At 42.1% G+C, this 284,298-nt stretch overlaps 20 protein-coding genes across 25 annotated transcripts; 10 read left to right on the top strand and 10 right to left on the bottom strand.

Annotated features, from left to right (window-relative positions):
- Positions 1-33,823: 33,823 nt before the first annotated feature.
- On the top strand, positions 33,824-37,921 carry aipl1 (aryl hydrocarbon receptor interacting protein-like 1). The gene is made up of 6 exons (XM_070829733.1): positions 33,824-33,922; positions 35,548-35,727; positions 36,822-37,010; positions 37,184-37,360; positions 37,487-37,628; positions 37,722-37,921. Exons 1-6 carry the CDS (start codon positions 33,824-33,826, stop codon positions 37,919-37,921), a joined length of 987 nt encoding a protein of 328 aa, XP_070685834.1.
- Positions 37,922-40,717: 2,796 nt separating this feature from the next.
- On the top strand, positions 40,718-54,334 carry LOC139200558 (trafficking regulator of GLUT4 1). The gene is made up of 3 exons (XM_070829878.1): positions 40,718-41,125; positions 53,492-53,618; positions 54,214-54,334. The coding sequence occupies exons 1-3, from the start codon at positions 40,718-40,720 to the stop codon at positions 54,243-54,245; spliced, it is 567 nt and encodes a 188-aa protein (XP_070685979.1). The 3' UTR covers positions 54,246-54,334.
- A 4,456-nt stretch (positions 54,335-58,790) lies between these two features.
- On the bottom strand, positions 58,791-81,380 carry gosr1 (golgi SNAP receptor complex member 1). Its single transcript, XM_070829063.1, has 9 exons — positions 81,335-81,380; positions 80,712-80,823; positions 78,996-79,083; positions 78,322-78,429; positions 77,508-77,599; positions 73,330-73,404; positions 63,780-63,809; positions 60,242-60,324; positions 58,791-60,079 (listed from the first exon to the last, which is right to left on the bottom strand). Exons 1-9 carry the CDS (start codon positions 81,366-81,368, stop codon positions 59,955-59,957), a joined length of 747 nt encoding a protein of 248 aa, XP_070685164.1. The 5' UTR covers positions 81,369-81,380; the 3' UTR covers positions 58,791-59,954.
- Positions 81,381-83,021: 1,641 nt separating this feature from the next.
- Positions 83,022-102,729, bottom strand: cpda (carboxypeptidase D, a). Its single transcript, XM_070828658.1, has 21 exons — positions 101,964-102,729; positions 101,192-101,439; positions 96,477-96,619; positions 96,203-96,372; positions 94,470-94,888; positions 94,094-94,285; positions 93,423-93,590; positions 92,974-93,083; positions 92,665-92,767; positions 91,838-91,980; positions 91,570-91,739; positions 91,158-91,460; positions 90,729-90,924; positions 90,319-90,454; positions 90,046-90,192; positions 89,470-89,568; positions 89,301-89,365; positions 88,881-89,012; positions 88,387-88,572; positions 86,017-86,119; positions 83,022-85,671 (listed from the first exon to the last, which is right to left on the bottom strand). Exons 1-21 carry the CDS (start codon positions 102,611-102,613, stop codon positions 85,445-85,447), a joined length of 4,110 nt encoding a protein of 1,369 aa, XP_070684759.1. The 5' UTR covers positions 102,614-102,729; the 3' UTR covers positions 83,022-85,444.
- A 2,133-nt stretch (positions 102,730-104,862) lies between these two features.
- Positions 104,863-106,699, bottom strand: cryba1a (crystallin, beta A1a). The gene is made up of 5 exons (XM_070829182.1): positions 106,661-106,699; positions 106,389-106,507; positions 106,123-106,264; positions 105,458-105,600; positions 104,863-105,010 (listed from the first exon to the last, which is right to left on the bottom strand). The coding sequence occupies exons 1-5, from the start codon at positions 106,697-106,699 to the stop codon at positions 104,863-104,865; spliced, it is 591 nt and encodes a 196-aa protein (XP_070685283.1).
- A 4,011-nt stretch (positions 106,700-110,710) lies between these two features.
- Positions 110,711-113,465, top strand: crybb1l3 (crystallin, beta B1, like 3). Its single transcript, XM_070829088.1, has 6 exons — positions 110,711-110,824; positions 112,016-112,089; positions 112,202-112,320; positions 112,425-112,557; positions 113,004-113,146; positions 113,297-113,465. The coding sequence occupies exons 2-6, from the start codon at positions 112,024-112,026 to the stop codon at positions 113,463-113,465; spliced, it is 630 nt and encodes a 209-aa protein (XP_070685189.1). The 5' UTR covers positions 110,711-110,824; positions 112,016-112,023.
- Positions 113,466-115,556: 2,091 nt separating this feature from the next.
- Positions 115,557-128,484, top strand: unc119a1 (unc-119 lipid binding chaperone a1). The gene is made up of 5 exons (XM_070829595.1): positions 115,557-115,680; positions 126,571-126,684; positions 126,932-127,025; positions 128,076-128,248; positions 128,372-128,484. The coding sequence occupies exons 1-5, from the start codon at positions 115,557-115,559 to the stop codon at positions 128,482-128,484; spliced, it is 618 nt and encodes a 205-aa protein (XP_070685696.1).
- A 2,985-nt stretch (positions 128,485-131,469) lies between these two features.
- foxn1 (forkhead box N1) lies at positions 131,470-137,389 on the bottom strand. Its single transcript, XM_070829807.1, has 8 exons — positions 137,270-137,389; positions 135,621-135,947; positions 135,323-135,418; positions 134,959-135,095; positions 134,706-134,802; positions 132,814-133,021; positions 132,101-132,559; positions 131,470-131,714 (listed from the first exon to the last, which is right to left on the bottom strand). Exons 1-8 carry the CDS (start codon positions 137,387-137,389, stop codon positions 131,470-131,472), a joined length of 1,689 nt encoding a protein of 562 aa, XP_070685908.1.
- An 8,987-nt stretch (positions 137,390-146,376) lies between these two features.
- LOC139199808 (solute carrier family 13 member 2-like) lies at positions 146,377-151,374 on the bottom strand. The gene is made up of 12 exons (XM_070828975.1): positions 151,276-151,374; positions 150,997-151,133; positions 150,568-150,821; positions 150,360-150,413; positions 150,096-150,264; positions 149,607-149,729; positions 149,310-149,519; positions 149,051-149,145; positions 147,910-148,025; positions 147,655-147,816; positions 147,190-147,327; positions 146,377-146,859 (listed from the first exon to the last, which is right to left on the bottom strand). The coding sequence occupies exons 1-12, from the start codon at positions 151,372-151,374 to the stop codon at positions 146,731-146,733; spliced, it is 1,686 nt and encodes a 561-aa protein (XP_070685076.1). The 3' UTR covers positions 146,377-146,730.
- A 6,754-nt stretch (positions 151,375-158,128) lies between these two features.
- slc46a1 (solute carrier family 46 member 1) lies at positions 158,129-162,252 on the top strand. Its single transcript, XM_070829525.1, has 6 exons — positions 158,129-158,580; positions 159,469-159,869; positions 159,958-160,448; positions 161,109-161,192; positions 161,414-161,570; positions 161,723-162,252. Exons 1-6 carry the CDS (start codon positions 158,266-158,268, stop codon positions 161,775-161,777), a joined length of 1,503 nt encoding a protein of 500 aa, XP_070685626.1. The 5' UTR covers positions 158,129-158,265; the 3' UTR covers positions 161,778-162,252.
- Positions 162,253-164,958: 2,706 nt separating this feature from the next.
- On the bottom strand, positions 164,959-169,758 carry sarm1 (sterile alpha and TIR motif containing 1). Its single transcript, XM_070828807.1, has 8 exons — positions 169,265-169,758; positions 167,807-168,425; positions 167,497-167,709; positions 167,325-167,416; positions 166,909-167,235; positions 166,541-166,730; positions 165,713-165,834; positions 164,959-165,356 (listed from the first exon to the last, which is right to left on the bottom strand). Exons 1-8 carry the CDS (start codon positions 169,744-169,746, stop codon positions 165,245-165,247), a joined length of 2,157 nt encoding a protein of 718 aa, XP_070684908.1. The 5' UTR covers positions 169,747-169,758; the 3' UTR covers positions 164,959-165,244.
- Positions 169,759-172,457: 2,699 nt separating this feature from the next.
- On the top strand, positions 172,458-176,739 carry vtna (vitronectin a). Of its 2 annotated transcripts, XM_070828805.1 has the most exons (8): positions 172,462-172,525; positions 173,248-173,367; positions 173,465-173,908; positions 174,006-174,145; positions 174,241-174,397; positions 174,513-174,665; positions 174,750-175,247; positions 176,249-176,739. In XM_070828805.1, the coding sequence occupies exons 1-8, from the start codon at positions 172,471-172,473 to the stop codon at positions 176,365-176,367; spliced, it is 1,686 nt and encodes a 561-aa protein (XP_070684906.1). In that variant the 5' UTR covers positions 172,462-172,470; the 3' UTR covers positions 176,368-176,739. The 2 variants fall into 2 exon arrangements, with proteins under 2 accessions (XP_070684905.1, XP_070684906.1); XM_070828804.1 differs by lacking the exon at positions 173,248-173,367 and having other exon boundaries at positions 172,458-172,525.
- A 67-nt stretch (positions 176,740-176,806) lies between these two features.
- On the bottom strand, positions 176,807-184,651 carry scarf1 (scavenger receptor class F, member 1). Its single transcript, XM_070829105.1, has 11 exons — positions 184,417-184,651; positions 184,041-184,105; positions 183,789-183,890; positions 182,579-183,119; positions 182,262-182,480; positions 181,080-181,208; positions 180,200-180,306; positions 179,914-180,025; positions 179,470-179,594; positions 178,986-179,123; positions 176,807-178,860 (listed from the first exon to the last, which is right to left on the bottom strand). Exons 1-11 carry the CDS (start codon positions 184,512-184,514, stop codon positions 177,734-177,736), a joined length of 2,763 nt encoding a protein of 920 aa, XP_070685206.1. The 5' UTR covers positions 184,515-184,651; the 3' UTR covers positions 176,807-177,733.
- A 427-nt stretch (positions 184,652-185,078) lies between these two features.
- Positions 185,079-194,107, bottom strand: rilp (Rab interacting lysosomal protein). Of its 2 annotated transcripts, none has more exons than XM_070829880.1 (8): positions 193,568-194,107; positions 191,673-191,799; positions 189,546-189,667; positions 188,315-188,500; positions 188,007-188,176; positions 187,755-187,880; positions 187,546-187,644; positions 185,079-186,544 (listed from the first exon to the last, which is right to left on the bottom strand). In XM_070829880.1, exons 1-8 carry the CDS (start codon positions 193,901-193,903, stop codon positions 186,418-186,420), a joined length of 1,293 nt encoding a protein of 430 aa, XP_070685981.1. In that variant the 5' UTR covers positions 193,904-194,107; the 3' UTR covers positions 185,079-186,417. The 2 variants fall into 2 exon arrangements, with proteins under 2 accessions (XP_070685981.1, XP_070685982.1); XM_070829881.1 differs by having other exon boundaries at positions 191,673-191,796.
- Positions 194,108-194,701: 594 nt separating this feature from the next.
- On the bottom strand, positions 194,702-210,449 carry prpf8 (pre-mRNA processing factor 8). Of its 2 annotated transcripts, none has more exons than XM_070828703.1 (43): positions 210,281-210,449; positions 209,561-209,674; positions 209,303-209,471; positions 208,915-209,079; positions 208,569-208,787; positions 208,254-208,466; positions 207,998-208,123; positions 207,702-207,807; positions 207,142-207,332; positions 206,890-207,009; positions 206,588-206,777; positions 206,352-206,471; positions 206,091-206,225; positions 205,832-205,961; positions 205,511-205,707; positions 205,125-205,331; positions 204,537-204,700; positions 204,198-204,324; positions 203,675-203,867; positions 203,349-203,536; positions 202,930-203,168; positions 202,626-202,772; positions 202,280-202,490; positions 202,042-202,158; positions 201,675-201,922; positions 201,407-201,586; positions 201,126-201,261; positions 200,669-200,838; positions 200,345-200,474; positions 200,047-200,193; positions 199,792-199,952; positions 199,411-199,602; positions 198,843-199,080; positions 198,512-198,640; positions 197,976-198,089; positions 197,692-197,865; positions 197,329-197,522; positions 196,975-197,214; positions 196,673-196,814; positions 196,399-196,539; positions 196,174-196,313; positions 195,709-195,911; positions 194,702-195,376 (listed from the first exon to the last, which is right to left on the bottom strand). In XM_070828703.1, exons 2-43 carry the CDS (start codon positions 209,667-209,669, stop codon positions 195,222-195,224), a joined length of 7,017 nt encoding a protein of 2,338 aa, XP_070684804.1. In that variant the 5' UTR covers positions 209,670-209,674; positions 210,281-210,449; the 3' UTR covers positions 194,702-195,221. The 2 variants fall into 2 exon arrangements, with proteins under 2 accessions (XP_070684804.1, XP_070684803.1); XM_070828702.1 differs by having other exon boundaries at positions 209,561-209,681; positions 210,285-210,449.
- A 1,419-nt stretch (positions 210,450-211,868) lies between these two features.
- On the top strand, positions 211,869-215,430 carry LOC139199999 (arsenite methyltransferase). The gene is made up of 10 exons (XM_070829222.1): positions 211,869-212,052; positions 212,447-212,580; positions 213,410-213,560; positions 213,650-213,786; positions 213,876-213,945; positions 214,035-214,116; positions 214,216-214,347; positions 214,420-214,562; positions 214,771-214,893; positions 215,032-215,430. Exons 1-10 carry the CDS (start codon positions 212,017-212,019, stop codon positions 215,107-215,109), a joined length of 1,086 nt encoding a protein of 361 aa, XP_070685323.1. The 5' UTR covers positions 211,869-212,016; the 3' UTR covers positions 215,110-215,430.
- Positions 215,431-215,727: 297 nt separating this feature from the next.
- aifm4 (apoptosis inducing factor mitochondria associated 4) lies at positions 215,728-222,113 on the bottom strand. The gene is made up of 19 exons (XM_070829058.1): positions 222,056-222,113; positions 221,158-221,242; positions 220,949-221,058; positions 220,748-220,857; positions 220,090-220,134; positions 219,892-219,973; positions 219,512-219,624; positions 219,274-219,360; positions 219,098-219,189; positions 218,784-218,914; positions 218,489-218,604; positions 218,330-218,401; positions 218,087-218,150; positions 217,822-217,898; positions 217,544-217,661; positions 217,348-217,446; positions 217,177-217,252; positions 216,981-217,085; positions 215,728-216,497 (listed from the first exon to the last, which is right to left on the bottom strand). Exons 2-19 carry the CDS (start codon positions 221,238-221,240, stop codon positions 216,467-216,469), a joined length of 1,611 nt encoding a protein of 536 aa, XP_070685159.1. The 5' UTR covers positions 221,241-221,242; positions 222,056-222,113; the 3' UTR covers positions 215,728-216,466.
- A 3,254-nt stretch (positions 222,114-225,367) lies between these two features.
- On the top strand, positions 225,368-248,021 carry tlcd2 (TLC domain containing 2). The gene is made up of 4 exons (XM_070829660.1): positions 225,368-225,785; positions 226,438-226,520; positions 229,172-229,254; positions 247,373-248,021. The coding sequence occupies exons 1-4, from the start codon at positions 225,607-225,609 to the stop codon at positions 247,754-247,756; spliced, it is 729 nt and encodes a 242-aa protein (XP_070685761.1). The 5' UTR covers positions 225,368-225,606; the 3' UTR covers positions 247,757-248,021.
- A 3,894-nt stretch (positions 248,022-251,915) lies between these two features.
- Positions 251,916-261,554, top strand: ccdc92ba (coiled-coil domain containing 92Ba). The gene is made up of 4 exons (XM_070829866.1): positions 251,916-252,297; positions 252,621-252,761; positions 258,799-258,846; positions 260,836-261,554. Exons 2-4 carry the CDS (start codon positions 252,629-252,631, stop codon positions 261,552-261,554), a joined length of 900 nt encoding a protein of 299 aa, XP_070685967.1. The 5' UTR covers positions 251,916-252,297; positions 252,621-252,628.
- Positions 261,555-266,384: 4,830 nt separating this feature from the next.
- Positions 266,385-284,085, top strand: cluha (clustered mitochondria (cluA/CLU1) homolog a). Of its 3 annotated transcripts, none has more exons than XM_070828802.1 (27): positions 266,385-266,705; positions 272,710-272,903; positions 273,310-273,481; positions 274,022-274,165; positions 274,300-274,427; positions 274,665-274,819; positions 275,296-275,421; positions 275,872-276,019; positions 276,103-276,195; positions 276,400-276,834; positions 277,436-277,695; positions 277,776-278,101; positions 279,072-279,173; positions 280,238-280,338; positions 280,432-280,584; positions 280,669-280,731; positions 280,826-281,070; positions 281,192-281,276; positions 281,390-281,543; positions 281,694-281,833; positions 281,931-282,011; positions 282,104-282,229; positions 282,333-282,454; positions 282,543-282,636; positions 282,722-282,856; positions 282,961-283,034; positions 283,932-284,085. In XM_070828802.1, exons 1-27 carry the CDS (start codon positions 266,570-266,572, stop codon positions 284,056-284,058), a joined length of 4,119 nt encoding a protein of 1,372 aa, XP_070684903.1. In that variant the 5' UTR covers positions 266,385-266,569; the 3' UTR covers positions 284,059-284,085. The 3 variants fall into 3 exon arrangements, with proteins under 3 accessions (XP_070684903.1, XP_070684902.1, XP_070684904.1); XM_070828801.1 differs by having other exon boundaries at positions 277,776-278,188; XM_070828803.1 differs by lacking the exon at positions 266,385-266,705 and adding an exon at positions 267,779-267,828 and having other exon boundaries at positions 277,776-278,188.
- Positions 284,086-284,298: the final 213 nt, after the last annotated feature.

Genomic DNA, 284,298 nt, shown 5'->3' with positions numbered 1-284,298 from the left:
TAACGCTCACAAATCTGCTACATTAAAAAATCATGAGAAAATCCACCCAAGATTTGGTTCTTCTCATGCGTGCACTGCAGCGGCTTGAGAAGACTTCAGGTATCTTCAATTATGCAGCACTGGGCACTGCTTGTCAGTATCAAAGGCTCCATACTCTCTACTGTATGTCGGGAATAAACATGCTGTTCATGTTACACCCTCATTCTCTGTTGCTAACGTATCGAGACAGTAGCTTGACTAATCTCCTCAACAGAGATCTTATCCTGTGAATTACATTGTGCATTTTCATTTCACCTTGACTACTCTATGGGAGTCACCTCCACAGCTGGCACACAAATATTTCATTTTATTTCCTCCGATTGGAAGGGAAAATGTAGCGCACTCTTTTTTCCAAATGTGGAATTGTAGTGACTTCAACAAGCAAGCCTCCAATTGAGGTTTCCGTCCACGAGAAGTGCAATCACTTATTTGGTTGTAGAACCCGATTCTTACTTCACTCCAAGCCACAGGAATGGTGTGTTTGCTTAAAAAAGATGCAAAACTCAAAAATGCTAAGGAGTTTTGGTTGTTTGGGCTTCAGTGTTGCACATATACATGGAGACTTCCTGGGAGACCATGGATGGCAAATGTATATAGGTATGTGTATATAGGTAGAAATGGTAGAAAAGGCTAATAAGTCCATGTGGTGGCCCCTGGTCTTTTTTGGGAATGAATAAATTACCATAACATATGATGACACCCTAAATCTAACGGCTTTTTTCTCACATAATGGTGAGCAATTGCATTTGCTTCCGGTTGCATAAACCAGTACAACTGCACTGTGGTGAATAATGCGCCCCTCAAATCTTTTTAACCTGTAATAGTGATATAATAGTTTATTTATAGTGCTTTTCAGAGTTATGAAAATAAAAGACAATAGCTGCATGAGGTAGAAAATGGGTTATAAGATGAGACTGAAAAGCAGAAGGGCTGTTTTAGAGGTGAGGAGCCAGTACAGAAAAAGTTTGAACACCCACACATTGTAATCTGGGCGCAGGAACAGTTAAAGCACCTGGACTGGCAGACCTGAGGAAACTAAAACTGTCAGACAGTAGATGAACCAGGCCTTCACTAGAATAGTGTCGAGCAGAGCAGAATTGAGTTTTTCCTCCATCTGAATCGAGCGTCTAAAGTCAGACGATGAAGCGCTGACTGCTGACCTGTCATTTCCTACAGTAATAGTAAATTAACATTTCATTTCTCCAGCTATGTACAATTATTCTATTTCATTCCAGTCAATTTCATCTGTGTCCTGCTGGAGTAGAAAAGTTCTTAACACTTCACACATAATACTTCCCAACACCTAATAGGTCAGACGATGAAACGCCTCCCATGGGCGGATGCAATCCCATTGGTCACTATTTCTAGTGCCCGCCTTATTTCTCACAGACATCCGCCCTCTCATTGGCCGATGCGCCTGATCGTCACCGCGCACACACGGTGGGCGTCAGCAGTGATTTTTCCGGTTCGCCTCTGATTGGCTGTCCGTGGCCGTTGACGTCACGGCCCTGCCAGCTGATCGGAGTGAGAAGCCGGTTTGAAGAGAGGAGTTGGACCGGAGAGAGAGACCGGGGAGGGAGCCCCGAGGAGCAGCGAGCAGCGCGGGGTGGGACCGGCCAACCGGATACTCAGATTGGACCGTTTTCACATTTCTTTTTTTTTGTCTCTTTATATATTTTTTAAGAGGTTTAAACGGTAACACCGGAGGGCACCAGACACACAAAGCGACGGTCTCGTCAGGGTGAACTTGTGGGCTTCGCCTCTCGTCGAAACCTCTGGAGCTGTCAGAAAAAATTGATTGAGAGTTAAGGTGTGGCTGAGGGTTTCTGTGAGGCTTCTGCGCTGACAAATGTTACAAAGCCGACTATTTGTACCAGAGGGTGGCCAGTCGGGGCTGACGCTCTTATATGTACCAAAGGCTTTAAAGATCCTGTTCAGTCATTTTCTTCAAGGAACATATTACATAACTAATGTATTGCCATCTTGATGCGCGCACCTTTTGGCTGAAACCTCCTCGCAGTAGCCTAGATTAATTGGACTATTACGCAGTTAAGAAGTAAGTCGAGTATTTTCGTCCAGCCTGGCAGGTCGTTTTGGTTTCATAAGTCAGTGCAATGTAACGGACGTGGCAACTTTACAGTAGACAGCCCTGCTGAATGCCACAGGCAAACTGGGCGTGGGGGAAACAGTCCGAACAGAGCCTAATAATCCTCAAATCTCATCCAAGCACGGCGCAAATTGCGCATATTTGACATAGTATGACCGTACTGACAAGTGCCTCGCGGCGAGCCGGTGGATTTACCTGAACCAAAGTAAGTGCGACTGTCAAATACATTTTGCAAACTTTTTAGAGGAGGTGACATTTAAAGGCCACAGGGGAGGGCGTGCTACCGTGCGCTCGTTATCATGTTTTGCCATGTTATTCACATGTAGCGTCAGTCTTGAGCAGAAGAAACGCAATGATTTGGCACTGAAGGTGGTGTCGGTCGGCCGAGGCCTATTTGAAATCTTTATTTTCTCTATTTGTTCACGATACAGTGCGAGAACACAACGTGAAGGGGGACGGGGCGGGTGTGTCTTTATCAAAGCAAAACGTTTTGGGCGTTGAATGAATCTGAATCCAGCAGGGAGAGGGAGGATTGTAAGAGTTGGGTCTATATCACAGTAGTGCGCTCGACTTGTGGAAGAATATGGAGGAGTCATTCCTCAGGCGTGCGACGCCTTTTTTTTAACACAATAACTCAATCATAATTGAGTGCACGGGCACACTGACCCTGTATAGTCTAATTAAGATAAGCTTTAAGTCGAGAGGAAAGCAGATAGAGTGAATTCCTCAAGGCCCCACCCTTTGTAGCGCAACATGGATGTGGAGAGTCTCCCCCACCTCCTCTTCCTCCTCCTCCTCCTCCTCTCTCTCTCTCTCTCTGTCTCTCCCTCCGCGTCATTCATTTCCCCTTTCAAGCTTGTCTTGTGCTGTCTCCCCCCTCCAGTATCTCCAGGTGTCCACAGTAGATCTTCTTGTCTTTTAACCAACTTTCGATCATGGCATCAGGATCTACTTTCAGGAATCTACAGAGGTGTTAATTTGAGGAGGTAAGTCGAGGTTGTATTTCAGTCAACCTGTGGAATGCTTACAAGCTCTATTACAACAGTGTCAAGCAACAAAAAAGAAAAAGTAACCAAGTAGCACGTCCATGTGACATATTGGTGCATATTGTAGTTGTTATACCTCCAAAGCTTTTCCAATTTTGCCCTTTTTGTTTCATGCTGCTGGCCTTCTTTGACACCCTGGTTATTGCGCTGCACTCGTACCTGTTGCAATGTCAGACAGTCTATGTACTCTGCCTCCCATTTTCTATGAATTCTAGTGGCGGAGATTATGTAATCTTGTAGGCAGTGTTCAGGACTCTCGGACCTTTGCTTATGCAATCTCAGTTTAAAGATTTCAACACTAAGGAAGGCAATCGGTTAAAATATGACAATTCATCAAAGTTCAGGTTCCAAAGCTCAAAGTCTGTGGTGGAAAACTGCTTGGAGTCTGGTTTAACTCCGTACGGACCGGCTACGGCGCTGCAACTCCCCGTCTTCACATTCTGTTTAGCAACCAGTGGCTTTTTCCACCTGCATCCCATCTATGTCAGCCAACTGACAGCTCAGACCTTGTTGCCTCTGATCTTTGCGGGGCATAAAAGCTCCTGATGGCTAACTTGACCTTGTGTAAATCACAGCCATTTGTGTTGCTGGATGATTTACCTTTTTCCTTCCAGATTGTTGTTCATAAAAGGTTACCATTGTTGCTTATTTTCCAACTGCCTGCCCTTGCCGTGCCGACAGGCTGGTTAAATTGCAAAAGTAATAATGTAATTTTTTTCCCTTCCATTCCTCCTCCAATTCTACATGATGGCTCAGGCTGCAGATGCTTGTTAGTTTCACTGGGCTCTCTTCAGCTTCCCCCACTGCCTATCCTTTCCTCAAGACTGCCCAGCCCGCTGTAATTATCCCCTCTTTGGGTATGAATAGTGAATTATACATGATGCTGCGGGCCGGTCAGAGTCCGGGCCACTGGACACATCTGGATTATCAGGATGCCACCATTCGAATGCCCCAGGCTCTGGGCTGTTTTTAAGAGAATTAACCTCGGTGATAATAATGTCCCAGCACCCACCCTCTACGCAGGAAGTGCTGTGTTGGGACTAAGCCCACATAAAGGAGTGCGATAATGTATTTACAAGGCCTCATTGACTGCTGTTACAATGGCACATTATGAGTGTTAAAAGACGGGTATGCAAAATGAATGTTATTGTTAGAAAAGTCATGAACTAAGATGGATTTTCAGTGCATGAAATATGGTTGACGTTAGAAGTGCACGTCAATGTCACATTTTTAAAGCAAAACGGGAGCTGAATCTGCAGACTCACTCACTGCTTTTTAGCAATTCAAGGGTAATTACTGTTGATTTGTGAATAATTTAATGACCTTATAAAGCCTCATTCGAATTGCTGTTCAGACGGCATCCTCATTCACCACTACAGACACTCTGCTGTCATGTACTGTACAGCACAGTGTGACATTAAGAAGTTGCTCCGTTACAGGCTCTTTTCCACCCTCTTTCTCTCCTTCCTATCCTTTGTCACCTCATTTGAGTGTTTGCGTTGTCTGGGCTCTGATTGTTTAGCTACATTGGACTGACCTATGTACGCATGTGTGTGTGTTAGTGGTTAGCCAGCACAGTCGTTATCTCTGCGTGGCTAGATGTGATTAATGCAGCCGTCCAGCAGTGACGTCCATTGCGCCACTCCCCAGACACAGACGCACACAGAAAGGGCATGTAAGAAGGGAGAAAGATTGGAATCTGATGTTTGTGCCAGCAATTTTGTGTCCCTGTGTCCTATAATCTAGAGTCAAATGTCAAGCCATGTCTTTGTCCATGTCAACTCCACAAAGTTGTAATTTTGAATGCATGTGAATGCATTTATCTTCGTGCGTGTGTGTTTGAGTGTTTGCCATATTTCATGCAAATGTGTGTATATTTGTGGGTTGTCAAATCGGGATGGGTTTAGCCCGACTAAAAAGGCCTTTTATTAAACTTTCCAAAATAACCACAGAAAGATCTGGAACCGTTTTGCCCGTCAGAGTTACTGACATTGATCAGAACCATAGAATATAAAAATGTGCCATTCGATGAGTCAGTCAGTCAGTCAGTCAGTCCTCCGCTAGCTTAAGCTCATGAATGACCAACCCATCAAGTGACTTGGTGTAAGTGAGCACGACTGAACACTGACTGTTATTGATGGTCAATCAAAGAGGGGTGGATCTGCGGTAGAAATGCGGTAGCTGCAGTGAGGTTGCACATTTGTATGGCCACACCCAGACAGCTTCAGAGAGCTAGCTTCCACTAGCATAGGCTAATGTTTTACATGCTACAGCCGTGTACAGTTGTAAGAGGCTAATGAGTATAGATATTGGAATTGGGTCGAAAGGGTGTGTGTGTGTGTGTGTGTGTGCTGGGGTGAAACAATCAAACCTCCTCAGCAGGTGTTGTCATGCCGCCATACATAGAGGTGTATGCGTGTGTATGATAGAGGGGCAGATGTACTCTCTGTCTGCGCTATGCACACGTGCACACGGGAAGGATGCGTGGGTGTGTACAGCATGGCGAAGTCTGAGGTATAGTAGTTGATGCAGCTCTACCAGTATCCCAGGCTATACTGTAACTGTCTCATATGGGGAGATAGTGTCACCGCTCCTCAGCAGGGTTGTGTGTGGTTTACTAGACCAGCCCCGTACTCATATGTACAACACATGTTGCACTATGTGTGCCTTCCTCCTGGAAAAGTTATCCCCAGCAACAAAAATGCAAAAGTAACAACAAAGGAATGGGTTAATCTGCTAAATACAGGTATAATGAGTTAACCTGCACCAGTTTGTTAGAGTTATTCTGGACAATTCTGTCTGCAGCTCTGCCTCAGATTTGTGCTCAAGGCACCAAGTAGGTTTTCCACATGGAGTTACCAGACTGGACAGAATGTATTGAAGCTATGAGAAGAGTCCCTGGGATATTCACCTCTGACATGTGTTGGTAGGTGATCTAGATAAAGAACAGGGTCCATTGTGCCTTGAAGAATCACATGCATAGATAGAGCCAGAGCTAGTAGAAGGAACCTACCGCAGAACGTATGCAAGGAAAAAAGAGCTAAATGAAACGTTATTGTACGCTCATGTTGGATCTTTAGTCCCGACTTTTGATTTATGAGGCTTAATAAGGTCTCGCCTCATGCAGGCACAGGCCGAGCTAAACTAAAGCTGTGTTAAGATTATTTTAGGCCGAAGCAGTGCTGTAGCACGCTCAGCTCTGGGCTGGTCGCTGCAGGGCCAGCGGTGAGGAGCAGTGGGCCTCTCTGCAGACCGGCTGGAATGTGGACCATATGTAGCAGGCATCCCAGGAATGTAACTTGGCCTTGGTGAACTGACCAACCTAGAGTGAGCAGAGCAGGATAAGGAGGAGAGAAAGGGACAAAATGAAGGTAGAGCAAGGAAGATGGTATTTAAAGACAAATAAGATCATGGAGGGGAGGAGGAAAATGAAAGCTGGGAATGCTTAACAAAGCGCTTGAGAGATGAGTGCAGGAGAGATAAAAGCTAAAAGGAGACAAGCAGTAAAGACGGGTCGATGCATGCTCCAGAACTGTGGTTTAACTTATTTATTAAGGTGACGTTTACTTGACTCAGTCGCCTTAATCAGGATACTGCATACAGAAAGCTTTTCGGTGAGTACAAGATGGCCCCTTTAGTGTGGACTACACTCGTCCGCATCAGTATACTAACTACACTCGTGCATCCTCTTGTGCTGTTTCTGTACTTGCCATGGTGTCTTTCAATAAGAAGAATATTGATGAAAAATTAGCTTTAGTTGGTTGACAGAAAATTTATTCTCAGTTTCTATAAGTTATTAAATTGAGCAAATTCAGCTTTTCATTTTAAAATTTAAAATCTTTGGGTTATAGACTGTTGGTCACATTTAAAAATGTCCCCTTGGGTTTTATTTAGACCTTGCGAAAGGTTTTTCTTACTTTTCAGTATTTTACAAGCTAAAGATTTACATTAAAAAGTATAGATTATATAGACATATCAATCAACATCAAAAACAGCTGGTGCGATTGTCAGGATTTACCTTTTTAGACAATGACTTGTCCCCCTCAATAATAGAGGTGTCTGATGTCTCATCTAATACGACTTTGACTATGGTAGAGAAGCCATAAACCTTAGAATTAAATCAAATTGATTTTTTTAAATGCTTAAAATGTCAGGACAGCAACTTTAATAACTCAGGCTGGTAGGTTTTACTTGAGCAAATGTGTAATTACATCAAATCTAGTCCTGTGGTAACCCACTCTGTTGGCACAGGCTGTATTCAACAATTAAAAGCTGTTGGATACAAGCATCATGTCACATCTAATGTATTCAGTAATCATATATATTTATATTAGGGTGTGATTTCTGTGGATAAAATGTGGATCTGTGTTATTATGTGTTTCAGACCACAGTGTTCTTCCAGCTCACTAACTCAGGGTGAATGTCTCTGTCTCGTCTCTGTTAGCTTAGCACACTGTGCTCTCAGGCCATCTGGGTACAGCTGGGGCCAGAACGGCAGGAAACACACTCACTCACAGATACACACACTTATACAAACATTTTCTTTTTTTTTTTTTAGTCTAACATACCCCGGCCATGCCCCCTACACACACATACACACCGCGCTCAGTGGAGTGTGATGAGTCTGTGGTTGAATTGCAGTTGACCTCCACTTGCCATGGTTGTTCATTGGCCAACCAAACTGTCATCAGCTTATTATTTCATCTTCTGGCAGTGTCACTGACTAAAGGATCTTAACCCTTTTCGATCTAATTAGAAATTTAGCTTAAAAAAAAAACAGGAACCAACTTACTTTAGCATGTTAACCTCTTATGGGTGCATAAGACAGTTGGGTTTGGACTACATAAAGTAAATGTTTGTCTCCAACCAAATGCTAAAGGCAGAGGTCAATCAAGGTTAAATCAACTTGGCTAATCAAATTTTGAGGTAAACTATCTGGTGCACAGTCATTAATCGACGTATGCAGAAATGGCTTAAAATAGAATAACCTCCTTAAAAACGCTTGTCTGCAATGAAGACCACCACATATCCTCAAAAGTTAATACAATTTTCTGAAATAAAACATTAAAACAACTGTAATTAATATTTCATATTAAAAGTGAATCACACGATGGCAGGGGTTTGGCTTGAAGACCCACAACTCATTTTCACTGCTCTCATAGAGTCATTTTTGGTGAGAAAAAAATAAGATAAATAAACCAAATAAATAGATAAACTTTAAACTCTGCCCAGCACTAAATAGCAGACAGACAGTCAGTGACAAGCCAGTGACGGAGAACACAGTGAAACATTCAGAAGCTAAAGAGCCAGATATTTTCACTCGGAGTTGGTGGAGACCAAAAAAGGAGCTAAAAGGAGAATGAATATTAGACTTGAATACTAGACATTCATCAGGTGGCCCCAAGCTCAACCCTAAATGAGTGATAATCCACTGGAGGTGTTACTAGACAATTGTTTGCTAACAAGTTTGCACGTCAACTGAAAAATGCAAGAGCAAAGAGCAGAAACTATTATATATATATATATTTGATGGGTGTGATCATTGTGTGATCATCTACTAGCTAAATTAGTCCAGAACTGTTTCCACTATGGCTAAAATATAATCTGGGGGATATCTTGGAGACAACATGTAAAGGCAAACAGGTAGCTAAGGACCGAACTTTCTTGTCTTCTTTTTTCTTTGCTTCCAGTTCAGTGGTGCGTCACGTCTCTCTACGCTGTTTTTCTACTTCCATTTTAAAATGTAACCCTTTCATGAAGAGGGTGATGAGGTTGGTCAGTGAGGAGATGGTCTATGGCATGTTCCAGTCCTCTGTGTCTTTTTGTCCTTCTTTGGAGGGAGGATGGGTGGGGCGAAGGGGGTGACACTGAGGAGATTCTCTGGATTCGTACCACGCATGGGCAGCTGCCACTTCTTATTCATTTGCCCTGCAGGCATTTCCTGTCTTTCAGAACCCTAACTAAACTGCTATTTAGAAGAGGAGGGTGACAAAGGATATATATACAGCAAGCAAGAGAGAGGGAGGACGAATTTGTGGAGACTATAGGGGCATTTAGCCAGAGCAAGGGATGGACACAAACAGATACATAGAGAGAAACAATGTACTCTTTGACACACTTCTTCCCAGTGGTAGGAAGGGAGATGACGGCCAGAGGAAGCACACAAATCTTTTCTTTATGTTGGGCCCCTTCACCCAGCGTTCACACCCCTACTTCCACCCCTCTGTTTCTGTATCTCACTGTCTCAGGAGCTTGCCTTCTTCCTCCTGCTCAGTTATATTTTCCAAAGGATGATTCAAAATGCACGTGTGTGTGTGTGTGTGTGTGTTGAAAATTTGACACTTTCTGTCCTTCACAGGGAGCTTGCATCAGACACGCACACACACATCCGTTTTCAGAGTCATGCTGCGTCATTGTCTCATCTGTGCGTGGTGGGAACACCAGGACCAGGTTGTCTGTTTCTCACTTCATGGCATCACTGAGGCAGATCCCAACCCACCTCCCTTTTGTCCCACAAAGACACACACACACACACACACACACACACTCCATACTGTTCCCATACATTCCTGGCTCCAGATGCGTAGTATAAAATCCGGTTTGACACTCTGCAGGACTTTACTGGAAGGGCCGTTTCCTCTTCCTCTTTCCCACCTGCTGACTTCCTGCCAGTTGACATCACCTCTTCCTTAAACAAATACCATCAGGCACTTGAAGGAAATCAGTGCATTAACTAGCTGTACTCACTGGATCAAAGGAGGCTGCAAAATTTCACACCTGTGTGGATAATGACTACGGCATAATTGGTGTCAGGTTGTTGTATTTGAATGTTTTTTTTCGGGAGTGTGTGTGTGTGTGTGTGTGTGTGTGTGTGTGTGTGTGTGTGTGTGTGTGTGTGTGTGTGTGTGTGTGTGTGTGTGCATATGGCTGAGTTACTTGTTTATACCATGTTTCATTGTCCCCACCCGTAGTGTACTGTCTTTCTCCGCGTTCTTCTCCTTCACCCCCAACCACCCAGCTTCAGGCCCCAAATTAGAAGAAAACCTCTTATTACTGCACTTAGTCACATTACTCGATGTTTCCTACCTGGGGAACAGCTGTACCAGACAAAACACAGCCTTTTTACGGGGGTTCAGTCCACCATTATGCAAGTTCCTGTTTTCTACCACAGGAAGTCTTTCTCCCACTTCCAACTATTACTGGTTCCATTTTTAATCATTAATTCATATCCAGATAAACAGCTGCAGTGATTATACAATAAAGATGCATGGGTCTCGTGCACATGCATGCGCACTCATACACTCACACACACACTACCTCATTTTCTGTCAGCGATGTCAAGTGGCATTTTATAATGCACATGGTGCAAGCGCGTTGTGAGAGAACAAACTGGTCGCGCTCCTATAAAACAGGGTGTGGACTTTTTTTTTTCCCCATCTCCCCATGCATGCATACATTTGCTTGCTCGCATACCTCATGCATACACATTATCCCTTGCACACACACACACATTCGCAGTGATCAGTCGCAGTCATTTCTAGCTTCCTCCCCCATATCTTGGTCATTTTGAGAAGCAAGCAGTACGAATGATGAACCTACTCTGACAGAGTGCTAGTGTTAGCATGCCCCTCCACCAGAACTGCTCTTCAGCAATGTTTGCTTGTGTGTGCGTGTGTGTGGTTGTGTGTTTGTGTATACATACTCCTGAAATTCATTCTCTTCCTTCTCACTAATCCCATTCAAGGCTGTAGGAGGAAAGCACTGGCAAATATATTGATCCTCTCTGACTTGAAAGCAATTTGTCATGGCCTTAGGTAAAGGATTATGGGGGTTGGGTGTGCTCATATGATCTAGTGCAGACCAGCCAAAATCAGGACAATGTCACACTACGATCGTGTCTAAACATGTGCACATAGTGACGTGTACAGAGAGGATTGTAAAAGTATAGAATTTAGGGTAATAATAATAATTGTTCCACATAGTTGCAGAGTGCATAATTTAATGTGGCCGTTCCTAGAGTTTATAAAATCTCAGAGAAGGATCCTTGATTATGTGTGGAAGAGTGAATGCAGATTGGAGTGGATAGAACAAGTGTTGCATGGTTTCCAGTGTGATCAGAAGTGAAGAATAAATCAGAATGATATTAAATTGTAAATGAGTTGGTCATCAGAGCTAAAACACTCACACTGATCATCATGACTTTGTGCAGCAAATGACAAATCTGACAAGAATTCAGAAGCAAAGGGAACATTTTTATAGGTTGAGCTGGCTTTGATTTAGAAAGTTAGATCATTATTCAAAGAATCTATGTTATTAGTACAGTGAACACAGATTTTGGATTATTTTTGTAGCCTACGCTGACATTTATATACAACAATTGATCACTTTTTCTTTCCAAACAACAAGCAAAGTATTTTAGGTCTTAAATCTCAACTCCAGTGAACATTATGGGCCTGATGCCAGAGGACTGAATCCCTACAAATGTAACAAATTAATTATATGTATTAATAGTTTTCTGTTATGATAGAGATCTGTTTGATATGGTATGAAGTGGATTTGGATAGGTGCAATTATTTTGCTGTTATCAGACTAATTACTCTTGGGTGTGCCGTAAGGTTCCTGTGATAAGATGGTATTAGGTATTTTGCCAAGCTCGTGGCTTTCAAGGGAAAATATTTTAGATTACTGTGATACCAAAAAAGATGATGGTGATTCTTGGGAAATGGATATTGTTGATGCTTTTGGAGGACAGGAGGCTTTTGGCTTGCCAGAATCTGTTGCAAAGCCTCTCTCATCCTTATAACACAGACAGAAAATATGTAAGATTATTGTTTACGTATAGAAAACAACTGTGGCATAGTCAACTGTGACATTAGCCCTACATTTACAGACCACAAGCAGTCTGGCTTAAATCTTTATGTGGTGGATTCTAGCGTCCGCATTGTAGCGGAGAAACATTTAGCCTTCATTGCTATTTACTCCCATTATCCTACACTGAAAGTGTACAAATTTCACAACACAGACCGGATGAATTTTTTGCAATTGAATTTGGATAAGAAAAAGCATTCTTAGAATGATTCATGGGGCTTCCCATTCCTTCAAGTTGGCCAAGCCATTCCCTATGCGGCACTCTGGGATATGTTGTTATTGGCATGCCTTCATAGATTTAATCCATTCTCCATCCTCTGTGTGTTTTTTTTAATCATACTTCAGCAATTAGAAATTTACTGAGAAAGACCATTACTGCTCAGACCAAAACCACAGCCTCTCCCAAAGTATTTGCACTGGAGACAAATGAGGGTGTCTCCTATCCTCCAGAGCGAGCGCTCTCTGTGTAAAGTCAAATCATTCTCTGTACGAGGTTATGTTGATACTTGGCTGTTTTGTGTCAGTACGTCATAATTCATTTTTCAAAGTCTCCCACTGACTCTGCATTTGAAAACACTTCACGTTTGAAATACAAAGATTTATTGGATGTTTCTCTGCGTATGTGAACTTAAGAACAATGACTCAACACGGAAACAGTAAGCCTTGTTCTCCACGACTTATGTCATCACTTACGGACTACCAGTTGTGCTTGTATCACTCACACACACATGCACTGTGTGTGTCTTATGTGTTTCTGTGTTTGTGCGTACACACTTCGAGCAGCCATTTTCAGCCTGTTGCTTAGGCTGGCTGTAATTGTCCTGGGAATCGTCAGCTCTGTGTAATAAATCACTCCTCTGGTACACTGTGTTCCTCAGTCTGGGATGGCCTCTGTGTGCATGTAGTGTGCATGCGTGCTTAACACATCGTGAGCGGAGAAAGAACATAGCTAAGGAATAATAGGGGTTGGAAATTACATTTAGAGGAGAAAAGCTGCAGCTCTCTGTCACAACAGGCTGTTTAATTCGCCAGAGGCACAACTTGATTTTTTATGCTATGTGAAAAATCAGCCAATGGATGTAACTGGTGTATAATGAGGATGTAAATACATTTCGCATAGATCTTTTTGCTTTGCGCCTTTTGGTGCTCATTCTTGTGTTTCTTTCGTTTTCCCATTCAGCCTTGCATGTCCAGACAGTATAGAAAACAGGTTTTTCATTTTAATACGTAAGCATTTGATGTCGATGTTTCAGAGGACGCTTCAGTGGCGCCATGTGAAAATGATTGCAGATTACTTTAGGCTGAAATGACTGTAATACAATGAACACATTAAGTGCAGGGGAGGGATAAGTTGATAACCCAGTAATGATAAAAGGTGTCAAAATGTCCTTTTTTCCCCCCTGGCCTACTGCAGGAGATCATGTGTTTTTGTGTGTTTGTTTCCCAGTTGAATAGACTCTGAATCTTTCCCTCTGGAGTATCACATTTCTAGCCAGTGCTACAATTTTACCCAGATTCTTCAGTGTGCAGTTGATATATCTTCTAGCTTGGGTTAGCAAGCAATTTCAATCAAATTATTAAGTTCACATCATGTTTTGAGCTGAACGGCCACGTTGCCAGATTGTGCTGTTTGACCAGAGGGAGGCTCACTGTTTCATCCTGTGTCATATCTGGGTTACTGCATGGTCACCAGTTTGTTTTATTGTTGGAATAGAGATCTCTGACCTTGTTAGTGTTTGGTACTCCCTTTTCAACGGCCTCCTCTGTCTCTTCTTGTTCCTTTTATCAGTTCACCTCTCTCTCCATCTCTCCATAAAAATGTAATCTTCCTCACAGTTTAAATACAATCTGTCGAACACCAGAAGAAACTTATCTCCTCACTGGCAACAAAGGCAGATGGAGCTATCAGGTGCCTCTTTACAAATGTGCTCACAAAGGAGAAGCCTTTGCCCTGGATCTCATCTCCAGTATTACACACCCACAATGGATCCCTTTGGATTCAGTACAAGATCAAGGCCCACTGCCCATTCAGAATTCTTGTCTCAGTGGAAGAGTGGAAGACCATTCGGTCACATCGAGAGAGAGAGAGAGTGTGTGTGTGTGTGTGTGTGTGTGTGTGTGTGTGTGTCTCCACAGTCCAGAGCTTTCCACTGTTGCTCAGAGCAGCGTGGGGTTCGTTGAGTTTCCAGGGGTTGCTGGGTTCGCGGTGCTGCTGAGAGCTAGTTTGCCCAAAGTCCTGTCCTTGAACTGTGAAAGAATATGCTGCTAGGGAAAGGCTTTTCAGACTGACTGACTGCAATAGTTGAAGTCAGGCCAGCTGAATGGAAGCCAGGCAAGACAAATCCTGGGCCACTCGTAAGTATTACACAGTGGCCAGCTGAAAGGGGATGTTAAAGTGGTACATCACATGAAGGGTTTTCTTGTCACATTTAATCACCGACACTTGATTGGGCCATGGCTAAACTTTCAAAACTATTTCATTGTAAAGGGGATGATGGACCAGATTGGCCATGTTAAGTTACTCTCTTAAGGGCTCCATCTTTCTACAGAAATGTCTCAAACTGACAGTCATTGGGATGAAAATTTGTGTGTTCTCAAGGTGAAATAACAAAGTGCTTGACATGTTGGTGATGCAGTCACACACCCAAGGGAGTGGAAGTGTCTAAACGGCAAGGAAAATTTCTTCATTCGGTCCTGTATGGCTGCTGTAAACTGAACTGCCCCACAGGACAAGAGCTGTTTTCTATCAGGAGTTCCAGGCTGTAACCAAAGGCCAAGCTATCTAGCTAGCAAAGACTTCTGTATTCAATTATAGAAAAAGCAAAGGGAATGCTAAAACAGTAGGCTGGCACGGCTGATGGAGGGTAGCTCCATGCCGGTATGCATGCGCAGCTTGTTTGTTTACGCGTGCGCACACATTTAAGCACGCTGTAAACCGCGGCATTCACAAATAAGGACAAAAGAATGTTATAAAGTTTTCCTCTCCTGGTATCTTTCTCTCTCTACCTCCTCACCTCTCTCCCACAACAAGTTCCCCTCGAAGCCAGCCCAGAAAGAAGGAGTGTGTGTTTGTGTGCCAAGCGGCAACCACCATCGCCAAAAGCTGAAGCCAATGTGGAAGCGCCTTAAGATGGAGCACAAGTAATGGTGGCTAGATGCTGGCTCCAAAAACTCCCCAACTGCATAGGAATCTATAGAAAAGATCCCATTTGTCAGAATAAGTCATGGCCTTAACAACGTCTTCAACTTGCTAATATGTGCCTGAGTTTTGATTTGGGTAATACTGTTTTATTAATGAGATATTAGGACTTTTAACAGCATGTTTAGGACTGTGTTTGCTTCAGCCTTAGTTACCATCACATGTGGCAGCAGGTAACAAATAGAAATCATAAAACTTCAACATGCCACTTCAAGGAGAAACTGTGGTTGACTTCACTGACTTATGTCCATATTTCTCTTCAGGTTATGGCAGCTATAAATGCATTACGGGTATACGGGTGCTCGTTGGCTGACCAACAGCAGTTCTTCACTGGCAAGCTTTATGTCCTCATGTACCAGCTAAAGCTGCCAGCTGAAGAACTGTTGTGGTCGGCCCTTTCCTGCACTGAAGACCCGTCCATCCCCAGGAGTGACATGAGGATAATGACCGAATCAAATGCTGCCTCCGGCCATCATGTAAAATAATAAGCTTAGTCCATCACTGGATGAAACCCCTGTTACTTATGCGGCATGTTCATGTGTTGACATTCATACCATGACGCCTGCTGTATCATGTAACAAAAGCATTGCATCACGGAGCCTTGGACTCATCTCTGTCATTCTGGGTTATTTTTCATGATAGCTGTGCAGTTTAGTGTTTGTTTTTAATGACATGATATTATAATGTTGTACAGTGTTGACACAACTGTAAGTTTCACCTGGCTTGCATCATCCCAAAAACACATTTTAGCCAAGCATCAGCTGTCACATTTAGGTCTTTTTTTTTCATTTCAGGCTTGGAATACGACTCCTCGTTAAAAATTAAAGGCAAAACAAACATCTGAAATGAATTTTTAGCTATTAAAAAGTTTCCAGTGAAATTTAACTTGAAGATAAACACAAACCTCGAAAGGAGTTAAAAAGCTGTCCTCTAAGTTCAATGGATCGCAGCCAAAGCTTATTAAGTAGAAGGCTTAAAACATGATACATACCGACAATAAAAATACAATACAAAGTGGTTTCGCTTTACGTCTATTTTGATATTGTTGCTACAAATACATTTAAAAAAAACGGCAATTGCAAGTGGATAGTAGTCACGCTCTTTTATAAGATCTGTATTTCTGTACTCAATAGTGAGAAAAAGTAAGAACACTTAAAGTGAATAAGAAATAAATAAACGGACATACAGCTGACGTCTGCTGTCCTCATCGGGCTTCTGCCTTTACTCCTCCGTGTCATAAAAGACATATAACACTTCTCTTCTGTAACAACCCTGAGTGTCATGCAGAAGCACTCACATATAAAGAGATGGGCAGACAGACATCTTGCCTGTAACCCTCAGCAGTCATAAATCAAACTTCAAGAGAGAGGGCAATGCCCAGAGCAGGATATGAGAGTGAACGTGTCACTTTAAAAGCTGCCAGCCAGAGTCGAACAGAGGGAAGGAATGTTCTGGGGCCTTAACAAAACCAGATGCCCCGGCTTACTCTCTCTTGCACACATGCTCTCTCTGCTGCCTTCTCTCACTCCTCAAGCTCTTACTTAACGTGGCAGATGGAAGCAAGAGCTGGGCAGACTCCTTCCTCAGCCCGTCTGAAGTACATCATCTTCTTTATCAACTACCTTTTACGTGGTCTGGCTCACCGTCCCCTGTCTGCGTCCCAAGCTCTTTATCTTCTTGCCTGCTCCTCTTTACCTCTCTGTCCTTATGCTTGGCAGACCTTTTCCTCATCCCCCTTCCGAACCCCACAATCCTCCCTCACTCCAGTGACACACACACACACACACACACACGGGAAACACCAGCTTGGGATTATTCCACTCTCTCTCCTGCACATCCTCTTCAGGTAGCACTGCCAGTACCTGCATTAATGCACCACAACAGAGCATAAAGGGTCACGTCTTGACCCTGTGCGTTGTGGAGGTTAGTTTCAGGCCAGTGATTCGCCCGCCTGATCCGCTCCGAGGGAATTGGCCTGTGAGTGCATTAAGAGATTGTGGAGGGAGCGATACGTGAGGCTTGAAAGAGAAGCACCTGCAGTGAGATGAATCTACCTGGTCCAACAGGATGGGACCATTTCGCTCTCTGGTAGCATATATTTGAATTCATGTGTGTGTGCGCATACTTTCCTCTTCCTCCCTCTTTCCCATCTAGATGCACCACACCCGCCTCACTAGACCTGGGTGGCCTGTACCTGTGCCTGTGCCAGCTGCTGTGCCAGCTGTGCAGGGTGAGCGGGCAGAACAGTATCACAGAAAGAGATGAACAGACAGCTGCTGCAAACATAGATGGAGGAGCATCATCAAAGGAGGACTGCGTCAACCCACACTCCATCAATCATAATATATTTATCATTGACTTTTACAGTATAGAATCTCTTATTAAGCATTTTAAATCAAGGGTCAAGGCTGTATACATTGCGATATCTAAATAAATGCTATAATTTTGCTAAAATTGTGTATCTTGTGTCTCAATAGCTTAACTTTTGATCAATAAAACAACTAATTGGGATCCATTAACACAATATTAACATCCCATATCTATCTTCTTAGTAAGTGAAGACATGAGAAAGACATTTTACAACATGAGGGGTTCAGTCGGGCGCTGAACTACACAGCACCTTGGTGTTCCACGCTCCAGGCTTATGGACTTATCCAACACACTTCCTGTTGGAGACATACATTTCAATGCCAGAGGAAACGTAAACAATAATCTTCTTAAGGTGTGAGCTGCTCCATGAGCACTAATAGCAAGCCCTTACTCAGGCAGTTAACTGTATCTGAGGATGACTGTATGCACTGTGCCATAATGTGGGACTGTGTTACTCTCTGCCTACAACAACAACCAACAACCCTGAGTTCTCAATTCACTTTAATAGCAGAAAGCGTGGATGTACAGCACGCACTTTGAGCACGTGGAATGCAGCCATAATTCACATCACTGGATACACCTGTTCTTTTCATGCAACGGCATGCTCGGAAATGTCTGCAGGGCAACAGGTTTACTGTCCTTAAATTAAAGATTGTTGTCGGTTAGCCAATAATTTTTACTAATAGCAAACTTTTCACCATTGCAGTCTTTTAATCAACATCAGGCAGGCATCTGCTGAGGCTTAGTTAGCGCACGAACAGCTCACAAGGCTATAATCTGTCTTAGCTGTTGTGGGGCTGCTTGAGTGAGAGATAAGAAAGCCTGAAAGAGGCTGAGGAAAAAGTAGATACCATCGTTTTTCACATCTGTAAAGAGAAAAATAAGTTATTTTGAAAATGAGAGGCGAACTGAAGGATCTTTATTTAAGTTTTATGGTTGAAGTCTTATCAAAAGCTTCAATAGACTGATGTTAAATTGAAATGGTTATGGCAGCAGTATCTCTGGGCTAGTTTTTTTTAACAACCTGAGAAACCAAGCAACTCCAAACTGAAATGCGAATATAAGTGTCACAAGTGTCAAATTTCACTCATAGTTTATTCAGACAGAAGTCAGTTTGGTCTTTATATTTCCAAAATAATTGTATCTGTGGTGCTATCAAATGTCAAAAGTCAAGAGATTTAGCTTGGACACAGAGTACGCACTGAGACAGTTTTTCCTACACGGATAGGGTTGCCGGTGCCCTTTGGAATATGCAATACCAGTCACATCTTTGCACAGCATGTATAGACATCAGGCCGTTGACTTTGACCCCTGGCTGTTAGTAGATTAACTTCATCTGTTCAAGTTCATCTGACCGACACAGAGAAGGTCACAGAAACCTCCTACAGTCTGTACTCTATCTGCTGTAGAGATATTCTCCCTCTGGACATCTGTATAAGATCTGATCTGTGTTCCTTATCACTTCTCATTGTGGTGCTTTCAATGTAATGGCTAATGTGAGTGAAAGCCAATGTGTTTTAGCGGACTGCCAAATGGAAAGTCGGAGAACAGAGCGCTAATGGACAAGATGCACATATCCTAGATTTTTAGATGAATCACAAGTGTGTGTGTGTGTGTGTGTGTGTGTGTGTATGTGTGTGTGTGTGTGTGTGTGTGTGTGTGTGTGTGTGTGTGCGTGTGTGCAGGAATGTATAAATTGCAAAGGAGCAGAGGGCTTTTTTTCAGACCGAAATATTCTCTGGTGTGGTGTCTGCTGTCCAGCCCTTGTTCACCTCTTAAGTCAAAGCAGGAAGAAGCTCCAAGGCCAGGTCTGAAGAGGTTTACAAACCTCTCCTAAATTCTTCCCTGTGGGTAAAATCATGTGAAAGCTGCTTAGGCAGATTATCCCTGCCTCGACGGCAGCTGGCAGTGAGATCCTTGGGAGTGCACCTGACTCAATACTGGTGGTGACGCAACCGCAGACTGTGGCGCAGCATGCTCCTACAATCCTCTGTGACCTTTAGCCCCGAAGGGAAAAGTGCATCTTAAGGTCCAAAGCAAGCAGGAGCTAAATCAGGAGATCACACATACACACACATCACACACACACATCATACTAACACACTAATCAAAATTCAAGTCAGTACACAAAATTAAAATATGTTTAATCTGTCACAAATTAAGCATGATAATCTTTTAATTGGATAATTCAGGAAAGTGTTTTAAACTGTTTAGATTGTATGTTGTTATGGATGTTTAACCATAAGCGCTTATTTTTAATATTTAGAATGTCTTGTATTATTAGATAATAAAATATAATTACTTTACAGGAATAGGACGATAGTTTCCTGTGTCAGTATTCCTGGTGTTTACACAATCCAATAACCTTTATCAAGACAAAGACGGGCAATCAATGTCTGTCAATAAGATAAATGAGAAATAAGAACAATGAACTAGAAAACAAAATCATAGGAACAAACAACAGATCAAAACTTGAGGAATAAAAAAAAAAGTCCTATCATAAAAGACAATGGTTTTAAAAAAATTACCTTTAAAATATCAATAAAGGAGAGGGAGAACTCTACACGGGAATATTATATTGTAGACACATTTGTTCTGTTTCCTGATTTGGATTGTAATTAAAACATTTTGTTTTTTCTACTAAATGTCTGCATTAGTGCATTTGCATACCTGGGCAGCTCCTGCTGATAAATTACCTGTCTGGTGTTGTCATCAGATTTCCTCTGACGGTAATTAATCCTGCAGGTTTGTAGTGATACATAGAGATGCAGTTTACAGAGTAGACGCGAGTGTCACAACTATTTTTCTTTACTCATTTACTTTTTAATGTGACAAGTGAGTGTGTATCAAAAACGGAATGTAATAGCTGGTAAACCAACTACACTGTAGCTTGTCAATAATGTAGTGTGTCACAAGACATGACAGGCCTCGATGTATCTGTCGCAGCTTCTTTGTGATATTTAAAATCTGCTGAAGTGAATTTTGCCCACGTGTGAACAGACTAGTCAGGCACTGCCAATTAAGATGGAAAGTGTCATTTTTCTAAATTAGGTGTAGGCATGAGTAGAAGAATGGTCTCTTTACAAGTATATTTTAATGAGGTCCCAGGTGCACTGTCACCTCATGAAAACACAATGCTCTAATAAAATCCATGTCTTATCACGTTCAGCTACTGAGGCGAGTTTTATTAAAAATGAAGGGATTTCAGTTTCAGTGCTTCACACAGGAGTCTTTGCCATGTACGACTCAAGAAAAAAATATCAGTTCGCAATAGTTCGCTGAAGTGAGAAATACTACTTCTTTTTATCTAATGCAGAGGTAAACTGCTATAGTGCTTGTGGGAGCAGTTGGAATACTCTTACTTTTTGAAAAACTACCATTTCAGGAGCCATTACACATCCCACAAAGCTAAATATACGGAACGCCATGTCTAGACGACAGCTGTAGGTCTTTGATTTGAAAAGTGGAAAAATATATTTTCTGCTGTGACTCACATGAATTACAAACAGAGGAACGCAAAGAAGAAGTCCTACCTCGATCCCGGTGGGCAAGGTAAGCAAGTGATAGCAGAGATGTAAGTGCCAGCTAAAATGCTTAAATGTATGGCGTCAGGTTCATTTTGGTTCAGCGCAATTTTCTTCATTTCATTTCATTCATTTTGCCTTTGTTTATCACCCTTTAAACTGTCTTTACTCCAAATGTTATGGTATAGAAGTCAGCTAAAAGTCTGACTTCTCATTTAGTCAATTTAACAAAGTATAAAGCTGCCAGGAACCCTAAATAACAAGAAAAAATGACATGGGCACTCGTTAAAATGTACAAACCCTCAGTGATAATCGTTGAAAATGTTGATTTAGAACAGTTCAAGGTTGTAAAAGATATTGTTTCACTATTTGTACACACAGATATGGCTGTCAGAAATAAGAATATATCACAGCCTAATTATATGTAAAGTGATTTTCCTTTAAAAGCTATGTATGCTTGTAAATCACTGAAAATATGAATTATTCACAAAAATGTTGTTCTGGTCTACAGCCCGACAGCAGCGCTTATCTCAGCTTGTTTCTACATGATACATAAAGTTATATTACCATAAATAAAAAGTGCTCAGTGTAATCATGCATGAATGGACAGACTCCAGAGGCTTTCTCTGTTTTGAAATAAACACATTGATTTAATAGGAGTATTCATGCGCTTGATTTAGCAAAAACTGTGAAATGCACAAAAATGTCAGCAACTGGTTCATGGGAGTTGAAGAGTAATTGTAGAAATGTCGGCAGCTGAAATGTGTTGAGATCTGGCTTTCCTCATGCTGTCTTTGTTGGCGGTTGTACAGTCTTAGTTTAAATGTGGGGACTTTGTCGCCATGGTCTTCTGTTTTTTCTCATGTAGCTGTTTTATGGGGAGCTGCGCAGCTTTGATAGATGAACAATGAATAAAGCAATTTATTGAAATGGTCATTGCTGCCTTTGGAGGTTTTTGTCATATTTAACTGTGTAATGGACAGAACCATGAATCATTTGATGACCTATATTGTAACGAGCACATTACCAGCACCCATCTCTGCAAAAATTGCTCAGCCTTTGCATAAACCTAAGGCAAAGTAATCTTGTTTGATTTTTTTCATGAATGGTTTGAACGTGGAAACACACAGGTGAAAATCCAATCAGAGACGAGTCAGAGAAAGACAAATGAGTTCAGCGCGGATTTTCACCGGAAACCTGCCTTTTAACCCCTCATGTCCGCATGTAATAGTTCTCTAAAGCTGAATCGAAGATACAAATTTCACTAACTTCGTCACAAAAAGGTTTCATATCAGATTTGAAACCAGCATGCAGCCAGGGATTGAGAGATTATACAAAGTAGCCTACACACACTTATTTTGTGATTAAGCCAGAACGCATCCTGTCTCAAAAGGGCCTCTAACCGTGATGTGTTCTACACATTGCAGCCGATACTTGGCCGGCACCAAGCTCCCAAAATAGATGATAGTTCCAGATAGGTGGGCTGTGAGGCGAAAGAGAAAGTAGGAAAGGCAGTGAGAGTGGGACGCAGGATAGTGTAACAAAAGGAAAGAGGACCGGTATTGTGTGTCTGCAATGTGCTGCCTGCACCCTGCACTCTTAATTCACCATGTGTGTGTCCGTGTGTGTGTGTGTGTGGTGACGTCAGTAAAGGTGCTCTTGTCAGTCTGGTGCTCTTCAGTGAAGGCCCATTATGTAAGTCTTTGGAAAGTCTGACCAGTAGTGGTCATACAATCGTGTTAAATGGCCGATGGTTAAACAGACCGAAACACATAGATGCTGTATAACATACATTTACATTACAGGATGAACGACAGCACTCTCACACACGTAACCACTGTTACGTGTTCCCCCTCGAGTCCACATTAAAAGCAGAGCTCAGAGGCCCATACATGTCTACGTGCTGGAGTGGGCTGTGGAGATTGGAAGCTTACCCAACAGAGTTATAAATAACTGCACGGTCTGCACCTTAAGACGGTTTTGTCTGGGTGGAGGGCGCTCAGAGTTCAATGTAACCTGACAACTTAATCCCTTGTAAGAGAGAGAGGCTGGTGAACGTGGGGATGTCTAGGATTTCCAAGCTACCGTCGCTTATTAGCGCTTACAGACGTACAAACGTTGGCTCTTTTTTGGATACAGTTCAGCTTGACATACAAGCGTGCATACCGTAAACACACACACACACACACACACACACACACACACACACACACATATACACACACACAGCATCCTGCCATACTTTTCCACTCACCCTCCTATTACTAGGTTCAGCAGGTTACTGTAACCTGAGTATATGTTTAGACGTAGTTTTGATGATTTGGGAAATATGCTTATTCGTTTTCTTGTCCAGATTCAGATCACAAGATTGATGCCGTCATGGAGTCTCTGCTGGTTGCCTGGCAACCTCATGGTTATGACTCCAGGAAGTCACTGTACCCAGCCAAGAAATGGTCCACCACATAAACCCCTGTAAAACCAATATAATGTGCTAATTAGTGAGCTTACGAAATGCTGGTGGGCATATTTTTCACCCTTAGACAGAGCCATCCAAGCTGTTTCCAGGCTTTATGTTAAGCTTCAGATTTATTGTAAAGATACAAGAGAGATATTTCTGTATTGAGAGAAAGATTGTTGTAATAAAATATATGGAGAAACTATATATATATATATTCAAATATTATATATATAGATATACTACAAATATACACTAACACTAACTTAAGAGATAGATAGATAAACATACAGTATTGTAAAGATATTGAAATCCTTTAAGTTTTTTCTTTTTCTTTTTATTGAATTAGTGAATATAGGCCAACTCCAAGCTTCCTCTAATTTTGCTCAAGTGAGAAAGTGGAAGCTGAACTCATCCTCTGGTGTTATCTTTTGGCTCCATGCCCATGACCAGAGGCAGCTTTTGGGTGTTTTAAGCAGGGAGGTTCAGCGAACAAGAAACATGGCTTTGACCAGCATTTTCTTTCTTTTTTACTTACATAGAAAGACATAAATAGACAGGCAGGCAGGCAGGCAGGCCGACAGAGAGACAGACAGACAGAGCGTGCATACAAGTGTTGTGTGTCTGTTCACCATGTGAGGCTGACCTTTGATTTTAGCTGCATGCGACAACCTCACTCAGATGGAAAAAGTGTGTGCGTGAGCGTGTGTTTGTATCTGGGAGTGTTCCTCTCTGTGTGCATCTCACGCATACTTGAGGAAATTGTCAATAGTTGCTCATGAAGACCAGGACCAGCGCAGCCCCATCCTGCCCTCTGAGAGCACATGGTCCATATTAAAGCCCCTCAGATGCTGCCATCCCCCACAAGGCCATGCTCACCATCAGGTTCCCCAGCAAAGCGACTGCCTGTGTCAGTGGTTGTCCTTGGCTAGGAAATGACATTGCGTTTGAAATGGGGCTTCTGGGTGGATGATCCCTCCCGGGAGTGTTAACAGAGACTTCCAAGTTCACTGGGTTTGTGTTCAGTCATGCAGATTGTAACAGTGGACTGTGATACTGTACGGCTGGGATCGATGCATTATTCACATAACTTGGTAAAGCTCCAGAGCTCCAAAGCAATACAGCCTCGTTCCCTTTTAAAGGTATATGGTGCGCCTCAAGGAGGGAAGTTAAAATCAAACTGAATTGAGCAGAGGTCAATCTACATGTTGCACAAGTACAAGTTAACCATTTCTCATGTTGTTTTTACCACCTAAGTCAAACACGTAGTGTCTCTGTAAGGACAACAATGGCTTAGAGTTTAAAATTAATAACCGTTACTACTATGATTCACTTGATTTTAGGGAGTAGTAGTCCACATTTTGTGTGCAAAGCTGAGTGCCAAGTTGCTGGGTTGCTACAGGGGGATAAACTGACGTAAGTTTTTATTTATCCATGAAATAAACAGTGTACATTAATCAAAAGAATAGATAGAATATATTACTGCACCCCCAACTGGACCTTTTCTAAGTTTTATGTCATACTATCACACATTGTTGCAGAGCTGCTGCGTCTTTTTGAATCTTTATCCATCTGCTTCTAAACAGGTAGATGATTTGTCTTAAGGACCAGGCCAGGTAAAGTGTATTGAGGTCAGACAGGACGGCTGCTGAACATCACCCATTTAATCCCTTGACCTGGTCCAACCAACAGATTAGACCAGCTTGTTGGGGGAAATACTGCTGTCGATCCTGTCGCTCTCTGTTGGCTGCACTTCAATCACATTCAATATCTCACTACCCCCTCTCATATCCCCACTGGCCCGGCAGAAAAGGTCAATACGACAGCGTCACCTTGCTTGGTCACAGCGCAGGACTATTTTAAACAATGAGGAGCGACAGCGGCACAGGTAGGATTTTTAAAATCGGATGACGTCATGGCATTTAGTTCTGGACTAAAACCCAGAAAGGGACAGACAATAACACAAGGGACACTGACACCATGAGCCAGAGCAATTCCATTAAGGTAATCAAACTGGCTGACAACAGAATATTAACGCTTCTGCAGCAGGTTTCATAACAACTGCGGCACACATCATTTAACTATTTTAATTTGTTCATTTTGAATGTGACACAGCAGCGACAAACCTGCCATTTGGGCAGATTGCATATTGACTGTGAAGTCAAGGGTAAAATCATAAGAGAGGTCATGGCAGATGGAAATAGAAAACTATCCAATAAGTTAACAGTCCAATAGACTAGCTGCAACTCGTCTCTTTTCTGTTTAATAATTTGTACAGAGACATTGGTTAGGAAAGTGATGCTGTGGATAGTTACTGTATAACACACGGGAGAGAGGTGCTACAAAAGAAAGCGACTTTATAGCTTTTCTTTTCATCAGCTGATCGAAAATGAGCATCAAAGCTTTGGTTTGTCGTGCAGGTGGTGGAGAGAGATCTGGATGTCCTAATAGAGGCATGAGCCCTTGTTGAAAGCAAACAGTAGGATTCGGTTTGCACAGATCTGTGCAAGGCTGCGGGGTCGGTTAGGTCAATCAGCTCTATTAGCTCGCAGCATGGGCGCAGGAGGATGTGTCTAGTCTTTGGCAGTGTCTCATCAAAACTGTACTTTCAATTACTACTGACACCCCTAACAGCTTACAGCCAACTGGATATGCGTTCTCTAGATTAACCTCTTGACCCACAACTCTGCCCTTGAGGAGGGTCGTGGGTTAAGGAGGCTAAAAGAAGATGCTTTGGTGCTTTTAATAGGATTATTTCAAGGTGGGCTGCTTTGCAGACTAAAAACCAGGATACCAAGGCCTTTGCTGCACTGATTGCAGCTATTTTTTCTGTATGTCCCCCATTTATAGGAACGTTCATAATTAAATCACTAAAATATTCCTTTAAGGTTGCACCTAAAGAATCAAAAGCACCAAAGCATTTAAAGAGAAGATGTAATATAATGTATAGTGTTATTTCAACAGAGAATTTGTGCTTTTACTTGTGAAGGAGCTTCATCCATTTTTGAGAACTGTGATCTAATGTAATCGTTTTGCAATTCGTTATTATACATTTATTTATTTATGTATAAGTGCGTGCGTGGGATGTTTATCATTTATCCATCACCAGTTCTATCCCAGAATATTCCTCCACAGCCAGCTGGTAAACCTGGGTAACCCAGCGCATGTGATTGTGTGAACTGTGAAGGTGGCTGTGTCAGCGACCATGCCGTGAGTGAGTGAGTGTGTGTGTGTGTGTGTGTGTGTGTGTGTGTGTGTGTGTGTGTGTGTGTGTATTTGTATGTATTCACGTTCTCTATCTGAACCCTTCTTGCTGCACATGGCAGATGCAGATCCAGTACTTCCCGTGTCACAGAGGACACCTTCGCATTCGCGAGTGCATAAGAAACAGGGAGCTGGTATGTACTGTATGAGTGTGTTTATGTGTCGTGTGCATTTGCCCTGTGTCCTGGGTGCTATGTGCTCTGGTATGTAGCTAAAGGTCGGGGCCAGGCACAGAGCAGGACGGCAGGGGCCCGCGCAGGGGGAGGCTGTGGCTGGGAAGAGCCGCAGAGCCAAAGGCCAGCAGCTCTGACGAGAGCGGGGATTAGGACAGAGCCATGAATATCAGAGAGAAACAATACACATCCTTGTGCTGAAAGATTACAGAATGCAAGAGGAAATAATCAGTTAGTGCGCTATGTAGTTTTAATTTCCCTCTAGAGAGACTGCATTAAGTAAAAACGTGTGAGTAATCTAAGAGCAGCAACTGATGTGCGCACCTTGGGAATCTGAGCTAATGTGTCACTGCAGAAACTTCTCGCCTGTCATAACCCACTGCAAGACTTCACAGGACTCCGGTGCTGGCTGTTCCTGAGAATTTAGCAAGTCTGGACAGCTACAGCACACACACACACACACACACACACACACACACACACACACACACACACACACACACACACACACACAAAAACATAATGAGCTATCAATTATTACCCCTGTTGGCCAGAAGGGGAACTGCAAGGTCAAAAGTCCTCTCTCTCAGTGGTTAAGAGAACAGTGACTCTTAACCTCTGACCTTTTATGCCTGTGCCTGTGGCCAATAGTCTGCTGTGCACACGTCAGCCCTGTGTTGTACCGCACGAATAGACTGGATTTACACAGGGAAGAGAGATTTTAGCGGATATCTCTGCATGGCCTAGTTTGGGTCTTTTCCCTGTTGGTTAAATAAGGAAACACTAATGGATATGTATTATGCAGGGTTAAATGTCTATTCTGTTATAGTTGTTCCTCTGTTAATACAACCATATATTTAAAAAAAAAAAAATCATCTTTGTCTTGTTGATTCACTGCAGAACTTTGTAAGACATGGTTGGGAGGCTGCCATTTGTTATGCAATCCTCTCAGATCTGTGGCCTACAAGGAAATTTAAGCTTGGAAATATGTGCTAGTAGAACATTAAAAGGGTTATAAACAACATCACAGACACCTGTATGATCTTGTGATGAACACTATAGATAAAATGACGTGGATGCATTTAAATAATAATAACCCCAGTGCTCTCAGTTAACCATAACTTAGCAGACACATTGCCAGGAGCTCAGGCGAGCAGATGATTGTTGAAATTCCACAGACATCTGTAATCTATGACTGAATTTTCTGCGTACAGCTTTCCTCCATTTTGGTTGCTTTGATAAATAAGACACACACAGTTTAAAAAGTTAAATAGAAGATCCAAATATGAAATCCCATGAGCCTGGAGGATATGACTGGCTTGATTGAACTGCTGCCATCTCACTTATCCTTTTCAAGTCTTTGGAGGAAATATGAGGGATGGACTGGAAATCTTAACAATTTCACTTCCTAATCTGGTGGAGTCGAACAGTAAAAAAGGGTAACTTTTATTGTTCTCATTCATCATTTTTTGTCACTTGTCCTTATGAACACAGCACGGCGAAGCCTGAATATTTATTCTTTTACTCTATCTAGTTGATGTGGACAGATTTGAATGTGCCACTCACTTACTGTATTAATGCTCTGCCTCATATGACTGCAGATGCATCAGAAAGATGGAAATTGGAAGTGGAGAAAATGCAAATAACTATTGTTGACATTTTGATCATTTGATAGTACACATTTGTGCACCTCACACTTATCATTATTTCATTGGTACAGAATGGGTAAAATTGTTGACAGCTGTTGGTGTAATTAGTGCTGAATTGTATTAAACGCTGGATGGTATTTAGTGTCACAGCCATGACATACATCAACATGAATGTATTTCTGGGAGACTTTCAGTAACAAAAACATTTTAGTTTGCATGCACCAACGATGGTTGAGAGGAAGGGAGTTCTGTTACTGTTTCTAAAACTTAGTTTGTGGTTCATCACAAACCCAAACAAACAGCTCATATCTTAAAGAGCTCCAAGTACTGTATTAACTTACTGACTTACTATTGTTTCCAAAAGTGGTGTGGCAGGCTGAGCTTTCAACTATCAGGCTCTTCTGCTGTGGAACCGTCTTCCACTTTGGGTCTGGGAGACAGACACCCTCTCTACGTTTGAGAGTAGGCTTAAAACCTTTTTGATAAAGCTTATAGTTTAGGGCTGGCTCGGGCCTTGGACTAGATATTAGATAGGACTAGATGTTGTTGTTGCTGTGATCTCTTTCCCCCCATCCCTGTCTCCCTCTCCCTCTCCCTCTCTCTCTCCCGCCCACACCCAGCATGGCCCCAGACAGAAAGCCGCCCACCTCTGAGCCAGGTTGTGTTCGAGGTTTCACCCTGTTAAACATGACTTTTTCCTCGACATTTCCGCCTTGTTCATGCTCATGTGGGGATTCTCGAATCCTTAATTTTGAATCTGTGAATTGCTGGGTCTCTCTTAATTAAAGAGTTTCGTCTTGACTTGCTCTTTATAAAAAGTGTCCTGAGAGAACGTTTGTTACTCAAGATTTGTGTCAGTGATCATAACATCTTAGAAAACCTAATCACCTAATGATGTACGGTTCGCTAAAGCCAAAGCTCACGTAGCAAACTACTAGTGTGGACTTGCTTCAGTTTTAGTTTCCAAATAACCACTAGATAGTTGATTAAGTTCAGTCCATGTTCATCGAGAAACTGTCAGTCATCTGTTGTAGAGCATCAGACTTATTAACATCACATCTGTTTCTAACTATTTCCAGTATCCATGGCCTTCCCAGACCAAAATGAGCAAAGTGAAAAATGTGGAATAGCTCGGCCAGGGTATTCCAAACCAGTAAATGATCAAAAAAGTTCAAGCTGATTCAATAAAAGATTTTTCAAGCGAGGCATGTCATCATTAGTGTTAGGAGCATTGGAAAGCATCAGTAGCCTGGAAGTTTTCCTTCCAAAGTCAGAACAGATGAAACCTCTGGCAAACTGCCTCCACTAGAGATGTTAGGAATTCTGTGATGCACAATACTGGCATGTGCATGTAGGAGCGTGTGTGTATTTGTGTGTGATCCATATTTCCAGCTGAGGGTACAGCCTGTGGGTGAGTTTCTCAAGGGGGCACTCCCTTAGTAACTGTGCTCCTGGTGTGTGCGCAGGAACAGGGTGGGGCTGAAAGTGAGCAAAATATCTGTGCATTTGTCTTTAGCTGAGAATGCAAGTGTGCACGGTGGCTAAATTAACCGTACCAGCTGTGTGTCACGAGTGTGTGAGTGTGAGTGTCTCCGTGGGAGTGGCCAGAGACCAACCAATCTAGTCCAACCATCTCAGCTCAACCTGAGAAATACACACTCCTACTCAGATAAAGGGGAGATCTATGGGTATATTTAGTGACATGGTGCCAATGTGTTAATCTGTGTATGTATGTGCGTCAGTCATGTAGAAAAATGTCCCAAAATGTGTTCAAAGTGTCCTTTAAAACTGCACAAGTCATTTTTTAAAAATTTATTACAATGAAAAAATCACGCCTTGTATGTGAAAGGGGATGCTCTTAAATTCTACAGAGAATTATCACCTGACTCTGTCGTTCTTCTCAGCTTTACAGCAATTTTACCATCTTCCAGCTCACTGATTTGGTTTCATGGCCTGTACACTAAGTGTTCTCATCAACTTTGTGTCCATCCACAGCCAGCGGGTGTTTTCACTGAAAAACATCTGATAAACCCACAGCATAGTACCTGCTCAGCACTAAACGGCAGACAGACAAAGTCAGCAACCAGCTAGTGAACATTGTGGAGCACTTAGCAGCTAAAGAGGCCGATCTTTCCCTTTTGAGTTGGTGGAGACCAAAAACAGAGCTAAAAGGACAGTGAAATGTGACTTACATTCATCAGGTCGACAGAAACATGACTTCAAATTAATGTTGTTGTTCTACTGGTGTCTGCTGGACATAATCTGACATATCAGCTTTATTAATTGATTTTAGTTCATTTTTTTGTTTCCGTTTCATGCTAAACATTTGGTTTAAATTAAAGGACATCCCTATTTATCAAATATCAAAAATGAAATATGTCAATGTTGTGGTCAAGTTTGTTACGCTGCCCCCATGAAGAAAAACAAAATCATTCATGAAGTACAATTAGAAAAACTCACTACTAATGAGGAAACAAAGCCTCTGTCAGTGAAAGCTGGATTATATCCATCTGCGATTTAACATGTATTTAGTATTTTAATGTTGTAGCTGATCAAGCTGTTAATTTTAACTGTAATTATTTTAAGACTGTAAAATAATGTTGTTGTAATTAAATAAATGTAGACGAGTATGTCTCACAGCCTGAGATAATGACCCTGAAATTGCTCTTATTGCATGTTTCCTTCCTTTTACATCTGCTGGGTCAGCTTTACATGTCAATCTAACAGGGAGAGAAAGAAGGATTTTTTCACTCTGCCTCTCCTCCTCCCTCTCTCTCTCTTTCTCTCTCTCTCTCTCTTGTTCTCTCTGAGCCTCTTTTCCACAGCAGACGCACAAAAGGTTTACACATTCATAAACATTATGCTATGTGCGTGTATGTTGTGCGTCATGGAAGGAGCCCTCCCCCATGCGTTATGTATATGAATGAATGGCTTTTACACAGGGAATGGCTCCTCCCCAGGAAATCCATGACTGTACTTTCCAGAAATAGAGCATGACTTGCTTAAAGTGGAACTAATCCATCAGTGACAGGTTTCCAGCAGGGCTAAATACTGTATGATGGAGACCAGGGTGTACCTCCTGCTAGCAGGACTGTTTGAACCTGTTCCTGAAGACGTGAGTGCATGCGGTTCAGCAAACTGGCGCATTTGATTTCCCACGCTACAATGTGCGTGCAGCAAATTCAGATATGCGTGCACATGTACACACAGACAAATGCACCTAGACATGCATAAGTGGAGCAGTAGCAAAAGGTGTAGGCGGTGTGACGTAAGCATTATGAGTCACTCTGACACATAGCCTAAGTTACAACACACACCATTGTCAAAGTGTTACCTCTCCAACAGGTTGGATGGATTACTGTTCTCTCTTCCCTCAGTGGTGAGAAAAATGACCAGAGGTGAGGACAAGGACAAAACTTTAAATCCCCAAATCATGATTATAGTCAGTCCAAACCTCTTTTAGATTATAATTACAGACAGGGGTGCAGTGATGAAAATAAATCACACTTTGTTCTTTTTTCTTTAAACTCACAGATATGATGTAAAAGGCTGTAACTATAGCAACACAAACCTGTCATCCAAGAGAAGCACCCCACCATATGCCCAGCGATTCCACAGAGAGGGATGGAGGAGCAAAATCCAGAGAGAGGAGAAGCAGTTTACCTGTTTTTTAAATGATTAAATGGGTATACTGTGATTAATATAATAATAATGTTGCTCATGAACCCACCACCTCACCCTGGTGGCACCTCTGTGGGGTCACAACCTGTCAGTGTTTACAGAAACATTATGAAGATCTGTGTCAGAAGTCCAGTAAAATGAAGTCTGGAAGATTTGTGAAGTCCAGTATCACACATCAATGTCTCAAGGAGCTTCACAGCTCCACATGAGCAACACTTTCAAATCAGGAAATGAAGAAGACAAACTTCTGCTGCACTACCAAGCTCTCCCACAAGAGAGCGTAAAATCTGTCTATTGCTTGGAGAGCTGCCAAGTACATACCAAAGTGTGGCAAAATCCTGTTTGTCACATCAGTGTGTGTGTGGGGGGGGCAAACTTGATAGTATGTTGCAGCATTTCCAAGGATATAGAGGTCTTATTTGAATAAAGATAAGGCAGCAACCTTGCCTGATAATTCATGGTGAAATACCTATTCCTCCATGTTGCTCCACAGAGGAAACACAAAGCTGTAAAGTTATACAATTGTGAGCATTGCCAAGGTGCAGTTATGGGGTTTTCTATTTGTGCAATTAGTACAGAATAAGGCATTAACACTGAGTAATGTTTGAGAATAATTGCCCCCTTAAACTGCTTGCAGACTTTGTTAGCAAACACTACAGGAGCCTTGGATCTCACACACACACACACACACACACACACACACACACACACACACACACACACACACACACACACACACACACACACACACACACACACACACACACACACACACACACACACACACACACACTACCCAGATGGGAGACAGATGTTTAATAGACAAGGTCAAGGAGTCCATACAGTAATTGTCTGCTCTACCATTTCTCAGTATTCTCAGCGTTGTTCAGATCACCACATCCACATAAATCCAGGAAATTTCCTCTGGAATGGAAACCATGTCCTACTCTCACAGACCTATTTGTGTTTCTTTCTTTCTCCTACTTTCTACACACATGCACACACACACACACACACACACACACACACACACACACACACTGGTATCATGCTACATTCAACAAGGTTGGACTCATCTCCCACACAGACATCAGCATGTACACCTAACAAAACAAAACAAAAAAAAAACTGGATAAGCGACTTGTTCCAAAAACTTAATCCTCCTCATGGTTCTTTTGTTCTGACTCACTGTTTCTCCTTCTTTCTGGATGTTTCTGGGGCCTGACAGTAGTCAGAGAAAGTGCTGATGAGTACTGATACGCACAGCAACAGAGAGATGATGAAACATAAGGAGAGGCGGAGAAGTTTCTAATCTCATTATCCTTACCTAACCTAATCCATCAGTGACAGCACCTCCAAGTCATCCATACCTTTAATACGTGTTGTAGTCCACGTATCATACACAGACTTGCTCATAAGATTTTTGTCCACACCAATAAACAAAAAAGATGACGGACGATACGATGCTGCTGGGCTTAGAGGGAATCAAGAAAACCATCCTGCATGGAGGGACTGGAGACATCCCAAAACTCATCACGGGGGCAAAGGTACTGTACAGTACAGTACTTCATTCACACTGTCTGATAGATGTAGAACTTTGCTGATGGGTACAAACCACATATGTCATTTATATTTTAGACTTTTAACCAACTTAGCTCTCATTCTAAACTAAGTTGTGTGAGTCACATGCTATTCCTCTGTACAGCCCATTAAATGTACTGTAAATAATACAAAATAGAGCCAAACACATAGCAGCTGTGTATGGTCCTTCTTTTGAATAACTTGAAGGTGATTAAAAAGTTAGTTTTAATGTCCTGAACCGATTATTATCTATATATCAAAATATTATCTATATATTATGCACAAGCATATATTAGAATTCTAATATAAGCTTGTAATGTAATGTAATACTGTGTATAGCATCATATGACCATGCCTGAGAGAAAACACCGTGTCCATACCGTGCTAGAATGGTCGCAGAGCATAAAAAAAGACAGAATATCCAAATAGAGGCTTTATTTTACAAACCTGTCTTTGACAATTATGTAGACTTGATGTTAAAAAGGCACATTTGATATGTTCTTCCAATAAATGATCTAATAAAGGATTCACTTTGTTGTGTTTGTTGGATTTGCCTGGAGCATCCCTCTTAATATGCGCAAGATTTAAAGGAGCAATAAGTAATTAATGAATAATGCATTACTTAAAGCTTTATGTATTCAAATTTTTGTACGTTAGCCAATCATTGCAATTCTCGCTGCCAGTAGAGGATGATAGAGGACATATGTTCACTCACTGCCCCTTTAATGAGACCAATGTTTTCAGAGCCTAATTAATATACTCTGGACCATCTGCAGCGGGTTTGACAAAATTAGTCTAAGCTACACAAAGGTGTTATTTAACGTGTTTTTCAAGGGGAAAAGCTTCCACTTTTTTGAGAGATTAACCTTTTCGGCACAAGCCATTCTTGAATTTGAATTTTTTGGGGATTATTTATGAGAGTGTAGTCATGTCATTTCCCTGTTTGTTACCAGCTGTGTGACACTCTTGTGCTTTACTCATTCTGTGTTATAGTTTCCTTCCTCTGCATCTTTTTTCTTCTTTATCTGAGATTGGAAATTTAGTCTTTACTGCTCCTGAATTTTCCCTTTTAGTGCTCAATGCGTCATTAAAGGCATTTGACATCATCCGAGGTTCATAAAATCACTCTTGACTTGCACTGGTTCTGTATATGAGGGCACTGTTATCATGAAATATGGGAGACGCTTGTGAAAGAGCAGTTTAGGCACCACAGTGTGCACACAGTTTTGTTTTTTTTTTTTAAATGGTTTCACTTTCCTTGGAGGTTACACAAGCATGCAACCTTGGCATGTCTGTCCTTCCTCCTGTCTGTCTGCCCTGTTGAATAACTGAGCTGTGCGAAGTTCATGACATAACATCTTTGTTGAGTCTGATGCTCACTTGTGTTTGGTCCCCTCTCTCAAGAAAACATGTTATTTCTGCCTGCCAGTGGGTTTTCACTTGAGACTTTTCCTCATGAAATGTTATGATATTTTTAATTATGAGTAATTGTCCCTATGTTTTGTCCACACTGCAAAGTTTTAACAAGCGAGCTTCATGGTGTTCTCTCAATATGGCTCCTCTCTCCTCTCTGTGGTTCATTTTACTCCAGGTGACGTTCCACTTCCGCACCCAGTTGTGTGATGATGATCGTACAGTGATAGATGACAGCAAAGTGGTGGGCACGCCCATGGAGGTGGTGATCGGCAACATGTTCAAACTGGACATCTGGGAGACCCTGTTGTCCTCTATGAGGATCAATGAGGTGGCTGAATTCTGGTGTGACATCATTGTAAGTGCTACAGAACATTTTTGTGGTCTAATTTGCTCGTGTGTTACACAGTGCGTTATAGTCTGTAGTACAAATCTCTTCTGTTCCCTTTTTTTATGGAATGACGTCACACTGCAGACGTCTATGTTATAGACTCTGACTTTAATAACAAGTTTTATAATCTCTAGTTGCACATTTAAAGCCTAAGCACAAGGCATGAGGGTATATTGCACCCTCATTGTTAAATGAACACAGATGGTAACTGAAAATGCATGAATCTCCTGGCAAACAGATAACAAAATGAGGTGCTCACAACCATTTCAGAACTGAATCAACAGGCTTCCTAAAGTAGAAACACTTACATAGAACTTATAACATTCATTTATTAGAAACACTGCTTCTCCCTGTTATGAAAGCTGCCGTCCCATACAGATACGTGATATATAGATATACATGCCCATATGCCAGCAACAGATGTCATGAAGCAAACACATCCTCTGAACCTGTGCAGATGTATGTGTATCTTATTTAATCTATAATTTGTCATGTCTGCTCTGAGTTTCTGTGTGCGCGGCGCACACTGCCAAAGACAGATGGGTTGAGGAATACTGTCATTTAATCTGCAGCAGCCTCACTTTTCCCTAATCGGCTCTGATTCCTGCTGAGTCAGCACTACTGACTCCCCTCCACTCTGATTAGATTTGATGGGGCTTAGAGCATTTATGCACTCCTCTGAACAACATGGCTGCGCCACACGCTCCACTGCGTTTGCTGTGCAGTATCACTCTCATCCAGCAGAGGGCACACTGTTACCATGTTAATCTGGTAATCAAACAGACTGGATAGGATGTGAAACTGTTCATTTTCAAGTTTAAATCAGGTCTAATTTGAATCAGACTTCCTGTGAAGGGTAAGTGTAAGGACAGTATGAAGAGTATGATCTGTACCACCACGCTACTCTTGAGTCTGTGCATAAATTACATGATCGCGAGGCCTCAGAGGCAAGTTGGTCTGGGGTTATCTTTAATCTACACTGCAGGATATTCACAGATAAAAAAAAAACCTTATAATTTCGTAGTTCTGTTATAAATTGTGACTCCTGTGATCCTCTCCAGCACACTGGTATTTATCCTCTCGTGTCCAAGAGCATGAGGCGCATTGCAGAGGGCAAAGACCCAGTCGACTGGCACATCCATACGTGTGGTCTGGCCAACATGTTCGCCTACCACAGTCTTGGCTACGACGACCTGGACGAGCTGATGAAGGAACCAAAGCCCCTGTACTTTGTCATGGAGCTGCTCAGGGTGAGACGACAAATTCACGTGGATCTGTGTCTAAGGGAAGCCTCACTAGCGGGAACATTTTAATATAGCAATACATCTGCTTGGAGAACACATCAGTGGGTTTAGCGTACCAGGATAATCTGATGGGAATAACCATAGTAAAATACTATCTCTTGTGGAAAACTGATTGACAGGTGCAGAGGCCCAGTGAGTACAACAGGGAGACGTGGGCTCTGAGTGACGAGGAGAGGCTGAAGATTGTTCCTGTGCTGCACGGCCAGGGGAACAAGTACTACAAACAAGGACAGTTGCAAGAGGCCGCAAATAAATACAAGGAGGCCATCATCTGCATCAAGAATGTTCAGACGAAGGTGACTAAACGTCAAACAAGTGGTCCAAATAGAATTATATTTGCTTCAATACATATGTGCCTCATCTTACAAAACACAGATTTTAAAGTAGGTGTAGACGTGGATCTGAACTGCTTTCTGCTTCAGGAGAAATCCTGGGAGGTCCCATGGCTGAAGCTGGAGAAGATGGCCAACACCTTAACACTCAACTACTGTCAGTGTCTACTGCGCATGGAAGAGTACTACGAGGTCATCGAGCACACCAGCGACATTATCAACCAACACCCAGGTAGATGCACATGTGAATCTGACAAAGTCATCTGACATAAACTCCTGTCCTGCACAGAGCTGTCAAATGTGTGTGTCTGTATTCGTCCTCCAGGTACAGTTAAGGCTTTCTACCTGCGAGGCAAAGCCCACAAGGAGGTGTGGAACGAGGCAGAGGCCCGGCAGGACTTCAGCAAGGTGCTGGACCTCGACCCAGGCATGAAGAAGGCCGTCAAGAAGGAGCTGGCTGTGCTTAACATGCGCATGGAAGAGAAGAACCAGGAGGACAAGAACAAGTACAAGGGCATGTTTTGAGTAAAGTTGTTAAACCACAAATCGCCACAATTCATTTTAGCTTTAACTCCCAGCAGTGACTTTCTGTGAGACACTCGCAGGAGAGTAAAAGACAGCGTCCAGTAAAACAATCCTGGTTGATTCAATCAGGAAGTTCTGTGAACTCCCGTTTTATTAATCTAAACCATGACTGAGGCAACCTACAAGTTAAACTGATGACTTTTCACTTTTACAGTCTTATTTTGATTGGTTAATATGTAAAAGATTTGTTTGGACGTTTAATGAGCTGTTTGAATTACTTTTATATTAATTTCCTATGTTTAATAAGACCTAAAGACTAAAGACGCATTAAGTGAGAATAATGTTTACAGAGATTGATCTGACTGATTGCCACTAATAAACTGCTGGAACAGCTCAGCTGGATTTCTGTGTTTAAATGAACATCTGTGCCGCACCAGATGTTCTGTAAACCAACGGCAGCGACATCAGTGTAGCTTATTCAAAAGCCATATGTGACACTTTGTCGCCATTTTCCCTAAACTATGTCTGAGAACTGAGAAAGTTGTTTTGTCTAATTGATGCTTTACTTGTCACATAAAACAATAAATGAATTAAAACCAAGTGTGTTGTAAGCACGTTGCCTTTCCACAAGGTGGGGCTCTGACCACAATGATCCCTCTGAACCCTGCTGGATAGATCATCCTGAGCCTCAGCAGCACTCTCATGTTCACAAAGAGTCTGGGGGCTCGTAAAAATAAATGACCCACTGCTAGTCTCCTTCGCTTCTTTCCTTTGAACGTCTTCAGAGTGCAGAATGTGAGAGGGGCAAAGCTCTACGTGAGAAAAGAAACATCTGGGAAACGCGCTGGAAAATACATTTGAATTAATATCAGATCAATAGTATGACATCACACTAAGAGCTGCAGTTTTCATTCAGGGAATCCCCCGCTCATCATTGGCCTCCCATCCCTTTTCACTGAGACAGGTCCCAGAGCAGTGCAGCAGTCACTCCAGGAAATGAGCTTGACTCTAATGCACCAGTCTAATTATGAGAAAAATCAATAGGAGCAGATCACAGGAAAAAGAACCACGGTGGCTCATGATTAAACATTCAAGCTGTAAGATCCAGGCCTTGATAACAACCTTTACTGATGCGGCACTTGTCTGATCTGAGGCTAAAACTGTAGTTTAATAGGCCCACAGCATTCACACAGACATCACATGCTATTTATCTCTTTTCTGACCCACGCATTTTATTAATGTTCACACCTAAATACCCACAGTGATGTTTGGAAAATGGACTTATAAAGAGTTGATACATGATGTCGGGCTGTGGAAACTAAAGCACGGGGGCTACAGTAAATTCTGCATAGCAGCACAATCCTCCGCTGGCTCTCCTCCATAAACCACTGGTGCTGATGTTGAGTAGAGGAGAAGAAAGGGGGGAGGAGGAGGAGGAGGAGGAGGAGGAGGAGGAGGAGGAGGAGGAGGAGGCTCCGCGCCAGACTGCCTGCTCAACATGAGATGTGTCAGATTAGCCATAGGAAGACAATTTTCTACCGGAAGCAGACAGATCTCATATTCGAAATAAAAGACTAAACATGTCACTTTTTTTTGGAAGGAAGGTAATAGATGAGGTTTGATAAAGGCTAAGGTTGGTTTTTTTGTTTTGTTTTTTGTATCTTCTACATTTGTTTACACCTGATTCTTTTCTCCTCCGCTCGTATATACAATTGCTTTTATTTAGCAGAGGCTTTTGTTCTGACACTGACACATTTGGGGAGAAGGCGCTGGAGTTTGGACCAGCACCCCAGCCAACCTGCTCTATGGTCTGACATATCTGCACAGAGGCCATGCAGACTACAGGTCACAGGCAACATCAGAGTATTTGAAAATACTTTTTAGCACGGGCGTTTTTGTCATCTTATTTATACATGTTGCCTTGAAAACGAGCACATCAGTGAAGAATTCTGTATGTGGCAAAAAACGATTCCCAATTATTAGACAGACAAAAAATAAGTATTGTTGCAATTATGTTTTAATTTTTTTTAAATGAGGAAATATTATGGAGGTTAATTATTGTCACTTATTGTGTATTTAAAAGCCTCTTGTTGGCGATGAACGCTTTTATTTTGTCAGGATACCGGAAGTGTCCTGTTTTAATGTGGGTGCTTTGACAGTGGTCCTAAATTGAGTCCAGTCTGTGTGCTGCTGCGGCGGGAAGCCAGTGGAGGAGAGGAGAGGAGGAGAGAGTGGCTCGTTTGGGACCTGCTCCTGAGAGAGAGAGACAGACAGACAGACAGGCAGACAGACAGACGGCGCGCCTTCATCCTCCTGTTTACCCCGTTTAGAGGAAAAGAGGAGCATTTCTTCAGACCACTTGTCCAGTGAGCAGACAGACTTAAAGGAAAGTGGTGTCTCTGACTGAACTGCTCCTCCTCGGACGGATCGGAGAGGAGCGGAGGTCTTGTGGTGTGAAATGACATGAGACAAACGGCGGACGTGAGGGAAGGTGAAGGAAAGTGATCCAGGGAAGGAGGGATGACATCCACGGGAACCTCGCTGCCCTCTTCTCCTCTCTGATCTGATTCTTTTCTTTTAGGGGATTTGATCCATCGCATCACCTGTCAGATCTTTTTTTTTTTTTTTTCTCATTAAGTGGATCCCAGCTGGAAAGATTAGTTGTAAAAACTTGTTGTAGCCATTATGGGATGTCGGTGTCTCCTGGCTTGTAATCAACTTTAAATCTTTTTTTTTTTTTTTTTTTTTTTTTAAATCTCCTTTTTCTGATCTAATTTGACTTAACTGAGATTTGACATGGCTATCAACACGGACACAGACTTCCTGAAGTCCAGCTTGGGTGAGGGCGGAGGAGGAGCTCCGCCCGCGGACTCCCAGGAGACGGAGAAACTCCTGGTGCTGACCACCGAGCCCGGGGGGACCGGGATGAGGGTGTCCACCTCCTTCACGGTCAACATGGACGGCGACAAGGGCCTGGAGGCCGACCAGAACGGCCACAGCGTCTCGGTGAGGTCGGGCTCCGCCGGGCAGCTTGCCGCCGCCGCCCCCCTGTCCCCCTCCAAGGCCAGCCTGAGCCGCTCCTCCACCGGGAACGCCACCGTGCAGGAGACCCCGAAGCCCAGGGACTACCTCATCCTAGTCATCATGTCCTGCTTCTTCCCCGTCTGGCCCCTCAGCATTGTTGCGCTGGTGTACTCCATCATGGTGAGTGCAGCTGTACTAAAGTGTGCCTGTGGACCACCAGCAGTACCAGAGTCACAGCCTTCAGTCTGCAGACATGTAGACTAAAAAGGGTCAGAGTCAGCAGAGATGGATGGATGGATGGATGGATGGATGGAGAGGTTAAGGTGGTGATGCAGTGGAGAATATCTGAATCTGCTATTAAGAATTAAGCAGTCAGTTAATTGAGTATTGACACATTCAACATTACATTCAAACTTCTTAAATTTGGTACATGGGGATGTTCGTGTGATATCTTCATGCAGCACTGTGGCAGAATCTGTTTATATATTCATCTGGTTTAGAAACGTCAAACTCCGAAAACATCCCCACGTTTCAGCAGTAATCTGTTGTGGTTTTATTGTCTTCCACAATGAATGTACGCTTGTTAGGGTGCCACTACTGTCTGCGCATCGTTTTGATATTTGAGGAAAGTGAGAGGGATATTTTAGAGAAAGTGTCTGTGAGAAGTCGGCGGTCAAACTGCTTGAGAGGAGAATGCCTGAGCAGATAAATATCATTATTATATCAAGTAATACATCAATGCACTTATTTGAATTGATCTTTTTTTTTTTTTAAATAAATATTGAAAAATAATGGCAAATTGTTAATCACATACAACCAGAGCTCAGGGTGACATCTTGAAATCCAAAGGTATTTGATTTACAGTCATATAAAACAGATAAAGACGGCAAATCTGCAAAATTTGAGATGTCAGAATTGACAAAAAGTATGGTGTTCTCATTGGTAAATCATGATCAATAATCAAAAAAACTCTCTGATAGATATTTATTTCTTAATTGTCTATCCCGGGTGAATTGTATTAATTTAAACTGACGCAAGTGTAACTGCGCTTGTCCAGCATTAAAGTCTAATTTTTATCCTTTGAGGGCTACATGCAGTGAAATATTAAGAGAAAAAAAAGGTTATTAAAGGATTTTTGCAAATTTTAGCAAACTCAGAGAGGCCTCTGTGGAAGAGTAGCTTCAGTTAAGAGTGGAGTCTCATTTGCATGTGAATATCTCCAAATGATGCATTTTCATTGAAAGAAAATTGTTGCAGATACAGTACAGTGTTCTCCGTGGTCCCTCAAACACTCATGAATACCAGAGTTTACTAGAAAACACACACACACACACACACACACACACACACACACACACACACACACACAGCTCAGTGCATCATCAGCTTCCCCAGTGCCGAGGCTTTAAATGATCTCAGGTCTGCTGCTGTCTGTTTTGGGCTGGTGCCCTGACACTTGACTAATCCTCTCACTGGAAGTTTCAGGAGACATGAAATGCTGATACAAGATGCAGCTAAGACACTGAAGCCGCCGCGCTGGACAGCCACAGCTGCTTGATATTCTGCTACTGTTTAGTACTCAAATGTTTTGTGGGGACTCAGTCATTCTCCAACACCCTTTCCAACCCAACGATGGCCAGCGTGGACTCTCACGTGGTCCACATTCATGCTGAAGCACCTGTTATTGAGTGTATAAGATCTATGTTGAGGCTGCTCTGAGACAAAACCCTCTGCGGTGGTGAGAGGTCTGCAGTATAAAAGGTGGAGTTGTTACTGAAGGCCGTGAGAGCTTTTAGCTTATTTCATTCAGCCGGTGCATGAATGTAGAGAATGTGCCAGATATCAAAGCGAGATGCTGCTCGGCTTGTGCTTGATTGACAAAAATACAGACGTGGTGTGAAGTTATGTGACTGATAAAAAAAGATTTTATTATCTAAAAAACCACAGATGGTGCACCATTGATGAAGTCGGCTCGACATGTGTCGGCACACATATATACTATTCACAGAAATGTAAAACTTGTGCAACGTTCCAGCGATATTGGAACAAAAATGAAAACACGCCTAAAAGCCTAATTGCTCGTCTTCCAATTACGCCGATACACTAAAACATCCTGCCAAAACAAACAGGAAAAACAAGCATATAATAACTGGCTTGATTTAATTGGTCCTGCCAATTACAGTAGCACTGTTCTTCACTGTCAGTGTGTCCCTCCCCCTGTTTTTGTGGTCTTCACACTCCTCCATCAAGGCTGATTCATAGCGGAAAGTTGAGGTTGTAAATTCACAAAATCAGTATGTGGAATAAAAACAATGGCGGTTTGATGGGATAAAACTGCAAATGGTTCAATATTTGCTGTATTTTTAGTAGGACATTACAGACATAACTTCAGGCCAAGTGATCAATAAGTTGTTTGTCGTTATGTAATATACCTTTATTATACATGTTCTGGAGAAATGACAGGGATTGTTACACAGACAGGACTTTCTCCAATCTGAACCTTTTAATTTGCAGCTGCCTTCATCTTCAGGGAGAATGTCTATAGCCGACTGACACCACTAGTAACAAAGATCCAGCCTTCTACCGAGGCATTTAAACTGTACGTCAGGATCAAATCCCCTGCTGAAACACACAAAAACTCTGCATATCTGAGCCACAGACTCCTTCAATTGAATTATGCCTCATTCCATATCAGATCTATAATGGACAGCTTATTGTAAAATCTGCAAAGATTTCTTCTGTTATTCCTCAGATGCTTTGTGTGTTTTTCGTTAGAAGCTTAAAGCTGGGGGAAATGAAATCAGATAAAATCAAATGTGAAGATGGAGAATTCTGCTTTTCCAGCACTTTTATTCAAGACACGCTCTGTTAACACACACAGTGTTTAAGACCTGTAAACTACAGGGGTGATAAATGCAATATGACACAGTGAAGGTTTGTTTACATCATCAGAGCATCTCCTCCTTTTTTCTCTTTGGTAAATGTTGGTAAAATGGCAAATATCAGTCCATAAGCACTCTTCTTTCAGAATTCTACGTATCTATGATTTATTTACGAGAGGAAATGAATGGCGTTTCACTAAAACATTTAACACACTCCACAATTTCAAGCTTGGTTTATCTATCTATGAAAACCAGTTCGGAGTGTGCCACCGTCACTGCAGCAAGCTAAGTGTCTCCTCTGAGAGGCGCCATAGGGAGTTTCTCCCATCATGAATGTTGTCAGCCGTGAGATACCTGGTTAATTAAAGCCAAATAAAAATAACAAACAAAGCTAGCAGCTGAGTCAGAAACTGCAAAGTAGCCAAAAGAGGTTTTTATAATTAACCTCCACTACACAAACCATTTTTAGCACAAATAACTGCAAGCATGTTAAAAGCTGCACATTCAGGTGAAAAAGTCACTTTTTTTTCCATTTTGCAAAAACAGTGGCTGTAACAAGGTCTGTAACAACCCAAATAAAAAAGTGTCTTTTTATGTGCAACGTCTGTCTGTGCCACAATACGCAATGTGTGAACCGCTGTGAGGAAACTACAGCACAGAGGAAGAATCCTTTGCAAATGAGCAGTGCAGATAAATGCATCATTTTGACTGACCTTTGCATTAAGTATCTGGCAGTATTCTACCCAGAGTCGGTCAGTGGCATCAGTAGTAACTCTCCTCTGTCAGGATTTTAACTCCTGTTGGCTGATGGATGATTAGTTGCTATTGTCACAGCCATTTGTGTTTTTCAGCTCACTTTACTTCTGAAACTGTACAGCAGCCAACACTCCGATCTACTGAGAAACAAGGCAAAGGCAATGCAGTAAACCCATTAGTTCTGTAATATCACTCCTGTGGGCACTTCACACCAAAGGGAATATCAGGCAGTATCCACAAGACAGCCTGTACTTCCCTGAGCCATCATCATGAACCCACTGACATTCACAAGTCAGCTGCGCGCTAATGGCATGCAGAGCGTGAGGGAGTGAGTGAATGAGTGAGAGAGTGAGTGAGTCAGTGAGAGAGAGAGAGAGAGAGAGAGAGAGAGAGAGAGAGAGAGAGAGAGAGAGGGAAGGAGGGAGGCTTTGACAGAGGGCAGAAGGAAGAAAAGTGAAGGAGGGAGAAACTGGAGCCGGCCACTAACTCAATAGAAGGCGAGAGAAGTCAATTTAGTTTCTCTGCAGAGGGCAGATGCAGCAGTTAGTCAGCTCTGTGGCAGCGATCAACATCCTCTCGCTTTCCTGGGTGTATGGAAAGGAGATACGGGCAAAGAAGATCAAAACATCATTCCCTACAAGGGCAGATGGGTGTGAGAGAGACGACAAATGGCTATAAAGTAGTTCCTATCACTAGATTACAAAAGGAATTGAATCAGATACTGCAGTGATGTTAGATAAGTGCAAGCGAGCCGGAGCAGGAAAACAGAGGATTTACAACACACCCTGCGAACAAATGAATCAAAAGTAATGTGGTTTCCACCGGGCGATATAGCCCTAGAGTGCAAGCTCACTGCTAAGTGCTAATATTCTCCTCGCCCCTTTTGTGAAATGGATACTTCTGGAAAGTTGAACAGAAAAAAGGAGACTGTTCCACTGCTGTTAAGATGGTATTAATGAGGGGAGGTCAGAGGAAACAGCCCAGACTCCAGGAAATTGTAAACAGAAAAAGAAACAAATTGATTAGCATGTTTCTTTTTGTTCCCCGGCGTAAACAGTAGTCACAGTAATGTGACTGTTGTTTTCAGCTGCCACCAACATCCACTGACCTTTCAATGATGCCATATTACAGTACATAATATAGTACATAATAATATGCAATAGCATATAATTATGTACTATATTATGCATTGTGTTAACTCCAGCTTATTGCTGGCATTCTAGTATTAAATTTAACCATAAAGCTGCAATAATCAATATTTTTTTCTACTTATCCATTGTACACTAACCTGCCCAGCATCAAACAGCAGAAAATTATCAGCTAGCTAGAGAGCACCGTGCAGCATTTGGCAGCTGAAGAACCAGACATTTCCCTCAGAAGTTGGTGGAGACCAAAACGGGGATAAAAGGAGAGTGAATTTTGTACTTTTTGTACATCTTCGAATGAAGGATAGTTTTGCTGCTCCCAAGGGGCCTAAAAACTTTTTAAAAATCAATGTATGCAGCTTTAACTAAACGAGATTGTTGTAGTCGCGTATGTCTACATTCAAAATGACCTGACACATAATCCTTTTATCATGGTGGTGATATAATCTTCAAGCTGTTCATGTCCACAGTACATAAACTGAATTCCAGCATATATATTAGCTAACTTTCATGAGCTATCACAGTAGGAAAAGCACAGCAAACAAACAATGTAATGGTAACAGTGAGAACCAATGGACAGACACGGTATCTATGTTTTAATCCTGAAAACAGACAAAATGAACTATAATTAAGTACAATCTGTTGAGGCCTCATTTAGCCGTGTAAAAGAGTCAGCATCTTTCTGTGCTGGCAGATGGTGCATTGCTAACAACGGGGCCGCCAAAAGTTACATCCATCATCATCCACTACCACTCCCAGCAGCAGGACCATCTAAAAGCCAACTTCCAGCTGGCTGCCGCCACAGATCTCTGACAGATGCTTTGGTGGGGAAGGCTTGTGGCTGGCAAACACGGAAGATGTGCAGTCAATTATGGGGATTGGAGAGGTTTTTACTGCCCAGACCAGCCTATCCCAGTAATGGGAAGGCCCAAACTGCAGGAACGTTATTGCACGCTCTGCAGATTTGCCTGTGAAATATGGACTCACAATGCTGCACCTGATGGATGACTGTGTATGGGCGTGTGTGTGTGTGTCTGTGTGTGCATGTAGGTAAATTACTTCTTATTAGCAATCTAATACTGCAGACATAGTGAGGGAGCACATTACACTGTTGTTGCCAATTGTATGGAGAAAACCAGAGACTGGTCATATTATAAAAGAAAACAGATGTATTTATTATTTGCAATGTTACGCCTGTGCAAGTGATGATGTAATCATTCCATAGTGGACAGGATAGAAAGTATGGAAAACGAACACTGTCATGTTGTGGATACAAGTGATGGAGTGCCGCACAGCTGTATGACGCGTGGGGCAGGAGTACCGTCAGTCATGTGGGGCAGCAGCATCCAAAGTCAGAGATATTTAAATCCAACAAGTGGTGACTTTGATATTAACACTGAATTCAAATGTAATAGCACAGAATATTTATGCTATTTATGAAATATCGATGAATGCAACAGAGGTTAGGCTATCTGTTGCTTTTTTTATGGGATTTTGAAGTCCCATAAAAAGTAAGTATGAGAAAATGAGCCTCCTCCTCACTTGATTTATTACCCCAGTACACATTTTCCTAATGAATTTATGGTCTCAGTTGCTAGTTTCAAATTTTCAATACAGCATGGTGTTCATTTAGTAAATTATGGTCCCATTTAGAGGAAAACAGACCATAAATCAGGGTATGCTTTAAAGTGAGACTACCTTGTGACTAACCAATCAGTCTTCATGGAATGAGCTGCACTTTTGGCTTCAAAACCAAGATGGCGACGTCCATGAAGCCAAATTCAAGGCGTATAAGACATGCACCATAATGGCCTTGTGTTTTCGGGATGCTGACACTTAGTTTGATTATCTGAACTATGTTTCCGAGATATAAATACAATTGAAATGTATGAGTTGCAGCACGGCCTGACAGATTTGATCATCTGACCGCATAGAGTGGTTTACAAATTTAATTAGAACTAGAGGCCAAGATGCTCCCTACACCAAATCAGACCAACAGCCTCGTTCTGTCTCTTTTAGGGCTGAACAATGACTACAATCACTAAATTATAATCCTCAATGCTGAAACTTTCAAAAGGACCGCATAAAATTAAAAATATGAGACAAAATTAACAAAAAATAAAAACATTAGAGGAAATAATTAGTGTTAATACAAATAAACATTTTTGATTTCATCAAAGTGGCCAGACTTGAAAAAACATCTCCTGGTTGTACACTGTCACTCTCCAGCAGGCTGCTGCCAACCCTCCATTATTAATGACAAGAGAGAAAGGCAGCACTTACTGACTTACTAGCCTCCACCTTCCTCTGCTGAACACATGAACTACAAACAGAGAGAGAGAGTGTGTGTGTGTGTGTGTGTGTGTGTGTGTGTGTGTGTGTGTGTGTGTGTGTGTGTGTGTGTAAACTGGTAGCACAATAAACACTTGGACAAGACAGTTTGAGGGTAGAATTTCCCATTCAGAAAACAAATATGACCAGGCTTACTCTCGTGGTGAATCAATATAGACATTCATCAGCCAAGCGAAGGGTGCCTCCCACTAACCGCACACACACACACACACACACACACTAAATCTCTTCCAGCCCCTGAGGCTAATATAAAAAAGCTGTGTGTATTAAACATAGCAGCCAGCCTTTATTTCTTTCTTTTTTTTTTATATGATGAATGGAAAATGTTACCAGTTTATTTTAAAATCCATTTTTTTTATTCAATATCTTTTTTCTCCCTAAAACAGGCTAAATGGGCAGCGTTTTCTGAAAGACTTTTCCATTGATTAAAGGTGCTGATGCTGCTTTTCTCTGTGATGTGAGCCCGGATCAATACAGGGTCCACTGGGACTATGTTTGTACCACAGCTGGAGCTGAAGTGTGTGAGTGAGAGAAAAAAAATCTTTTATTTTACTGTCTGGAGCCCAGTTGGACACATGCATTGATTTAGGTTTTGTGGCTTAAGTCACATTGAAATTGTGCCAAAACCTACTTGAAAGCTTTCCTATTTTAATTACAGCTTTCAAGTCGTGTCATTGAAGCCTACCGAATAAATGAATAACTGAAGTTAGACTTTTAAATAATCTAGGAGACACGGCTCGCCATGACTCACGACTCCATCTGAAACTCAATGGAAATCTCACTCTTCAACAAGCAGTTAAGATCACATTTTGTGAACCTTCTTAAATTAATATCAAAATTATTATTATTCCTATAAGAAAACAGTATATGATCAGGAAGTTTACACACAATTTTAAGTGACTTATACTGTTTTCACAAACATAAAAAAACCAGATTGCAACATCAGTGTACGTATTGTTCATGTGAAAGTAGTTTCCTGGCCAGCAGCACCTGGCACTGTGGGATCTGACTACACCAGAGACAGCCTGGAGACAGAGAGGCTCATGGGAGTTACAGGATGAAGTCACAAGCGGGAGATCAGAGAGGATGGAGGGAGGGCTGTCTCTCCTTGTCTCTCTTTCTCACTGCAGTGTAATCTTATCTTATACTGAGGCAACCCCAGCTCTGTACCATCAGTATTGACTGAGTGAAGACAGACACTGCATAACATAAGCAAATGGCGATTTGGAATTGTTTTGTAATGAGTCGTGTGGCATTTGTGTTTATGTGATGGAGTCCCCCCCACCCCCCCATCTATGTGTTTAAATTTAAGGAGCAATGCAAAATCCAAGGGGGAAAAACATAAATGATAATTAGAAAATGCAATAAAAGTAGTTTATTACATTCTCTACATTTTACCTTTTTAATTACACCTGACCCGGTCTTCAGATTTCTCCTACAATGTTTAAATTAATTACATATTAAAAGGTTCCATATTACCCAAAATGCACTTTTTAATGTCTACTCAACATAAAGACATGTCCCCGTTGTGCCTAGAGAATGCTAAACTATGACAAAAGACCATCTTCTCTCTTTTTCTCCTGCTCCATCTTTCAGTAAATGTGTGTGGAAACACCCTGTTTAGATTTGGCCCCCCCTTATGATGTCATAAGCGAATATGCTGATCATGTGACCTCCTCCACCCCTTCAGTAGGCACACTTTCCCCGCCCATGGAAAACCTCCTGAATCCACCTCGCTGTCCGCCATTGTTTTTTCCTCACTAACACCAACTAAGGTTAACACAGAGATGCCGAATGCAAAAGCAAAGCTCACAGATTGTTGTGTTCTTCTAAAACGAAGCGTCCAGAAAGAGGCTGAAAACATACACACACATATATAATTTCAGGATATGGGTAATAATCATTAATACCACACAGTCTTATGGAGGAAAGGGCTATACAAAATATAGCTGTGTTATTTAATATAGATGAGGGGAGTGAAAGGTCCATCTCCCGCTGTACGGCACACAGCCTCTGGTTTAAAAAGACGTGTTCAGCACCACGGAGAGCTCCTAAAGTCATCAGCCTCACTATGGTGCCGTCACAGGAGCAAACACATGGGCTGCGTCCGATACCACTCACTCACTATATAGTCCACTGTGGTGAATTCCCCATTTTAGCTGTCAAACAGACTCAAAGTATCCCACAATGCATTGTGAAGAGTAGTGCACAACAGATGGTCACTAGTCAAGTACTGTAGACCTCATGCATGGCACAGAAGGAAGATAGATGTAATTAATAACGATGCGAGCAGTGTACTAAAGCATTTATTCATTTTGTGGATGAGTTTACTGTAAAGTCCTCTACAGTGAACTAGATAATGAGAAGGGAGCAGTGAATGTGTGAGTGATTTCAGACACAACCATGAACTTTAGAAAATGAGCTTTGTTACATGTGATCTCGTCTCCTTCTGTCTTGGCTCTGATCTCGGTTTAACACAGTATGAGGGACGCTTTTCTAATCCTGTTTCCCTCCTGAGTCTGACCTCTGAAGTGTCTCAATCTATTGGGGCATGGACCCAAAAAGGAAGTTAAAACCGCCCCACAGAGATGCTGACCCAGGCTTCACATGAGCTGGTATTGTGTACAAAACCTAAGAAGCTCTCTGAAATCTAGCCAGTGGACAGGCCACTGCTGCAAAACCTGAGTTTACCGTTTTGTTCATGAAGGCATTTGTGGACAGTTTTGACCTCCTGACAAGTTGTATTATTATCTTAATGAAAACCCCCTCATAGATACTGGCACTGCTGGCAGAAGTCCTTCAGTATTAATATGTTTGTTTTAAAGGGGCCCAGTGAGTGCCACGCCAATGTAATCAACACCATCACACTAATAGCACGTTGCAATGTTTTCACTCTGCGTGATGGTCACATTTAGTCTCACAACCAGTGTGAGACAGCAGGAAGTGGAACTCATGAGAACAGGCGAGGTTGTTGAACAGGCCGTTGTTCCTGACCTCAGTACAACCTGTAATTCTTGCTGAATGTGGAAAGAAACACAAGTCATTAGCTGTCGTACCACATTTGCATTAAGGGGAGACAAGTTGTGCACTCATACTATATTATTATGGGTTTTCTACATCAATGCCGCACTCAGTTAACTGACAGTAAACTTCCTGTTGGTCTGTTTGAATCTCTAACCCGACACCTACTTTGATGTTTATGCATCTTTTTCTTTCTGATTCACGTAGTCAGTCCATTTTAAAGAATAAGGCAGAGGGTTTTCTATGTTTCTCATTGTCGGATTTAATGAACCAACTGTGCTCTAGTCCTTCATTCATACTAACATATACATATATCATCATTTTTAACATATATTACTGAAACAGGAGTTAATAGTTTGGGACTACTTTCAGCCACAGATGGATACACATGTGGTGAACTCTGTAGTATTCATGGTAGCTGGATTAATTACAATGAAAATTAAGTACAGCAACAAAGTGAATTGTGTGTGTTTCTCTTCAGTTGGTTTTTCTTCACTTGTGTATGTGTCATGTACAATACTATGTGTTTAACAGTACTACATATTAAAAGCAGCCCAAAATAAATGCTCATGAGAAAACTGCGGCATCGACCGTGCAACATTTGTTGCTTTGGGACTCTCGCACGTGAAAACAGTGCACAAGGATTGAGGATACCCATCCGTCAAGCCTCACACACACACACACACACATACACATAAATCATCCTGTCTCCATATCTGCAGCAAACATAAAGCAATATACATACAACATTAAGTTGATCTACAGCCCCTTCACACTGCTGCATTCACCTACTCCATCCAATTGGCTCCGCAAGTCACAGCCTTCCATCATTCCCGATCTGCCAATCTCAAATAGACAATTTCGCAGTTTTCAAGCTGGGAATAAATAATTGGTTTGTTTCACCTTAGAGGACTCAAAAGCACCCGTCAGAAAAGCCAACAGTACTGTACTCTATGTGTGTCATTTCCCCTTTAAAATAACTGGGCTGTCGATTAACCCGATAAATAATTAAAAGGGTTACTCTCAGAGAGCTGCTGGAGAGAGGAACGCTCCTGCACTGTGGAGGGGACTTTCTCTGGGTGATGTAAGAGGGAACCAAACTCTTTGGTTTGTGGTGCTGCTTCTCTATTGTATTGATAGTGAAAGTGTGTTTACTGCTGATTCAGCTGAGATTGTCTTTTCAGGGTGCACCTCTCACATGTTCACTGTCTGACATGGAAATATAAAGGGTGTCTATGTTGCTGGTGTTGATAAATTGAAACTACCACCAGGGAGTTGTGGGCCACTTAATGAAAGTCACAGTGGAAATATAAAATATGGATATCACGACGGGCAACACTCTCAATTCAAAATGACAAAAATGGTGCAGCTGGAAAAGTATGGTGGTGTGGTTTGCTTTGTTTTGCACGATTTTATACTTATAATTATAAATATATTTGCACAGAAGATGGGTCTTTCAGTGATATATACATATATAATGGGCTACATCTTACATGCATGTATTTGTAGTGATTCCCCCCCCCCCTGTATTTTACACACTGATCACGTCACCGTCATAAGGGGGAAGATTTCAATCATCCACTATGATGATTTTGCTCAGATATATTTGCCTGAATAATCTCAACATGAACAAATTAGAGGCTGAGCCCAGAAAATATGAAATGGTCAGCCTTTTATTTATTTATTTTTTACCACATCCAGCATTCATCCTGTCCTTTTCAAACCCTCTAAGTACATTTCAATTTTTGAGTGACAAAAAATATCATAGTGTTCTTCCAACTGAACTTTCTCTAGTGTAGTTCAGTGAGTTTTTTTTTATCTTCATATTAGATGTTTGTTCTCTTTAGTCTTATACATACATCTGTGAATTTATTGATTATAAGTGACATTGACGGCCCTTTTTATTTAATTTCTGAACTATAGGTATCTGAAGAAATCTTTCTTTTCGAGGTTACATGTATGTGAAAAGTGTTTAAAGACTCTAATCCATTATCACTAATTATAGCGCAGTAAATTGTTACACATTCATGTGCCTGATGCCTAAATTGCATATCGAGACCAAAGGGCTTACACAGGAGTCCTCTGTGAGGCAGGAGGACTAATAAGAAAATTGCTTTTCTGTTGAGTGAAGGTTCCTCCATCCATCTATCATGCCAGATTCCTTCTTTCGTGAGCAATGGACTTAAGCAAATTAGTAGAGTCGGGTTTGGGTTGTATTTGAATGCGCCACCCCTCCTACAGATTAATGTTCACAGCCACTCCTCTTTAATATCCTGATATGTGAAAGTAAGAAAATGCATTCATAAACCTTTTTTGTTTGATTTTCTGTGCTTAGCATTATCATTATAAAGTCCCTCTTGGTAATACCCTGTGCTTTTTTGTGTCTCCAGTCCAGAAACAGTCTCCAGGTGGGGGATATTGACGGGGCCAGGAGGCTGGGGCGACTGGCTCGCCTGCTCAGTATCGTCTCTATTGTTCTCGGCATTGTCGTCATTATAGTCTACGTCTCAGTTTCAGGTACTTAAGCAAAGACAATGGGGGCAAATGTTTCAAAATACAATGATGTAAGCTAGTTTTTATAAAAATGACTGAAAAGTTTATAAGTGCCTGTCATTTAAGTCAACTTGCTACAGCTACTTTTCGGTTTGTGATAATGACTCACATTAACATGCAGTATTTGGTGAAGCCTGAGTGACGTCTAGTGTGCTGTGCATGAAATAAGGTTTATGTTTGTAGTACAGCTGATGAATATGAAAGAGGAGAAACATTTGAAAATGAAGTACGTGTACACGTGTCCACACACAGGCCTTTAACAACAAGTGTTCGACAACACAACAGAGAATACCTACTGCATTATGATTGCAGGGTGATAGATGACACTACCACACGAGCATGCGACGTGGTAAACTCAGCACATTTCCAAGCCTGTGTGTGTGTGTGTAGATTGATTTAGCACTGCAGTGTGTCTGGTAGGCTGACTGTGCAGCCAGCAGGGCTCTTCTATTTCAAAAAGCCTTCAACACTTGAGCTAATCAAAATAATGAACTTGATGTTGAGTGAAAGTAGTTTTTTTGTGTCTGACCCGACTTTTGTCCTCTGATTTCTTTTGCAGTTAGCAATCAACACCAGGGGGGAAAAAATTAACCGTGAAAGCCAAACCACAGATGCAACAAGGGGGAACAACCTAATTCAAAACAACAACTAAAAAGAAATGCGATTCCTAAATCTATGGCATATGGTAAAATCCATCATGACCGCTCTCAGAATGCAAAAAAATAGGCAACTCATGAGAGTACGTACTGCAGCAAGTAAACAAACGGAAAAATCCTTCAGAGATGCATGCATTAGAATCCAGTAACATTTGCTTGACAAAAATAACAAAAAACCTGATGTAGAATTGTTCAGGTTAAAACGGAGGGAAAAATAAAATGCAGATTTGTATGTGGTCAGGAAGCTTCGTACATGTCTCCTGTAGGAGTGATGGACTTCTAAAAATGAAGAGGATGATGAGGAGAGAGCGAACAACAGACGTTTTCTATCTGGGATGGGACTCCTTTGAAAAACGGATTCTGGGTTTGGACTTCAAACTGTGGAGAGCTGCATATAATCCTCATATATTCCGTACTGAATCTCTTGCATTCAAAGCATATACATCTACAATAATATATTTGAAATATGGATATATGAGTATATATATAAATATATATAGATGTACGTTTTATAAAATGTTTGTATGCCAAGTGGTGCTGGGTTTGTTAAGACTGTCGCAATGGCTGCTTTGTAAGCACTTGGATTATCAGTGGAAATTCAAGGGTTTGTGAAAAGGGGCAGGGAACACATTTTTAATTTTTTTTATTTATTATAATTCTTCGAACAAAAAAAAACAAAAAACGAGACCAACTGCATGCCTGAATGTAGATAACCAAACCTCTGCCTTTGTTTTGACTGTTATTAGTTGTCTCTTTTCTCATGAAGGAGTCAGAGAGGCAGGTTTGCACATGGAAGAGTGATTTGTGTACATTATGAGAGTCCAGCCACTGCAGAACGTGTGAGGACTGTGATCTAACCCTCTAACATCCCCCTCTATGTCTCCAAAATCTCCTGGTCCTTGCTCTGCTCTGACAGAGACTGAAACGCATGGCGAATCTCCCACCATCTTTAAGTGATTTTCCTTTCAAATCCTCCAGTTCTTTACCACAAAACCTGATGTGGTGGCTGCTGTCCCTCAGTTTCATCTATGTTCCTTCATCTTGGACCCTTAAACTCCATTTGACATATTACTACCTTTCTACACCGTAGCCCCCCCCCCGTCCTTACATTACCATTCTTACATTGACTGTTACATGAAATTGTTTCACTGAATGTTTTTGCTGCTCCTTGTATTGGTATGAAATGTATTTATATGGGAAAACTATATATGCAATATGTACGCATGCTATGGGCCAAACAGGCTTACACACATTTATTTTTCGTAAATGAGCAGGCCTGAGTTTGAGTTGAACTAAAGTAACAACAAGTAGCATTCAAATAATCTTCCTTTACAATCCAAGCACGACAGATTGTCTGTATTTGTCGCTTTATCATAGAGAGACTGCACAGGACTGTTGTATTGACACATTACAGGCTTATGCTGCAAGCACATGTATCATCACCATGTAGCATTATTTAAATCCACAGCTTTTCATCGGCCATCAATGCTTATTTTGTTGTCCTGTGAAATTTAAGTCAGAAAACATGGGGTCAGTATCCGTTTCAGATGAGAATAAGTGATGCCATTTGTTGAGAGTCAGTGGCTGTTTAAGGGCTCATTAATGTAAATGAAACACCGGCTGATTACAACTATGCAGCTAAAGCAATTAAAACAGAACATCATCAGTATAAGGCTGAACACTGTAATCATGTCAGTTATCACAGTAACACTTTACAGCACATTGTTTTGTGCAAAATGGGGTTTTAATCGATTCCATTCCAGTTCAACGTCGGACATAAAAATCACGTTCTTGATCCAAACTTTTGAAAACAGCAAAATCCAAAGAGTCCCCATGTTTACTACCAAACTAATGAAATAATGTCACATTACATTGTAGCTAAAATGGCAACATGTGTAATTTCTGTAGATCGCACCGAGTGTATGCTATAACACAGAGACACATTTTCCACCCCTGAAGCTGGTGTTCAGGAGCCAAATGTGTAGTTTATAAGCTCTTTTCTGTCAGTAAAACAGTTCAAACCTTCATTTCACTCCTGTATATTAATGTGTTTCTTTTCCAGTATACTGTATGTGCCAGTTTTCATCTCTGTGGTGTACATTTTGCATGTCTGGAATAAATGTTACCATGCATGGTCCAAGTTTGGCCTTTTGATGACACCGTTCATAGAAATGTGTTTTGAAGACTTCAGAAGAGTTTACAGCCATACAGCAGCTAAAAACCAACACTGTCAACCTGATCGTGGCGCTAGAGATAAAGTGAGGGAGCAAGCAAAGTCAGTAGGCTTCAACCCCTGGGGACCATGAATGTGTGTAAAAATCCGATGAATCCATCCGATAGTTGTTGAGACATTTCAGCATGGAAGAAAATGATGGATCAACCGACAGGAAGAAATACCTGATAGTGAGAATACTCTCTGAACAACCATGCAAAAAAGAAAAAAATCATTCAAAGTCAATGATGCAAAGTGGTAAAGGCCCAGAAAAAGAGGTAGAAACAATCAATCATGTAAGTAAGCACAATTTCTTCCACTTACCACATACGTGCTGGGATGGACACAAGCAGAGCTACACATGTGCAATGTTATAGAATAAAAGATACATGTGTATATGTATTATTTACGTGTAATGCTCAGTTTTTGTTGAGACCGAATCGGAGAGATTGATTCCTTGACTCTGCTACATCTGCAGTCTGCAGTGCTGTAGTATTGGATTGCACTATATCGTCCAGCTGTTACTTTTTATTATATCTGAACCATGTCTATACAGCAGGTCCTGATAAACAATTGTGCCTCAGAGCACATAAACAGCATTCATCACAGCCGCCACAACCGTGTGTTATAGATGGCCCTGGGGGGAAAAAGGGAAAATGAGGAATACAGATTTTGCACTTTTAAAGCCAGCTCGCCGCACCGACACCACTCCGAAGAGTAGAGTGGTCTGATCAATCAATCTTTATTTATACAGCGGCAATTCATAACAGTGTTATCTCAAGACGCTTTCCATAACGAACAGGTCAAGACCAAACTCTTTAATTAAGAGAGAGACCCAACGATTCAGGGATTCAAAATTAAGGATTCAAGAATCCTCACATGAGCAAGTATCAGATATTATATTAGGCAACAGTGGCAGGAAAAACTCCCCTTTCACATATTGGTTAAAAGTGGCAGCAGCTGACGATCCGCAGCACTGATTCATGAAGCCAGGAGAACCACAGCAAGGAGAACCAGGACCACGATCCACAGGAACCTGAGAGATCAGCCTGTCTGATACAATCCTTACAACACCACAAACCTGTAACCTGAAACACTGGCTTTACTCTACCATTTAAAGTAAGAGGTTTTTCCAGGTTTCAAAAACAAATAGTCTGTACGTTTAATTTGCTAAAAAAAAATGTTAATTGCTTTGCTAAAAGTTAGACGTTAAAAAATTATTAATGAACTATTATCAGTAAGTGTCTGCAGAGAAAAGTGGTAGATGCCATGAGGTCATTAGATGAGTGGCATGTGCATGATGTTTCATGAAGCACTGCTAAAAACAGCCATTTTCTCAGACACAGAGGACCAGACTAATGTCTTACATTTCAGCTGCTGCGAATGAACAGACCTTGTGCTTGTCAGAAGTTACTGTAGCGCGACCCTCCTAAGCGAGAGGATCTGGTGCTTAGTTCTGCTTCGCTGGCGTTCAGTTTGAGGGGCTGAAATATTCAGGAGTTCAACGCCTCAGCACCTCTGCAATCTACTGACAGCGTGTACACACGTCTGTACACGTCTGTATCTCACTGTCCTCCTGCGGGAAGTGAGATATTCAGGGACATTTTTACAAAAACTGCAGTCTGCTCCGTTTTCTGATGTTTTCTGTGAGGAGGGCATCAAACAGAGGGAATGAGGACGAGAAACCAAATTTATCCTCCTCGGTCCATTGAAGTGAGCCCGTTTTTATTTGGATTCCAGTCGAGTAACAGCCTGAAGCTGTGAGACAAAAACACATTGATGTTTCTCACGCGGCTGCCTTGCTTTCACACTCCTACACCCCCACCAACAAAGTAAGACTTTAATCTAACGAGTCAAACCCAGTCTGCAATCATTCCCGTCTCAGATGAATGCTTTATTTTCCACCTTCAAATGCACATGCCACTTTGTGTTTAAGGAGGCTCCGCAAGGTGCACTAGGCTAGGAAAGGTGCAGAATAGTTAACTACTTCAATAGGTAATCATCAAAGCAGTCTTATGTGTCCAATTTTCCTTTGATAGAAACCTACAAGTTGTTCACTAAAGGCAACAGAACTGGCTGGTTTGGTGTTGAAGACATTTCACCACTCTTTAAAGTGACTTCATCCACGACGTCTATTTCACACGGATCTGATAACTCCGCCATTATGTGACCTCAGTAGAACTCAGGCAGCCGCTAAAATAAGTGTCCAAACCAAAAGGAACCAAAAAATCTTCCCAGATGTACTCACACATTTGATAACCAACTTTATATTGTGCATTTCACTTGTCTTGAAGATTACAGAGAAATTAATTAGTAAGTGGAAATGTAAATAAACCGGACAGCAAATAATTTCTTTTCTTTAGCGATTAATTATTGCTCACTATTTTTGTTGATTCGTCATTTGTTCTTAAAAATGTCACAAAATATTGGAAAGTGTCCATCACAATTTCCCAGAGTCCTATGTGACATATTGTTCTCTTCTTGTTACATAAACATACATTTTGTTCAACCAGCAGCCCAAAGCTAAAGATATTCAGTTTATTGCAATTTATAACAAGGAAAGGCAGCAATTTTTCACTTTTAAATAGCTGTTTGGAATTTTTGTTTGAAAAATGAATTCAACAACTAATTACTTATCAAAATTACTGCTGATACATTTTCTGTTGATTTGTGACAATGATTAATTCAGGAAGGAGGTCAAGGTGCTGCTCATGGTACGAATACAGCTGGGAACCCTTTTTTAATATCACTCCCCATCTCTCTCTCTCTACTCGCATTTCCTGCCAACTTATAAAATGGCTACAGCTAAAGTAGGAAAAATGTAAATTTGCACAAGCCCTGATGTGTCATCCTTATAATTAAACTTGTTCAGAAATGAGGAGGCTGAACACACTTTTCAGTAGAGTTCAAATTATATATTTTGAAAAATAAAAATGTTTTAAATGTTCAGTATAGAGTAGTGTCACGCACTTTTTGCACATACCGATATGAATAATTTATTAATTCACATTTTACAACCCACAATGAACTATCCATCGCATCAATTAAAAAGGACCATTCAACTAAAAATCCTTCCATCAGTGAAAACAATTATGCTTCACACATTCTCATTGTCTCTTCAAACCTTCCTTGGTTTCTCTCCAAGTCAGTTAACAATATATATAATTTTTTAAATCATGTTTCATTTGTAGTTTTGGTCTCCCTTCCCTTGTTGGCTCAACCACCAGCCCTCCATCTGTCCCGCTGCTGAGTACAAGTTCAGTAGTTTGTGTTGGTCGAATTTGTTCCCGTCCAAGAACTGGACCAACAGAGTGTCCTTCTGCTTCGGGAGCCTCCAGGGTCCTCCAATCACTGAGCTCAGTCTCCTGGGGTTCCCACCCTACAAAGAGCAGATCAGCCCCACTCCTTTAAAGATTTCACCAGGCTGGGCTTTCAGTGAAAAGCATAGAGCAGGAGGAGAATGGTGCACACGCCGATCACCGAGCCAAGGATGAGAGAGTCCCGTCTCTTCCGCAGGTTGATTCGCTGGATGAGATTGTTGATGGTTGGGAAACGGTCTGAGAGAGCCGAGAGTTAAGGAGGATCACAAATTCTTGAATTTTCTGCCAAATCAGAAATAGAATAAGAAAAACAGCTCTATTCATAATTGCCTAAATAGGGTTAGGGTTAGGGTTACTATTCACATATATAACCATGCAGATATGCAGCATAAAGGATACTGGCCAGCGTATTCACCCTGCTCTGAATGGATTTCAGCATGCCCCTTTGGGAGGTCATGTTCTCCTTGGTCGCCATGGCAATACTTAAGAGAAAGGGAGAAATGCATGGAGAAGTGATATACTGCACGTGGTTGAAGTTATTAGTATTGTAAAGTACCTTTGACTGCCAGCTAGTCCACATATGATTAGAAATTCAACTCCACCAGGGGACATTTTTGGAGAAATGAGAATCCAGTTTAAAAAGGACACTTCAATTGTCACGGAGGACAACAGAAACTAAATATGAAAGAGTCCTATAATCTACGTAGCAACTGCATCATATCTAAAAGCAAGATCTAGGTTAAGACAGAGGGTTTAGTCATACAGTTTTTGGTGCAGGAACTCATGTGTGATCCAAGAAAAGACACATAATTATATTTCTAAACCTAACCACTGGAAAAATGTATTTATTCAGATGTTTAGGCTGCTGAGAGACATTGCAAGTTTAATGTGTGTTCAGTGTGTAAATAAGAAACTGTGAAACATAGTTTGCAAATCTTGACATCCTCCCCTGCGATGATCAAAAAACTACACGTCTCTAGGGGCGTCCATGTTGGAAAGGAAAGGAATCATTCTGGGATGAAATGTAAGTCATCCTATCACGTCTCCCTCGGCTTTGCCTGGGGTGTATGTGTGTGTGATCCGGGTACAGAATGGTGTAGAATTGCTGTGATATTGCCCCTCACTTGCCCTCAAACAAGGGCCTCAGCAACTTTCAGTGCAGAAAAGTGCAGCTGGGCAGTTGGCAGAAAAAGTTTCAGGCTCTATGTTTGCCTTCTGTGGCATCTGTTACACAAAATAATCGATGGCAGCTACTGAGCCCTTCACGGTGGGAGCATGTGAGTAAATCAGCCTCCCAAAACAACTCCACAAAGTGAAAGAAGTGACTTAAGAATTAATAAAACAGTGTGTACAACAGTTTTTTCTTCACTCCATGCAGCATTATGTGCCTCTTGAACAGCCGGGTGACAACCAGTAAGCACTGGCCACAGGGGACAAACTCCACCTTTCCCAGAGTGACAGAGCCCCATAGGAGGCAGGTCAAAACAAGATTAATGAAATCACCACTGTTGTTTACTGTTTGGACTGGCAAGGTTGATGAGCAGCAGAGAAAATGTGCGCAAATGTATGTTTTGAGTGAGTAAAGTGCCTGATGCACTACAGTGCCTGATGAGCGTGAGGGGTGTGTGGGTGAGGTCATGGCATACCCTGACAGTCCGCAGTCTTGGCCAGGAGCACTGTTTTGGGGATCATGTTCTCCTCAGTCAGGAAGAAACACTTTGCTGACTCCAGCAACCTTGCCAAGCCTTTATCTCAATGTTAACCAGCTCATGAGAATCAGAGCTGGGGGGTAAAGATTTCTTTCACACTCTGTGTGTGATCAGTCAGTGATGCTTCTTTTTAAAAAGTGGCCCAGAGGAGTGGTCTCAGGTTGTCGCCTAACCCGGTCATGTGATGCCAGATGAAGTCAATTTCATTTATGTAGTCCAAAAACACAAATCATAAATTGCCACAGTGGGCTTTACAATCAGTAGGACATACAGTACAATAAACAGTGAAACCTCAGTGAAACCTTTCTTTTAAGTTCTTCTGTAAGAAAGTACACGTCACCATTGGTGGATTTTTACGCTATTTACCACAGAGAAACGGAAATTAGGGCTGATGAAGAGGTTACCACAGGAAGAGGTCGCTCCAAAAGACATTAATGGTAACTTGAAAAGTTGAGTGGGAGTTCATTTTAATATCACCTCATTTGAAATGCAGATAGACACACATGATGTATACAACGGCTTTGCCTATCACATCTCTGCTCCACTAACAAGAATGAAGAAATGCAGAGGTAAAAGATGGTTTAAAAACATGTGGGCAGAAGCTCAGGAAAACGTCTGTGGAGAATAAAGCTAATGTTGGGGGAAAATTGGCAATTAAAGGAATGAAATAAAGAAACTAAAGGGGAGAAAATCAGTCAGAATCATGCACCATTTCGAAGACAGAATCCACTAATCAGACCATCTGCCTTTAGTATCGCCGGACCCTCTACATAGGCAGAGGCAGCAGGCGGCCCCCTCAGTGTGATTCAGGACACATACACAGTGATCTCAGAATGTGGTTTGAGCGATCAGATCTCAGTGCGTCCCCAATGTGTCTTGGGTACATTGACACCTGTACTTAGAGCTGTCCACTTGTGGGCAGATCACTCAAGGCGCACGTTGATGCCAGGTCTGAATAGGGTTTACATTATGCAAAGGCTAGAAACACAAAAAGGAAATGGGTGGGAGAGGACCAAGGGAGGTGAGAGAAAACCAGCTGGAAGGAGGGAATATAAATCCTAAGCAGTATATTTATCTTGTGTGCAGGGAGAGAAAGGGCCAATGATGGATGAGAACTATAAACCAGTGAAGTAAGAGGAAGTTGGCGCACTTCCAGAGCCTTGATGTGAAACTCTCCCAGTTGAGCCACCAGTACAAACAATGAGGATGGCATTGAAAACGTCATTGATAAAAAGCTGAGGGGAAGAAGAAGTCAACTACAACTCCTAAGGACCACTACAGAGGCAAAACATCTATTAAATGAGCAGAAAATCTGGTTTCCTGCACTGCCAGAGTCAGGCTGAATTCAAATGTTGAGCATTGTAGAGGTATGTGAATGCATTCAGCAATTATTCTGGTGTGACTCAAACAAGAAAACATTTTGAATTTGTTACAGCTCTGATTGGCAACACTAGCAGTCATGCTAGTCGGTGGTGTTGTGCCTCATTTCTATGTAAAACATTATGGTCATCATTAAAATATCCATCTCTGCTTATCCTAAGGAGGATGTGTCCTAAATACTTTGGCAATTTTAAAATAGGGCTGAGAGGACAAATTCCATTTTTTTGTTAAATGTATTATTTTCCTCACGTAGGGTTTTTTATTTCTGCCTTATAGTGGATGTTAAAGAATGAGGCATAATTAAAAAGGATCACTTTTCTACAGGTGTCTCACCGAAGCACAGTCAGGCCATGTTTAGGTTCATTCTTTGCACACATACTGAGGATTTTGAGTCCGGACAGAACAGAGAAGAGGGGCGTCGGAGCCATCACTAGGGCCATGACCATAACCACATTACCGAAATGCCTCGGCCATGATTAAAGTTACAGCAGCGCATTTGGTGTGTGATATGAAATATAAACACAATAATCATTGTTTAGTCATCACCACTAACTGTCTCCCATCCTATTGTAGCCTTGTGTTACCAGTTGTGTCTATATTTATGAAGATTTCAATTATGAACACTCAACCTTGACAAAGAAAGAAAAGCTTTAGATGTAGAAGTCAATAGCTCACATTATGTTCAAGAGTTTCTGGAGAACCAAAACTTTTCTCGACCATAGAACTTCTGCAATCCTGCACATAACGCAGCATGTGTGTTTTTACCACGGTAAGTCTCAGATCTAGCTGTCATGAATACAAATACAGTATGTGACAGCTAGAGCTGCAGAACAGAGAGCAGGTCTTACCTTATTGTGTCATCCATCAGTCGGTCTGAACTATTAACAAGGAGAGGGGGGGGGGAGAAAAAGAGAAAAAGGCAGAGGTTAGTTATGAATAGGAGGCCGTGTCTCAAAAGCATGGAATCGTGGTACACAAATGACGTGGAGGCAGTTATTGTATCAGTTTCAGATTGTCAGCGATCAATACTGAATTGCAATCAGATGTTAAAAGTGCTGAAGCCTTTTAGTTCGAGCAGCCTCCTTTTAGTCTGCACCACAATGACTTGTGTGAGTCAACGAGAAATACAAACAGATACATTTACTGCCCTGGTATCATTAGGCAGTTGAAATTGAAGTAAGCTATTGTTAGTTTCTGTTTAACTTCTGCTGTTTAGTTCATCTCCTCCTCGTGGATGATTCCCACAACGTCAGGGAGTCTGGACTAAGTAGACCCAGAGAGGATTCCACCTCGGAGATCCTGAAGCTTAATCTTCTGCACAGCTACATCTAAGTGGGAGTGTCAAATGTTTGCTTTTGTCCTACAGAGAATACAGGAAGACAAACACACACACACACACACACACACACACACACACACACGCAACCCTCTTGTGCTGTAACACCAGTTTTGTGTCTCAGGTTGCTCATAAACAACAATGCTCTCAGTGGTTTACTCCCTAATTGGAATCAATTTGGATAATGTTCCAGAGAACTAAAGTAAACCAAACCAGCAAAACAGCAGCGATTGTATTTCAGGGATTGTATTTCTACACCCATTCAACATCCATTCCCCAAACCCTTAGCAACCCACAAGCATCTCCAGCTATCAGTTAAAGCAGAGCATTTTTAATCTCATGCCTTCTGTTTGGTTGGTCAATCACACATCCATCATTTCTTGCCATCTTCTGATGATAAACACAGTTCTCTCCCCCCTCATACCTCACTTTTTGGAAAGCTGACATCAACGATGGCTCTGTTCTAGTAAAGTCTCCAGGTAAGTCACGACAATGTGAGCAAAACACTAGAGCGCTCAAACTGAGGCAGCTGTATTTTAGCATTTACACCTGTGCTTTTCCTGTTGTGTCAAAAAATCACTCTTAAATGCTGAACGTTACAATCAGGCCCAAGTTCATCGTCTTAAAAGTAGATATTAATCCTGTACAACCGTTCTAAGCGTATGAGATGTTCACACACTCTGATCATCTTCTTTTTACTTTTGGATTGAGAGAGAGCAATGTCGCTTTCTAATCACATAATCTATAGTATTTTGTTTTACTTCATTCTACCATGTGCTTAAAGAGGAAGATGGATGAGTGTGGGTCTCCATACATTCAACTGGGTGACTCATCTCTCCCCTGCAGTGAGGAGAAAACATACCATGAGGCTCCGCATGGGCACATGCATTGTTGGCAAGAACGTGTGCTGAGCCAACAGTTTTATTTCCTTCATCTAACAGATGCCGGGCAGCTCTCAAAGGAGTTTCAAAGATTCGGTTTATCAAAAATGATGAATTCAAGGAAGCTATAATGATCTCAAAAGGAAAGAAAGTTTTATTCACAGAAGGAGCACTGCACAGCTCAAAAAGTAAACAGCTACAAATCACCTAAAGCTTTAATTCAGGCAGACAAAAAATAATAGTATTTTAACCACAAAACCTTATAATATACCATATAGAGGTTCTAACTAAATTTGTGGGACACCGAGTGATGTCCAGGTCACTTATGTGGTCCAGTATTGACCAGCTGCACTCTCAGAGGACAGACTGTTTTCTGGGTTGTGTACTGACGTAATCAATTTGAGATGGGCCCTGCTAATGACCTCTGATGTTAGGGTCCTTCTCTTACTGGTGGGCCAAACAGGGCTGACCTCAAACATGGATGTGTTTAATTGCTGTGGCCCAATCTTTACCTTAATGTCAACCTCATTAGTCTAATGTGCACGAGTGGTCATTAAACTGTCTGATTTCTTCCTGCAGTTTATTTTCCTTTTGCTTTCCATTTAACACAGTTCTTGAAAGGTTACAAGACAAGTAGGAGGGATTTCAATGGAAGAAGGAATTTTACTTATATCATTGCAAAACTGTTGCCCATGAGAGTGGACACTGCAAAGGACGGAGAATGGACAGCCTTTAGTTCTTGGATCACTGCACCGCACATAAGCTCCAAACTGCTATTGGGTGGTAATCTTTATTATCAATGTAGTCTGTATTATAAAGTCTTTGTCACACAGAAACAGACTAATTTATAGGAATCAAAATGTGGTGACGCACAATTCAGAATCAAGGTAAGTTTAGCACGAATGGATTGTGGGAGCAAAGATGGACTGGACTGGAGTAGTTTATTTATTTATTTATTATTATAAAAGAGAAATCAATTCAGTCTGATGTCAGCTGGCTGTTATTTTGTGCAATCTTACAAACCCATCATGCTCATTTGATTGAGGTAAATAGAGTGTGGTCGGGCCAAGGCCAAGAAAAAACATCATGGTGGACAGACAAACGACTGACAGAGAAAACTAAACCCTTTAACTGTCTGTCTGTAGACAGAGTTCACCTTATAAATCATGAGCTGAAGAGCGAAGGAGAGAGTGGCTCTGAGCTGTGGCTTTTATAAGCAGAGATGAGATGGGGCAGGAGATTTATGCATTGTTCCCTCGATCATCAAGCCACAGCTGTGCCATCACCTTCATGTACATGTGGCGTTCAGTGTCTTCAGTTTTGAGTGGGTTCCTTCCGTTTCCCCTGGTCAGTGGAGTTTTGCTGCAGTCATTAAATCGCTCATTAGCTCCAAGCTAATTGCCTTTCTCAGAATGATGAACCTACCCACCCCGCCCTCATGCGCGCTCACACACACACACACACACACACACACACACACACACACACACACACACACACACACAACTATTAAAATCAAAAAGTTATGCCTGCTTTGGCACCACAGGTGGCATAAAACATTAAATTATTATTAAAGTTATTATTACACATAACTTTTATTTTGTTAATAGGAAGGAGTGTTTACAATCACTTCTGGCTATCGGAAAGAAGCAGTAATAAATGTTGATTTACAGTATTTATGGGTCACCACCCAAATGGGGACAAAATTGATAGCCTTATTTATTCATTTAAACTCTGTCTTAAAGATTGCAGCAGAGTTCATGACTCTGTGTACGGTGACTATAGTTTCGTGACCTTGCTCTTTATAAAGTGAAAGACTTATTAAACTACTAACTACTGTTGTACGTACACACGACTGACAACTAACTACTAAACACACAAATAAGCAGATGACTAAATGCACCCAAAGACACAAATACAGACGCATGAATGGATGAACAAATGCAACTAAGAATAAATGAATGAATGAATGAATGAATGAACTGTATTAATGCAGGTTGCATTAATGGTCAAAATAAAATCAGTACATGTGTTGAAGTTCATGGCAACAGGCTGCTGCATAAAACAAAGACATAATTCATTATGTATGTTGTACCACTGTAACAGCTCCACTCATCAATCTACTGTGTGTGGGTTTGGCTAAACACCTAAAACACTAAAAAATCCCATTTTTTATATAATAGGAAAGAAATTTGATTAAAGTTTAAGCAGCACAATTAATATATAGAGGAAAGATAACACACTACCACACCGTATCCAGGGGTCAATGGTGAGTCAGTATAAACTAAGAGGAATCATGTGTTCATAAACAAAGTTTAGAATTTAAATGCCAAACAAAAATGTGTAACAGTTAAAAGAATAAATTTGTCACTCAAAGCCTGAATGACTACAAATACAAATAGATCATCAAAATCATGACTCTTTAGTGTTAACTCATCAATTACTTGACAGTTCAAGTGGTATTCTGAAAGACGACATTACAGCTACTTTCTAAGAGTAATGCTCTGTCAGGTTGGCTTTTAGAGCAATACGAGGCCACGAATAGTATCAGCCAGGTAAACCTTGCAAACATTAATTACTTTGCCTTGGAAACACACTTGCAAATCTTGGCAACAGTTGCAGAAAGAAAACTGCATCAGCAAAGACGAAAAGTGGTCACAAATCAAAGCTCAGAGCCGACTCAAAATCCACTGCTCTGTAGCCTTTACCCTGCCTTCCTTACACATTGTGAAATTCACAGAGATGATTGTTACAGTAATGCAGCATTCACCAACCTTTGTGCCCAATTAATGCAAGTAAACCCAAGCATAAGAGGAAAGGCCTTGACCCTAAAGGTGCAAAAAAATGATGGCAAAATCTTTGGTACATGCTGGGAATCTTTAAAAACTATGAAACTTTTTTCAGACAAACAACATTTTGAAAGAAGAAAGACAGACACTTTGAAAACCACCTGCCAATTATCCTGATCACAAATGTGTGCCAGTGTTAGCACACAATCATTAACAGCTACAATCAGCCAGTCAGAGACACCTGAGTAAGAGGTAAATATAAAAACCTGCATGAAGTTATTGTTTATCCAGAGTTAATATTTGTCTGTAAGCTACTAACTACTCCTCTTATTCCACAGTCCAGCTGGTGAGGCCTGTCCCTAAAAAGGCTGTGGTGACGGAGACCATTTTGCTGCTCAGAGATGAACAGTGTTTAAATGGGAGGTCCGCCCTTCCGCAAATAAAAGGGCACAATGAGTGCATACCAGTAAGCAGCAAAACACTTCTAACCCACAGAAAAATGGCAATGCACACAATCTTAATCTTGACAATGTTTTTATAAGGAAAATGTACTTGTGTGATAAACTTAATGGAGTATTCAATATGAGTGAGGCAGTAAATACGGTTGATGCATTAACAGCAGCTTGTTTTTTGCAGCTTATCTTGATAACTAGGAGCAAAGCAAAGAAATGAACTGACCACAATGTCTCAGACACTAAAAAACACACATTAAGCACACATTATGTTTGGGTAATTGTCTGACTGAAGCTCAAAACTTTCTGAACTGTATCTGAACTGTTTGGATCTCTCTGGTGAGCCAGAGAGAGAGAGCCCGACGACACTTTACCCAGAATCCTCAGAGCTCTCCTTTACTGATTACATTAGCATATAAGGGAAATGGCAGCTCAGATTGAACTTCTTAAGATGGGCAACAGGCCAGAAAGACTAAAAAATGGGGGTCTCAAACTTGGGCAGAAAACAGAGAGAGAGAGAGAGAATAAGAACAAGACCTTGCAGAAAGAGAGGCAGACTGGAGAAGTGGGTATGGTTATACTGTTTCTGAAAGTAAAGGTCCACACTATTTTTTCCATAAATGTCATTTGAGCATTTCGGTGATTTGGATGGACAATAAACTGTTATGGCTTAGTCACAGCTACTGAGCCGACAAAGGTTTTTGGTGGAAATGTATACTGTCTTGTATACTCTACATAACAACTTTAGGAGACAAGTCAAACAGGACACCTGGGAACTGTAGTAAGATTAATAAGATTAATCCCCCATCAAATTTCTGTCGTTCACTCCTTGTAACACTGACTGGGGAATGATGTTTTTTTTGCTAAATTCACTTTATTTTTTTTATTTTGAATCAATTTTGGATGATAATCTAGGGTATGCTTCATTTTTGTAATTAAGAAATATTCAAAAGATGATATACAAGTTTTCCACTGCAACTGCTGATGTGGCCCATGGGCCCTTCACTATTTAGTGTTCTGGTATGATAGAACTCAATTCTGGAAAACACACATGCAGGGGGGAAACATTTTATAAGGATGGATATGACATAAAACAATGTGTCACCCTAATGTAGAGCTTTTAGATGCTGCATGATCACATAACAAAGTCAGTGAAAATAGACTTGGACGCAAGTATAAGAGGCTCACCAACCCAAAGACAAAGGGCTTTCAACAAATAGTCCAACACACATCTGTACACTGAGGCAGGCTCAGATGTCCTCACACAGTGTATATTGCCAGGAAGTGATCAAGCCATGGAGGCAGAGGACCGCTGAATCCAATTGTATGAAAAGCTAATGGAAAGAGAGTTAATGAGCAGAGACATAGATTTAAATTTGGTAAGGCAAAGACAGCAAGACTCCACTTTATGGCTGTACAGAGCCAAAAAAAAGAAAGAGCATCTGAAGGAGCATTACAGAAAGAACTGAATTTCCTGGTAAGGTTCGTACTGGGCATTTGCAGTTGGCGGCAAATAAACACAGACAGCAAACAAATTCAAGCGCATGTGCATCAGTGTGAGAAGTATATTTGTCTCGCTTCACCCTGACACCACTGCTGTGTCAAAAAAAAAAAAATCCTGTTTGACAGGAAGTCCTTACCAGAGTAACCCCTACCATTACAGCCGTTCAAACATGAACGTTTAATGGACCTGCCCCTCCTTCCCTCTAGTTTATTCATGAACACAGAGGGAGGAAAAACACATATACACGGATGGAGCAAGAGACAAAAGGCACAGTGAATTCACAGACAACAACAGAAATATCAACAGCACTTGTAGTAGCTCTGACAGCCTCACGTTAAAATTAACCAACACTTGCCAACAGCAGCTTTTCAAATGTAATATGTAGGCAGGTCTGACTGACTACGACTCAAGGTTCCTCACTAGCAGCAAACACACCAAAAATGAGTCTAGGCATGGCTGTCTCATTAGGTTCTGTAGAGAATGAATGCAGGCTGGCAAGCACTCCAACCGCAGTCATTTGTAGATTAACTGGAAGGGACTTGTTTTCTCTCTTTGTGAAGCGATTAGTCTTAGCTGATCAGTTTGGCAATGCTGGTACCATCACTTGCCAGTATATTATTGACTCAAACACAAACACACTATCCAATGGCTCCTACACTATTTGTGCACATTTATACTGATCACGCACTGCATTATCTACCCTAAAACCATTGTAGAGACAGACTTTACTTTAGTCCTCATGTAGGATCACCTGCCTGAGGTAAAGAAGCAAAGGGCACAAAAGAGTGCGTTGTCACAAAATGACCCTATAGGCAGCTCTCTGTAATATTGTGGGGGAAGAGAAAAAAAATAAATCTGTAGCTCCGAAGAGATCACGTAAGCTCACATAGGGGACACCTCATTTTTCATAAAACTGTCTTTTGAAAAGAGAGCATGACAGACTGTTGTGCGGAGGCATGAGAGATAAAGAGCATTTCAACTCAAATCTCTGCTTTTTATCGAGGCTTCGCGCTCTGCCTTCAGCGAGGCTTCAGACCTTTCCTGTTTTATGGCTCTAATAGGATCAATCAAGCGTAACTTGATCCTCATCTCCACTCTCCTATTTCCGTTCCCATCTTTGTCAATGGTCTGGGGAAGCCCTATAATATGAGCTGTGGTTTAATAGGATAATTCCATTTTCAATATCTGATCAGCTGCACTGGATTGCCACAAGAGCTTGTCTGCTGGGAATGCAAGTGGCCTCAGGAAGCCGGAGGCGTTTCAGCACAATGTGTCACCAGCCAGTACTGTTCTCATTTAACATGTCGGAGTTTATTCTATCATCAGTATTCAGTTTGGTTACTTGGAGCCCTGTTTGAATAAATGAGAAAAGGGAGGCAAAAAAGAAAATGTTTTAAGATAGTGTCATTTTCATGAAATTCTGACTCGAGCCAGAACACAAGGCACACAGCAGATAGATGTATGGCTGATTTTCAGAGCCAATCCCTGCCGGACTGGAGGAATAATCTCTCTCTGCTTCAGCACATGAATGCATTAAAACATTCACTTGGGTCTTTCCTGCTACTGTGAGTATCACAAAGAAACTCGACACAGTGTTGGAGTATCTACAAACTCCTACAGCGAAGCTACAGCGACAAAACACTACTGGAATTAAACATTATTAAAACATTTACTTAAGAGGTCAAGAAGCTACATCGCTCTGTTGGTAAAACTCTTTCCTCTGAGCCCTGAACCCAAACTCAGGGTATTTGTCAATACAGAATACTGATACAACCAGAGCTCTGTTTTTCTCTAATTTACTACAAGATGTTAATACCACATTGTGTGGAACACAGTAAAACCATTTGTATATGATGTAACATATACTGAATGAATACTAAGACTGAAAATAGTTGGGTTTATAATGATATTGACAAGGAAAAATCAGGTGGATTGGCCAAAAACAAACAGACTCTCCTGTAAACCTTTAAAGGCTGAAGACTAGAAAACACAGTGATAGACCCGCAGCCTTGGAGGTGTGACTGTTTGGGGGATATTTCACTGTTTTGACAATGCTATGACAATTTCTGGGGCAACAATTTTCTATCAGTCCTTCAGAACGATGCCTTGAAATTAAGTGGCCACCAAATTCTCCAATATGAATCCCATGTAATACCTTTTGGACAACCTCCAGCATAAGTCGTATCCACCCATCAGCAATGGTCACTGACATGACACACAGATTTCCAAACAAAACTACAAGGGCCCTGAAGCAGGAAAGGTGATCTGTACATTTCTGTGTATGTTTGATATTAGAAAAATAATAAATTCAAAGCTGCCGAGGGATTGCAGAGTTATTTTACTAGACTGCATTGTATTTTAAAAAAGTGTTCGTCCCATCCTCTGCATAAGAGTCACTCCATATATAACTCCTATAAAGCCTGTTCTGACATGAATGATGAGGTCTTTGAAATAATCGAGGCAGTTTTCCTTTGACAGGCTGAAACCGGAAACGAACATTTAGCCAAAGAGGCCATCGGACAACTTTGTATTTGTCGGCTATGTCCAAATTACCAGGTGGGATCCTCAAGCCTGAGCAAAACTCTCTTCTTTGGTTTATTTGTATTCTGTGTGAGAGGGAAAGCGTGGGCACCTTGCTGACATCCAATTTTATTTTCCACACAGGGCGCCTCTCACACCTCTCACACACAGGTACACACATACAGTTTCCACAAACTTTTCTACTTCATGCTGTTCTGCAGTGCTTGAGAGTCAGCCAAATGATTGTAGGACACTAATGAGGTTGCTGGCAGATCATGGTTTAACCGACTGTGTCAGTATGAAAAGTATGCAGCTTTAAAATGCAGAGCTATGTAAAAGAGTAGAAAACATGTTGCATGACTTAGTTTACCCTGTATTATATGGTAAGACAGTAAAGTGTAAAACGATTAAATCTAAACTTATCCCAGCTCATATTTTCTTCAACAGGACATTAATTAAAGCACAAACGTTTTTGTCTCAACCAGCCAGCAAAGCACTCAAATCCCATTTACATTTTTCTCTATCCTGAATTATACAACAAACTCTAGATTAATGAATGCAACAACATGAAAAATAGCTTCCTACCTACTTCAAAGTAAAAGCATGAAGTGCCAAGTGGCGCCAGACCTTGACAAGCAAGCATCAGTAACAACAATGATTTCCAGTGTTATTCCAAATGGCTGCACTGCACCATCAAGATGAGTTATCCCAGCTTTGATGTCTGGGAAGCTGAGGCTACTGCTCTGTCAGGAAAGCCAGTACAGCTCTGGAAAAATACAGCTGTATTCTGCTTTGACCTGCTAATATACTCATATATACTCTTGATACTGATATATCAAAACTAACTAATAAATAAAATTTAAAAACTCAACTCTGAGTGAATTAAAGATGGGTTCTTGATGTGATGGGAACTTACTTTCTCAGGTGCTCATGCTCCTTTAGAAACAGCTCCGTTCTTCTGTTGTTGACCCCGGAGCCACTCTTGTATGTCCTAAAAAAGGCAAACAGATAAACTGTTAAAAACAACACTGTCACTTTGAATAAGTCACAAAATTAAAGAGAGAAAATTAACGTGAAGCACGTTTCGAAAACAGTGGAGCAATGGCAATTCTTTGCATTCAGGTAATGACAAAGTTATGCAAACTCAAGTCAAAAAAATAAAAAGATCCAGCCCTCACAAGCATGACAGCCATCAGTCAGTCAGAGAAAGAGCTTTTTCTCACCAAGGTTACTTCTTTTACTATTCCTCTAATCTGATCCACTTACTGGCACAACTGCTATGTGGACCCAATTTTTATCAAATACCAGCTGGCGCCAATACCACTGCATTCCCTGTCCTGCCTTACAGTAAAAGACTTCCTGTGGTTCACCAGTGAAAAGCTTTTAATGTGAAGCAAGCAGCAGCAGCAGCAGGAAATATTGGGTTTGCATTGGCAGTAACATAAGATGGAAAATACAGCACCAGTATGGTCATAGCAGAGCAGATCAGAACAGTTATCGGTCGGTTGAAAGCAAGAACAGGATGGTTGGAATTGAACAAACCCCCTTAAGTAACACGGGAGCATCTTCCATACTGAGAGCTGAGCAAAGCAAACCATTTGAAAACACTGCCTTCTCCTTGGACACATGTGGAGCCAAGTAGTTTACGGCAACACCGTGACTTGGAAGGACAGCTCATCCTGTTCCCAAGCAGCGCCAGATACAACAAACTAGCCTGGTTCTCCCCTGCTAGGAAGCAGCTTTGGAAACGCCTAAAATCACAGCTCGGCTTGCCATAACACAGCTAATAATGCCACACTGGGCCGGGGGGGAGAGGGCCAAAGGGGCTGCCTGGCCAGACCTCCCTGTAGATTCACATATTACACTCTTTTTTTTTTTTTGTTTGACGCAACTGTAGTTATCAGCATCCCTGAACAGCTGACTCCCAGTGCTCTCCCGTGTTTCTGGTCATTTAACAAAGCACCACCTTCCTGTTGGTCGCCATCAAGATAAAGAGCAAGGGAGGAGGGGCATCTGTGAAACATGCACACACATATAGTATAAACACCCCACCCCACCCAGCTGAGGGTGCAAGTGGAAGCAGTCCAAGAACAAATGTGCCTACTTCATCCATAGTGCGCCATCCAAAGCCGCTGAATGGAAATACTATATTCGGTGCACACACAGCACACTCCACAGTGGCTGCCTTGAGCTGAAGCTGGCCGTCCCACCAGCAGAGCTGATGCCTTTGTGGGGCTCGAACAGCCTGTCCTGACAGCCAGCTTCATCACTCCAGCAAGGCTTTTTAAAAGGGCACCAATGTAAATCACAGGCTAGCTGTCATTTTTGTTGCTGACATTTAGAATCAAAGCAGGAGCACAGGGAGCGTTAAGTCTGAGCTCAGCTCTGCTCCATTTTACTGTTATGAATGCCATTGTGTGTGTGCATGTGTGTGTGTGCATGCGAGTATGTCTTGCTGAGTGCAAACACACTGAAAGATATTGATAGTGTTTGACAAAATGTATTTCTCAATTAGGTGCTTGCATAAATGAGACAGCGTGCACCATGTCTTTTAATCAGTATAGATTTTTTTGTGTGTGCAGCACAAACAATCCTGATACACAGAAAAATTTACAGTGAACAGTCCTGGCAAGGTGCAATCCATTCCCAAGATCTCTACTGCCCTCTACTTGACAAAAGGAATAAAAAGACACAGCTGCAGCTGAATCATCGCCATATCGGTGGCACGAAAGCCTAAAGATTTCTGACCTTAACATTTTGTTTTCCAGACAAATATATTACATTCAAAAGTTTTAAAACAAAGACTATTTTCACGTTTTATTTTGATGCAACTTCTAAACTAGGCTGCTCCAGCTAAGAACAAACCTATCTCAGACTTTAGTGTGATATAATCACTGATCAAAATACCCTGCCCCCAGCTTCAGCAGCGTGGGGAAATATTTTCATTGTTTTTATTTTTCTCACAGACATTTTTTTTTTACTGTAGTATACAAAATTACAGAGTAAACTTCAATAAAACTGTGATCATTGATTTTCTCTGCATGTTCCACTGAAAAAATAGCAAGAATAGTGTGTTTGTGATACCAAGTTAGCTCATCGTTTTGTTATTCCTCACAAGCTGCAGTTCAACAGATCCGGTGTGGAAAACAATAAGCTCGCGTTCCAGCTGTCCAGAGTACGGCTGCTTTCATATGTTCTCAATTCCCACCATATTTTCTCACCCCACACCAGCAACGGTCAGGCTGGGGGCATATTGCTCTTCAAAAGAGATTTTCTCATATAAAGCATGACTCGAAATCTCATTGCATTGTGCCATAAAAGCAGCAGTTGTAATTCCCCTACCTGTATGCTCAGATGGTTCCCTCATTAGCCGCCGCTCGGCACATTAGTCATTGTTAGGCTGAGCACTGGGTCAACGACACAAGCTCATTTCTATGCATTAGATTCATCAGCACTGCGCCTATTAGTAGGGTCAGTGGCACTCCTTAGCAATGTGATTTAATGAGAAGACGGAGTGACCTGTTGCATGTAGTGCTGACCTCATGGGACGTTACTAACAAGTTAGATACACAGTTCAAATTAGATCGCTTATGTGCAACGTGACTTTGAGCTATCATTCGATAATAATGGATTGGTGGAGCACTGATGAGTTTTAAAATGGGTTAACCTACAGAATACAATTACTTGTGGTGTAAGAAATGTTGCATTGTTACGACAAACCTTTATACTTTTGTTCATTTACACATGAAGAAAAAGCTGTTGAGGGGAAACGTGGTGTGTTCCTCATCAACTCAGTCTCCTACAAATAATAAAATGACTATACAACGACAGCGTCATTCCTTAAGCTTGGTGTTAATGGAACCTTTCTTATCATAATAATTATCCAAGTAGCAGCAACAATAGTAAACAAGTAATATTATAAGAAATAATTATTCAATGATCCAAACAGGCACTTTAGTCACTTTGGACAAACTGGCATCACTGGATGAGCTACTTCAGTCACTATCTGTACATGTCCCTGTATGTGTGTGTAGGCTCATCAAATCACTGAGAGTGCATGTTTTTAGATTTATGTTTTTAGACTGATTCAGTACAGACAGGCACGCAGAGCTGCAGTGTGAGCTAATTATATATAGTCTGGTATTTCAAAATTAAATCACGGTAGACTACAGACTGTGAGTGCTAATAGCCATTCTCTGGCATTAAGTAGCAAGCAAAGTACTTCAGTATTCTCTACAGAAAGCATGGCAGCAGCCTGTGCACATGTTCCACAAGTCCAATGCATGCAAGTTAACTATGATTACACTGATACAACACTGGTAAACTAATGGGAATTGAAGGAATCAAACATAATAGTGATCTGTGAGGACTGTATTGAACCAGACTCACCTTTAGATGGTTTCATGTGTATGAAATGCATTAAATATACAGGCCTTTAGAACATGTATGAGTAGTTGAGGCATCTGCAGACTATCTGCATACTAGTTAGATGGAGGGGGATCAATAAGAATCCTGCAGTGCTCACCACATGCTCACTGCTGCGTCTTACAGATCAATAAGCCATTACAAAAAGAACGACAAGAGTCATGGTCTGGGGGCGCTTCTATCTCATTTCAATACACTCACTCACAACTGAGCCAATCTGGGGAGAGGACACACTTTCTCAATGCAAGGCCAAAGAGGCCATGAATCTTCTCAGGTTTTAATGGCCAACATTTTTCAAGCGCGTGCCTAGTGGAAGTCAAGGTTCAACTAACCCTCTGAGGCACTCTGAATAATGCTTGGCAGTTTCTATTCCTCCACATCCACTAAGATCAAATACAAACAATGCATCATATCATGGTATTATTTCTTTTGCATGCAGTACCATGTTCTGTTTCACGTGAGTGAGACAATGAGATGGTATATGGTGGCTCTGACCACTGTATGTTCACCAGTCAATACATTTAATGCGTTATCAATAGCTCTGTGCTTTAGAATTGCATTTGCAGTGTGAACAATAAACTACCGAGACAATATTCCCACAACTGTGAACGCATGGTATATCAGCTGCATGGCCACATTAATCATAAGGTGGTGTGACAGGGTACTCACTCAATGTCTTTCCTGACAGACCCCAGCAGGTCTTCCCTTTCCCGAATGGCCAAGAAGTTTCCTTTGGTTTTGTGGAATTCATGTGTGTAATCCTGCACCGAGAACAAATGAAAGTGAAAATGAGGAAGGGAGTGGTGGGAGACCACACAGTAAACACCAAGAGGGCAAAATAGAAACAATGATGCATGTGTGCTTCTCTAAATAGTACAGTTCTGCAGTGAATTCAGTAAAGTTAATTTACAGCGTGCCTTTACTATACTGGTGTTTTACAGAAAGCAAAAATGTGAAGTAATATACATAAAAGAGTAAAAATCAAATGAGCAACAATAAAGGATCTCCACCAGCTGATCTCTGCTATGCCTAACCATAACTTAACCTAAACCTGCAACCAATGCAAGCTTTACAATACATTTATTTAACTATTTTCTGTTTAAATCGTTTTTTAATACAACCTTTGACCCTCCTCGCATGTTTGTAATTGTAGAATCAAGCTCTATACAGTGTAAACTGTAATTGTTTCAATATACTTCTAAAAAGCTCCAAGATAACAGAAACAAGAATTTATTGATGTTGAGTTAAGCGTAACTCTAGTTAATCATAACATATCGAGTATGGAATTAAATGGAATTAAATGGAATTAAAACAAGATCAAACTTGTCTATGGTTGGTCATTCAGCATACAGGCATAAATGTGCACAAAAAAACATTACGTTAACTGGTCCAGTAGTCTGAAAGATAAGGGGAGGACAGACAGAGAGATCTGCAAATGAGCACAAGCACAACCAAAGGCATGATGATAAAGAAGAGAACAAACCTGTAGGATGTCTCTGTGTCTCTGGAGCGTGTGCATGAGTGCAGCGTTGAGAGAAGACGTGCCTGGGGTGTTTGTGTACTCCGCCATCTTGTCATTCACTGCAGTCAGCTGCCAGAGAGATGGAAAATTAATGGATGGACAGATGGACAAAAACAAACAAAACATGAAATCACCCGATACGGCAAAAGATCCACACAGAATCCAAACACAACGTGGCGCACGAACACACATACAACATGTGTTCATTCAAGGATGTACACTCGATACCACAGGGACAGCTTTCTTAGTAAAGAGCCAAATTATACAACATATCATAGGGATGAGAGCATTGCCCCCTTTTGTGATCAGAACTACTATTATAATGTTGCCGTTGTGACATCTCTTGTATTTGTGTCATTAACTTAAAAAAAAAAAGACAATCTACTGTTCTAGTTTAACTCTTCTGTTATAAACTCTTGTTGTTTGCGGAGTCTGCCTTTGAACGGCTCTTTGAGGGATTAAGAAAGTATAAGTAAGCATTTTAGGGTACAATACAAATGATGTGGACAAGTAGAGCCGGCAGTCTGCTCTTTCCTTGGTGAAAGACAAGAGCCTTGGCATAAATCCAGTGCCGGTCTTATTACAGTCTTTTTGCTGGCCTTTCACAAGCCAGTGGCCCGTGAGCATTGACTTACTTTGGCCAGCAGCTGTTCAATCTCCACTGACATGGTGTCAAACATCCTGTCCTGGGTAGAGTTGTTTAGCAGCGGGGTGGTGTCTGACCTTGAGGAGGAAAAATAAAGAATGGAGAAAAATAAGTTCTTTGCTTGAACAAATTTCTAAAAATATCACAAACAAAAATCTCTTAGGGTTTTCTCCTCTCTAAACAATAAATACCCATATTGATTTTGGTTGTTTCACTGATTAAATGATGGTTTCAAACAGTTTAAACTGGGTGAAAACATTTTTGAATGAGGCCAAATGAAAATAATAAAAAATGTTAATGTTCATTGAATTACACAAGACCCACAATGAATTTTAATTAGTACTGTTCTTGTAAAATGTTTTTTTTTTTTAACATCATACACAAAACAGGCATGAATTAAGGCATTTCTCTGAGAAAAACAGTGCCCCAGATGAGCTGTATGTCAGAACACACTGGACTGGACATAAAATGGGCTTTACCGTGCCAGCTCCCTAGTGCAAAGTCAATTGAGCCCATGTGTGAATAGAGCCCTCCCTGCATATACAAATTTTAAATGTAACAGGTGGCATTTTTTTAGTTTAAATTACACAAGCAGTTATGACTTTCTTAGTAGGTGATGGTTTGGTGACGTGTCTAGATAAGGATGCATTAGTAGAAATGTACACTGGTTGTTGTGTCGGGCTTTAAACCAGCACCACTTGGCAACAAGGAATCTTTAATACACAGATGACTGTTTCTAGTTAAAGCTTCATCTTTAATCCTCACAAGTAGTGCCTTATTTACCAAAAGAACCAAAAGGAGGACTGATATTGTTATAGTCATAAGATCCTATTATAAGACAGGAAGTTCTCATTCACTTGCCTCCCACTCCTCCCCTCCCCAGGATAATATAGCTAGTGAACAACACCCATGGAGTTGGTATGGATTCATTGTATTGTTCACAGACATTTCCTTCCTACAGCCAAAACTTCCCTCTGACCACTACCTTCATAGGCCATGGTATTGTTTTACAAAAAAAGGGGATATTGTTCCTTGGGTGATTTTGACCGGATGCCATTTTTTTCATTCTTTCTAAATCTAGTTCATGGCCTTCCATAGATTAGATTCCCCTTGTGTTGTTAAGTATCAGCAATGCATCCCTTCATCAACACAAATGAGAGGGGCTCATCATCAGTTCATTTCAAGGTTATTTTCTTGATTCATCATTTGTTTTTTTTAGATGTCAATAAATAGATTAAAGAAAAATTATTATTAGCCTGAACCCAATGTCACACATCTAAACCCATGTTTTATCTGACCACAGATCCAAATACCTAATTTTATTCAGTTTACCATCATCTTAATCAGATTCTTACATTTGAGAAGCTGTAATCGGAATCGTCTTTGCTTGATAAATTACTGAAACGATTAATCAATCATAAAAGTTGCTTATTTTCATGTTGATCAATGAACTGATTAATCATCTAATTGTTTGGGGTTTTAAGCATCACAACAGTCAAGCAGGTCAAATGTGAAATCTTGATTTAGCCTTCGCAGTAGTGGTCAGAAGTAGTTTGACTTGGAATAGTTGGTTAATTGTCAAGCTGGCTTTGCATTACTGTCTGTGATACTTGAATATATATATACTGTACTGCTGAAATGTAAACAGACGTTTTCCTTTAAATGTTTGTTAAACCTGCAAGTATGGCAGAAAACTGGCTCTTACGTGTCTCCTCGACGTCCATCCCTGGAGCTGCTGTAGCTGGTGCAAAGTTTACTGAAGGAGACCAACTTCAGGTCAAGTTCATTCTCCAGCTGTCTGGCCTGCTTTCGCAGATCTGTTATACAAACAAGAAACACACCAAGTCAAAGACATTTCAGCACTAAACATCAGCACATTTTAGAAAGCTGCAAAAGCCAAAGCATTGACAACGTTGTTACAACAACGCCACTTAAAGTTGACTTGTACCACTGGAATAAGACGACAGAGCTAATAAACCTAAACATTACATCAACCGAGGGGAGGGAGGTAAGGTAATTCAGCCACTATTGAATGGATGTAACAGCAGGTAAGCTAAGCTCTCGTTATGTGTTACGTTGGTAAACGGTGTAGACTGGCGACACAGATTTATCAGCTTAGGGAATAACGTTAACTTACATGGCGATTTGTTAGCTAGCTTGTCAGGAGCTAGTCGTTTGTAGAGGCATGTCTGTGTTTAAACTATCAATGTATGCGCCAAACGCCCCGACAAACACGCTGGCAACTGACTCGTTGACATAATGAACGCTGTACTAGGCGTTAGTGCTCACGGTGTGGACTGTAAAAGGGAAGAAATTGAGCTCCTTTACCTTCCCAGTAGTTGCTGCTTCCTATTCCTGCCATCTTTGTTGTTCTGCGACGTCACCAATTTCCGGGGTGTGTCACATGTCTGTGAATGACGTCATCAGAGGGTTTTTGTCGCCCTCAGCAGAGCCTGTCAGGCAAGCAGCCCACTAATATAAACAGCGCCATCCAGAGGCCATATAGACACACGTTTTGTTTTTGTACTGTTTGTATTGTCTTTTTTGTCTTTTTATTCAGTATTTTTCTATCTTTTTATCCTCTATTGTTTTGTATGTATTTATACATTTTTTAATGTTTTAATGTCTCTTCTCCTGCCCTCTCTATACTGTTCTTGTCTTTTTCTTCCTGTAATGGCATCTTAATCTTTGCTTAATCTTTCCTCACTGTTCGGCACTCTGCTGTTAAATGGCTCCCCGAGTATCCTGTTTTGCTTTGTCTGTCAAAGCACTTTGCAAACTCCGTTTTTAAAGGTGCTATTTAAAGTTATAATTAGTATTATTATTATTGAAATTTACAGAAACACTTGCAAGTAAACATTGTACTCCACCTATTTTCTCACCTTCTTATTCTTCAATAATAGATCTATTTTCATTTTACCCATCTTTGTTCAGCTTTGTTGTCCTTGTTTTTTGCTGCTTCAACCACAGCACAGTCAGATCGACTCAACCCGTCCTCCATACAGCTACTAATTTTTTCTGTGTATTTTTGACACACTTGGTCCAACATACAACATTTCATTAATGAATGTTAACAGGATGTTAAAGTGTTTTAAGCTGATTTTTTTTTACCATGGTTGGACACAGTATGTTAACTTTTGTTTTAGTTGTGCAGTTTTGATTCTACTTCATCACACATTCATAATGTGGCCTCTTTCTTTCCGGTTTCTGAAATACTGATAGTATCAAAACCTCATTGTATCACCTGCACAATCACAGCGCTGTTCAACCTTCACAGAGCAAAACATTTTACATTTCTCTCTTTCACCCACACACAAACATCCACACACACGGGCCATCCATCAAGGACACTGTGGAATCAGCGTCTTGCTCAAGGACACTTTTACATGTGGAAACACCTGTTTGACCTTCTGAGCCACACCGGCCCCCAATCTCTGTTATTAGAAACAACAAGAAGTACTGGTCGAATAAGTCGAATGGAACTTTCTTAATTCAATAACACATAATAGATTCTATCATCCTGGAGGCAACAAAATATACCAGTGTCAGTGCAGACACGCCAGATCTGAAGAAAACCCATCTGATCATCACATGAAAAGTCGAACTGATCACCTCTGTCATCTGCCTGTCTTTTTCCCTCTTTAGAGTGTGTGATTCCTTTATTGGAATTAATGTTGATTTGTTACAGACACATTTAAACATGTAGAGAGATGCATCCAAATACATAAACATGCAGTGCAAAACAAAGATAGCGGATGATCGGTCTCTTCATCATCTACTTAATATCAATTGTCGTTGCATATTTGACGTTTAACTCGTATGTGAGAGAGTGGAAAATGGGGTGAAAGGCACCATGTTCTGCAGCTTTAGAATTTAATAAAGTCTATTATTTAATCATAATTACACTATTGTTCATTACTTAATCCAGGGTTTACAGTTTTTCCTCTACTTTGTCACTGTCCGAGTCACAAAAGAAAAAAAACAGCAGTACAATATAATGCCAAACAAAAACAAGTTGAGAGATGGTTTATTTTATTGTGTCTTATGAGTTTTTGTGCATGTCACACAGAGGCTCTTATTAAATGTTCTGTTGTGTGTATTCATGGTTAGCATGAGTTGCACTTATTTTAACCATTCACAATTGGTAAACATTATTTACAGTTGATTCCAGTTCATATAAAATCTTCACACCAACACTGCGTGACCCTGACACACACTCAACTTTCAAAATTCATATACACGCATTCACAGAGAGTAAAAGAAAGAAAAAATGATATACAAAACGGTCTCTCTACACAGATATCAGGTTTCACTTTACTGATGTGAGCTGCATTTGTTGAAAGGAGAAGAGTTTTCTCTCATAGCAGCTGGAAATCAAGGCAAATTCTTTAGTGAGTGAGTGTGTATTCCTTCAGACCACTGCATGCGATGGTAAACATGCACTGCATTCCCAATGCAAGACTTGATTTTAATGATCCAGCGCCATCATTTTAATTCAGTTGGGAATGTGGATTTCTGATCCACAGTTTTGTTTTTTGGCAGTTTTGCTCGAAGATGTTTCAAGTTACCTTCCATGCCTTGTTGGACATTTCAGCACAGGTCTCTACTTTAATTGCAAGTCTGCACACAAACCTGTTCCCTTGATTTGTCCTCGTTCCCGCTAAAATTTGTCATCCAACGAATGAGCTTCTTTAACACGCAAGAGGAATTCTTCGACCTCTTTTTCGCACCAGACTACATTGTTTTTGTTAGCAACTAAAATAATCCGTCAGTAGCCTCGTTTTCAGCATCCCCAACGACTTTCTGAAGGACTGAAGGTCTCCAACACTGCAAATTAAACCTCGTATGAAGCAAATCAAATTGATAGTTATGTGCTGAGTAGATTTAGGCTCTTACATGGCAAAAGTCTCAACTCGAGGGTCCATTTGCTATTTTTTTTTCCAGCTTTCAACAACAGCTCAGTGAAATGGAATACGATGAATATGCCCTTTATTTTACGATAAGTTTGGAAAATGTGAATTTCTTTGCACTGGACATTTAAATCATGTAATATGGGTGTCTGAATAATCAAAGGACGGACAATCCTGGTATGACTTTTGTACTCCATAGAATTGTTTAGTGGGGAAATAAACACCAACATATACAAATGAAAACATAAATGATATTCCTTATTATGATAAATTAAAGACATGAGAACGCACATCTTTGATCAAAAACAGGGCACATAGTCTATATGACATGCATGAAAGTCAGTAGTAACTTTCCATGTACAGACAGTTTGGAGCAAACCTGTAGTTTAAACAAAAAGGAAAAACAACAAATACATTCTTTTTATGATTACATATTTAGCTTTTTTTTTTTTCCTGGCCAATGATATGGGACGATCCTTGCTTTCCATTTAGTGCAAGTGACCTCCATGCGTAAATTAGAGCACCCCGCACTTACTGGGAAGGGTTTCATTCAAGCATTTCATTGGTAACAGATTCTCCCTGACGATTTAAAGCTTTTCAAAGGCTCTCTCCCGTTATGGTTTTGGCCACAACATTGACTCACAGGAAAAATACAAAACTACTGAACCCAGGTCGGCCCGTCTAGAGTCGCCTGTGCAGAAACAGTGCAACACTGGAATTCAGCAGTCCTTTAAATCAGAATTTCTCTCTTCTCTTACCACCTGAGTATAGGATGGATCAAATTCCAAGTAATATCTATTCACTAGGTTGCTGTTTTCTGTCACATACTACAGCCTGAGCGGACTGTAAACATTACAGAAGCCAAGGCACAGAATTGGATTCAGTCTCCCAAAGGCTCGGACACTTCAGTGTGGCAATGCTGTCTCGGATTGAAGAGAAAGATGTCATTTCTAAACTCCTAACTCAAAGCAGTATTGAAAGAAATGCATGATATCAGTGGGGAGATTGCGTCAGATTAAGCATATCCATTCAGAGTTACATATCCCACTGAACATGAGTTTATTTGGACTTGTCGGCTGGAACCCCTCAGCCAGGAAGGACAGGTAGTGGTCTAAAAGAGCACTCTTGCGTGGCTCGGAAATGAAAAGCTGTGGGACTCAAAACCTGGACGGATGAGGGCCACCGTGGGCCAAATCTTTATTCCTCTCTCCCTCCTTTTATCGCCTTCTTTGTCTTTTTTTTCCTGATCCAGTCAGGGAGAGATTGAGTCAAAAAAAAGTCAGCCGTTCAGTCCAGACACCAGCAGTTGATGTATTCATGTAGTTGCACTAAAAACTGAGTGACTGGGAGCGAGTCCACAGAACTTGTTGGTATATCAGAACAAAGTGTCTTTATCACTCATATCTCAGTCATAAAGAGACAGAAATGCTGCCTAGAGTTCAACCTGTTCCTTGTTGGCCAGGGGTTAAATTTAAGGGGGACATCAAAATAAAACACTGAGTCATCACCAAAATTCGTGCGATGGTTCTCAGATTTTGTTGGCGTACAGTGTCTCCTCATCGCTTTCACTCTCGTCCTGAAACTCGTGGGCAAGCAGCGATTTCTTGGAGCCCATGGAGGTGAGCCGGATCTCGTCGTCATAATCATCTCGGTGCTGCCGCAGACGGTGGAAGCCATCTTTCTGATGATTGGACTTGGCGGCACAAACGCACCAGATGATGCACGCCGTCACTACCAACGCCGTCATGGAGGCTGCTGCGAGGGGGGAGGAGTGATACACAACTCAGATACGTCTCGCTCAACATGTTTTGATGATTCAGCATATCAACATAAGACCGTACTCCTCAAGTCGTTTATCACTTGCAGGAGTTGCATCACAGGGGCTACAAAGCATGCTAACTTTAACAGTTAGCTTTTTAAGCTAAATTAAATCAAAACACAACGTTTGCATTAAACTACAGTTTTGAATATTGTTTTAGCACATCACAGTAGCCAAAATACAAAATGATAGGTGATAGAGGCCACATTTTCATTTGGACAGGCCACATTATGTATATTGTCAACACTGGTTGCAAAAGGCCTTTTCATAGACGTGACTACCTGCACTGGCCACCACAAACTCCCTGGGCAGGCCAAAGATGCTGTTGTCCATGTCAAACTCAATGATGATGGAGCTAGCGGCTTCATAGGAGGATACCACCACCTGTAACACAGCACACATTCCTCGATAAGCCTCTGAGCGTCCCTGAAACATGGTCAGATGTCATCACAGTATAACAAGCAACAGTCCTCATATGGGAATGCTGTGCCAAACATCAGAATCAAACTACATACATACTCTGGTGTGGTAGCCTTTAAATATAAGGTCATTCATATAGGTCTCAAAAGGTCTGGTTACTCTTATCAAAACTCTTACAAACACTTGTTGACTTGAAAAATACATCAGTGTGTGCTGGTGACATGTTTTTGGAGCGCTTCCTACTAACTTTCCACTCGCCCAGCTCTCAACACGGGAAAAAGCAAACATCAAGCTCTGCCTCCTCCTCTTCATCCTGTTTCTCCAAATGGAGCTAAGAGGCATTTAGCCGTCCGCTAAAGCTCCCCGCAGAAGGCTGTTAATTACCTCATTAGGCAGCCTGACTTGCAGGTGTGTCTGCTCAGTATAATCTGGCGCAGGTTGTCTTGTACGTCTAAAACAGGATTTGATTCTGGCTCCGAAAAATCCAAAATGACGCAGCTATCTTTTGAGAGGTAAATTACAAGAATCTCAGAATTCACCTTTTGTTACGTGCTTGACTTTTTTTTCCACAGCAAGTTTCTCATTTATTCGGTGTCAATGTTTAAATGCAGTTTGAAAAAAAATGGGAAAACTGAATTCTGGAAACAAGGATTTGACACCATGTGATTTCAGACTTGATTCAGTAATGTAGTCTGAACACAAATCTGATGAGTTGTTGCCAAAGAGTAAGTGCACTTCTTAATGCTATTTTTTTTTTTTTTCCTTTTTTTTCACCCATTATCTATGATTCGCTGGTTGTTGATACAGAAGAACCTACAGAGGCGTCTGACTCCACTGAAACTAATGTCACTTTAATTTCCAGAGGAATGAAATGTGTCCCTATGGTCTAAGGCGGAGTATTCGATGTCCTAGGAAATATGGGAAGACTATTAAAGAGAGGGAATACATGTTGGCCCCGAGTTTTGATTTGGACCTTGTGTGTGAGCAGAGTGAAGCAGACGCCCAGAGACCCCTGGACGGCAGGTATATAAGGAACGCTGCTGTTCTTCCAGATCTCAAACTGCCCCACAGCGTCAGAGGCCACACTACTGAAGAGAGGACTTCCAGCAGCGTGTCAACTAGTCAGCCAGGACCTCTGATGATCCACGGCTTCACTGTACCAGAGTACCAGCAGACGTATCACTCGGTGGTGGATCCGCTGCTCTTTACTCCTTGTGGGAAGCTCACAGCCTACAGTCTGGAGCTGGGCCGTAACGTTAAGGAGCAACTATTTAAAGAGCTGGCCTACCCTACACTTCAAATTTCAGACAATCCAAATGGAAAGGTGGAGGTGATGGAGAGATTTTGCGTGCTCCGCCCTACACCTTTCATAGACATAGACAGTAAAGGGGATCCACAGTAATATTCTCCACAAAGTTTCTATAAGATGAGTGTGCTTTTTTTTTTTTTTTTTCTTTGTCTCTCGAGATTCTACTCTGACAATTTCTTTTCATTTTCCTTGAAATTTAATGTAGTAGCCAAATTTATTGTAAATGTTCAAAAAGTTGATGTCAAATGTTTGACATTTTGCAATGAAGCTCCTCTTTATAAACTCAAGTCAAATTATGCAAGATTTATGCAACCAAAATCTGTGAATGCATTTTTAAAAGGGACATATTATGCATAATGCACTTTTTAATGTCTTTCCAACAAAAATGTCCCTGGTGTGTCTACAAACCCTCAAACTCTAAGAAAAGACCATCCTCTCTCAATCTCCTGCTCCATCTTGTAAATGTATAAAAACACTTTGCTTAGTTTTGGCCCTCAGCTAATGTGTTTCCCCTTCGGAGGGGTGTTGAGCTGTGCCTTAAAGAGACAGGAGCTAAAATTGAGCGTTTTGCAAAAGGAGCCATATGTAGGGTATGAAAAATCTGTTTTTTTGGACATTACAGCATTCAAACAGAACCTGAAAGAGCATAATGTCTCCTTTGATTGACACTTGTATCTGAGTCAAAAGTGCTCCGTATTTCAAATGATTTGAAAGCTTGTCAACTACTCAAATAAGTGTACTGCTGTGTATTGATTCCTGTGAATCACCTTAAAAAATGTCATGGCAAAATACAAACTTTTTTTTATTTTTAAAAGGCCCAGTCCATTGCTCTTAAGTGTTATCGCATCAAAGCCACCTTTCTGAAAGCCAGTACATTTGTAGAAGAATAATTCATGGTATGAGATATAGCACAGCCGTGTACCTTTTGACGCTGTTGTTGGTAACCATCGGCAACAGCTTCAATGTTGTGGTTTCCAGGAGCCAGCAAAGCATGGAAGTAGCCGCCCTCTGCAGTAAACACTCTCACTCCCCCATTCAGTACAATGATCGCCCCAACGATAGGCTTTCCACTCTTGTCCCTCACCACGCCACGCACCCCTTTATGAACCTGGATGAAGAAACAGAAGAAATATTAAGGCTGTATGATGATGGGTCTAATGATCATCTTAAAAAGCGAATCAAAAATCTTAAATCCTTCAATTGAGGACTATAAATTAAGATATATAATTCTCTTGTTGACATTTGTTTAAGGCTAAAGGACTCACTAATTTCCAGTTTCCAAACTTCTGCATTAGTTTCAGAAAATATCTTATTTGAAATTGATTACGAATGTGTACAAGTCACAACTTTTAAAAAACCATGTGCAGCATTGTTCAACAGGTCTGCATGTTGTACTGATTAAACCTTGAATCATACCTCCACCAACATGCTTAGAAGAGCCTTCTTGTTCTCAGCCCAGAGTGCGGACAGCTGCTCGGCAGGAGGGAAGAAACAGCAGCCAGTATACACTGTGATTTCTGGGCAGTGGCCAAAGTCCATACTGAAGTCCTGGGAAGACACAAGATGGCATATGAGATAGCAGCGGGGCAGAGGCCCATTTCTGGCTTGTTTTTGTAATGATTTGAGAGATATCTCCAAACTAACTTTCAGGATCTCAGTGTCTAACAAGTTATGAGTCAATACATAAACATTCTGCACAACTGCCCGACTGCACTGAAAAACTAAGTGTATTTTTTCACTTCAGATCATATCTTGCTAAAACCCAAATATTATGCAGTGACAGAATGGAAACCATCTTCTCTGTGCTTTCACAGAGACTGCAGTGGAAACACTTACCTTCATGCTCCCCATGTGACTTTGTCTCTCTGCTGCCCTCATAACTCCATCTGGGATGTTGCCCACTGAGTAACAGAAAACTTGCCATTAACCACTATTATCTTATTAATGACCGATATTCAATATTAACATGATGAAAGGAATCATTCATAGTACTCGAATGACATACTCTGCCCATTGTTTGAACATCCATTGCCCCCGAGGTGCATCTTGGGGTGGTTGTTGGCATAGACATTTGCCAAGTACTTCAAGGTGCCCTCATTTTCAACTGGAACAATGAAGAAAGTTTATCAGCAATCTGCGTTGAAATGGTGCATAATCTATTTTACTCTTTGCAAATTGTTATGTAGCGTATGTTTATAACTACAAATGAAAAGCATGTCATGTAAAACTGTGGGCTGTGATGAAATGGAAAAGTCTAAAGCCTCAACACTGTCATCCAAAGTGTTGGACACAAGAACAAAAGCGACTATAAATCAACTTATAGTCTTATACTGCTTAGCAGCAGTGCCCAGGAACGATGATTTGTGTGTGTTAATTGGCCTGTTTGGCAAACTAAGTCCAGAGCTAATTATCTTTACACCTAGTGGCCAGATTGCTGTAAAATGTTGGTATGGATATTCATGGTGCGAGATGAAGTCTTCAGTAAATATACTATAAATGATATAATCTGACAAGGCAGATTTGTTACAAACTTGAAGTTTTTGAATAAGTATTCAAACATAAATGCGTAGCAGTGTGTTACCAGACTGGACAGGCTTGTCATAAGGGTAGGTAGCAACAAGGGAGCCTCCATCAAGGGCTACAGACAGAGTGTAGCTTTTGTCTAGAATCAAGTCCATCATCGCTCTAGTCTCTGGTTGGGCCTCCACCACACGCTGGGACGCATTGCCTACAGGACAAGAACATTAGAGAGCATGCTTAGGTCTGTATGACAAGTTTTTGTATAAGACAATTGTAGATTGAATAAGTAAGATGGAACTTTCTTTGTTTCTCAAGTCATTTTTATAAAACTGACCAAAGAAATCTGTGTCCAGATCCTTGCCATGAGCATTACTCAAGCCCTGGGTGGAGGTGCACTGCTTCTCAGTAGCCTGTTCCCGTCCGTCTGGGTTGATTGAGGGCACAATGACAATCTGGGTCTCATTGATCAGCTAAAGAAGGGAAATGGAGAGGGAACACTTGCTGAAACACATACTGTATTTACCGCTCACTGGTTCTTTCCAGTCAGGACAGACCTGAGACTGAACCTGATCCCAGATATGAAAAGAGCGCAGATTTCTCAGTGAGTGAACAAAGAATTTCGTGTTATGACTATAAAAAAAAAAAATTCTACTTTTCAAAAGAAAAGAAATAAATGCTTGCTGGATATAATACATATAAAGTCAAGGCTGTCAAACAGTATATTTCCTGAGGGTGAGTGCTCACCCTGGTGATGACTGGGTTCTTGCCGTAGTTGATACACAGGAAGGCAGCAAACTCCAGCAGCAGCTCTGTGCCCACTGGGGCATTGCCATGGATCCCTGCTACAAAGCGGATCTTGGGCTCAGATGGTTCAGCTTCCCCTGGTTTGTTGGAGATTCTCAGAGCCCAAATGGTTCGAAACTCTACACTTTGGCCCAAACTGGACACAAAAGAGAAGAAACCAGAATCTAGTATTATTATAGAATCAGACGGTATTATGACAAAAGTAACTTAAGTTAGGAAAACAGAGCAGATCTTGACAGCACTGACTTTGGCCAATTAAAAAGCACTTGTAGAGGTATAAAGGTATGATGGCAAACATTCATGCATCCTTAAAAAGAAAGTTATGTTAGCTGGCCCAAATACAGGGCTTGGGGGGAAAAGCTTGCCCACCTGTGTAAAGATGTAATTTTGGGAAAGTTAAGTGTGAGGCCTCTCACGAAGCCGGACAGCTCTTTGTAGTGTCGGTAGCGGAAGCTGCTCTCGGTGGCTGTGCTCCTGACCAACTGCTCCAAACCCTGACCTAGAGACAGGTCCTTGATTAAACTCTGGAACTCCCTTTCAGATGGATTCTGCGTGGGTTGGGGGCCCTCAAGGGACTGGCCATTCGGGTCCGAGTGCACACGTGTAAGTCTGAAGTCCACCACCTCTACTCCATCATTTGTGACTGTGGCGTAGGTCCTCACATGTTTATAACTGAACAGCAAAGAAAGTTAATAGAATTGGAAATAAGGGGACATATCAGCATAAAATGTAAATAAACTTTACATATGCTCTTTTTTTAAGTCTGAAATCCAAGTCTTACCCATGGGCAGAGGCAGTGATAGAGTAAGTCCCAGGGGTCAGCAGTCTCCAGTAGTCTCCAGTAGGAGCCGTGGTGATGTTGTGGTCTATGCCCTCCACACTAATGGTGGCATTGGGAATTCCTGTACCATCGCTAATGTCAGAGACTGTGCCCTTTACTCCACTGTGGACCTACGGACACACATGACCACACAAAGGTGAGTGGATGTAAAAATAAATGTAAAATGAGGAGAAAGCTCAGGTTGATGTTAAGATTTGCGGTTTTTTGCCTGGTGTATAAACTGAAGCAAGGCTCGTCGGTTTTGTTCCCAGGATGTTGGCAGATCCCTGGCATTGGGGTACTTCACACAGCCCAGCTCGATGGTCACCTCAAAGCAGTTGGTGTTTAAGTAGTTCCAGTCCTGCATGCCACCTGGAGGAAAAAGGTGCTTGTTTAAACTCCATCTCGTTGACGTGGCGCAACATCTTACGTTGATAGAAAAGTTTGGTCTCACTTTGAATTTGGGCAACCGCAGGTTAATTCCATACCTAATATGTTATGATCCACTAAAGTTACTCATAATATGTTTTGTTATCTTCATCGCCATTTTGATGGCTTTTTTTGGTTTTTAAAAAAAACATAAAAAGCTAAATTTATGATCTTATAAAGCTTACAGTGGTTATAGGTTCAGGTTGGGTTATGGCATAGCAGAGATGGCAGAGATCCGCACTGAGTGCACTTTTCTAGTTGGTGTATGAATTCTTGGGTTATAGCCAAACACGTGTTTAGTGAGATCACAGCTACCTTGAATTTTGACCGCCAAAATCTAATCAGTTCATCCTTGAGTCCAGGTGGACATTTGTGGCAAATTTAAAGAAATACCCTCAAGGGATTCATGTGATATTGCATTCATGTGATTGGGGCGCCGGACAGACAACCCATAAACATGATGCCTCTGGCCACAGCTGTCACCAGCACAGAAACATAATAAATAAAATACACATGTCTATCCTGTGTATTGAGAGGCTATAAAAGAGGTTTGAAAGAGGTGAGGGAAAAGCTTATTTTCTACAAAAAAATAACTTTTTAAGATGGAAATGAGAGATGTAGGCATACCAGGAACATTGTACCAGTTGGCACCGTTGGTGATGCCATCCTTAAAATATTCCTTAGGGTACAGGTCCTTACAAGGGTGCCCATTGTGCATCAGAGGATTCTCCTGCACAAACATCACACACAAGTGAGAACTCAACAATGGGCACTGTTGTAGTCAAGTTTTCAAACCATGTCTTTCCACGGATTTCACAAAAAGCCAGTGGCTTTTATCAGTCCTCACTCTACATCTTGTTTTCAGTTACAGCATGAAACCAGAAGCAGACATTATCCCAGCCCGAAACAGATCCCACAGCAGCGGTGTTCAGTTACCTGCGAGTAGGCTCTAGACACCTGCTGAAAGACTTTGTCATCAGGCGACGGACTGTACTGAGTTTTCAGTTGTTTGTCATCATCGTAGGGATAGTTAACCACCAAGGAACCTAAATTCCACAACACAGATATAAGACAGGGCAAACTAGTAAAAAAAAAAAAAAAACTGAATCTCAATCTGAAATAGTGTTTAAAGCAAATTTCAACATGCATAACTGGTTGGCATATCATAATCTATCTTAATATTTAAACTAGTGGTAGCTGTGTATCTATAGCAGTAATCCTTTAAAGTCACTGAAGTCACTTTAAAATAAATATGTGTCTTGTTACTGTCTGTGAGAGATTTAAAAACACAAAAACACACTATTTGAAACTGTTAACATGATTAACAGTCTATCACTATCAAAAGGTGGCTGTCACACCACTAAAAGCTTAAAATAAGGCCGTGCCTCCGTGGAGGTTGGCTGACAAGACGAAGGGGTTGCTCTTCAGCCAGTTCATCACAGCTATAGTCTCTGGCTGTCTTGGGTCTGTGATGGTGGTAAACTGGTCGGGGAAGTTGCGGTTCAGGTCAAAATTGTTGCTGTTGTTGCGTCCTTTGCAGCCACTTAAATCATCTGTGAGGAAACAAGTACTAGTGTTGAGTCATTTACATATGTGTGTCTATACTTCTACACTTCCAGTTAGACATCAGCAGCAAATACAGACTAAAGCATATTGGTAATGAAAGCGCCCTCTGACACTTTCTCACATTTAAAACAAGTTGACAGAGGCACTAAAAACGTTTCATCTACTGGGTAAGATGAAGCCTACAGTATACAGCATATGGAGATAATATTTAATTATATGCCATTTCACATAGGGAATAAGAAGAATACCTTGTATACTTTGCAAGCACAGAGTAGTATTCGGTTTCATTTACAACAGATGTAAATGTGAAAGCTTTTAGTGACATACATTCAAGAAATTTTAGTCAAGTGATCGAATTACTGTTCCAAGCTGTAAAGTTACACCTTTGCTCCTGTAGCCATGAGCAAAGTGTGACTTGTACACTTAAATATTTGCCATAATGTTACACGTTTTCATACTGTTCCTTCACTTCTCTGTCCCTTTCTCTTACCTTCAGTGGCTACCTCATAGCCGTCAGGGTTCATAGAGGGCATAATGTGAATGCGTGTATTGTTGACCAAATTGGTGACCTCCGGGTCAGTGCCATAGTTACGGCACAGGTACTCGATGAGGTTGAGCAACAATTCTCGGCCCACCACTTCATTACCGTGCATGTTGCCTACATACTTAAACTCTGGCTCACCTGACATGGAAACAAAAACAAAGGAGGTCAGAGTGACAGTTCTTGATGAGAGATAACATTTACATCATGTCAACGATGTTAGAATGCACACAATAGTCTTATCACAGAGGTCAAAGTCTTCATGACGAATAAGCAAAAGGAAGCATCCTTTAGCAACTCCTTTAAGCAACCATCTTTGACATACCCTTCTCATGGACAGTGGGGTTGTCGGAGATGACCATAACGTAGAGCTCACGGTTTTCCACAGAGCGGCCGGCTGAGTAGAGATGAGCAATGGCGGGGAACTCGCTGCTGTACTTGCGTAGGAACAGCTCCATGTCTGCGAAGTTGTGGTGACGAAATTCTTGGGGCTGGATGGGCTGGTGTTCAGGTGGAAGCAAAGGAGGGCTGGTCTGATTTCCCTCAGAGGTGACCACGCGGGTTAGGGTGGAGTTAGAAGAGTTGGTTGGAGAAGAGACACTAGGATCATTGGTGGAGGGCATGGAATGTGTCGTCGCAGTGGTGCCACCTGCAGCCTCACTGGCCACAGGCGCCAAGGTAAAGTTCAGCGCTGTGGCTTTATCCTTCACGACCTGGACACTGTGGACTGTCATTGGTATGTACCTGTGTACAGAAAAAAAACTCCACCTTAAAAAACACCAGGAAGTTAAAAGTCACAGATACCTGATCATGAAATGCAAAATGAGCCTCTTAACCAGGAAGTTATTCAATAAAGGAACTTGTGAAAGACTTTTCACTTCAGTAACAAAGAGTTAGTGTGTCAGTCTGACAGAGACTAGAGAATGAGCCGACTTGTTTAATTGTCTGCAAGAGACAACTAACATATTTTGTTTCATTCATTCTGATCTAGCAACAATCAAAGGGCAGCGATGAATGCACCACTTGATGGGCTATCATTGGCCATTCCTATGACATTTTAAACTATTATTTGGCATATTCGCGGGTGGCAAGTGGCGTCCTCTAAAGCAGCAGTTAGCTACACTGAGAAGAGAGTGGACTCAACTACAAATCTGAAACAGTACAACTGTTTACAGGTCCCTCCTTCTCCAGTGTGCTTCAGTTCTGCCTCCAAAGCCCCTCCCCGTAGAGGCTGCCATGGCACGTGCAGGCTAACTGGAGAGGCCAGGTATGCCATAGTGTACACGACAATAACACTGCAGATGGCGAGTCAGCCACAGAGCTCCAGCTCCAGAGTTGCTTGTTGGCCTACACATAGAAATGCACTTCTGCTGTGAACAGCCAGTCTGCTGCTCGCCCGAGAACCGACATATCATTGCTCTTCGCAGTGCTTTCATCCCCTGTGTGTCCGCGGAGTAAGAACAAAGCACGAACTATACACCACAAAACCAGAAATAGCATGTTTTTCATTGCTGGTGGTTGTTTCTAAGCCGCAGTGCTCGCAAAGGTGAGCTTGACTGAGTTGAGAGCATGCACGGCGGAGGGAGGCTGCTTAGCCTGTGCATGTGCAGTGATTGACAGTGCATTAGAGACTCTGGTTGGTTGTTTTCATTCAGGCACAGTGGATTCTTACAAAAGACATTAGGAGCACTAGCAGGAGCCAAAGGAACTCAATTTTCTCACAGATTATACATGTCTGAAGTACTACTGTCAGAATATAGAGGCAGTTTTAGCAAATATGGCTAAAGGCTATTGTTCTAAAAATGACCAACTGCTGCTTTAATGCATAACCTCTAATTTTGAAAGCCTGCTATTTGAAGGACTTTCAGTGAAATTACTCACTACAGCTGGTATCTCCACTTATGTCATGAATCTTTTTGATTCTGCTTCACAAGGTCCAAATTTGAAATGGCATATATTAAAAGATCTCAGGATTTTATTAATCTGTCATTGAATCATTCCAACGCAGATCGATTTCAATCAGAAAATCCATTTTCTAAACCCAGCCCTGTAACTCACCCTGGGGCCACAGCTGTGATGTTGTACGATCCTGGGAGCAGCAGGCGGTAGTAGTCCCCATACTTTCCTGTGGTCAGATTGTGGCGAATGCTTGCCACCACAATGCTGGCATTGGTGAGAGCAGTGCCGTTGATAGCCTCTTTTACATAGCCATGGACACCTATATGGACCTGGAAGACAGCAGTACTGTGAATACCGTGGACATCTCAGTGAACTGGAGAAATGTTACATCCAAAGCATCAGGCAGGCTTTGGTTGTTTTTTTTAAGCTCTACCTTTTCAATGTAGGCTAGTAGAGATTCCCTGTTCAGATCCCATTCCTTCTGGAGCTCAACAGCGGGAGGATATTTGCAGCAGCTCAGCTCCATGGTGATTTCCAGACAGTTTCCATAGAGGTAGTTGTAGTCCTGCATCCCTCCTAGATGGCAGGCCAGAAATATAATGAACCAATCACACCATCAATGGAATAATAGATTCAATTATATGTGATATAAAAGAGAAGGACGTGTCTTAATCCAGGAGTTTTATGCACGCAACATGCAATCATAAAGTAAGTTCTAATAAACTAAAAAGTAAACAAAGTTCGAGCCCCAGTGGTGCCTGGCCAACTGATCAATAGAGAAAGAAGCTCTGTCTGGAAGGGCTCCAGCCTGCCTTTGCCTTTTCAATGACTAACAATAGTGTTTAATGTGGAAACAAGCCATGACATCTGCAGTTTGCCAGTCAGCTTAGCCCCCTAAGTAAGGCAAACAGAGACACACACACATGTGGGAAGGCTGCTGGGCTGGCCGTCCCACTGGAGCGACCGCAGGCAGCCACAGACTCCCTAACTAGACGGTTGCCATGACTGCCTACTGAGAGGCCGCAGGAACCCAATGAAACAGCCGCTATTTGTAACAATCAAAGTGAAAGGGCTCACTCACCAAACTCTGACAAATAACACCAGCAAAGCAACCCATTTTATTACATTCCTCTCTGTTGTACTGAACGATCACTGAGCAAAAAAGAGTGATAATTCTACTGCTTGTACTATTTGGTTAAACCGTCGCACTTTTTAATCAATCTCATCTGCTTGCCAGATGATGAGACACTCATAAATGTTATATTATAATCCAAGTGTGGAAACTGGAGGAAAGAAAGTTACAATGCATCCCTTTCAAGCTGTTTGGGAAAGGCTGACTGGGGAAATGCTGCAGGCTGCAGGCTGCACGTTACACGTCTGGGAGCAGTCGTACCAAAATACACACCACAAAAACAAGCTCTTAAGAGTCACCCCCGGCCAAAGCAACAGCTGCTCAGCTGTCTGAAACCTGGCAAAGATGACCGGCTGCCTGGACATTCACTGGAAGCTGTAAAGGGCAACTTCAGGAGACGTGATACACTCTTAACGGCTCATCGGAGCAAGTTTCACATGTTTTTCAGCTCTCCATTACACATCAGTCTGACAGAATAGGCTTCATTTTTGATAAATACAGGACAAGCATTCCCATTGTGTACCCTGGAGTGACTCATCTGTACTAATATGGTGGGCACAAACATTCACACGGGACAACAGGGGCCATGCCTTTTGAGTTTGTTTTGAATATGGGTGGTGTTTAGAGACGTGTCTGGGTAATTCCTTAGTGGTTTTACCCCCCTGAGGTGACAGCAGGATGCTATGTCAACCAAAGCAAATCTCACCTGCTAATGACAAGCAAATAATGCTGGACATAAAATCGTTTTCTCCGGTCACAAGCTGCTAGGCGTCGCCCTGTTCTTAAACTACTTTAAACCAAATCACTTAAAGTAAATACCTTCCATGTGCTGATAGAGCATGACAAACACACTGACAGACTAAGGCAGCCCCAACCTTAAATATCCTGTCTACGTACCGGATCCAGTGACACACCCTGAACTGAGCAGGAAACCACTGGGCAGACAAAAGAGCCAAAGTGAGAGCTTGTAGCTCAAGTTACTGTGTAGAGGATAGGGATGCTTAAAATACAGGATGACGTTAGTGATACAAGGCAATGAAAACATCAATTCTGTTTTCATTCAAGCATTTTAAACGGCAATCCTGGAGTGAAAACTACTTAAGAAACTGTCATGTGACTGTCAGCGTGACAGCATGAAAGCTTGGCTATCAGAGGTCTCATAAAGCTGTATTTCCATAAAGTAAAATGATATTCTGGACCTTGTTCTCTGGTATTTCTTAAGTCAGTGATCATTCATCACATGCTGAATTACAATAACTGGAACCTGCAGCTTTTAACAAATGACCCATCAACAGTTTAGACTCTGAACTGAAGGAAAAATGACGATGTGGGTATCATGTAAGAAATACAGCGAAGAAAAAGATTATTTTTCAACAACACTACAGTGTCCCAGTTATATGGTGGGGGTTACATGAACCAAAGAACAGCTCAAATGTGTGTCAAAAGATAACATATAACATGTTATCTTGACTGGTAATCTGGTAAGCGGAGTTATTATTTCAAGCCCTGACTGCCACAAAAAAAAAAAACCTCCCGTTCCTGACTCTTGGTCCTGGTGGTTTGCCTGGGCCATTCATTATGTCACACAATGTCCTGTCCGATTCCATCATCTGCCATTAGCCCAGTTTTAGCCGTGACATTTCATCCACTGAGGCATGTCAACAGATGCAAACACTGTCGATTCAGCTATTTTACACTTTTTTCTGTCCATCGTCATATTGAAATAAGGACATTGTTGCCGCTAAGACCTTTAATAACTGGCTCTTATTACAGTCTGGTCCTATTCTGTTTCTGTTGAGAAACAGCAACAACAAAACAGCCTTGGTAATCTTCAGCTAAAACAGCCACTCAATAGTCACTGCACTTCTAGTTTCTAGTGTGCGCTCAAGGTTTTGGTAATGATTTACAGCTCCAGGTCCTTCTGGTGGTGAACGGATAATGTGACATGTGATGGCACAATATCAAGTTAAAGTGACATGAAATAGGAACACAGTTTATTTTTTAAGGAATCCTAAAGTAATGTGTCAGTTGTTCAACCACAGCACATCACAAAATCTGGGGACATAATACAGGTGAATTAAATTACAGCCCACACCAACTATTCTTACCTAAAATGTAGTACAACAAAGCTCATGTCAACAGGAAACTGAAGCTGCAGGCCACCGCTCCGCAGTTCCTCAGACAAACCACCAACACAAACATAGAGAGTATGCAAGTTTCTTCCCAAAGTGAAGCAGAGTAGAGCCGTTTCTGAAGTTCATCAAGAATAATAACGGCAGCATTTAGCTGGTAAGAACATGGATACATACAGTCCAGGGGCCATAATCTGCCCTCTCTGAGCCGTCATGTTAACACTGTGTGTAATTGCAGGCGTCGACAGACAAAAATGATGAGCGGTGCACTCTGAGCGGAGGTGCTTAGGGGTTTTCAGCATTTTGACACCTGGCAAACCCAAAACCAGTCCACATTATGAAGTGCCTCAAAGACGGGAAAGTATGAGACTGTGATAGTTTTTTGGTCATTACCAGTGTTGTCAGTCAGTTTCATTTGGTGTAAATCTGTTCACAAACCCTTTAAACTGTGTGTTAGACAGCATGAAGCATAACACTACTCAGAGAAACATTGAATTTTGCTTTATGTTGTCTTTTAATTGAGTTTATTAGAAGAAAGAATAATGCTACTGGAGTCTGTCTTAACGCAGCTTTAGTAAAACTGTTTAAGTTGCTTTCTGAAATGTAGCTGAAGCTTTTCTGTCATTTCTTGAGGAGAAAACATTGCCAAAGGGGTAATTTTTTGAAGAGGGTTTGTATGACTCATAGTTAATGTATTGCTTACAATAGATGATAGTCAGCACAGGACTATCTGTACGGATGCTGAGCATTGTGCTGCTGTAGAGGGGGCAGCAGAAAACATATTTTAGCCACATAAAAAAAGGACAGCCTTAGAAAACCCAATAGCAGTCTGAGTGTACGCTATATTTAGAATATGTTCAATGATTTACATTGCCACCAGACAACTGTTTGTGTCGGGAAACTGAAGCAGATGTATCTCTCTATGCTCTCTTCAAAGCCGCCAAACTCCATTGATAAAAACAGTGATTTTACCTCACAGAACACAGGATTTTCTTATCTTAAGCTGCCTTAATTAGTCAATTTGTTTGTTTTAATGTGAGACTTAGATGGTTACTTCTGATTCTACCTCACAGTTTATTATGTTGACTGAGGCAGTAGTAGTCCAGTAACTCCCATGTCCTGCGAGATTAAATTACCATTTTTGCTGATGGAGTCTGGCAGCTGTCTACGACAATGTAAAGCAGTGAAAATATTGTAAATATAGCATAAAATTAAAATGATAGAGATTTTTTTTTTTTTTTTTTTTTTTAGGATGGGCCTTTCTTTCTGCTGCCCCCGTCCATAGCAGTACAGAGCTTTGAGTCCATGCATGCATACTCCTGTTTCTCCAACCTGGGGTCACACTGACTGCAATCTACTGTAAGTAAAACACTTACTACCTCATATTACCTCATACAAACCAGCTTCAAAAAATCTGAACTATCCCTTTAAACTGTGCTACACCAAGTGTAACGGATATTGTGATACTTTGCTCCTGAGTCTCCTCCAACAGGTTGTAGCTTGTCCAAACCACCTGTACTTGTATACAGCACATTCTTGGCTTTCAATGAGTAGATATCAAACAGCTACACAGATTGTACAGTCACTACAAATTCTTTTTTACAGTTAACTTGTCTTGTCTTTATTCAAAGACACATCACGCCATTTCCACTTGGACATCTCCATGGCAACACACAGCACGGTGTCTCACTTCAGAGAGTAACATCTTTCAGCTCAATCACAGAAAGTGAGAATGAACTTAAAAGCCCATATGAAACATGCAGGCTGTGGCTAAACTCAGTCTTAAAGTGGAGTCCAGCTGGATATCCTCACCTCCAAACTACAGTAATCAGTTCTCAGTCACTAAATCAGGCTTTAAAAACAATGAAAAATGGGTCATCTTACCAGGCACGTCATACCAGTGCGCCCCATTGGTGATGCCATCTTTAAAAGTTTCTTCCGGGGTATCGGGACAGTTTGGTTGACCGGTTTTCATCAAGGGGTGATTCTGGGAATACACCAGAGCCAAGAAGCGGAACAGGTCGTCATCCTCTGACTGGCTGTAATGGCCCTGCTGCTGGTGGGACACTGAGTCATCAAAAGGGTAACTGGCAACTACAGTACCGCCATGCAGGTTCCCAGACAGCACGAATCTGGAGAGACAATGGACACTTTCAGAAACAGTCTTTAAAAGTTTGAGTCAAGTCTGTTTTAAAACAACACGCACACGCCCGAGTAGATTGTGCTAAATAGATGGAAAAAACTCCACAGTCATGTTAGTGAGCCATAAAGATAAAACTGAAAAATGTGAGGTTACCCTTTAAAGAGCTATGAAGAAAGAATATCAATGAGGGATTTCATGTGTGATAAATATTGTGGAGAAATATTAAGCTGTTTAGAGGGAAATTCCCTGTTTGCATAGCAGTCCTGCAGCCGGCAGGGCTTCTTCAGCTTTCGCCTCCTTCTTAATAAGGAAGACAAAGAAGTGCTCATTGACAGGAATGTTTGTCCCTCTGCAAATCCTCCACTGTGAGATACACACTGACCACAAAGTTTACTGAGGCCATTCCTGCCTGTTTCTGTGGGAAACACGACCTCAGACAACTGGACACTGTGGGTTGTGTGTGCAGGGGCTGTGGGAGAGTGTCTGCATGTTTCTTAGAGGAGGAACACTCACTTTTTCTCCTGGATCCATCTGATCACAGCCACGACCTCGGGGACATGATCTGGGTTGACCCTGGTCCCATCATACTGGTCAGGGAAGCTTCTGTTGAGGTCCTTATATTTGGCATTGCTTCGGCCCCCGTGGTCTCCGCTGCAGTCCCCCTCGCTGGACTTCTCAAAGCCGTCCGGGTTCATGCTGGGCATGATGTAAATATCCGTGGTGTTCACCAGCTCGGTAATACGCGGCTCCTCGCCATATTTAGTCAGCAGGTGCTCCACAAGGTACACCAACACCTGCCTGGACACGGTTTCGTCGCCGTGCATGTTCCCAACGTATTTAAATTTGGGTTTCCCCGGGGTGTCTGTGTTGGGGTCCTTGGTGATCCGCATCACCCACAGCTCCCTGCCCTCCACAGACTGACCTATGCTCGACAGGTTAGCTATGTGAGGGTATTTCTGAGCTAACGACTGTAGTCGCCCGGTTAAATCAACATAATTGTAGTATTTGTTGTAAGTTTCTACCGTTTCCTCCGTCGAGGCGCTGACGCTCCGTGGCCGGTGGAGCCTGGCGTCACCGGGGGAGACAACAAGGCAGAGGAGACAGAAGAAAAGTGACCCCCGTAGTTTGGGAGCCTTCGAGAGATGCTCCTCGGTGTGAACCATGTTGATGAGTCTTCTACCTCTACACCATCCGGGCCCTCAAAACAGACAGCAAGCAGCAGACTCCGGTGTTTTAGGAGTGTTTGTCTCCTCAGCGGCTCACGTATTTTCTCTGTCAGACTCAGTCTGGCCTGTCTGTTTCCTTCTACTTCCGCTCAGCTCGCGGGGGCGGGGCCCCGCCGTGACGACACATCTTAAGGTGGACCGGCAGAGTTACCTGTTTTTACTACATAGTTAGAAAGTTTTCCCTTTTCAATGAAAATTTGTTTGTTTGTTTTATTGAAAATTTGTTTGTTTGTTTTACATATCCGTTTACCAAAGTCAAACAATACTTTATAATCAATTTCATTTTATTTCTTGCAAAAACTCATATTCATAAATCAAAAATTCATAGGTCCTGTCTTCGAGATGAGCAGAGTCATCTCGCCTCCTGTGTTGCACCTGTGCAGGTTGGGCCGTGGTCATTAAGACTGCCTCCTCATCTGTCTCTCACCATTATCTTCTACCCTTGTGGTTTGCTTTTCCTTTGATTTGCCTTCACAATGCCGCACATACATTCAACAAAGCAACCAGCACTGACACACAGGTGCATTTAGCAAGAGGTTTCTGTCATAGTTTCATAACAGATGTTTGAATTACTTTAAATCTTGCGTGGTCTCCCTCTTTGTCCACTTCATAGAGCGTCGGCTGTGACAAAACACATGATTTATTTACTCCTTTTCCATATTAAACATCCACTGATTCTGATATCTTTCGCTTTACAGTGTGTTCTCAGTGGACGTCAGATGTTTATGTTGCTAATGAGCCTTGTTTGAACTGGTTTACCTGGACAATGCCAAATTGTTTATACTTTATGAAGGAGAAAATATGTTGAGTGACACGTTGTGGGCTGTTTGTTATTAGGAAATAAACTGCTGATTAGAGAAGATTTTGTAGTGCTATAGGTGTTAGATTTGTTGTATTTAGGCCTATGTTTTATGACTCCTGAAAAGTCATCTGTTGCATTACGAATAACACATAGCCCACAAAAATGGCAAGCAGGCATTCAGACAGTGTCTGTAATTATTTGGACCATGCTGAACTCTTTTTCACCCAAGCTTACACTGACAGCTGGCCACACCCAAGGCCACCCACTAATATCACACACGTTTAGGACAAGTGGAGTGTTTCTCTATGCTTTAGAAACTCAATATCGAAGAGAGTTTGTAGTTTGTTTTGTATTACTCAACAGATGGACTGGGATTCCTTTTACTATGCACAGCAGGGATGTAAAAGAAAAACAGTCTAAAAGTAAACCCTCTTGTGCTGGTCTGAGTTTTAGGGTCTAACCCTAACCCTAACCCTAACCCTAACCCTAACCCTTTAATTTGATAACAGAGTTTTCTTTTTCTTCTTTTTCTAGTGTTGAAAGTGAAAATAAATTTCACTGCACAGATTTTTTTTATCGATGCTCTTGTGCTTTTGCCTGTTATCAGTAACCTTCATGCAGCAGCTCTCATTGTGTGTATGGGTGGAGCAACCACAATACATGTAACCTGTTTGCCTTTTTATGCTGTAGTTGCTGACCCAAACATTTAAGTGTTTATCCTCTGTTACAATGATATCAGAAGTTGGTTTTCTGTAAGTCAAGGCAGAATCAAACGGTAGCACTGATTACATGTTGGTGATGTTTATGTTCCCATCATCTTCATCTCTCTAAATGCAACTATAAATGGTCCCAATCAAATTGAGAAGTCTTAGTTTAAATGTACAGCAACATGAAGCTTCCCTTAAGGAGAGTTTGTAAAAAGAAAAATCACAACTGAGCACCAGAGAGATTAGCAGCAGACTCTTGTGTTATATTTATTTTATGTTGCCCATTACTTCTTCATTGATCACTGGTAGCACCATGGTTACCCACAAGGAGCAACGACTCTGAGTGACAATCACCACCCTGCCGCCACGAGCCCTTTAACTTCCTCCTCTTCTCTCCTCATCGGGGCGTAAGGCAGGGGCTTCTCCTCAGTGGCTGTTTTGTTTTTTGTTCTTTCTCTTCATCACATTTCTCTTTATTTTCATTTGGCAACAGAACAAAACAAAAGTGCGGTAAACATCAGGAGGTGTCAGCCTTAGTTCCCTAAGGTCTAACAGAGCTGGCTAAAGCTTGGAATGGCTGGGTGAAGGTGGGAAGGAGGAGGAGGAGGAGGTGGTGGTAGAGGAGGAGGAGGTGGAGGAGGTAAAGAGTGAGAGGTTGGGACAGGAGGCCGCAGGTCTCATTGCTGGATTCGACGCAGCGACTGCACCTGGAAGGACTGAGCATGGGAGCCCCACTCTCTGTAATGTTTGTACTCGCCGCCATGACGATCGCACTCCATGATGTACTGGTAACCGCGGTAACCTGGGAACTGGTAGCACACCCAGCTGGAGGAGGAGAGAGAGAGGAGGAGAGGAGGAGAGGAAAGAAGTGATTATTAATGAAAGTGGTTTGAAGGGAATGTAGCCTATGTTGTAGGAAATGCATTTAGATTAAGAATAACCATCTCAATATAATACATTTGACACTTAACTACAAACGTGTTGTGTTGAGACACCAAGAATCACAAATAAAGTGCCAAAAAGATGTTGCAATAAATGTTGAAATACATCATTTGCGCCTGACGAATGGGATCAGATGGTCTTAAGGTGTCTGTGTCTGCAGATTGTCAGCGTCCGTGATATGAAATGCAATATTTGCTCTTGTAACAGCAAAACAACATCTCCTCTTACAATGAAACATAAATAACATTAAAAACTGCTGGTTAACGCCAGCATTAACATGTCAGACGCCTGTAAAGCCCGATCCATCTGAGTGCAGAGGTTGAGACTTACGAGCCGCTCTGAATTTGCATAGATCCAATCTCGTTGTTGCCCCAGCCCATGGCCTGCAGAGAGGGGTAGTCATCATTTATCTCCCACTGGCGTCCCATGAAGTTCTCCTTCTCAAACAGCACCATCTTGGATTCCTTGTGGTTCTGTGGGTGCACATGATGCAGAGAAAGTCATGTATACTGCAAAGTGATCCAATTTCTTTCCATTTTTTTTTTGCTGTGTAACATTTGTGTTTATTTACATCGTTTATTTACAGCTGTATTCAGTAACAGGTATAAAACGGTCTAAACATAGTAATACACCAAGTGAGGATTAAAAGTTTGTTCAGCAGATGCTAAACAGGATACACTTTTTAATCCATTCCTCACTTGTTTTTCTTTTCTATTGAAATACAAATCTGGAAGTTCAGGAAGGAAAAATGTTGTAGAATGTTTTACATATTCATCTAATTTTTGTGAGATGTCCAAATCTAATAGTTCATGTGATCACTCTGCACTACAGTCTATATTTAGCTGTAACCAGCAGCTGGTACGAGTTGCTCTGATGGCTCGTCACACAAGAAACTAATTTCTAATCCCAAGTGAGTCAGTTTTGATGAGTCAAATTTAGTGCATTATCTCTCTGAAGAGGGAAACGGAAGCCGTTGGATTGGGACAGAGACTCACAGCAGAGCAGATGGGGCGGAAGGACATCATCCTCTCGATGTGGTAGGCGTTGCTGCCGCTCCATGACTCCCAGTGAGGATATTCTCCCCTCTCCAGCACAAACTGTTGTCCACAGAAGCTGGAGTGTTCATATCCTGCCCAGCTGTAGACAGCAAGGAGACAGACACGCAGACATGTGTGTATATAACATGCAGGACCATTAGGGCACTAACTTACTAACGGACGACTCTGACAAAATAGCAAAAAAAGCTCTTTATTCGACTTACGCGCCACACTCCACCTTCAGGGAGCGGATGTTGTCAACGCCACACTCCATGATGTTCTGGCAGGCTGCTGTAAACTCCAGGCGCTTCCCCTGGAAGTTCTCCTGGTCATAAACTGTGATCTGGAGAGGACACAAATGCATACATGTAGTATGCACAAACCACACACTGATGTGTGTACAGACACAAACATCATTGACATCATCAGGCCAGGCATGAAATTAAGAAATAAATCCATTCTGCTTCTGACAGTCATCTATGATGATCCCACTCACCTTCCATGGTCCCAGTGGGTTGGGATTATTCAGAGCCATGCTACTGTGTGTCTCAGTGCTGATTTACCTGAGGTGAAGAGAGCAGGGAGAATCAGATTTATGTTAACTTTCACCTCCTCCAAAATCAACTAGAATGTGTGTTTTTGACTTAATGTTTATTATCAATCACCACAAAGGAGGCATATCCATATGTTTTGGGCAACTTTGGCCGTTATTAAAGACCACATCACCTGTATCATGTCATGTGTTTGTGTATGAAACCTTTCTTGAAGCTACTACATGCTCATACTTGATGGATCAGCTGTCACAATGCATGACACAATGCTGTTTGTTCTCCCAGTGCATGGTCAGTATGTCTATGCATCTGCATGTCTGACCTCAGACTATACATTTTTGTGGCTCAGCAGAAACACCAAAGACAAAAAACACAATAATGTGAAGTGACAATGGTCTGCACAAGTCTATATAGGCTGAACACATTGAGATGGAGGGCTTACCTGACCGGCCCCAAAAAATAGCAGTGCAGTGTTCACAGGGGGCTCCACAAACACGATGTCCCGACCCAAGAGTAAACGGACCTATTTATACATGCCGGTGCTGAAAAGCATCTGGGCCTGTGGGTCGGGGCAGGAGTCAGCACATTGCTGTTCCAGTCATTGTTCAGCACTGAGCTACTGGGCTTTACTTCGCTGCAGCGGGACTGGATGGAGGGCACTGTGCCCAGTGCAGATAAGCACAAGTTCCAAATGGTCCATGAGCAGTGGGCTGGACCAAGTCCTGGCACGGCCTGGTCCAGGAAACAGATCACCATAGGCGTGGACATCCCTGCCAGTGACTCTGGAAAAACACATTGAGCATTCAAGTGTAAAGCAAAAATAGAACATTATGGCTCTTTAACATTATTGGTCCTGACATTTAAATTCTGGACACACGACCCAAAATGACAGAGTGTTTTTCTAAAAAACAAGCTGGTTATGCATTTTAATAATGTACTCACTGAGGTCTTCCCACACTGTGCTGTCACATCATGTCCACCTCGACTGACCCCACGTCTCTGGTCCTTTCACCTTTTCACTCACTCCTATATACACACATGCTCAGTCATGCACACACACAGTCATGGACAGAGACAGACACAAAGGCCTGCTCATGCTGTCACACATACATTGAGAGGACACAAAGGAACTCACACACTCACCCGTACACACTTTGACAAATCCAATTAGATGGTGGTAACTGACGTTTTAGTGTACTTGTATATCTTTATCATTTCATTTTGTACTTTAAAACATTTACATATACTTACATATACATATCCTTGTTGGTAACATTTTGCAAAACTACATTTATGTTGTATTTCATACAACATTTGAACTCTTTTAAACACTTCACACGAGCCACTCTACAGGTCAGTGTTTTCAATGCAGTTCACCGAGCTGCTACTCTAAACTTGAAGTAACTTCAACAAAACCCCAGTTATACATTTTCACTATGTGCACACATATTACAAAGTTGCATATACCCTTAAATGTCTAGGTTGATGGGGGGTGAAATAAGTGCCTGAAAAAGTAAACTTGTTTGAGTTTTGTTTGGAAGCAAATAGCAAACATTCAGTCTCCTAACATATACAATAAATGTTGTTCTGTTACATGTTATTTCATATAAGAGCATCCTTTTACTCTGTTTAGCATGAAGCTGATTTTCTAAGCTCAGTAAGGTGATGAAAATATAGAAAATGTATTTGCATAGGGCTTCTCACGGACATAAGATCACAAAGTGTTCACAGGAGCAATTATAGAACATGCAGAAATCAATTGTAAAAGATGGCATTACAACGCAAAAACAAATACGCAATAAATAAATAAATGCAGGCCTGGTGTATATTAGTGTTAATCAGCGTCTTCTAACCACAGAAGTCTTTAACTGCTTCTTTAAAAAATTCATAAGATCAGCAGATTGTAAGCAGAGTATTTCATAGTTTAGGTGCTACAGGCTCCCATCATCTGTCTGGGTGTGATTGACATTTCAGTCACACCCAGACAGATGATGAGTGATGTAATGTTGACATTCTCTGCCAGCTTGATTTGCTGTGAGCAAGCAACACTAATCTAAAGACCAACCTTGTTGTTGCTGCGAATGTAGTGTGACGTGCAAAGGTGATGATTGGAATATAACAGGAAGACTAACACATGCAAATTCCCTAATCTAAGACCATTTTCAGCACAAATGCCACAGGTGCTGCATGTGTTGTAAATGTGTTCAAGTGTAGAGGTGTATATGGGGGAGGTCACACAACTAATAACTGAGCAGTAAGAGCAGAACTCTCATTTTCTCAGTGGTTAAATGATTTGAAACAGAGTGAAACTGACCTAGTTTTCTCTCTATTCTTCTTCCAGTGTCTACGCTAAAATAGCTCAGATGTCAGATGTTTTGCTGTTGTCTTTGTACTTGCAAAAAAATAAAAAAGAAACTAAACATGACATTTCCTGTGGGCTCTTTTCTATGCTCTAATAATTCTTTTTTATAAGCTCATACTGTGACTATTTTCCCCACAGGCCTCTCACTAGTGTCAAACAGCTGCATTAAATGTAAATCACATTGTTGATAGTTTTCAGGGCCACAGGTGTTGTATTGTTATATTTAAAGCAGCTAAATAGGTGTCATATTCATATACCACACATGTAAAATCAATTATTAGGGCCTAAGTACTGATTTGAGGGACTTATTCTCTGCTTGGATATTTTGATTTGATGCTACTTTCTTCTTGTGCTCCACTACATTTTAAAGGGTGACTTTGTACTTTTTAGTACTCTGCATTTATATGAAAACATGAGTTACTAGTTACTTTTTACACATTCCGATTGATGATACAAGATATCGCTAATATTCACCAAATAATAAATTATGATGCATTATTACAGATTATATTCACCAGCAGCATCTAAAGTAGTTAAAATGAGCTTCACCTTTACCAGCTACGACATGAGTGATGCTTAAATATTTAATTTTTTTTTTTCAATTCAATTTATTTGTATAGCCCAATATCACAACAAATATTTACACATCAGTAATTACAATCCAATCATATAATGTTTTATTATATCATATTATTATAAGTATTCAGTATTATATTCTGAAATGAGCCATTCTGCATAATGAGTACTTTTATTTTTGGTACTTTAAGTATATTTTGATGCTAATACATTTGTACTTGAGAAAAACTTTGAATGCAGGACCTTCAGTTGAAACACAGTATTTCTACACTATGGTGTTGCCACTTTAACTTGTGTAAAAAAATATATATATATATATTTCCGCCACCTCTGATTAGAACACAGTGAATCTTTACTTTTGCTTATAGAAGCTGAAAAGACATTTAAGATATTTGTATTTGTATCTATTTTACTTGAGTCATAAGAAGGAAATATTCTGTTTTTGTGAATGCATGCCACTACGTATGTACAAATGCCTGTGTGCATATGACATGAGTGTGTAGGTGGGGTTGTATGAGATGTGCATGTATGGATAAAGCCTGTCCAGCACTATAATAAGCAAAAGCGTGTCCAACACTCGCCCGTTTAAACAATAGAGAGATGGATGTCACTCCTGCAGTCAGCACATTACACACACAGGGCTCAAAGGCTTGGACCGGCTGCACCAAGGATCAAAGGAAAGAGAGAGAGAGAGACTATGGACTTGAAAGACAAATTAGATCACATGGAAAGTGGAGAAAATGACAGGGGGGGGGGTTAAAAAAAAATAGAGCATGAATGTAGAAAGAAAGTGAGAGACAGAGAGTGAGAGTGTTGGCTGCAAAAGTAACTCTGTGTGTGTGTGTGTGTGTGTGTGTGTGTGTGTGTGTGTGTGTGTGTGTGTGTGTGTGGAGGGGCAAACTTTCTGCTGATGACAGTGACTGTCCCCAGTCCCCCCACAATGGTGCTGGACAACAAAACAGCCAGCCGAGTCAGCACGACTTGTCCACAGATAAGCAGCGTGACCTCTGACCCCGCACCATGCTCCAAACAGCTCACAGCCAATGAGGCATCAGAATCCAGCTTCTATAGGCTCAGGCTGGAGGTGAATGTATATATATATCCCCACTCACAAGGCCTGCGTCCATCACTTTCTCCAAAGGTCGGTCTATTTCAACCTGCAATTGTAACTGTAAGTTTCCACTTTAAGGTCTTCTAACTCTTTGAGAACTGCTAAAATCATTGGATATTAAGGGGAATATTGTGGTTTTCCTGTCTACTCACACTTTTGGACCTGAAAGAACCAAGCAAGGATTGGCTCCTCTCTTAAACTTTGGACTGAGTAGATGGAGTATTGACATAAAACACAGCAGGGTAGGATTTAATGTTTTAGTGCTGCTCTCATGTTCCTGAGGTAAAATGGAAGAGAAAGATGAGGGACTGCGTCTAATCCTTTATTCTTAAAAATGGATCATGCGGGTTTGGACAGATTAGTGCTTTGTGGCTGGTTAATGAATATTCTTGCTCTCGTGGAAAAGACAAAACTTCAGGGGATGTACAGGGGAATTTACAGCGAAAACACTCATTTGAAGGCGGAATCAGATAAAAAGAACAGCAGTCTGTCGCGAATGCTTGCATGTACATAATTGCTTTTCTCCATTTTGCTTTTCAAATTTAAATTAGGCACAAAAATACAAGAAAAAACCCTCTGCCAAAAGTATTTCTACTTTTACAATATGTTTTAACCATAAAGAGCAACTTGACATCCCATGAAAATGTTGTTTTTGCTGGCTCCCAGTGGTTTAACATGTCACCTAGCTGCAGTGATGTAGAAGTGTACTCCAGGGTGTGTCAGTACACCGTGACATCATTATTGGCTGTGGCCACCGGTGAATCAGAGCATAATCATTACTACACCAATATTAGATTCTGATCATGATCATTGGTGAAACGCTGCTTTTCAGCCTGGTGAGAGTCGACTGGCATCAGGATGCACGTTCAGATTGTTCTTAAGGACATAAATTAAGTACAATTTCAAATGTATTTTTTCCTACGTGAACATCAGCAGGAGAGATATCGTATGAGGATCATCTTTATATTGACTTTCATTACTTTTAAACATCAGAGGGTGCTTCACTTCATTGCATTTGTCCTGAAAGTTAGATGAAGGAATGAATACGAATGTTGGCTTGAACAATTAAAGGATCTTTCCGCTGACTCTTATCTACAAGAGGAATCCTTGTAGATAACACACAGGTTGTTTTACACACAACTCATGATGTACTCTCTATATTATAGCGGTCAGTAAACAGTAGTTCTCTTCACAAACCTACCGTGACCTCTGAAAATGGCCGACTGACTTTTGTGCTTCTTCTCTCTCTAGATCTGATCATGTCTCACTCAGGTGCTCAGGGCAGCATTGGCAGCCACTCTGCCATGGGCTTTCACAACCACAAAGTAATTATACTGTTTTTTCTTTTTTAAATCTACTAAATCAAAAAACTACAAAAACAAATTATGCACTGGATGTAGTTAAATGTAAATGCATTCGGTTTGCTTTGCCTTTCAGATATACCTCTATGAGTGTGAGAACTTCCAAGGCCGTAGGATGGACCTGTTCGGAGAGTGCCGTAACCTGTGTGAGAAGGGTTTCGACAGGATCGGCTCCATCAGGGTTGAGTGTGGACCGTAAGTCACCAAAACCTGCATCCAAACATGTGGCGCAGTAATCTATATCTTTTTTTCCTCAGTGATTAGTAGTAAAACCTTTACCTGTCTGTCTGTCTATGCAGCTGGATGGGTTACGAGCAGCAGAACATGACCGGTGAGATGTTCATGCTGGAGAAGGGAGAGTATCCCCGTTGGGACACCTGGTCCAACAGCCACAGGTGTGATCGCTTCATGTCGGTCAGGCCCGTCCGAATGGTAAGTTGGGATCGCCCTGCCTGTTTAAGGGTTGCATTTCCTGCCTATTGTGGCTGCAGGTGTTCAGTCTTATGACTGGTTGTCCAGCTCCATTTGCACCTCTCATCCATCTTCCAGTGGGACAAAGGAAAATGCTTTTTATGGTCTCAGTGTGTGTGTGTATTTACAGGCTCATTGCACCGCCAGTATTTTTAGATTAGAGCTTTTATTAGCTGACATGCCACTATGTTTGAACTTGATTTTGAGACAGAAAAGAATCCACACAAATAAAAGTATTCCATTTTCCCTCAGAGGTTTGATCTTGGCCCATAATCAGTATAACATAACAATACCTGTATTCACACTTGAACCTGAGTGTTCCCGACTGGACTTAAATCTCTTAAATGGGACAGAGAGTGAGGCAGAAGCTGCACCAATGTCTACAAACTGATGTTTGTATGTTATAGGATCCCCAGGACCACAAGATTTGCCTGTATGAATGTCAGAACTTCGAGGGTCGTAAGATGGAGGTGTGTGATGAGGACATCCCAAGCCTGTGGTCTTACGGCTTCCAGGACCGCGTTGCCAGCCTTCAGGTCACCGGTGGCACGTAAGTCTTTCACAGTCATCTTTCTGTGGTGGCTTTAAAGTTTCACTTTGGTAACATTTTGGGTGAAGAAAACTAAAAAGACACAGCTGTTTAGGCAGCACAAGTAGAGCTTTATGGTTTACATGCGTTTCTCTCTACTTCCTCACACAGCTGGGTGGGTTACCAGTACCCTGGCTACCGTGGCTACCAGTATGTGTTTGAAATGGGCCCTTACAAGCACTGGAATGAATGGGGAGCCAACCACCCCCAGATCCAGTCCATCCGTAGGGTGAGAGACATGCAGACACACCGCAGGGGCTGCTTCGAGATGACCGCATAAAGAGGAGTCCAGCAGACGGTGGGAGGGAATATCAAGGGGTCAGGCTTGCCATGCTGCTAACTATCCCTTGGGAATTCTTCAATAGCCAATTAGCCACACAAGCTAATGGCTTTTGAATATTGTTATGGTTTTTCCAGGCAGGATTTGGAAGCATGTGGCATTGCGAATCAAAAAGTTGCGATAGTCACAGACCTCCAGAGCAACTGCAACACCCCTGTAAAAACAGTAGCAATGCTCTCTGTCAACAGACCTCATAGAAAGATATGATTTATCATATTTGTGAAAGCAGGATTATAGGGGATTAATAGATTTAAGTTGATAGTTTGTGTTTATTAGTTTGTTTCAATGCTATTATAACCCTTTTATTTTATTTTTATTTACTTGCATATGTGTTTCTAGCTGAAATGATGCCAATAAGCCAAAGCCCTCTCTCTCTCCTCGGATCCACAGATTTTAGAGAGTAAAGAGATAAATAATCATGTCACTCCTCACAAACTCCTACCATGGACAGCTCTCAGCTCTGCACAATGCCCTGCAATAAGTTTGCCAAGCAGAGGGAGGCACTAACTACTCACCACAAAGCAAAAGGCTCAATTCAGTGGCTGGAGGAGGGTACTGGCCGGTCTGTGATTTAACAAGAGAAAGGTGGCTGTGCAGGGTTGTGTTTTGCAGATGTGAAAATCTTTTGGCTGGCCCACTTTGGCTCACTGATGGGTCTTGTCCAGAAGATTTGCATTTTACACTTTCTCAGGGATGCTGGCATCTGGAAAGCAACTTTCCAATGAAAACGATGAAATAAAAATACTTTTAAGTTGAAACATTGTCTCATCTTCTTCTTTGTGTTCCTGTTTTTAATGAGTATTTCTCCTTAGAGGTCATGAAGGTCTTATACTATACTGTTTAAAGTGCAACTAATCAAATCTTTTTCTATCATCAGTGGATAAAAGGAATATGTGTAATGAGAAAGGAGTCGTTCATACTCATGAAGCCAAAGAAAATGATCTAATAAAGCGTTTTGGCTTCTTTCAGTTCATTGTTTTGGTTTTACTGCCCCCACCTCTACCTGCTTGCACCAGCCTTGTTTCCAGACCCTTCAGGCAGCTGTTTTCAGCAAAAAAAAGATCTGTGCCCAGCACAAAAGGACAGAGTGACAAAGTTAGAGATTCACTAGCGAACACAGTGGAGCATTTAGCAGCTAAAGAGTGGAGTATTTCTTTCAGGAGTTGGTTGAGACCAAAATTTAGTAATTTAGTAAATGCTCAACTAATTCACCAGTAGAGCGAGAAACATAACTCCAAATGAATGCTAATGTTGTTCACTGTCACCTGAATAGGTCATTCTGAGCATGAAAACATTATGAGATGCTAATATATCAATATTATATTGATCATGTCTGTTCTGTTGACACCAGGTGGCCAAAAAGGATTAAAACTGGTGATGATACCAGCTGAGAAAAACCTCAAGAATATGTTTCCTGTCAGCTTTAGCCTTTGAGAGGCCACAGTGGTGCTCAGTGTGAACTTCTAACCAACAGCACATTTGTTAAGGAGAGAAACAGTCACTGAGCAGCGACATTGAAACAGCTGATTTAGCGCCCCCAAAAATAAAACAGCTTTTAAAGCCGTCATTCCTGACCCCTTGTGCTACACCGAGGACAGGAGATCACCTCCGATGAGAGACGGGAGCACTGAGTAATAATCAGTCGCTGTTCCTGAGTAAAGCCCGGCCATGCACGCACTGGTGTATCAGCAGATGACGAGGCGCGCAGACTGTCAGCCACGCACCGCTGGTCGGTTTAAAGCCACAGGATTTGGATTAAATAGCTTGTGAAAGAGCCGATGAGCCTTGAGCGCGAGAGGGAGGGAGCTAAGGGCTGATTTTTATCTTTTACCGGATCGAGAAGGGGAGGAGGCACGGAGAATGAGTTATTCTTGCAGCGGCACAGAGCCTGTTTGCTGTACGGTGTATTAGCCAGCGCGCAACTAAAGGCTGCGACGCAAGTAAATCGGCTCCTGCGGCGACGACGCCGAGAGCATCACAAAGCCTCAGCTCCTGTCAGGTTGCGCACCGAACAGCCCTCTTCTGTTGGACATGAAAGTGCAGCAGGGCTGCAACTCGTCAGACATGGGGATCCCGGTTACTACTGAAGAAGAATTGCGCAGAAATACCGTAATAACGCCCGAGGATGTGCTCGGGCTCCAGAAGATCACCAAGAGTGAGTAACCTGCCTCTGTAATTGGCACGGTGAGAAGAGTAGCCAAAGCCTTACAGTCACAGGAGATTAGTGCAACCCGTCTGCTTTTGCTTCCTCGTTCATACTGTCTTCCATACAGGGTCTCAGTTTGTGCTGAAACATATTCCCTGCCTTAATTCACTGCTTTACTGGCTGTTTGGAGGCTCCACAGATAGATACCATGGACAGCGACACAGTCTGAAGGGACCTCAGAGAGTCTCTGTTGCTTTAAATAACACTTAGCACTTTTTACCAGTGTGTATCACAGTCAGTGAGCAGTTAGAGCTCTAATGTCTTACCCAAGGACAGTTACTATCATCTATTGCTGCATGGGGGGAGCAGCGCGCTGAGTTGCCCTTAGTAATAACACTGATGTGTGTTTGCTGTAGGTGTTTTGCATGTTCGTAGGTGTTTGCACCTCCCTGTGCCTGAGTGTGTAGGCACTGAAAAGAGAGAGAAGGTGACTGTGTGTGCTTCTTAAATCCTGCTGAGGAAAATCTGGCTCTTACTACGCCCTCACCTCAAGACACCTGTGGCTTTGAGGTAACAGGTGGCCGGAGATGTGATCCACTGATTATAGCCGGTCACAGGCAGTAGTCCGCTGAAGTAAATACAGCAGAAGAATACTATCAGCCTGTTGTTTAACATACTGTGGAAGCTGGGTCCATATTGTGTCATGGAAACAGGACGGGGTAGGCTGCTGAAGGTGACTGAGAGACCGTAAATTAACTAGCAGACCTGGTTTCAAACCCCTGAGTGGAGTCAGAGGAGAAGAATTTGACAGGAAACTTTGTTAATCTATCTCATGAGCACTGCAGCATGTCAACGCAGTCATTACATAGTTTTACTGATAAAATTAGGCTTTGTTGACCAAAGTGTAGCTGTGGTATGCAGCATATGGAGGTTTATGGAGGAGTTAAAATGTACTGTTGAACCACTACAGATACATCAGGCCTATATGTAGTTAGTTAGTTAGTTTACAGTGTAGTAGAGTGTACCTCAGAATGAAAGATCATTTTTGACCTTAGAAGTATTTTTTCAGACAAATCTTGAAAAAAAAAACTTAAAATTCAAGGTTTGATTACTGTTTTTTTCCAGAGCTTTCAATCTCATCTCAAGATCTTCATCAGCAAACCGGAGCAAACTCTATTATTTGTGAATGTGAGAGAGTTTGAAAGCTTTTTCAAACCCTTTTGGTAGATTTATTGTGTGTAATTTTTATCTTTGGTCAAAATTTGGTGATATTCTTAAAATGACCCACTCTCCTCACATCTAAACTAAACCTCTGAATACATAGCATGAAGAAAACCTGCGTAAGATAATAAGATGAACTCTGGAGTTGAAAATGAACTCTCTCTGTTTTCATTCGCCCTCAGAGCATCAGTTTTCATTTGGTATCCCCTCAGTGGAAAACATTTGGTATCCCCTCAGTGGAAAACATTTGGTATCCCCTCAGTGGAAAAGCAATAGTAGGGCTCCGTCAGTGCAATTATACCCAAATCACTCACGATGGTGCAGTAATCTCCGCTCTCCATTCACATCTAAGTAATCTGGATTATGTCAGGAGGGCTGTATCGCAGCATTCTGCAGAAGTTGCAGTGCAGGTGAGATTGTTTCCATTTTGGATATCAGATTAGACGTGTAGTTTCTGAACCATTCATTTACTGGCTTTACACAGCTGCAAATTGTTATTGGAAGATGCAATATGGGTAATATCCATTAAAAGTTAGATATTTTTTGATATTTTTACTCTGTCAGCAATGACATTTCTGCTAATTCAAACCTTAGTTGGAGATATTTGGGTTTATACAAATTTATGCACTGATGTTAAATCACCTTCCTTTTTTCCTGTTTAAGTGATCAGAGCACACAAATTTCTTCCCAAGGCCCAATATTTTTTGAACGACAGGCCATACGAGCAACCTGCACCGTAGTGTTCTGCACAATCCAGTCAACCATTTTCTGCTGCAAGAGAAAGACAATCGCAGCTGGAAACGGGGGAAGCAGAAAATGCCTCACCCTGTAGTGTAAATGACTTTCTCGGTTGTGCTTTTGGGAGGTAAATGCCACCATTTTGGGGCAGCCCAGCTCCAGTCTGTCACGGTGGTTCAGTGCTGATAAGACAGGCACAGCGCCTCGATGTCACTCAGGCACAGAGGAGGAGAAGAAATATAATCCAGGCTGTAGAGAAGCACCGCTGGGATATGAAAAATGACACATTATCAGTTTACTGTTTACATGATGGATGAGTTATGATAAGTAGGCAAGCAGACCTAAACATGTTACTGTTTATAACTGACATTTCATAACCTCCCCATAACAAGTATTACTACTGACGGAAAGCAGAAGTGTGAAATTATCTTTGCTTGCAATCAACCTCAACTGTTTAACTCTTACACATGGGCTAGTTGTACCATGTTAAGTGTACGTCTGAAATCATTTCGATGTTGAAATTGTCCTTTACTTCTTTCCTGAAAATCGCTCGTCTTACTTAAAACCTACTGTCGTCTCTCAGTTTGACTGCAAAAGTTTTTAATTGTAAAACACAATTTTAAATTAGATACACTCAGATCCTTTGCCTAGCTCACTGTTTGCTGGGATTCAGAACAAAAACAGCCCTTAGAGAGCGATCGCTTTATGTTCATGATAAAGTAATGATTACAACAAGCATGACCAGTATTTCAAGACAGACTTTTGAGAATTATGAATCTATGTTTTAATGTGTGTGTGTGAAAACGCAGACAAGTGCAGCTATACAGGTAGAGAGGATGCTATGTTTGAGCTGTCATCCACCCACATGTTAAGTGTTGATACCTGCTCTGGGCCTGCCGTCATGGCATAATCGTGCTCACTTTGCTTGTGAAAAGCTTTCACTGTGCTGCACTCAGGTGTTTACATGAAAAGTGACGGAAGAAGTGAAAAAAAGAGCTTGAGAGAGAAGTGAGACGTGGGAATTTTAAACCCTTACTAATAGCCAAATCTACAAGAATACGCGCACACAATTAGACGAAAGATGCCTTTAAAAAGTCAAACAAAATTGGAATTACTATGCAGTGGGTTTAGGAGCTTTAATACATTAAACCCTTTCTTGTACTGCAGGTATTTTTGACTCGAGGGATCAGCGTTGGTGTGTAATCTCACCTCATCCAGATGATTTACTCAGAACCGTCCGGTTCCTTTTACACTAATGGGTGATCAATTATTTTGCCTTAATAAGTCTGGGACACAGAGCAGTGTTTTATCTGTGTCGGGTGGGATTTCCACTCTGTGATGTCTGCCAACACAATGGATACAGCTTTAATTAAAATTGATTGGTGCTGCCGGTTCTTAATCTCCCATGCACAGCTGTCACAAGGTTACTCTTTGAAAGTGATTTGACATGGAGAGAGATGGCTTGTTGCAGCCACATCAGTAATTAACACAATCTCATGCTTGTGCTTGGTCTTACGTTTTAAATCAGACACTTGTCGCCAGACTGAGGATCACATTAACTCAATATTGCCAATTTTATCATGTTGCAGGTGCAGTATGTCAGAGTTTGATCGGGGCTATCAATCAACACCAATTCCTCAGTGATTGCAGTCACGTGCCCTTGTGGTTTTTGATACTACGTGCCAGATTACTGATGGTACACTTCTTTCATAGCACAAGTGGATTTTCATTGTTTTGCACAGTATGTCAGCCAACAGGCTTTCTATAAGTACATGCTTATGATCCAAGCTGAACATGGTTGCAGTGTCTTAGGCAGAGGTCCGCAACCTTTTTGGCTTGTGAGCCCTTAAAAGAAAGCATTGGCTACTTATCAGCCATCTTTACTTGTTCCATATGTCTGTGAGTTATGATCAAATCACCTAAAGAGTTATTTGTTTTGCTTCCTGTTTTATATGAGGGATATTTAGGTACACTTATATTTTCATTGATAACAAAACAATAATGATTAAAGGAACATGTAAAAAGCATGAGTATGTTTTACTGCTTTCTGGTAATACTCTCAGATCTCCCTACATTCATTGTATGATCCCTTGGGTGGGTCCTGACCCCCAGGTTGGGAGCCACTAGGCTATTACTGAGAAACATTCATTTGTGCTGCCTTTAGGACATTGTGTAGAAAAAATGTCACGTATGACCGTGGTAGTTTAGTTTCTCCTGATAGGATGAAGTTTCTGAAAGATCCAAATCAGATTAAACAGGGATGATCCCGAACAGAATGCAGCCAACCTCGGCCTCTATTTTTTGCTGTTTTGCTGTAGAGCTGAAAGCCCTTGCTTATCGTTCAGTTTTCTAAATTTAATCTATACATGTATTAATCCTACTGGGAAAATTATATACCCAATCGACTTATACAACGGACCTTTGTTCTCATGAAATGATCTTTCCTGGCTCAAATGGAGAAATCAAAGCAGGTGAAATTTTGCTGCATTTGCAACTGATTTGCTGTTGATAGTTTGCAAGTGGAAGCTCACTTGGACAAGCAATAATAGATTGAATCACACATTAACATTTATTTGCATGGTGTTTTTGCATGTAATTCCAATAAAAAAGACATTTCATCCACAGGTAGTACACCAGTTTACTGTGTTTTACTGAATATGCAGCATTCATTGAATGATCCGTATTTTCTTCCTTCAGAATAACTGAATAACTTTATAGGTAAGATGTTAACCTAAACACATCAGCACTTTTTAAAAAACCATCACATTCCCTGTTGCATGATCCTAGTTTGAATGAAACCCTTTTATCCACTTCTTTCTGAAAGCATCCTGAGTACAAAGTGTCACTGTATTCTGGGCTTTTTCTCTTGATGAGGGGAAGAGCTGAAGGAGGCAAGATAGACAAATAATTAGTGTGTGTGTGTGTGTGTGTGTGTGTGTGTGTGTGTGTGTGTGTGTGAGTGAGTGAGTGTGGGGGGGGGAAAGATGTTAGAGTTAATTTAATTATCAACAAGCTATAGAAGTGCCAATAGATTAATTTTGTTACCTTCGGATAGATCCAGGCTAGCAGTTTCCCTTTGTTTCCAGTATTTATGCTAAGCTAAGCTAACCGTTTCTTGGCTATAGCTTCATATCTGGCATACAGACATAAGAGAGGTGTCAATCCTCTCATCTAGCATTACTGTAACTCTCGGCAAGAAACTAAATGAGCTGGAAACCAAGTGTCGCATTATGTCTGTCATGTTTTTGTTTGTCTGTGAACGGTTTTGTGCTTCCAAGTTATTGTCAGCCAAAGAGCTTAGATCACAATATCTGGAGTCATAAAACCATCTCAGAGAAGAATGTTAATATTTTCCACTTGGTGATGCAGGCCGGATAAAGATAAGAGGAAAATCTCATCTGCATTCAGCTGCTCAGAATGCAACCTCTCTGTGAACCTCAGCGTTTGCCAGTTTGCCTACAGGTGCTGTTAAATGAGAGACATGAAACAGCCTGCCATACACAGGTGCACTGTATATCATGATGTGAACATCAAGGTGTTATGCTAATGTCAGTGTCTGCCTTTGGCTGTGGATTATTTTACCGTGAAGATAAGTAAACATGTCTGCATTGTTCTTCCTCATGTTCTGGGATTAATTCAACACAGAATTCATTTGACCACGGTGTCAAATGGGGAGAATAAGGCATGTGAAGTCAATCCCTGTGGCTGAAAGTCTGTAACTCCGGGCTAATCTTGGGGATTAAGGAGCTATAAATGGTGGCTCGGTTGCTCTTTATGAATGCCACTTTGGTGTCAGACGGGCTCTGTATATCTAAACACGGCAACACAGCATGACTCAAGACTTGCTGCTAATTTTACTCTCCTCAGAGGGGCTGCTGTCGAGGGGATGTTTTCAGGACTGTATTGAATTTGTATTTCATCAGCATGAAAATTAAGACATTTTCTAAGAATCTGCTGTTGGTCTTTGGGTCTGTGACAAAAGTGTGTGAGCATACGTGAGATCGATTAGAAAGAGTAAAATCCTTTATACAGCTAAAAGCAGGAAACTACGATACGATGTGAAACATAAATGCTGAATTTTACATTCCTCCTCCAAGGGTAGTAAGACATTCCTCATATTTAATGTGCGAATTGTAATTATGGCAGATTAGCTGAGCTGAGATGAAATGTTTCCCCTCAGGGACAATAAAGTATATTGTAATCTACCATGTCATATTGTAATTGAAGTCACTGTTGACACCCTCTTAATATTCTGCATCAAATCTGCAGATCCAGATTCCTCCTGTGCTTCAAGGTTGAGAAGTCAGGTGAAAGTAGGCCCTGAGTCTACAGGAGGTGGCTTCGGGTTCACCTCCATCAGACGTGGAACATTTCGTTTGCATACCACTGATGCCTAACCTGAGATACACTCCTTTGATTCACTGCTGCTCCTCCTTGTTGCGGAGCAGCCAGGTGGTTGAGGAAAAGGAAAAAGACAAGCTAATCGAGCTGGCACACTATCAGAAGGAGCGTTGCTAGGTGACAGTGTTGAAGGAAGTGAAGTGGAGCACTTTGTGTGTGTGTGTGTGTGTGTGTGTGTGTGAGTGAGTGAAAGAAAGTGGGAAAACAATAACTGAGGTCTGAACATTTTACCTTCATAGTTTCAAGACAAGGTGATTCATGCAGTAGAGAGTAATTCATTTTTAACTCAGAGTAATTCATTTTTAACTCATTTTTTAACTGAATAACAGTTTTTTTGCATGAAGCTAAAGGTTTAAAACAATAATAGTAAGTGTAATTTTGATAGTTTGGTTTTATAGACGCACAGAACTATCTGTGTCAAAGCCAGAGCAAATTCTTAAAAGAATTGTTTGACGGTTTGGGAAATACACATTTTCACTTTCTTGCTGTGAGTTAGATGATAAGCTAAGCTAAGCTAAGCTAAGCTAAGCTAAGTTAAGTTAAGTTAAGTTAAGTTAAGTTAAGTTAAGTTAAGTTAAGATAAGATAAGATAAGATGATGCAGGAGCTGACAACCAGTTATCTTAATAGACCAGGGACAGCTAGCCTGGCTATTTATCTAACTATTCTCTCTCTGTCTAACATTTCTCTGTATACTTACATTAATAAACATAAGAATGTAATTACTCACAGACCATTTGTAAATGAACAATGATCACTTGGCCCGAGGATTTGTCCTCGCTGTATGTTTTCTGAAATTAGAATTCTAGCTACACTTTGACAAATAGGAATGTTTTGCCCAAAATAAGAAGCGTGTGATATATTATTCCCAAATGCAGATCCAGACATCTGGTATTACTGTGAAACAAGGCCATATGGTTCATCATTTAAAAAAAAGACTGTGACAAACTGCAGCCTGTAAAAGAGGCTACATTCATCACATTCACTAGTCATCACATTTTGCACATTTTCCCTCAAATCTTCCTTCTCTGTGTCCCCTGTCTCTGTAAGTTTCTCCATATTTCTCTGTTCCTCTATCCCCTCTGTGTTTCTCACAAACTGAAAGTGACTCTCATCATTTAGAGTGCGTCTCACATCTCACAGCTCATTTTGTTGTCACTAAACAATGAGCATCTGCAAAGGGCAGATATTTATTACAACTTCTAAGAAAGACAGTACAGTCAGTCACCATCCGTCAAGCTGCTCCGTGTGCAGAGGCTACAAAATCATGGTGTATTCTGCAGTTTAGTATAGTGATGGTACCAAGCTCTTGTTTTATATGGAAAACAAGAGCCCCACCCAGGAGGCTTGGGGATGAAAAATAACATAGATGGACAATAAATTGATTGGTGAAAAGAAAGATTAATGCCTTTTCGCTCTCCAGAGAAACTTTTCCGCTCCCTCACAAGGTTTTCCATGTCAACATGCTTGGAATGACATGCAGTGGTGTGTTTGCCATCTGGCAAACAGATGCATTACAGGAGGGTGTGCACGAAAATAAAATACAGGGCAATTTCAAAATGGAAGTATACAGAGCCCCTGAGTGCCCATTTTTATGTTTTTTTTTTCACACATTGATTTTTTTCCCCCCATGTTCCCTAAGGGGCTCCATACAAAAGGCTTTGGGAGCGACATGGTTATGTGTGAATACTTACACTGACTCGGTGCCTTCACTGGCTGCACTATCAGATGAAATGTTCCATCTGGCTTTTTTTCTGCAGGTTTGGCAAGTAGCCATCTCTGATTCACAAAATACTTTTATCAGTCATCTGCCCACAAAGAAATCTGCTCAGTGACAACGCGACAAGATGCATTCAGAGTAGTTTGCCAACAGACTTTCAATGAAATGTCAGATGGGCCATCTAGTATGCAAGTACCCTCTAAATAGTGCGTTAAAGTGTTTCTTTGCTGTTGCTTTAGAGGAAATACAGTCTCAGAATAACAGCAGGCTTACATATATATATATATATATATATATATATATATATCCTCTGAGTGAATAAGCTCCTCACATCAAATTAACCGGCACTAGAGGGCACTGCATCAAACAGCAGCTCTCTAACGCCCTTACTGTAGTTTGGAAGGCAGCACAGTGTAAAGAGACTTTGCTTCTTTTAAAAAAAACAAAAAACAAAGCAGCTTTAGATGGAAACGTCTTGTCCAGTCGTGTGATGTTCACCTGGGAAACGTTTCTGTCACGTTTACAGTTAGTCACCGCAGAGATGAGCCCACATGTGGATACTCTACATTCTCTGTGCATGTATGTATACAGTGCAGAATGAAATAGTCCAACGCTCACTGCTCCTACAGTTCTGTGTCCAGTAGTTATTGACATTATTTACACACGAGATCAATAGATGTGGTTGTTAATTGTTAACAACTGGCGCTATTGAATCATTGTAGATGTTTAATTTTTTGAGGAACTCCATGTCATTTAATGAGGGTACCTTTAGTATCAGACTGTTTGTAATCGATGTTAATGCAGTATTTCACATCAGTGACCCTCAAAAAACATGACACTGCTGTTTGGGCTTCTGTTGGCTCAAAGCTGAAATCTGTACATTTTTGAAAAGACCCATCTGTATAGTGAATCATTGTGAAATACAAAAACATTAAATAGAGCACTCTCACACTCTTACATGTTCTGATGGTCAAAAATGTTGAGAGGGCTTGGCGAGTCATGCTTGCAGATGGCCAAGGAAGCAGCCTGACTCACTTCAGTAAACCATATATATATGCATCTAATTCTTATAATTAGTCAATCGCATTTTATCTGAATTGGACCAGAACTGTGAGACATCACAATTTAAGAAGAGTGACACTAGATGTGCTGTCATGTTTGTAGTCGGAAATGAGCAAACCTCAGTTTTCATTAATTAGGAAAACTATGTGATATTCACATGGTTTTACATCAGTGTTCAACATGTGCAGTACATGGTATCGTACAGCACGCTTTAAACCGTCCTGTTTCACAAGAGGAACATTTTTAGACACGGTGTCAGGTATAGTGTCCTGAACCTTATGAAAAGGTCTATAAATATCTTCAAGCAGGTGGCTAAAGCCTGCGTGACCCATCTGCTCTCTAACCCTCAGAAACAGAAGAGAAGGAGGCAGCAGTGTGTGTGTGTGTGTGTGTGTGTGTGTGTGTGTGTGTGTGTGTGTGTGTGTGTGCAGACCCATGTGAATGAATACATACATGTCTTCACATGTGTGTGTGTGTGTGTGAGACCTCTAGTTTCTGTCTTACTGTCTTAATGAATGTGTTGCATGAAGTCATCAGTTAGAAAGACCCTTCAACCCTTATGCAACATAGACTGCCAATAATAACTGTCCTTACAATAACCCTAATGAGATAGTAGGTGTGTGTGTGTGTCTGTGTGCATGTGTGTGTGTGTGTGTTTCTCAACCAGTCCATGTGATGGTAAAACACAATAAGCCTCTTAGGTCTAATCCTGCCCCATTGGGAGGGGAGTGTCTCACACACGCTCACATACACACACACACATGCACGCACACACACTCACTCACACACACACACACACACACACACACACACACACACACACACTGCCTGCATGGCCAAATCTGTCAAGGGTACTTGGGTTTCTGTCTTACAGTGGGCTTATGACTGAATCCTCCTGTTCAATCAGAGAAAACCAAAAATGACACACAAAAAAAGGATATCATCACTGAAGCAACCTGTCTAATCAGCAATATTATAATAAGGAGCTGTGTGTTATGTGGTGTTATGTCTTAAAATAGGAATTTTCTCGGATGAACTTACATGAAATCCTCAGGATGTACCATAACTACACTAGAGACATAAAACAAGAGGTAAAAACATAAAATGGCCCGAGTCAAACGCAAAAAACAGAGATATAGATAAACATGAATAAAACCGGCTTTTCCACAGGAATCACCAACATAAAACAAATGATCTGCAGTACGTTGTGTTATATCTACATATGGACATTTTCGCTGACCCTGTTCTTGTTAAAAGAAACTACATTAAATATATAGTGAGACGGTGAGAGAGCAATCCAGATTTGTCTTCCTTCTGCAGACAGGAAGCAGGCGAACCAGTGAATTAGCAAATGCTGTTTTGTGAAGTGATTTGCATTTAAAGAAGCAGTAGCAGACTTAATCTCATTGTTTTTCAGTCGTCTAATGGAGGAGGGCAGCAGAGAGAGACACTTTACTGTTAGGTTTGCAGTGAAATCATGGAAACCTGAGAACATTTCTGACACTTTCCTTTTGATTGTTTTTTTTGTGAACATATTCTTTAATATTTTCCTTATTATTTCCTTATGCTGATAACAGTAATGTATCCTGGCAGAGAACTACAGAGGCGACAGTTTGTCATTAAATGACGGTTTGCTGTCTGACTGTCTGCTGTTTGTCTGTCTGAAAGGTTTTGCTTTATTCACAGTGATATCATGAAAAGAGAATAAACAGTATTTTATGAGAACGCAGCCTAAAGGGTCCTTTCTCTCTCTTTCAGATTATCTTTGTTCTCCAGAAGAAAATGTCCACATGATCGACTTCACCAGGTTTAAGATCCGTGACATGGAAACGGGGACGGTCCTGTTTGAGATTACCAAACCTCCAACACCAGGTCAGCTCCAAACCTCAGAAATTAGCTAAAAGATTATGACACAGATTACATGTGAGGCACTTATCTTTTTTTCCTTGTTAAATTTTCCTTATCCCCATGACCCTGTAGAAGATACTCATTTATCCTCTAGACAATTTAATAATGGTTATTTTTTCCTGTCAGGCACTTAAAAAAAACTGTGTAATACAATAAGGAAATTCCTTCTATCAAATTAAATTATTTCTATTAAATGATTAAACTTCTTTAGCTGGAGGCAGAAAGCACTGTGACCCCAACGCCGGCCGCTTTGTCCGATACCAGTTCACCCCGGCCTTCCTGCAGCTGCGGCAGGTTGGAGCCACGTAAGTTGACATTCAGCGTGTATTTGTTCTATCTAAATGACCGTGAGGGAGTGGGACATGTGTCCTTGAGGCTGTCTGAGCTGCTCACCTCCACACACCCTGTTAAAAATCAAAGGTGACCGACCGTTTTCCCTTATTGGCCATTAATAATAGTTTTCCACTCACAGTTAGATCTTAGTGACATCTTTAAAACCCGTCTAAAGAGGTGTCTCTTTTCTTTAGCCTCTTCATTGTTATCCTGAAGACATGCCTGACCACTCTCTGGCTTTTATTTCTTTGCATTCTATTATCAAATATTCTTTGCTTTTATCAATTCTTTCTTATATATCCTCGTATCTATGTTTGTGTTTTATTGGGTCTTCCCTGTGAATTTAGTTTTGGCTTTGTTTGTAATCATCATCCGATAATCCCATAACTTACTGTCCCTGTAAACCACTTTGCTCAGTGTTTGTTGTATTTAAATGTGCTCTATAAATAAATTGACTTGACTTGACTTGAAAAATGTCAGGTTCAGCCCTGCTGCACAGACATAAGATGCATACGGGAAGTATGAGGTGTGTTGGCTTCGGCGTAGGACGGCAGGCTGATGATGATAAGTGTGAACACACAAGAGCGGCCAAGCCCACCTGCTGAGTCAGGAGCCTCCTGAGTGGTGTTTGTCATCAGACTCCTACTCTGTGACTGATTTCTATCCAACCCAACAACCGACTCATCTAGATGGTTAGACTGAAAGGCAGACTCTGTAACACCGGAGAAACCAGCAAACCAGAGCAGCTCGATTTTGAAACTATCCAACCAAAGATATCGCGCCTGCACACAACCACAGACTGACAGCCTCTCTCAGCTTTTCAGTCGAACAAATAAACAACTGTTAAATGCCATAATCGTGTGAACACAAGCAAAACAGCTGTCACAAACAGCTGGTCATAAAAAAGTGATTCCAAAGCTACAAAATGAGGCTTAAACTGAAATAAACCGGTTAATCTTTAATGGGTTTTTTTTCATTTGCTTCCAGTGTGGTAAATGAACTTTCTCTCCTTGTCTCTGCAGAGTGGAGTTCACGGTGGGAGACACACCCATCAACAACTTCCGCATGATTGAGAGACACTACTTCCGTGATCAGCTGCTCAAGAGCTTTGATTTCGAGTTCGGCTTCTGCATGCCCAGCAGCAAGAACACGTGCGAGCACATCTACGAGTTCCCCGCGCTGTCCGAGGACATCAGTGAGTGTCACTGCAGTCACACACACACACACACACACACACCTAACCACAAGAGACAAATCCACCCACACACAATACAACCTATTAGATCTGACAGGACTGTGTGTTTCTTTTCTCCGTCAGTGCGTGAGATGATCCTGCACCCTTATGAGACACAGTCTGACAGCTTCTACTTCGTGGACAACAAGCTGGTGATGCACAACAAGGCAGATTATTCCTACAGCGGGGGGCCATAGGGAGACCCTCCACCCTTCTCTCCTCCCTGTTCTAGACATTTTCCACGATTCATGTACCACTTCAGGACCTGAAACCGATGAACTCACGGACAATTCACCGGCATTTAACACTCTTGTTTCACTCCTGTCAACTCATGATGAATTTCCATTCAGGTATTCAGCTGCCAGACCAATAGATTTCTCCCTTTGCCTCTTTGCAGGAACATCGAATTCTGCCAGTTTTAGCATTAGTTTACATCAGTGTGTGTGTGTGTGTGTGTGTGTGTGTGTGTGTGTGTGTGTGAGCGAGTGTGTGTGTGGGCAGCAAACACATGCAGTGTCTGTACATACTGTCGATTTCAGTCTGTATATGTGGGCTCCACTTGATCATCAGGGAAACATTGATTCATTTGCATTTTGTGTGTTCTTTGATAGCTGTTAATATGAGGAGAAAAAGCAGACAGTGAGTGTTGTTTGTCTTCACTAAACCAGACGATGCAGAAACACACCATGAGACAAAGAGAGATGTTCCCCTTAAAAGTTTGATAATAATTAGTCCATACAGATGTACATTTATATAGTTTGTATAGGTATATCAGTACATTTTCACTCCTGAAGTTTCTTAAATTTCTTGTAGCACTCATCTGAAGAATTCCTCTCATGATCTTGTTCTGTCATCGTTTGTCTTTGTGAATGTGTCATTTGTTGTTAATGTTTTCATGTTCATAGTACTACTACTACTACTACTTCAGGAGTATTTTTTAAATAAATAGCCATTTTGAAGTGTCAGAAAACCTACATTAGCCAAAAGTCAGATACCAATTTTGATATCCAGTACGTTCTCTGTAGTACTGAACACTGTGTATACTTTAATTATGATAAATGTTTTAAGTATAAAATGAAAAAGGATGTAAAGTTTTGACAGCGGAAATTCCATCACTGCAATAAATATGGGATTTTTTCGAAGTCTTGTTCTGCATTGTGTGTTTTTTTTTTCCAGAAAAGATGAGACATTCCCCTGGCCAAAGACAGTAAACAGTAGCTGACAATAGATTATCAAAACAGTGAAGTATAAAAAACAAAATAGAGCAAATAAAAGGAATCAAAACAAGTATATGGAAAGCCAATTATCGGTTCATTTTGATTTGTGATGACACTTTTCATCTAGAGAGCATCAAGGCCATGCTATTTAATTTACAGAAGCCCAACAAGTTAACAGTTGCCCCCTGAGTGAGGTAGAAACCTCAAACAGAACCTGGCTCAGTGGTGGGCGACCATCTACCTCAACCTGGTGGGTTGAGAGAGAGAGAGATGCAAGTCAACAATAGTAATATCAATAACAACTACAATAATACTAGAAACAAGACTAATAATGCAGCATTTGTAAGTAATAATAGAATCACAATGATAATAGATGACTATTAAAAAGTAGCTAGATACTATAACTATATGATATACTGATAATAGAAATGTGGTTGATGATAATAACATTAGTAGTAGCTGTGGGTGTCGAGTGGGTCCACTGGTCACAAAGAGTGTTTGCTGCCATCTTCTGCGGCAACAGTCTTACTGCACTGTTGCCATGACACCACCTTATTACATATCAGTGTAAACAAACTGAGACGTCCTGCTAAGCCCATATCACAGTGGAGTCAGTCACTGTAAAACCAACCTTACGTCTGACAGGTTTGTTTTTAATACAAATAATCATACAGTAGATGTTACTGAACACATTCAATGAGGCTTCACTAAGTGATTGCCACTTAAAGCTGTGAAAATAAGTTGTGAACACACTGACATAACATCGTCATATGTCGACTTAATTCACAAACGGTTGCTTATTTACATATCCAGAAGTTACAGAGCAACATTAACAATAATTTGGAGTCCACCTGATGCACGGAAGCCCAATATTTGCTCTATTTTAGCTCTGTTTTTGTTCTCCACCAACTCCTCAGGGAACTATCTGTCGCTTTAGCTGCTAATACTCTACTATGGCCAACAGCTAGTGGCCAACTTTCTCTGTCTGCTAATTGGTGTTGGTCAGGAGTAGTGCACAGTTGGTTTTTAGATCTTTCTCATTGAAAACAGCAGCCTGCTTTACCAAAAGAAAGAAACAATGAGCTAAAACTCAGTGTAAAGCTACAGAAAATATCAATTACAGCAACTTCCAGCCTCCAGATAGCTGCTCTTTGTGTTATTTTCTGACATCTACTCAAAGACTGACTGTTGTGTTGACTGCAGTTAATGTTGATGTGAAAAGCAGCCAGAACTGAGAGGCAATAATTAGCTGTGTGTCAGGCTCTTTTAGCTCCACGGGACAAAACAGATCAGAGACAAAGTCATCAAAACATCAAAAGGGTGAATTTAATCAGTTCACGTCCCACAGCATGATAATCCAGACAGCTGTACGTTTGTTCCAGGTGGCACTCTGGGTCAGGGGAAGGTGGTTAAGCAGAGGACATCCTCTAACAATTCACACGTGTTCACGTTTGAAGGAAAAGATACATTAAAAATGAATATATAAAGACTTAGAAATGACAGAATAATACAAGTGATATTGTTTCAGAAAGACTAGATGGATGAATACCACAATAATTTGTAAATCAATGTGACTATACAGTTTGTATTCTAAAAGGTAAATAAATAGCTAAATTTACAAAAAAATGCAATTCTTAAAGAAGAATGTAATTACAGTTTTAGTTTATCAAGTGTTGGTGGAAGGGTGGACAGAAATGTGTATTGAAAGAAACAAGAAGCTAAACATGTTGGTGACAGAGGATGCAAACAGTCCCAGAGACTAGTAATAAAGACTAGTTTAAAACTAGTCCCTCCACACAGTCTGTCACAGAACTCTGCTAAACAGGGGCTTTGATGGGTTGAATAACCACCAAGCTAATACTGTAGCATGAGGCTGCCTGCAACAGTTCTCCGGATTCAGGATGATATCGCACATGAATGGTCAGGAAGTGTGAAAAGGCCCAAAGGTGATCGGCAGTCACGTCTTTACAGTAAGGAGATGGATGTGGTACAGGAGGAGGTCAGGTATCCAGCTAGACTCTCCACCCCTGAATAAACAACAGGATGCAGTCCACAGCCATACTGCTCAAAGCTTCGTCCACCGCCTGTGTTTTCATCGTCAAACTCTGCTTTTCTGATTTCCTGCAGGGCAGAGGCTGTGGACGGAGTTGTGGTGGTAACATGTGGAACAGATATCAGGCTGTCCTCCCTTAACTCCTCCCACAAGTTACCTGAGAAAATGAAGACATATCAGGTGTGTTTTAGAAAGGACCGCTGATCACTGGATCGAACAGGAACTCTCTTCCCAGTTAATTTACAGAGAAAACGACACAAACTATTTCTAAAAAACTATGTTTGCTTATTCAAGAATTGTGACCAAAATCATGTACTATGCAGGACATTTTACAGATGGAAAATAAACTTGTCAGTGCTCTGTGGTGGACAAACTATGAAATTCAATTCGATCTTGAACATATTTTTCACATTTCTGTACTGATCAGCCCACATATCCGCTATCTTGTAAGCTAACAGTCCCCGATTTCTCATTAGATCACCACACTTAAAGCCCACATGTCTTTTTCTATCATGTCATATTTCCTAAATCTGACTCTCGTACCTTGTAGCTGCAGGTCGGTCAGACTGGGGTTGAGCGTGTCGATGTCATAACTGATGTCTCCCTCCAACAGGAAGTCCTGCATGCTCCTGAGGCCAACACTGTTCTCAGCCTGCAGGGCAGCGTTGTAAACAGGTGGCATCTTACCAGCCGTGGGTGAGTTCAGGTTTCCAGTGGCTGTTGGGACGCCAAGTGGTGGCTCTTGTCCGCAGGATGAGTACAGGGCAAATGAGTTGCTGGGCTGAGGAGAAGCAGGGGTGAAGTAGCAGGGTAGCTGAGGTTGGAAATTTACATACTGTGGACGCCGAATGGGTAGACAGGGTGGTCGAAGCTGGGCTGGGGTGCACGATGAGGAGGTGTGGTCGTAGATAGGGGCCACTCTGGATATCAAATCCGGATTAGTGTGAGGTGGCAAAGACCTGAGCTTGTGCGGTTTCTCTCCCATTACACGCTCAAGGTCTTCTGTAGAAAAAGTGTGTATAAAATAAAGGTTTGATCAATTAAGATGCAAAAAATTAAAATTCAGCTTTGATATGTTTAAAGTACAGGTTAGACCAGCAAAAACTGATTAGAACGTCAAACATCAACACAAACCCAACATTTTTACTGTAATAAATTCATGATAAAATTAGTCCTCTAGTCTAAAACACAATGTTTGTTTGCTTAATGTTCTGTCCTTTGACAGCGATATCTTTCGATAGGCTGAGGGGACTCACCTGGCCTCGCCATGCTCTTGCGCACAGAGACGGGGTCCTTGCGACGCCACTTGTGCAGCTCCTCCTGCATTTTCTCCACCTTGGCTGGATTTAGAGCCCACAGGCAACCTTTACGGGACGAGTTCCCATTTTTGTTCTCCACCTTCACAAAGCACTTGTTCAGGGAGAGGTTGTGACGCACCGAGTTCTTCCATCCATCAGGAGCTGTCTGAAAACAGAGAGGGTTACAGAAGACAGAGAAGGTTTACACGAGCCATTCTTAAGCTTAAGAATCAGATTCAGCTTTATTGGCCATGCATTTGAGTCAGGAATTTGAGTCCAGTTTTTCTATTGCTCTCAATGTGCTTAGACGAAACAGACATACAGCTAAAAAACAAGGACGATAATGCTCAGCAGAGGTAAACATAAACATTTAACTGCTATACACAGATATGGCAATGACAAAAGTGCAACAGAGGTGAGCGCAAAGATGCTGAAATAAATATGGAATGATTAAGGATTCAGGATCATGAATATAAGGATGGTGCATATGGCAGTATAGAAACCAATGATGATATATTAAAAAATGTGTCACTGTGGTGTTACCCACAGTCCAAAGACATGTAGGTTAGGTCAGCTGGTGTGAGCATGAATGGTTGTCTGTTCTGTGTGACAGAGGGTGTACCCCAGTGTCTGCTGGGATTGGCTCCAGCCTCCCCCGCAACCTTTAAAGATAAGCGCTATAGATGATGGATGGATGGATTTCAGTCTGAAGAAACAGACATTAGCCTCCTTGGTGCCACGCCGCTAATCTGAAAATATGAATTATACTTAAATGCCCTACGTTGCTCTATAGTATCTTGGTTTTAACTCTCTTCATGCTCACTGAAGAAATCTGGCCTCCCTACAGCTCCCACCCACTGTCTGAATGCCTTTCAGCACCTACGTGCCAGATTAAACAACACTCTAGTTCAAAAGTTATGAATATTGGTACAATTTCCCTGAAATACACACACAGAGCCCAGGACACCTGGCCCTCCCTAGGGGGAAACATGAAATCATTTTTCCACCATCTGCAATGTTTGCATGCCATGGCAAGTGTCCACTGAACTGAAATGAACTCAACGATACTTTACAAGATTCAGAAGGTATTCAGACGTATCTGAAAAATTACAGCTTTTGCAAAATACTTGCCCTTTCCTCCGTGTATCACTTATAATCTGTCATACGTATTTTCTGTCTTCAAGCTTTTTCCACAGGTGAGTCTGTCTCATGTAGAGTATTTGTGAAGTCCCAAACAGAGCTGTATTCCTGCAGCTGGCTAATTTAATCAATGTTGAATCACAGGGGCATGAATTTATTGTTTTTAATACACAAAACACCTTCTCAACAACATTGTATAATCATGATATCTCCTCACAAACTGCGTACACACACAGACACACACCGCCGATATTAAACATTTACAACACATCTCCTCATTTTACTCCGCATGCCAGCCTCATGCCTCAGCAGGTTACTACCCAGCAGTCCGGGGTCACCTGGCTGCAGCTGTAGCAGAGATATTGTGGGAGTAATTACTGTCAGCCACAAAGCAGATGTGGTTTTGAATGATCGTTTCCTTACAAAAAAAACACAAAGCAAACCTGAATTTGAACCCGGAACCAAGCTTACTGCCATCCACCTGCAACTAAAGAGGTTTTCCTAAGCCAGGAGCAGAATAAATAAGAGCCGTAACATCTCCAGAGATATGATGTCAGTGCCCTGAGCCGCTAAATTTGAGGTGAAACCACAGCTGAAAAAGTAGAAATCCATTAGCTTTCTCAACTAATTCTCATATTGTAAACATTTGTCAATATGATCTGAGGTTTTTCAGTTTAGCAATGTGATGTAGAAAACATTCATAACGATACCTTAAAATAAGGGAAATGTTCAGTCATGAAGCTGTAGATCTCACTGACTGGCAGGCTTCCCGTTTTGCTGTTCTTCAGAGCCATGAAGATCAAGATGCTGCAGTCATGAGGGAAACATTTGTCTAGCAAAACCTGATACCAGCAGATCAACTTGAAGATGATAATCACATAAGAGTTAAACACAATGTGGCTTTGAAAATGACCATGTAATGAAGTTAGACAAAAACAATATGGCAAAATGTGATGCAGTTACCTGTAGGAGTAAACAGGCTTGGGGAAGAGGGACTGTGTGGTGCTCTCCTGGTGTGACTGAGAGGAGACAGTTTGGAGAGAATATTTGGAGCTGTTGGACTGCTGGTCATTATTAGTGTACAGGCGAGTTGATGAGACCTATGGAGAACACACACACTCACAAATCACAACCTGGAAACTAATAAAAGGCTGATACGTTGTTCAGAGCCACCATTCATATCATTTTTCTTTCACTGGCTTTGGCTGAGATGTATGTACTGATCTATAACGTGCAACTATAAAACGTAAAGGTACATCACATTATTCATCGCTTACAACCCATCTCCTACATCTTCCTCTAGGGTTTAACCAGCATACTCTCTGACCTGTTGTAGAGGGCTTGATGAGCTGTAGGACTGATAGCTTTGAGACAGGAAGCAGGAAGGCTCTACTGTTACAGCTGGTAACTCTGAGTAGGAACTCTGTAGATAGAAGGAAATAAAAGGAAACTGTTTAGAGAGGCCATCTAGTCTAACAGTGCAGCTCAATTTGTGTTTTATTCTATGTGATAATTATACACATTTGAGACTGGCACTATCTGATAAATATGTATAGACATAACATAACATTGCTTTAACAGCAATAGGTAATGATAAACCAGAAGTGTACCAGAAGTCTAGAAACCTGAGTGCTGCCGTTGCACTGGTCCCAGGGCGTCGGTTCCTCGCCGTTTGAACTGTGTGAACGAGTGTCAGGGCTGCACACCTCCTGCAGGCAGCTGATGGGAGACAAGCACGGTTGGAGACAACCTGCAGCCGCCACTGCTCCATCACTGAACTGTCGATGGTACGGATGGAAACGGTCACAGTCAACGGGGCCTCGTCCTGATGCTGACCCTGACCCCGAACCGATGGTCCCGTCAGCGCTGTGCCTCCTGCTCACAGCTGCAGTCCTCAAGCTGAAGGCGTTGCTCTCTGGCTGGGTGAAGCAGGCGTCTCTGACCTCTTTAGTCTGTGCTACGATCATCTTCACAGCGGATAGAAATCATTAAATATGTAAATTTCAAAATACAGGAGTTATTGACAAATCAATCAGGGCTGGACTTAAAGGGTAGCTCTGGTGTTTTAAAACCTGGCCCCAACTTTTGCCCCCATACTGTGGGTTCAAAACCACTGGTAGGTACATAAACTTTTGGAATTGGTCCAGTAGATCGTCTCAGTTGGCAGCCGAGAAACAGGAACGAGCAACGACAGCTGTAGGCTGAAGTAATTCTTTGGGGTAATTGCACCAGATCAAAGTACGTTCATCAAAGGTGCTTGTTTTGGCCACTGACAGTTTTAGATTGTTATTCAAAGTGTCTGATAACAGTACTGAAAGGATCCATACAGAAATAAACCTGTAAGATCATTTTAGTTTAACCAGAAATTGCTGTTAAATAACTCACCAATAAGCCACCAGAGTTCATTAACAAAAACAGTAATTTTACATGGTAGTTGTCGGTCTGTCTCTGTCTCAGTCCGTTAGTTTGGGTTATTTTTTGAATTATTTATTCAGATCCAACACAGCAATAACTCAATCAAACAAACTATCTACCTAATCAACCAGCAAGTCCTGTGTTCTGCAAAGTAAAAATCAAGCCCGGTGGGTTTGAATAGCATGATACAACGGCTGTTTCTGCTCCAGCAAAAAGGATCTCACAGGTCCATCTCTGTAGGGATCCTTTCCGTAATGCTCTTTTATCTGTAAACACTTTAGTGGGCGTATATTGATCAGTGCAGCACATTCACCACCTGTTCTCAGCTGCCAGTAGAGGTGATCTCCTGGACCAGTTCCAAAACTTTTTGTACCTACCAGTCATTTCAAACTCAAACCATGTAAATATGTGGCCCAGGTTTAAAAATACCAGAGTTATCCTCTAATGTGTCTCCACTCCCATTTCTAGATCAAGAAGCTGCCAAGATCCTTACTGGGAAACCCCAGAGGCCATTAAAACCTCTTCTCTCACAGTAGAAAACCCCACAGTGAACTGCCTCAGCCTGTCATGATCACATACAATTATAAAAATGTTTATGTATGCCGCAAGAGAACACATGCTTTTCATTTTAACGTGATATGCATTACCTCTCCAAAGCAAAGGCCATTTGTCCATGTACATTTTGTTTAATTAACATAATAACTAATGTATTTATAAAACCAAAGTATCAGCAGATTCGAGTGCAGAAAGCAGCCAGAGGTGCCTCAAAGCAGCTAAACACAACTGATTTTCTATTTCCAGTGGTAAAACACAAGAAGCTGCTTCAGTTACAACAGAAAGGCCCGAGGCAGATCAGTACCTGTGATTGTGCCATCTGCTGGCAGGAGGTCCGACAGGGCTCACAGGTGTGGAGGCTGACCTGAGGGCTTGGTGTTTGAGACTTACTACTGAGGGGGTAAAATGACGGGGAGTCTGACATTCTGCACCAAAATCTGCTCCTGTGAAGAGATAAAAAAAAAAAAGAGCAGGCTAAATTTGAGATGTGAGAAAAAAATGATCATCAATCTCTGTCAGTGGTATTTTGGCAGAAGATGCATTGCCCTACTGCATAAGTTGCGGTGGATGAAATGTTTCGGTTTTTAGATTTGTCAGCCGCATCAGTTCAAATTAAAGGCCACATAAAGCTGTTAAAGGAACAGCTCGACATTGTGGGAAACGTGCTCGTACACTTTTATGTTAAGAGTTACATGAGAAGATCGTTGCTACTCTCGTCTGTACAGTAAATATAAAGTTGTCACCAGCAGCTGCTTAGCTTAGCTTAGCATAAGCACTAGAGGTGGAGGGGGGACGGGGTTGCAGACAGACCGGCTCTGTACAAAAGTAAAAATATCTGCCTGTTAATTGTTCTTTGTGCAAATTAGTGAGCTTTAGAGATGCTGGTAGGAAGATTTTCTTAACGTTGCTGCCAGTCTCTATTAATCAATCAATCAATCAATCAATCAGTCTTTATGTATTTATCAATCTTGTGCTCTTTATCTTCATGCTAAGTTTGTACATGCAACAAACAAGTATAGACATGGTAGTAGTAAATAAGCATTCTTAAAATGTCATGTCACTGTTATCTCATTGTGGAATCTGATGAGACAGGAAAATGCAAGTATCAAAAAATCAAGCTGTTTTTTATTCTACTTTTGATTTATATTGCTGTTGGCACATGACAAGAAGCACATCTCAACTGTTTTGACAAAGCACGGATCCTTTAAGATCACATCTACTGAGTCGTTATTCTAAGTAAGTAAGTCTGAAAGATACACTATACTGTGTCCTCTGACAGCATGAGTGCAGATATGGGAACAGTCATTTTCAGTGCCTGTTCATCAAAACACCCGAGTTTGACATCAGTGGAAGGGCAAGGGGTGCGAAGAGGTGTTATCTGATCCCAGCGGAGGTGACGGACACGTGGCCCAGGTTCCAGTAAAGGTAACATCAACCCCGACATAAACCAAGCTCATTAAAACTGCCAACAAACCATGGCTGTTAGGTCATGTAAAACCAAATAATGCTGAGGCAGAGAGAGTGGTGTGTGTGTGTGTGTGTGTGTGAGAGAGAGAGAGAGAGAAGTCGCAGTCGTAGCTCTTTCTGTTCGGATCAAAGGAGGCTAGAGTGTCAAGGTGAAAGTTGAGAGATTGGCTTTTTACCACTGTGGCAACAAATCCTCTCATCTGCTTGACAGACACGCTGCCAGCAGCCAGAACAGATGCACTTACTGTAAGAGAAGTAGAAACTCTAGCAGTTGAGATACTGTGTGTATGTGTGTGTGTGTGTGTGTGTGTGTGTGTGTGTGTATTCTCATCATTCGCACAGCTTTAACATGTATAACACTGTATTAATACTACATTTGGTCAGTGTCACAGAGCCCAGATTGATTTTCCTGAAAAGTAACTACCAGTAAAATCCAAATCATTATTTTTAACCTGTTTTCCGAGCTGAGCCTTGATCCAATCAAAGACAGCAGCCGGTGATGACAAACCTCCCTGTTCAGTTTCTACAACGTGAACCAAGATTTGTCGCTACATGAAAAACTGTTTATCGTAGTACTTGTGCTGCCAACTGAATATTGGAAGTTTTCTGGACTGTAACGTCACTTTCATTCAGTGTTTTATTGAAATATGAACAACTCTCATTATGTATTCTTGTTTTAATGTATTATAAATTTCCTAAACATTGACTGCTGTTAATTTCTGTGCCTTTTACACTGATGTTGACTGAACACATACATAATCATTTTTGGCACATTACACATTACATTTCAATGCCCCAGTCTTAAAGGAAAGATTCACAATTTTTCAGCTCTGTCTCAAAACAGTATTCAGGTGCCTATACGCTGTTATTGTTCGTCCTTTCATACAGGCCATTAACAGATTCCCCCTGTGCTGTCAGTGAAAGAGATCGGGAGCATTTTGTGTGAAATACATAATATAATATATTCAAAACTTTATCTAAAGGTAATATAATGCCAGGTTCAGACTGCACAATATTTGTGTCCCTCCAGTACGAGGGGCGTGGTCCAAGGGTTCACCTATCGGGGCTGTAGCCAGCGGCCTGCCTCCTGCGGTGCTGGAATATCTCCACTCCCCTTTTCCCCTCCCCTGTTGCAATGTTGTTATTGTCATGTGATATGCTAAAAATTTGTGCTGAGGTTTTTTTTACCGGTCCCACACTGTACTCCACATGAGTACAGTCTGGTCTCGCATGTTTTTTTCTCCTCCCCTCTCTCTCCTCCTGTTTTCCTCCCCTGACTGATCAGTTCCTCTAAATGTGCCTCTGACTGGACAGTGTTCCCCTGTTGAGCTGCAGTGGATGGAGAGTAACAAATACGTAATTTTGCACTAAAAAGAGAATAGCTTTGGGAGATCTTCTCTTGGTTCGTTAGCTTCAGATAAACTTGACATGCTTGCACTGAGGGAGAACTGTGGATTTTGTTCTCCAGTCAATCAATTGAAAGCACATGATTTTGTAAATGGCCAAAATAAATAAGGGGAACAATTACAGCCACCAAAACCTGTTTCGATGTTCAAAATGTCGTTTTTCAGACAGGCGTGTGAGAAGTGACTTACAACAACATTCTTCTCTTATATGCAAATCCTTTCTTTGTCTTTTGTTAAATAAGCACCAGCACTGTGATTACTGCCAACATTTCAGATGGAAGCCAACATGCTGAAGGCCCGACGGTGTCGCTGTCTGATATTTAGTCCAAAAAGAGGCACTGAAAACAAATTGGTTTGATCGCCAGCAGACGTCCAAAGTTACAGATGAAGTGAAATTGCGCCACAAGCTGTATGACAGTTTCTCATGCTGTTTTAAAAATATTTTTTCAAATATAGTGGATATTCTTTATTTTGTATTTGTATTTTGTATTTCTGTTTTTGCTGGATGTCGGTGTGTCTGTCACTACATTTGACTGAAGTTTATAGAGCTGATTCTCAGCAGCTTTGTTGTATTTCCAACCTTTCACACTCTAAATATCACCTCAGAGATTTAAAGTATCAAAGCTATCCGCAGTAGTGAAATGTAACTATGTACATCTACTAACAGTTTAGAGTGACTTGTACTTTACTTTAGTATTACCATTTTTATACCCATCTATATCACTACATTTCAGAGGAAAATAACAGTACAGTATCTAAAAAGTAAATTACTTTTTACCTGCTGTACTGTTTATCTTAACATCCATAACTACTACTCTTTTTACATAGAAAACATGCGCTCATCTTTCAAATTTCACTATGCTGTGATAAAACATCCCAGCATTATATAAAGTGATTAAAATGAGCCTCATCCCCACCTGTTTACATTTTATTGTATCAGAAATAACAATCAAATAATATAATATATGAAAATGTATCACTGATAGTGGCCGTTCTGCTGGCTAATTAGTACTCTTACCTTTGATGCATAAGCATGCTTAATTAGCATTAGCATTTTTATATTGTTGTATTGTGACTTTACAGCTTGTCCTGGGGGAAAACGATCTTAGTGTTAGCTCAATTTTTCAGACTGATAGATCATCTATCCTTGTTTTGTATATTTTGAATTAAATTAAAAAGCATCTTGGTACAAACTATCAGCGACCCAAGGAAAAGGCCAGATGCTCCATTCCAAGCTTCAGTATGTGAAGGACCCTTAAAACCTAACGCCACCCTTCAAATATCGCCTGTGCCAACAATTGATTCACTCAATATGCAAATAACACAGTGTGTATCTTATGTAACAGAGTCAGAGCAAACTACCGGTGGAAGAGAGCCAAATTAACAGCCCAAGTGAATGCCAACAAGTTGTAAACAAGTTGTAGCTGTGTATTGTTTTGTTTACAATGTGTGATCCTATCTTTGTGGTCGACCTGCCACAAGATGTGAGGGCAAAATACTTTCTCACAAAGCAGAACCGTTCATTTGGGATCTGGAGAGTTGTGTATGGATATGTCACATGCTGCGTGTTGCGCAGTGTATTTCCACAGGGGTCTTCAGTCTGGGTGTGGTGTCAGACATTTAAAACAGCAGGATTGACCACACAGTTAAGATTGTCACAGAAGGATTTAAGACCTGATGTCAAAATAACATCTTGCTGACATTTCTTATCATCTGTGATAAAAATCTCAGACATGACTGGAAGTGACTCCTGCTGACAAGGCTTTACATGTTACAGTAGACTGCATACTACTCAGCTGGAACCAGATCTGATGACTGTAGTGAACAGTGTTTATTTGCTGTGGTTTTATTACTTGTGCTGTAACCACTGACAATGCATCTCATTAGATTTTATGCATCATGCATTATTTTGATTGGACTACTGTGCTAAAATTCTGCTCAATTATGACATTATCACCACTTTTAAACATAGCAACACAGTAAAAACGTGTTTACATGCCTTCTGGATCTTAAAGCGAATGCATTTTATCCCAAATAATATTCATATCAACTTCTCTGAAATGCACAAAAAGAAAGGGAGACACTTTCGAACATCTACAACAGTCTGTGATGCTGACAATAATATCATACTGTCATAAAAAAGCTACACAATAACAGAAAATGGATTTCGCTCTCGCTTTTTTTTAAGTTCAGTTAACTTCTAAGCCATTTGAAAGGTGTGTTAAGCGCATGGTTGACACCTGCCACATCACAGTGCAGCTATCAGCAATTATCTTTGACAATTATCTCTAACAAATGTTTATGGCACAGGGATCATTTCCTCACACCTAATATTTATCAGAAGACAGGGGCAGGTCTTAAACCTAACTGTAAGAGATTATATAGTGACAGTGTTTTGTCAGTGGTGTTGACATGAGAAGGCTGCCGTTTAAAGTCCAGAGAAATCAACCAGCATTCATCACCCACAGCAGCGCCAACTGGTATCAGGACAGCACTGTGTTGTCACTCAGTTATTTATAATATATACACGAGGTTAAACAAAAAAGAGGGTAAATCGAGTAATCAAATGTAATATCAGAGCAAAAAGAGCAAATTTGTTGCAGCAGTTTACGTAAATACCAACATTCAAACAGTCAAATGAACTCACCTAACCTCTCTTTGTGGATTTGTAGTTTCAGTCGGCTTTCCTCACTCAGACCTGTAACCTCTGTCAACATCTGAGCCCATTTCCCTCGTGGATCTGAACACCACGCGCCCCCTTCACCCTAACAGTGAGGCACTTCGATTAGATTGACTGTCTAAATATGTATGGAAGTTGTTGATGGGCTGGTTTCAGATTTTGGCAGCTCGCAATATCATCCCCATTCTGTGTGTGTGTGTGTGTGTGTGTGTGTGTGTGTGTGTGTGTGTGCGGTTGGCACTCGTCCAGGCTAGCCCAGCAATAAGATATACAGAAAGAAAAACCTGTTGCAACAGGTTCCAAAAGATCTACTGGTGCAGTCATTGGCAGCTGGCAGCACTCTCTTCCTCCTTCCATCAGTCTTTCTTTGCCTGACTGAATGGTTACTTGTCTGAATGGGATATAAGATACACTACTGATCACAGCCAGCAGCAGAGAGCAGGCACTGTGCCCTGGTTTCTGAGCTCACCCATGCCAAAGGCTGTCTTAAATATGACAAAGTTCCACTTAACCGTTGAGCATTCAAACAAACATGCAAATGTACAAGTAAACACAGGCAGGTTTGTTTGTGAATTTGAAGCATACGAGAATACATGCAAGGTTACAGCTATGGCTACTGAAAGTGAGGTTAAACACCGTTAAACAGAAGCAATCAATCTGGAAAATTCTATTTCTGATGCAACCAAAAGGTGTTAATGTCATGGCTAATGGACGTACCCAGCAAGCAGGCTGTTGTGGTCTGCAGGGAGTGAAGTCAAACTAATCTCAGAACCTTCAGGCAGCTCCTACGCACGCTTTAAGATGCTCCGTGGGGGCACCTTTGCAAGCATTTTCTTTTTTCTTTGAGAAATTTAAACTTGGGATCCTCACAATGGTTCTCAAAGTGACAGTGCGAGGCTCACAGAGTAAGGGAGCTAGAGAAATAGAGGAGAAAGTGAGCGAGGGAGAGGGAGCAGAGGTATGTCACTACAGGTAGATTCCTATCCTATCCTCCCAATGAACCAGGAAAACAGTAATAGTCTTAGCTCGTAGCTATAGCTTGAACAAACCCTGTCCTCAGTGAGAGGGCAAGGCAGAATGACAGAGAGACACAGGATTAATTACAGATTGAATAAACTCTTGTGTTACAGTGCGAGGCCTCTGCAGAGCGAAGCTATTCCTGAAGGCTCTTTCTGCCAAACATTTAGTTCTTGAGAAGGGTGTAATGTGGGAACACATTCAAGGGGGCACTTCAATGAAAGTCTCATTGTCTTCTGGGGGGAAAAAAATTGCCCCAGTGCTCAGGTGTTCTCAGTTGCAATATCATGTTTGCAGAGTTAGGAAATGTTATTGACTCTTTTATGATTCATTAGAAACAAAGAGTTTCTTGATACCACTCTGATAATCAGTATTATTTGAAGTTTTTATCATCCTGAACTCAACCTGAAAGAGCTTTTCATTAACTTCTTATTTGACTATCCACCTGTAAGGTTAAGCCCAATATCAGTGTAATTCCAGAACGATACATGAACTCAAATGCTGCTCAAAAGCAGAGAAATAAATCATGGCAGGGTGACAGGTAGCTGCCAGTCTGTGAGATGCAGTCACGCTGATGACAAATATTCAAATCACTAGTTCTTATATTCAAATCAGCATCTTGTCATACGAGTGGAATGTAGACATGCTGATTCAGCATGTGTAGTTGTCTTAACTCGTATAGCTGGATTTTCTTCAATAGCTTTAAAACAACAAGCCTAACTTAAAGACTCAGTTGGTAACTTTCATGAAATTATCTTTTTGTCATATTTGCTGAAAATGTCACTATATCCTGACTGTAGTTCATGAGAAAAAAAACACGTTCCTTTGGCCCGTCCTACTGCTCGTAATGTTATTTGCAAGAATCCACCACACCCAAATGAAAACAGCGAATCAGAGCAGAAGGACTGTCACTGTCAATCACTGCACATGCACATGCTGCACAGCCCTACGTCCCCGTGCAATGCTCTCAGTCAGTCAAACTCAGTATGTTCAGCTTCAGGAGGAGCAGCAAACACATAAACTATGGCACACATACGTGGAGTGTACTTCATGCTTTGTTCTTAGGGACACACATGAGGCAGAGGCGATTCTGCTCCTCTGCTCTTTTGCCAATCACAGACAGATCTTTATCAATAAGTTAATGAATTGATAAAGTAAAGCACTCTCTGTGTCTCCGTCTGTCCAACAAAACTCATCATTGAAAGCAGTACACCTCATTTCTGCACAGTCCCTGGGCTACACGAAACAACACCGATTTTTCTGCCCTCTTGCAGCATGGGTCCTGCCCTCAGAGTGTGTTGATGGATTATTTATGAATCACACCGTGCAGAAGCATGCCCTTTAATTCTAATTAATTTCCATCATCTGTTCAAGGATGTGCTTCATGATCTCTCCCCGATGACCCACACCTTAACCTTAAGTATGAATTAAAAACAACAAACGGCACAGTGCATTTGAATTGCACTGAGTCTAAGATGAAGTGAATGAAAATCTAATTCCAGATTATATGTATTCAGAAACTGTGATTTATGAGTGTGTGTGAAAATTTACATTCAGGGTCCCTGAGGCAGTGAGATTTATCACTAACTTCACTTTTTGGCTCAGGGTAAGGTTATATAAATTCAGATATTACTTTGCTTGTCCCAGGAATATTTCAAAATGTGCAGCTGTCTCCCAAGTGATTATTCTGTACGTTATATTCACAAAATCCATTTCTTCATCTATTCAGGTCCCTCGTTAAAAAACAGGTTCAGAAATGCTTTTTAAGGTCAGGATGATTATACAACATATTGATTCACATCTCATTAGAACAGTTGAGACCAAACACTAACCTGAGCTTTTAAGCAGAAAACGTACTGCAGCGTTTAACATCCTGCTCGGCTGTTGTTTACTTCAAGTCAAAAAAACACAGACTGGGACGGGGCTGGCTTACATTATGATTGGAAAAAAGACCAAAAGTAATCAGAATAGGACAAAACAGAACATATCATGGCATAAAGATGTTGTCTTACCTCTGATAACATCCATCCATCACACCTCCATTAACTTCCATTACTGTGACAACCAATTTAACCAGGAAGAGTGAATGATGTCGTCTTTCAGTCTTTACCAAAAGTATGCTCGCTAGATTAAATAAAAATGTTTTTGATCTCAAAACTGCTTACACTTTTGACCTCTGTACTGTAGTTTCACCATTTTAAAATCCTTTTTGCTCTGGGCCTTCACATACAGCAGATATACGGACCCCTGCCAAGGAGTTCAATGAAATGTTTTTGGTGAGTTTCCTATAATTGATTTCTCCCACATTGACCCTTTGAAGGGATTTGCCTTCTGTCCTCTTGGTTCTCTTTAAATCAATTGGGGACCCAGTGGTCCTAATCCTATGGATGGCAATGAGATTTCAGCCCGTCATGAAATTTAACAGTCTCAGTCAGCTACAGCAAGCACTTGAACCTGCAGCATCTCTATTCCAAAGAGCTTTTTTCTCAATATTCTGTAACTTGTATGTATTACAGTGTGTAAAATTCACTCCAAGGAAACAGCGGAGAAAGTTGGGATGATTATTGTTCTCTGATGTGTCTCTCCACTCTAAGAACCACGGTTACACCTGAGAACACCTTTTGTACCTGCCTAAAATAGCATATGATGATACCTTTGTATGCAAATGGTAAAACAAAATCAGAAGTTGGTTAAAATTAGTTTATTACATTAGGATTGTGTAACACTGTTTATTACAGAAGCAATGAGAACTCAGAATAAAGACAATATTCTTCTCAGTGCAATCCAGACTGACGCCTGCTTGTATAAATGTTTTTTAAATCTCAAGTCTTGTTGGTGCAAAAACACAATCTTAGATGAATGAATGATATTGTTGACTCTAAAAGCATTAACCTGTGGTCTGCTTGGTTGATTGTCCAGAGGATGATTTATCAAAATGAACGCAGTTCACTCAAACATCAACAAAAGGTACTGCAGTGTTTCGAGTTAGCATCGCTAGAAGACCATTGCAATATGAGGCAGGATGTAAGATTGAAAGCTGCATAGAAAAACCTCTGTCAGCACTCAAGGACGGGCCTCAGTGCACATCAGGCTGTCCTGGCTGTAGTGTACAGGGGGGTTTTAAATAAAAAATACTCCTGCCAGCCCAGTAACCTCCAGGTGTTCACTTCCCTCCAGTTTCAACGTCATTCATATTCACGGAGTTTCGGTGGCATTAGCCCAACTGGGAAAGGTATTCAGCTGGAACATGGCCACGCCCCACGTGTTAATGGCAATGTTAATGGTAATGACTCCAAGAAAGTTCAGAATGAATCCAGCTTTGGCCTGAAACAACCAGAATAATAATACAGGCTTATATTGGTCCAAAGCAATACAGTGTTTGGTCAACACCCTATCACAGTCTGTCTTCCACCAATCTAATTAAATCAATACCGATTTGTCGAGCTACTGAGGCATTTATTCATTGCATTTGCTCCTCAGGCCGCCTGAGCTCAGTTTCCATGGTAATATTCAGGATATTATGTGTATGCAAACAGATAATAATGATCAGATACGGATTAATATAAGCAGCTTATCTAAAAACTGGATATGAGCCTTTATCAAAACCCTTGTGTGCATGAGAAAACGCTCACTTACAGGGTCTCCGTCTCTTACCATGTCCATGACTTTAAGGTTGCCGTAGGAGAAGGCGATGGCGTTGGGTGGAGTGGCGACGGGCAGCATGAAAGCCAGCGAGGCCGAGATGGTGCAGGGAAACATGACATACAGTGGATGTATCTTGATGGCAGTGGCCTGGTTAAAAAAATATTTGTTATTAATAGATTTATATCTATTACTACTATTTGAAATACATTCACACACATGCTAAATTTTTCAGGGCTCTGTGGGGAGGGATTTTTAATATGGTTGACATCAATGACAAGGGCAGATATGTCATAGATGGTCAATCAGCTTAGCATAAAAACTGGAAGCAGGGGGGAAACAGCTACCCATGCTAGTTTATCTCCGAAAAGACTCTACAAAGTCACTGTGTCCAGGCTGTTGTTTGTAAATGAGCACATTTCCCAAAATGTCAAACTATTCCTTTAAAGATTTAGAGAGTATTGTATCCTGTCTCACCATGGAGGCCAGTATTGGCAGAAAGAGAGTGGTGGTTGCAGTGTTGCTGGAGCATTCGGTGAACATGGCCACCAGCAGACACAGCAGGATGGAGATAGCAAAAGGAGGGATGCTCTGGAGCGGTATCAGACTTTCTCCCAGCCACAAAGAAAGTCCAGATTTCTTTGGAAAAAAAAACACACATCAGCGTCAAAACAATTTATAGAGAGGTTTGCCTTCAGAAAAATGTGGATTTAATGATTTAAACTGCATCACCTCACTTCCATGGGCCAAAGCAAAGCCTCCTCCCAGAAGCAAAAGGATGTTCCAAGGCATCTTTTCATGGACGATGTCCCAACTAAGCAGAGGTGCAGGAGCTTCAGCAGGGGCCCCTATTAGCACCAGGAGACCAAGAAGAAAAAAGGCGAAATCTTTACAGCTGACAGTTTGTTTTCAGGTATCAGCTGAAAATAAACTGATATATCTAACTTGGCTGTAAAAAAGAATAGCTTTCTTGTCAACAGATAAGATGCTGTGACCATAAATCCACTCCATAAAGATAAAGGGAACTGTGATAAACTAATAAACCATCAAAATCATTATTTAACTGTGCTATTTTAACTGGATTCATACCTCTAAACTATTTTTTGTCATTTCCAAGGTGACAAATGGACTATGGCACCTCAAAGTCTGCGTCACATCTTTTAAACTAAGCGTGTGTTAATCACGTTGTCACTCTTCTGTGTACAAAACACACTGTTTTTCCACTTTCTGGAGTACCTAAGACCTTGATGCTTATAGGCAGGAACAGGACACGCTTAACTTAAGTTACCTAGGGAGAAAAAAAATATTCATTGATAGAAAAGTGATTTGTCTAAGAACCAGTGCAGCATGAACTGTTGCACAGGCTTGACCTTGGTGCTATCAGGATACAACTCAGGAAGGAGTTGGGATAACAGATATTAGAAAGCACTGAATCAGCACGATAAGTTGTCACGGGCAGTAAAAGTTATTGACGGTACGTTTGTCTGTTACAGTACACAGATAGAGAAGACAGATGTGGTTATACAACAGCATCCTATCTTTATGCGACAGACTTGCAGCAACATGCCGCAAACATAAAATGTGATGCAACAGTGAATGAACATTTCCCATTGTGCTGTCCAGACATGCAAAGCTAAAAACAAACTTGCTTTAACAAATAGTCTTATTCCTGTCATGTGCATTTCATCAGAATTGTATCAATGTTGCAATGTTTACTAATCAAAATGGGCATCACAATCCTATTCCTATATCCTATGAGAGTTAAGACATAAGAAAGCCCTTTAATATGAATCTATAATATGATCCTCAAAAGGTGCAAAGTCAAGTTGTTTGTGTACACACAAAATTATCAGAAGCGTGACAGCTGACCCACCATCCTTGGACTTCCCAAAGCATCTGGGCAAATTGGACGGGATGCAGAAGAAGAGTGCTGACATTAATATGGCCACTGTGCCATCTGTAACGTACCTGTTGAGAAAACACATTTACAATATCTGCATGTCATGTATTAACATTGTGAAAATACTCAAGCTACTGTAACTGAAACCTAGGTCATTCCCTGGGTAACTGTCCACCTCTTCACTTTTCCACTGAGGGGTCGTGAAAAGCTGTGTAGCAGTTTTTGCACTCACGTTTTGTCTTTGTTGAAGAGCACAGTGGCCCAGCCGGGTATGAACCCAGGCTCCCTGGTAAACCACAGAAGAACCAGCAGCGTGAAGATAACCAGCACACAGCCCTCAGCGAAGCTCATCCTGCCCAACTTTTTGTACTCATTTCTGATTACCTGGTATGCCTCCCTGTCACCATCTCTCTTAGTGCCACATCCAAAGGTATTTTTAAAGCTGGAAATACACAAAATGGTAAAAATGTTTTTAGAATGTGGAAGCTTTGGTAGTAATCAGAGAATTACTCCAGTCCATGAAACTTACTTGAAGCCCAAAAAAAAAAACTGCAGCCACAACCAAGACAGGGCGAGCATTAGCAGCATGTTGGGGAATGAGAAGCCAAACCAGCTTGCAAAGTTGATTATGCCTCCATTAGCTGGGAACAGTCTGTTAAAGGTGAAAACAAACCACTCAGAAAACGGTTGAACCCACACACTTGTCTGGACTCTCTTGTGCAATAAGAATTTTGGCTGTAACTTATTAGCTACTAGTGTAACACTTTCTTTAAACACGGCTTTAAAGCCGAAGGTACTTGCAATCTACAACAGTGAGACTGACGCACTGGCCACTGAATGTTTCAGTGTTTTGAACCACTGTACATAACACAGTTCTGTGTAAGGTGATTCATATACTGCAAGTTCAGAACCACAAGATGAATCGGCATTAAGGTAACTTGCCAAACTTGCCGTGTGTGTGTGTGTGTGTGTGTGTGTGCGTGTTGAGTGTGTTTATTTGCATATGAGCAAGTCTTACTTATCAATCTGGCCTTTCAAGATGACATTGGGTGTGGTTCCTGTGAGGGTGGCTGTGCCACCAATGCTGGCAGCATAACAAACACTCAGACTCATTCCTTTCATTAGTTTCACATACTTCTGCTCCCTTTTCAGTCTGCGCTGCTCAGCCTCTGGATTCCTGTCACAAACTTCCAGGGGGACAGAGCTGACACCGTCAGCATTCAAAAGACATCTCAGTTGTTGAAGTGTTTTGTATGCAATAGTTCCAAGCTTAAAAACCTACCTGAAGTTACATCATCTCCCGACATTTCCTTTTTATCTTTGCTGTCGTCTTTATCTGCATCCGCATTGTAACAACAATAGTAAAAGATGGTAAGCAGAAAGTTTATTCTCTCTTTAACAAGTTAAACATTTAGTTTAAAGAGAACATAAAAAAAAGGCTGTTACACAGACACACACACACACAAACACACACACAGACACACACCCACCCATGTTGATGCTGCTGTCCTGTGGTTTGGGTTCCTTGTCGTTGAACTCTCTGGTGTCACCCATCTCGAATACCTGGTTTTCCTGACCATTCCTTGCATCAGTCAGGCTATAATCACTGTCTTCACTGCTGGCCTCTGTGTCACACAGCTGCTGCAGCACAGCGTTGGCGATGGGCAGCATCATGGCTGTGGAGGCCGTGTTACTGATCCACATGGACAGAAAGGCCGTGGTGCTCATGAAACCAATCATCAGGCTGCGGAGGACACAAGACACATGATGGACAGTTTTAGAGAGCATGTAAAGGGATGTCAGTGACAAATGATACAAGTACATACACTATATGGCCACAAGTATGTGGATGCTCGAACATTACAGGACAGGGTTTATATTGTAGCCACACTATGAATGCAAAGAATAAAGGTTCTTACAGAGATGGCTTCACCCCCACAATAAGCAGAACTTGAAGGGCGATTCTCCTGTGCAGGTTCCAGTGCTCTACAGCAATGGCCACCAGCAGCCCGCCAATAAAAAGCATGTTGGAGTCTTTCAGGTACTGAATACAAACCTGAATAAAGGAAAGAAAATAGACTAAGGAAATCTAAATAGGCTCATGGTGGAGTGTAAAAACTGATTGCTTGATCCTTAGAAAGACCCCGTCTTTTAATTATCAGAAATGGCTAATTAAAATATGTGTATACAAGAAATACCTCGTCTGATTCCAAGATACCCATCATGGGAAAGAGAATGACAGGCAGCAGGGCGGTCACAGCCAGAGGGATACACTCTGTACACCAGTACAGCGCCATGAGGATTATTATGAAGCCACATTTTGCCTCCTGTAATGACGGACAAGGACCATGTCGGTCAACATGCACAATACACAGTATACTAGTTTTCTGCACATGACTCTAAATTCTCCGAAGCACGTAGGAGTGATGGCTACTTGAGAAAGAGCAACACACCAGTCGAAGCCTCTTCAGTACAACACACCAGAAACTTGTTATGCTTGGCTAAGCTACTATAGTTCAGTTTCCCTGGTTTATCATTCTCTGAAAACTGTGCAATCATTTTGAGTAAATGCTTTTAGAACCCCTGAACATGATCCCACTTCAATTCATCATAGTCAAGGATTACATGGTACAAAGGGTCACCGCGGAGGCCTTGTTGCTAAGCAGACAATGTAAAGCAGTGAATGTATGTCCAGTCTCATGTCTTTGATCCTTTTTGATTATCAGAGGTTGTCTCATTTTGTAGCAGAGGCTTCATAACTTTTGAATGCGATTTGGGTACAGTACTGTTGGAGCTCTACCTCTATTTCTCAAATGTACGTTGTGGACTGAAGAAATTAATTTGGGAAAAAAAACAGAAGACAAAGCAGAACTAGACTCTCACTGGATTAATTGCAAATTGTATTAAAACAATCTTCCCAATGAATTGAAGTCAAGTCACAACATATTTAGATTAATGACGCTCTACTCCTCTCTCTCCTGACTCTTCACTGGTAAGAATTATACTTTCAATCACTTTCATTACCTCAGTCATGGACAGCAGAATCAGCAATTATGTGCCTCATTAACTTCAAAACATATGTTCAAATAACACCTATCTCCAATATCATCCTCTACCACTGAAACAACCTCGACTACCACTTCCCTTCATGCATAGTAAAGTGTAAATAGCCAGACAGCCACTACTCAGCTATTTACATCTGGCTAGGTCATGTAGTATAAAGTAGTATAAAGTGAGGTGGTAAATAGTTAGGGTAAAGGATTTTCACCTAGGAGATCATAGTTTGAGCCCTATGAAGAACCAGCTGTCGAAATAGCCTTATTTATTTGTATACTTAGTTAACTAATTTATTCCAGCTTCCTTTTATTATTACCAGTTTTCATTTGCAGTTTGGTTACGTTTAGTCACCAAAACTACTTGGTTGGGTTCAGAAAAAAATCATGGTTTGGGTTAAAATAATAAGTCAAATACAAATATAAAAGGAAGGGCACATTAAACATCACAGTTAGCATCTACAGTTAGTGCACTGTAACCTTTGCAAAGCTTATTCCTGGTAATAATTCCTGGTTGCCCTTGGACTTAAAGCTTAAAAGCTACTGTTGCAGCCAAGTACAATTTGCTAAAATAGTTGTAATGGTATCTAAATTCATGTTTTACATGATTTTAGTATTTGTTCTTATTGCAATAAACATTAAGATAACTGAATAGCCAGTTACAAGGCTGATGTTCAGTTTTGTTGATATAGATTTGAAGCAATTCGGGGCTGTCTCTTTATCTAATGGCCTGCAAAGAGAGGAAAACATCATCATCACCAACATCATCAGTAAGAGTTGAATGTATGTAGAGAATAAAATGGTTGTGGTGGAGTCAACTTGAAGGTGTTGCAGACAGAGAGGCCCTGTCTGTTTTCTGTGCTTAAGTGAGAAAGATCATTTAGAGTCTCTGGGCTTTAGGGAGACTGGTTGGGGACGTGGAGACTCTACATCACATATGTCAAACTCAAGGCCCGCGGGCCACATCCGGCCCGCGATACAATTATATACGGCCCGCGAGATAATTTCATGTGACTATTAAGAATGGTCGGTAAACAGCACTCCCACCTCTAATACTACAAATCCCACAAAGCACTGAACAGCTGCCGCCCCTCCTCCCACAGGTATAATGACACACCGATCAGCGGATCAATGCCTCGATCAGCGCTGTTATAGCGACACTTATGGCACGTTTCCACTAGTACCTACTCAGTTCTACTTGGAGTAGGTACTAGTGGAAACGCGCCATTAAGCCACCCCCCCCCCCAAAATAAATGGCTAAACGAAAAGTGGACTTTGAAAACAGAGACTTTCAAAGCAGGTGGGGGGGCAGAGTTTTACCTGTTTGTCTGTCGGAGGTGAACCTGTGTGTCTTGTTTGTGGAGCTGATGTGGCCATAATTAAAGAATATAAATATAAGACGACACTATGAGACAAAACATCAGGATAGTACAGAAAATAAAAAAATTATTTAAAATTCTATTTATTTTATTGAGGAAAAGTTGTTGAAGTTTGGCTGTTTACATTCATATTTCTGGATAAAATATATATTATATTATTATATTATATTATATACTATAATAAAAGAGTCACTTTTAGAGTCTTCACTAAATGTTGAGCCCGTTTGGCCCGCGACTTAGTTTTAAATTTTGGCCCTTTCTTTGATTGAGTTTGACACCCCTGCTCTACATCACTGAGAGTCTTCACTGCTCATGCTGGTGATGGAGCGCGCCTTGTTTGTAATCTAGGACAGAGCGGTGCTTCGCTAGGCATCGGATATTGGACGGTGACATCAGACAAGACCAGATATGTATATATTTAATACCTAAAAAGTCCTATCATCACATCTATTTTTTGATGTACTGCTGGACATTTCACTAAAGGAAGGGACAGACCTGGGGACATTTTGGATGAGACCTTCTCTTACTTCTTTAGCAGCTGAGATGCATTTTTCTATGTATCTACCTAATGAGATTAATAGGAGATTTGTGCACTGCAAACATATCAAGCTAATTTAACTCAAATAGCAATAATACCACAGCTCGAGGGATTTTGTTTACTCTGTCTCCACCTATTCTTCCCATCAGGAGTTCTGCAGAACTGTGGACATCTAACTTTGTGGCAAATGTTTTGGAAGTAAAATTTTGACATCTCAAACAACAATGAAGTGCATACTTAAACCTTTATAGACACATTTACAAGTTCAGCAATATTTAGGGGTTTAAAGTATCATAGCCATGGCCTAATATATGTATTGTATAGGATTGGACTAATATACATCATGCAATTAAACAAGTGGAGCAGCACGTCTGAAATCGAAAATCCCACGAGGGAGAAAAAAAAACACACATACACATGTTCATTTTCTTACCGATGTCGGGATGATCAACGGCAGAGGCAGAAGCAAAAGAGGCGTCAGGAATATCAGAATGTAATCCCTGTACCTCCACAGGCATGTAAGGTATCCAGCCATGATCCGCAAGATGTGACCGACATCCATAGTACTGAAGAGTCAGAGGGAAAAAAAACAGTAATTAGTGACACCACCGCAGCATTTGAGTCAGTAACAGACAAAGTCAGAGTTTATATAGTGTCGCCCTGAAAAAAGATTAAAAATTAACTTACGAGTGAGGGGCTTGCATGCACAGGGTGTGCTTCCATGTGTTTGGAAGGGGATAGATAAGGTAAGCAACCAAGAGCAATAATACAGAAGAAAACTAATCTTTTTGATCTTGATTGTTTTGACTGTCAGGTGCAAAAGTAGAAAACAGTAGTGACTATTAAAATCCTATCACACGGCTGACACATTCCCACTATTTGACACCCATTGATTATATTTGTAACAAGGTGCAACAACACGTCTCTTTTTTCAGCAGACTGAGGTCATTTGGAGCTGATCCTCCTATTGTTTTTACAAGTTATAATTCAGAGTCTTATGCAGTATGGTAAGCTCAAAGATTGTGAGTCAACTTTTCATGCTGCGTACGTTAAGAGAAAGTAATCTCTGATATTGATATGATAATATTGCATGCATTACAAATTTCAGAAGAATATTGTGATAATATTAGTGTGAGAACAACAAGGGTGTAACTAATGAATATCAATGAGGTGATTCCAGTGAAATTTCAAAGGAAAGTCTGGCACAAAAGCTCAAATGTAGCCAGACCAGATCATCCTCCTACTGTGTGTGTGTGTGTGTGTGTGTGTGTGTAAAGTGACAAGGTAAAAAGGTTTTGAGTGATGATTGATGTTCTATAGCTTGAGGCAACCCTGAGTGTGTATCAAATTACGGTCAAAGTCCCCGACAGTCGCTGCACGGGGAAAACAAAGGCTTTCAAGTAAACCCTTTGTAATTTGGAGACTTGGAAAAAGAAAAAAACAATCCATGAGACAAAAAGATTTTAGACGGTTTCCCAAAACAGTGTTACGAAATGCTTTTAAAGATAGTGTCTCTCATTAAGAAGAGTGTGTTTAACTTGGGGTGGGATTATGGGTTGTGAGACATGAACGCTGCTTAAAGATTACGCTGCTGTGAGTGTCTGGGGCTGAAACATGGCTCTGAGATTGATGTAACTATGGAACAAGAAGTTAGATGATTTATTTGCACCACTTTGAACTCAACATTTGTCATTTTGTGACCTTGGAATAAAGGCTGTGTTTGCTTTTAGAGTGGGTTTATGTTGAGCATCGAAGTATTTTTGTCCATAAGTGGAATATTTGTGCAATATGTGCAGGTTTAGTTAAATAAAGTAAAAGTAAAGTAAAATAAATGGTACCGCAACACTGTGTTGCCTTTATTTTCCACATTTAGATGGAAGATTATGATATAGAGGGTCACAGGAAGGCTGTGTCTTTAGTGTTAGGCGCAAAAAATACCTTGATATACAACATAAAAAACATTTCTCAAACAGCAGAAAACATATGATAAAAATCCTGTTTATTCATTGTTGTATTTTCAACTAGCCAAGAAGAGTATTGAACGAGATAATCACTAATGGCATAGAAGAGGCCAGATTTATAGTGTTTATGCTGCTTTTCCCCGAGTGCCATTGCTGCCACTGACCACAGAGGGATCATGAATTCCCATCTCATCAAACACTGCTGACGTTAAGGAACGTTTTATCAGTAATTATGGAATAGAAAACCTCAAAAATTCTACAGTATACCTGTGAAGGCGATGGAGGTACTGTGAACATCTCCCAGCTCTGCTTCTGTATGTAGGCGTTCATGGTGTTATCTCTCACCTATGGAGCAACCAAAAAAAAAACACATTTCAGAGTTTATTGTCATCACAATTTGGATACGATTCTGCCATCATTCAACAAAAATGTCAAAAGTTTAGTTGATAATCATAAATAACTGACCTTACTATACATAGAAAGAGATCCTTTGCTTATAGTCTGTGGAGTAAAATTTCCTATTACGCAATTTTGTCAGTCGAGGCTAAAATTGCTCATCAATATCATCTATTGTGTGCCGTGTCAGTCACATTTATTATTACCAATTACAACAATGATATTGATAGTGATAAAATTTGATTTTGGTTTAATTATTTCTGTAGTGCATCTTTCACAGGATATCGTCCATATTATTCTAAATCTCTGAGCAATGTGAGCAAAAGAAACTGCAATTTGGACATTGTCTCTAAACAGAGCCATGGATAGTTCAGGAAAAAAAAATGTGGCTGCTAACGGGATGATTAGTACTCGTGCCAAGAATTCAGCATTGCTCTGTAATTATTCCTGTCACACTGTCTGGAAACTAAATCTAGTAAAAAGAAAAATTAGCCTTTAAATCAATAACTCATAATCAGGCCTTAATGACTACAGAGCTAGTTAGCTGACAAGCCTTACTCCAAAATAACTTAATTCAAACTAATTTCTCCTTAACTCCCCATTAGAGCTAGTTAAGAGCATCAGCACAGTAAAATAATACAGGCGATGTAGTTTCAAGACAAAAAAAGTAGTTTAGCACCTTTAAATAAATGTATGAAATGGACTATTGCAGACGTTACCGCTGCAATACAAGAAGTCTTCTCTGCTGCCATCTTGTTGTCTGTCTTGTCATGTCATGTCTGCTCTGTCTGCTATTCCTGGCCTTCAGTGTATAATGTATATGATATGTTTTCTATTTTTAGGATACCTTTTTGACTTAATGATAATTATAATAATAATAATAATGTACCTCTACCTTTGTGCATTCAGTTAAGGCCTTACACTGCTCTCTGTGGATTAAGTCATTAATTAATAAAACAATACTTTTTTAATCTATGGCATTTTTAATGATTCATTTCAGTTGAAGTGAGAGGTATTTGTAGCAGGGCTATTGAGGATGTTACGTCCTTTGGGGTGTTTAGAAACTGGGGGAAGCCAACATACAGCCAAAGACACTTAAACACTAAAAACACTAAAAAGGCAGACTCCAGTGTTTTTAAGACTATGAACTAGATGAAGCTTTAGGATAACAAGAAAAGTGGATTACAGCAACCTAACTTCTTTCATCGTCTGTCTTGGCTATCAGCAGGTTATTGAGTTATCTGATCCTTCTATGAGCACAAAAATTGGAAACATACTGGAGAAAATTCATAACAAAGCCTAAACGTGGACACAAGTCACGTCAAGATGAAAGTACAGAGAGCATTAGAGGATGTAAAAGTTATGTATCTGTGGTTTCTCTGTTTGCGCTTTGTGAGTCATTGCAATAAAAGTAAATGTTAGATATAAAGCTGCTCCTGTTTTGTAGTAAAATGTGACAGTCTGAGGTTTCACAGCAGCAGCTAATTTAACGAGCAGTTGATTAGCATCTAGGTTAGCTAGCTTTGGCTAGCTGTTAGCTGTTATTAGCCTCAGTTAAAGATGTACTTCACCTCTTTGTCCACACGGTGTTGCTGACTTCATGCTTCACTCTGCACCAGTGTCCTCTTCCTTTATGAAGGAAGCTGAGCTGGTAAGATAAGTTGCCTCCAACCTCGTTTCATTTTAACACAAACACCAGACGCTGCGTAAATGAAGCCGCTAGCGGTGGCAGGATTAGCTCGTTAGCTTCAGGGCTACAGCCTCACAGGTGGCAGGTTAATGTTTCTCCCGTGCTCAGATACTCTGAAAGCAACTTTGGACGCGTTAACACAGTTAATGTTTACAGTGAGGTCGGTTCGACATGGACGAGCCGGACACCGCAGCGATCCTTCCCGGAGATGTGCTCGCGTCCACCGGCGACGACATGCCGACCAGCGAGCTCAAAGAGGAGGCTGATGTGCCGACCGCTCGCTCCGTGCGACCGCCGTTTCTGTGCTGGCTGCCGGTGTCCGTGGAGCCGGTGTTGTTCCTCTCCATGTTCTCTGTGGCCCTGCAGGGGCCTCTGTACACACAGTATCTGTGGGACCGCATCAGCGAGGACCTCGGCTACAACGGCTCCAGGAGGTCCGGGTGCAGCAACGGCTCCGGGTCCGGGACCCCCGACCCGCTGCAGAGGGTAAAGGTCACTCATGTAAACATGCACCACAAAAGCACACAGTGCTCAGAGCTACACGGTAGAAAGCAGAAATCACTCCTGCACAGTAAAAGCACAAGACATGAGTACATTTAGAGGCATTTTTCCAAAGCACGATGTGAATAATAGTCAGAACTGTTCATGTGCAAAACACCCAATGTCACATTTCAGCAGGACACCCACTAAAAATATCACAACTCTACAGATGTTTACTGCTGGATTAACAGGGACAAGGTGCTGTTTTAAATCTATAGTTCCTGGACAGATTTTACATGAATCGCTCCCCCAAAAAAGATTCTATGAATAGTTAATATTGCATGTAAAGAAAAAAGCAATGGTGATAATGACAGTAAAGATACATAGGATGTCTTAAAGTTACATTGTCAAGTGCCATGTTAATGGAACTGTTTATTTGAAGAAAGGTGGCATTGTGCTGTATTATAAGCCACTAAACATAAAAGCATATAATACACAGACGAAAAGCTACATATAAAAACATAAATCACTCCCAACACAATAAAAGCAAGACCACAGTCAAACGCATGAATGTTGGTACATTTAGATGCATTTTGCCAAAACAAAATGTGAGTCTTGCCTAAAATGCAGGTGCATGAATTTTGAAAAAAAAAAAAGATCTGTGCCGTTCTTTGAGCAGTCAGGAGAAAAGAGTTTGAGATCATCTCAGCATTTAACCCACAAAGAGGAAGAGCAACCAGAATATGATGAACATGCACAATTTGAACGGGCTCACTGATTCTTTTTAAACGCAGAACTAGTAGTTGGCAGATCAGCATTTTTTGGTCTTAACAACTTGAAGCTCTTCGTGTGCCTCATGTGTCACCACACTGCTTCCTTGGTTTGTTTTTGCAGGAGGTGGAAACTTGGACGGCTCACTGGAACCTGTACATCAGTCTCGGGGGCTTTTCTGTGGGCCTGTTGGTGGTGCCTCTGCTGGGCTCATGGAGTGACCTCGCTGGTCGCAGACGTGTCCTCATCTTCCCCAACCTCGGCCTGGCCCTCCAAGCAGTGGTTTACCTAGTGGTGATGTACCTGAAGCTGCCCGTGGTCTACTTTCTGGTGGGCAGGCTGCTCAGCGGCCTTTTGGGGGATTTCAACGCCATCCTAGCCGGCTGCTTTTCGCATGTGGCTGATACCAGTGACAGAAGGTCCCGCACCTTCAGGGTGGCAGTCTTGGAGGCTTGTCTGGGCCTCTCGGGGATGCTGGCCAGCATCATCGGAGGGCAGTGGCGACAGGCACAACAGAAAGAAATGTGTGTTGTTGCACAGTCACATTATCCAAAGAAGCATCATTCACACCAGTGCACTTTGCTCAAAATCTAAATCTTGTTATGTTTTCAGGCCTTTATCTTGGTACATCAACCCCTACTGGCTGGTCCTGGCCACTAACTTGGCTTCGGCTCTGTACGCATACCTGTTTGTCCGGGAGTCTGTCCTGACAGACCCAAGTGCCAAGCTCTTCACCACCCGCCACTATAAAGCTGTCTGGCACCTCTTCTCAACAGGAGGCAGTACTAGTGAGGCAGGTGGAAGACTTCACAGATGCAAGCTGTGGCTTTACACACTGTGTTTCTTTCTGGTGGTGACCGTACACTTTGGCAGCAGGGAGCTGTATGTGTTGTATGAGCTGAGCTCACCGCTGTGCTGGGGGCCGGCCCTCATTGGCTATGGATCAGCAGCTCAGCACCTGGCCTACCTGACCAGTCTGCTGGGGCTGAAGATCATGCAGCGCTGTCTGGAGGACTCCTGGGTGGCTCTCGTGGGCCTGGTCTCCAACATCACTGGGCTGGTGGTCTTCTCTGTAGCTGACACCACCCAGCTCATGTTCACAGGTGAGACCATCTGGGGTGAGTTAGTGAGCTCCAGGTGGAAACAAAAAGTAAAGTCAGGACAATAAAAGATGACTACAAGCTCTGCTTACTCCATTATTAAGCACAAAAGTCAGGATTTATCTAAACGTTATGAAGCACAGTCATACCTTTTATAAGGTATGATGATGCATGACCAACTAAAATCTCTTATTATCCTTTTGATTAAGATTGGAGAGAATATTTATTAAAATCCATTTAATGACATTACAATGAAATCTCACATCCCCTTTTTACTTTTATTATCCCGCCTCCATTTGTGCTTTCCCAGAGATACATAGAGGTTTTGAAAACATGCACGCTTTTCCAGCCACAGGTGTAAATAGTGTCTCATTATCAGGCTAATGCTGTCATGCTGTCACAGCTCAGCAAGTGACAGACTAAACAGGCCTCGTCTATGCTGGCGACCTTGAAACCAGGCAATAAAAAAACTCTGCTTGTAGCCTGTGGGAATATTAACCACAAAAGTTGAACCACGCAGTGGAGGAGTCATTTCAGAGATTGTAAAGTAGTTGCACATTAATGTACGGGCCACCTTATATGACAGAACAAATGCATACATTGGTCTTTCGGAGCTCTGCACTGTGTATTAAAGTTAAAATGTTCTAATTTGTCTGTCGGCAGGGTACGGTCTGTGTTTCCTCTTCATGGCAGTGACGCCTGTGCTCAGGTCAAAGCTGTCCAAGTTGGTGGACCCATCAGAACAAGGTCAGTCACTGAACATGTACTGTAAACAACTGCAACGATTTCTAAACTGTGAGGATTGTATTTAGAAAAAGAAGATTTTCTTGCCCATATGTAATTTGTGCACAGGAACACAGCTCAGGGAGTCAGCTGTGTCACGTCTGAATGAGTCAGTGATTTTTTTAATTATTAGAATTAAATCAGTATTATTACGCTACAGTGCAGTTTGATGTGCTTTTTCCCAGGTGCTCTGTTTGCCTGTGTCGCCTGTGTGGAGAGCTTGTGTTTTCTGGTGGGCAGTGGGCTCTTCAACTCCCTGTACCCAGCCACGCTGCACTTCATGAAGGGCTTCCCCTTCCTTTTTGCTGCCATCATCCTCCTCATCCCCGCTGGAATAATTGGGTGAGTTTGCTCTTGCCTCGTTGGCCTAATTGACCTCATCTTTTGGCTGTTTTCTTATTCATGCGTTCTAGTTACAAAAGCAAGACATTTTTCAACAAGTACACTAGAAAAATACCTTTTAAAATGAGCTTAATTGATGGTTTTTCCATTAGCTCCTTGCAGTGTTTAGACCAGAGGAGAGACCACAGAGACTCCACAGCATCCTGACCTGAAGAGAGGCACGGGACAGAAACGTGTCGGGGTTGAAGCTCACACTGGTGTCGGCCTACGAGGTGAGCAGCTCTGACACAGTGACATCCATCATGTCTGTGGCGCTGGGACAGACTTTTGATCTTAACACTGTGATGAGACAGCTGACTGTTGTTGATTAGCTCAACGATCGGATTCTTCCAGCCAGTCACACTGAAGGGATCGAGACCAAAAGATGAAGAATCAACCTCCTGACTGACATTACAGCAAAACCTCCTCTGTGGTTATGACACAGACAGCGGAGACTCCGTCAAGTCTTTGCTGGTTTAGATGGTTCATCATGACATTCATGGTTCAATACATTTCATTTCATTTGATATATTTATAATGTAATGAGTGCCAAAGAATGTGCCTTACATTTCCATTTTGACTTTATCAATGTCAGTAGCTCTGATGGTACCACACAAGGTTAAGAATCATAAGAGGAAATTCCCAAACTGCAACGTAATGTGTTTTCGTAGAGTCATTTATTGATAGCAACATATCAATCACCTGACATAGGTGTGGTTCCTGAGTACAGTAGTAATTAATAAGAAAGACACCCTTGACACACTTATCGTTGCTTCCTTAACTGATCAAACAAAAAAGATCTGATGAAAAATAGTGAAAAAGTGTCAATAGTTTTTTGCATTAGGGTCACTTTATATAACTTTTTGTCAGAGGCAGGAGACTATAGGCAGTATGTGAACCCCTCTCTGCTAGCCTGCTGTTGGCTGTTGAACAAACTGCAACCATACTTTCAACTGTTTAGTTGTTTTAGTAACTATATAACTTCCTTTAAGCTCAGCCCATTTTCACTGGCCTCAGCCAGGCCAGTGAAAATAGTAGTTTGTTAACATAAAAGTCTAATCAGGAGAGGAGATATGACTTCACTTGTTGCCTAAAACCCATTAGAGGGTAAAACCTACATGTGGCATTTTATGCCAAAAAGAAGGGTGACAGGTGACAGTAATGTAGTTTTGATTTGAGATTTTTTTTAAGATTCAAAAACGTCAATTATTGAGATCATATATAAAAGAATGGAGGTTCTGATTTACTTAAAGACGTACAATGAACCATTCTGAACTAATTACCACAAGGTCAATCTGTTATCAGCCACCATACACTTGTCCTGCGTGGTCATCTCTGTGTGCGGTTAATTTTATGCTAATTTACACTTCAACTTTGCTACAGTTCAGAGGCAAATGTTGTACTTCTTATCTCTCACGTCTTAACTAAGTTACCATGTAAGTTATTATGGTTTTTTTTACCTGATCCCTGAGGGGAATTCACAAGATACTCATCAATGCATCAATTATTTCATTCCAATAATATAATATTGGGCCATTCTGCATAAGTACTTTAACTTAAGGTACTGTAATTAAATTCTGATGCTAATGCTTTTTTACTAAAGCAAAATTTTGAATGTATGACTTTTACTACATACAAAGTGCTTTTACTTTTACTTGATGCTTTTACTCAAGCAAAAGATCCAAGTACTTCTTCCACCACTGTCCGTTTGTACATTTAGTGGACAATCAGTCGAGTTAAGGGCGATCCTGAATCTGGTGGTGGTGGTTTAAAAAACCCTTCAGACCATAGAGTCAGTACTTGAGATTCATGTTTCATCTGTGCCAAACATGTCCGAAGCCAACTATCAGTAAAACACACCAGATAGTGTGAAACTGATGCAGCAGTTAAACCTTGACCCTCTCACTCCTCTTTCCATAAAGAGGACAAAGAGCACAGTCCAAACTCCCTGAAGACTCTCCTCCCTCCTCCCTCCTCCCTCCTCCTTCCACCGCCACCACCGCACATACAACACTGGATAGTCCCAGAGCTCAGGCCCACAGCCATCATGCACACAGGGGTCACGTCCTGGTGGCACACTAAAGGAACAAGAGCTGCCAAACCAGCTTTAAAATGCACAAAGGGAAGTAGAGAGGTTAAGTCAGATATTAACTCTGCTGCTGTCAATTGATCTGCATGAAGATTGTTTTTGATTCAAGGCGAGTTTGGTTGGATCATGTGATCATTCTTCAGGTGTATTGTGTAACAAAAAACTGTCTATTCTTTGTCTTAATCAGATGTGCAATATTCATCAGTTGCAATCTTTTTATGAATTGATAGTTTGTGACAAAGATGAGGGTTACATTTGTTTCTGATTACTTAACACAAAACTAAGTGAAGATCAAAAAATTGATTTCACAATTAAAATGTTTTAAAACGCATTTTATTTTTTACAATGTTTCAGATGAAAGAACCAAATTGTGTTTTTCACAGAGAACATTAAAAAACATGATAAAAAAAACAAACAATCCATGTGTTACTCCTTGAAAAAAGTAAATATCAGTTCACTCAGAGCATTTTAATAATGGTGGACATTGGAGTCAAACAATATTAAGGCAAGATCAGATAGAAACGATGCAGAACAGCAGTTGCATTCAGGCTCTATAATGATATAATTTTATAGAACAATATGTGACTAAAGCATCTTGATGGTTGCTTTGGTTAATAAGCAAAAATGTTCCATCACTTATTTATTTCAGCATCATCAAAGCAGTTGTTTAAATTGATTTTACGCAGCTGTAGACAAGCCTCGGTGTATCCTCTTGTTTTTACTTGACTGCTTCTAGCAGTCACACTGACAGAAAAAGGATGAAATGACTTAACACCATGTGGTGAATAAAACTTCAAGTTAACAGTTTTAAATAATAGTTTAATGTATTACACTGCCGGTATGTTGTAAAGGTCGTCTGCACATCATTTTCATTTTCAAGGAGTCAACAGCGCATTTTAATCCACTTTTTACAGAAGGACGGAAATTAAATACTAAACGGCTACGTTTCGTTGCCTGTGCACTCCTTAAAATCTGCATTTTGCTTATTTAGGGATGCAGTTATACAGTGTGTAGCTCATTTATTTCTGTACAGTACGTGTGTATTGCATCTGCTTGCAACGTTTCTTTTCTATCACAATCATAAAAACAAAATACAAACACTGACAGAAAAACTAGAGACCTGCTATGGTCCTATGGATGTATAATATATATATATATGTTGAACAAAAGATGACTGCATATAACCATTATGAAGGCTGACGTGTTAGTGGATGCTTCAGAGATTGTTATCAATGGACCTGAAGTGTCAGTGACCGCTGATGTATCACAGTTATTTTCCTGAGAGACAGAAGGCGTATACTGCACCTGATTATACATATACAGCAGTTATGAGGGTACTATCATTAAAGGCTTACACTTTTTTGTCATATGCTTTGTTTACTCATATTAGATCTTCGTGTGAGCATGTAATCTAAATATTATCATATTCACCTCACATGCATTTGGGCAGAGCAGGAAAAGCTGCCGGCCAGTTCACCGTGTGGCCATGTGAATTAGGCATCAATGAAAGTTATTATAGCTGAGTTCAAACTCTACTTATGTCATTTCATTTCTTTTTCTGCTCTTTGGAGACGCCTGGGCCGTCGGTTTGGTCTTGGGGTCCTTTCAGAAAGCGAAGAATCTTCTCGATCGTGGCCTCCTGATATTCATGGGACCATCTGTGTCGAGAAAAGTCAACAAAAAGGCATCTGATGACGTCCATTGTAAGCAAATCAGTTGTCTATAAGGGATATTTGACAGGTCTGCGAAACACCTATTACAAACAATAAAAAAATAATCTATTGTATTCCTAAACTATTCATTAAACAAATAAAATAGACTTTAAAAGATTAATAATGTTAGCATGAAAAGCGACCAAGTAGTTACGACACAACAACACAAACTCAACTTAAATCAGATGTTAAACCTGTTGAGAGAGGGACTTTCCCTCCTAACTAAAGTTTACTTTAAATTTGCTCTCCCAGTTCTACAGATGTGCTAACCATTAACAACATGGTTTTCCTCAGTGACTCACTTGATGCCATTGAAGTTGAGAATCGCTCTCATGTCCTCCGGCAGAGACATGGGGTCGGGCCACATAAAGTTATCTGTGACCGGAACTATGTTCTTCTTACCAGCCAAGGCTGTGACTATCTCCTGCAAGATTAATGATCATTTCTGAGTGTATGAAACAGTAAAGTGTAATGTCCAGACATATAAAAGAACAAATGATAGCTCAGACAGGGAATATTAATGCAGCAGGACTGAAGATAATGATGAAGGCTAAAGATATCCAGTTGAAACGAATGACAATAAGAAACATTTTGCACAGCTAAAAGTAGCTGGTGGTTGGCAGGATTATATCAAATTACATAACTGAATAGAGAGAAAGAGCAGAACTCCATTAGGGAACTATACCTGCACATCTTTTGCCCTTATCAATGGCTTTTTGCTCTCAAACAAAACATTACAGTGTTGCTCATCATGTTTACCAGACGGAATATCAGTTTGCTCACCTGCACATTTATATTAGACTTTAATTAATTGACTTATTATATATTTTATTAAATGTATCTGCCATAGTGATACATATGTGGTTATAAGAGATATTCCACAGTCAAAAAGGGATCACTGCACTTATTTAATTAGCCCCAGTCTGTTGATAAAGGCAGTGGACTTTATTAATCCCAGTGCAGTGCATACAGTTTGAATGTTGTCACAAATTTGATCTGATGTATTCCAGCTAACCCTGTTCAGCTGCTGTATGCAACATACACGAGGAATATTTTGATGAGGGCTTAAGGGTGGAAGTTTTAAATGAGAGATGAGACTTGACATTTCACATGCATGGAAAACCTCTGACCTTATGCACCCAGTCCTTCATGGCAGTGTCACCCATGCACTTGTCGAGCGCGTTGGCGGACAGAACCAGGATAAAGTTACGCGCCCTCTGTACACTCTGAATCAGTTTGTCCTGGAATTTACCGGCTTCCAGCTTCTCCACATCTATGAAGACACTGTATCCTCGGACCTGCAGGTGCACCTTCAGGAGGCTTGGGACAGGGAAGAAAACAAGGAAGTCAGTGAAAAATGTAGCTTTAGCACAGGTAAGGATGAACAAAGACACAGACATTTTTAACTTACACCTTTACATATGCTCCCTGTCATTAGCCTGCCTCTAATTTAACCGTTTTTCTCATCCTTTTCTATCACTCCTGTTTCAGTTCTGACCTGGCCAGCTGGGAGCCGGTAGTCCGACGGTAGCTGATGAAGACGTCGGGCCCTGCAGGCTGGGCGTCTGTGTGGCACGGCTTTAAAGGCCTGCTGCTAAAGGAAAGTATCTTGGCTCTGTGGACTCCGTTGTTTATATGGCAGTCGAGCTGGAGCTGCTGATCTGTCAAATTCTGGACGTTGTTGCGGTCCACTCCCGACTGGACCAGATCGTAGGTGTACTGACGGAAACGAGGGTCCACATCAACTAACCAGTCAGCCATGTTGTTTGGGTCGCATGTGGAGTAGTTGGCATACATCTTCAGCACACGTAAGTCTCTTAAAAACCTGGAGGATGAGACAAAGCAGAAGGTATTTTTTTAGATTAGTGTTGCGATGCTCAGCCTCATAGGCGTTGAAAGGTTTGCACCACCTGCCTCTTGCGGGTGAGAGATGCAGTCATGCCCAGATCAGTGCTCAGATCCTGGTCTGTGATGTTCAGCAGGAGGTCTCCATCCACCTGGAGCTCCTATAGAGCAAGATAGTGTCAGACAGACTCTATAGGCCTGTGATTATCTCTCTGTTGAGTCATTAAAGTGTTTAACATACCTGGAAGCGGTCACAGAAGGCACTAAAGCCAACCTGCTGCAGCCAGGTCTGCACTTCACAGGTTTTCCAGTTGGGCACACATGACAGGATACGTTTCGGCACTTCCTCCGCCATCATGCTCAGCGCCCGCTTGGCGAGGACAGAGGTCGTGCCGTTACTGGAGTACATGACAATTCGTTTTAAGCTCTGCACTGCTCCGATCTCTTGAAATATCTTGAAACGAGGAAAAATTCAAACTCAGTTACAACAAAGCCACAAGACTGTATTACTTAACATTTTGAGCTGTAAGTGGAGTGGATGGTGATTGTACCTTAGTGTTGCGCTGACGAGACTTGATGCTGGTCTCCACGCAAAGGTAAAAGGCTGCAATGCACTTTCCCTCCACTCTTGTGCCATCCAGCAACGGCAAAAGTTGCTGCAGATCAGATGCTGTCCTACCCTGCATCGAGTCTGCACTGTCCAATAAACTGCGGGCGAAGTCATCCGGATCCAGAGATGCGATGAAAGGCTCCACCAGCTCCAAGGTGCCAGATTTCACCACCTCTTTCTCAATTTCTCGGTTTGCAGCCAACACAGTCACAGCCAGACATGCGTGGAAGCGAATGAGTTCGTCCTCTTTGGAAAAAGCCAGCGGGAAAAGCCACTCAGCCGCCTGTTTCTCGATCATCCATCGCTGGCAGCGGTGGCCTCCGTACATGGCACAGTTTGCTAGGGCCACAGCACAGTGGCGCAGCACAGTGGGATCTGTGCCTCGGCACCAGAAGAGGAGGGCGTCCAGGGCGCCGTTAGAGATGAGGTGGACAGATGTCTCCTCCGTGTGCTTGAACATGTGCTCCAGGATCCCAGAGACACTGCGAGCCAGCTGTGCATCCTCCTGCTGTTGGGTCAGGTTGAGGATGACCCCCAAACCCATGCGTGCTAAATAATCTCTGTAAACATACATGTGTAAATCATAAAATCAGTTAGCTGGACTGATCATCTCAAGGTAAATAGTTAACAGATACTCCTGAACAAACGATGCATAAACAGGTACATTATGCTGTGTTTGGTTATCAATCAACTAAGGCTGGAACACAATTATTATTTGGTTGATAGAGTAGACAACAATTATGACAACTGTTTAATCCTTTAAGTCAATAATCAAACAAAAATGCCAAACATTCATGGATACCAGCCTCTCAAATATGATGACATGCTGCTGTTCTCTGTTTCATGTCTCTAAATTGATATATTTTAATTTTGGACTGATGGTCGGACTAAACAAGTCACATCAACCTGTCATTTTACCTGTGATTTCAGTGACTGGCAATCAGTCATTTTATATACTGAATCAAGAAAAGAATAATCAAAAAAATATGCCCCAAAATCAACATAGATAATATAAGGGGTGGACACAATATGTGAATACTAGTTTTAACATTTACAAGCCAATAAAAACAGCCTTGCAATAACCCAAGCTGTGAAGGTTTGTTTGGACTGTGTCACAGAGGTGTTGATTCATCTAGATATATTTTTTAAATTTTGTCCTGGCTGGGTCACATGGCAGGAAAACCTTCTCTTTTATTTGATTTTATTGCATGGGATTGTCACGTGCTTGTGTTGTTTTATCCTGTACAAAAACAAACTACACTGCTATGAAAATCATACAACCTATATTAAGGTCTCAAAGCTACCTGAGAATATAATACACACACAGAGTTACTAGACAGCATCACATTGGAAAAGTAAAGCGTTCACGTTATTCTGTCCACCCCTGTGCATGCAGTACCTGTTATCTGAAATGAGTATCTGCTCCAGCAGTTTTGCAGACTCATAGGTGATCTCCACGGCAGGTATCTGTTGCAGCTGAAGCAGCAGCTCCAGGCCTCCGTCCAGCCGGATCCTGTTGCAGATCTCCTCGGCCACCTGACGGCCCACAGTGGGCAAAACCCAGGCCTCCTCCACCAGCTGAAAGATCTCCGCGATCGCCCTGCGGATCTCATCTGAATCGGACGTCTCCTTGCTCGACTTCAGCCTCCTGATGGCGCAGCGAAGGGCGGGGAGGGAGGTGTCCAGAGCCGCCTGGACGTCGGCACCGATGCCCGGAGACACGGCTCTGGGGTCGGGGCCGGAGCCGGAGCCGGAGCCGGAGCCGCTCCTCCCTCTCTGCAGCCGGCTGACATAATCCGGGACTGTGAGTCTGTCTGAGCTGAACATGATGGAGAAATGTCGGTAGAGCCTCCACAGGAAGAGCGTCAGGGAAAAGAGCATCTACCGGCAGAAACACGTCCGTGTGCGTGGATGCTGAGACGTGTTTACAAAGGCCTCTTATCCCTCCTCTGCAAACCTCAGGACCTCAGCTGTAAATCATTAGTGACAGCTTTCACCAAATTGCATCACCCCTGTCGATGTCATCCCCGGCCAGTAAGCCCATAAAGTCTCATAAGCAGATCTTGAGCAGATCACAGTGTGTGTGCGCATAGTCCTCCTGCATCGTCCCCTTTATCCCAGTAGATGACTTAGTGCATCAACACAGACTCTTTACAGGTATCTTAAAGAGGCAAAACCTCAGGACCGCAAGTTGAAAGCCCAGGAGGCAAACCCTACTAGTTTCCCAGAGAAGAAAACAGACTATTGTTGTCTGACTTCATTCGCTGAGGTTTTGCAGACAAAGGAGGCCTGTTCTTCTCGCGCCGTGTTCCCACCTTATCTGACACACTGTCCCCCCGCAGAAAATGCAAAACATAACACAGCTCTCCAGTAGCAGCCTCGGACCTGTCGCATCCTCCGGTCAGCATCCGCAGGCTGTCTGTATCTTCAAGGGTCTGCACCGCCCACCGGCTCCGGATACTGCCGGGGAATGAAGAGGAAAACAAGCACCCCCCCCCCTCCTCCCCTTCTCTCCTGCTGCATCACCGCCGGTCAGAGCATGCTCATCCCGGGTCTCTGTCAACACTACAGGCCCTCTGCTGGAGGAACCGGAGAAAAACCTCTGAGACAAACCATCACTGTTGCACAAGATGTGCTGTGTGCTGTTTCTGTGCTCAGTCTCAAAGCCATAAGGAGTTATATCAGTTTTAAAGGTCCTATATTATGTTCAATTTAAAGTGCATACTTTTTTTCCGGTACCAGACGTGGCTGCTGCAGCCTTTCTGCACATTTTAGACAAACAGAGCAAATGCTGTTTTGTTTTGCGTTCGACATCTTTCTGTTACTCTAATCTGGCATCAGTGTGGAAAAAACAACGGCGGACAGGGAGGTGGATCCAGGGGGTTTTCATTGGCCTACTGATGAGCTGGAGGAGGTCACATGATCAACAGATCCCCTTACGACATCATAAGGAGAGCCAAATCTAAACGAGGTGTTTTCGCACACCTTTACTGAGGGATCGAGCAGGAGAGAAAGAGAGAGGACAGAGTTTGGCGCTCTCTTGGTACAGTGGGGAAGCATTTATGTTGAAAAGACATTAAAAAAGTGCATTTTGCGTAATATTGGACCTTTAAACAGCAAAAGACAAAAATTCAAAGTGAGGAGAACCACTGTAGACGTGGAGCTGGCATACAGCTATCGATGAATAGCCGTCATTGCAATCCTGTAACACTTTAAAACAAGATTAAGGCTAAATGGCCGTGATACATTATGTAAAGTTAAATCATGCAGGGTATTTAAAATGCTGATTCCATTATTTCTACAGTCTCAGTATATTAATATATGACTGCTATACACCACCAGGCAAACTAATATTTAAAGGATTCACTGTTTATTCATTGCTGTGAGGGGTTTCAAAATACAATTTAAACCCTCCCATTGAAATCAGACTTGTCAATTGAATTAGTTAAATATGAAAATTCAATTTAGAGACTGTACGTCTGGTGTTTGGACTCCTCCTGTGGAGGAGGGTGTCAGGGAGACTCATGACCGCCATTCTACTAAATCCTGACTGTGTCACAGCGGGTGGGCGGTGGACAGCAAACGTTTTGTGAATTATCCAAAAAAGTCGTCACATGACACGGCTGCAGGAAAATGTCATGACTCACAAACAAGCAGGCATATGCACGATAAGACAAAGATGAAGTCTACAGTCATGAACTCTTTTTTTATTAGCTTGTAACCTCGTGTTAAGATAGTGTTGCTGGCCAGATCTTTTTCCTTGAGTCTGTACAATGGCACCAAGTCACGAGCTTTATATTCAAGTCTCATCCTTGAAAGAAAGTAAAGTCAGTGGAAGGTGAAAGTGAAAGTCCAATGAGTTGCAGGCACCTCTGTCACAGTGTAAGTCTCAGGGATGATGCCTTTATTTGGGACCACACAGTTGTGCGAACTGTGTTTAAACAAAGCACACTAGTGAGAGGAGACAAACTGTATTAGCTACTTTACGCCAAGGCTACGCTAGAGCTAGCAGGCCTGCTAACAAGCCTGGAGCTAAATACCAATCTGTAGTGCCTGTGGTATCTAATGTAGTGCTAAGAACACACATCTTCATTGCACTGGTTATCTAGTTTGCGTTGACTATGGTGAAAAGGCTAAACTGGTAACGCTAGGCTAGGTTAAGCTAACACGGCTAATGAGGCTACAGTGCCAGAGGAGCAGAGAAAGACTAAGAAACTGGAAAAAATTAGCATATCAAACTTAGCATAATTAAACAAAAAACAAAACAAAATCACAGGGTTTTTTTCAGTCATTCAAATGTGGCAGTGTAATTAATAACACATTATTCTCTGGTGTGACAAATTCAGAACACGTAGCCTATGTTGCTTTGCAGCGACTTTAAATGACTTACAAGTTATAGTCAAAAAAAGCAAAAGCAGCGAGGTCAGAGGTCAGACAGTCACATTGCTCTTCTCTGCGTCTGTTTATCTGCTCGAGTAGAGAGAGGTTTGCAAATAAGGTTAAAGTAAACGAGGATGAGGGGTGACTGACTCATGTTTCCAATGATCTGGAGCACGCGGTCCGTCATTACAGACTCATTCTGTCCTCTGACACACCAGAGGCAACATGAGGCCTGTCGTCCTGCTGCTCGCTCTGCTCGCTCTGACTTTGGCTGAAGATGGTAAGTGCAACATTAAAAATCACATTTATGGTCCAGAAAAGGTTTTTGTAGTGAGTAAATAGAGGGATGTTTCAGGTTATTCTGTAGAGTATCATCATGTTTCAGTCAGACACGATAACGTATCACCTCTGTGTATCAAACGTGTCCTGATTTAGAGTTTCTATATTTCTATCAGCTGCTACAACTAGATATTGTAGAGAGTAATATACACCTAATAGCCTATTCAGTCATTTTCATTAATTTAGCTGTGAGAAGTTTGAACTTCTGAACTTCACACTGCCTACACATGTAGACTTAAACATATGTATTTATTACAGTTACAGACTGCTACTGACAATAATGTTTAATATCAAATTAATCTGATGATTATTTTTTACATGTATTCAATTGTTTAGTGTATAAAATGTCAGAAAATGGTCAGAATACAAAGTAATAACTTCGAATTGCTTCTTTTGTCTGACCAAAATCCAGAAAATGTTTGGTATTTTTCTCTGGTAAATTACTTCAACAATTAAGCCAGTATCAGAATAATTTGTTGTTGATCAGTTGATCCATTAATTATTTGATTCAGCAGAAAAAAAAAAAAAATTATTCAAATGAAGTACACCATATCCCATTGGCGTACTGCCAAAGCCTCATGGGAGCTGTAATCAAATCAAATCAAATCCAATTAAATCTTATTATTCAAAGGAGGAAATCCATAAAATCAATTTTCTCTTCAGAGTCCTGTATGGGTCGCTGTGAGAACGGCTTTGACTCTCAGAAGGAGTGCCAGTGTGACTCCATGTGCAAATATTACAAGAGCTGCTGCTCTGACTTTGAGGCCATCTGTGGCATGATGAGTAAGAAACATCCGCTCATTTCTTTAAAATCATGTCATGTCATGAGTCAAAACGCTTCAGGGAAGGATGGTCAGCGATGTCACCTTTTCCCCCTCAGCTCGTGGAGACACGTTTGTGTTGGCAGAGGATGATGATGAGTTTGAAGGTACCACTCCGGCTCCAAGACGCCCAACACACGGCCCGTCTATTCCCACCATCAGTCATCAGCTGAAGCCTACACAGGAGCCTGTCCCGGACTTAGGTCGCAGTCCACAGCAGCACACCACACTAGAAATGACCAAACACACTCGACCGATGGATACCGTGGTTCAGAAACCCCCTGTTGTGCAGATAGCACCCGTTTCACAGACAGTAGTCCCCCCTGTGGAGAGCATGCTCAGCACAAGTGAGGCCCCTCAGACTGAAGCAACAGCTGAGACGACCACGGTTCCCGTCACAACCGCCACCACTGAGGTCCCCGACCCAGACGCCGAAGTCTGCAGTGGGAGGCCTTTTGACTCCTTCATGCAGCTAAAGAATGGCTCCATATATGTCTTCAGAGGTACGTAAGCACTACAATCCCCTAAAGTCTACTTTTCTCTGTAGAGGAAATGTAATAAAAATCAGATCAGGCTTGTGAATGCATGTGTATTTTCTAGGGGAGTACTTTTTTGAACTGGATCAGAAGTCGGTGCTTCCTGGTTATCCAAAGCTCATAAAGGATGTGTGGGGCATCAGAGGACCTATCGATGCTGCCTTCACCCGCGTCAACTGTCAAGGCAAGACTTACATATTCAAGGTGGGGACACGGGAAATTATCTTGTTGTAAGTTCACTAGTTAGACACCAGCTGTGACAACAATTTAATATTTAAACCAATCCAAACTATCGTTAGGGAAACAAGTACTGGAGGTTCGATAATGGTGTGCTGGATGATGACTATCCTCGAGATGTCAGCGTGGGCTTCGACAAAATTCCTGATTATGTGGACGCAGCGTTTGCTCTGCCTGCTCCTGGTCACAATGGGAAAGAGAAGGTCTATTTTTTCAAAGGTGTGGCCCGAGATTACACAACACATCCTGATATTTCTGTAGGATATTTTGTGATCACGTGAACATGATGTTGCTTAAATGTCAGATGTCTTAAAAGATTTGCTGGCTCTTCCAGGGGATCAGTACTACACGTATGAGTTTTTGCACCAGCCGTCCCATGAGGAGTGCATCACCATGTCTGAGAAGTCTCCTTCCACGCTGTTCAGACACTACACCGACGTATACTTCAACAACTATGAACGTTTCTTCAGCGAGCTCTTCTCTGACCGTGAGTTGTGGTGTTACAGATTATTTGTGCCTGGGGCCACGTGTCGTCACCTGTACACCTGAATGTTTTTCTAATTTTCTTCAGTGCCTCAGCATCATGACAAACACCACTTCATTGACAAGGACTGGAGGGGCCTCAAGTCTCCGGTGGATGCCGTCATGGCCGGCAGAATCTATGTCACTTCCCCGAGGTCCACGCGACGCCGCAACGATTACCTGCCTGACCAGCAGTGGGGTCAACAGCAAGGCCAGCAGTATGGACAGCAGTGGGACCAGCAGTGGGGTCGCAGGAGGCAAAGCCGCTCACCCTTCTGGGGGTCCATGGCTGGGCAGGGGATGAACATGGGCCAGGAGTTTGCACAAAGGGGGATGGAAATGGGTCTGAGGTTGGCGGAGAGGAGGATGGAAATTGAGGAGAGGCTCGGACGAGACTGGGACGGACGCTGGGCTCAAGACTGGGACCAGGACAGACGGAGAGACCGCCAGAACAACAGAGGCAACTATGACTCCAGAGGGGACAGGTCGTACTTGGACGCCACCCAGAGGAATATGCCCATCCAGAGCGTCTACTTCTTTAAAGGAGGTAAAGCAGCAGGGACAGACTCACTAGCTGTTCATAACGGTCATACAAAACAATTTAACATAATATTCATTCATTCAAACAGTGCAGGATGGTCAGATTTGATCATCACCACTGGCCTTGCATGGATGCCCTGTGTACAACATTTATTACAATTACAGCTGCTACTTACAATTATACTCATCATTGATTAAATGCTTAAATTTAGTGAAAAATCCTCATCACAATATTCTCAATAAGGGGTGTATTCAAATCACTTGTCTCCAATGCATGAAGATATTTAATTTACTGTGACACAAGACTGAGAAACGAACACACTCACATTCTTTAAACAGAGTGTGATAGGCACAGAGCTAGCTACATAAAAAACAGAGATTATAAAGAACAGCACATCCCATTAGTATCTGCCACTGGCATATGACCAAAGCCTCATGAGAGCTGTAATCAAATCAAACCCAACTTAACTTTATTATCCAAAAGTAGGAAATTCATTTGGTCAGAGGAGCAAAAGAAAAGCTGTATATCGTCGTCTCAGGTTGCTGCGTCCAGCAGTATGTTCGCACTCCGTACCTGCAGGCTTCTCCCGCCCTTTCAAAACAAAAGCACCTCTCTGTTCTGCCAGGAACATGTTTCAGACAAAAGAAAGTGAGCAGAGTTACAGATGAGGAGGACAGCTGGGAGGGGGAGGCAGAAACTCTGTAATTTCTTCAAACTTTCCCCAGATCCGTCTGGCCACAGCAGGCTTATTATAATTAGTTTCACATGCTGTGTATCAGTCGACGTGATGAAGAAACAGAAGTCTAAAGTCACTGCAGTTCCCCTTTAGACTCACCGTCATATTCAGTTGTGTTATCTGATCCCCAGAGAAAAGCCTGATTATTATTATTATTGAGCTTAACTATGGTTATATTTACTGACTAATAGTGTATGAGTGTCCCTCACACTCCTCTGCAGTTATCCAGTGAGGCAACATGAATGATTGTCTTGTTTTATGTGTTTTCTAGATAAATACTACAGAGTGGACCTCAAGACCAAGAGAGTGGACCCCGCCATGCCTCCATATCCCAGATCCATCGCCAAGTACTGGCTCGGCTGTTCAGACACCACCGGGGCAGAGAAGTAGTTTCAAATACTTTTAGATATTTTGATATGATGATTTGGATTAACTTTGTATACAACACATCGTTCATTGGCTGAATCTAGTGGCTGTGAACCAAAACAAAAAGTGTGTCAAACATGTTCAGTTGTAACACATAACTAGCTGCTCATCAACTTCAGCAAATATTGGAGATCAATGAAAGTCCACACGCTTCTCGTTCAGGCCAAAGTTCAGACGGTTGATTTTCTCTGCAGTTGTCGACATCATGCTTTATTAAACACAACAATGATTTACTCTTGTACTCCTCTACAGTTCAGTGTTTTACTTTTTACGTCACTCTATTAATCTGAAAGCTATAGTTACTGGTTAGTTTGCAGATCATGATTTTGCATATAAAACGTGATCAGCTTATAAAACATGATGGTTGAACTAACAAACTCTGTAAAAAGTAGTTGAAAGTAGCTTCATCTCAATTATGTGGAAATGCATCAGTAGTAATATTCCACTAATGTTACACATACCATACTATATAACTCTTTTGATACTTTTGATACTTTAGGTGCATTATTTTGAATGCAGGACATGCTTTTGCTGCATTTCTCCGCCTCCTCCGCCCTCATTTTTGCCACTGTATCGCATCCATTCACACAGATCCACGCAGACATTTAATTCAGTGATGTTTTCTAAATCACGTATCTACAAATTTCTAAATGTTTATTTTCATTATTAATTGTGAACATATACACAACAAAAAAGAGTGAATAAGAAAATCTGAAACATTCATGACATGAGGACCAAAGGGTCACAAAATCTTGACGTATTGTCACACAGATCACTCTCACCCTCATAATGAAAAGAAAAATCCCTAAATTGCAATAATGTGGGTTTTAGCCAGCGGTAGTATTGTGTGACCGTCACAGCAGAGCTCAGAGGGCGGTGACAGATGGGGAGTTTTCTGACATCTACTGAGGGCAAAATACACTGACAAAGCAGCTTTGTTGAATTTCAGGGGCTTTTGACAGACGTCTAAAGGGTGCACTGTTACAGTCTGTTCTTACTTGCCGAGTCATACACTCTTACTACGACTACTGTGACATGTTTTCTATTGTTTGCTCTTGTCTTCCTACTTTTACATCACTGGAGCAAAATTAAATAAATAAATTTAACATGTTTCAAATTATATTCATGTGACATTTTGGCTAAAGGTTGAGATATTTTCTGCTGTAACCTGTGTAACAAATAACCATGATTCAAGAATCACAGACCTGTAGTTGACTCGGATTTACAGTAGTTACGTTTTTCTTTTTGTGCCTTTAACATTGTAACTGCAGAATAATAAATATGCAGTTTTGTTTGGATCAGACCTGCTGACATATTAGTTACTCAGAGGTTATGAGTGTTTGATCAGGACATTTTCATAGCAGGGTTCGTCATTCATACTGACCACTGCGCCTTCGTTGGTGATGACCTCCGTGAGGCTCATGGCATCTCCTGCTGGCCCCACAGTCAGGTAGCCGCTCTCAGTTTTTCCTGCACTGGGGTCGCCAGCCTGCTTTGTGTCTCCCTCAGGCCTCAGATCTGACCCCGACTCGACCGAAGCCACCTCCGGCACGCTCTTCAAAATGGACGACAGTGGTCTTTTAGGAGTGCAGCTCTCTGATGATGGAGTGTCACCAGCATTAGCTACGTCAGGGGAGTTTTGAGATGTATGCTTTCTCCTGATTGGCTTACATACACCGGCCTCCCCTCCAGACGGCCCTCCCTGCTCCCACACACTCACCCGAGCTCCGAGCTTCCTCCTGGGTGGTTTGGTAATCCCCTCAGCTGCCTTAGGCTTGGGCCTGCCGGGCTCCTGCTCCTTTTGTCTCTGGAGGCTGCCGAGACGTCGTAGCATGGCCTGAACAGGGCCCTCAGAGCTCGACTCCGTCTTCAGCACGGGCTTCCCTGCCTTGCCCACCGTCACATACACTGTGGTGACCCTATCTGAGACCCCCACCTGAGCATCAGTGGCAGGTGTTGGCAGCTGGGTCCCTTTATGAGCTGTGTTGGACATAGTCCGCCTTCGTCCTGATGCCCCAGGGACCTGCAGGGTGGCCCGGGTTGGGGTTCTGTCCGCTTCTTGGTCCCCAAAGTCATAGGCTGATTCCTGATTGTCTGTCGCAATCACGTCATCTTCCCTCTCCTCACCTTCAGCTCCATCTTCCTCCCCAGCTCTGACTGCTCCTCCCTGACTCTGGAGGGCAGACAGCATCAAAACCCCCCAGGGTGACTTAGGTTTGTTGCGTGGTTGTCCAGGGAGAGCGCCAGTGTCCTGACCCGAGCCACGCCTCTCCTTGGGGCTGAAGCGAGTCCCCTCGGCAAACGAGACAGATGGCCGCTTGGACTTGGCGATGCTGGAGGTGCGAGGGATGTTGAATGGCGAGGTGATGTCCTCACTGCTGAAGCCGGACGGGTCTAAGAACATGTTGCACTTCGAGCTCATCTCCTGGAACTCACCGCCCGCCACCGCTGGGATGTCTGCCAAAGACAAGGAGAGAGAAAAGTCCAGCGACATAAGAAGAAGGGAAAGGGAAGTCTGCAGTGCCGGTTGTGCTCACCACCAAAAGTGGGCACTCTGAGGTTTGGTGTATCCCTGCTCCTACCTTCTCTTGGAGGGACACAGTAGAGCGCCTCTCCCTCCTCCTCATCACTGTCAAAGGACGACCCTTCAGTCACCCAGCCAGAGGAGGGAGGCTCAATGAAGCTGTGGTTGAACGTCAGCTCTGGGTCATGGTGAGATACTGTGTGTGACATGAAAAACAGATTGAAAGTTACTGAAAAGTCTGTTCATGCTTTAAGATATGTTTTTAGCACTGTGTTACATAATTAACTGAAGCAGTTCCTCCTTCAAACATTTCACCCCTTCAGACACAGAGATGAAAAAATATTCAACTTAGAATTTATCATTCATCAATTTAATTTAATTATAATTTTTTTTATAAGTTCATTCCCAAGAAGCTGTATAATCTGAAGAACAGCTGAACTCTTCATAAGAATAGATAAGTCAAGATGAATAAAATGGCCCATTACAACATATCATCAGTATTATGCACGATTATCCCATGAATACTGTTGGGCAGGACTGACCGGTGACACGAGGCAGGCCAGAGGACCAATCAGAGACACAGGGGAGGGCAGCACCAATGTTAGCCAGGACGCTGTAGACGTGATATTTTATCCGAACAGACAAACCTCCATCGGCCACAGTCGCCCTGGAAGAAGGAAGGGTACAACGGCTTATATAGTCAGAATCTCATACTGTTGCACAGTGACATAGTCAAATTTGATTTGATTGTACAATTGAATCTAGAGTCTGGGTTGTGTTATATATATAAGGTTCTGTGTGGGGAAAGGACAAAAGAGGGCTGAAAAGTTCACAGCTGGTCATGGCTCAAAATCAAAGTAAAAGCCGTTTGATTTCACAAATTTTAAAAGTTCACTCCAGTTCAAGGCAGCCCGGGAGTGTTTGGATCTCTATACAGAATACCAAGAGGTCGTGATGATGGTGATAAAGTGATGTGAGGCGCAGACCTGTCTTTGCCATCCACGGGGCCTCCTCCACAACACAAGCAACAGCAGAGCACAGCAAGGAGCAGCAGGAGCAAAGGAACCAGCACACCAGCTAATACAGAGCCTCTGATACCTGGCATCAACACACACACACACACACACACACACACACACACACACATCAAGAAACGTGATGCCATTTGGGCTCATACACTAATCCATCCACCAGCATTTACAGATACATTTTTGGTGGATAGATGGATGGATGGACGGAGGGAGGTCGGGATGTGAGGATAGATGCACTTACTGCTGGGACAGACACCAGTGACTGGGTGGCACTGGACCTCGTCACCACAGTCGCAGGCGGAGGAGCAGTTGAGGCCGAACTGCAGGGCGGGACAGCTGCTGTTACAGCTGGAAAAAAAAACGTAGAATTACATAGTTGCACCACCACAGAAAACAAAGTGTCCTGTGTGTGAACACTTAATCATGATCTATTTTAGCGTACAGTGAAAACACACTGTGATGACTAATACACATTGCAGCCACATAGGGGAGAAAATTAAAGGGAGGTTTTTAGCATGTTTTAACCTCATTGTGCATTTACTTTTATTTTCCAAAGCGTACTTAGTTTGAATTTGCTAAAATTATATGACCATCTTGGTATGAAAAGACATTTTATCTTCTCATGTTTGCTTTACTTTGGGCGTTTGTCCCATGGGTTTGGTCTGAAGAAAACACAGTTCGTGACACCAGTGCTGTTTAGAGGCTGATCGTTAATTTGCAGAGGCCAGAGGTTCCTTGAATGCACCAGCGACTACCAACTACACCATGGCGATGTAAGTTTGACAAACAAAACAGCAATGCAAGTAAAGTGACGTTTGTTTTAGGGTTGGCTTAGTTAAGTCTGTTTAGCTAATAATGTGGTTAAACACTGTGTATTTGCATTTTGAAGTATTTCAGTTTAAAATAGTGAAGGTCATGGTCAGCCAACCTTGAGAATAAAGGCCCTTATCAGTCTGCTGACACGACTGTCATTTTAATAAAACAACAGGCATGACTACAAAAACCAAAATACTGAGTGACAGTTTTATCTTAGCTCCTCTTGCTTCTGTGGCTGGTTAAACGATTTGAGCATCTGTGATTTAAAGCATTGCTTTAATCCGTGGCCCTGCCAGCCAGCTCACCTCTCTCCCTGAAAGCCTGGCTGACAGACACATCTTCCTGTCACGTGATGGCAGTCACCGTGGAAACAAGGGCTACACAGGAAGCTGCAGGCGTCTCCGAACGTCCTGTTAGAGCAGGCCTCCTCACATCTGGCGGGAGGGAACGATGAAGATAATAATAATAAAGGCATCTTCCTAAACATCAGTCTCACTGCGTGTGTAACTATTTAAACTGATTCTTTTCCTACCACACATGCACATAAAGTGCACACAGTCTGTTACGTTTGCTGCTTTAGAGAGTGAAGACACAAGTAAAGGCAAGATCAAAGAGCAGACTTATTTTAAAGCTACAGGATTATACCATTGGTTTTACATGTAGCAGCACATTAACTATAAACTGCATTAACTCTATGTTACAGACAACTTTTACCAAAGCGTACCGGACACTCTAAGTCTGATTTTCCTCCTTTCAGGCAGCTATTTGCATTTATTTCCACACAGTATGAAAATCAATATGCAGAGTGGAAATTTGCTTAGCAGCAACACTCTATCCATCACATGTTATCAGTAAATGGCAGTGCAGTGGTGAGCTGCTACTGACTGGGTTATTATTTCATTTTAGCAGGTTTAATAGCTTGTGGGAAACTCAAATCCACATCGTCGTATCTCATCTGGGTTTGATTTTCTGACTACAATTGCGAGTTATTTGATGGACGTTGGAAGCCAGAACAAACAGCCGTATGAACCAACCAGGAAATGTTTTTAGTTCCCAGTTTTCAACTGCTTTTTAGCAAGATGATAAAGTACCCACTATGGGATCCATACGCTGACAGGTCATAGGAGATTTATTAGACTGATGAAGGCTGTTGTTATTATTTTAAGTATTTCAAAAACACTGGTAGGTGGAAAAACCTGACTTCATGATGTACTTCGTAAAATTCTTGGTTAGTTGGATGTGATTTGTTGGTCTAAAATAATGTTTCCCAGTCCGGGTCCTGGAAGCCCACTGCCCTGCTCCAACACACCTGATTCAAATGAATGGATCATTCAGGCTTCCTGATCATTTCAATCAGGGAAACATCTAAAACATGCAGAGCAGTGGGCAGGATTGAGAAATACCATTCTAGAAATGTAATAAACTCCGACAAATGATCTGGTAACCTTCACTATAACTTAAGCAAGGCCTCAAACTCGTATGCACACCTGGATCCAGTCCATCCAGGGTCACAGCTCGAACATTTCCCAGTTTTCGGGTCACAGGGTTCATTATTTCTACAACGTGGACACTTCTCCTGGCAGCCGTCTCCATAATAACCAGACGGGCACTCGCGGTCGCATCGTGTACCATTCCAGCCGAGCTCACAGGCATCACAGGCGCCATCGGTGGGGGAGCAGAGCTGGTTGTCTTTACAGAAACCACATCTAAAGGCAGGAGAGGGAAACAGAAAGGCAGTGACAGAGAGCTAACAGTGACAGACAAATATTCTGACATTCTGACATGTATCATAGCCTAAACCTACCTCATTTTACATCCGCTGCCGTACTTCCCATCTTCACAGGGCTGGTTGCAGAAGGGACCCTGGTACCCTGGGTGGCACAGGCACTCCCCGTTGACCGGGTCACAGCTGCTGTGTGTGAGGTCACAGTTACATCGCCGGTCACAGCTGAGTCCCCACCAAACTGCTTCGCATTCACACACACCGGTGAGCTGATTACAGCGCGACAGGTAGCAGTTGCACGGCATGGCACATTTCAGGCCCCTGTGGCCCCTGTGGCACTGACACAAGCCCGTCAGCTGGTCGCAGCCGGGGCCCACAGATCCCGCACTGACACACTGGCACGGCTTAGAGCAGGTTGACGTCCACCAGCCCTCGTCGCAGGTGCAGTTTCCGTGGACGGGGTGGCAGTGGCCGTGCCGGCCGCACCTGCAGGAGTACTGGCACAGGGGACCCCAGCGGTTGGAGTTGCAGGTGCACTCACCCGTGGCGGGGTGACAGTGGCCATGTGGGTAGCACTGACACACCCGGCGACAGTCTGAGGCCCAGAACTGAGGAGGACAGCCTGGTAACAACCAAGCAAACACAGGGAATACATATAACATTAATACAGTACAAAACACTGTATAAAGTGGTGGAATGTACATTTACTATTACTTTTGTTACTTCACAATACTTTCTACTTAAACTCCACTAAATTTCAGTGAGAAAAAGCGTAGTTTCACTGCACTACATTTGGCAGGTATAGTACTGGTTGCTTTTCAGATGAATTATCTAATTAATTTTAATGAATATATATATATGTATTTCATTTAAATAATCAATTTAAAGGTATAATTATCAAATGTATCAAAAACAGAGAGATCAAGTTCCTAAAAAGAACTTTTTCTTTATTTCGGCCTCATTTATTATGTATCTGATGACCTCTCAGATTTGTCTTGTGACCTTTTGGATGGAGCACGAACCCTCGGCTGGGAAGCAACTCAAAATTTAAAATCTCCACCCTGACGTGCAACAACAGCAACAGCACAGTACTTACTGTGGATACTTGGATACTACAAATACATTAAGCTGATAACACTTCTGTGCCTTTATTTAAGTAGGTTTTTAAATGGAAGACTTAATGGGGTATTATTATACTGTTGTATTGGTGACTGAACTTAAGTTAAAGGTTTGAATACTTTTACAACTGGGATTCCTGTTGTTGTTGTTGTTGTTGTTCATTGTCACTCACGTGTTTTACATTGAGCGCCGAAGTAGCCTGGTGGGCAGCGACACACTCCAGGATACACACAGATCTCATCCTTCAGGCAGGCCTGCTCCCCCTCACACACAGCTACACACACACACGCACATGCGCACACACACACACACACACACACACACAGCATGCTAGTGAATGAGAAACCAGGAAAGCAAAGCAAATATGGAGGCAATAAAAGCATAAGTCCTGCAGATTGCTCTCCATTAGAACATTTAAACTCACGTATTGTGCACTCTTCTATTCCGTCTTGACGCCATCCAGCACAACAGACTAAAGTTGAGGGGTTCCTGAATTTACAGAAAAAAAATAATCAAGTCAGCCTGACAAATCTGAAACTTAACAAGAAAACTCAACTACAGACTCTGACAACAGCCTTAGGAAATAATTAAAAGGAAAAGAAGATATAAAATACAGGCTGTATAAGTGGAGCTCCTTGAAAAAATCCTACAATTTGTCACAGGAATAGCATCACTGGTATCTTGATTTTTCTTCCACTGATGTTAAAATCTCCTGAAATCAACTGGCTCTTGCTGTCATCACTTGACAGTAGAACAGCAGTAAGATAGGAGGTGTGAGTGAAGGTAAAGGTGAAGCGTACCTGATATCGCGGCAGACGTTCTTCCCGGCAGGATCCAGCGTTTGTGAGGAGGACAGCGAGCAGCAGAGCAGAGCACTCAGAGCTCTGAGAAGCTTCATCTCCACACAAAGTCCGAGACTAAAAGCAGGGACCGAATATCTGTCTGTCCTCACGTCTTTGTGTCCTCACTTCTGTCTTGTCCCTCAGCTTGTTCTCCTTCCAGTCAGAAGGAGCACAATGAGAGGCAGTATCTCTCTTTCTGTCTACCCTCCACCCTTCCCTCGTTCTTTCTCTCCTGTGAGTCGTCTTGTGGCTCCGCTGCAGCCGGGGAGGTCGAAGCCCCCGGGTTTCCTCTTCCCATTTCCTGGGGAAGTCAGAGCCACTTCCTTCTATTCAGCCAGACACAGAGCTTTTTAAAGATGGTCGAACACTAACACACAAAAACTCGCCGCACACACTGGTGGGGGACGTGCAAACCCAAACACACACACCCCTGCTGTTCACCTTTTCCCAGAATCTACTGTTAACAGCCTTCCCTCTCCTTATAAGTCCTGAAAGTGAGCGTCAAGATGATCAGGTGGTCACTTTGAGTAAAAAATTTGCATTTATTCAACACTGGCAACACTTGAATGTAGCACTGTGTGTTTTTTGGGAGGATTCAAGGGAAAAAAAATACAAGATCATTTTGATTTTCAATACAATTCTGTGTTTAATGGATTGTATTCAATCATGATATCTCAATATCACAGAAAATCCACATATTTGAATTGTTTTCATCACATTTTCATCACATTTAATCACTCAAATGGCAATTAAATCTTAAATCTGTTTTCATCAGGAAAAACTTTCCATTAAAAACATGCTCACAAAAATAAACACAGCATTTCAGGAAGAACATGATGTGATTGGAAGATCACAACAAATGCCACACCGCTTATCTCATGAGGCCAACTGAACTAGTTTCTGTCTGTACCACTGAATAGTGGTATCGTATGGTCAGACATTCAGAGGGAGCAGACGGGTCAGACAGTAAATGTGGTTACTTCACTCGTCAGCTAATGGTGGTGGGAACGACGCAAAGACAACCCACACACACGATCATCGCTTCCTTTAAAAGCAAAGTAACCAATCTGCAGAGGCCGTTACACCAGCCAGAACACATGTGCTTACACACACATTTATGGCACCACCATCAAATACACACCAGCCAAAGGCTTTGGCTTCACGTAGTGAAAATATATTTTTAACAATACAAGCGGTAAGTTAAGGCTTAAGGGGTTAAAATTCAGATTCTAATATGACTAGAAGTTTTTTTTTGTCCTTGAGGATGAAAGTGCTTCAAATCGTGAAACATACAGGAGTAAACACATGGCTTAAAATTTCCCCCACTGAGGTAAAAGTTTCATGATGAATCTGCGGTAAAATCTTGATAATTATTCTAAAACACCCTCTTGTGGAACAGAGGTGAACTTATATACTGTTTTCCCCGTTATTAGAGGGGAGAGGTGCATTTTAGAATATATACCTCTGTAATTTCTTTGGTTTTTGTTAAAAATATTTGAGGATCTCTATAAATATCTGTGCATAATAAACAATTTTTCTAAAATTATTGACAATAATACTTTCCTTGATAATGAAGAATAGCACAGTTGTTATGTTAACATTTGAAAAGAAAGAGAAAGTATCTTTTTATTGTGGCATGTTAAAAAGAATCCCTCTTGATGCTGCCACGTGTTCTGTAGTTAAACAGCGTTCCTCTTATTTATCACTTCAATAGAAAAATAAGGGGACTTTGGGCAAGAGTGAAGTGAACCAAAAGAGAAATGAAAGTGAGAAAGCTGAAGAGTTTGTTTGAGAACTTCACACACTCTCTCCTCACACTCACATTATGCTTTTGTGTTGTACACACTGGGGCTCGACATCTTCTCCCTAAGCCATAGCCAGACTGATTGACTGAGGGAGGAAGGAAGGGTGTCTTCCTCAGAAGAAATGAAGACTAACTCTCTCTGGTCAGTACCGGGCTCAGGTGGACGGCTGCTGCTCCGTCACATCAGTGGCCTCCGAGTCTCCGATGATCTCCCAGCTGGAGGCGGAGCTGCTCATGTGGGTGGGGCTCCGGCCGCTGCCAGACCGCGCCAGGAAGCCAAAGCTGCAGCCGACAGAGTAGAAAAGACAGGCCTGAGGTCAGATCTGTAGTCAGGGATTACAGCTAAATATAGTGCAGGATTGACGAGCATCTCATGACAGTGACAGCGTCAGCAGGGAGAGAGATGAAACTAATGCACCAGTTCACAGATGACGTCTGCTGTGCTGGTTTTGGGCCATTTTACTGCTCCTGCTCTGCTTTTATTAATTGCTCATTCTTCTGCATATATGAGCTCCACTTGTTTTTTTTTCTTTTGGAGATTCTAGGCTAAAAAACATTCTAATATGTTTCTTTGTTATTTCAGATGATATGTAGCAGAAGTGATAATGCAAAATGGAAAACAGGTTGATTAGTGTGGCTGTCTGATACAGTTAAAAAGGCCTGCAACTCAGATTAACCAGGCTTTTTTCAGTCATCAAACACATTCTTCATTTAATCAAATTCTATTCTATTCTATTTTATGATGCCATCATGATCTGCTGATCATGTGACCTCCTCCAGCCCTTCAGCAGGCCGACTCTCCCAGTCCACTGAAAACCTACTGAAGCCTTATCGCCACCCATCATTTTTTGCCCTCTAACATCAGCTCACAGTTGCACAAACATGTTGAAGGAGAGAACGAAGGATGCAGATTGTTCTTCTAAAACACAAAGAGGCTGAGAAAAGCTGCAGCAGCCATGTTTGCTATGAGGAAAATAATGTGTTTTAAACCATGTAAATCTGTTCTGGTGTAAAAACACAAATATAAACTTAAAAACTGAGCTGATTATGGGACCTTTAACCAACAGCATGCCAGAATCTGGAAATATGAGAAAACCATCTCACTCCTCTAAACATTGTTGTAAAGAAAAAGATCTGAAAATTAACTTTTACCCAAAGCAAAAACATAAGCAGGGACAGATGCTGAAACAAAAATAATCAAACCACCCGTACCTCAAGTGACAGATTTAAACAGATGAGTAAATCATCTCAACAGTGTGGTTTCATGTCGAAGTTATACTCACAGGTTTCGAATGCGTGACTCAGCTGGTTTGTCAGCGCCGTCAACTTCTGTGCCGTCGACTTCTGTCTGCCCAAATAGAGAGCTCCTCTCCTCCTCATCACTGGCAAGAAAAACAAACAACGTGCTCTCTTGTGAACATATTTCCACACAGGGCCGTTATTTCTAGATACGATGAATGTGTGTGTGCAAGCAAATGTACATAAGAGAGACCTGCTGCTGCAGTCGTTCACAGGAATCCCAAGCATCTTTGCCTTAATGAGCTTTCTCCTTTTTTTTATGGCAGAGCGCACAGCTTCTAACAGGAAACCTGGGCACCTCTCCTCATTCAGGATCTCCCTGCAGAACCACACAATTGATTTCATTTACATGTAAAATCATTAGGAACAGCTCTTTAAAGCTGTGGAAACTCTATGTATCAAAAGTAAGAAATCATATCACCCACAAAACCAACAGCAGACCCACCTCTGATAGTAGCTGAGCTCCTCCTGCACCAGGAACAGGTTGGTTTTCAGCTCGTTCCTCTCGAAAATGATGTCACGCACCTCCTTCTTGGTGAAGCACGGCTGATCGGGATCCTTCTGGTCAACGGTCGACTTTTTCTTCGACTCCCGAGCTGTTTGGCTCGGACTGGACTGATGGGAGGACACAGAGTCATCAGGTCACGCTGGCTACAAAACCACTTCAAACTAACGCCAACAACACACGGAGATGAAAAACAGGGAACAGAAATGTAATGCATATAACCCATCCTGTGTTAGAGACATGCATACAGGGGTGTTGCTGTTGGTTCTGTCCAGCTGTGCCTGGAGGTTTTCTATCTCTTTGCTTTTCTCCTTCAGGTCGGCCTCCATGTCGGCCTTCCTCTCCACGGTGCTCTTCAGCTGGGTCTGCAGCACGTTCTGCTTGTGTCGCAGCTCCGCATTCATCTTCATGAAGCGCTCCAGCTGTTCCTGGAGCTACACACACAAACACACACACAGATGAATATGGACAACCATTTTTAATCAGTCAGCTAGACCTACTAAACAGATTTAAAGTCAAACAGACGCTTTCTGTATTTTCCATCAGCTATAAATATAGTTAAACCCAAAACCAACAAGCCATGGCTGAGCCAAAGAGACAATCTATCTGCTTATGAGAGTGGGGTAAAAATGTCTCCCTGCACGGGAGGGAGAGGGCAAGGAATTAAACCACACGACGTCAACACAAGTGCAGCATTCATTCATTGTGAGGATGAAAATTCTGGGCATCCATTTGAGCAGAGAAACTAGTTCAGTTGGCCTCATGAGTTTCAGCTTTTCAGTCTTTCACTCAAGTCAACTGCCTGTGAGCAAAGCAATAACAAATACACACCCAGTTATGGCTGCTGTTTAACTCATGTGGTGGACGTGTCTTGACACAAAGACACGTGCAAAGACTCATACAAGGACACACACACACACACACACACAGTAATTGTGTGGGGGTGAAAACTCTGCCCAGACTTGTCTGAAATGCAGCTTAATCCTCAACCAGTAACTATGTGGATAATCTCTGCACTCTCTCCCTGATTGTAAACACACCTCCTGTCCTCCACTGTGTTTATTGGTGTGGTTTTAATGTTGTTACTTCTCCTTTGATCCTGCTTGTGATACACGGCTGTCTAATTATGTGTGTGTTACAAGGCTGTATACATGCTAATATGAATAAAACCTGTAATCTCAGCATGACAGTAACACAATAAACACTACTGTTTCTATGCGAAACGCCAGCATACCTTTATGGACTTTGACCTTTGTAGTCACAGCCATAAATATTATAATAGTGTTTGTGTGTCCGTGTGTCATGAGGCCCAGCAGAGGTGACTGTTTTCTCTTTGTGTTTCTCTCCAGTCTTGAAACCCAGCACACCGTGAATGACTAAAAAAAGAGTCAGAGTCTTCAGTTGAGACTTTCTGTGCATCCGTGTGTCTGTGTGCATTCGCAGAAGAGTCCTCATACGTTTGAGTTTGTGTCTCCTTACCGCCTCCACCTCTTTGGAGATGGTGGTTATCTCCTGCACTTTGGCCCTCAGCTCATCTCTCTGCTTGTCCACCACCCCCTTGAGCTTCAGCATCACCTCTCGCTCCTGCCGCTGGACACGGTCTGCACACACAAACACACACTTCGAAACAATTCTTACACTGCTGGCCATGATTCTTGTGTGATGAATTTAGACCGAGGATGAAGATAAAAGTCATACAATAAGGAGTTCTGTATTCATAACTATATATATTATGTTAAATTATATAGTTATGGCTGATAGAGCCACTAGAGTGATGACTGCCCACAGGGTATCATGGAGACGTACGTTAGAAGCTCAATATTTTCATTCCAGCGTTTCCTACCATTTACATGGTGACAAATATGACCACAGTAATTAAGATTTAATATAGACAGTGGTCATAGTATACTACAAACTAAATCAAGCCTCTTTCTCCTTCAAGGAAGCGTGTATTCATTAAAATGAAACAGAAGAAATCGACATATAACAGGTTATTACCACATGACCACCTGGTTATACAAGATAACTATCTTGATCTTGAAGTAGTGTGGACGTGACATAGGATACTGACCACGATCTTCATGTTTTACACAGCATGATCGATAGTTTTGGTTTTCTGTGTGCTCTGACGAAGGCAACTAAGGCCGAAATGTCAGCGTGTTTTGTTGACATGGCTACAATAAACAGGTGAAATTAGTCAACTTTGTTCTGAAGCCCTGTGTGTATGCTACCTTCACCCTTGGGTGCTCAATGTTGGTAAACAGAACTCCATTGCAGTGCTGAGTGCAGTTTTTGGAAAATTCAACAACTTTTCTGCTGAGACAAGCTCCCAGTAAATCATGACTATCCACATGCTTCATAGGCACTAATTTTTAACTAAAAAGTAAAAGTGTTCACACTGAGGTCTGTGGATTATCTAAAGTAACCGAGACATTGTGTTTGGAAAGACATTTTACTGCAAACATACCAGAAGTAGCACTCCATTCACCTCTAGTGTATTGGAGTGGAGGGAGAAATCTCTGACGTGGATATCTCACAACCTGGGCAAATACAACCAAAGCTCTCACAGAGCTTGATACCATTCATGGCACGATGTGTTTTTGTTTGCTTCTGGAAAAAACTAGTCTTCAGACCTACTGGCACTGCAGCAGAAAAAAAGGTGTCTTGTTTTACCCTTCTCTTTCGGCCTTTGAAATTAAAATCTTGTACATTAACAGCAATAATCGACAGCACATTTGTCCTTCACCTCAGTGAGGTGAAACATGGGAGTCTGATAACAGTCTGATCACATTCATCGCATCCAATGAATGATCACATTCGCCCGCCGCATGGCCTGGAGTCGGAAAAGTGACTCCACATCACATAACTCGCATTAGTGAGTTTATCAGTATACGTGTGTCAGTGAGCATAGGAGAAGAGACAAAACCTTATGACTGAGACGTCAAATGTAAATTATGTGCACCGACAAATATGTATATTTAATGCTGACTCTCTACCAAGTGAAAATAAAATAATTTTGTGTTTAAACAAAGAAATATTCTAATAAACCACTTAGATTTGGACTTTTTCTGTGTCTGTAAGTAGTGCATCTGAGTCCTCTCCTTTCTGCTGCTTCAAAAATAACTGTGACAACGCAACAAATAGTTGGACTGCTTTCAGCCTCGATGCATATGACTCTTAACACGCTGCTTTGACATCTGGACAGTAACTGGTGGAGAAGCATTTTCATGGATGCTGTTACAAACATTTGCATACTTGGACTACATAGCCAAATGGCCTTGAGAGATAATGGTGAACATGGATTACTTTGCTGTGTGCTTCTGAAAACACTGAGCTGTAAAGCATACAATTGTTTTTTTGTGATATCAACATTTATGTACTTTATTTATAGTTATATTAGTTATATTAGTTTTCCAAGATGTATCAAAACTCATGCTGGGTTACTGACAGTCACACAGCTTTCACAGATGGAAAAACTCATCATGATTCCCTCAGGTCCCCAATGTTAGGGCTGGGATTTAAACTGTCATGTGAATACTATGAAGAATGTGTAGTATGGAACGATGGGATTTTAAGGGCATATTTCACATTTAACTTGGGACATACCCTCGTGTGCATGGCTGCCCTTCAGCCTGCTCTGCAGCTCCTCCCTGTCCCCCTGGAGCTGCTGTACGTGGACCTGCAGCTCCTCACACCTCCTTCTCCACTGCTGCTCCTTCTGCTGCAGCTCCTGCTTGAGAGGATGGGAAACACACTGTAGAACCAGAACCTCACAGACACTTTCCGCTAAAAATCTCTTGAGCACGTTAGAATTTTGGCTTCGGCTAAAGCGGGTGTGTCATTTGCTGTTAAGTCATTACAGATGTTTAGTTGAAATGGTTTCCGTACATGTGAATGTGAAATTCTGACTTCTGAAAACGACAAAATCATCATTTACTTTCTTAGCAATGATTATAACAATGCTGTCTGGTCTACAGCATGCTGATACAATGGATTAAAGTGTTTAAAGGTTAGATGTGCTGATAGATTGGCAGAACCAGCAGAGATTTCACAAGATGGAGAACTGGCAACAATACAGGTTACACAGCATAGACGTGCTGCATATTCTTAAGACTTAGATAGCACAATTTCAAAACTAATAATAGCTTTGCCTTTACAAAACCATTTGAAAGATTGGGTATCACGCAGTCACGCTGAAGTTCTTTGTTAGTTAATAAACTATAACACACATTGTGGAAGTACAGTATCAGCTCAGCCTGTACAGCCCTCATGTCGCAGCAGAAATGTACTGTACATCCTCTTTCCCATACAAACTGGTCTAACCTGCATGGATTAAATCAGAACATTTCGTAGCATGAACTGTCTGCAACATGACCACAGTAGAGAGTAAGAAAACACACTTTAGAGCATCTGTGCAGGGTTTGTTTATTCTGTGACTCTTTTACTCCGTTCCAACTCATATAGTAATAAATAAGCTACATCTTTTTTATGGTTATGTCCTGTTTGACACCCATGTGATTGTTTGTTTACTTTGCAGAATGAGGCATTACATGTTAGACTATGTGGAACTGACACATGGCTGGATTAACCTGTTTGTGGGCCCCCAGGCAAAGCTGAGCAGCAGCGGCCCCGTTAGCCCCTGATCTCATGCTTCAGAGTGCACACTCCCATTCAAGGTTCCCCTTCACCCAGCTGACACAAATCACTACCCAGTATAAACTCCAGCCTGTTGGCAGTCAATGCACAACATACAATAAGCTCCACACATCTCATCACAATAGTTGCTGCACATCCACATTTATCGTTATTACAGAATGAGTATAGCTTTGACAGTTTACACCAAGTGAGATCAGGCTACTGCTAATATGCACCTTTTGCTGAAGTGAATATTTTCCCTGTGGCAGTGTTGCTGATTAGCGAGCTAACTAGCTTTTTTTTTTTTTAAGCTTAAATTAGCTAAACATCGCACATAAACATGCCAAAGATAGCTGGAATTACTGCTATGTTGCATTTCCTAGCTTCACGTACACCTTTTAAACGATATTACTAAGCTATTCGCGGTTAGAAATAATTATTAATGTTAAATATATTTTAATTGTCCACACTATTAGCTGTTAATAACTGCTAACTGTCAAGCTGCGGTTGCCTTGACGACACATGGCGGCAGAGCAGGTTACCGTTGGCGGATTAGCTAGCTAGCTAACCCACTGTTAAAATGGCCGGGCATGGCTGTACAGGTAATCAAAAGTAAGTGCATTATAAGAATCTAATACTCTCAATTGAAGCCTTCTGTACCTTTAATGTTTATATTATAGCTTAATGTGGAAGGCCCTTTTCTGTCGCCTGCCTGACCGGTTAACTCACATGTTTGTCTTACACCGACAGCTGTAAGCTTGTTATAACGTTAACACACAAACACTGTGGTTAAAAGTCATGGCGCCGCTGGTGTATCGTTTTCAAAATGCTGGGGGGGAGATTACAAGCTCCCCCCGGTGCCTCACCCGTATTTCATTTTTGTCGCCGGCCTCGTCGCTTTCTTTCCCCGCACGCTGTTTCTTCTGCTGTTGCAGCTGCAGGGTCTCGATGGTCTTGAGCAGCTCCTCTTCCTTCCCTTTGTGAGCTTGGTTCCTGGAGGCGAAGCTCTCCAGCAGCTCCAGCACTTTCACCATCTTCGGCACCAGACCCACGACGCTCTCCTTACCGCAGCCATCGATAAGTTTCTCCACCTCGGTGCCGATCTGTTTGGCTATTTCATACACATCGTCCACAGTCAGAGCCGAGAAAGTCCAGTCTAAGCAGCCCTCTGTGGCTGTGCTCTCCGCTTCGGGTCTCTCCATGTCTGAGTCCGGCAGCAGCTCCCTTCACATGCTCCTTACCGCCTATCGAAACCGACAGCGGCTTGTCAGCGCGACATAACAGCCAGCCGTAAAACAAGAGGATTAGTAAAGTGAAAACACAAAACTAGCGCCGCTGTGAAGTGTAAACTGCGTGCATCGTTGAGCTACACGCCTGAACTTGACCTGCTCCTCCCCCGACATGTCATGCATGTTTACAGTGACATTAACAGAGCCTCCAAAAAACACAATACAGGACACTGAGTACTTTGCTATGCAAGTGCAGCACAAGGCTGGGCACAGACCAGAACTCCTGCAGTCTACTCTCTGCAGGATCCTCCTACTTTTCTAGCCAATGTAATTTGAGTACACACACACACACACACACACACTTGAATGCAGAAACTCGCCTGCCAGGTCGAGCATACTGATGCATGCACCAGAGCGTGAACATTGAATTTCCCGTGAAGATCTAGTCAGACATGCTGACCTATAACTGTCCAATAAATGGCAATCGCATAACCGAAAGAAACTAGTTATACGAGGGGGAAAACTGCACTCAAGCAAGACAAACTACAGTAAAACTTCATTATATCAGACTTAAACACAGTAAAGAGGCAATCCTTTAATTGCAGGCTCTATTTTAAACGCCCTGGTCTGCAGAAGTGTGCTTGAGCAGGAACTAAGCTTCGTCTAGTGCTGTAGTAAAGGCTGACCTGACCTCTCTGAAGAGGGAAGTAAGCCAAAAAAAGGCCCTCTGCACAGTGAAAATTAATAAATGCTTCTTTCCCGGTTACACGTTGCACAGTTTTATTAAAAGTTTTTAATGACAGCAGATTTCACTATTACAACACAAATGTTTATAAAAAAAGCTGATCTTTATTTAAACCCAAGCTACAATGTCACAGGATGTACAGTACAACATAGTACGAGGGCATTACTGGCATGAAAATATAAGTTCCAATCTCATTTCTCAAAGGGCAAAAGGGAAGTGAGTCTTTACCCCTTTTTGAGGCAATGTTAATTATCAAATATTACAACAAAGTATTGTGTAAAACTACACACAAATGCTTAGATGTACCAGAAGCCACAAAAATGAAGACGCCTTACTGTAATAAAGGGGGAGAGAGAGAGTGGAGAACAAAACACTTTGAAAATATCAAAAAAAGTCCTAAAAGTCAGTCCTAAAGCCTTTACATTAAAAAAATCCAAACATCACAGTTACATGTGTTCAGTAGAAATATTACACTGGCTGGTCTGAACTGGCTCCACATGATTCTTGCAGAGCTATCTACAAAACGCGTGCAGAACCCCTCCGCTCTCAGGCGTACATGTCCTCGCGGTCCGCGTTATAGATCTCACCCTCCTGCAGTGAGGCGAAGTTTAGGAAGTGCGAGGGCCGGTGGACTTCATGGTAGAACTCCTTGGGGTTGGCCAGCTGCAGGTCGTACTTCATGTTGGGGTCATGGCGCACACCTGTGAAGAGACAAGTTACAGAAATTGTTATTTTAACTCTGACAGTCTAGCCTTAATGAGCCCTTCTTTATAACATTTAGAAAACACACTGTATTAGTCTGAGGTATGAAAAAGCTATTTGTATTTCCACATGTGGAACTAGTGATAGATCTGTGAAGCAGAAAATCAATTAAAGTGCCCCTGGACAGAGTGGAAACATCAATGTATGGCACCATGCACTACAGCAGTGTAGAGGATATGACGGCCTTGCAGATTCACACTAAAGCAGAGTTATTCATCTCTTCTAATCACAGTGTGAAAACAAAAGCTCATGTACTGAATATGAAACTGACCCATGAAGTTGTAGTTCCAGGACACCTGGCCGGGGACCATGAAGAAGCCCAGGAAGCGATCAGAAAGCAGCATCTGCACCCTTTCATAGTGGGACGGCAGGTAGCCTTTGGGGTTGTTGCCCTTGTCTGTGTTCTGGCGACCCCACTCATAGCCACTGGGTGTCAGCTTGTAGGCTGTGAGTGTGCACGAGCCTGGGGTGAAGCTGAAAAACAGAGGTGCACAATGCTTTTAAGTACCATTCAACTGTCAGCCATCACTTTATGCGGTTTTCGCTGTAATACATCATATTTGAATAATTTAAAAAAAGACACCACAAAGAAAAGCCAAACTTTTACTTTTTCAATTGTCTGCAGCAAAAATTCTTCCAAGAATCAATTTACTTCTGCAGCATTTCAGCTTTTGAGCTTAAAAAAGATTGTTCTGCTTTGATAGAACGACAGAAGGAGTCTTGTTATGAAACCTACCTGCAGGTGATGATGATGGTCTTTTCCCCGTCCCAGGAAGGGTTGTCAGCCATGATCTTGGCATGGGTGGTGACGTCCTGTGGGGACAGCTGGGGCGACTCATTAGGCTGGGTGTGGATCCAGCCAAGGGGCTCCATTTCCTGTGAAACAAAAGACATTTAAACTGTTACCAGGTACCAGTGCAGCTCACGAGCATCTCCCCTTTAAACTGAGTGTGTGTCTTACTTTAAGGTATTCATGGCCCGGCAGCTGGTTGGGTAGGTGAACAGTCTGGTGTGTCCCCCACTGCGGAACCATGACGATACAACGGATCTCCTTCACCTGGGGGTTGTCAGGTGGACTGGTGCCGTACAGGTAGCCTGCGATCTGAACAACACAGTGCAGTCATTAACACACAGGTGGTTTCTTTACTTTGGTCAAGGTATGCATGAAATAGAAACGTTTTCATTAGCACGTCGAAGGAAAGAGTTTGTCTACCAACTATGAATCCCCTACATACCTGTGCTCGCAGATCTGAGATGCAGATGAACTTCTTGAGGACATTCTTGGGCAGGATGTAGGTGTAGCCCGTCTCCTTGATGTCATCAGATGACACGTAGATGTGGTTTGTTCGGAGATGAAGGTTGGCAGCAGATATGGCCCTGACAGGTGAGGAACAAGGAACATTAACGCCAACTGAGATGGAAACCAAAAATGATGACGGCTACAAACTCATTCCTGAGTGAAGAAAAGCCTAATGATAAAAAAAAAAAAAAAAAAAAAAAAAAAAAAAAGTGAAATTCAAAACAACTGTCCACATACCTGACTCTCCATTCAGTCTTCGAGGAGAAGGTCTGGGTCTCGTAGTTGGAGGTGGTGGAGGTGATGATCTCGTCACCATGCTTGTTGACAGTTCGGGTCTGCGTGGCCGTGAGCTGCGACTGCTCTTTAGTCTGCTTCTCAATCTCGGCAATTTGCTGACGCTGCTGTGATGGAGCGGAGATCTCCATACCCAGGATGATGTCACGGATCTCAGACTGTGTCAACGAGGCCACGTTCACGCTGAAAGACGACAAGGGAAGCACTGACTACCAAATGCAAGTCTGACTTTATTCTGTTCTATACAATTAGTATTCCTGTTTAAGTCAAATATTCGGCCCTTAAACTAATACTTACTTGTTCTTTTTGCCATAATCGGCCAGAATGAGATCTTTGAGTTGCACCTCCACCTTGATCCACTCCTCGTCAGTGAGTGTGGGCCAGATGTGATGTGGCTCAGTGATTGTTGTCTTGTCAGGTTTCAGGATGACCTTGGCGCGGTCATTGTTGACGTGGAGCGCTCTGAGGATCAAGATGAGTCGGGAGAAGGCCTAGAGATGGAGCAGACCACCAAATACAAACTATTTACACAAGGGAATAAGTTGGTGTCATCAAAAATGAATGCATCCTCATCAGCTTGGATAAGCTGAGATGGACGATGCAGCGATGATACGATCCATTTAATGCTGGTAAGAGGCTCTAGGATAGAGTGACACTCACTGTGTAAGACGAGATGGTCTTGAGCCAGTCGTCGTAGAGGTTGAACAGCACCATCTGGGGCTCTGTAGCTTTCAGGATCAGGTCTCCAAACTTCTCCACCTTCAGACAGGCCTGGAAGGGCAGCTGCAGCTCAGAACCTTTGATCACGATGTTGGGGAAGTCGAGCAAGTGGACCTGCACAGGGAGAACAGCGGCATTAAGACTGGACAGCATTGGAGTGTGTGTCTCACTTTGATGCTTTAATAATTACAAGTCTTAAAGGCTCCTCTGTCAAAGAGTCTCACCTCCAGGGGGTCCAGCATACCCTTCCTGGTCACAATGATCTGTTTCGGCTGCTCTTCCACAGGGAGGGAGCGAATCAGGGCAGCCACTTCTTCAGCTGTCTTCCATTTGGCCAGCTACAGGGACAAGGCAAGAATAAAGTTAGACACTCTGGAGGCCAAGTGTCTATGCAATCACTTCAGAGGAAGTAGAGTTGAAGTGATTGTTTGATTAGTTGAGAGAGAGAGAAAATGTATCTACTTAATTACATTGAAAATAGAAAAATTGTTTGATTTCTTTTTCAAGCAGAAACAACAAAACCAAATCAATTCAAATAACACTAATAGGACAGCATATCATCCACTTAGGCTATGATCTGAAAAATGCAATGAGGATTAGAGGCCTTTTCCTAAACATTTAATACAAAAATAGTGACATTAAGACTTTGTATTGACTTATTCTCCAGTTCTGTTTGGTGGTTTGATTCTTCATTTTTTTAAGCTACTAAAGCGCAGAGCTTGTGATCTTAAGAGTGAGTAATGGTAGAGCAGAGCCATACCTGTCCCAGACGTTTCTGTCCAGCCCACACAGATGTGTGAATGATCTTGAGGAAGAGCTGGCCAGTCCTGGGGTTGAAGATGAAAATAGCTCCATTGATGGGCTTCGTGGTCAAGTTACCCTCAAAGGTCTGTTGAGATAGATGAATACATGTGACTAAATTCAGAGAGGACCTTTTTTGTAATATTCCTGTGCAAAAGTAGCATATTCAGACACTTTATTTACGACATTAAAAAGCAGTTGTTCCAGAAAAAAAAGTGTGCGTTGTTAGTGCACAATGATTCTTAGTTTGGTTTTTCCCCTTTAGTTGAAATTCAATAGTCAGTTCTCACCTTGTGGATGGTGACTCTGTACACATTGGTGTCATCTACAAACCAGATGATCTGGTTGGAGAAGAGTTCACCATAGTTCTGTGAGGACAGGTAGGGCTCAGTGGGCTCGGAGGAGTACAGCTGCAGACCTTTGCGGATGCGCTCCCTGAGCACGTACAGGGCAGGGTTGGCCTTCATGATCTTGGCCATGGCCTGCTGGATCAGAGGCTTACTTCCAGGGAACCAGTTACCATAACCACTGTAAAAAGGATATAAAATAAATATCAGTATTGGGCTTGTTTTTTTTCATCGATACGTCAGAATACATCCATTCATGCTGATGTGACTTACTACTGCAGTTGTGTTCATGTAGAACAAGTTATGACACTAGTGTGAAGACCTCAAGGGCTACTGTATACTTGTTGACATTAACATGTGGGTGCTAAGATCCCAGCAATGCTGCCAAGCATTTGCCTGACAATAGTGTAGTTTGTTTTGACACATCTATAATATACTGGGGCTCACTTTAAAAATCAGCCAAGATCTACTGTAATAGTGATCAGGTATCCATGCTTCTAACAGTCCAAACCTGTGGAGGTTGTAAGCCAGGTCGATAGCGATGAGCACCCCGGTGGGGGAGGGGTAGATACTCATGTTGTCTGTGGTGTAGTCCAGGAACTTGGCCCTGGCGTAGCGCTCGATGTCGTGGGAGTCATAGTCACCCCAGCGCAGCTGAATGTCGATCCAGTACTTCTGTGTGGTGGTGCTGTCCATCACGTCCCTGCAGGAGGACGGTCACATTTTAATTCACATAAGACTGCATAAAAATCTTTAAAATGCTTCAGTGGTGATCAAGTTTTCAAATGTTTTAGTGTCTTTAGAGCACCTAGCATAACTTGAATATATTCAGTGACATTTGTGAGAAAGTGAAGTGAGTGAGTCATGTGAAGTGTAACTTCAAAAGTCGTACTTGGAGTCAGCAAGCAGAGATGGCCGCGACACGTTCCACTTGTATGATGCAAAGAGGAGGATGTCGGCACAGGATGAGTTCATTTTGTACGACTTCCTGGGGTGGATGGTCTCCTTTTGCACTGTCTCAATCTCAAGTGCATCCAGCTCCTGATCAAACACCTGAACACAAAAACAGAAAAGTTAATTATAATCATGGGAAAACCAAGTCAAGCTTTAAGAACAAAGTTCAGCATGCTAAAAAAATAAAACCTACCTGACAAAGATCCATGACGATGCTCTCATGAATCTTCTGCCACAAGTGAGCCCTGAAGATCTGAATGAGGGAGATCTTCAGTGTGGGGATCTTGCCGTGCATGAAGATTCCTGTCAGGTCAAGTTGTACCTGGAAACCAACATACACCTACAGACAGAAGAGGGAAAAAAAAGAAAAAAACGTAAGATTCAGGCAAATTTGTTTAACATTTTACAGTTTCTCTCAATCGCATCCTACAGGATTTTATAAAAAAAAAATTCTATCAATCTAAGAGTGTACAAATGTTTGCTGTACTGACGTTGGCTCTGTTGATGGTGGGTGACCACCACAGGGTGAAGCGACGGTTGGGGATCTGGTTCAGACCAGACCTCTGGGCATTGGTCAGCTTCTTCCACTTCATGGACTCCTCAAAACCACTGGCCTTTTCCCTGTAACATCCAGAAAATTAGACAATTTATGCTTTTTGTAATGAAAGAACATGTAAAACAAATCCACAAGTAAAAAAGCAGATCAAAGGCAAGATAAAACTCAGAAGTTGAAGTACTTTCTCCTCTTTGCTGTATAATAATCTCAGAGTTCTCAAAATGCACCACAGGCATCCTCAAAGTTAAAGTGCTCTCACCAGAAGAGACCCTCCCAGGTGGGGAAATAAGTGCCTTTGAAGAGTGTGTGTTCGAGGATGCCCTCCACACCACCCAGAGCCTGGATCATGTCTGTGCGGTAGTTGTTCAGGTTCCACAGTTTGCCATCGTGCCTCTGATGGGTCCACCAGAACGGGTTCTGCTTCAGCACCTGCACTCAATCCAGACAGATACTTCATAGATTTATGCATGTTGACAAATGCAAAATGTTAAATGTAGTATTCTATAGGACACAAGTGTCAGCATGTTATCAAAATTAACACTAAAATTAAACTCAATGCAACTGATCCCTTGTGCATCCGAGTCTAACAAAGTAAAGCTAACTTTATTTAGCTTCTTCTTAAGTTCACATTGTTTCGGCCACTTAAGTCTTTAAGTGATCTTCTAAGGTCACAAGCAACACAAGACTAATGGATATCAGTGGTGTATTTGTCATACCTGGTACTGTTTGAAATCTGTTCTGACTCTCCATCCTTTGTCGTAGGCCAGTGTGTGTCTGTCTTTCTGGAAAAGTGTGTTGATACGAGGGATTCCTCTGTCCCATGAATCCTCCAAGTCTTCCAGGGTCAAACGCCTGAAACAGAGAACACGTAGCTGTTTGTCTTGTCTAGTTTCAGCTCAGATCTTCTAAAATTGGTGTAGAGCAGCAGATCCCATGAATTCTGTTTCTTTAGAGAAGTCTCCAACAAATGCTTTTTAAACGCCGATTAAGGCAATACCTATTCTGGGCGATGGCCTCCTGTCTTTTCAAGGCGTACTCGGCCCAAACTCTCTGGGAGTCGATGAACTCGCTCTCCCACGGCTGAATGTAACGATACAAGTTAGGAATCAGCTGGTCTTCTTCGTGGCTCATTCCAGACCTGAAGTGAGTGATGCCCACATCTGTCTGCTTGGACCACCTGGTGGAGAGGGAGAACAATTAAAGCCCAGTTTGCTAAATGACTTTACTGACAAGGGATCAAGACAATAACATGCATGCCGACTTACCGCAGGTCAGACTGTGGAATAAGCACGTGACCCATGGACAGCATGCCAAGGCCACCCAACTCTTTGGGAGTGTAGAAGACCACGGGAGGGAAGCGGCTAGGCATTTTGGAGTTAAGGCCGATCTTGATACGTGTCTGGATCTTGTTCTCACACTTCACCAGCAGGTCCAGGAGCTCCTGGGTGTTGACCACAGCCTCACGGAAGTACGTCATCAGACCGATCAGAGCCGTGTTCCATTTGTTCACAATCTGGAGGTAAAGAGGGGACATATTGAAATATTCTGACAAAGTAATCACCCCCACATTTGCCTTCTTATATTAACGTTACATGCTACCAGTATAGTTTTGGGCAAAGGTTGTCTGCTGACCTTGGTGAATGTGGTGGACCCAGAGGCCATCAGGATCTGACGCACTCTGTTGTGGAAACGCTGCATTGATTCATCATCCACACGCAAGAAACACTGCGCTGTCCTCTCTTTGGTTACCTGCACATGCAAACACAAGACGTCAGCTTAAAGACACAAATCTGGTCATGACTTAATAGCATGCATATACAATATTTGTTGTCTCTGTATCAGTTGCTAATTTTAGGAATCAATTCCTCACCTCATTCTGCAGGTTCCAGACACCATCCTTGTGAGTAAACTCCTCATAGCTGGTGCGGCACTTTGGCAAGATGCGGCACTCGAAGCCACACATGTTGAAGAGCAGGTTGGGGTTGTCTTTGCTGTAGACTGAAACAAAGCTGTTCTCCCACTGGACCGTGGTCACTGATCTGGGCAGGCGGTTCTTGATGTCCCAGAACACAGCTCGTCCACTGGGAAGAATAAGATCAGAAAAGTCATGCCGTTTGCCTCCAAAACCAGTAAAATAAGTACAACGTTCGACATAGAATTAGATTTAATAATATAATAAACTGCTGATTCATGAGTAAAATCTCTGGGGAACTCACAGGTTGACATCATGCTTCATCAGTCTCATGCGAGCATCGCGTGGCCAGCACTTCTTGTTGTTGTAACCCACAATGTTCTCATTGTTGGGGTCTGGATGCTCCGTCAGGTACCTCTGAATCAGATCCCTGGCCTCGTCAGCAGAGAACCTGGTGGACCCATGAAAAAAACCACATGACTTATAATTTAATGTATCAGCAAAAGTCTCCCTTTACCACTCCTGTTTGCAAATCTGTTTCAGAGGCAAGACAGAAGTCAACGTCTAGAACCGTCTAGTCATTTATCGTTTTGGTGATTCAATCCCACCTGAAGAAGATGTGGATGCGGTCGATGTAGCGGCAGTACAGCCGGATTGGGTGGGCGCTCTCTGTGGCCGTGTCTTGGAAACTGAGGAAGTCATTGGGCATCTGAGGTGGGCCGGCCATCTCGCTGGCACGGTGCAGGCCCAGCACCAGCAGGTCCATCACCAAGCCGTAGTACTGTACGATGAATGATGCAAACTGGAGCCCTCTGATGATGCCATAGGAATTGGTGTGGTTCATATCCTAGATAGACAAGAAACAAAGACGACAACATTTAGATAATATGCAAGCTGGTGGATCAAAGTAAAGTATGTCCACACACTGAGCAAGAAACTAGAAATGACCTATATAATAATTCTAAGGAATTATCTTTAAACAGGAATAGATCAGATCTTGAGTGATCGAGTGAATGAGTGTGTTCACCTTGTAGTTGATGACCACGTTGTTCTTGGCTGTCATGTAATCAGCGATGTTGTGGTCAACAATAAGACGCAGCAGCCTGTTGAGCAGGGTCAGATCGATCTTCTCATACATCTTCTCATAGCGGGACTCCAGCATCACGTTGCACTCTCCCTCCGCAGTCTCCCACACGTCCTGCAAGTTGTTGATGCCTAGGGAGAATTAACAGGAAGCCTTCAGATAACAGGTAGGGTTGCATGTTAAGGTATTACAGAGTATAATCAAGCTTTCATACTGCAACCATCATTACTGGTTGTTTTCCATCATAACAAGCCTGCGCAGAGCCTGACCTTGGCACCATTTGTAGACCAGCAGTGGAGGTGGTTCGGTGTCAGCGGGTTTGATCCAGGGTGGGAAAAGGCGCCTCTTGTCTGCCTCGTACCACAGGTACTGGTCAAGGTAGGCATCAGTGATCTTCTCCAGGGGCTCCACGTCGTACACAGGCACCAGGTGGCTGTACAAGTCCATGAACTCGATACCCACCTATGAAAGCAAAAGCCGTTGTGAGATTGACAGGAATCAAATATGATGCTTTCAGAAACATGTTTAAAGCAGCAACATTAAGGAAAGTCAAGGCTATGACAGTCAGTCTATAGGAGACATTTCCTGCAGAGGTTCCATGGAAAAGAAATATGGTGCAACATTTCAACCCTCTATAACTTTGTTTTACATCAGTATAGTTTGTAAATTTACTCGTTTGATATAAAGAGAAAAACATTTTCAACCAACGCCTCGCCCTTGAAATTCCATGTCATGTTTGACAGCAGAAACATCACTGTTAACTGAATGGAACATTCAAATCTTGATCCTGACCTCTTTGAAGGCTCTCTGGGTGAGCAGGTGACGTTTGATCCTGGACAGGGCCTCGTGAGGATTGTCGTATGCCTGCTCGATCAGCCCCAGCTCCTCCCTCTGACTCTGGTTCAGACGAGACTTCACACTAGGGGACACGGACACAGAGACAAACTAATGATGTAGACAAGGTTCATACAGCTTTTAAAGAGTAAAACTCAAGCACCTTTTATTACATGTGGGTGAAATACCAGATTATCGTGAAAAATCTTTTTTATATTTGAATTCAAGCATATTTCTAACCTAAAACATACCTAAATATTTGCTGAAAAAGTTTGGTCATGTTTGAACTGTGTCTACCTGTACGCCTCCTTGAGCCTCTCCAAGGCCAGGATGAGCAGCTTGGTGTCATGTTTGTAGGACAGAGGAGGGAACGGGATGGGCGAGAACCGCCGACTCTCCAGCCAGTGAACAGTAGTGGTGTAAATGGCGACTGCCTCTTCAGCTGTGATGTAGGGGCCATCCTGTAGGCAGAACATACGCAATTCATTAAAAATACAGCAACCCTGCCTTTGGTTACGTGGATGTTTTATAATCTAGTATTCGTGTTAGAAGTTAGAAGCAAATTCAGATGTGTGAACTTGGAACAGCTTGATGTAAAGTAAAATGTAAATGTTAAGACTGTATAATTACAGTATGAATTACTAGAAGCAATATCTGAACGGGGAGAGGCGAACGGCAGCTGCAGCCCGCAATAGATAAGAGTCACCATTCATTTCAATATTCCTCCAGTTCTTACGCACAGGCAAGCAGACCAATGCAAGTGCGCCTTTGTAAGAGGACTTCATTCATAAACTTACTTGAAAATGTGTTTTGAGCGTATTATATTTACTCCATGGAAAAGACCTTTTTATGATTTCCTTTATAATCTTTTTTACTGTGTGTTACCTTCAGGTAGTTGTGCTGTCTCTCCTGCTCAGCTTTTAGGTACAGACGGGTCAGTCTCCCCAGGTTCTTCTTGCACACCGTCTTGTCCACAGTGGCTCCTCTGCGGATTCGCTCACGGTTGTAGTGGGCCGTGTTTGTCCACCAGTCAGCTTTGGCCTTTACGTAGCGCAGGATCATGTTCTCAATGGGAGTGGGCAGGCCTGGAACCTGTAACGACGGGAGAAAATTAAGAATCAAATCACTGCAACTCCAGCACTTGAGACACTGAAGAGTCTAAACTCAGACTGAGCATTGCTTTGGGATTTTGTGTTTAATCCCCGTGTTTCATTAACAGAACTCTCTCCCATATAGTTCTCAGTCGTGGTAGAAAAGATCTCTTCACTGACCTTCCAAGGGATGTTGGCCTTCCAGCACCTCCAGGACTCACTGAGGTGCTGCAGGATGGTTCTGGCCTTGTTCTGTTTGATGCCCTCAGGCATCATGTCCAAGATGTCGTGCATCACGGCGGCACGCAACTCCAGGTCAAAGTGAGACTCCACGCGCTGTTTGGTCACCGTCTTTGCTACACCCTTGGAGTGACGTCCTGTTGGGGTATAGAAAACAGTTAATGCTTAAACTGTACAGCTCCTGTGGACGCAAACCTCTGTAAGCCATCATTTTGGTGCTGAAATAATAGTGGCCACAACAACACAGGTGTGTATGCGTACCTTCAAACTGCCTGGCCAGCAGGTTTCCAAGCCACCTCTCCAGCAGCGGAGTGATCCCCCTCATGAAGAACAGCCAGACTCTCCATCCGGGAGCCCAGAAGCCACAACCTGGACCCTTGCCCACAGGACCCTGATAAAAAAAACAAAACCCAGCAAAATGACATCAAACTTTTAAGGACAGAGATGTGACGTTATCAAGCGTGTGTTTAGTTTGTGGGAGAGTTAAAAAAAATTCATTATTCGGCTGATATTTACTTACAGTGTTGAACCGGTAGTAGATAAGATGTTTCAGATCTTTGCACATCCGGATTTGTCTCATCAGCTTGTACTTGTAACGGTACATGCCGGTCAGCTGACCCACATGAGCGAAGATGTACTGCAGCCCATCAGCCAACTACAACACAGGTCAAGTTCTCAGTCAGTGACATTGATGAAATGACTTCCAGAAGGAAAATGAAAAATGCAGTCATGAATAGCACAAATTCACATGGGATGTGATAAAATGTGTGGCTGAACTAACCTGGAAGGCATCCACATTTCCCAGTCTGTACTGCACATGGCTGTCCACCACCAGCTTGCTGAGACGCAGCACCTCTCTGCACAGGTGAAAGGCATTGCCGAATCGGGACTTCTTTCGCTCCTGGGGGACAGAAACAACACAGTTGAATACTGACTAGTGAAAAAAAAATAAAAATAAGAGTGTAATCCTTTTTTAAAAACTTTGGAGCAACACTTAATCTGCCCCACAAATTATACCTTTGTGGTCAGAGTCTTTACAGGCTTCAGGTTGAAGTTGTAGTCGAGATGCAGGTAGTTGAGGTTCTTGCGGTGGATAAGCAGATTGAGCATGTTGTAGCCCTGTCTGCAAACCTGCAGACCCACCTCCACCCAGTCCAGCTTAGTGGACTGAAAGAACTTTGTGGCCTTGAAGGAGCGGAACAGATACCTGAAAGACAACAGAGGGAAAATCTTTATGGAAAAAGTCTAGTGTTGATCAAAGGACAGCTTCAATTAGAAAGACAGAATAACAGGAAACCAAAGTGTCAAATGATACTCACCTCTTCTTCTGGGCCTTGGGTGGTCTGTGTTTGAGAGCATTGAGCACGTAGTACTTGAGCAGTTTCTGGTACGACACACGCACTTTCACTGGCTGTCCTGCAGGGCAGTGCTCACGATACCTGTAAAATCATTTACCAGAATAAAAATCATCAAAAATGATAATTTCACATCTGTATGAAACAGATAAAACTATTTTTTCCTCCAATTATGACACATTTAGCCTTGTTCAAATAAGTTGGTTGTTTGCTCACCAGTTCTTGATCAGGGGGATATCAATAGCACGCCTTGTGCGGCCAGATCGGAGGTTGAAGGGTCTCGGTGCCCACAGCAGAGCAATGCCATTGGCTGTGTTGTCTGTGTAGAGCGGGGTCTCCTTGAGGAAGGGCTCCACGTACTCAGGAAGCTCAAACTCTTCGTCGTCATCAGGCAGAGGCTCCTGACTCTGAGCGGATGCAGAAAATTACAAAAGGAATTTTAGGGTAAACAAAGAAATATTCACTTGCACAAAGCTAAATGTTATTATTGGAAATCTCATTCATTTTCATTTCTGCAGGGACTACAGCCCAGATCAATTTGAACTCTACACTTTAAACAATTAGAAGCAATATCTGAATGATGAGGGGCCAACTGCAACTGCAGCCAGTGATGAATAGGAGTCACCATTCATTTCAATGTCCCTCTAGTTCTTACGCACAGGCAAGCAGACCAATGCAAGTGCGCCTTTGTAAGAGGCCTTCATTCAAAACTTTATTTATCTGTTCTCAGCTGCCAACAGGTAGAAGGACAATCAGCCACAATCATCCTCACTCACCTTGACAGAATGTCTGTGTGAAATGGGGTTGATCAGTGGGTCAAAGTAGAACGCCGGGAGATCTGGATCCTCTGTCTTGATAAACACCACGTTGGGTGTGTGATACCTGCAGGGGTAAAGTCATGAGTATCTTCTCATTTCTTCCACCCAATTTGAATTTTCAATATAATATAGAAAATTTAGTCACTGGATAAGCCAAGATGTTCACACAAGTTACATCTTAAATATTTAATTCATTTGAATTATTTTTTTATGAACTGCAGCTTTAAGAAACAACTCATTCATTAATTTCTTACCAGGTGAGGTGGACGTGGTGCGGCAAGTTGTTGTACAAGTATGGGAAGGCAATTTTGTACTCTGTCCTGATGGGCTGTCGGATGATGATCTTGTTGATGTCGTTGAACTCATTCCAGTCTTCATCCCTGCCGCAGACACAGACCAGAATCAGCTGAGGCAAAAAATATCTAGAATCTATTCTTACTTGATGTTTAGTTTGAGGCAAAACAGGATTGCCATTCAAATAATAATCATTTTTAGGTGGGAGGTCCTTACTGGAGGTTGATGTCCCTAACAAGTGGCTCAAACTTCGGTCCCCCAGGGATGGCCATGTTTAAGGCCTTGGAAGTGAAGAAGGCCTTGAGGTCAAACAGGTAAAAGTAGTTGAAATCCACCAGGTCCGTCAGCAACTGATTGGCCAGGCGGTACAGCGTGGACATCATAGGCAGTGTGAACTGCCAACGACGGTAAGTGGTGCCATTCACATACCTGAAAAGAGCACTTATTAATTATTGTTCGATTTTGCCAGTTAAACGTCAGCTGAATGTGAAAACATAAAATTTTTGTCAACAGAGTGACATGTTGGCTTACTTGGCTGTGTCTTTGAGGGGCTGGTGCTCATAGAACCACTCCACACATGAAGAGTCCTCCTCAGGGTCCAGCTCCATTTGGATGGCCTCCAGAGGTTCCACATCAAGGATGTTGTCAGCGTAGTCCAGCGGCGGCTCCTCATCATCAAAAGGTGGGAAGCGCATCCTCTTGAAGTGCCGCCGATCACGCTTCTCACGACGCATCATGATCCACATGGTGCTGGGAGGAGAATAATGGATGATTATGAAGATTTTAGAAATACAAACGACAACACAAACACATTTGATGTTTAATGTCATGTGCTACAAGAATGTTTTGCATCACTCAACACCACACTCTCCCTTACCCCCACTGGGCGATGTAGACTGGCTCTATGACCCAGGGGATTTCATTCACAAAGGAAATGGCTCCAGTGATGTGGTAGAGGACGGGCACATCTCGGATCTGTTCCCAGGGCATAGGCATGTTTTCCAGCAGCTTCAGCACTGCATGGGGCATGTACTTTAGGGCCCTGTTCAATTAAAAGAGAGATGCAGGGTGAGCTACAGCAGTGGGGATGGGTTTTCTTAACTGGTGAAGCAAGTAAGTAAAAAAACGCTTTAAAAGTTTAAGCTCACACGCATGTTACATTGTACCCATGATTCATCTGAAGACGTTACTTAGCCAAGAAAAAAAAAGCACCGACTTCAATTTAGTATTTTAAACATGTTAACTACTGTATGATTCATTCTTACCCAAGGTACACCCTCTTGTCATGGCGAAACTTTCTATTGGTCATGTCTCCATGATCCCTAATGATCTTGCGGACATGCTCAGGTGGCATGTCTTCTTTCTGAGCATCCACAAATCCAAACTTCCTCTTTTCTGAGTACCGCTTCGCCTGCAAGTGCTGCCATTTTCTTGCTGTAAGGTGAAAGCAACAATTAATACAAAGTGAATCGCTGCCATTTTAAGCTTTATTTGTGACATGAATTGAATGAAAGCCTGCAAACCTTTTTCTTGAAGTTTTTCCTCAGACATGTAATCCGGGACGGGTGCAGGAGGGGGTACACCTGGTGGCATCCCTGCTGGGACCCCTCTGTAGGGGAAAGTAGCCGCCATGGCGCCTCACCACTGGAGACAAAAACAAATTAAACTCAAATTCATATTGAACCTAAATGTCTTTTGTATATGTGTATGTGTATATTTTATTAACATATAACCATTATTAACAACATATGTCACTTTCTGGACAACAGTTCATTGAATTAACATCCCGGTTATTCTCCAACATGTAACACACACAGCCTCGACAAACCATGCACAGTTTGAGAATGTGTTATGTATTATATTTAAATGAACGGCGGCATTATAAAATATAACAATTGCACATAAACTTTGGCATCATCATCAAACTAAGAGGTTCTTTAACTGGCGGTTAGCTCAGTTAGCATAACAACATGGCTTCCTCTGCGACACAAACTAACATTAAAGCACCGCAGATCAGCACAGCAGAACTAGATCACTGCCCGGTAAACTTTACAGATTAAAACACAATTAATTAATACTTTACAATAAGCTGCACATCAAGTTTGCAAAAACTTAAGTCGACGCTGTCCCTCTATCTGCTGATGAAGACAAGCGTGGATGAAGCGCCGAGCTAGCCAACTGCTAAAACTAGCATAGCAGCTAACAGCTAATTGTTAAGGAACAAAATGTTTGTGGCACCACACACACCTCGCTACCTTCACTCCGGGGCTGATGTGTTCACGTTGAAGACAGACTTGTTCCACGCACAGTCAACTACCACAACATCTCTCTTTTAAAGGCTCTATTGTCCCCTTTTCCGATTCACTCTTGTCTTGATTTGTCTTCATAAAACTGCATCACGCACGACGAACGACGGCGGCCACACGATGAGCGCAGTCCAGTGGGAATCACAGACACCAGCTACGTCGGAAATAAGATCTTCTAACTGCTGAACAACGAGGCCTCTACGTCGAAAAGTACGCAAGCGTTGAACAAGCGCAATTTTTCAAATACCCGGATGTTCCTGTTTCCGGCGCACTGCTGCCCCCTGCAGTGTTGGAGTGTCACCTACAGGCAAACAAACAAAAAAAAAAATGTTTTAACGGGCCTTTGTAGATGCTATACTGTGTAACTGGTATATCCATGACATGTTCACGGGTTAAAACTCTTTTATTTATTAGTTTTCTTACTGTCTCCTTGTTCAGCTAAAACATGAAATTAGAAAAAATATATATCTGCTGTAGTCTGTTCATATGCATGTGCATGAGTGTGGGGCATGTGTTTGTACATATGATGGGTTAAATACAGAGAACTAATTTCAAGTTGTAAAGTGTGCTGTGAAGTATGCTGTACAAAAATTGACCATTAAAGGATTATTATTATTATTATTATTAGTCTAAGTAATTACAGTGTTTGTGAAACTAATTCCAAGCTTTTAATATCTGAGGTGAGACAGGTCCACAGTTTTTTAGAGTTTATGGAAGCAGCATAGAAACTCTTAAACTACAGCCGTCTGTTTGAGTAGCTGTTTAAATGGTTTTGGAGGTGAAACTACTAATATTCCCACTCACTGCATTTTAGGGGACCTGCAATGATTTACCTTTGGCTATTTTAGTGTGCAGATAAGGGATTACAGAAGTGAACTGTGCAGTGTTCAATTCATTTGAAACGTAATAACTATTTGTTTGTATGAGCCTTGTGCTGTTATCATGGACAAACTCAGAGCTGAATAGGTTCTTACATTTTCTTGTCCAAAATGACATATTTGTGTAAAGTAAACAGATGCTGCTTTTGTCCTTCTGTCATTTCAACAGTGTAGCTGTTCCTGCTCTCGATAATTAGGAATCATCATATCTTTTTGAATAAAAGGAAAATTAAAAAACACTATCTATAGTAAACCATAGTGAACTCTGTCACTTGTAAATAAATAGCAGAATTAAATAGAGGTACATTCTTGTTTCAGTGCCACATGTTTGGAGACCTTCTCCCTTGGATTTTGAAAAGGTCTACAGAGATTTAACAACAGATATAAAACAAATTCAGCTGTTCTGTCTTCATTCTTTAAATTGTTGTGCATAATTAGGCCTTTTCTTAAGAGTAATGCAGCTCAGGTGTTAAATAGTGCCAAGTAACAACAGCTGATTGTCTAAAATCTACCTTTAGGTGTGTCTTTTGCTACACAACTGCTGTGTTCATGTGAAATGAATGTGAACTGAACCTGTTTGCTTGAAATGACGCTTTTATTCTGAAAAATAAACCGGAAGCGGAGGGTCGGCTGGTCATGAGGGAGGAGGAGGAGCAGGTCTGACACAAATATTTCCTCCATGAAAGTCTTACTGATGCACTCATGATTGTCTCTCACTTTATATAACACAAACTTTGCTTGTCTTGTAGTTTGGAGCCACTTTTTTCGGGTGTTTGTAACTCTGCTGGACGTAAAATGGCGACTTGTGACGACGTGCGAGAAAACGTGAAGGTGCTTTAGTTTGTGTCAGTTTTATTTAGCACGGTAGTTTCTTAGTCTTTTATTCCTTCGAAGTTTGTCTCAAGTTGAAAATGCTGGTGTTTCTTTAATGAAAACAAATGTATAAAAAAATGTCAGACCGGAAGAAGAAGGACACCATTTCTCATTTGTTCATGCTCCACATGATCTTTGACTGTAAATCTAATAATTATGATGGTGACAGTATGTCCTGTTATTGGTGGTTTGATCTGTGTACAGCTAGTTTGAATGTGTCAGACCTCTGACAGCCTGTGTATCAGTGCAGGTACATTTTAAAGACAATTGGTGACCATCCACTGTGTGTGTGTGTGTGTGTGTGTGTGTGTGTGTGTGTGTGTGTGTGTGTTGGTTGATCTGTTGTGTGCAGAAGTACTATGGCAGCCTGCTGGAGTCCTCTTGTGATCTGCAGACTAGTGCTTCCTCCTGCAGCCTGTCCTGCCGCCCGGCGCCCAGAAGTGTGATGGACGCTCTGAGCCTGGTTCATCCTGAGGTAACCAAAAAGTAGGTTTGCTTTCACCTTCACCTTTGCATCATAGACATCGTCAACAATAACTGAACTTTGTTTTTCATTTTTAAACACACAGACAAATCACTCAACATTAATGTAGCAAACTAAAGATTAAAAACTACACCAAGAAATAGAAAAATCAGAGTTAAGCATACTTTATTACACAGGGTAAGCATAAATATCTTATCTATTCAAATGAGAAAAGGCATAGGTTAAGGCTATTAAGGCAGTAATAACAGGACGGACTCCGAAGCACACTCTTCAATGGCCGACGCTCCACTCAGATGTCATCCTGTTTGGCCCATATTGTCCACATACAGTTACATATCACATAATAGTGACATCTCTCTCTTACATGCACATAAACACATATCTCACAACATAATACTGAGGTGCCAAGATGGAAAGCTATTATCACATCAAATGAGTGACGCAGACTATAATCAGATCAGCTTATCTTTATCTATTCAATACCTCATTGATGAAGGGACCCCATATCTTCACAAAAAGCTCAGTTTGAAAATTGAGTTACTAACCAAACCTGTGGAGAGGGCCAGACTACCCCACAGGATCTGCTGAGCTGACTATGGGGTAAGTCTGAATCCCATAGTTTTAATCTGGCCATTTTACATAGAGTCCAATAACGTGTATGAATAAGTTTTTTTTGTGCATATTTCCCATGCACATGTCCTCAGCAGGTCTCACTGAAGCTTGCTAATAAAAAATAATATTTTCTGTCCCACTATTTTCTGGTACCTCTGTAACATCTTCATGCTGATGTTGTGGTTATGCACTGTTGTCATTACCAGTATTTTTCTCCAGATTCTTCGGCTGCGGCCTTCCCTTCCCAGCAAAGCTCGAGGGCTGCAGGGTGCTGGACCTCGGCAGTGGCTCCGGCAGAGACAGTTATGCCTTCAGTAAACTCGTTGGACCGAGCGGACACGTGACAGGGATTGACATGACGGAGGAGCTGGTGATTACACATGCTCGTACGCACACCGCCTGACTCCTGATTTCTGTACTTTCAACAGATTTTATTTCTGTATATCTGCATTTCTGTAGATCGCCACGTCTCGTCAGTACATTGAGTATCATCAAAAGAAGTTTGGCTATAAGGAGCCCAACGTCTCCTTTGTCCAGGGGTACATGGAGAAGCTGAGTGAAGCTGGCATACAGAGTGACTCAATGGATGTCGTGCTGTAGGTTTAAAGCACAGATATGATTCCGTCAGTGATCTCTTTCTATGGGGCTGTTTTGATTGAACTATTTTCCCCTCTAATGTGTCCAGATCCAACTGTGTCATCTGTTTGTGTCCTGATAAAAAAGCAGTGCTTCAGCAAGCTTACAATGTCCTAAAGGTTAGTCTGAAGGATTTCTACCAAATACGTTAGTGTGTAAAAACAAAGATGTAGAGGAGCACACTGTTTATGGTTCTTATTTTACACAGGAGGGAGGTGAACTGTACTTCAGTGACATGTACGCCAGCAAAATCGTTCCCGATCACATGAAGCAAGATCCATTCCTGTGGGGTAAAATGACATTAGATTATCCTGTCAAGTTCAAGGTAAAAGGCATGAGTCCCTGCATCATTGACATCCAGTATCCTCTGGCTTTGTTTTCGGGCCTAGGCGAAGGAATGGGCGGTTCTCTGTTCTGGCAGGATCTGATTTCATTGGCCCACAGCGTTGGTTTCAGCACCCCACACCTTGTTTCAGCAAGCTGCATTGTGATCTACAACAGTGAGCTCAAAGCAAAAGCAGGTACCCAAAGGCAACATTGACTTTGATCATTTTTATTGCACAGTACATTTGAGCCAGCTCTTTATTTTGCAGGCGACATCAGCTATACTTCGGGCACGTACCGTCTCTTCAAGCTGCCCAAAAGTCCTGTCATATCTGAGGCGACAGCGACCTATAAAGGGACTGTGGCAGATTTCCCAGATCAGCTGGACTTTGATTCCTCTCACTGTTTCAAGGTATAATAAAGCCACATCGGAGAATGCCAGTCAGGCTGATTCTGATTCGCTTCATCAGTGTTTACACAAGGGCTTGTGCAATCTTTGGCTTGCTGTTCTATTAAGAGGAAAAGTGAGATTACATGTTTGTTTTTTTTAATGTCAGATATAAATCCTGTGTATTCACGTCTAAAATAATCTGTTATGGTGTTTTATTTGTGCCGTGCAGAAAGATGTGCCAGTGGAGGTAAACGGAGAGATGGCATCAATCCTCCAGAGTTCCCGTTTCTCTCCGGATTTCAAACTCCAGATATCGGATAAACCAGAGTCCAGCTCAGAGTCAACACCACAGGTAGCTTTAATTGTAAATGGTTAACTACTGACGGCATTCAGAAAGACAGTGAAGCTGAACCACATTTTAGACTCAAATTAAACAAAGGTTGCCTGTTTCTAAAAATCTGTAAAGTACTTTTTTCACTTTTTTCCTCAGTACTGCCACCTCAACCCATTTCTGCTGGCTGACAAACTGGGATCCTCAGTGAGACAATGCCCCAAAACAAGCAAATGAAGATGCAGCTGAGTCTGAATACAAGCATAGATAAGCATAGCTGAATATAACTGCAGAAATAAATCCATCACACATTTTTAGATTTTGATCAGTTTACGTTTTTAGTCTATAACAACACATTACAGAACAGATCATATTATGCGCTACCCTCTTGTGATGCACTGATACTAATTTGTTGAATAATAACATGGCTTACAATTGTTTGACAGCTAATGCTGTGACACTATGCAAGTGTCCAGATACTAACATATATTTTGTAGTAAATAAAAAAAGCTGATGCACTTAATAATTAATTAATAAGTAATAAAATTGTTTTTCTTTCTATGAAATATTGTCAAATCAATCTCGACCTACTTGAGCACCATCCGAAGAAACAGAGTATAAATGTACGTGAAAAAGGGACGGGTGTGCTTGCAGACAGTGGATGGTTTATAAAATGTTACATCAACTCTTACAGAAGGCCAGTTTGACAAAAAAAGGACAAATAGACCGACTTCAAAAGAGCAAAAGTGGAGGTAAAAACCCAAAGACATAATAAACACTTAACTTTACTGGAAGATGATCATGACTATCAAAACCAAACAAATAAAGAGGCAAAGGTTTTCTACAGATGGTTTTATTGTCTTCAGTGTAACAAATGTATCAATGAGCTGACAACAGTAGATATGACATATGATCATCAGTGGTTTTGAAACGGATTTGTTAAATACCTGAGCATTAGTTTGATGTAATTAGTCATGTACCATAAAGCAGAAATCAGGCACTTAATGACACTAAATACACAAATCTGAGGTTTACATCAGTCACTTGATAGAAGCGACATGTCTGCCAGCATGAAGTATTACAGTGGAAAAAAAAACAGGTGTCAACAATAAAACCTTTATACCTTTGTATTTTACAGTTTAAATAAACTACACATAAATATAATGTAAGTAAGACAGGGGGGATAGATGTGTGTGTTCTCAAAAGGTTTTAAGTGGTCTGAAAAATACTCTTACTATACTATTATTATAGCTCTATGACAACACTACACAACACTATTAAGATAGACACAAAAATGTTTGGATGTGTTTATGTTGCGTAGTTAATATTACCCACTGCTGCAAGTCATAGTCTTATCCAGACTATGTTCGCGATCAGATTATTGACTGACTGCACAAAGGGCAAATTCAATAAAGCTTTGCTTGCTGTCATGGTAACAGTGCGCTGATTAAGAGCAGAGGTCGGAGTGACTTTTAGAGGTCCTGAGGCAGTGAATGGAGCAGTTTGGCATTATGTGGTGGAGAGACGAATATGAGAGGAATAAGACATCCTTCGTCACTGAGACGGGTTACTCCAGGATACGGCAGACCTCCGGTTACATCTGCAGCCAGCTCAGGTCGTCGGCTCTGAGAAGGAAGGGACAAAACAAATATTCAACAAAGAGGCAGTAGCACGCAACCTGCCCTGAATAAAACGGCAGACGGACAAAGTTAGCGACTAGCAGGTGAACAGGGTGAAACATTTCCAGCTACAGAGTCAGATATTTCTCTCAGGTGTTGCCCAAATGACTGAATATTGGACTTAAATTCACCAGCCGGTCATGAACATGACTCCAAATGAATGATAATGTTGCTCCATATCTGCTGCATGTGTAAATATATAAAAATGAAAATAAGTAAATAAAAACATTTGCTAACAGGTTAGGTCAGTGTTGTGCCCATAGCTTATTTACACTGCCCCCAAGTGGCCAAAATCAGTTAATGCAGGCTTAAAATAAGAATAAGAAATAAGAATGACATTAAACTGCCAATTCTATCATTTCATGTGCTTAACGTGCATCAGTATCTAAACACAAAGTCTAGTCTGTGCGAATGCGTGACGACACTCACTGAGCCTGTGCCTTTGTTAAGACCTGGCCAGTAGCCATCAGCTCTGCAACACGAGCCACAGCGGGGTCGAACATCAGGCTGGCCGCAGCTACCACCACCTCATCTCTGATCACAAAGGGGAGAAATGAGAGAAAATCAGCACATGTAACATAAAGTCGTTTTCGGCTGTATCAGGAGTTACATCACAGCTGCTTACTTCACGTAAAACGCCAGGAATTTCCTTTCTTCCACTTTGCCTTTGAATATGATTTCTGTGTATCCTTCCCCGTAGCCTGGAATGAGGAAGTGAAATGAAAAGGGGAACTCAGTATAGCCTGGGTTTAAATATTCTCATTTAATGCTGATATTTTCTCAGTGAATACTCTACCTGTGTATCTGATACTCTTCCCAAGCAGCACAGTCCAGAAGAAAGGGATGGACTCCATTTTGGTTGGTTTCTTCAGCATGTTTAGAGCAGCTACTCTTCCTGAGGGAGAAAAACAGTTTCACCTGTAACATGTTCCTGACTTCCTGTCCGACAAACGCAGTAAAGCTGAGGTCCGTTGGATCCCTCAGTCGCTTACCTTGAGCTTGTGACATTTGCCAGTGACCAATGTTGACCCTTTGGTCTCCACGAAGGCTCAGAGGGAAAGAGGTCACATCTCCTGCACTAAATATATCTGGTATGTTAGTCCTCATGAACTGTTGGTAAAAGATAAAGACGTTTAGAGCCTCATCGGTAGCCTCACAAAGACGAGTGCACGATCAATTAAATCAGCTGTAAAGCCACGTTTATGCTTCATTGGCTATGTCAATAAGTCTCTGTTTGTTTGGCTGCGGGCCTCTATTGGCTGTGCGTTACCTTGTCAACTATCACGGCTTTTCTCGAATCCACTTCCAACTCGCTTCCTGCCAAGAAGTCTGAATTGGGGATTACACCTGAAAAACAAACATCTGAATGTGAACAACTCTGTTTAAGGAACCATTACCGATAAGGCTGACAACATTAACGAATCAGTGCATTAAAATGTCCGCACAAAGGACAGTAACAAACTTTTTGATTTGTGCTCTAGCATATTCATGAGAAGTGCATATCCAAACATTTTCAAATAGAAAAATAAAATTACCAATTCCAGCAATCACCACATTGGCCTCCAGGACCGTGCCGCTCTTCAGCACCACCTGCCTCACCTGAAGAAAAAAAAAAAAAAAGAGAGACTGTTTTATGGACGGTACAAGAGAATGTGGACTGTGGGTACACAATAGGTTTGAAGCAGCAACAGGCTTTTTTTATATGAAAGATATTTTGACATGTAACATTTGAACATAATGGGGCCGATATAGTGCTAATAGAGTGAAGGTAGAGTTACCTCTCCGTTCTCCCCTTTGAGCTCAGTCACTTCATCGCTCATGTAGAACTTTACATTTTGTTCTTCCAACATCTTGAAAGGAGAAACTGTGCGTTAAAGTTTGTTTCATTAAAAAAAAAAAAAAAGACAATGACCAACAGTCACGTACTGGTTTCTTACCTGCATGCTCATCTTGCCAATCTCCGGCCCCAGAGATCGCTCATACGGGTATCTGGTGGTGCCAACCACGGCCACACTGGCAGCTTTGTCCGATAAGTAGGATGCCACCTCCATACCTATTGTGTTAATGAAAAACACTTCAGAGGTCCTGCCATGTACATGTGCCTAAAGGTAGCTTTTCAAATATTTAAACAGCTTATTTAAAATTGACAGAGGTGGCTATGAATGAAGTAAGGACACCCTCCACATGGAGCAGACTGTCAGCCTGATAAACAAGAGAACTAAATCTAATAACCTATGAAGGAGGCTCCGATTACAACCGCTTTCTGGCCCACGCAGGAGTTGTGAATCTCCTTGGCGTCTTCGTGACTCTGCAGTAGCTTCACTCCCTTCAGGTCCCCACCGGGACAGCCGAGCGGCCGCGCTCTGCGAACACAACGAGGGCTGTCACTGTACGTTGCTGCCCCGTCGTCAAACGGGGACCGCGAAACCCAACATGTGATCACAAACGTTTCCATTGTCTTCCAACGTGTTCAGGAAGTCTGGTGACACGCGCGCAAATTTGCTTTTGTTTCTGAGAGACTTGAGGGTCAGGGTGGCGACTCTAACCTGCAGCCGGTGGAAATGAGCAGCTGGTCGTAACGCTCCGAACTGCCGTCACTCAGCTTCACCGCCTTATCAGCTGGTGTTACTGACACCACCTGCAACACAAAACACATTCATTAACACACTGCCAGAGAGAGGATCAGTTTTTCAATACGTCAAAAACAGATTTTGCCTCTCACCTCCTTCTGTGTCCACACCTCAATCCCATACTGTTGATAGAAGTCACTGGAGCGAAGGAGGATGCTGCTGCTGTCCACATTCATAGCCTGAAAGAGGAAACGCCATTTATTAAAAACTGATAAAAACGCTGACAGAAAAACCTACTTACTCAAAAAGACAAACAAGTCAGCTGATCAGTGTTTGGATGAAAAACACACATGAATACAGGTCACCTCTCCGCTCTGGCTCAGGTCTCACCTTACTCAGTTTGGGCTTGTCAAAGGGAGGCAGGTTGTCTTTGGTGATGATGACGATTCGACCTTGGTAGCAGTTCTGCCGCAACGTTTCAGCACAAACCAGGGAGGCCGGGCCTGGAATATCATGGAAATTCATCATATTCAGAGCGTCATTTTTCAGAGAGTACATTCAGAGATGGAGCTTAAAGACATTTGGTAGCACAGGACCATTAAAATTACTTCAGCACCATCTCTAGACCTTAGTCTCTTAACTCAGTCCCAATAGCAGGGATTGGTGATCCCCCTAAAATCCCTATTACTACAACTATTCACAGAAGCAGCAACTCTGAATAATATGCTACGATGGCCTTGGACCGTTCTGTAGAGAATGCTCCTCCTTACCTCCTCCTACCAGCAGGATGGTGTGTTTGATGTCTGGTGCCAGGCTGCACATCTCCTTCACCCTCCTCGTCGACGTCAGAGACTGAGAGAAGCAAACAAACAAAAAAAAGGGACTGTTTAAAACAGTCAAACATTTTAACACAAATCAGAGGAAACATCTTGATCATTTTATCTATTTCACCTACAGCCATCACTTACGCTTTTGTTGATGGAAACATACACTTTTCCATCCTCAACTTTTACCTGTAAAATGTATAAAAGCAAGAGAGAAGTTTAGTTAAAAAAAAGGCTGAAACCTAAAATCTAATGCCACTCTAAAAATAAAAGGTAATGTTAGGAGAGAGTGAGGAAGTACCCTGAACAATACTAACACCTGCTAACAGAACTACACAGGAAACTGACATTTGAACACAGTTTTTCAGATAACTGTTCCATTTTAAAAATACATTATTGGTACACTGACAATAGCATCATTTTAGTTCATCCTGCATGCACGTGGAAGTATATGAACTATATTTAAATTAAGTCTATACTTTAGTGTGCTTTCCTTTTACCTGATGCCATGTGTGGTAACAGCTGACAACATATTCTTCCTTTTGAACTAATAAGTAAAAGAGCGAGGGACTGCCCACCATCGACAAATCTAACCTAAACTTTTATCTGCAGATAAAACATGTAAGCCTGCAGGGCGTGACCTTCTCTGACTTCTCTGACTGAAAAGACACACACAGTGTTATTTCTTTGTACCAATTACATGGAAATAATGTGCAGGCAGACATTCACAGAAGTGACTACATTTAAAACTGGACGCACCATCTCTCCTGGAGTTAGGAAAGCCTCTACAGATGTGTTTTACCTTATAACTAGGCAGCGAGTCCAGACCTGGATACTCTTCAATATCACCACTTCTGACATTAAAACAAGCACCGTGAAAGGGGCATCTCACTCTGTGACCGACCAGGGCTCCTGGATTATCACAGGACACGACTCAAATTCAGTGTCATGAAGTTATCGATTCATATAGACGATGAGGAACTGGCAGCAGAGGAAGGCTCACCTTTGACAAGAGGAGCGTCGTAATGAGAGCACTTGCTTCCAACGGCACTGTACTGACCCTGGGTACAGACAAGTAACACCTTCTGCTCCCCCACAGTCACCTCCTTCATCCTTCACGAGACACAGAGCGACGGGAGAAGAGACATAGTGAAGAAAAACCAACCAAAAAAAACTCATCTTTTCCCGGTAAGAAGAAAAGCTGTGACTTACTGTCCGTCTTTCAGGTCCCCCTCATGGCACACCATCCCAGTCACCTCCTCCTGCTCTTCACCTGGTTCACGGCACTGACTCATACCTGCGACACACGATCCGCAGTGAGAAAACTTTACTATAGTTACAGCCCACTGTAACTGGCTTTGGGTGGACCACAAACAGGTTCAGCAAAGGATCCAGGCACTGTTCATAGGTCTGAGAGAACAGGAAGGTTTTAAGTTTAGTTTTGCAGAAGAGACATTGCCTAGTTAAATGTGTCCCAATCTGCATATATTTCCATTTCATTTCATTTCATTTTATTTTGTTCACATATTAGAGCCAAAGGTTTTTACAGAGGGAATTCTGGATATCTTTTTTTTTTTTTAAATCACTCCATAACTTAGAAATTACTGTCAACCATTAAAAAAAACATTTTTTTCCATGTTATAATACGAAATAATGAGAAACTGTGGCGGATGTAAACAGAGGTGAAGGCGTGGTAAAATAAACACCTACATATATATGTTGTATATGTTGGACGTTTTCTTGTTACGGAAGCAAAAGAGCCCCAAATCTCAAGATGATCTAAACTGAAATGTCTTTAGTGTCTCGCCTTAAAACCGGTTGTTCTGTAACTCTCCCCTCCTGCCCTACACACGCTTTAAGGACAAAAGCTCATTTAAACAATGCAGACAAATGCCTCAAATCCCGCACTGTTCTCCGCTCTGAGTGTAAACAGAAATATGAAATATGATTAACTCTCCATGCCTGCAAGCGGAAACACCGAGCTAACAGGACGCATGAAGTGATGTGGAAGGCTCTTCAATAATAAACTACAGGTCCAGTGTAACACAAGCCTCCCTCTCTGAATACATTTAGCTGCATTAATGACTGAACATTATGTAGCTGAGCTCACCTGGTCTCTTCCTCCAAACCACAGTCAGGAAGGATGCATCTGTGCTGATCACACACTCAGCAGCTAGAGCAGGAGAGGCTGGCCGCGTGACAGCCAGTGGAGTCCCGTGCTCCACGCAAGCTCCTCCCACATCCAACCATCGCAAACGAGGGCCGGGAGTAGCCGAGGATGGCCGGAAGGAGCCGAGGAACCGAGAAGGGCCGAGTGGAGCCGAAGAGGGCCGTGTGGAGCGGAGGAGAGCCAGGTGGAGCCGAGGAGGGCCGAAAAGAGCCGAGGAGGGCCGGGCGGAGATGATTGGCTCAGTTCCGACATTCCCACAGGCTGTGGTGGTGGGAGGCCCGAGGCTAGCTAGGGATGTGTAGAGAGAACTAACAAGCTGTGGATGCTTTAAGATGAATGCTTCTCAAACCAACAGTAGAAGCTGTTGAGGTCGTCAGCCAGTCTGAGGTTTCCCTCAGGGTGGGGGGATGGTCTCCTGTAGCTGGTGATGTGCTGCAGGGTCGTTGGCTGAGAGGCTGTTTTTTAGCCTCTCACTGTAGCTCCTCTTAGCTACCCTGATCTCTTTTGTCAGCCTGTTTCTGGCCTGCTTGAACAGGACCTGATCCCCACTTCTGTAGGCCTCCTCCTTGGTCTGACGCAGCTTCCTGAGGTTAGGTGTGAACCAAGGTTTATTGTTGTTGTATGTGCAGATGGTCTTGGTCTGCACACACACGTCCTCACAAAAGCTGATGTAGGACGTGGGACGTAGGACATGGCACTAAGGAAATGACTGTAAGCATGGGGTCAGGAGTTTGAACCCCACTCACCCACCCTTGTTAATGACCATTAATTGATGGCCAATTAACCTCAAAAGTGATCAATAACTGTTTTCCAATGTGTTTGGAGATGAATGAGACAAAAACCTGGAGGGGGGTGATTGGGAGGCCTGTCTGATCTGAACCAGAGTGGTGCTTTGTTATTGGACTTCTGTGCTAGGCATGGTTTGGCCATAACAAACACCGTGCTCGAGCATAGGGTGGTTCATAAGTGTACATGGTACCAGACCACCTTAGGCCAAAGATCTATGATCGACTTTATGGTTGTGTCATCAGATCTGCGGCCGTATGTCTTGGACACTCAGGTGAAGAGAGGTGCAGAGCTGTCAACTGATCACCACCTGGTGGTGAGTTGGATCACCAAGATAATAAAGAGATCGATTTAGCATCAATAGCTGTGGCATAAAGGTAACATTACGACAGCATTTGTCTAATGTTACTTGGCTTAAGTAAGGCTAATCTAACTTTCAGCAAACTCAATGTGTTGGTTCTGAGTTTTAAGAGATGGCATGTCTCAACAAAATAAACAAAAATGAGAAAATGTTTCAACTCTTAACTTTTTCATCATCAGTGTTGTCCGACCAGTCCAGTTTGTTGTTTAGTTTCACCCCGAGAAACTTGTAAGTGTCCACCATCTCCACCCCCTCCCCATTCATCACCACCGGGCTGTGAACCACCACTTGGTCTCATCCACCCATTAGTGATGTCCCTTAAAGGTTTCTATTTTTTCCATGTCTATATCTCAGTGTGGTTGTCTGGTTATAATGCCATATGGCCCTGAAGCAGAAGGTGGCACTGTGTCACCAAATACTACAGCAGTCATTCATGTCTGGCTTGAATGAGGGCAGAGCTGTTTTTCCCCACTCCCACTGAATGAAACAAGAGTGAAAAATATAATCTTAATTATATTTCTAGGTACAGTCAGATCATCAAACTGTGTTGGCGTATAATAAATGTTGTGCCAAATCAAATCTTCATGGCATGTCTTATGTATTCTCTACTTACACCTGAAATAAACTACTTTTCCCATAAATCCACGGTGGTTTTGAACGAATGAGGTGATTTGAAGCAATGCTGCCTTCAGGTGCTCTTCGTAATTTTGTACTTTTCTTAGTCAGACAGTTCTCCCTGAGCATTATAGTGTTTCTGCATGAAATAATGTACTTTGCAACAAAACCTACATTTGTGGTTATTGTCTTATTTGAGAAGCCAAATAGCACAAAGCTAACAAGTGCTGAAAAATAAAACAAGCATTCATACAGAGATACTATCTTCATGTGTGGAAGTGCCTGAGGCCATCAATCACTCCAAACTCAAGTAAATCTCCAGTCAGTCTTTTTTTCCCCTATATTTAGGATATTGGGTTCTTTGCTGTTATTTGCTGTTCTGATGTGAGGGTTGTGAAAGTGATTATGAATATTGAGTTATGGAGAGGATTAGGCTTACAGAAAGATATTTTTGGTGGTGTGCTTGCTTGATCGCCAGGTATTTCAGCCTTTCACACTGGGCAGCTTACGTCAGAGCCACCAAACCATTGGCCACATTTGGATTTTCTGTGTCTAAACATCTGATAAAAAAGGTAGCCGTGGATAAAGTTGGCATGTTCATATCATGGGTTTGCTTTCAGTGTTCTGCTAAATACTCAGACAGGACATGCTGATACTATTTCATAGATCTAACTATGTTTTAATATGTGGTGTGTTCATAAGGCTGGTGATCTGATTGTTTTTTATACATTAGTGTCCTAACAAGAGTTTCACTATGCTTAAACAATACTTTTTTTCACTTCCTTACTATAAAAAATACAAGCATGTTCTTCTACAAACCCCTTCTTTCGTTCAACTAAACAAGCAGCTGTGCTTGAAACTTGAATTAGAAACAGGTGAAAGTTTGGCAAAATCTGATCAAAGATTAAAACAAAGAGATTACAAATCTGGACTACACATTGGATACTGTTAGTTTGTTTGATTTGTGTGTGTGTGTGTGTGTGTGTGTGTGTGTGTGTGTGTGTGTGTGTGTGCTGAAGATTAAATTCCATTAATTAAATGTCCTTTAAGGGTTACACTTACAGAATATAAGAAAACAGGCATTAAATCATTAGAAAAAACATTTACTTTCTCTTCATCAACACAGGTCTTAATAATTCCCTCCTGTAGGGCATATTCATCTCTTGGATACTTTACTATTTGTATAATTTACGGAATAATGGAGATACTGTGCGTCCCTTATCTGTGAATGAGGCGTTCAGGGCAGCACTTGAACGCGACACAACACACGAAACGTGCTCGTGGCCGCGCCCCTTTGTAGTAGGGCGGGGAGAAGCTGCTGCTGTGCTCTCTGTTTATGTCAAAAAGTTACACAAGCGAGGCGTCAGGTTGTACAACAGGACCGTCTGACGTGCTGTGAACGAGGCTTCACACCCTCACCCACCGCCGCAGGTCACACTAGGGGCCTCGGGGCTTTCTGTGGGGGGATTTTATTACAGGAACTAAAATTACCACAAACGCGTTTGACAGCCTCGTCCGCGCCTTCTCTCTCTTTTCTCTATCTCTGGAAAATAACCGTGAAAAGAAACACGCTGCTTTTTTTTTTTTTTTATCCGCGGTGACTGGGAGCCGCACACCTGCGTGTTAACAGGTAGCCCACAGTCCTCATCCCCACCGGCTCCTCCGCGTCCACGCCGCTCACATCGGGTCCAATTGTCAAACCTCCATCCAGCAGAGAAACATTTCCACGATGGAGCTGAGTTCGGTGATTTTAACAACCGGGGGCTCCGTCGGATTCTTCAGGCTTGTCAACGATGGGGTCAGAAAGCTGCCCATGCCCGAGTCCGCCTGCAGGAATGCGTGGAAATGGAGAAATATCTCCACATCCTTCGTGCACAGTTGTATCACCGCCGTGTGGGCAGTGCTCTGGTGAGTTAACCCGCACGTAAACACTTTTATTCCTAATTAAATGATCGTAAATTATTGGTTTATTGATGTTCTGCTTGCGAGCGTGTTTTCATGAATGGGTGTCTGCTTTTGGCGCGACTGTGTTCAAAATGTGCTTCAGGTTTGTCTTACTTGACTTCTGATTGTAGTTTGACGTCATGTTATTTATTGTATTGATTAGTACAATAAATGGATTACTATTGTACTCATTTTCCTCATGCTGCTGGGCCAGGTCTTCTACCACCATGTTCATCCTCACTGTGCACAGATTTAAAGATGTGGTGTAACTTACTGTTTGGCTAATTAAATGTATTAAAATCAAGGTAAGATAAACTCCATTAATTCCCTTGTCACAGCAGCTCAATAGTAAGACAAAGAGTACAAGACTAGATACAATTAGATACTAATAGACAATAGATAGATAGAGACTTAAAAGTATAAAAGACTTAAATGATATAACTACACTATATACATCCTCTTGTATGATATACAGATTTAAAATCAATAAATACAATGCAAAATTAAAGTTAACTGGATTAATTGTAAAGATGTCACTAATAAAGTTCCACAAAACACAAATCACTGCTTTTTCTTCTAAATGCTTCATCTTGACATGTTGTGTTCATCTTTTCAGCTTCTTCCTGCACCCTCAGATGGCCGAGGATTTGATAGAAACTCACTCTGTGTTCTCCCATGCTTTGGTGTCGTTTTCGATCGGTGAGTACAGTACTTCTACAGGGCTGAATTACCGCTTCTGTCCTCCTCTGAATGGGCTGATGGTGTTGGCGGAGGGGAGGGCCAGAGAGGGAGCGCACCCATAGGTGCTGCCACCATAAGGGAAAGTGAAGAAGTGACATTATCCATCCGTGTTTCTCCCATTTTCCTACATGGGATCGGCACAGTTTTAGCTCCCAGCATTTATTTTAACCAGCTAATACAAGTCTTAACCTGACAGGATAAAGAGACCTTTTTTAATAACATAATGTCAACAAATATGTACACGATATAATTCCTGCTTAACAATATGGAAATCATAATGTCCACAAGAATGGGTCAGACACAGTAAACTGAGCCTTTTTACACATCAGTGCCACCCTGACTGCTCAGTGAATCAGCTGCTGACATGCTGATAAGCTCCTTCACTTCTCAGCTTGTTTTCTACTATTTACCATGCTGTAGCTGTAGTGGTAAAGATGAGGCTTTAACATGGTCAGGTTTTTAAAAATGTAAACGCTCTCACTGTCTTATCTTTGAATGAGCTGGAGATGGTGTGTTTCAGGGAATCCACAATGCCAACTACAGTGAATTTTACCATCTACTCTCCGTAAACCTAAACTAGATGCTTGCATATATTGTTTAAGTAAGTTTTCTCTAAATCTAAGTGTGCATGCTATCCCACATTCTTAAAATAGCAATGCGTCCTGTTTTTTTTTTTTTTTACTTTTCCTCATTAATCCTTAAAGTATTCTAGAGCAACTAGTGGCACGTGAGTCCTCTTTAAACCACAAATTTATTGGATCCGTGCCGGGCAACAAGGGCTCCCCGAGGATTCCCAGGATGTTTGACATTCCTTCAGGAAACCCAGCCCTGGAAGCTGGCATAGCAAGGAGCAGTGTCGGTGTGTGGAGATCAATGGGGGGCATTATTATCTGTCCCTGGCACGGGGCGTAACCCTGCACAGTCACGTGACATCAGCGAGACAGCAACTGTGCGAAAAGTCAGTTGATTTATGCGAGCCATTCACATCAGTCAGTGGTAACAGAAAGGGGAGGGATGGGGAGAGAGAGAGGGGGGGGTCATCCTCGGAAAAACAAGTGGAGTGCTTCTCCTGAACCCTCCCACCAGAAATGTGGTGTGATCCTGAGGCCTCAGCAAGTTCACTGAGAAGTTGTGTACAGAGGATTTGTGCATTCAGTCCGACACGCTGTGATACCGCTCTGCAAACTTCGCAGCGATAAGCCGTAAATGATCTCCACTTGTTGAATGAAGACCTTTTCCAGTACCCAGAACAATTTCCTGTAGAGTGACCCGACTGCTGTTAATGTTTCATGTGTGAGATGCTGTTTTCTCACATCAAATTCATTCTCCACGTCGCTGTGAATAACCAATTTAAAGAACAATTCATGTCACACCTAGATTACAATAGTAAGCTACCTCTAATACAGACAAAGAGTCGTGCTGATAGTGATGTTAAGCATTCCTCCCCTGGCATAATATAAAGAAGAAGCCACAATGTTACAAGTCTGGTTTACTCAGATTGCAAAAGCAGGAAGTAAGATGCTCACATGCTGCAGTAACTTGCCTGGTATTAGACAAACCCAGGTGTCTTAATCAGGTTTCTCACGCTGAACTGGCTCATTCCAACGTGATGCGGTCAGCCTGAAACCCGCTTGTTTGACTAACAGGTTTAAGAAAGGAGTTCCCTGTTCATGCAAACATGCTGATGAATGTAACTTGCATGGAAAAAAGCAAGTGTGTTGCTTTATATGATCTCAATAGAAACCTGTTTTTTTTTTTTTCTTGCTTTGGATGTTTTCCAGTGTAAAGTCAAGCAGTAGCTGCACAGAGCCTAGGCGTCACGTAGCGATCATGCCCATGTTGCAGAATATAAAGAAGTATACTCTGCTTAAAAAAAGCAAGATTTGTTTTTCTTTCTCTTTGTCAATCAGTCACCGTTTGTTCCATTCTGTATGTTTTAAAGTGTCAGACAGAACTGAATGAAAAAGAGGTGTCAGCTAACTTTTATTTATTTAAAGTCACATTGGCTGTTTATCGCCAAATTTTACTCAAACTGAACCTCTTGTGAAAACAAAAGCTATTGTTGGAAAAAAATTCATTTCCATTGTCCACTGTCAGTTTTCCTGTGAAACAATGAGAACTGTTCTGGAGACCAGATAATGCCGACAAACCAATCAAATGCTTGATGGCAGTCTTTTGATAATGGTAGCAGCTGGCGGCAAGTACATTTATTTATGATGAGACGAACCCAAATGTGTCACCACGTCAACTAAAGGGTCCCGGTGGCAAATCTCCAACGTAATGAGGTTAATTCCAGTCTCACCAAACCCCTGAGCTCCCTCGCACCCCTTCATCCTCATCCGCGACACTTCATTATTTTTCCAGCGTTCTGAATAGCCGTCACCATGGATACAGCTGGTGGCGGCGAAGGGGTGGGGTTGGTGGATATGAATAGCCCCTCTCCAAGAAACATCTTGGTTGCCATCGTTGTCGTCATGGAAGCAGGGCCCCCCTGATGCACTTGATACCCTGGAGGCTCCCATTGTCAAAAGAATGTGTCGTGTTTTGGTTGATGAATGAATTGCTGAACCTAAAGATGGGCGTTTGCTAAATGCTGTCTATCCCCGCAGGTTACTTCATCTATGACTTCTTTGACATGGTGGTGAACCAGAAGCTGAGTCAGTCCTGGGAGCTTCTCTTTCATCACTTGGTGGTAGGTCTTTCAAGTTTCTGTCACAGTTAGAAATAAGCTCTTCTCCTAGATTTAACATTTCGGCCAAAGATGTGTCACATTGACTGTAAAACATCCAACCTTTTGATTCTGTGTAAGAAATCATCTACCTGGACTTACCACCTGTATGAATTCACTATACAAGAGTGAATGCACCACAGCCCCAACGCACCTGTCGGAAGCACAGACATAGCACAGAAAGACAAAATACCCGTCTTTCTTGTCTAGTTACAAAGAACAAGTGAGGGAGGAACAAGGAGACAATCATTCCAGTGTTACAGCCCCCCCTGCCAAGCCCTCAACCTTCTTTCATGCCTTGAGAAAGTTAAACTCCACCCATCAAGCAATCCACTTAATTGTTTCTAGCAGATTTTCAACAGAGCCAGTCATCTTCATGACACGGTGACCCTCCACAGACTGGCCTGATGGGAGATATTTGTCTGAGGCAGTAACAGGTTAGGTCAGACAACCCTTCCCCCACTCCCACTTTTAAACACTATGGAAAATAAATAGGGAAATGGCCTGAAGAGGCAACACCGAGCTACATCCTGATTGAATATTTTCTCTCTCTGCTTCTGGCTGCGTGACCTACATCCAAGACCTTTCTGATGTTGTGTGCTGCTGACTGTTGCCAAGCTCTTGTCGTGTTGTTGCGGTGTATTACTCACCTCACAAGAGCTGTTCATTTACATTTTTTATTAGAAGTCTCTCTGACATGATTAGAGTAGATTTGTAACGTACAGCAGACGCAATCTGTGTGCTTATTTGGGTGTTAATGCAGCCATGTTTTCAACCCAAAGTACAAGGAAATATCCGTCCAGCCATGGTCTGTATCGCTTGTCCTTAAGGCTCGCGGCTGGCTGGAGCCAATCCTAGCTGACATTGGACGAGAGGCGGGGTACACCCTGGACTGGTCGCCACTCAATCGCAGGGCTATGAGGAAATATCTCTCAGCAGAATTTAGTAATCAGGTCTCTGTGGACGAGGCTTGTACTGCATAAAGAAAGTATCTAGCATGCTGACTTTCCATTAGCAGAAAGCACTCGTATTAACCAACCACTCAAGTTACAGTTTACAACCATGTCTGTCGAGACTCATATAATACATGTACGAGGCATTAAGTGTATTTTTTTGGCAACATGGAGGTTGTCAGCTTTTTGACATCAATGATTCCAGTGAAAAACATGCTGTGTTCACTTAGAGAGTATTTTTACAGATTCAGAGCGTCGTCACATGGTGCGACAACAGTCACCTGAAGCTCAATGACAAAAAAACCAATGAGCTTGTGGTGGAGCACCAGAGCAACAGGAGGTCTCCTGTCCTGGTTTGATTTGTGATTCATAAAATTGATTTGACTTGACTTTATTAAGCTTTGTTGTTCTTGTCATGTTTGGTGTCTATTAGTGTGAGAGTTTCCTCCTTGTAGGTGTTCACACGTTTAATTCTTTTCAATTCACGGCCAATAAAGTTGATTCTGATAGATTCAACGTTTTAGCCGCGACAGTAGACGATACCTGCAGTTCCAGCAACAATTTACTTCAATTTAATTGAAATCATTCTGATTATGGATTTCAACTTAACTGCTTACATGGACGCTAAATAAAGTGATCCAATAAGATGTGCATTAATGATCCCCAAAGCATTTAAAAATCCCTAAATGGGACATAGGGATGGACAGACGGACAACCTGAAAACATAGTGAAACATAAAAAGCCTCAACATGCCACATACTGCATATACACACACAGTGTATATAAATGTAAACATACTCTGTCATATGGACATCCTGTCCTGAGAAACATCACTTCAACAACATCTTGGCATACAAATCTACTCTGGTAAATATTCTCTTGTACATTTACATACAAAACAACACTAAAATGTAATATCCCTCCCACACAGACACACCAAGAGATTTTATATAATGGAAGCTGACGCTACGTCAGGAAACTAGCAAAGGTTTTTAATCAACTGGTTTTGGTCGAGATAATATATGGGAATTCTTTGCCAGACACACATGGCATAACAATCGGCACAACAGATCATGTACAATATCTGTGTGTGTGAGCAAATGATTTAAAGTTAGATAATGGTGAAAGATTTTCCTTCCTGCTCCTTGCTGGTGTCACCGGTGCTACTCCCAAAATGAAGTACACCTCTAAACTTGTTTGTTTGTTTTTTTAGAGATCCTTTTTTAAAGTTTTTTATCTTATATCTTATCTTATCTATATTTTTTAAGTTATCTTCTCTATTGTTCTGGACAACCTGGCTTTGTCATTTCTGATGATGTTGCATACGCCGTTGCTTTTCTAGGCAAACTTTCCAGTTTATGGCTCATTAACTTTGAGTACCATTTTGCAACTAAAACTATGACCTCTTTAACAGGTTATCTAATTGTAGTTTTATTGTGAAATGTCAGTGTACTCAGTGCCCATGATGCCCCTGGTTGTGTGGTTGTAGGGTTGTGTGGTGACGATCGTATAAGCTGGTAACATTAGGGGCCCTTTGTTTCTACACAAGGTCAAAGGCACCTCTGAGTCAATTGTCGTCAGGTGAAAATTGTGTTTAAGTGGTGGAAACTCTGAGAGTCGTTCAGGATTTGTTGTGGGAACCAGCTCCAGCACCATCTGGTTGTTGGTGGCAACTAACAGAGTTTGAGAGCAGATAGCTGTATCGCCTTTTTTCTTAAAGTTTTTATTCTCCTTCATTTCCTGGAAGCCTAGTGAATGGATGCTTTGGCCAGGCCAGCTGGCCCCTCAGATTGTCACTACAGTGTGGGAGGGACGGAGACTTCTTCCCCATTCACATGTCTCTTTGTGTTTTTCAGCAAGCTAACTCTCTTTCTCTTCATCAAGACTTTCATTCATTCTGATTTTGCTCCCTGACTTCCGCGTCCTTCCAGAAAGGCCATCCTCCTTCAGCTTACTTGATGTCGTATCCTCATCTGGTCCATTTCTTTTCTATCATGTTGACTTTTTTTCTTGTTCTTTTGCAGCTATTGTAAATTAGTTTATTGAGTTAGAGCTTCATGAAGCGTTGTAAAACCACGAGAACCAATCCAGGAAGTGATTTGCAAATATAAGTGTGGTCGTCTGAAGTCTCTGGAGTTTTCCCAGCGGGTGTAGCATGGACCCACACAGGTTCAGCTGGTCATACAGTCAGGAGCAGGTGCTTGATCTCTAGTTAATCTCATCCTCATATCAGCAAACCACCTTTTCATCTTTCACCCCTGCCTCTCGTCCCTTTTTCTGACAATGCTAATGTTCAATCTGCCTTTCCCTGAGCGCATGACATGTCACTGACGTATGCAAAGTAAACTCATTTGAGGCAGACGCAAACAAGAAGTTAATTAATTCTTAAAATTAATTATAATTATCTTAGAACATCACTGTATGTATATACCATGCTGCACGTAAAGCATTTATGTGTGACTGAACACACAAGGTGGTTTATGTGACTGGAAAATCTGGATGGAACATGTCAACAATTGAAAATGATGTGTTTCTATTATTATATGTTGACTCACTCATGCTGACAGACAATAAAGCCTAAAACAACACAGACAAATCACGGCTTTGTGGACCATTTGACTGAAAGCTGGTCAAATTGTAAGGACGGGAGGTGTTTCGTCTCTGAAAACAGGTGTGGAAAAAAACACGACCTGTCACACACTTTTGTAACTGTTGATATATTATATTCTAGTGTTGTGTAATGTTTGTGTAATGAATGGACATCTTAGTATCTTAGGTTATAATTAGGATTGTTCAGCCTGACAATGACATCAGTGGACAGGATTGGCTCTGAGGGCAAATACAAGTTGTAATCATTATTTTTTTAAATGGGCATAAAAGTTTATCTACTTTTTAGGTCACTTGCCCGACACATACTGTTAAAGATCCATGTTTTTTGTCTCAAATACTAAGCCTTTATGCTCTTATGCTCCATATTGATCCCTTCCTCCTCCTTTCAGTGTTTGTCTGCTAAACGCACATGCAATTATTTATTATTATTTCATCTCTGTTACGCACTGCGAGGGTGTCCTCTATTGCACAGGCATGTAGTGGAGCACCATGAGGTGCAGTACGAGTTTTGCTGATCCCTGTTGTCACAGTCCAGGAGAAATAATAAAGTCAAACATTCCATGGAAAGTTTTTTTTTTTTTTTTTTTTTCCCTCCCTTCTTATTGACTGAAGTGGAGATTACAGCTTCTTATTTCTGTCTGAGTAACGTGGGCCCTGCCACAGCCACTCACGGCTGATGAGATCCTGTCAGCCATAACCTCGTGCTTTCCTTTGGAAAACAGGAAGTCCTGATGGTTCTGCCAGAAATAGGGTGTCCTCTTCTGAGGTGATTAGATATGTATGTACCAATTATTACATATACTGTTTAAGAAACACAACATGCAGGATATTTGAAAAGCCTGTTGAGCGTAGCGTTGAATGAAATTAGTCGTTTTAGACATTGTTTGAGCTGGACTCACTGTAGTGCCTATAGTTAATGTAAAACCAGGGTTGTCTGCAGCTCTTGTGTAAAAAAAAAAAAAAAAAAAACCCTCCCCATGTTGAGTCTATTTCAGCCTCCTTTACCCATGGCTCTTGGAAATAGCTTGTAATTAAAAATATGAGCCAGGAGAGAAGGATGCCAAGCAGGGGCAGAAGGACAGATTATTTTTTTCCATGAAGAACGAAAGCATGTGAGCAACAGTATGTCCAATGTTCTCTTTTGAGATTTCCATCGATAACGCACAGTGGAAACGCCAAGTGATTCAGTTTCGCTCCTCTGCTCTCTCTTTGCCCTCTGATGGGGGTTTGATGTTCTCCAGCGCGTTTGCTGTTTCTTTCCGTAAATGTCTCTCATCCCTCCTTCATTAGGCAGAATTCAATTATCTTGGTAGTGAAGAGCCAAGGCCGACACTCCTCCAAAGCAGATCAGGGCGGCACAGGTTAATCAGCTATTTGACGATCCGTGCTGTTTCCAATTACATCTGTCTTCTTTAAATCTACATGTAGACTAAATATTCTTCTCATATGGTTCTTAGCTGTGTAAAATTTCATCAGCTTTTGGGAACACTTATGGCTAAATGCACAAGTTGCTCTTACACATACAAATGAAGAATGATAACATTTTGTAACACCCCGGGGCAATAATTATTTCCCCCAACTGCCTGCTGGTTCTTCCAAAATTGCAATAATCAGGCCAAGTGGGCTGTCAAGAAATCCAGTCACATTTCCCCAGGTCCGAATGACACAAACTGTGTTGCACAAATCTATAAACTTTTTCCTGCAATAATACACTGCGTATGTTAGGGTTTTCAATTTTTTTAAATTTTTTTGTATTTCATGAAAAAACGTTTTAATGAACTTTATTTTGGGCCTTCGCTAATGCACAAATAAAAAAATTACTTGAATGAGTGGAGCTCAATATCCTCTAATCATTTTACAGATTTTAAAAGAATTTAAGAGCTTTCTGAAGTCGTTTAGTTGTCAGATTCATGTCATTGTTGTCAAGCACTTAAACAGGTTCTCAGCAAGGCTATCTCTTTATGTGGTTTATATATATCATTGTTCCTTCTGTCTTCTTCTGAAAAGCTTAGCCACAGCATTAAGTTACCACCATGCTCAGCCGTAGAGGTGATGTTAAATGTGTGCGTATGAAGTGTGCCTGATCACTACTAAAGTACTTATTATAGTGACAAAGAGGGTTTTGGTGGATGATGTGCAGCATATGAGGACTGTCAGATTTCAGCGTATCACTGAAACAACAGTCTGAATTTGTATCTGTGTAACCTGGAAATCCTCTCAGGTGCTTGCATGCTCACATTCGCCTGGTTTTCAAATTCAACCTCGGTCACATTTTTCCTCTTGAAGGTTCAGCTTGCACCAACCTCAGATATGAAGGGAACTTGTCTCTGTTTACCAGGCATGAAAATAGATATTTGTGGGAGGAGCGTGAAGCGGTCTGACATACCCGATAGGGAATGTCACATTTGGAAGCAGGGACATACTGTATTTGGTTGTTGGCCATGTTGTCGCTGGAATGCCATATCTGCCGTGGATCTCTACATCTTCAACTCTGCAGAACCTGATTATCCTGTACACCTGTTTCTGTCTCTCCATCTATTAGCTCCCCTTTGTTATCACCTAATGTGACAGCATTAGAGGCAAATACACAGAAATTTGTAATCCTTAAAGCTTCATTTGGCTTGAGTCTCCATTGTTGCCCTGTTTATACAAACATATCAGACGCTCAGCTGGTCTGTTTCCTTGTCATTGACAAGAACATGAACAAGCATGTTGTTGAGTTTTAATGACAAATAGAAGTGTAGAGCATGGTTTTAATATACCCTCTTTTCATGCTTAAAACATCCACGGCTTCTTGATCTTCACCCGTTGATTTAGTATATGATGTGTTTTTGTTTTTGCTTGACAGCCCACAGACATATTTTCAGCCATCCGCAATCTGTGGGCTCTACCGCTCCTCCCTTCTGACCCACACTTTGGTGTAACAAACCACATGGAGCGAGGCTTACTTTCAGTACTTACTTTTACTTCCAGTGCCAACATCATGTTTACATACCATGAGCTGCTGCAAACGCTGTTGTTTTTGATGAAATTTTAGTGCAACATGCACTTAGCTGAGTGCGAAGGCCTTGAATGATGCAAAGACAAAGTGTCTCAGTGTCACACCACATACTGAAGATGATGATGATGATAATGGCAGAGAGAGACAAATGCTGCAAAATAGGCGTCAGAATGTGTACATGAGGTTTTTTTCTTTTGGCGGGCAAAGCTTGTGTGTGTGTGTGTGTCGGCAGTCTCGTTCTGTGTATATCCAGACGGGAGGACAGACATCTGGTCTCCACATGAACCTCAGGCTCCCGAGAGAGACACTCGCACACATGCAGCAAACCTCCAGCTTCCTGAGAGGGCTCTGGCTAATGTGTGCACCCCCTAAAAACATTTCTGTACCGCAGCTCCACTCCATATATCACACGCGCTGCCTTGTTCAAACCCCCCCCTCTCCTTGTACGACCCGAAACATCTCCCCCATCCCCCCTCGTGCACCTACTCTCTGCAGCCTGTACCACCCCCTCACATGGCTACAAACCAATGAGAGCCTCTGCGCTCCAATAGTATCGTATCTCACTTTTGGGTTTTTTTCCCCACATGGTACGACTGTCTGACATTGAGGAATTTCCTTGTCTGTTGTTGTTGTGTCAGAAACGGTTTACCCTAATCTAATTCAAAGGCAACAAACTTCAAACTCCAAAGATTAATGGATGCAGCTTCTTTTCTTTATCAGCCACAGAGCTGCTGCTGCTGTGAAAAGCAGTCACTGTGGACTATTGGAAGGCTGAAAATTACTTTAAACGTTCAGGATATGTTTGTATGATCAGGCTTCATAAATCAGATAGATTTTTGCTTAAGTTATGTAAAGTGTATATTGAGATCAAAGGCCATTACATGTGTGTAACATGTCTGAATTTTTTCATTAACATGTGTAATTGAGAGTGAGAAAGTGTGCATGATGTCTGCCTATTCAAGCTGCAAACTGAGAAGTATCTATTAGAATAATAAATGTTTTTTTTTTACTTTAATTATTAGTCAGAATAAACTATACATATCTAATTTTTTTTTTACTATAAAGATAGAAAAAGAAAACTGTTGGCAGAAATAGGAGACGTGCATCCTGTGAACAGAGGATCATAGTAAAAAAAAAAAAAAAAAAGAACATGACACCTTCTGTTAAATAGTTCTCCAGCATATTTGGTGTTAATCCCGTCACGGTGTTTATGAAGGCGAAGGATTGTGAAATTCAAGTTATCTAAGTAGATGAAGGCGCCAACCATCCTGAAGAGCACAGGCTAGTGTGAATGAGCCTTTTATTGTTGCCGTCCTCGGCTCACAGGTAGACCGCAGAAAAGAGCGAGTTTGTTACATGCTCATACATACACATGTGCCATTCTTTCCAAAAAGGCTGGAGGCTGGAAAAGCAGAGTTCCCTTAAAAAGGAGGAGGCATTTGTTTGCAGTTGGCATAGCAACCAGGACTGTTGTTTGTAGGGGCATCCATCCATCCATCCATCAGCGGGTTTAGAAAACGGAGGGAGTTGACTCTGTGTAAGCTGTGTGTCACCGCTGAGGTGGGGCAAAGCAGGATTTGTTCTCCAGGAGTGCCACACCTACTGGACTAGAACTGAAGCATGAAAAAGGTTGAGAGCAGGAATACCAGAGAACTTGTGTATGACTCCAAAAGCAGCGTGGGTGGGTGAGCGAGCATGTGAGAGTACAGCGTAGGAACAACCTCACATTGAACACTCATAGTAAGTGGAATTAACCATTTCACTGCCTGAGATATCACCAGTAATTGTCAAGGGCTCATTCTATTTGTTTCTCACATCTCCCTAGAGCTCCTGGCCATGTTAGTTCTGAGGATTAAAACGTTTATTCCCACAACTGAAGTGTTAAAACAGCGTGTTGGGGTTTTACAGGGGGGTTATTTCAGGCTCTTGGCTGAGCACAGTAACTTCTCGAGCCAGCCTAACTGTTTTCCTGTGTTTCCAGTCTTTGTGCTAAACTAAGTGGCTGCTGGCTGTGGATTCATATTTGCCGTACAGACATTAAGTGGAATTGATCTTCACATGCAGCTATCAGCAAAGACAGCCAATAAGCATATATTCCTAAATTGACAAGCTATAGAAGAACTGAGATCTAAGATGATGCTTTTAATACCCCGTTTGCAAATGTTAAATATGATTAGCTCCATTGTTTTGTTGTCTGCTTTTCTCTGCAGTCAAAGATAAACAAGTAAAACATAGAAATATCAGACCACAACACTTACAGTGTTGCAACCCGTGAAGAATCTGGAATATCCTCAGATCTCAAGAGCTTCCTGGTGCTTCCTAATGAGCGTTAAGATGCATTGGAAAAGCCATCACTGTGTCTCTCTTTCCTTGGTCACTCTGTTACACTCGAGGCAGCGCAAACCATCGTTCCTTCCTTCACACCCAGTGTCTGAATACCTCAAGTAGCCATGATTCACCAGAACCCACCTATTAACAGTCAGAGCCTCACCCTGACGTAAAGCTGAGGAAAAAGACTCCAGCCAGTACTCGAAATGGGACACATACACTTACAAATCAATACCCACTCAATGCTAATTGATCATATTTGCCTTAATTAATTGCATGTGGACACATGCGGTGAATCTCCGGCCGAATCTGACCAGATGTTTGTGACAGCGAAGCACTGAAGTGGTCTGCTGTGCTGCTGTCAGCTGACAGGAGTTAACACAGGCCGCATGATAATGGTTATGATGATCATCCCTCAGTCCTCCAGGGGTAACTGTCTCATGTTTCCAAGCTGCATGTCGTTCCCTCCGTTTCCTCTCATAGACTTGGAGTTTCTGTAAGGCCCTCCCACCTGCTCATCACACCACCGCCGGTCTGCCTATGGCTCTCTTAGACTTCCCATTAGTTTCCTCTAGGGCCGACACCCTCCGGTCAGTTGGTCGATTGTCAGAACAAATACGCAAGAAGAGGATGTGCAGCAGTAGAAAACGTGTGCACTGACAGAGCAGTGAATGAATTGGTAGCATAATCGTTGTCTGTATAGCAGACAGTCCCAGGTGTGATAGTGAGCCACAGTTGTAGTTCCCATGTGCAGTAATTAGAGGCTATATGGCCTCTTTTCCTGCTTGAACAAGCTGATTTGTTCATGTGACTGCCTTCAGCGAGAGAACTGCTTGATAATACTGTGGTCCACCTTCATCAACCAACATGTTTTAACAAGCTGATCAATAGTGTGCCCCTATTTATGTTTGAATTAGAGGTTCAACTCAGTTTACTCATCTTTTTAATTATTCCTAGTAATATTCCTGGATGGATGGATTTGGATGGTGACTTATTGAACATTGAGGGACATATTTTAGGGCAAAGAACTCATTCATTATTTGCTCAACACAACCTTGTTCCTGCTGGATGGCGAAAGCTCTTTCTAAAGAACATAAAAACAAATTACACTGGTTTTGCACTGTCTTAGACGAGCCTCCATCAGACAGTAGCACAGGTATCTAAACAGCTTGCTCTTATTTTGAAGGTCATTGTCAAATCCTGTGCTGCACTATACGTTTATGGAGATTGAGGCTTTTGCTGTGAAAAGAAAATTATCCCAGATGTCAAATCTTGGACAACAAGTAGAGCAAATAAAATACAATAGACACCACCCTTAAAATATCTCATAGTGTGCCTGCCTTCTTTGTGAAGAATTGTATTTCAACAGTACCTTTAGGAACAAAATAACACTTTTCAGCACAAAAATACCTGCAGCGATTTAATTATGAGGGACAAGTGAGATATAATTATGTTAGTATACTATATCTTTTTTATTTTTACTTGTATATTATACCTGCTTTCAAGCCAGATAAGACACCCCTACCCTATAATAGCTACCTATGCCACCTTTTTGCTCCAATTCAAGCACTGGTTAGACCCTAAATACCTACAGTGGGGCAAAAAAGTATTTAGTCAGCCACCAATTGTGCAAGTTCTCCCACTTAAAAAGATGAGAGAGGCCTGTAATTTTCATCATAGGTACACTTCAACTATGAGAGACAGAATGGGGAGAAAGAATCCAGGAAATCACATTGTAGGATTTTTAATGAATTAATTGGTAAATTCCTCAGTAAAATAAGTATTTGGTCACCTACAAACAAGCAAGATTTCTGGCTCTCACAGACCTGTAACTTCTTCTTTAAGAGGCTCCTCTGTCCTCCACTCGTTACCTGTATTAATGGCACCTGTTTGAACTCGTTATCAGTATAAAAGACACCTGTCCACAACCTCAAACAGTCACACTCCAAACTCCACTATGGCCAAGACCAAAGAGCTGTCAAAGGACACCAGAAACAAAATTGTAGACCTGCACCAGGCTGGGAAGACTGAATCTGCAATAGGTAAGCAGCTTGGTGTGAAGAAATCAACTGTGGGAGCAATTATTAGAAAATGGAAGACATACAAGACCACTGATAATCTCCCTCGATCTGGGGCTCCACGCAAGATCTCACCCCGTGGGGTCAAAATGATCACAAGAACGGTGAGCAAAAATCCCAGAACCACACGGGGGGACCTAGTGAATGACCTGCAGAGAGCTGGGACCAAAGTAACAAAGGCTACCATCAGTAACACACTACGCCGCCAGGGACTCAAATCCTGCAGTGCCAGACGTGTCCCCCTGCTTAAGCCAGTACATGTCCAGGCCCGTCTGAAGTTTGCTAGAGAGCATTTGGATGATCCAAAAGAGGATTGGGAGAATGTCATATGGTCAGATGAAACCAAAATAGAACTTTTTGGTAAAAACTCAACTTGTCGTGTTTGGAGGAGAAAGAATGCTGAGTTGCATCCAAAGAACACCATACCTACTGTGAAGCATGGGGGTGGTAACATCATGCTTTGGGGCTGTTTTTCTGCAAAGGGACCAGGACGACTGATCCGTGTAAAGGAAAGAATGAATGGGGCCATGTATCGTGAGATTTTGAGTGAAAACCTCCTTCCATCAGCAAGGGCATTGAAGATGAAACGTGGCTGGGTCTTTCAGCATGACACTGATCCCAAACACATCGCCTGGGCAACGAAGGAGTGGCTTCGTAAGAAGCATTTCAAGGTCCTGGAGTGGCCTAGCCAGTCTCCAGATCTCGACCCCATAGAAAATCTTTGGAGGGAGTTGAAAGTCCGTGTTGCCCAGCGACAGCCCCAAAACATCACTGCTCTAGAGGAGATCTGCATGGAGGAATGGGCCAAAATACCAGCAACAGTGTGTGAAAACCTTGTGAAGACTTACAGAAAACGTTTGACCTCTGTCATTGCCAACAAAGGGTATATAACAAAGTACTGAGATGAACTTTTGTTACTGACCAAACACTTATTTTCCACCATAATTTGCAAATAAATTCTTTATTTTGTCTCTCATAGTTGAAGTGTACCTATGATGAAAATTACAGGCCTCTCTCATCTTTTTAAGTGGGAGAACTTGCACAATTGGTGGCTGACTAAATACTTTTTTGCCCCACTGTACTTTGGTAGGACGAGATGACAGCCACTGTTTTCCATGTGTCAGAGTGCTGATGGTAGCATATCTTAAATGTTTGTGGTTTGTTTTCTCTAATGCTAAAATTGCCACAGAATAGCTAGTGCTGACGTGGTTTTTCTCTTTTTATTATGTTGTGCTTTCTGACGTGCTCACACACACATACAATCAGCAGGTAACATGTTTGGAATACGTTTAATCGTCACTTAATAAATATGGGTGTGAACATGCTGTCATAAGCATATATGTCTCGTTGGTGTGCAGTTATTGAAAATACTGAATTCTCAAACAGGTGTGTTTGTGGTGAGGGCGTTTGGTACGTGTTGTAGCCGTCCTGGTTTTAGGACCACATCTGCTGACACCAAACTCTCCACCACAGCTGACTCCACAGAGGCAGCATGTTTTTTTTTTGTTTTTTTTTTTTTTTTAATAATGGAGGTTGTTTGTGAATCTACACCATTTTGTGTGTGTGTGTTGGTGAGATGAAAGAAAACATGCACACCTTCCCTAACTACACAGTCTTTTCTTTCCCCATCACATCGGCATTACTGTTCAACGCCCACTTAGTCCATTGTAACAAAAATGCTGTTTCCTACTGAACTTGAATTTCTCCTCACTGAGCCAACTAGCAAGTTAACAGCTGGAAGCAGGGAAACTGGTTTGACATGGAAATGCGTAATTACCTTTATGTCTGTCCTGAAGTTTGCACCAAAAAGTGTGCGACCAGGAGGGGAGACAAGCAGAGTTGTTATTTTAGATAATAAAGGCCATTTACAAAAGGATGAGCATGGGATGAGAATATCTGCTCCATCAGTAGTGTAAGAAGTGTATGTGTGTAGGAGAAGTGTACACACCCTAATAGTGATAATCAAACATTCAGACCATCTATATCCATAAACTAATAATGTGCACAGCAGAACCAGTGCAGCTAGTGAACTGGTTTATAACATTTAAACAGACAAATAACGGTGAACATCATACTTAGAAAGTCAAACAGAGACACAGAAGCAAGTTCATGAGTAGTTTCTGAATAACTGGAAAAGCAGAGAAGATGCAGCTGTTTACCTTTAGCTGTTATCTTGACAAAGAAAGTGGCCATTTTGTCTCTCAGGCTTTATCTTTCTTTGCAATCACATTTGAGGCTAAGCTTGTGTTTTTATCAGCTTTATCCAGCCCTGGGTTCTCTGTCCGCTTGCCATCTGAAAAGTGATCACATAGCATCTTCATTCAAAAGCACAAGCGTTGCCCAACGCGTGCCGTCTTTACGCAAATGTATCATGTGAACTTTGCCCCACTTTTTGGTGGACCTGTTGCAGATGTGGTTGTTTCCTTTGTATGCTAAAAGTCAGGGTTATAGACAAAGTTGTTTTTCTCCATGCCAGAGTCTTTTTAAAAAAAAAAAATTTTTGTCAGGCTTCACCATGTCCATACCACAGTTTACAGTACTTGCCAACTATCTTTGTACCCACTGTTTCCACCTGAAAGTGGGATGAAAAGGTCCCTCACCAGGCTGTAGAGAACATCTAATTGAGCCCACGGGGAGAAAATGCAGGCAACAAACACTCACACCGCCTTGTTTTTCAGCCTTTGGCTTGGATTTTATATGGGTGGCTGTAACAGCAGGTTAATGTATAAAGGTTGAATAACACACTTCTGTCTTCATCCACCGACCTCAGTCCCCATACTATAACATGGTCATTGCCTGTTATAATGTAGGCTGTTGAGCTTCCTGATATCAGGCAGTGTGAGACTTTTTTCTACAATTATAGCTGAAAAGGAGTCAAGATTGAAAGTTTGTTCTTAAGCTTGGAAACCGCGCTGGGTCAAACAAGCTGTTTTGGAGTTTTTGGTTGTAGATCATGTTTTCCTCAGCAGATGAAGTTATTAAATATTCAGATATCCGTTTCTCAAAGCATTTTAATAACCTCCTTGTTTGTTAAAAATCTAGATCGACAGTTAATTCTTTACCTTGAAAAAAATTATTTTTCAAAGTCATATGAACAGAAAGTTTATTAGCTGTTCAGGTGCTTTCTCTCATAACACATGATTTAAGAGCTAAATATTACATTTCCTGCTATTAAAGTACTTCCACACTACATAACTAGCCTTTTCATTAATTGTCCTGAATTAACGGTAAAAACAAATAAACCTAATAATGTATTTCAGTCAACTGAGACCGGATTGAATTTATTTAAAGAAGTAGCACCATCCATGTGTGGTGTGACATATGTCCGACATGTATGTTTCTGTCTGTCCACTGGACTCTCTAGTCTGACGGCAAAGTCTGGGCGGCTGTATGTGAAAGCCAAGCTTCAGTAGAGCTCCAGCAAATGCTGAATCACTCTAATCATCTGATAGATCCAGGGTCTAGTCGGGGGGGGGATTACAGTGATTCCCTCTCAGCTCAGGGTGCTTACAGCAGTACAGGGTGTGGGATTTGGCCCTGGTTCTTAATGGATGACTAACAGAGAGCCAATCTATGCCACCAGGATGTGTTTGGGCAAGCTGCTGGTGTCTGGTTGGCTGCTGAGCCACATGGGGTCACAGTCACCTGATGATGACCTGCTGTGGTGAGATCGGCTGGTCACACTCACCTCTCTAGACAGGGAGAAGGTCCATGTTGTGCATTTTGTGCACAAAGCATTTTATGGCTCATCGGTTGTACATTTACTGCTGGTGGCTTTGAAAAGGTAAAGAATTACCAAGGTGAAGGTGTTTGTGACATATGGCTCCAACTTTATTGTTAGTTATGTAGGCTGGCTGTGGCCCTGAGAGCCGCTTTGTTATCAGTGTTTATACCAAGAGTAGGTTACAAATGAGGGTTATTGGCTGATGTCCAAACATCATAAAAATGGTGATTACTTTAATAAAACTAGGCACATGTACAGGGGAAAAAAGGACATTTAATTTGTCTTCATTGCAAAAGCATCTGTTGCCTCTTTCCCAGTCTGAGTCCCAAGCTCCATCATGTTTTACATTCCCAGATAAGATTAGACTTTAGATAAGCAGCACTAAAGACCACTGCTTGATGTGGTTACGGCTGTGGTCTGGCCTTAGTGTGTATGTGGGTGCTTACAGGTGAGCGTAGGGTTGTGTTTTTGAGGGTATGGGCCCTATATCTGTTACCTTATACTATAAGGTAACTATAGGGTTAGCCTATACTATAGGGTAACAGATAAGGGTCTTTAGTGTTGTTGGTGTCGGATTCGGATTTAAACCAACATGGATGGGTGTTTTTATAACACACACACACACCACCCGCTCCAGTGTTGTGTTTACTGTGGGTATTGTGGTTGGAAACTGAAAACAATGTGTGCATGTCCGCATTCTCCACCATATATTTATCTTGTCTCATCATCTCTCTGTTGATAACAACATTTTAAAAGAATTTGTAGAGGGGAAATTGAAGTGAAATTTGAAGATGTGTAAAATCAAGCTGCCTGATAGTCCAACATCAGTACAACATACACGTACAACATAGTACAACAGCTAAAGATAAAAATCAAGCATTATAAAATACTTTCATTACAAACAGCTTTATTAACTATATTTAGCTGTTTTTGGGAACTAAAGCCATTTAGGTGCCTAACAGACATGTGAGTGATAGTTTCTTACTATGTTACATTACAGGTGACCAGATTATTAATAATTTATCTGCTCGTCATTCTCTGTCTCAGTGACTGTGACGACAGGGTGTCATGACACACACCTTGTTCATCCACGAGTTTTAAGAGTCAGCATCTGTGCCGCCTCTCCTTCAGCGCAGGCACCTGAATGACCGACCAACACCGCAGTGTGATCTCACATGTCTGTGTGTGTGTGTGTGTGTGTGTGTGTGCCTTTGTTTTGCGCTGAAAAGCCCTGCGTGTCCTGTTGACATAACTGTTTTCTCTCCCAACACGCTGACTTTGGTGAGGCTGTTTGTGTTGCTAAATGCGGTGCTTTCACTGCCGTCACTGAAACTGTTCGTCATCACTGTCATTATAACCTTTAACAACGGGTGAAACTCTGATTTCTATTGCGATTACTTGGTGTGTGTCTGAGCCATTCTTCAAATCACTGTTTTTATTGTTCATTAACGAATAGAATAGAATAGAATAGCCTTTGTCATTGCATGTGTACAATGAAATTAGGAGGGGAAACTGCAAACAGGGGAAAAAGTGTTAGTTTGCTGTAAATTCTGTAGCTGAAGTGGTCTGAGGATGGTGATGTGGAACACTTTGATCCAAATTAAGACATCTAGAAAAGTAGTACCATCAGAGCCACAGTTTCCTCTTGGAACAACACTTTAGTACATGACGTGATATCTTGAAAACAAAAGGCCAGACTTTCATCCATGTTTTACAGTGAGCATGAGGTGAGAGATTTCAAGTGAAGGAAAACCTTTTGGACTTTGGCATCACATAGATTACATAGATAATGTAAAGACTCACTTTCCTCACACGCCCTGTTGCCTAACCTGCTACGGCGTGGCGCATGACTGCTGCTGCATTACAGAGGACATCCTGTGACCTCAGACCAAACACAAGCACAAACACAAGATGCTTCTCTGACTGAGCCATGACTAATGGTAAAGGCTGTTTTCTCACACCACAGTGAAGCCCATGACCTGTACTTACTAACTAACTAACTAACCAAAGGCCTGACTTGCTTTGGACTGCTCTCTTCTCGTCCTGCTTCCCTTCACCGCCACCATCCAGTCTGAAGTCTGAAACTAAAAGTCCGTCTGAACACAGTTTGTCTCCCTGCTGCACTTTGAGTGTGCTCTGAGTGTGAATGAAGCTGGTGAATGTGGGGGTGTGAGCGGGTGCCAGCTCCTGTGGAGAGTTGGCTGAACAGCCTGTTTTGGTATAAACACATTTCTGTTATCCAAATTTTACACCTTCAACACAGCTGCTGTGAATGTGTTCGACAGCAGCTTTCACCTCTGTCACAACATTTCCAATATTGTCCGTAACCCTTTGCCATGGCTCTTCAGTGTTATGTCAGCAGACAGTTGACTGGATTTCTTGCCGGCTTTGAGGGACGTTGCTGCCATCTTGTGGAGATTTTCTGTTAGTTACCACATAGACTTTAACAAGCACCGCTCGGCAAGAACGAATCACGGTGGTGGCGTCCTTCCACATGGTCAAGGTGTCAGAAATCGTTCAAACTATTGCACTGAAAAGGAATGGAGATATGGAAATGAATACAATCTATGTAATATGAATATTTTCCTCACAAGAGTTTGTTTGACCGCTGATTCAACTCAATTTAAAGTTGATCTTTAAATTTAAAGGAGACCCCCATGTAATCAATGTGTAGGAAAATGATCTAGGAGCTAGATTTTCATAAAAATATACTCCTATATTCCCTGCAGAGACTTCTGTGGCTGTTTTTGTGAGAATTGTGGATGGCTGCATTTTTCATAATGGATAAAGTAGTGAAGTTCCCTTTCTTTACCTGCACAAAACGCACCCAGGCACCAAAGCCAGCAGCTGTTCCTGCTGTAGGAAAACTGTGGACTCCTGCTGACAGGATACAGTTTGTGCAAAACACAATAATTCACCATGATGACATGCGGTGAAATGCAATTAAAACCTACTGAATAAAACACCAACTCACTGTAACAGCACCACTCAGACTCACTACCTCCTACTACTGCAGCGGCAGCGACTCTCTTATGTTGCTATGACCTCATATGACGTGTTGTTGAAAAAAAGTGTTTTTAGGACCTTTGTGGGAAACGGCCAAAACATTAAATCCTGCATCACCCTTTTAAAGTTATCATTTTCAGACAAAAATTAAGCTGCAAGTTGCTCTTCAAAGCTATTAAATCATTAGAGTTACACCAATATGTCGGCATACTACTGTGTCATACTGTAGTACTATTGTGGTATAGGGGATGGCTGCTCTTTGAAGTTTAATCATGATCATGTGTAAACCACGCTGCACACTGCCTGTTAAAATTGCGTGCTCTGTCACATCCATTGTAACGCTCCTCCTCCTTGTCCTCTTTCTCGCTGTCTTCCTCTGTAGGTGATCACCTGTTTCGGCCTCTCCGTACTGTCTTGCCGCTACGTGGGCTTTTCCGTGGTGGCCTTGTTGGTGGAGATAAACTCTGTGTTCCTCCACCTCAGAGTAATCCTGCGCATGGCCAACATCGCCAAAGGCACGCTGTACCGGGTCAACAGCATAATCAACCTGGGCACATACGTGGTGTTCCGCATCAACACGCTGGCCTGGATGACCCGCTGGCTGGTGCTCAACAGGGACAAGGTGCCCCTCGTGGCCTACACGCTGGGCAGCGTGGGCATGGCCATCATGACTGTCATGAATATCGTCCTGTTTTATCGGCTGCTCAGGAGCGACTTTTTGAAGACGTCCATAACCAAGGAGACTAAGAAAGAGAAGGAGATGTAGGCGTAAAGAGAAGGGGAGGACGAGATGGATTAGATTCATAAACACACTCCTTACTGTATGTTAGCACCCTGTGGCTGAGATTTGGTACCGTTTTGCTTGTGTGTTATATACTCAAAGCTGGGAGACGGAGGGATCTTTCTATCTGTCGTACTGCACAAGTACATGTATACGAGGTGTAATTAAATGGCCTTACTTCAAACATGGATCACAGATGACACTAAAAGCTGCACTTAGTTGTAGTTTCAACTTCAGGCATGTATAAATGTGTGTGATCCAGTCGTCCTTAAGTGAGATTAGTGTCTCACTAGTGGTAGATGGAGGTCTCTTCGTGTGAACAATGTAAGGCCTTGTAAAACGACACCAAACGCCTTATTGCCCCACAGGGTGTGTCTGCTAAATCGGCTCTACAATGTAACTTATGGTATGTGAAGACGTACAATTCACAACACACCCACCAACATTTATACTTCCATCTCTCCATCAGAATAACTTTTTATTCATTCATATTACACACATATTATACACTTGTGGATTACATGAAATAGCGTTTATTTACCACTGAGTACAAGCCCTCTTCTTTTTTTAACACTAGCACTGCAGACGTGAATATATATCTTTTTTTTCTCTCCACCAAAATCTCCTCAACTAAAAACCGCCTGCTACCTCAGAGAGCTTGTAACAATTCTTCGCCTCTTTCTAACGCAAACTTTGCAGTCAGTGTTTGGCAGGTTCTTCATTATAAGAGAGGAAAAATGTAAAAGAAAGAGTGATCACTAGCAAATACCGATCCTGACCTAAGGAGGGAATCGAATAATAAGGTGACGAATGAGTGCTGAATACTTTGAAGTGGCATTTAAATGAAATGCCAAATCAGTCAAACCCTAATCCTTAAAACATCTGGTCAGATCCGATTGGCTAACAGCACTGCCAACCAATCGGGTCGTTGTGTTTGCAGAACTAATTCCTTAAAATCAAGTAGACTCTGGGTCTACTGGCTCATGGATCAATTAGAGTGGCAAAAGGGAGCGAGGCATCTCCATGACCTCCCATCAGTCTTTGCCAGTGACATCAGAGCCCGTCAGCGGTCAGCGACATGTTGTCAGACAACTCAGCTGTCTGCTGTGTGTGAGCGTGCTGGAAACCTGTAAAATGACCGTAGACAGTAGACAGTGCTGCAGCACGTTAATGGTTTGTATGTATATGTCTGTAGTCGTCTGTGACAGTTTACAGTCTGCAGTAGGAGCTTTCAGACAAGCAGACGTTGTTATCCTTCATTCAGCCTCCGGAGGACAGCACACTCCTCAAACATTACCTCAGTGATGTCGGCGCAGACATCAACACCGGAGATGTCCTTGTTTTGTAACGCCTTTGTACAACTGTGCCTCCTGCGTTTAGTTTCACGTCGCCAATAAGCACTGAGAGATGCAGAGAAACTCCTGAGGTCGGTGTTGTTAACAAACAGGTCTGAGATCTGTGAATACAGCAAACTGTTATATAGGCAGCCTTGTAGCAGCTGTGTGTGTATGTATATGTGTGTGTGTGTGTATATATATATACACACACACACACACACACACACACAGCTGCTACATCATAGCATTACTTTCCTTATATTTGATGCCGTTTATGTCTTGTGCTGTTGCTTTTTTTGTGTATATTCATTGTTTAAATTTTGTATATTTGTAATTTATTTGTATTGAAAACAAGTTGTGGCTAAAGGTGATAAGAACACAGTGTTCACTGAAGTTCCCTGGTGTAAAGAAAAAAAACAAAAGTTGATTATAGTGAAGCTGATATGATTGTGTAAATCATGTTGTGCCGCTTTGTGTCTTAATATCTTTCTCCCCCTGATAATATTCTCATTACCCATCGTTTAGAAGGGCGAGTTAGATAGTCGTCCTGGAAAACAACCACATAACAAACATGGCTGCGTATTCAGTGAACTGACACAAACACACTGTACTTGGTTGCAGTTTGAAGGAAACATCAGACACTAATTGCAAACTTCGAATCTATTGTTGGCACTTAAATGCAGCTGATTAAGTTACAGAAACGCATTAAAACTCTTTGTCCACGTTAAAATCAAGTTATCACTGAATTTAAGATCGTTTGGGAAGGAGACAGTAAAGTTTGGATTATTGTTGTTGTGGCTGATTCCTTTTTTTTTCTTTTTATTGTGAATGTAGACTTGTTTTGTTTTTTTTCTTTCTTAAGTTCTTCACCTTTTAGGGCAGCATAACTTTGTGGTTGTAGTGAAGACAACTTGTGACAATTGAAGTTCTTTCTAACAAGCAAGCTTATATTTGTGAGTGTGTTGTATAAGGCCATAATGTTTTTGGAGTTGTATGATGTCAGATTTGTTCATTGTGTTGCTTTTAGGAAGTTGAACCATAGCAGCCACGTAGCGATGCCTACTCGTATCAGTGCCGTAGTGACACTGAGGCACCTTTGGCCAAAAACCTGTTTACTGTGCTGCTCTCCACACTCTAATTCCTGCTGTTTTTGCTGCCTACATGGCTTTGATTTCAAACCATTAATGTCCCAAGACCACAGAGTGAAGCTACAGTTTTGTATTTGTGGACAGTGGACACAAGGAAAACTATTTTGGGATGTGATTGCAGAGGAACAAACTCACATTGGCCTCATATCCTCCTCATTGTACACAATAACTTGCAGTTTGCAGTGGTACTCATCTTTTTTTAATACCTCCATTATTACAGTATGAGAAATAGTTTTTCTATCACAATCAGCAAATATGACCAGTTTTATTTCCTTGTTTGTTCATTTCTATTTTTTTTTTCTTTCTCTGGTGATTGGGGAAATATTGTCCATTGTTGATTATTTTAACATTAAATTCATAACAACAGCGATGCTGTGCAGCTTGTCAAGGACTTATAACTCCTTCATTAAGGGGAAAAACATGGAATATTGAAGCCACGAGACCGACTGAGGTTGTAAAAGCAAAATCATCTGCTTTCTTGGAGCATCAAACTGTCACGTTTCACAGAGTTTTTGTCTTTAAGTGTAAATATGACAGCTATTTTTTCATGTTTTGGCAGAGATTGTTTTGTAATTAAAACTCCAATTTCTATGTTTATATAATAACATTATTTGTTTAATGTGAAAATAAAGATAAAAGGAATAAACGTATTTTACTTTTTACTGACACATTTGACTGACGGCTGCAGTAACACTGAACAGTGGAGGAAGAAATACTCACAAGCTCTCAGTAAAAGTGAACAAAACCACTCGTACCATCATAGTTAAAGTAAAGTTAGTCATATTATCAGCAAAATGTTATGCTGGTGTGTGTTATTACTGATGTATGTTGTAGCTGGTGGAGTTAAGTATTTCACACACCTTAACAAGCTCATCATAGGTTTCATTTGTCAAATCTTACTAGTTATTATGGCTGTTGGCTAATGTGGCGCAAAGAGTACGATATAATACGACTCTTTAGAATAAGCGTGAAGTGGCTCAGTGGTTCAGTTCAGTCCCTTACTTATGTTCCACAGTTGCTTCCTATGTGACCTTTTCTCAGCAGAAACACCACCAAAGCGTTTAGTGAAACACATTCAGCTCCTACCAAAAAGGAGTTGTGCTGTTTAAATGGCTCTTTTACCCCCTTTAAAAGGTTTTAATTATGAAACGTACCATTGTGTGGGTTTTATCTGTGTTGTTATATGTTGTGTTTTGATGTTATGGATGCTGATCTTCCTCTACTTGAACTTTACTACTGGACTTTGCCCTCATTTAAACTCCTGATGAGCCCCCTCGAGGTCCGCGGCCCGCAGGTTGAGACCCACCGGGCCTGTCTCTGTCCATGCAGCCGAAATCGCACCCACGGTGCGTGGACTCCCCCGGACAAACACTTTGACTGGTGAATTTCAAGTGTCGGTCACATTTTTCTTTGTCCATTTGTTCTAGTGAGTGTTTACAGTGTCTCCTTTGTATTGATCCTCCTCTGAGTTGACGCACAGCTGATACGGGCTGGTTCCTCCAATCAGCTGTCACGCTGACTCTGTCGTACGATGTTCTCGCGTGTTCTGCTCGCTGTGGCTTGTTTTCATCATTTCCCAGCGCAGCCGTCCACGGCAGCTGGATGTCTCAGTCTGTGGGCGAGAGGCAAAGGTGCGCATGTTGAAAATGGGCTGCGCACTTTCTTCGTGTGCTCTCAAATCGACCGATTTGACAACCTCCTCCTCCTCCTCCTCATCTTTTTCCTCCTCCTCCTCCTCCTCTTAATGATGCTCGACGCGGGTTTTGCAGCAAGCAGCGGCTTTGCTGGAGGAGCGCGGTGCCATGCGTCGTGGTGGTTTTGCATTTTTACGCAGCTTTCCAGCCTCTCCGTCCTCTGAGCAAACGGCGTCACATGCAGCTGAAAAGCACTTTAACGCCTCAGATAAAATGTCTTTGGGTGAATGTCGCAGCCTACAGGATTTGGACCAGCACTGGAGGCCAGCATGCCCGCATCCGAGGACGTTTTTATAACGCTTCCGAATCACATATATTAGATTTTGGCACCTAACATCGATTTAAAGGTAAGCGGGGACGTGTGCATCAATTTAGAATCAATACAAGCAGCTTGGTTATCAATGTGGCTGCATCCTTAGTGGAGGTGCATGTTTTCTCCCATCCCTGTTGTTGTCTCTGGTCATCAATACCTTATTTATAGCTCCCACATGACCTCAATAAACAACTTGCCATCTGTAGCTGACATAAGCGATGTTCACACTGGTGTCAGAAGGTGATATTCAGCTGCTGGAGTTCAGGCTTTACAGTGATGAAATGAAGTTGGATGCTGTTGAAGTGAACACAGACATCCATCAGTCCCTCTGGTTCCCTCCCTCTGCCTTCTCTCCAGACGCAGCCATGGGTGATGAGAGCAGCCTGTCTCGCCAGATAAGGAGTGTGGAGAAGAGCGTGGTGTTCCTCAGGCAGGAGCACCTCACTTTACTCCACGGCCTCCATCTGGAGATCCTCTCCCTGCAGAAACGATGCTCAGGTGAGGGACACACTGCTGCTGTTACTGTGTGTGTGTGTGTGAAAGGCCAAGAAACTTTTATGTGACCTCAAAATTTTCCACTGATGAAGGTACTTTCTGTCTGATCTAAACCTTGATTCCTCTTTATGATATGGGTTTATTCTATATTTAACACTAAAGCTCCAATATAGGAAGATCAGATGTAAGAATTTATATCTTTACTGATCCGTCAGCAGTGAAGAGCTCTGGGGTTGCAACATTTATCTGCTAATCATAATTTTCAATTTGTTTAGTCTACAAAATGTCACAAAGATAGAAGAAAATGCTTCAAACTACTTGTATTGTTCAAGCAGTCCAAATATGCAATTTACCATCAGTTTTGAGAAAGAAAAGCAGAAAATTGAAAATTGTCTTTGAAGTTCTGTCAATAATTAACAAATCATTGAAGGTTCACCCTCTTCTAGTGCTGCTTGCGCTTCCTTTTTTGCTGCACTAGTTCTTCATTAATCAGTACGTACCCCCCCATTGACCCCTAACCCTCAGAGAGAAGATTTACTAAGATTGTTAATCACAGGCCTCATACATTAATTGAAAAAGGGATAATTCCAGGACCTTTTTAATGAGGGTTTTCACTTTATAATAATCCATCACATATGCACTCACTTATTCTCACGATTCTCTCCAGTCAGAGCCTCAAAACATCCGAAGCTCATTTTAACATAAGCTGCTGCTCTGAGTCTTTGTTTCAGTCACAGTCTGCATGACATTTGTTGTCATTTTTATTTCAAGTAGGGAAATGAAATCTGTGAAGACCCCGTGTGCAAACAGCCCTCATTGTTCCTCTAATGTGTGTCTGCACCATCAATCAATGCCAGACGCTGACTACATGGTGATGTCATGCCACAGTTCCTGTAGATTGCATCATTTCCTGTTTCAGGCCTAATGGATGTGATTCCATTTAATCAAGCACACACACACACACACACACACACACACACACACACACACACACACACACACACACACACACACACTGGTATTACTATACATGCGAGGATGTTCTATTCAATTTCATTAATTCCCTGGAGACTTTCTGCCTCCTTTACTGTTAGCATTACACTCATCTGCATCTTAACCTGGTCACTTTTACCCTAAGATGAATATTTAACCTTAAAGGTGGCAGCTTTGTGTCCGCAGAGTGCACACACACATTTTTTTAGACACACACACTCACACACACACAGTACATCCTCAGAAAGACGCATGCACACATATCCATTATGTTTAATCCATCGATTGCATAGCTTTGGTAATCCATTCGAACAGGATTGTGGTTAACAATACAAGAGGGAGAGCAGAGAGCTGGGGGGAAGGGGTGTGTGTGTGTGTGTGTGTGTGTGTGTGTGTGTGTGTGTGTGTGTGTGTGAGAGATGGCTCTGAGCCAATGTGACCAGTTGTGCTTGTCTAGAAAACGACCCCCTCCATCACTTTGTAGCTCTGCTGCTCGGTCACATCTGGTCGTGTGTGTGGTGTTGAGAGACAGAGAGTGTGTGTATTTATAACCGTTACTGTACTCGACCTCTCCCTCCCATTGTGAACTCAAAGGGCAGCCCCGGTGATGCTGTGACAGACTGTTCATAATATTCTGTCCATGTGGAGTCAAAGTTATGTTGATATGCACCCTCAGCTCTGAGAAAACCAGACAATGTGTGGCCAAACCTTCAGAAAGACAACAGTTCATGTCATTATAAAAACAATTTAATTGATATGGATTTTCTTACCAAAATACACAAGAATGCAAGCTGGAGTCGTTAATCTGCTCTCCAGTTTGTATCAGCCTTTGATTTCCACATTACTGGAGGGTTTCTGTGGGACTGCATGCACGGGGACGTTATGACACCACACTAACTAAAAACATGCATCTCTCTCTCTCTGCTGCGCATTTTTAAAGCTTCTTATGATGCTCTCATGCCAGAGCGAAAATCTGATGAAAGGGTTTGCAGGCAAATGGCTGCTTTTTATAAAACTAAGAGTGATCAAATGGCCGCTACACACCCAGAATGTAAGGCAAGTTTAATTGTATTGGCACCTTTCAGTCTCATAAGACAAAATGCATTAAGAAAGGAAACACAAGACTATAACACAATAGAATAAAGATTAGTATGAATGCACTGTATAAATGAATAAATAATAATACATAATAAAGTAAAGAATATAATGCAGTGGAAAATAGAAAAGCCTCAAGACCTGATTTAAAATAACTGGGAGTTAAAGCAGACCTCAATTTTCCTTCAGCTATGTGGTGCATAAAAACTGAATGCTGCTTCTTTTGTTTGTGACTTTTATTTCAAACATAAAGGTCCATACCAGTATAGAAATATAAGAAAATATGAAGACAACAACACAGATCTGTAATCATTCCACAGTGATTAAAACACACAGACATTTCTTCCAGTATTTCCAAAAACAAGCGTACAACCTCGTGTCACTTTGTGTGGGCTCGGCCAACGTTAATGTAAACATGATCTTCTACATAAACTTCTCCAACATAGAATAAAAGGTGGAAACATCACTATAGTCACAAACATATGATTCTGAATACATCACTAAATGCCGCCTTTAGCTTTATCATTTAAGCGATACTACATTACATTTTGAACATCTTCTAAATGTTTAGTTGACCAATCAGATTGCTTGATCTGAACTTGTATAATTTTGCTTCAAAATAACAGAATCACAAGTGAATAGTTTTGGGGTCTGGACAGCCCTAAACCATTCAGTGCTTTATAAAGCAGCAGTAGTATTTTAAATCAGTTATTTGGCACACAGGAAGCCAGTGTAAAGATCAGGTCAAAATCCTGAAAACAACAGTTTGTGGCTTTTTCAGTGATTTACTTCAAATGGGAGGTTTGATATACACTAATAACTGCTCATTAGAGAGTTTGCTAGTTTATTCTTTTTTCAGAGTGGCTTAATATCTGCAGGGCCTGTGAGAAATCAGAGACGTGTTGACTATCTGCTTAAGATCTGATGTCAACACTTCTGAAAAATCCTGCAGGCAGAATATCGAGGCAGCCGGAGGAGGATGTCAGATGTTGCACACTTACTCCCGCGGTTTCAAAAGATCAAATTGTGTCTTGTCTGATTTTCTGAATTTTGTTTTGTTTTGTTTTTGTTTGGTCTCAATTTTCACCATTGTGTCGTTTCTCTTTTGCTCTTTTCTTACTGAACCTTGACCTTAGTGGGGGCATTAGCACCGATAACATTTGTAATTTTGGAACTGAAATTATCCACAAGATCACCGACTGAGACCTCAGGTGTGGAGGATGAAGCCTGTATGAATGATTCACATGTATTTTCAGTGACGTAATGTTTTGTGATGACCTCCGATTGAACATTTGTGGGGTCGTAACTGGAGCGAACGCGTCAAAACTGGCTGTGATGGAAGTGGACACCGATGGGTGGAGGGTTAGGGGAGTAGGGCAGCAGCCAGATATTACATCTGTTCAGTGAACTCCAGGAGGGGAGAGGGTGACTGGAGAGGACGGTGACCTGGATGGGGTTGGGTGGGTGAAGATGATAAATCCTCACAGGTGGCGGTCAGCATGTGGGGCGGAGAATCTGTCTCTTGGCTCTGTTTTGGCTTTATGTTTTAAGATCATGTGGGATTCTCTCTGTTGTGGTTTGCTTTCGGAGGTACCGTCAGTCCTTACTTACCCTGATGGATGTGGATCAGAGGTTATCCTGGTCACCTGTCGGAGCCCTGGATCTCCTGCAGCAGCTTTGCTGCCAGCTCACTAATGTGTAGCTTGGAAGGGTACTGCAAGGTTGAGCTGACGATGTAGCCGTGCATATTAGCTCTGCCTGTACTGCTGACCTCTGTTTTATTGTTTAGTGTTTCCTCATCAGCATGAAGGCGCTTACGCTTCTGCCTCCTCTAACAAACAGCCAAATCAATTTTCATCTTCTGTTATTTCAATGGAGGCTTTTTCTCTGATATAATAAGTTTATTGTGCGCCTCAGAAATCAATTAGGTGTGTGTGTGTCCTTCTGGATATCTTCGCAACATTCAAGGTCGAACCACGAAACATGAAACAAAAACCTTGAATGTTCAGTGAGGCTGTGGGAGATAAGCCCGACCTACAAGGCATTACACACTCTGGATGCGGCAATGTGCTGAGCTCCTCGTTTTCATTGTTTGACTGTTGTTTCGAGAAATAATTCGCAGAGTCAACTTCCTGCGGTTAAATTAATTTTATGAGCACTTCAGGCAGTTGTCAATGAGGATAATGACTGGAAAACAGGAGCTGTCAAAGTAAAGCTGTCAGTTCAGTACTTAACCAGCAATCAGTGAGTCTGGCTGTGGAGCCGTCTGTCTGGGGTCCCTCTATCCCCTCTTTCCTTGCTTCATTTCTTCTTTACTATCTGACTGCCCTCTTCCTCTCCTCTATCTGTCTCTCTTCATGCCAGCTGTATGGGGGGTCGGGCATGTTATGCTGACTGCAGAGGAAGGAGAAAGGGTGTGACAGGGTGAGCAAGGGGAGAAGAAAGGCAAGGAATAATACATCTGCTGTCTCTTTCCATTAAAGAATGTAAAGCATATTTAATTTACAGTATCACCTCATTACAAAGATCTAAACTAAACGGGTCTTACAGATTCAAAATGGTGGCTTTCTCCTTTTTCAGAGTTAAACTAGTTTACGATCATAACCCGTGGCTGATTGAACAGGCCTGTATTTCTGGCTATGGAAAATTGAAATAGGTCAAATCTGTGCCCCACTCATCTAAAAATGACTAGACACACACACACACACACACACACACACACACACACACACTCCTGTGTTTGAGTGTGTTCTGAAAGCTGAATGTGGACATTTATCTGCAGACCACTGAAATGAGTGACAGGCCAGACATGAGCAGCAGTCTGAATTTACAACCCTATCACACACTAAGCTGAAATTTCATTATACATCCCATTATACACCATCTTCTTTAACACATAGACCATTAGCTGCTATATTTCACTGTCGTGAGTTATAATCCATCCAGTATCTAGAAATGCCAGTGTGCCAGATATCATGTCATGTGATATTTAGATAATCCAAATCACAGTAACACCATTCAGCTCTATAAGTACTTCCTGCTCTGCTGAAAGAAAGTCAGACAATTATGGTTTTGATCCGTCTTTATTGTCCAATCCAGCATTCGGATAGTCAAACTGCTGAGTGTCCAGAGCCTGTTGTCAGTCTTGGTTTTTAGGACACAAGACAAATGGATGCAAGACATCAAATGCATCTAACAAAAAGCACCATGATTCAATACACAGCATATTATACAAATCACTTATTATACAATATATTATACAAATCCCTTGATAACAGTTTAATTGACCAGTTCTCTGTGCAAAATCATATATCACATGTATAGTCCATCGGTCTGCAGAGAGTTTCCATGTGAAACTAAAAATACTGTGAAAATGTTTGAGAATCTGACTGAAACCTGCCTCAACACAGTGTAAAGGGTCATTCAGCTACATCATTGCTTTGATAAATTCGGCTCTGCTTACTTTGCTTCACTGGCAAGCATTTTTTGACTTTGCTGGTCTCCTATTTGTTTGCCTTCCCTCCTGAAACAGATTGCACAGCCAGTAGTTTTTATTTAAGTGAATATTGATTTCACTGAGGAATGCTAATAATGCTTATATGTCTTACTGAAGTGGCAGTAGAGAATGTTTTTTTCTCCAGGCTGTGACAATATTTATCGGCCAGGTTTTAACAGCCAGGACTCTGGCTTGCAGTCTTTGATGTAAAGTTTCAGATTTAGCCTCATAAATTATGTATGAGCTCACTGAAAGTGTGCTAGAAACTGCATTGAGCATCTGTTATGTTAACCAGCAACAGCAAACAGAAAATGTCAGCATACAGCTTTAATGAGACATTTCAGCACCACGGAGCATCTATATTTAAGCTCTAACAGTATGATTGCATGTGTGTTATAGTTCTGTCTCTTTAACTGCCTCCTTCCTGTGTTTTTGTCTCCCTTTTGTGTGTTTCAGAGTTGACAAGTGAGCTGAAGGTGAAGCCTCCAGGCAGAAGCCAAATAGGTTTGTTAAAAAAAATCATTTCAGTGCTGATATTCTCCATCATGTGTCGCTTTTTCTTCCTCACCCACCACTTCTGTTGTCTTCCTCTGCATTGGAGGCAGAAAGACAGATGCATGTTTACATCCCCCAGAGCATGTTTGCTAACCTCAACCGCCAATCCACCATATCCCTACGCCTGCATCCCTCTCTGCCTCCCTCTGTCCTTCCCAGCCTCCCATCCCCCAGGGAGCCCAGATCCCTGTCAGCCACCCTTCTCTCACCCATCCCTCCCCTATCTCTCTCTCCTAATTTCCTCACTGGCAAGGAGAGGGGAAGTCTCTGACAAACCATACACGTGCCAGATCATGGGTGCAGAGTGCATCTGTGTTTCCCTGTGTGTGTTTATTAGCTTTTCTTCACACATATGTGCAATTTTCCTGCGTGAAGAGAATTGGCCGCAGCCGTACGGGGGTCGCACACGCTGACTGTGAAGATACTGCAAAGACAGCATGCCTCGACATGTTTGGCTCATAGCTGACGTTTGCAGGACCGTTGGTGGTGTCTGGATGCAGGGATGCAGAGACAGGCACCATTTTGTCACACCGAATTAGAGACAGGCCAACGAAAGAGAAGTGAAAAGGCTGTTTGAATTCACATTGGAAGTAAAGATGGGAGTCGTGCTTGGCTGCATTACTCAGCCATTAGACCCCATCTCCTTTTCTAGGACAGGTTATCCCCCGATCCATCAATACTCTCCGCTCTCCCCCCACCCTGACAAATTGATCCATCCTCTTTTTCTTTTCCTGCTCTTGTTTTTCTCTCGCTGTCCCAGCGGGGGTGTCCACTTACAGACTTTGCTGAGAATGAGAGAGACATAGAGCGATGAAAAGAGAGAGGAAGAGGTGGAAGGAGAGAGGTAATGCGAGGTCGCCGATTAAGGGAAAAGACAAGGCGGCAGGATGCGGTCAGCTGCAGACACGGAGGAGGGGAGAGGGGTATGGAAGGATATGAAGATCACGTTAGGTGCTGTAGTCTATAGTTAGCATATGAGCTCAACATGGGTGTGGTGATTGGCGACAGAAATCCTGAGACTCATTCTACTCAGAGGATCCATCCAGGAAGACAGAGGGAGAAAGAGAGAGAGAGGATTGAGGAAATAAGGGATAATAAAAAATCAAGGACTTAGTATGATGAAAGGGAAGTCGTACTGACAGAAAAGAGAACCGGTTAGAGAGAAAGCTTAAGTAAGTGTATAAAATATAGTCATAAAGCAGTAAGATGTAGCAGCTTCAACTTCAAATCCAAAGCTTTTATCAATGTATGACACACTCCTATTTACATTCAAGCCTAATATAAAGTCCTGGCTTTATAGTTTCACCTCAAGGACTCACCAACCCTCCCTCGGCCGTTTGGGATTCTCTTACCCATCAAACCTGACCTATTTCTATGAGCGGAGGCATCAGTACCGGCCTCTGTGGATGTAATCTCCTTCTCCTCTGGCAAACTCCAGCTCAGGCAGCCCTGAGGTTGCTGCACTGACTTTTCATCCATACCTCCCTCCCCTCTGGGGATTTTTAATGGAATGAAAGAGCACAAAGGGAGTCTGCAGAAGCAAAGGAAAAAAAAGTATAGTGCAGTATAGTGCGTTAAACCTGACCTTGGTAGAGAGGTTGAAGTTCATGTGGAGAGGAGGCCTCGAGTAGTGGTGCTTTATAGCTTGTGAACAATGCCTAAATCAGCACTAGCTGATATGATGTAATTTAGCCAGTGGACCACTTTAATGTGACAGTATTTCAGATTGCACGTACTAGCTTCATGTACTTGTACTAGCTGGTATTGCCTGTCAGTCTGAGGTGGGACATTACCCTTCCTATATGTGTGTCATTTCCAGCCACTGCCTGAACCAGCTCTAAAGGCACCATACACAGATTTGGTTGTATGAAATACTGAGCCCTAAATGTTTGTTTTTTTATGATTAACGCTTAAGTTTCTGGTCTTTCTTTGTGTCAGAGTTACAGGAGGAAGAGGAGCTCCTGGAGGCCAGCTGTCGGCACATGGAAAACCGTCTGGCCGAGAAGGATTGCACCTTAGGAGAGCTTCGTAAGGAGCTCAGTCACAAAGGGGCTTTGGTGGGAGCCCTCAGAGCCAATCTCAAGGAAAAGGAGCGCCATTTCCTGGAGGAGCTGAAACGCCGCAGCCACTGCTCCACCATCCTTAACACGGAGCTGCAGAAACAAACAGAGGCAGCAGCATACCTCTCCTTCCAGCTGCATGCTGCCAGGCAGAAACTGCACCACCAGCGGATGCAGCAGAGGCAGGGACTCCTCGCCAGAGCCAACAGTCAGGGGGCCCAGTATGGTGCCGAGCAGAACTCTGTTTCTCCACAGATGCCGTCAGGAGCCTCCCCGTCCTCTCCTGTGGTTAAACCCAAGCGTAAGAGTGCTAGGTCATCTTCGAGAGTGGAGCGTGCCCGGGAGTGTGTGCCCATAGAGAAAGTGATGGGGCCTGCAGAGCCCACAGCGATGCCGGATCCTGCGCTCTTCCTCCACCCACGAAGGCACAGAGCTCGATCCAGGCACACTGCGGCACAAAGACTGCCACCATTGGGCCTGGAGAAGGAGGGTGAGGAGGACGGAGGTGGGGAGGGGCCAGTGGAGCCCCAGGATGAAGCTGCCAGACTGGTGTGTTCAGCTGCAGCGCCTCCTGCTGCTGAGGCAAAGGCAGATTAGCGACTATGTGACCTGTGCTTTTGACTGCGGTTCGATCACTGTATGATTATCTTCTGTCAGTGTGTTAATGCTGTTAACTGTTGTTCTGCACCTTGACTGAATTGATACTGAGACTGGTTTTAGCTATTGAATGATGTTACACTTATCATAGACACTTTTTTAATATGGACTTTGATATAACCTTAAATAACTTGCAGAGCAAAACTCAATAAGTGTCACTTTAAGTAATGAAGTTAGATAAATGATCTGTTTACACTGGTGTCACATGCTCAATATACTGTGGGGCCTTATATCAAAGCAACCCCTTCTAGTGGTCTACGGTGATGGTGAGTTTGACCGTGGTAGCAGCCATTTTAGGTGGACTACGGGTCCTGTTGTGTGTCCCAGCCATCTGTGACCTTTCAAGGCCGACCATAAATCAACCATGTGACCAAACATTCGTGTGGCCCCCGACTGAGTCACAGCTGAAATATCTGAAGTGGTGTCACGTCTGTGTGAAGTCCTCCATGTGAAGAAATATTAATTGGAAGGAGTTCCTGTTCCTGTCGAAACACAATTATTTGTGATAACAAATAATTGTATTTTTTTTGTCAGAATTTTAATCTTTGCATATCACTCTTACGTTATACAGCAGATCCATAGTATCTGTATTACACTTTATCCCTTAGCCACAATATATATTTATATTTTTATTTGCTGGAAGTTGTCGGGACACTTGATTCAATATTACCAATCGATTTATGTTTCCTCTAACCTTAACCAATCCTTAGCCCTAAGCTCTACCACTTATCTCTGCTACAACTGACCATACGCTAACATAAGTTCAAACTGTTTCAAATCAGTGTGCAACGTATTAACTGCAGGTAAATTGCCCTTGACTTAGTATTCCCTGGTGCATATAAGCTAACCATGGGTTCAAGTGACTGAAAACAAACTTATAGATCACAATTAGAAATCTACTAAATGCACACACTGGCCCTTGTTGTGTATTGCCAAGTATTTATGATACTTTATTTCAGACTGTAGGCCCATTAAAAATAAAAAGGAATACATGTGTAAAGATTCAAAAGGAGAATGGACACCAACATCCATATCACACAGAACACACACACACACACACACCTGTCTGAGGTCAGACAGCGTTCGTTTTGGCCATGTGCAAACATCCCGGACTAAACAACTTAATATTCTAACGTGTGTGTTTAACTTAACGATGCACACTGAAGCACGTGTGTGCAGCTATTCCTCAGTAGTGACTGCTTTGTGTAAACTGGCCACATTCAGGAGGTAACAGGTTCTGACTCGTTGGACCATGTGTTTCACTCAGGTGTGGTTTGTGTACTAAACACACACACACACACACACACACACACACACACACACACACACACACACACACACATACACACACACACACACACACACACACTCACATAAGGCTACTACTTAAGCTAATGTATGTTTGAGGTTGTTGTGTTGGGGTTTCTTTCCACCTCAGGAAAAACAGACAAACAGGAACATGGATGGAGGTTTTTGGTGTTTTCAACTGAATCGTAGTTGGTTTGATTTTGGGGTTGGTCTATTTGCAGTGTGTTTCCTTTCTTTTTCACACAAATTCCCAAAGTAGCTGCGTGACTATAAGACAGTGACCAGACCATGTGCTGGAAATGACATGATGGTAGGCTAAGCAGGTAGTTTGTGTGTATGTGTGTGTGTGTGTGTGTGTGTGTGTGTGGCCTCTGTTATCAAAACACATGCACAGGGTGGCCCCTAGCGTACCGAGGAGCAAATAGCATCTAGAAAAAAAAGCAGTGAAAGAAAGATCAAAGTAACACTTTAATTGGCTATATTTTAATTCAGGACATGGTTTTATGTTATTGCTTCATGCACTGTCCAGTTAGTACCCTTCTGTAATTACTGCCTTATAATAGAGGAAATGCAGTGTGGAAACTTATACTTTACTAAAGTATCATTTGTCTCAGAAACTTTTATAGGACTCTTTGGGATTTGCATATAAAGGTTTACTGTGTGTAACGTGGCACCTCAGTTATTTTTGATTCAGAGTTGTGTCACAGTCGGTTTATACTTGAGCCATGACGTCACTGAGCATCAGTAACTGCAGTCAGTGTCTTTGAAATGAGCCTTCCTGTAGGACTGACTCTAACTGCGATCTGTCGCCGTGAGGCTTTTCTCGCCTTCTGCAGCTCCTGGTTAGAAGTTTAGCATTATGTTTTAGCACTATATCTCCAATAAAGCAATATATCAGTATATTTATATATATTAGTGGGTCACGCCAGCTGGTTTAAGGACACTGCAGGTGTTAAAATAGATTTTATGATTGTTTAACTTTGTATTTTGTAATTATTAACCCCAGTATGTTTCGCTTAATATTTTTCTGAATTATCTAATGGATTATTTCACTTTAAAATGTTCTGTTGATTGTCACTGAAGTGTTATGTTACAGTTCATAGGAGGCATATGCAAGTGGGGAATCAATGACATGCTGCATGTGAGGCAGCATTAAGCTGGATTTTGTTTTTCAGCAAAAATGCAAATGTGACAAAGGTTTTCATTCACGTCTCAGCTGATAAGCCATTAGCATGGTTGTGCGCATTACTCTTCCTCAAGTTTTGTGAGACAGTGGGTGATTAAAGCACCAAGCTGTCTTGTTGAGAACTGTTTCTTTTTCAACAGGGATCCTGAACTAAGACTGTTAGACTTCATCACTCCACATGTCATCCAAACGAAGCGGCAGGTAGATTAAACTCTTCATCCCCCTTTCATGATAAATTTAACATCCTGCACACAACATCGTAGCATCATCTCACATTTTGGATGATCTATACTTATGTAACAGCTTGGATAAACAATCAAAGTAGTTGTATCTTTGTATGAAGCTTCAGAGATGTGTTTGCCTGCTTTGAGGGAAAACGCTAATGAGCCAAAGAGGCACCACTAAAATTAACATGAAGACAAACGGTGTGATGCCTTAATGAAGATGTCTTTTCATGACTTTTTCAGCCAACAAAACTAAATCCTCGATGTCTGATTTGCTTTTTCTACTTTTCAGGGCGCATCACAGAGTATCTCACGTCATATTAAGAAAGTAGATAATTTACTCACACCCACAGAGAATGTCTTCCATCTTTCTAAACGCCTATATAATAACCCCAATCCTCATAATAATAATGACAACAGATGTCAGCAGCAGTGGTCAATCCTGGTTTGAGGTCAAACAAGTTTATTTTGCATCTTAGAGGAACATTTCAGTGGACTGTATGTGGCTCTATAAAGCATCTTGTTTGACATGTGGTCTCTAGCAATAACGCTGTGTGGTACCCAACATGGAGGTGTTGCTCTGGGTTTGTTGTATGGTTTGGTCCTTGGGTGAGCATAAGCTGTTGACTGATTACCGTATATACTGTGTTAGCTTCCTATAGTGACCTACTGTACACATAATTGGAATAAAATGAAGGATTGTCTAGTCTGCTGCCTGCTTGTTGTTCTTGCTTGTACGTTTAACAGAGGAAACTTGATTAGAAAAAAAACTGAAAATAAATCAGCAGGTGATGAAATAATTTTCCCCTTTTTTAAAAAAAAAATGTTTGATGTTAGAGGATGAATTCACCTCGATCAAAAAGCTTCAACAAATGTGTATTACACAACAAAATGAATGTTATATGGGAGTACGACGTAGTTATGGCAGTAAATATTGTACAAATATGGTAACAGAATTAGTTAATTTACCTCTAGTATTTTTGTAAGAGAAGGAGCTCCTGACAGACTCCTAATACAGTTATATGCACCCTGTGATATTTCTATTCATTTATTGCACAGGGCTGGAGTTATAAGATGAGTTTTGTGAGGTTCTTAAAATAGCTAAGGTTAGGGGTGGAGCGCGGGTGTGCCTCCCTGATAGAGAGAGAGAGAGAGAGACATCACTGCTGGTTGTCTTGTCCAACACACACAAAGCAGACCACCACTTCCAACAACTGTCTATGCTGGTGACGTGCAGCTATACTGTGAATCATTAGAGAATATGGTGCATAGTTATTTTCAAGAACATGTTTATTTTAGCCTGTTTATCTGGTTACGGTAAAAAAAAAAAAAAAAAAAAAAACTCATCAAATGGAAAAATGCATTACTTTTTGATTAAAGTAATGTTTGTACTCAATGCTTTCACAGGAGCTCCTAATGGGAACCCTGTTATTACATTATCCTATCTGGCTCTTAGGTGGAGGGGAGTGGATTTTACTTGACCAAGGGGCCATTTGGGCTTGAAACGCTGTTAACATTTGACTGACACTGGCAAAGTGTTGACAGTATCCTGACAGCTGTTTATCATTTCACCAGGCAATCATACAGGTTGGTCTGGTAGAAAAACTGTTTCCTTGTTGCACTGAAGTCTGGTTTATACCAGTAGAGTGGAAATGTGGGAGTATGCACAACTGAGGTATTAACAGACATGAAGGCCTTAAAGTGAGTCCTGTTATATTGTCTGACCTCTGGTGTCTCTGTTGTGTTTGGGTTTTATGTTGCATATTCTTGAATTGATGCATTTGATCATGTTACCACACAGCAAATCTGAGCTGGGTAAAACTGCATCACAGTTAAGCTGTACAAATAACAGTTTTTGCACTCAGCAACTATTTTATCCTTCAGTGCACAAGAAAATCTAAAAAAAAAAAAAAAAAAAAAAAAAAAAAAAAAAAAAAAACATAAAAGGAAAACTATTTGTCTCATGTGGCTTTCCGTAGCGCCACGCTCAGTGGGTGGGGAAGTGCAACGCAAAGGCAAAGAGGTCAAGAGGAGGGAGGAGAAAACCACGTGTGCAGCACCATGTACAGCACTGTCCTTCCTCGGTAGACTTGTTTTTGTAAGCTTGTACCCTTCGCATGTAGCCAGCTAGCCCGTCTTAGCCGGAGAACAAGCAGGTTTTTGTATTTCTTTTGCAGACTCACTCATATTCAAGCAAAGCTGCGGGGGGATTTCTGTTGCCACACTGACTGCCGACCATGGTGAGCAAGACAGATGACATCCCGGCGTCAGTGCCTGACTGTAATCCGGTTGATCTTGCGGATGAAGCCGGGGATGGAGCCCAGGACAGCAAAGAGACCAGCAAAACACGTCTGAAGGATCCGTGCGGTTGTGGTGAGACAGACCGACTCATGTGTCCTGCTATAACACCTAACATGCAAAACAGTTACATCTATCATAATGCATTCAGGAGCAGCACTTCATATACCAGCATCCCTGTGCATTGACTTTCTCCTGTGCGGTTTGTTCAATGTTTTAATGTCTGTGTCTCTGCACTGCATCCACTAAAGCGGGTGACATTTACCTCCGTGTTGTGTTAGGTGACTTCAAAGTCCTCAGACCCAAGGTGGTGGTCTGTGGGGTTTACCCCCTCCTCCTCCCACCCCTCTCCTTTGTGGACTCACCAAGTTTAGAGGGTCCACCTTGCTCGTAGCAGCATCTGCTAATTAGCTGTATGGTGTTAATAATGAATGTCTTAAGGTGTCTGTGCTAATTAGCAGGCTAACAACCTCCAGAGGATCAGATCCACTTCTGCATCCAAACGTCAGAGCTGTTAGCATGTAGTCCAGCTTCACTCTGACACTGCAAGTGAACCAGGCTAACCCAAACAAGTTAGCCGCTATGCTAACATTAGCCTCATCATTGAGTGTGCAGCTAGCTAGCTCACTAGCTTGTCAGCTAACTAGCAAGCAGACTCTCCTGTCCCTGTCTGCGTGTCGTGTCATGCCCAAAAAACGAGCGTATGTCCTGAAAACAAGTGTTTTTCCGGCAAAACATGGACCGGCCGTGTAGCACATGATTTATTCAGTCAACCCACAGCAGCATCTTGTGTTGCGCTAACTCGTATTGACGCACATGTTCGGTAACAGCATGTCAGAGGAATGAACTGAAGGTCACCTTCAGTGGAGCCGCACACTGTGCACATGAACAAAGGGGGAGTAAGGCACAGTGACTTGGATTTATCTGAGGAATATCAGCCCGAGACGCTATGTAGACGATGTATTCTCTTTTTTTATTACTATAAGTTCACTTTAAGAGATGTGGCACGGATGAAGTGCTCGGCGGTCGGTGGTGGCACTGTAAACCGGCTCCCCCTCCTCCCCGCCGCGGAGGATTAGATCGTATGTCCCGTCTCGACCGGGAAGCGGAAGCTGGTTGTCGTAGAAAAAGTCATGATGGTGCATGCACAGTGAGAGGGAAGGTTACGCTAATAATACACGAACAGACGTGTACGCTGGTGAGTATACTGTGAGATAAAAGCGGCGGAGCAGCAGCTGAGGCAGATTAAACCGGGACGTCTACTGTCAGTCGGTGAAGTTAATGTTACACAACTTCTAGAGCACCAACAGTGAGCTGCAGCCTCTCTGTGTGTCACATGTGGGACCTTGAATTGACTGTGCCGGTGTCATTTCAGAGGAAAACACAGGAGAGGGAGAGCCTCATCGCATTACCTGTGAAGGACTGAGCTTGTGGTGCTTTGTGGATGAACTGCTGCGCTGATTGCTTGGTTATTTGGCTGGATGATCACTCATGCATGTGCTGCCCAGTCTCTGAGTGCTCCCTCAAGCCCACATGGAGCAGTGAATGCTCCATTGTAGAGCCAGAACAAATAGTCGATTAATTGATTAGTCAATTGACAGAACACTGATTAGCAGATAAACACTCAGGTTATATTTTTTCTAATCAAAAAGCCACTCTGGGTCCAGCTTCAGTTGTGAGGATTTGCTGCTTGTCTCTGTTGTACGTGGTTATGAACTTAATATGTTCGGTCTCAAAGTGTTGGTCGGGCACAAGAAGCAACATGATAGTAGCATCCTACACTTTTGATGGGCATTTTATGGTATAAATAATTAATGAATGAACTGAGTATAATGAAAGCACTGTATTAGCAGAGCAGACACATGGAGGTGAGGGTCATCATTATATTTTTTTTTCAAAGGGCCTTAATGCCGTTGTGGGGTGAGGAGTGACTTGGTTAATCCCAGGAATCACTGATATCCTGGCACTGTTCCTAGATGACTTCCTCACCTGTCCACCATCAAAGCTGATGCATACTTATGCATCTCCTATAGTAATGACTCCTGACTTTTTTTTAGCTTGTGAGCCCTTAATATAAAAGAACATTTACATGCAATCCATAAAAGACTGTTTCATTGGGTTGCATTATGGAGGCCTGAGGGGAAAAACTGCTGCACTTTCCCTTTATTCCCTTTTCTAACTAGTCCTCTCATGATACCTCCTTATCTTTTTAGTCAAAAAAAAAAATCCCATCACATGTTCCCGGAGCCCTAGGTGTAATCTTTAAACTGCTTATTTTGTTTGATCAACAGTTGAAAATTCAAAGGCATTTAATTGACAATGAAATCCTCATATTTGAGAAGCTGAAACCAGACATTATTGATTAATTATTAAATTGTCTGTTGATGGACTAATTGATGAACTTAAACTCAGTGTGTGTTACCACTAAAGTGTATGATAAAACACTCTTTTGATAGACTTACATCCTCTCAGTACATGTAAGGGCCGAGGACTGTTATCATTCCTCGCTGGTGATTCATTTATAAAGTCCATCTCAAACAGACCACATCTTTGCCGCTGTGAAATTCCTTTGCTGATGCATGACTCAGGGTCTGTCCGTCCACCAGGAGGTTGCCACCTTGTGTTTCAGCAAACATGATTACAGAGAGACCTTGTGTGTTGTTGTTGTTGTTGTTTTCAGGGTTGTCTGGCTAGTTAATGTTGCCATGGCAGCAGCCAGGGTCCCCATGTCAAGGAGTGGTTAGATAACTGGCTGCTGCATTTATTATTTTGTCATTATCGAGAGAAGTGGGGTAGACTGAGGTAACAGAAATTGGTTTTTATTTAGTTTAGCTGTTGCATTACCTGAAATCAGATTGTTCACCGTGAGCTGGCACTTTTACTCAGAGAAATGTTTGGTCAGAAGGAAAAATGGGTCAGTTACAGTGTAAACCTTGCTTGCTGTTTCATTTTGTCTGGGTTTTGCCTCTCTTCTGTCTTTATCTGGTTGGTGTCCCTGTTTCATTGATTGCTTGCCTTGACCTTGTGTCCTGGAGTTAACCATCCAGCCACAAGTGTGTGACTGAGAGGGTTCACGCCACTGAATGATTTTGGTTGACAGAGCTCCTCAGATCTGTCGTTCTGTGTATAGTTTTTAACTGGTGTTGATGTCTGTGATCTCAGATGTGCGCCGCAAATTACTGATGGTGATTTGGTGAAGTTTTGGTATGAAGACAAGCTGCCAGTTGGGTTTTAACTAGGATTGAAGAATTAAATGAGTTTAATAAATGTTAGCAGAATGGATGATACTTCAGGCCATAATAGACAACAAAGTGTTTGCTTTGAATGAGGTATGGTTGTTTTTTATATTATGATGGATGACACAGAAAGGCATCTCTAACAGAATTATGTAGGGAAATATTTATAGCATGATAATTTTAATACTGATGTTGAAGACGGAGGGAATGTCTTTTCAGGTGAGAACATTGACAACTGAAATACCAGCAATACTTGATCACAATGATTCAAATATAAAATAGATAAATCCATTATTTAATGGTATAATAGAAAATAACTGCCTTTTCATCAGATCAAACTGCTGCGTCATGCTGATGTTCACCATATTATTTTTCAGCACCATTTTAACAGGAAATGAATCAAGGAAAAATCTTCATACGTGTTTACTTGTACTTCCTTCCCTTCCACCCCCCTTCTCTCCTCACTTCCCCACTTCCTACTGAACTTTCTTCCACTACTGTGGGGCAAATTGGGTCAGTTTTGCAACACATAGACTGCTGGATTGCCTCATGTATCATCAGTGCTTCTGGCACTTTGTACTCTTGTGGTCTTGTGCTTTGAGCTAAAACCATAAAAGCACTTTATTTGATATTCCTCATTAAGCACCACCTCCACACTTTGTCTCTTTTGTGACTGAAGGCAAGATTCAGACAAAATACAGCTCCCAGCAGTTTTAACTGAGCTGTGCTTCATCTTGCAGTGATCTTTTGGTCGGGTATTGTCATCACAAAGCAGAACAAATGGACACACACACATACGCATGGCGGTGATTGTGATCTACACGATTAAGAATCAATCTGCTGTCGAGCGGGACCAATCAGAGCAGAGCTGAACACTGATGCGCCCATGAAGGGGCAGAGCATGCCTCTGTGAAAAGGGCAAGAACAACTAATGCTTTCTATTTTTCTACTTTTGCAGTGTATTTTTCTATATAGTAGTTTGTATGATACATTAAATGTATATTTGACTTATTTCTGATGTGTGTTATGTAATAACAGACCTGAAGAAGGCTTTTAACACTGTGTGTGTTATTGCCCAGTTTTGTTTTAACATGCACATGTGATGTCTTTGTTTTTAGCAATTTTACCATGAAATGGCCATGGCTTAATCCAGGAGTTTACTCTTTCTGCCAGAAAAGTGCCTCGGACCTTTTCTTCTTTCAACCACAATTCGGCTGTAGCAGGCAGCTGGTTTCGGTGAAAAAGCTCCAAAAACCCACTGCATGCTACCTACTCGGCATCAAACGACACACAGGTGTTGTCTGTGACTAACCGGTGGAAACGGTGGAGCATTAAGCGGCTAAAGAGCCAGATATGACCATCAGGAGGTGGTGGAGAGCAAAATCAAAAGAAAGTGAACATTGGACATCATTTCACCAGGTGGACAGAAATTCTGCAGATTTATGAAGGACAGTTACTGAAGTAAAGTGATAACATTGTCTTAGCCTCTCAGACAGATCTGATAAGATATGAGATGTTTCTAGAAACGCAGTCGGCTACACTGAAACACCTCACACAGAGCCCCCGTTCTCCTCTGGTCTGTAACAACACTTGCGTGACTGCTCCGAAGCCGTTGTGTTTGTCGCTCAGAGCATGGCCGGCCGCCCCTCTCTCCCGTGCTTCCTCCCCCACTCCTCCACCATTTCAGCGAGTTGCTTCTCTCTCGGGGTTGCGGTCCGGCTTTGAAGCCCCACCTCTCCCTTTAGCCCCTTCTCTTCAGAAACCCAGTCGCTGTTTAACCTTGACTGGGAGCAAGGACACGCTGGCTGGCAGCAGTTGTGTCCCAGTGAGAGAAAACAGGTGTCATCCTCGACCCTGCTCCTTTTTGAATCAATGTACCCAAGAGCCTCTTACTTGTTTTTGGCGTTTTCTTCTCACCTTTACTCTTTGCTTCTCCAGAAAAAGTGGGAAATATAATGCACGCATAGTTTGTATAATAGGACAGAATAAAATATATAAAGACAATATGTAACTACCATTTTGAAGATTGCATGCCCCTAAAGGAGTAAAGGCAGCTGCTGAATGGATACTAGCTAACTTGCAGGCATTGTATTAGCACCCATCAGCCATGCAAGTGACCAATAATTCCCTCTTGTGAATGCTGAAATCTCTTTGTATTCAATCCCTCAGTTCTCTCTGGCTAAACTCCCTCTGGTGTTGCAACAGCGTTGGTTTGAGCAGGTTTGAAATTAGGTACTTTCTGTCTAGATCAGCTGAAAACAACTACTGGTTACTTATTGTTTAATGTTTTGATACAATCATCAGTGATCCATGTGTTTCAGCTTTTTGGAAGAGTTTGTACTTTTGTGATAGTTGATGATTGATGAAAGTAAAGTCATGCTGTCTAGATTCTATCACCCGTATTGTGTCGTTTGTCTTCAATTCATTTGTATTTGATTTAAATGGACGGCACTAGCATACTGTAGCTGATTAGAGCTTTTGTCGGCCCTGTTCACCCATTCATAAATATTTCATTAGGTTCATGTCGTCCAGCCTCTGGGTCTGTGTCCTTTGTTTGTGACCTGGCTGCCTAGCAGCGTCTCTGTGTTTTCATGTGGTAGAAAAGTTTTTGTTGTCAGGAAGACTTGCTACGCATGGCTGATTGTATGAAGGCGCTGTTCTCTGTTTGTTCAGATTATTGAGTGACAGCTGAAGAGTTGCAAAGGACAGATCAGTTTGTCCACAACACATCTGAGGATTTGTGTTGTTTCAACCATGTCAAGGGGATTTGGATGCATTTGAATAGATATCTTGTCACAATATGTTACAGTCACTAACGACCCTTTGTGTCTCTTCCATCGCAGAGCACAGTGCAGATACAGCCATGGTGAATGGGGACGGGGCCCACGGGCACATGGAGGAGGCGGAAACAAAGCAGGATGGGAACGGTGAGGCAGACGCAGGAGAGGAGTCTAACGAACAGGAAGTGATCGTGATCCAGGACACCGGCTTCACCGTGAAGATCCAGGCACCTGGAACAGAACCATTTGACCTGCAGGTAGGAATTAAATCTTCACAAGCAGCAGTTCATTGGGACAGATATTAGGACAGACAATAACGCTGCATGAATAAACGGAGCAATCAAATCACTCAACTCAAATTTATGCACATTCTTTGTGATCTGAACTGTATTATTCTGCCAGTCGTCACAACAGAGAAAGAAATTGTTACAGCCACCTTCCTCATAATATTATAAATCTGCCGTGCGGTGGTTTTGATGTCAGACGAGCTTTCAATCTAATACTTCCCTAACTCTAACCCTAGACCGGCCTTCGTGGGGTTACTCCGCAGTGTTAACACAAAGCAGAAACAATTCAGCTGAACTAAAGCAGGTGATCTATCTCAAGCTGCAAATGTCTCTGAAGCGACATTTAATCTCCCTCCCTCCCTCCCGTCGACATCAGGTATCTCCGCAGGAGATGGTACAGGAGATCCATCAGGTGTTGATGGACCGCGAGGACACGTGCCACCGCACCTGCTTCTCCCTGCAGCTGGATGGAAACGTGCTGGACAACTTTGCCGAGCTCAAGTCTATTGAGGGCCTGCAGGAGGGCTCGCTGCTCAAAGTGGTGGAAGGTCAGATTCAGAGGCTCTCATTCACACTTCAGTCCGTTTTCCTCTTGTGGTGCAAAAGGGGAAAAGCAATATGCTACAGCTTACCTTTTGCTTAATGGCGAGGCTGTTATCACGTTACTTACATTGCTTTAGCCTGGTATGCAGAGCACTTATTCCTCTTTCAGCCGCAGACTGTAACCTTCTACACATTGAAAGTACAGCAAAGATGACAAAGCATCTAGTGTTGCATTTCAGCTCTTCCTTGTCGGTGTGCAGTGAAAATGTCACCGACCGACCAGGTAGTGTGAAAACAGATATGCCTTTATTAGACCAGGTGCAACCTGACAAACCTGATCAGCATTTCTCAGCATCAGCCACAATAAATGTGGTCTTGTTAGTGTTTCAGCATCACACAAATGGAGATCGAAAGCGTGCATTACTTTTTTTATTTAATGATTTGTTGGCAAAGACTGAAGTGAATTGAGTCATAATTCATTACAAGTGTTTGTTATCCATTATTGTTCATGCCCTCTTGGTTTCTTCTGCCACTCTCTTCTCCAGAGCCCTACACGGTGCGCGAGGCTCGCATCCATGTGCGTCACATCAGAGACCTGCTGAAAAGTCTGGACCCCTCAGATGCCTACAATGGAGTGGACTGCAATTCCCTCTCCTTCCTCAGCATCTTCACTGATGGAGACCTCGGAGGTACGACACCATGGGAGCTACATCAGGAAGTGTCCTGCGCTGCCTTCATTTTTTATGTGCAGAGTTACCCATCAATGTAGCGACATGCAGGTGGACTGCACACTCTCACCTTGCTTGTTTTCACGTGGCTGCAGATAGCGGGAAGCGGAAGAAAAAGGGCAACGAGCTGGAGCAGATTGACTGCACCCCCCCAGAGCACATCCTGCCCAACAGCAAAGAGCACCCCCTGGTTCCGCTCCAGCCGCAGAACAAGGACTGGAAGGTGAGGAAATTATATCTTTTGAAAAATAGATGCAAACCATTGATAGGGACATTTGTATAGAAACTGACACTGACACTCATGTACATATAATTCAGTTTTGACATATTACAGCATATGTTGTTGTTTTGTTGTTCTACCTCTGTTACTGGTGTGTATGTGTGATGTGCTGTAATACATTTGAAAATCAATGGAGAAAAAAATCTTTCCTTTGGCTAACGGTTCAAACACTCCCACCAGCCCATGCAGTGCCTGAAGGTCCTGACCATGAGCGGCTGGAACCCTCCACCTGGAAACAGGAAGATGCACGGTGACCTCATGTACCTGTACATGGTGACTGTGGAGGAGCGCCATGTCAGCGTCACTGCCTCGACACGCGGCTTCTACCTCAACCAGTCAGTCAATATCCCAAACTCTTATCTACAGCTAGTCTCGTCATAAGGTGGTTGATACACTGGAACAGACCGTTAGACTTTCTTTACATGGACGACGGTGTGTTGAAGGCTGATCAGCAGTTTCAGGATCCTAATTTTGGATGCCAGCAAGGACTTAACTGTCAAATTAATGAGCTTTAATTGGATTGCTTTGGGAACGAGAACTTGTTTGCCATCATTAATTCCTCATGTTTGAGTGTGTTGTAGTCTCTAGATGAGCTTCTGCTGAAGAATATGGGAGAACTACATCCCTAAAGGGAAACTACCTCCTATCCTTTTTCAGTTTTTCTTTCCAAACTTTCGAGGAAATAAGTAACTGCTGTCCTCCGCTCTTCCTTTTTAGTGACATAAATATTTGTAACAATAAAGCCATTATAACAAGCCATAGTAATGTGAATAGAGGCGTTAATTTTTTTTTGTGTGTGTGTGTATTCCAGATCTACTACCTACACCTTCAACCCTAAGCCAGCCAATCCCAGCTTTCTGAGCCATTCTCTGGTGGAGCTGCTGAGCCAGATCAGCCCCGCCTTCAAGAAGAACTTCACTGCCCTTCAAAAGAAAAGGTCAAACATCTCTCTGCCTTAAGTTTCCCTCATATTTTGTTCCTGCTGCCAGTGGCCAACTTCCCGTCGTACTAAATGACTTTATTGTGTTTGAGCAAGTCAGAGCTACAGAGTCGATGTTCATCGTCTGTGGGAGGACAACAAATCATTCCTAATACCTCAGTGTCCTCGACTCAATCTCTCCTGTACAAAAGCTTCAGGATTTCTTTTCTGTGGTCATTATGAAGTTCATTCATTAACTGTAACTGTATTTAACCAGGTCAGAACACATGGACTTTGACAGTCAAGGAGGTGGTTGGGAGGCCAAAGTCTTAAAGCACAACAAGAAAACAAACTAAAAAAGATGAAATGATAATAGGAGTATGGTCAGGATTCTTGTCATTAACTGGTTACAACTTTGATATAAATAGAGAAACACGAAAGCGTTACTTTTTACTGTTTTTACTGCAGGGTCCAGAGACACCCATTTGAGAGGATAGCAACGCCTTTCCAGGTGTACAGCTGGACAGCTCCGCAGGTCGACCACGCCATGGACTGCGTTCGAGCTGAGGACGCCTATACCTCCCGGCTGGGTTATGAGGAGCACATACCTGGACAGGTGGGCACAGCTGAACACACACCAAGCAGATAAAAATTAATACTAGAAAACTGTTATCCCATTAATTTTTTTTATGTCTTTAGACTAGAGATTGGAACGAGGAGCTGCAGACCACCAGGGAGCTGCCACGGAAGAACCTGCCCGAACGCCTGCTGAGGGAGAGGGCCATATTCAAGGTAGCTAATATGGTACCACTCTGTGAATGTTCTTCAGGCTAAAGCGACTTTACTAAAACAGATGACATTAAATCGGCCTTCAAACACAGAATCTGTCTTTTCTCACTTTTCTAATGGGCAGTGTGGTGCCGACATCACATGTGAATGTGAAGTGTAACAAAAGAAGTAAGGAGATGCTAATGCCTCTTTCTTCATCTCCTGCAGGTCCACAGTGACTTTGCAGCAGCTGCCACTCGAGGCGCCATGGCGGTCATCGATGGCAACGTAATGGCCATCAACCCCGGCGAGGAAACACGCATGCAGATGTTCATCTGGAACAATATCTTCTTTAGCCTGGGCTTCGATGTGCGGGACCACTATCGTGAGCTGGGTGGGGACGCCGCCGCTCACGCCGCGCCCACCAATGACTTGAATGGAGTACGGGCGTACGGGGCAGTGGATGTGGAGGGTCTGTACACTCTGGGGACAGTGGTGGTGGACTACAGAGGCTACCGCGTCACCGCCCAGTCCATCATCCCTGGTATCCTGGAGCGAGAGCAGGAGCAGAGCGTCATCTACGGCTCCATCGACTTTGGGAAGACGGTTGTGTCTCACAGCAAATACCTGGAGCTGCTGGAGAAAACCAGCAGGCCGCTCAAGGTTAGTGACACGACTGTTGTCTCTACTCAAGTGACCATTTAATCTGTGGATAATCTAGTTATTTCACCTTTTGTGTGATGTTAAACCAAGTCTGGTGATATTCTTTGTCTTTCCTATTGACAATAAATCCCATGAAAAATCCCAAACCAATAATGAACTGATCCTACTAACAAGTATGTCCTGAATGGGTATCCAAAAAAACTATTAAAATCACATCAATGAATCACACCGTTACACTGTGTATCCTTAGTCACTCCCACATGCACATCAAGGTGCCCCAAATGTTTAAAAGTGGATTAATTCACAACTGAAGATGGAACCCAATAGATTCATTATTTACTCCTGTGTGAGAAAAAACACCACAGTGCTCAGCTGTCTCAGGAAACTATCAATCTGTTTTTTTTAAATGAGATTTATGTCTTCAGTCGACATGATGCACCAACCAACTCATTGTGGTCTTTTCTTTTGTTTTGTTTAGTTTTCTTTGTTGACACATAGAAAAATGTAGAGTATGGACAGCCTAATGTTTTTAAAGCCACCACCACCACACACAACTGTGTACTCAGATCCTCTGATCCTCAATTTTGGGTGTAAATTGTAGGTCCAGAGGCACAACGTGCTGAACGAGAAAAATGAGACAGTGGAGCTGTGCTCCTCTGTCGAGTGCAAGGGCATCATCGGAAATGATGGCCGCCACTATATTCTGGACCTTCTTCGCACGTTCCCCCCTGACCTCAACTTCCTGCCTGTGGATGGAGAGGAGCTGCCGCCAGAGAGCCAGCGCCAAGGCTTCCCCCGCCAGCACCGCCACCGCCTGGCTTGTCTACGCCAGGAGCTCATCGAGGCCTTCGTTGAGCACAGGTGGGAATCTGCGCCGGCGTGCATCGTCACATTTCCATCATAGCTTCTACGTGTGTTTAACCGTTGATTCTGTTTCCCAGATATCTTCTCTTCATGAAGATGGCAGCGTTACAGCTCATGCAACAGAAAGCAAACAAGGACACTAAAACTGACACACCTGCCATCACAGAAACCTCTGAAACCGTTTCAGAAAACAATGCTGACACAACCCAGACTCAGACCTCAGCGTCAGATTCTCCCAGTACAACAGAGGGCTCCACAGACAGCACAATCCAGACAGACAACAGCACCTCTGCTGCCTCACAGGCAGCGACTGACGGTGAAGAAAACTCGTTGAAGCCCACCACAAACGGGCCTCTAGACCTTACAGCCACCCAGAACGGAGAATGCAAGAGCCCACTGGAGGGTAAGGAGCTTGACGAAAGTGTTCCAGGATTAGCTCAGGCCAAAGAGCTGGCGGAGACGTTAGTTGCCGAAGATGGATCTTGTATTGGTATGTCCAAAAAGACCCCAAAGACATGAGGCCAGGACGATGCAGGGAGAGCTACTCTGGTGGATAATTGCATAGAAATATACGTTTTCATATTCATATTGTATATTTTGGGACGTGGCTGACTTTTGGAGTGTGTGTGTGTGTGAATAGCATTAGAGCAGTAGAGTATCAGGTGCTGGGCTGTTGTGGCTTCTTTCCACCAGGCTAGCTGTCCCTGCTCAGTCCTCAGCCTGCAGTGGGGACGTGTGTTTGGCCCCCAATCAGCCCATCTCCCACTGATCCAGCCTGTGGTGCCTTTGCTGTGGGATTTGAGCCAATAAACAGAATAATCAGTTGCTGTGTTCATTAATCCGAATGTGTTTTGGAACGCAGAATAATCTCATGTTCAGTGATTTGTGTGCTGCTCAATTGATCCTAAATCACAATAATCTGCCTGTCAAACAGAGTGATCTAATCTGTAGTGTCTGTGGTGGGTGCTCGATGAAGGCCATGTCCACAGTAAGCTTATCAAATCTCTCCTTTATGATTGAACTTGTCAGGATTAACACTACAGATAGAAAATAGACTTTTGGCATTTACAGCAATGCGTTTTAATGTGAACTGTCCGTGTTAGATAAATAAGAAAAAGCAATCGCATAGAGAGTTGGAGGTGAAAAATTTTTCTCCTTCTGGCCACACAATTGATCAGGGCACCAACTGTGAGCAGTCATATGTCTGACTGCTCTAAAGAAAGTCGTTTTAAACAGCTCTCAAAAGTTGATGGCTTAATGTGGACATGGTTTAAACTATGACTTTGTGGATATGTTAACATCATGCGTCTGTTGCCATTACTTTTAACGTTTTTGCATCTTTTCCTTGTATGTGATTCGCAAATCGCAAATAGATCCCAAAAGCCGTGAGGTGGTCCTCAATGCCTGCAAGGCTGTAGGCTCCATCAGCAACACATCTTTCGACATTCGCTTCAACCCAGACATCTTCTCCCCAGGTAAGCACGACGAGGATGATTAATCTTATGTCGATTATGAAAAAGACCATTTCAATAGCAGTAAAACAAATGTGTATATATGTTATTGTTCACACACTATAATGCTATTGTCAAGCTGTGTAGCCATGACAAGAGGACTCTGTTTCACCATACTCCCAATTCAGAGGTACAAGCTCTATGATCGAAGCCCAGTTTTTTAACTGGTATTGTAGTTATTGCTGTCTTTATACTTTTGCTGTCATGTTGGGGTTGTGTGGGCTGACAGGGGAATTCAAATGAAATATTATAAATTATATTGTGACAAAAAACATACCTAAACCTCTCTGAAAATGGAATTTGGACGTTCATGCTATTTGTCCTCTGAAAGAGGCCACAAACGTGTCGTTGCAGGTATGATGTCAAACTCAACTAATATTGAATCTATATCAGGCAAAAGATAAGGAAGGTAGATTGTCATGGGTAAACTGGACCACTAGGAGGTCAATATATTCAATGTATATGTCCCTCCTGTGAGCAATAAGGACTTAAAAACAATATATAATTTAGATAATTACCTGTGAAATGTTTGGTGTTGTCATTTGTACATGAGATCATCAGACCAAAAGCTGCAGATATCAGATTTGAGACCCCGAGTTTCCTGTTACGGCTTGTTCAGGCTGACAATTGATCATACACGGGGAAGATTTTATGGCATCTTTTGGAATATGCCAAATATTTGAAAAAACAACAAACAAAAGTCAAACAAAGATTGTTTCAGGACCACCCACATGGAGACAGTTCATATGGGGCAGATTCTGACAGCATTCGTCATGTGTCTGTAAAACCTTATGAAACTGAAGTGCCTAACAATAATTAAACTGTTACCATTTTTTAGTCGAAGAGCAGCCAAGATAACTGTAGTACATTTTCACTGCCTAAACTTAGATTTGTCGGAGTCTGTTCATTTCCTTTTTGCTCATAGTTATTTTTACCACATTTGGTTCCAAATTCTATTTTTATTATGATGAGAGAGTTCATAGGAGAATACAAGCACAGAATGACTGACTGTGTGTGTGTTTGTTCAGGAGTACGTTTCCCAGAAGAGAGCACAGATGATATCCAGAAACAGAAGCAGCTTCTCAAAGACGCTGCTGCCTTCCTGGTGTCCTGTCAGATCCCATCACTGGTCAGTAACACAGAGATGCAGGTCACACGCATGTTGAATTTTCTGCTTTTGTATCAGAGTTTAAAGTCGTGTGTGTGTGTGATTTATAACCAGGTTAAAGACTGCTTGGACCACAGCGCTCTGCCAATGGACGGAGCCACACTGACAGAGGCCCTGCACCAGAGAGGCATCAATATTCGCTATTTGGGCACTGTTCTGGAGTTTGTGGACAAGACCCCGGCCAAAGCCCAGTTGGAGCACTTCTATGTAAGTCTGAAGCCCTGAATCCAGCCACCACTGTCACATACATGTTTTCTTATCCTAATATTTCCTTTTCCATACCTTTTTCAGAGAATAGGAATCAGTGAGCTGATCACCAGGTGTGCTAAACATATCTTCAAGACATACCTCCAGGTTGGTAACATTGGCTACGCTTTACCCAGCCACTTTGAAAGACAAACCTACATTCATGTTGATTGAAGTTTCCTAAATGCACCCTGTCATTTAGGGTGTAGAGTTGTCTGCCCTCTCTGCCGCTGTAAGCCATTTCCTGAACTGCTTCCTGAGCTCCTTCCCCGACGCCGTCGCCCACCTGCCTCCCGACGAGCTGGTGTCACGCCGCAAAAGCCGCAAACGTCGCAACAGGGTCCCCGGAGGCGGCGACAACACGGCGTGGGCCAGCCTGACGCCCAGCGAGCTGTGGAAGAACATTGCCTCAGAGGCCCAGAGCTACTATCACTTCACCATACAGTGGTGAGGGCCACATCTGTTCATAAGAAACAGATGTTAAAACTCCCTTCTTTTTTTTTTTAATCCCCCATTTTGTGTGTTTATTGGTGACAAATGTCCTGTTTTGAAATGTTCACCTGTGCAGTGATAGTGTGGACCAGGTGGTGGAGAAATACGGCCTTCAGAAAATCACTCTGCTCAGAGAAATTTCAATCAAAACGGGCATCCAGGTAACACTCATTTGTTTTTGTGAAGCGCTTAAGTCACTTACTATAGTGACCCTGTACACGCGTTTACAAAGTCGCCATTATGATGCCTCCACTACTTTTCCTTTGCCCTGCAGATTTTGATAAAGGAGTATAACTTCGACAGCCGCCACAAGCCTGCCTTCACAGAGGAGGACATCCTGAATATTTTCCCTGTAGTGAAGCATGTTAACCCTAAAGCCTCGGACGCTTTCCACTTCTTCCAGAGTGGACAGGCCAAAGTGCAGCAAGGTGAGACAAAAAAGTTTACACACGTAAACATTTTGGAATGAAAAATCTCTGTATTAATAATGAAAATAAATAAATAACTAAATAAAAAAAGCTGGTCAGTGCCACTGATTTGACTAAATGTGTCTCACTGCCCTTCCTCCTTATTTCCAGGTTTTCTGAAGGAGGGCTGTGAGCTGATCAACGAGGCTCTCAACCTCTTCAACAATGTGTACGGCGCCATGCACGTAGAGATCTGCGCCTGCCTGCGTCTGCTGGCACGCCTTAATTACATCATGGGAGACCACCCTGAGGTAGGCAGAAATACGGCAACTCTTTCATTGTTAGCAACTTTTACCGAAGTGTCCCATTGATTTCATGTCACTAAGTGATGCGTGTATTTGGGCGCAGGCTCTCAGCAACCAGCAAAAGGCCGTTCTGATGAGTGAGAGAGTCCTCGGCATCGAGCACCCCAACACTATTCAAGAATATGTAAGTTATCAACCCAAATATAGGATGTGTTAACCCACGCTAAAGATGCTTAGTGTCCCTCTAACCTACATGTGTGTTCCTTCACCCCTCAGATGCACTTGGCTCTGTACTGCTTCGCCAACGGCCAGCTGTCGACCGCCCTGAAGCTGCTTTATCGCGCCCGCTTCCTCATGTTGATGGTTTGCGGAGAGGACCACCCAGAGATGGCGCTGCTAGACGTGAGCGCAGCCTTTACTCGAGCATCGATACTGATTAAGTCTTTGGTAAAATCTTTAGTGGAGTTAATGACTGGTGTACTTCTCCTTGGATCTCCCTCCACAGAGTAACATCGGGCTGGTGCTGCACGGAGTGATGGAGTACGATTTATCGCTCAGATTCCTGGAGAACGCCTTGACCATCAACACAAAGTACCATGGGCCCCGGTCCCTCAAAGTGGCCCTCAGGTGGGCAGAGATCCATCATCCTTATGCACATAGTAGGTAAAGCACTGACTAACATGATGATTGATGCGTGCCTTTTTATTTTTTCCAGCCATCATTTGGTTGCAAGAGTTTACGAGAGCAAGGCCGAGTTCCGCTCTGCACTACAGCACGAGAAGGAGGGTTACACCATTTACAAGAACCAGGTAGGCCCTGCAGGACTCTGTTTCTAGGAACTGATGCTTTTCTTCATCAGTTGTGATATCTTAAATAATTCCTCTCTCTCCTCAGATGGGTGAGGCACACGAGAAAACCAAGGAGAGCTCAGAGTACCTGAAGTATCTCACCCAACAGGCCGTAGCTCTGCAGAGAACCATGAATGAGATCTACAAGAACGGCTCCAACGCCAGCATCATGCCCCTCAAGGTGGGTGCCCATAGTCAAGAGTCAGACATGCCTTTGTGCTTCCACCTGTTTCACCTCCACCGTTTAGCACTGATGCTATGTTTTTATTTCCTCCTGTTTTCCAGTTCACTGCTCCCAGCATGGCCAGCGTCCTGGAACAGCTCAACATTATCAACGGCATCATCTTTATACCTCTCAGGTAAAGAGACAAACAAAACGGGAGCTCCTGCAACTGTATTATATTGGCTTTCATTTGATTATTCTATGACGCTATCCGGGGGGAAAAAAGAAGTTTGACTTGCTTTAATGTCACTAAATATACAGCAACTTGTCCCCTGTAGTGCCGCCTCTACCTTCTAACAAACTATTGAAGTTTGTTGGTTGTTGTTTGACTCAAGGAAACCTGGATATCACCATTTTTTTTTTAAATTTCAAAATGCTCCATAATTCAAGTTTGTGAACACAACATTGTACTGTTATTCCAGAAATCCATCATTCACCACATTATTGTCTATTATTTGCCTCACCTACATTGGTTTGCTGCCACACAGCAGCAGCAGCTGTCTGTCTGTCTAACCATATGTTCAGCCACAGCACTGGCAGTGTTTAGAAACACAATTCTCTACATCAGTAGGAGATGATACGTATTTATTAAGAGATCAGAGCTGTATTATTAAACCTGGTTACAGTGCTGCCAGTCAGCAATGCTTCCCAAAGCATTTTCTCCATAGACCACCACTGTAAAGAGACATCTATAAATCTGTTGACCTCCAGCCATAAACATGGTCAATTATTACTCTTTGTATTGTGTATTTTTAAGTCATGGGAGTTAAATGTTTTCACTTTTCACTTTTCCAAAGTCCAGAAAAGTTTTCTGTCTGTTCTGTGTTTTCTAAGTGAGTGTTTTAAACCTTTTGTGAGTTTCTAGAAAAATACTCTATAAGTAAAATATATTATTATCATGTTATTATAAAACCAGTGCAGGTGGTTTTATAATGAACTACTTTTCAATAGAAAAGGCCAAAAGTTTCAAATGGTCAGATTTCCCCTACAGGAAGTATAAATGTTGGGGGTTTTTATGGTATTTTCCCTTCAGCCAAAAGGATCTGGAGAACCTGAAGGCAGAGGTGCAGAGACGGCAGCAGCTGCAGGAGTTGGGAAAAACGGAGGAGGCCATCGAGGACAGCCCACTGGAACTAGAGGACAAAATTCCGATCGATTAATGTCTGACAGCCCTCAACACAGCTACTCTCTGCTATGGGGGGGTGGGAGGGGGGCACGGAGAGGCCGTGACGCAACAGCCATGTCACCGAGCCTGTGGACCTGAGAAGCGAGCAGTCAGCGTTGAAATTAACAAGGGGGAGGGATGGGTCAGAGCAGTCCAGAGAACAAACTGTATGAACTGTAGGAGAAAGTAATGCAGAGCGTGAATTTCTCACAAGGTCGGAAGGGAGGGACGAGCT

Source organism: Pempheris klunzingeri, chromosome 4 (assembly GCF_042242105.1).
Source record: "Pempheris klunzingeri isolate RE-2024b chromosome 4, fPemKlu1.hap1, whole genome shotgun sequence".
In the NCBI taxonomy this organism is placed as follows: Eukaryota; Metazoa; Chordata; class Actinopteri; order Acropomatiformes; family Pempheridae; genus Pempheris; species Pempheris klunzingeri.
This window is presented reverse-complemented; position numbering and strand designations above follow the sequence as displayed.

Bases quoted from the DNA above. Each gene is read 5' to 3' on its own strand.
- ccdc92ba (XM_070829866.1), top strand. From the start codon at position 252,629: ATGGGTGATGAGAGCAGCCTGTCTCGCCAGATAAGGAGTGTGGAGAAG. The intron at 252,762-258,798 runs GTGAGGGACACA...TGTGTGTTTCAG, and splicing joins CCTGCAGAAACGATGCTCAG to AGTTGACAAGTGAGCTGAAG. The intron at 258,847-260,835 runs GTTTGTTAAAAA...TCTTTGTGTCAG, and splicing joins TCCAGGCAGAAGCCAAATAG to AGTTACAGGAGGAAGAGGAG.
- cpda (XM_070828658.1), bottom strand. From the start codon at position 102,613: ATGGTTCACACCGAGGAGCATCTCTCGAAGGCTCCCAAACTACGGGGG. The intron at 101,440-101,963 runs GTGAGTGTTCCT...TTGTCTCTCCAG, and splicing joins AGATGGATCCAGGAGAAAAA to ATTCGTGCTGTCTGGGAACC. The intron at 94,889-96,202 runs GTGAGTTACAGG...TTCTGTACACAG, and splicing joins ATCACAGCTGTGGCCCCAGG to GTACATACCAATGACAGTCC.
- cluha (XM_070828801.1), top strand. From the start codon at position 266,570: ATGGTGAGCAAGACAGATGACATCCCGGCGTCAGTGCCTGACTGTAAT. The intron at 282,637-282,721 runs GTAGGCCCTGCA...CTCTCTCCTCAG, and splicing joins ACACCATTTACAAGAACCAG to ATGGGTGAGGCACACGAGAA. The intron at 282,857-282,960 runs GTGGGTGCCCAT...CCTGTTTTCCAG, and splicing joins CCAGCATCATGCCCCTCAAG to TTCACTGCTCCCAGCATGGC.
- sarm1 (XM_070828807.1), bottom strand. From the start codon at position 169,746: ATGCTCTTTTCCCTGACGCTCTTCCTGTGGAGGCTCTACCGACATTTC. The intron at 167,417-167,496 runs GTATGTTAAACA...CTTGCTCTATAG, and splicing joins CCTTCTGTGACCGCTTCCAG to GAGCTCCAGGTGGATGGAGA. The intron at 165,835-166,540 runs GTCAGAGGTTTT...TTAATCTTGCAG, and splicing joins TGAAGGACTGGGTGCATAAG to GAGATAGTCACAGCCTTGGC.
- rilp (XM_070829880.1), bottom strand. From the start codon at position 193,903: ATGGAGAGACCCGAAGCGGAGAGCACAGCCACAGAGGGCTGCTTAGAC. The intron at 188,177-188,314 runs GTATGCATGTCT...TCCTCCCATCAG, and splicing joins GAACCAACAGCAACACCCCT to TCCAGTCCGAGCCAAACAGC. The intron at 186,545-187,545 runs GTGAGTATAACT...TGTCGGCTGCAG, and splicing joins GAGTCACGCATTCGAAACCT to CTTTGGCTTCCTGGCGCGGT.
- slc46a1 (XM_070829525.1), top strand. From the start codon at position 158,266: ATGGACGAGCCGGACACCGCAGCGATCCTTCCCGGAGATGTGCTCGCG. The intron at 161,193-161,413 runs GTCAGTCACTGA...GCTTTTTCCCAG, and splicing joins GGTGGACCCATCAGAACAAG to GTGCTCTGTTTGCCTGTGTC. The intron at 161,571-161,722 runs GTGAGTTTGCTC...TTTTTCCATTAG, and splicing joins ATCCCCGCTGGAATAATTGG to CTCCTTGCAGTGTTTAGACC.
- LOC139199999 (XM_070829222.1), top strand. From the start codon at position 212,017: ATGGCGACTTGTGACGACGTGCGAGAAAACGTGAAG. The intron at 213,787-213,875 runs GTAGGTTTAAAG...TAATGTGTCCAG, and splicing joins GACTCAATGGATGTCGTGCT to ATCCAACTGTGTCATCTGTT. The intron at 214,894-215,031 runs GTAGCTTTAATT...TTTTTTCCTCAG, and splicing joins GCTCAGAGTCAACACCACAG to TACTGCCACCTCAACCCATT.
- tlcd2 (XM_070829660.1), top strand. From the start codon at position 225,607: ATGGAGCTGAGTTCGGTGATTTTAACAACCGGGGGCTCCGTCGGATTC. The intron at 225,786-226,437 runs GTGAGTTAACCC...TCATCTTTTCAG, and splicing joins GCCGTGTGGGCAGTGCTCTG to CTTCTTCCTGCACCCTCAGA. The intron at 229,255-247,372 runs GTAGGTCTTTCA...CTTCCTCTGTAG, and splicing joins TTCTCTTTCATCACTTGGTG to GTGATCACCTGTTTCGGCCT.
- aipl1 (XM_070829733.1), top strand. From the start codon at position 33,824: ATGACGGACGATACGATGCTGCTGGGCTTAGAGGGAATCAAGAAAACC. The intron at 35,728-36,821 runs GTAAGTGCTACA...GATCCTCTCCAG, and splicing joins AATTCTGGTGTGACATCATT to CACACTGGTATTTATCCTCT. The intron at 37,361-37,486 runs GTGACTAAACGT...TTTCTGCTTCAG, and splicing joins TCAAGAATGTTCAGACGAAG to GAGAAATCCTGGGAGGTCCC.
- LOC139200558 (XM_070829878.1), top strand. From the start codon at position 40,718: ATGGCTATCAACACGGACACAGACTTCCTGAAGTCCAGCTTGGGTGAG. The intron at 41,126-53,491 runs GTGAGTGCAGCT...TTGTGTCTCCAG, and splicing joins CGCTGGTGTACTCCATCATG to TCCAGAAACAGTCTCCAGGT. The intron at 53,619-54,213 runs GTACTTAAGCAA...TTTCTTTTGCAG, and splicing joins AGTCTACGTCTCAGTTTCAG to TTAGCAATCAACACCAGGGG.
- prpf8 (XM_070828703.1), bottom strand. From the start codon at position 209,669: ATGGCGGCTACTTTCCCCTACAGAGGGGTCCCAGCAGGGATGCCACCA. The intron at 209,080-209,302 runs GTAAGAATGAAT...TTAATTGAACAG, and splicing joins GACAAGAGGGTGTACCTTGG to GGCCCTAAAGTACATGCCCC. The intron at 207,010-207,141 runs GTGAGCAAACAA...ATGATTTTACAG, and splicing joins ATCCCCCTGATCAAGAACTG to GTATCGTGAGCACTGCCCTG.
- foxn1 (XM_070829807.1), bottom strand. From the start codon at position 137,389: ATGTCAGACTCCCCGTCATTTTACCCCCTCAGTAGTAAGTCTCAAACA. The intron at 135,948-137,269 runs GTACTGATCTGC...ATCGTAGCACAG, and splicing joins AGCAGATGGCACAATCACAG to ACTAAAGAGGTCAGAGACGC. The intron at 135,096-135,322 runs GTCAGAGAGTAT...TGTTCTCCATAG, and splicing joins CATCAAGCCCTCTACAACAG to GTCTCATCAACTCGCCTGTA.
- cryba1a (XM_070829182.1), bottom strand. From the start codon at position 106,699: ATGGCTCTGAATAATCCCAACCCACTGGGACCATGGAAG. The intron at 106,508-106,660 runs GTGAGTGGGATC...TGTCCTCTCCAG, and splicing joins ACCCACTGGGACCATGGAAG to ATCACAGTTTATGACCAGGA. The intron at 105,011-105,457 runs GTAAGTCTCAAC...CTCCTCCTCCAG, and splicing joins ATGCAAATTCAGAGCGGCTC to CTGGGTGTGCTACCAGTTCC.
- unc119a1 (XM_070829595.1), top strand. From the start codon at position 115,557: ATGAAAGTGCAGCAGGGCTGCAACTCGTCAGACATGGGGATCCCGGTT. The intron at 115,681-126,570 runs GTGAGTAACCTG...TCTCTCTTTCAG, and splicing joins GCTCCAGAAGATCACCAAGA to ATTATCTTTGTTCTCCAGAA. The intron at 128,249-128,371 runs GTGAGTGTCACT...TTTCTCCGTCAG, and splicing joins CGCGCTGTCCGAGGACATCA to TGCGTGAGATGATCCTGCAC.
- LOC139199808 (XM_070828975.1), bottom strand. From the start codon at position 151,374: ATGGCGCTGTACTGGTGTACAGAGTGTATCCCTCTGGCTGTGACCGCC. The intron at 148,026-149,050 runs GTGGGTCAGCTG...TGGTGCTAATAG, and splicing joins CTTTGGGAAGTCCAAGGATG to GGGCCCCTGCTGAAGCTCCT. The intron at 147,817-147,909 runs GTGATGCAGTTT...TTTTTTCCAAAG, and splicing joins CTTTGGCCCATGGAAGTGAG to AAATCTGGACTTTCTTTGTG.
- aifm4 (XM_070829058.1), bottom strand. From the start codon at position 221,240: ATGAGTCAGTGCCGTGAACCAGGTGAAGAGCAGGAGGAGGTGACTGGG. The intron at 218,915-219,097 runs GTTAGAGTCGCC...TTGTGTTCGCAG, and splicing joins CTCATTTCCACCGGCTGCAG to AGCGCGGCCGCTCGGCTGTC. The intron at 218,605-218,783 runs GTTATTAGATTT...TTAACACAATAG, and splicing joins AATCGGAGCCTCCTTCATAG to GTATGGAGGTGGCATCCTAC.
- crybb1l3 (XM_070829088.1), top strand. From the start codon at position 112,024: ATGTCTCACTCAGGTGCTCAGGGCAGCATTGGCAGCCACTCTGCCATG. The intron at 112,321-112,424 runs GTAAGTCACCAA...CTGTCTATGCAG, and splicing joins ATCAGGGTTGAGTGTGGACC to CTGGATGGGTTACGAGCAGC. The intron at 113,147-113,296 runs GTAAGTCTTTCA...TTCCTCACACAG, and splicing joins CTTCAGGTCACCGGTGGCAC to CTGGGTGGGTTACCAGTACC.
- gosr1 (XM_070829063.1), bottom strand. From the start codon at position 81,368: ATGGCAGGAATAGGAAGCAGCAACTACTGGGAAG. The intron at 80,824-81,334 runs GTAAAGGAGCTC...TTTGTATAACAG, and splicing joins AAGCAGCAACTACTGGGAAG to ATCTGCGAAAGCAGGCCAGA. The intron at 73,405-77,507 runs GTGAGTACCCTG...TGCCTTTTTTAG, and splicing joins TCTGTCAGGAAAGACATTGA to GACATACAAGAGTGGCTCCG.
- scarf1 (XM_070829105.1), bottom strand. From the start codon at position 184,514: ATGAAGCTTCTCAGAGCTCTGAGTGCTCTGCTCTGCTGCTCGCTGTCC. The intron at 181,209-182,261 runs GTGTGCATACGA...CCCTCCCGCCAG, and splicing joins CCTGGATGGACTGGATCCAG to ATGTGAGGAGGCCTGCTCTA. The intron at 179,124-179,469 runs GTCAGTCCTGCC...TGTCACACACAG, and splicing joins TGGCCTGCCTCGTGTCACCG to TATCTCACCATGACCCAGAG.
- vtna (XM_070828805.1), top strand. From the start codon at position 172,471: ATGAGGCCTGTCGTCCTGCTGCTCGCTCTGCTCGCTCTGACTTTGGCT. The intron at 174,398-174,512 runs GTGTGGCCCGAG...TGGCTCTTCCAG, and splicing joins GAAGGTCTATTTTTTCAAAG to GGGATCAGTACTACACGTAT. The intron at 175,248-176,248 runs GTAAAGCAGCAG...TGTGTTTTCTAG, and splicing joins CGTCTACTTCTTTAAAGGAG to ATAAATACTACAGAGTGGAC.